The 270,163-nt window shown below is 41.0% G+C and overlaps 15 protein-coding genes across 28 annotated transcripts; 11 read left to right on the top strand and 4 right to left on the bottom strand.

The window, feature by feature from the left end:
- Positions 1 to 45,085: 45,085 nt before the first annotated feature.
- LOC140313047 (uncharacterized) lies at positions 45,086 to 50,379 on the bottom strand. The gene is made up of 3 exons (XM_072390991.1): positions 50,120 to 50,379; positions 47,074 to 47,434; positions 45,086 to 46,989 (listed from the first exon to the last, which is right to left on the bottom strand). The coding sequence occupies exons 2-3, from the start codon at positions 47,418 to 47,420 to the stop codon at positions 46,731 to 46,733; spliced, it is 606 nt and encodes a 201-aa protein (XP_072247092.1). The 5' UTR covers positions 47,421 to 47,434; positions 50,120 to 50,379; the 3' UTR covers positions 45,086 to 46,730.
- Positions 50,380 to 50,496: 117 nt separating this feature from the next.
- Positions 50,497 to 52,366, top strand: marveld1 (MARVEL domain containing 1). Its single transcript, XM_072390992.1, has one exon. It carries the CDS (start codon positions 51,110 to 51,112, stop codon positions 51,602 to 51,604), a length of 495 nt encoding a protein of 164 aa, XP_072247093.1. The 5' UTR covers positions 50,497 to 51,109; the 3' UTR covers positions 51,605 to 52,366.
- Positions 52,367 to 61,465: 9,099 nt separating this feature from the next.
- Positions 61,466 to 65,337, top strand: LOC140313046 (phosphoglycerate mutase 1). Its single transcript, XM_072390990.1, has 4 exons — positions 61,466 to 61,737; positions 62,529 to 62,803; positions 63,445 to 63,625; positions 64,046 to 65,337. The coding sequence occupies exons 1-4, from the start codon at positions 61,599 to 61,601 to the stop codon at positions 64,213 to 64,215; spliced, it is 765 nt and encodes a 254-aa protein (XP_072247091.1). The 5' UTR covers positions 61,466 to 61,598; the 3' UTR covers positions 64,216 to 65,337.
- Positions 65,338 to 65,871: 534 nt separating this feature from the next.
- On the top strand, positions 65,872 to 75,507 carry slf2 (SMC5-SMC6 complex localization factor 2). 3 transcript variants are annotated; one of them, XM_072390987.1, is made up of 21 exons: positions 65,872 to 66,024; positions 66,730 to 66,764; positions 67,057 to 67,700; positions 67,828 to 68,070; positions 69,274 to 69,325; positions 69,737 to 71,145; positions 71,259 to 71,338; positions 71,443 to 71,556; positions 71,661 to 71,828; positions 72,010 to 72,115; positions 72,197 to 72,284; positions 72,377 to 72,518; positions 72,597 to 72,684; positions 72,792 to 72,968; positions 73,410 to 73,504; positions 73,630 to 73,717; positions 73,922 to 74,026; positions 74,129 to 74,206; positions 74,308 to 74,394; positions 74,678 to 74,746; positions 74,857 to 75,507. In XM_072390987.1, the coding sequence occupies exons 1-21, from the start codon at positions 65,990 to 65,992 to the stop codon at positions 75,277 to 75,279; spliced, it is 4,326 nt and encodes a 1,441-aa protein (XP_072247088.1). In that variant the 5' UTR covers positions 65,872 to 65,989; the 3' UTR covers positions 75,280 to 75,507. The 3 variants fall into 3 exon arrangements, with proteins under 3 accessions (XP_072247088.1, XP_072247090.1, XP_072247089.1); XM_072390989.1 differs by having other exon boundaries at positions 74,862 to 75,018; XM_072390988.1 differs by lacking the exon at positions 67,828 to 68,070.
- Positions 75,508 to 76,487: 980 nt separating this feature from the next.
- On the top strand, positions 76,488 to 87,175 carry washc2c (WASH complex subunit 2C). 3 transcript variants are annotated; one of them, XM_072390985.1, is made up of 31 exons: positions 76,488 to 76,631; positions 77,917 to 78,060; positions 78,244 to 78,408; positions 78,565 to 78,633; positions 78,726 to 78,899; positions 79,021 to 79,114; positions 79,203 to 79,261; positions 79,359 to 79,415; positions 79,494 to 79,589; positions 79,759 to 79,843; positions 80,042 to 80,101; positions 80,222 to 80,343; positions 80,454 to 80,541; positions 80,615 to 80,668; positions 80,761 to 80,961; positions 81,063 to 81,214; positions 81,330 to 81,440; positions 82,095 to 82,187; positions 82,281 to 82,382; positions 82,481 to 82,588; positions 82,670 to 82,836; positions 82,982 to 83,099; positions 83,232 to 83,660; positions 83,746 to 83,874; positions 83,986 to 84,087; positions 84,213 to 84,287; positions 84,552 to 84,611; positions 85,072 to 85,275; positions 85,388 to 86,089; positions 86,183 to 86,354; positions 86,476 to 87,175. In XM_072390985.1, the coding sequence occupies exons 2-31, from the start codon at positions 77,917 to 77,919 to the stop codon at positions 86,619 to 86,621; spliced, it is 4,338 nt and encodes a 1,445-aa protein (XP_072247086.1). In that variant the 5' UTR covers positions 76,488 to 76,631; the 3' UTR covers positions 86,622 to 87,175. The 3 variants fall into 3 exon arrangements, with proteins under 3 accessions (XP_072247086.1, XP_072247085.1, XP_072247087.1); XM_072390984.1 differs by having other exon boundaries at positions 80,219 to 80,343; XM_072390986.1 differs by lacking the exon at positions 84,552 to 84,611 and having other exon boundaries at positions 80,219 to 80,343.
- Positions 87,176 to 87,786: 611 nt separating this feature from the next.
- On the top strand, positions 87,787 to 98,460 carry zfand4 (zinc finger, AN1-type domain 4). Of its 4 annotated transcripts, none has more exons than XM_072390981.1 (10): positions 87,787 to 87,854; positions 89,621 to 89,926; positions 91,299 to 91,374; positions 92,075 to 92,142; positions 92,313 to 92,499; positions 92,720 to 92,864; positions 93,222 to 94,442; positions 94,795 to 94,849; positions 96,812 to 96,929; positions 97,356 to 98,460. In XM_072390981.1, exons 2-10 carry the CDS (start codon positions 89,743 to 89,745, stop codon positions 97,489 to 97,491), a joined length of 2,190 nt encoding a protein of 729 aa, XP_072247082.1. In that variant the 5' UTR covers positions 87,787 to 87,854; positions 89,621 to 89,742; the 3' UTR covers positions 97,492 to 98,460. The 4 variants fall into 4 exon arrangements, with proteins under 4 accessions (XP_072247082.1, XP_072247083.1, XP_072247084.1 ...); XM_072390982.1 differs by having other exon boundaries at positions 87,805 to 88,154; positions 93,225 to 94,442; XM_072390980.1 differs by having other exon boundaries at positions 87,807 to 88,154.
- A 3,717-nt stretch (positions 98,461 to 102,177) lies between these two features.
- LOC140313039 (E3 ubiquitin-protein ligase MARCHF8-like) lies at positions 102,178 to 176,047 on the top strand. Of its 4 annotated transcripts, XM_072390975.1 has the most exons (8): positions 102,178 to 102,379; positions 122,825 to 123,021; positions 154,940 to 154,990; positions 162,984 to 163,063; positions 168,987 to 169,167; positions 170,164 to 170,299; positions 172,113 to 172,127; positions 173,549 to 176,047. In XM_072390975.1, exons 2-8 carry the CDS (start codon positions 122,926 to 122,928, stop codon positions 173,851 to 173,853), a joined length of 864 nt encoding a protein of 287 aa, XP_072247076.1. In that variant the 5' UTR covers positions 102,178 to 102,379; positions 122,825 to 122,925; the 3' UTR covers positions 173,854 to 176,047. The 4 variants fall into 4 exon arrangements, with proteins under 4 accessions (XP_072247076.1, XP_072247077.1, XP_072247078.1 ...); XM_072390976.1 differs by lacking the exon at positions 172,113 to 172,127 and having other exon boundaries at positions 102,180 to 102,379; XM_072390977.1 differs by lacking the exons at positions 102,178 to 102,379; positions 122,825 to 123,021 and adding an exon at positions 144,702 to 145,504.
- On the top strand, positions 163,461 to 166,352 carry LOC140313041 (uncharacterized; the record flags this gene model as incomplete). Its single annotated transcript, XM_072390979.1, has 1 exon — positions 163,461 to 166,352. A coding segment is annotated over one exon (981 nt), but the record flags the coding sequence as incomplete, so codon positions are not given.
- A 2,132-nt stretch (positions 176,048 to 178,179) lies between the features above and the next one.
- On the bottom strand, positions 178,180 to 184,609 carry alox5a (arachidonate 5-lipoxygenase a). The gene is made up of 14 exons (XM_072390973.1): positions 184,204 to 184,609; positions 183,112 to 183,310; positions 182,911 to 182,992; positions 182,702 to 182,824; positions 181,606 to 181,712; positions 181,284 to 181,456; positions 180,976 to 181,122; positions 180,683 to 180,883; positions 180,518 to 180,604; positions 179,822 to 180,000; positions 179,494 to 179,615; positions 179,016 to 179,116; positions 178,622 to 178,792; positions 178,180 to 178,448 (listed from the first exon to the last, which is right to left on the bottom strand). The coding sequence occupies exons 1-14, from the start codon at positions 184,351 to 184,353 to the stop codon at positions 178,269 to 178,271; spliced, it is 2,022 nt and encodes a 673-aa protein (XP_072247074.1). The 5' UTR covers positions 184,354 to 184,609; the 3' UTR covers positions 178,180 to 178,268.
- Positions 184,610 to 187,447: 2,838 nt separating this feature from the next.
- Positions 187,448 to 191,560, bottom strand: slc25a16 (solute carrier family 25 member 16). 2 transcript variants are annotated; one of them, XM_072390971.1, is made up of 10 exons: positions 191,281 to 191,560; positions 190,851 to 191,000; positions 189,818 to 189,910; positions 189,587 to 189,720; positions 189,352 to 189,415; positions 189,081 to 189,202; positions 188,912 to 188,975; positions 188,622 to 188,784; positions 188,470 to 188,538; positions 187,448 to 187,838 (listed from the first exon to the last, which is right to left on the bottom strand). In XM_072390971.1, exons 2-10 carry the CDS (start codon positions 190,945 to 190,947, stop codon positions 187,682 to 187,684), a joined length of 963 nt encoding a protein of 320 aa, XP_072247072.1. In that variant the 5' UTR covers positions 190,948 to 191,000; positions 191,281 to 191,560; the 3' UTR covers positions 187,448 to 187,681. The 2 variants fall into 2 exon arrangements, with proteins under 2 accessions (XP_072247072.1, XP_072247073.1); XM_072390972.1 differs by having other exon boundaries at positions 191,441 to 191,560.
- A 2,162-nt stretch (positions 191,561 to 193,722) lies between these two features.
- On the top strand, positions 193,723 to 222,266 carry tet1 (tet methylcytosine dioxygenase 1). The gene is made up of 12 exons (XM_072390970.1): positions 193,723 to 194,046; positions 194,640 to 196,962; positions 211,505 to 213,749; positions 214,249 to 214,339; positions 215,898 to 215,991; positions 216,759 to 216,967; positions 217,059 to 217,209; positions 217,609 to 217,698; positions 217,993 to 218,130; positions 218,542 to 218,718; positions 218,800 to 218,944; positions 219,055 to 222,266. The coding sequence occupies exons 2-12, from the start codon at positions 194,788 to 194,790 to the stop codon at positions 220,140 to 220,142; spliced, it is 6,603 nt and encodes a 2,200-aa protein (XP_072247071.1). The 5' UTR covers positions 193,723 to 194,046; positions 194,640 to 194,787; the 3' UTR covers positions 220,143 to 222,266.
- A 2,543-nt stretch (positions 222,267 to 224,809) lies between these two features.
- eif4e1c (eukaryotic translation initiation factor 4E family member 1c) lies at positions 224,810 to 231,816 on the top strand. The gene is made up of 7 exons (XM_072390969.1): positions 224,810 to 224,878; positions 226,299 to 226,384; positions 228,094 to 228,189; positions 229,349 to 229,412; positions 229,772 to 229,885; positions 230,011 to 230,150; positions 230,267 to 231,816. Exons 1-7 carry the CDS (start codon positions 224,861 to 224,863, stop codon positions 230,379 to 230,381), a joined length of 633 nt encoding a protein of 210 aa, XP_072247070.1. The 5' UTR covers positions 224,810 to 224,860; the 3' UTR covers positions 230,382 to 231,816.
- A 1,399-nt stretch (positions 231,817 to 233,215) lies between these two features.
- Positions 233,216 to 237,754, bottom strand: LOC140313034 (transmembrane protein 150A). The gene is made up of 7 exons (XM_072390968.1): positions 237,466 to 237,754; positions 236,544 to 236,591; positions 236,402 to 236,464; positions 236,248 to 236,315; positions 236,029 to 236,159; positions 234,538 to 234,715; positions 233,216 to 234,051 (listed from the first exon to the last, which is right to left on the bottom strand). The coding sequence occupies exons 1-7, from the start codon at positions 237,528 to 237,530 to the stop codon at positions 233,858 to 233,860; spliced, it is 747 nt and encodes a 248-aa protein (XP_072247069.1). The 5' UTR covers positions 237,531 to 237,754; the 3' UTR covers positions 233,216 to 233,857.
- Positions 237,755 to 238,750: 996 nt separating this feature from the next.
- Positions 238,751 to 242,802, top strand: LOC140313032 (NFU1 iron-sulfur cluster scaffold homolog, mitochondrial). The gene is made up of 8 exons (XM_072390967.1): positions 238,751 to 238,836; positions 239,325 to 239,425; positions 240,111 to 240,246; positions 241,120 to 241,186; positions 241,284 to 241,398; positions 241,482 to 241,545; positions 241,657 to 241,831; positions 242,172 to 242,802. The coding sequence occupies exons 1-8, from the start codon at positions 238,772 to 238,774 to the stop codon at positions 242,238 to 242,240; spliced, it is 792 nt and encodes a 263-aa protein (XP_072247068.1). The 5' UTR covers positions 238,751 to 238,771; the 3' UTR covers positions 242,241 to 242,802.
- Positions 242,803 to 245,543: 2,741 nt separating this feature from the next.
- ccar1 (cell division cycle and apoptosis regulator 1) lies at positions 245,544 to 260,541 on the top strand. 3 transcript variants are annotated; one of them, XM_072390966.1, is made up of 26 exons: positions 245,544 to 245,622; positions 247,222 to 247,382; positions 247,541 to 247,716; positions 247,813 to 247,944; positions 248,310 to 248,342; positions 248,585 to 248,781; positions 249,065 to 249,191; positions 249,442 to 249,588; positions 250,492 to 250,684; positions 251,226 to 251,370; positions 251,485 to 251,640; positions 251,764 to 251,989; positions 252,206 to 252,319; positions 252,680 to 252,846; positions 253,682 to 253,892; positions 255,062 to 255,145; positions 255,313 to 255,501; positions 255,706 to 255,897; positions 256,038 to 256,268; positions 256,369 to 256,498; positions 256,714 to 256,802; positions 256,925 to 257,065; positions 257,162 to 257,282; positions 257,383 to 257,568; positions 259,215 to 259,420; positions 259,522 to 260,541. In XM_072390966.1, the coding sequence occupies exons 2-26, from the start codon at positions 247,271 to 247,273 to the stop codon at positions 259,600 to 259,602; spliced, it is 3,786 nt and encodes a 1,261-aa protein (XP_072247067.1). In that variant the 5' UTR covers positions 245,544 to 245,622; positions 247,222 to 247,270; the 3' UTR covers positions 259,603 to 260,541. The 3 variants fall into 3 exon arrangements, with proteins under 3 accessions (XP_072247067.1, XP_072247066.1, XP_072247065.1); XM_072390965.1 differs by having other exon boundaries at positions 249,436 to 249,588; positions 251,488 to 251,640; XM_072390964.1 differs by having other exon boundaries at positions 249,436 to 249,588.
- The last annotated feature ends 9,622 nt before the right edge of the window (positions 260,542 to 270,163 follow it).

Here is a 270,163-nt window from a genome sequence, read left to right as displayed (position 1 = left end):
GATTTTTCTTTTGCTTGAATTTATTGCAACATTTACCAAGAGCAAGGATGCTGTGCATGAAGAGCTGCAAAGGACTTACACAACAAAAAAAAAAATAGCTGTGCCACAAATAAACTTCAGGCATTCCATTTTGTCCAACAATGTTAAGCTCAAGGCTCCCTGAAAACCTGAAGATGTATTTCCTTGTGAAAGTATAGATATATAAATGAGAAAAAACAAACAGGAAATTAATCGATACAGACAGTTGAAGTTGCAGGGGATGTTTGAAAGAATTCTAGTAACATTTCTTATACCTTTTAGGTAAAGACTGAGACACAACTTGAGAAAACAAAGACACTTAAAAAAATGTACTGTGGCATTTGTGCAGTGCCTAAGGAGCTGAGGTGGTCAGACACCAAAAGCAGATTTCTATGTCTAATGTCAGTGAAGTAAAATCCAAACTTGAATGTATTTCTTGAAAGGTCCCATGGAATGCCATGTTTTCTGTCGTATCTGCAGTGTTTATATTATGTATTATCACCTTAAATGTCAGCCAAAGCTCAAAAAAGAGGAACACTCCTTCAGGAAGAAGCTTATCCAAAATGAGAGCCGTCCATCATTTCGACATTATAAAATATTTTGAGTTGTGATGGGTGCAAGGCTAATTTAAAGACTCTCAAGTAACTCTAAATATCCATACCATTTCCACTTTGATATATGCTTCCCTTTGGTAATATTATTCGGCAGAACAGCATATATGTCCATTGCTATGCAGACGACACTAAGCTATACTTATGAATGTAGCTTGATGAAAACAAGCAGTTACCTAGATTAAAATCATGTTTTAATCACATACACAAATAAGACATTACATCACCATCCTTACTTTAACGCAGTCCTCCTCGTGTTGCTAAAAAAACCAAAGACCATCTAATAGTGTCCTGGAGTTTTTAGTCCCAAGACATTGCCAATAAATCCTTTTGGCCCTGTGGGTTGTGGTGTGGGGCTTTAATGGACTGAACTTGTTTCCAATAGATGCCCTCAGATCCCAATAAATTAGTATGTGTAGAGTTTGGAGGCCAGGTGAAAGCTCCTATGTTGTATATTTTGAGCACCTCCTCATCTATTTTTTGCAGGACCCACTGCTGTCCTGTCTACCTGCTATCTACTGGTGGGTAGTGCTTTGCTTTCTGAGTGGAGGTATGATGTTAAGATGCAAAGCTGTTTGGATTGGTAATCTAAACTGATTGGCATTACATTTCTGGATGTGTTTTATTTCCTGCTTCTACATTCAGACTAAAATTAAGTTTTGTTTTTCAGAACTAAAGTAATCAGAAATGCATTAATCATGTAGCTTTCCATTTAAACATCCTCCTCTCGACTGAAGCTGCAGGCATCCTATCCACTGTATTTTTTACTTCCGAAGAAGCGTAAAATGACAAGTCGAGTGCTCCATTTCACGAAAGCATGTACAGAGCCGGAAGACATGAGTGTAGAGGAGAGTTGGTAAGCTTCATCATGACACCCATTTTCTTTGACTGGAGTGTTTGGTTTCCTCAAGCATCTAAGACAAAAGAAAAACCGACAATATTGAACTTTCTTTGTACTGCACTCTTCAAAGTTTAACTGAGAAAATGAAGAAAGCAAAGAACAGAGAAAAGAAGGTGTCACACATGACTTTGGTCGTCAAAATAGTCCAAATACACCCAGTATCTAACCATTCATGTTCTTTAAAACATCCCATGTTAGATACTCGCGTTTCAACAAACCATTTTAAATGGGATGTCAGAAGTGTTCATTTTCAGGGCTGAATTGAATGCAGCACCATCTCACCGGGTCCCAGGTGAGGTTTATGAGCGTAATCAGAGCAGGTAGAGCACCAATATCAAGTCAACTGCAACCACAAATGAGTTACAGCACAAATCTTCTCTCAACAGCAGTCACTAGATTGCTGTCTTTAATCAGTTCTATCTGAATTGTGGTGCTTCTTTTTTGTCTTGTTCAAGTTAATGTTGTTTAAGGTTTTCTTAAGGTTAGTCTTCATGTTGAATGGTTTATTTTTTTCTTCTCCTATATACTAAGGTTTCTTCATTTTCTTTTGACATCCAAACAGGAACAGAAAAGCAAGAATATGAACATTTATGTACCATTTATATAATGGCACCCAACATGGGAAGTGGTTTTGTCTGGACATGCTCAACCCATGACATTAGTAAGAATGAAAGTGAGGGTCTGCAACTACATTATTCGTGCAGCACCAAAAGTTAAATTAGACTTCAAGTTTAATGAACCACTTTGACTGCAAATACTCCTTTAGCTTTGTTCACTGTGACTAAACATAATGCCAGTAATTCAGAGGCTATAATTTGACTGAATAAGCTCTCAGACTTGGCTTCAACTCTTGTCTGGGCTCAGGTCAAACCAGTGGGTCATCTGGCTCTGGTAGCGGCATTGCCTCTAGAGTCGGGTCTGGCTATGGCAGCAGCGTCTCTAGATCTAATACTGCCTTTGCTGAGCAGGATGCAAACTTTGCTCGTTTAATTGCTGCCCTAATGAGCTTGAAGATCGATTTTTTTCCCACAGTTTGCCTGGACTTCCGACCAGGTCCCCAAGGAAACATCTGAGACACTCACTGTATACCCTTCATCCAGTCCAGCAGTGGCTACCAACGAGCCTGCGACTCCAGTTCCTACGCCAAATACACCAAGGATGATTTTTGACCATATTGATGCCAAGACTGGGTCTAAAGGGCAGAAGTTGTACTAAGATAAAGTTGAATTCGTATTTGACGTATTGATAGTCCTGTGTTAATCTTGTCCCCTTCAGTTTCCTGCGGGTTACTCCGATGGATACATCAGCTCTTGGAGACTCCACCATGTGGCTGAACTCAGACAAAATAAACTTGACCAATAAATGTATGTGTATTGGTGAGCTTTGGCATCAGAGTATGTACTTGTTCTCAATGTTTGTTTTCACTTAATAGAGGATTTGAGTCTTCACCACACCCACTGAGGCTGACTTTGCTTTTGAAGGGCAAAGTGACTACTTCTGCTTTAAATCCTACCACTAAATGTTTCCTTCACCTCATGGTTGAATTGCCTTACACAAACCCAGACCAAAATAACTTGGATAAAACTCAATACAGTGGCCTTGCTTGATCTTGCACCAAGAAGGTGTTTCACTTAAATCTGCACTCGCTGGCCTCTCTCAAGCTTTTATTGCATTTGATACGTGATTGTTAGCCTATGCTACATAGCCTTGCCCCTCGTTTGCTTAGCCACACTTGGTGTCTTCTGTGTGCCACATCAGAGCCATATGTCTCCAACTTGCCCTCTGTCCAGCTCTTGTTCATCCCACCTGGAACACTAGCAGCAGTAGGCCTTTGTCACTGATTTCACCCCACCCCCCTTTTTTTTTTTTTTTTTTTCTTTCCAAAACCAGTGTTGAGAAACTTCTGAGGAAGAAGGCAGTTATGGCTCAAGGGGTTTCCTTTGCAGCATTTGGCATATTGAAACCAAATGTATAGCATTAAGCTTATTTTATTTTTATATATATTGTACAGAAAATCTTAATATCATGGTAAATGGACTTGTACTTGTATAGCGCTTTTCTAGTCTAGCTGACCACTCAAAGCGCTTCACTACATGCCGCATTCACCCCACTCACACACATTCATACAGCACGTCTTAGGATATAACTACGTGCTTTCTAAGCATTCACACACATTCATACCCCCAATGATACACTGGGGGAGCAACGTGGGGTTCAGTGTCTTGCCCAAGGACGCTTCGACATGTATCCTGGGGAAGCCAGAGTCGAACCACCGACCTTCCGATTGGTGGGTGACTGCTCTTCCTCCTGAGCTACAGCCGCCATGACTGCAGTCTTTTACCAGCTACCCCTCAACCACGGGTCTTTGTGTGATATGAGATGTGTGATTAAATGAGAAGTTTACAATTTAAACCTGGTTAAAAATTCCTATTGGAACCGATGGCTGATTTTTTTTTAACAGGAAGAGTCATCTGCAGGCTAAATTGTGGTGAGTTTTAACTCACTCATTTTAGCAATGCCACATGTTGTGCTCACATATATGCGCACACATCAGCACAGCTGTGTCTGGCTAATGAGACACCTCAGTCCACTCACTGCTTGATCAGCAAACGAATACAGTAAGAATAGAATGGTCTTAAATTGTGTGCGACACCCCAAGTCTGAGGGGTGTCAAGGAAATCAGTGTGGTGAATAACATTCTTCACAAGGGCACAAAGTCACACGAGAGAGCATAATTACAACCTATCCTGACAGAAGCCTCTTTTACAGCAACAGCACAACTTACAACAAGGACAAAAGCTGCCTGTGCTGGTCAGGCAGGCAGAGCCTACCATCACTAATCATAAATCCCACCTCAGTATCTTTCCTATTATTGGACACTAGCAGCTGTTGTGCCCTGAAGAGGAAAGTTGGGGGGTGATTATGGATGTGGGGGTTATCTTTCTACTTTTGAGCTCATTTCCTAAATGCAGATTGGCAGATTGGCTTGGCAAAGAGATGGAGACATTGTGAACAGCAAGGATTGTGCAAGATTCTGCATGTGAGGGTAAGAAGCTGAGGGTAGGGAAGAAGAAAGACAGAGGATTGGAAGACGTATGAAGCATAGGCTGCAGAAGAGAGGTGAAATAATGGAAAGATGAGGCATGAGCCAGATGGAGGGGAGAAGAAAGAAAGAAAGATATGAACAGGAAGCAAATGACAGTACATTTGAAGTGTGTTCATCTGTACTCACTTGCCTGCTCTGTTGTGTGTGTGTGTGTGTGTGCAGCAGACTGAGTAAGCCTCTCTTTATTTGCTGTAAGGATTAAGCGAATGGCTCCAACACATGCACATTCTCAGGCTTAACACGGTGCCAGACTCTGAGGCGCACTCCCAACAGGAAGTGCATGAAGAAACTGTGAATGCAGAAACACGGCTGTAGAAATGATGAGCACATTCAACAACTCTTGTTGAAGGCTTCACCGCGGGATCGGACATGAAGAGACAGTTTATTATGTGGGAAATCTTGACGTCCAAGACATAATGTTGACACTTCAAGAGAGCTGTTATGTGGATAGAATTGGTGCTCCACAGAAACTTTATAGCTCTACATTTGAAACTGGGAATGGTTTCCATCGAGTCTGGTAATTTCTGTGTTTCCCTGACGCAGAGCTGTATGGCACTACTGCATAATAAAGCTTAACCTAGTGTGGTCATGTAGGTCAAACACTATCATACCAATTTCCTAGGTTTGAGTAGCTGTTAATCTCAGCTGGCTCAGGAGTGGATTATCCAATTAAAAAAAACCTGACCTCTCAAATGACCCAAACAGCACCAAACACAGGGATGAATGCAACAGCCACTCCTTATAAAAAAAAGCATCAGGATTGGCTTTAAGGGATACCATATAGATACTGCATGGACTTTGCTACTTTCTTTCTGCACCATGTTAAAGATTAAGTCGGCACAATTGTACCCAAGTTTGATCTATTAAAAGGATAATTTTTTTGGCTCTTACTTAAAGTCCCCCTCCGATAAAAATCCAAGGTTTCTACCTTGTTTGCCTGCCCATGAAATGTTTTTTTTTTTTAAATGTTATGTATGTGTTCAATATGTCATCAGTAAATTCAGCCATCAACACTATCACTGGGGATTTTTGCTCTAAATCTGCAGAACACCACCTACAGTCTCAGGAGGATGAATTCAGACAGTTCTTGTGTTCTACATAGAAGACTGGAGGAATCGATCTAGCTGGGGCTTTGCAGCAAAATTGTATGCACTAGGCCTGTCACAATTAAAAATTAATCATGCATAGGCCGGGACGAGATGTGCACATTGGTCACTTATTGTCTAAGCATGTAACATTTACAGAATGTATCATATTTGACACAGTAGAAATCGTAACTGCATGGAGTCAAATCAATGGATAAGTGTGCAAAGTATTGGTGGACCTTAACTCATCATTCTTTTCAGAGGAATTCTAGAGACAGACATATTCAAAATATAAATACATCAGTTTTTTTTAATTATTTTACAGCCTTTAGGCCACATGAATGGTAAAAGCTATGCTGATTGCTCTTTTGCGGACAGCAACAGTGGAGAAACTGACGTAAAAAGAAATGTTATACAAGAACTAACGACTATGCTCGTTACTGTAAGCGCAATAAACCATTGTAGATAAAAGCCAATCAGCGTCTTAAAGATGGGGGAATTAGTTATTTTCAATTGCTCCCTTCAGCCTTGTGAACGCACAAGATGGAAAAAGCCTGTGTTCTGGCGAAATGATATGCTGTAATGAGAAAACTCGTGATTCATACCTGACTGGAAAGAGTCAATCACATATGAAAAGGCAAATTTGTGCAGATCGGGGTTTATTTCATCACTACATTTACGTTGGAATGAGGCTGTGAGAAAAAAACACTGATGAGTGAGGGACTCAATGCTGAGATAACTTATATAATGTACCTTATCTTGGAGCTCGACTGTCTTGTCTAGATAATGTATCCAGGCAGCAAATCACAGACAGGGACCGAAAGCAAAGAAAGAAAAATTTGAAATACAGCTACTCAATATGTACCAGTCAATGATTTTATCATTTTCAAACATTCAGAGACTCAAGTCATCTGTGAAAGTCAACTCTACATGTTTATTTTTGGTTTTTTTCCATTCTTTCTGTTAGTTATTTTCTTAGTCAAGATCTTTTGATGATGAGTAGGCAGCATCAGTCATTCATGTCTTCACTGAATGATTTGATCCTCAAATAGTGTTTTCATTTTACTTATCAAAACCCATTTCAGAGTCTTCTACAAGTTTTTCATGGCTCAGCTGCCTTTGCAAAGCACTAATGCTTGTCCACTGCAGAGTGCAAGAAATTCACCCCACAAAGTTCTGACAGACACAGGGAGATACACACATTATCTTCACGAACACAAATTTGTGTCCCTGACCTATATATGAGTGATTTGGCTATGCTGCAACTCTCTCACTTAAGATTCCAAACAGGGTTTGCCTCTTCTCTGTCTCCTGGAGCAACAATGTTCTTGTTGTAAAACACTGTTTGATGCTGTCATTAGAAAATATATATTTAGAGACGCACAAGAGTAAAAGATTGTCTTCATCATTAACTGCTACCATTGGTTCTAATGTCTTTTCAAAGTGACAAGAGACTGCCCGTACAAACACATACACCTAAATGTTCTTCTTTACTGGCAGTTGATTGAACAGTTTCTGTATAATTGCTTTTCTTTTAGTTTCCATCCCATCAGCTGTAAAGCTTCTAGCATCACTGCCACTGTCATCTGTTTAAAGTCTGAATAATGCAGACATAAAGCTATGTTCTGAATTTGCCAGGTCACAGCCAAACATGAATGATTAAAGCAATCAACAAGTAAATAGAAATCATAAGAGAAATGAACAGTTTTCTTTGCTTTGAGACATTAAAGGTGTGTTTGCACAGTAGCCTGATTGACAGATTAATTTAAATCAACCAAGGTGACCAATCAAACAAGACTTGTTTTCATAAGCAAACTTAAGAAAATTAAATCAGAAGCAAATTTAGGCTAACTGCTTGGATGTGAAATCCCAAACGCTCGTTGCATGCAATAAATAATTTGGACACCTTCCAGCCTTGGACAAATTTACCAACAATGTTAAATTATGAAACTCACATTCTCATGGCTGGTGATTTCTGCTGTTGTGTCATCTATTCTTTTCTTCCATCAGCTTACAATAACCCTAAAGTATCATCTACCCAGTATTTGTTGACAAAATTCTCTAACTAGGTTAGATAAATCCAACTAACCTACTGAAAAAAATGACCAGAAGCCCAGCACAATAGTGATAGCTAAAACTATGTTAGGTTACCAGAAATCTAAGGTAAAAGCCATAACTTTAATCTGATCAGCTGCGACTAGAGGTAGATATAAAAGGATTATGCTAACTTAAAATAGAAAAAAAAAATTGCACCAATGGTGCCAAAGGGAAGACAGCGAGGAAGTTAAATGCTTGCACGTGGCTGCTTACTATACGTAATGAAAGCAGGATGCAACCAGAGGCGAGAGAACTTTCTTAAAATCAAAGTATCTTACTGTGTCATGTCCCACATGTGTTTTTTGGTCTCGATCGAGAACAACAACCAGCGGATAAGAACAAAAGACTAGCTTGAACACAGACAAGGAGAAAAGAAAATGCTTACTCCTTGATGGATGGCATAGCCTCCTTCTGGCACTACTGCAAGTTCAAAAAAGGACAGTGCAAATACGATATGCTCAAGGTTGCTGTAGTCTCAACCCGATGCGGGATGTAAAAATAAAGAATACTCAAATTGTCATCAGGTAGGTATTTCAAGAGCAGCTCACACACAATATGTAGAATTGACATAAACCTTCTGTATTTAAAACACAAACAGAACATCTGATCAGAGAGAAGATGAAAACCACTGCCTGTCTTTTCTCAGGGTTCTACATGCTCCTTTAAGTTTAAACCTTTATGATAGCAGCTATTGTGCTATGAACAAAGAACACCAATAGGTTTCAACCTTTTGTCAAAACTATAGGGCTTTCACTGAAAGTCACATTGATGGAAATTAAATTCAGCTGCTTCACAAAGCCCCCAGATAAAGACGTAAGATATGGTTTCTCTATTTTCAGGGTCACTGATTTTACGAGCGCAGGTTTTTGGCCCTGAGAGAAAGAGAAGTGATTGTGGAATGGGGACAAAGGAATAGGAGAAGAAATTAATAGAAGAGATGAATAATTCAATTTGAAGAAAAAAAAATGTCATCTCAATTAGACCTCTGGAAGGGCTCAACACCTTGTATCCACGAGCATACGCACACTGCATGAGCTGTTGTGGGAAGCAGTGGCAACTTGAGTTGGAGAAATACATTAAAACGTAAAAAGTAAAGAGACGGAGAGACCTATCTGCCTATTGCATTAGCCCATTAGAAGCTGAAGACAAGCTCAAAGCAATGCTTGAGGATAAAACAAACCTCACAGGTTCGTCATTCTCAACTGAGCCTCCTATCCAAATCATCAAACACACACACACTAGTACACCAGCACAAGCATGACCTTCCAGTAATAAGCCTCTATCTGAGTAAGAAACCACATTTACAACATCACTGCCTCTCTCTGCCTCTTGCAAGCTTTCAGAGCTCAGTCTAGTGTATATTTAGCATGAGGGATGAGAAAAGCAAAAGCGAATGAATCCTCTCATTAATGCAACTCCCAATTCCTTCTCTAATCCCTGATTCAAGCACCTGTCAAAACAGGAGCTTTCACTTGCACTTGCGAAAACCTCCACTTAAATCATACACTGGAGGTGCGTGAGGACCACTGCAACTGAGACACGGGTGACCCAAAAAATGCATAGTCTAGTATTAAAAGCTTCTAAGTGCAGAGAAAGACAACACGGAACCACATCATGTGGCTACACACTTCGACTCCTGTGTCCAACCAATCCAGCTGTTTCTTCACAGAATCTCTGTAACTTGTGTCGGCCATTTTATTACATCATTCCATTTGGTGAATTTTTTCTTTATATTTAAAAACTGGCACATTTATTTTTAGCAATCCATATCTTGTGCGCATTAAGCAGCGCCAAATCCTGGGTAAGTCCTGGGTAAGTATCCCAGTCTCTGGGGCAGATCAGTCGCCAGTTACTTTGGCATCCGTGTGTAAAAGCACAGTAAATCTAAAGTATTATCAATCCAGCGGCCGCCCACTCCAAGATTTATTCTGGCACTGAAGTGGCATCGCAATGACAACAATGCCTGGTAGTATACGGCTCTGTCACCCTCCTGCATGAACCCTGAAATTTGGCATTGACAAGCAAACTGAATGTGGTTAAGTGCAATACATAGATAGACAATAAGAAAATGTGGTTATTGTCACCAGTGTTGTGCATGACATTGCTAAAGTTTAAAGGGGAACTGAATTATCATCGTTTCAACTGAAGTGAGCGTCATCCACTGTGGAGCAGTGCAACACAGATTCTGACAGGAAAATATAAAAGTTTTACTTAAATTGTGTCTGCTATTGTGACCCACATAAATGGTTAGGGTTGCACAGGAAGGGCGTCAGGAAGGGCGTCAGGAAGGGTGTCCGGCGTAAGACGTGTCGTAAAATGCCAAATCGATGACGCAAAATCAGCTCGCTATGGCAACCCCTGATAAAGGGAGAAGCCCGAAGAAGAATGAAGAAGAAGAAGATATCTGCTAATGTGAAGAATTAAGCCTGGATATCAGCCATGGGGAAACAACATCAAGCATAAACATCGGCCAGCACCAAGAAAATATCAGCCAGTGACTAATAATAAGAAGTCATTATCAGAGCTTATGAGTCAAAAGGAGCAGTTGAGCCAAATATTTTGAAATAGATCTTTAAGATGTTTCATGTATTTCTTGACACACTGTGCCAGAGGTCAGATATAAACTGGCTTAGATGGGTGGGATGTACAACTAAAAACATATGTGGAAATAGCAAGACACAATCAATTTTGGGTGCTCTCAATGTAGATAAAAACTGAAAATTGTGACCTATCGATTACCTAATCTGAGTATTTGTTAGCTGACTGTTAAGTTTGTTCTTGTTTTTGTCAATTTCAAAGCTGCACAATGTTGACCGACTGATTTAAGAGAAAATTGGTTAATATGACTACGTTTATGTTGGAGAAACCTGTTTCAAAAAGCTGGTTCATTAAATAATGTGTGCACCTTTTTTTCTTTTTTTGTTTCAGCAAAATCTAAAGCTCCAACATATGAACTGATGCAACAAGACTATTTTCAAAGCCTCATGGAGTATAGCAACTATGTAGCTCATTTATTTTGATGAAACTAACCCGTTTCTAACCATTTCTACAGTATAGTATTAAGTAAACCTAAAATTAAATCAGATGTTTTCCTTGATCTGAACTACAATGAACTGTTTCGTAATGAGTTGGTTTCCACAGCGCAGGAGATTTTTCACCTTGTGCCACAGTGTCAGAGGATCAGAACAACAGGTATTGATCCCCAGAGAGCAGTCTTTTTCAAGATAACAGAAGGTATTTACTGTGGCAAGAACAGCCAACAGACAATCATAATCACTGTTCTTTCTCAGTCAACCTGAAGAAAAAAAACAATAATTATTTGTAAGAACCCAGGCATTAGATTTGTCTTGCATACTAGGCTAAAAAACAGAATAGCTTCATTACATGAAAGGCTGAAAATCAAGGCTTTAAGTCTGAGGTAATGATAACTGAGGCGTTACGCTAGCTGAAAAATATAACTTCCGTTTGTTTTTCTTGTTTTTTTTTTCCCCAGCTGTTGCTTTTCCTGTGCGGATGTTAAGCCATGCGGGAGGTGTTTCTCAGGGACGAGGATAAAGAATAGAGAGTAATGTATTCCAGGATTAAAACAAGCCTGGAGGACACTCCAGATGCCTCATCTAAATAAATGAGTCTTATTAATCAATAAGTCATCCACCCTCTGTTAAGAGTACTGAGGCTACACAGTCCTTCAAGATAAATACATGTACATTCATGCTGTGTATTTTCTTGCTTACTAACACATTTGTGAAAGAGTCAGAGGTAGAAATATGGGCTGACAGAGATGGAGACAACTACTTTTATCATTTTTTAAATCCTCCAGGATAAAGCAATCCAAATGACGGAAAAACATAAATATCACAGTATTTTTTTCAAAGAGAATTATTTTCTTCACAGGAGTCTATAATTCAACTTTGGATGTAGCTGAACAATATACTTGGTCAATTACAGCTTAAAGGAGTTACTGCACACAGTCAATCAGAATACTCACACTGTATAGCTGCACAAGGGATTTCATTTTTAAGATTTAATTGGCCACAGTGAGTGAAAAGTGTGTTTATGAAGCGTTTAGCAGTCAAGGTAAGAACTCAGATGAGCGAGACTTTTGGGACAACATGGATTCTTTTGCTTTTCAAATGGACTTTTAACTGGTTGCAGTGGAGCTGGCTCAAATATGATGGGTCAATACTACTTGGACTACAAAAGGGCTACATATGGACACCAGAAAAATGTTAGCCGATATAAATTCTCTGTGATTGTTTGCATATCTTCTTTTAGGCACTACTAACGTTGGCATGTTTATTGGCCAGTACAAGCGTATTTCTTTGAATTGCATTTGAAAATTCAACAGAAAGTTGAACATTTTTCATTTTTTATGACTGTGTTAATGTAACCAGAGGGAGGGCAACATTTTAATTATTAGAGTAAGAAGTAATTAACCCTCTAAACAACCTTCAATGTGTGTCGAAGCCATAGGGCATGGATGACCTTTGTTTATATTTACCGTAACATTTACTTTCTCTTCTCTCTGCTTTTAGTGTCACAGAATTGAGGCTACATCCCTGTCCACCATGTCTACTGGTCCTTCAGGCTGTCTACAACAGCGCTGGTCTGTGAAGCAGTGGAGTTATTGTGGGGGGTAGATGAAAGCAAGGTGACTCCTTCTGAATTTGCATGTGCTGATCTTTTACAGATAAACTACCAATTTATTTATGGACATAAAGCAGATGAAGCAGATAAAGCAGCATACAGATGGAAAGAAGTGGGATTAGAAAGAATATTAGAGTAAGTGGCCAAGTAGGTGACCTATCAAGACATCTGCTGCTGCGTTAGGCCGATAAGACCACCAAGAGAACCTGATGTGGAGAAGGAACAAAGAAGACTAACTTCTGTTTGTGAAAAGTGCTCCTGTAAAAGAAGAAGCGCCACCAAAGATTAAAAAGGTGGTTCTGCACTGTGGAAGCACGATGTGGAATAACATCAGTGTCTTTTCATCGTACTGCCGTTGTTAGTAATGACAGAGGTTGTGTCCTAATGATGTCTCCTGAGCCAATTATCACAGCCAGAAACTAAAACTAATAAATGTTTTTTAGGCAATAACAACTTCACATTATTATTTCCATGTGTGCCTTTTCTACTGATACGCTTGCTGTGAAAAGGGACAGTTTGACTGACAGTTGCCACGGGCAGGATTTTCCAGCTTAAAGTCCAAAATAGCTACAGCCAAGGACTCAACATGTCACGTTAGTCAAAAGGCCTCAGAGTTACTGCTGGTTATTGGATTGATTTTCCACTATTGTTTTAACAAAAATAGCAGATATAACAGTAACAGCATATTCAGATTATAAATTATTCATGGTATTCAAACACACTAATCAACGCCTTTGCTGCCTGACTAGTGTGTTTTATTAAAAATAGAAAAAAAGGTAGGATTAAAAGCATTATTCACACTTCAGATTCACATTTTTTTCAGTTATTTGTCCATGAAACTGCACAGTCGATTCACTGCTGGTACCACTTAAAAAGCACTTAAGTAGTCAATGCTGCAAAGCACAATTGCAGTCTATGTAGCATCGCCACCTCAACACAGCAGATCCATGACTTCAAAGTTGTTTTGCATTCCCTTCACTTTCAGTTTGTCAGCTTGGATGGTGCCATGCTTTGGTTCCCTGCTGCCATGGAGATATCGCAAAAGGTGCTGAGGTAACACACGCTGGAGGCACAATAAAAAAAGGTGAAGAGGAGGGAAATGGCAAAAGGCAGACCGTTTAAAATGGGGGAGGGTAAGATGAGCTATTTTTTTTTAAATTTTGGTTGAGATGACTACAGCTGTCCTGAAAGAAGGCGTGGACGCAGCTCTGAAATTTGGATAGATTCTCATGTGAAAATGACAACTGTTTTCTTCTCCACCCTCATCTCTCTCCGTCTCCCCTTTGCTCAAAGACATCTCTCTGTAGTCATGAATATTTCATTTTCACACTTCTGAAAAAGAAGTGCTGTTTGTACTTTGACTGCTCTGCATGCTAATGAGAAGCTTTTCGCTTTTTTTTTCGAAAAAAAAAAATCATCTTGTGAAGTCAATTGATATGATGAGGATGAGGATGAGGGATGAAGTTAGGAAGAGATAACAGGGAGGCCTCATCAGCAAAATCAGAGTTGAACTCTGAACCACTGATTGAACAACTCTGCAGCAATATTATCTCATTATCATCACAGTGGCCCTGAGTGAAGACCTTCTCTGTTTAGCAGAGTTTAGAAGATTTTAATGCAAATTCACACCTTCTCAATCTCCTCAGCTATGAACACATTGCTTGGCTTCGATTTGGGTCATGTTTGAATCACATGGAGCAAAAAGATCTCTTTTTTTTTGTTATATCCTCTGGCCATGACAGCTATGTTAAACTGACATCAATGGTGGGAAACCCCCACCATTTCTGCAAGACAAGAACTCCTGCCAAAAAGTTTTTTTAATGCCAAAGATAAGTTGAGCTATCCTTTCGTGTTTCCCCATAAAAACAAACGCCATGACTGTTCTTGACTGAGGATACATATTCCTGTAATATTTAAATTACAGTGGCCCTGAGGTTAAAGGCAAGAGAACAAAATAAGAAGCCCATTTTGAAAACATGAGTCAGTTTTTTATTCTTTTCTTCATTTGTTTTGTCATTACCTTTTTGTGAATTATACTATCACTATGCTTTCTGAAATGTTGCTGTTTCCTGTTGTGATTAACCTTTAGGAATCGTGATAAACTGAAAAGAGCTGTGGGGAGTCCTGCGTGAGCAGATCATATATAAATAAGCAACTCTGGGAGAATATTCAAATGTTCCCATGGCCTAGCGGATTCATCCATTCTGCTGCAGATTCTTCCTGCAACATGAACAGCTGCGTGGCATCATAGCTCCTCACTACAGAGGACACAAAGTATATCACAACTTCAGATTCATCAAACTTTCTGTGAGCCGGTAAGAGACCTGCTGTAGCTGATCATGTCTGCTACTGCCTTGCTTGTATGTAGCATTTTCGCAAACTGCTTGTTGTATACGACCCCACTTCCAAAACAGTGTAGATGCTGTGTAAAAATGTAAATGAAGCAGAATGAATTGATTTGAAAATACCATAAACCAATTTCATTCACAACAGATATCAAATGTTAAAAGTAAGACATTTTACGATTTCATTGTAAATATTAGCTGATCTTGAATTTAATGGCAGCAAAGCTACTCAAAAAATGTGGGATGGGGGGGGGCAACAAAAGGCTGGAAAAGAAGGTGGTCTTTAAAAGAAACAGCTGGAGGAACATTTCACAACAAATTAGGTTAACTGGCAGCTGGTCAGTAACACGATTAGGCATAAAAAGAGAAGTGGAGAGGCATCACCTCTTTGAAGTAAAGATGAGAAGAGGTTCAGGAGTCTGAAAAAAAAACAAATGCATCAATAACTTGTGGAGTAATTTCAGAATAGTGTACCTCAATGTAAGATTGCACAGACTTTGAAAATTCCATCATCTACAGTAAATAATATCATGAAAAGATTCAAAGAATCTGAAGACCACATTGTGCACAAGGTACAGACAGCAAATCAACTGTAAATGCTTGCAATCTTCAGGTCCTCAGGCAGCACTGTATTAAAAACAGGCACAATTCTGCCCTGGAAATCATAGCACGCGCTCAGGAATCCTTCCAGAAATCATTGTCTATAAACACAGTTCACCATGCCATCCACAAATGCACGTTAAAGCTCTATCATGGAAGAAGAGGCCTTGTGTGAAGATGATCGAGAAATCCTGCCACCTTTTCTGTGCCAAAGCTCATTTAAGATGGACTGAGGTAAAGCTGGAAACTATTCTATAGTCAGACAAATCTATTTTTGAGAATTATTTTGTGTCTTCCAGCTGTTATCAGCACAATGTTCAAAAGCGTGCATCTCTGATAGTATGGGGGGGCATTAGTGCTAATGGAACTGACAACTTGCACATATGGAAAGGCACCATTAATGCTGAAAGGTATCTACTACTGTTGTGCGGATTGATATTTAAGTATTGATATTTACGATCCCACACGTCTTTTTTAGGATCAATACTTTATTAAAAGTATTGATACTTTCACAAATCTACACCAATTTTGTGTTAACGGGTAGTTTTTCAACGCAGTGCAAAATTATTTCTTCATTAACAAGACCTATTCCCGGCTGGTTGGCAGTGACTAACTCCTTCTGCCTGTGAGGGGCACTACAGCTGTATCAATGCACCCCTTCTTCAGACACACAGACATATGTTGTGTGGAGCTCTGTTCCATCTGATGAGGTATAATGGTAACACCATGAACCTCATTAAACATTTGAAATGCCATCAGACAACCGAGACAGGCATCGCTGGCAGAGTCCTGTAGTGCTAGCCAAGTGGAAATGCTCTATAGATGATGAATAACAAAGATAATCTGAGTTTTGGTGTTATTTGGTCGCTATAGTTTGAAACACTCAATTTCTAAAGTTCCCTTCTTTTAACACATTAAGCTTTTGTAAAAAAAAAAATATCGTATCGGAATTAGTATTGACAAAATCACTTGGTTCTGGATCGGAATGAAAATTAGTGTTATTGTACATCACTAGTATATACAGGTTTTAGAGCAACATATATAATATCCAAATAATGTTTTTTTCAGAAAGGGCTTTGCATATCTCAGCAAGGCAAACCACATACTGCAACTTTTAAAATGACATGGCTTCATTGTAGAAGAGTCCGGGAGCTGAACTGGCCAGTGTGCAGCCCAGATTTTTCCCCAACAGAAAGCATTTGGTGCATCATAAAACTGAAAATGCAACAAAGAAGACCCAGGACTGCCGAGCAGCTAGAAATTTTGTATCAGACAAGAATAGGACAATATTCCTCTCCTAAAGGTCCAGCAAAGGGTATCCTCAGTTCTCAGATATTCACAGACTGTTGTTAAAAGATGAGGGAATGCTACAAAAAATTATCATCCTTATTTTATACTGTATCATCATCATTATATCATCCTTGATTATATATGTAACAGTATCAGAATCGATATAAAAATGCAACACACAAACCCAAAGCTCTCACAGACACAAAAGTCCATTTATTTTCTAGCTAAGCAAAGTAATAAATCAGATTCAATAATCGAGGAGCAGAAAATGTTTGCCAATTTTTCTTGATAAACAACTAAATAATTTGACTGTTTTTGAAAAAAAAAAAAAAAAACTGGAGTAAAATGTAATGTTTCAGTTGACCAGTTCATTGATTAAACAGATGATGAAGACAAGCCATGACAAAGTTGTCTGATACAGATCTGTAACAGTCATCATGCATGGTCAAAAAGTAAGAACGGTTCTACATTTCCATTTTACATCAAAGTTGTTTTTCTCCTTTTATCAGTTTGCCTCTAGCAGATGTTAAGATGGACTTCTGAGCTGACTGAAACAACCCTAAAGTTACTGTCCATCTCACCACAGTCACATTTTTCCATCATAAAAACATCAGTGATGCAGCAAAAATTGCTGCAGTTTTATGGACGTTTTTGACAACCCATAAGTCATTGAGCAGAGGAATGTAGAGAAAAAGAGTTGCTTTGACTTATAACACCAATTTATGAACAACATGAAAAAGGTTTCTTTCGATGAGGCAACAGAAATCAAGCCCTACACATAATTTAAATACTGTCAAAAACATTATGGAGAAACTCTCAACAGTGTGGAAGTTACAAGGAAAAGTAGTACAAAAGAGGAAGTGACTGAAATGAAGTGTTTTGTACTTTTAATGTTTAATTACTTGTTAAAAATTCACCCACAAAATATGCATGACTACTGAGTTTCAGCTGCATGACAGAATAAAGGGGTTGAGCAGCCTTAATTTCAGTCCAGTCCTACACTCTTTGCAGTGTGTTTGTAGACAAAAAAGGAGCCCTAGAGACAGCAACATTTACATTCCTGTTGATGCTTTACCGAACTATGTATTGTATTAACTGTGTGTACTGCATGCATGACCTGTATGTAGCCTCACAAACACAGAAGGGGGAAAGTGGGCAACCTTCAAGTTTGCATAGTCAAGAGAGCGCGGAAGCATGGAAAATTGGTACACCTGGGATGAGCTCACGGAAGGATTGAAGAATCCACAGATAGTTTTGGATATTAGGTCATAAAAGTGGAAGGGGAAAGAATTAGATAAGAAACTGAAAGGGTGGTGTTTACAAGGGGCCGTTTTGCAAATAATAGGTGAAGCCCCGAGACAAATAATCAGATTTCTCCGGAGCTATCTCACTGCATGTTTGGTCTGTATTTTGATGTTTGGCTAAATAAATGCACCCTGCTTGAACTTTGCTGTTTACAGAAAATAATTTTGTGTCTTGATTCTATTTTTTCCACTGATACGATAAAGTACTATTTTTGAGAACCTTTAAGACCAGAGTTTTGAGCCTGTACGCCAGTTTGACTGAAGGGACCAAGAGACAGGGGATGTAGGGAAATTATTCTCGACATGTTCTTGGTTGATGTACACATTTTCTATATTTGCAGCTTTAGAAAACTAGTCACAAAGCAAAATCAACAAAGTACATCTGAAGTATTTGACTTGAGACAGGTCTATGTCACACACACAAGTAAAGCTACATGGTTTTCATTTTTAAAATTAGTTTTTTCCACTTTCCAGGCCTCCACCTGCAGCTGAGACAAACAAATTGTTTCACAGTTTATCAGGCCAGACAGGCTTGCCTCTCATCAACTCTCCTCACCATATTTTCTTCAACCTTCAGATCTCAACAGTCTAGTTTTAGAGCTCCCTGAACATAGGCGACTGCAGTTCATATCTTCCATTGTCTTCTCTGTCATTCCTTAAAGCTTGTTTTCCCACTAAATTCAGCCTTTCTTTTCTTTTGTATTTATTCTTTCTATCTGGGATCTGCCCTTTCTCTCGCTCGTGCTTTCCCTGCAAAGGGACCATCTTTTTTTCCAGAGGTTTGCGTGTGATTCATAAAACATCCAAGGGCATTCTGTGGGTGTCCAAGGAGAAGACCAGCATGGTGCTGCTGAGGCCTAAATCTGTCTCTAACTCTTAATTAAACCATGGACTCCAGTGGCCCTAACTTATTAAAGACCCAGCGTATGCAACACCACCTCATCCACACACGCACAAACACATTTTGACGCACACATAGATGGGCTGATGTACTCCCACACTTCCTTTAAGCTCACAGCATCCCATCTTTAAGCTACCAATGACTTAATGCATCTCAGTATTTCACCTTCCACAGCTGCTTAGTGACCCACTTGCTGAGAAATAAATTATTCCCTGGGTTCTTTTAGAAGTTGCTGGAGTCTTCTAAAGGAGATTCTGCAGGATGGCTACCAAGTGAAGATTAAAGTTTTAAAAATAGCTTTATGGCATTTATGCTTTATTTACTAACGCAGGGCACGCAGATGGGTAAGAGGCAGAGAAATTTAAACACCACCTGCTATTTTAGGAAGCATAGTGGGGAAGTAAATGTTATTTCTAAAGCACTTTAAGCTCAACAGTGCACATACACAAGCTAAAACACTCCAATAATCATCCACATACAATAACAAACAAAGTACAAAGGGATGCATGATGAATATGAATGTGTCTTTAGCACTACATGATGACTACCAGTTCCACTACTGTGGAGCAGCAAATGCTGAAGCTCCCTCTGTTTTAAACTGTAACTATGACTGAAGAATATTTAAGAGTGATTTGATGGCAGAGATCTGGAAGCAGCGTGCCAGGAAAGAATATCTATGTACTTGACAAAAAGGGGCAGGCCTGTAATGCTCCAGTTTTTCTACTTTTTTCCTCAAACCTTTAACGACACCAATCTAAAACCATCAGGTCGAGGAAAGGAAACATTGTCACCGTGGCAGAATGAAACAAAATCAGCAGCAGCACTGATTCCAGTATGACACATACTGTCAAACCATGTCAAACGCTCATACAAGCATTTACATAAATCACTGTGGCAAATAGTTATCAATGATAACAGCTCATAGGACACAATTTTAGACAGTGCCATCCTTAATCTACCGACATGAAATGCACGTTATGCACTTACTGCCATTGTTGTTTAAAACATGGGTTAGTAGAACTTGGTAGAAAAAGACAAAAACGTGACACCAGGGGGATTCAAGCTGCCTATGTCTGTTGCTGGGTGCTGCTCAGATAAACTGATTGTAAGCTGTACAAGCAGCGGTGTCTAAAAGTAAAATGATCTGAAGCAACACAGTTCTTGTGCTTCATGGCTCAACAGACTTTGGCAGCAGGGATTTGTTTTTGTGATTTGTCAAATTCCCGTTTAGTCCCAGGAGTCAGGTTTTTGCTGGCTCTTGTTACGTCACAACAACCAAGCTTAATAATGGTCCAGCATATCAAAAGACATCTTCACATTCATCAGTAATTTATACCAGAAAAGTGTTGATATGCATCAAAATACCATTGATTTGAAAGATCAAAAGCTTGATTCCCACACAAGTGTGGTTCTTGACCCCTATCTGCTTCAGTTGACGAAGAAAGAAAGAGAAGATGTAAAACTGGATTGAAACGTTTACAATTTGTTTCATGCAATGACATCCTTTTGATTCCTTGACTGCAGTATAACTCAATGCTGATGCCAGTGTTTAGAGAAACCTACATGTCAATGGAAGCTAGCATTAGCAATGTCCTTCAGTTTAGTCACTTGGAAATCTAACTAAATAATTCAGGAAAATGTTACACTTCAGCACAGAAGCCAAGTTTTCAACTGGTGCGGAGATGCCTGCTGATCTTTTTATATATATATATAATGATTATATTGTTTGAATGATAAGCTAATCGACATTGTTACAGAGAATACCTTTAAAAAAACACTTGATTATTTATATCTCATGGATCTTTAATATCTGTTGCAGATCTTTTACAATAAAGTACTTGACCACACACTGTCTAGTACTTAATAAATACTTACTTAATTGCTAAACATATTGGGTGACCCAATGGCACCAAAGTACAGTTATAGTTTTAAGATTTACTCACCTACTTGAAGTCAATCACAGACTAACACAGCAGTATGTGGGCAAATACACAATAGTCTATATCATCAAGTTACCTGTGAGGTAATCAGTATGACCCTGATGGTAGCTTGTGTAACAATTTATTAGAGAACGCAAAGACACCAAATCATATGTATGAAAACAGTGACCACAGAAACTAACTCCTGCTGTGTTCATCAGAAGCAGCAATGAACTCAATTGCATATAAAAGAGGGAATCAAGATGTTTGCAAGTTTGGATGCACCCAACATGTAGGAAGCTAAGATCAAGCCTAAATGGTCAGTTCTCCACCTCCTTGCTGTTTTCTTTCATTTCTTTCATTCATGCCATCAAAATATGTACTGTCACCATACTTTCAACTCTTGTTCTAAACAACAACAAAAGAAAAACAGCTATTAGCTCCTTATTACCAGAGCTTGTTTAAGGCAGTGCTTATTAACAGCATAGATTTAGTCTGCCTGCCAACTCAAGCCCAACGGAGAAAGAAATGTACTCTGCTTATCGCAGTGCAGCAGGGCCCCCTGTTGTGTGGGGGGGACAGCAGCAGACATTCTGACACGAGAGAGTAGGAAAGATATAAGCTGTCATTTTAAGAGTAATGGTGGCTGAATCCCAGTTGGGTGCTTTGACGTTCGACACTTGAGCAGAACAGAGCCATACTAATATCATTAAACACTTTTAGCTTCTCTCACCTCTTCTCAAAATACTAAATGGCTTGACTAGAAAAGTAATATATATAGTAATATAAACACTCCCCCAAAAAAACCTGTGTAATACTAACCATGATCCCACCAGTCTGAGATGTCCAATAAATTAAGTGATACACTGTAGCGTACTGAAGCACATTTAGTTCCATTTGATTTATGACCCACATGCAGCACCTGTGTTTACCTTTTCCACAGTTGACAGTGTGACCTTCAAAGTGTGTACATAACTATCATAGCAACCCTGAAATGATTGATATTAATCGTGGCTGCATTCCCTTCATCTCACTAAGGTGAACGGAACTCTCCCCCGCTGGGATGGCTTTTAGCCACACATCTAAAGTGACTGAAAGGGCTGAAAATGATCTACAGAGCGAAATGTTTATTTTAGTTTCGCATAGATGTGACAGCGAATAAGTACATAATGATAACATAGCAACAGTTTATTATTCTTCAAAAATGCTAGAATGCAAGAAATGCTCATGTGAACCTGCTGAAAGTGCATTTAGGGCATTAAAGTAAGGCATTCTATATTTAGTAATGACATAACTCAAAAACTATGTCAGTGAGATTCATTGCTAACACATAAAAGCCATTTCAAACACACTCTAACACTGACCTCTGTGGGTGCCCTTCCATTAGACGGATGGGGGATGTCGGTGGAGATTATATTGTGGATACTAAACAGAAGCAAAAACATTTGAACGGAACTATTTTGACGACGTTGTTTTGTTGATTTGTGCAGGTTGTATTTTTACAGCAGGTTGGTCGCAGGTAGAAAGAGGCGCAAACAACTGAAACAAATCACACCTTGAAAACAAAATAGTGCACAGCATGGCAAATCCTCAAAGGAAAAAGGTATGCAAGAAGTATGCAAACAGTATAATATAGAAAAAAAACAGTATTGATTATAATGACAGACACAAGGTGACAAGACAGAGAAAAAAACTATAACCCTGGCATGGGCTTATGAATTTTAATTTAATTTTGAGATGTCTGTCAGTTCAAGATATGACACTTTTGATAAATGCTACATTTTGGAAATAATCTGATCTGACAGATTTCAAATCAAAGACCCTTGAGAGAGAGGATGGAGGACGAAAGAGTGTTAAAGGTGCCACAGAGACAAAGCGACAAGAGATGAGTCCACAGGGGAATTACCAACAGTGAGACCCAACAGTGAATCATACTTTCACTGAGAAAGTGGCCATTTAGTTACATGTGTGTGTATTAAGTGAGGAGGGTTTTCTGTGTTTTTATGAGTGTTTATGTCGTACCAGTGCTAGAGGAGACAACGGCATTTGCCCTGTGACGAGGCCACGCAGATTGGTGTGAAATGAGAAGCCAGTTCAGATTTTGCGTAACAACACATGTGCATGTCACATTGGATCTGATGGTCGGGAGTTAAAGGGGAAACAGGGAGGTGCTGGAAAAGTCAGGGTCACTTCCACAGCATGAAAGGGAATCAAGTCGTAAGAAATGCAATATTTCATATTTACAGACTAACACATGTACTGTCATAATAGTTTAGAAATTGGCAAATGTGCAATCACCAGACAAAAATGCTTATCAACTTATCAGGTGATTCCTCTTTAGCATAAAATCTTTGTTAACTATTTTATAAAGTGTAACTGTCTCATTTTGCATTAATTCATTTGTTCTTTTGTAACTGAGAAAATGAGCATTTTTTTTTAATCTGTGAAGAGAAACAAATCTATTTTTCTTTCATTTCAACATTACATATATTACAGTATATTTACTATAAAACGTCACATTCAATGTTGAACATGGGTCAGAAAAGTTGGACAGGGTCACCTTTACCACTGTGATACATCACCTCACTGTGGAGACCAGTTGACGTAGTTCTGGCAATTAAATATATTCCCATTCTTGTTTAAAACGGGGATTCAGCTAATCAACTGTTTCTTTGTGTGTGTCTGTGTGTGTTTATCTTATCATTTTGTTCATTGTATAATATGTTTTCGGAGGGCAAAAAGTCTAGACTGCTTAAATTCTAAGGAGCAATGCTGTAATTTATGCAGAGGGTGTTGCTCCAAATCCTGTGAATGCTGTTGAGCGTTGCTGGTGCTTTTGTGGGTGGGCAAATTTGCTCATGCCATGACCACTACAATATTATCGTGGACTCATGAATCCCTGGATTGAAAGTGTATACTGATTACAGCTAGAATTTCAAAAGTTGATCTATCAGAGGAAAGGACAGTTCATCTCAGTCTAGGTGGTGATGTGTTTGGATTTTGTTTTTTTAGGTTTTTCTTCACATGTAACTGTAGTCACAGTCACAGTCATCCTGATCGTGCTAATTCCAAGGGCTTAAAGGAAGGCAACTGGGTTTATAACAAAAAAAAAGAGTTCTCTAAGCCTTTAGGATTTCATGGCTGAGTTTTGCCTTTTATTTGTGGAGGCAATAATGAGCTGTCTTCCCTGACAATGGCGGTCAGAAGTGTTCTTGGGTCCATCCAGGGATTTCTACTGCAGAGTTAAGCCTGTTTTTAATTCAGTGCTGCCTCTGGGCTCAAAGATTGGCCTTGTCCCTCGGGATCAAAGATTTCAGTGGATTCTCTGACATTTTTAATGCTATGTGCTGAAGATGATGAAATTCCCAAATTCTTTGCGATCGTACACGGACAAACATCATCTGTTAACCACTTACCCTTACAGATTTCCACAGTCCATCTTGACTTCTGAAGGATTCGTCTTTTTTGAGGGGCTCTTTCTCTATACAGCCACGTTACTGATCTGCTGTAAGTTAAATTATGCAGTTAGAAGATGTTTCTTCAGGTCTTTTAAAGTAATGCACAGCTTTTCCAGTCTTTTGCTGCCCCTCTCCTAAGTTTTATCAAAAGTGGTTCTAGAGTTAAGCTTAAAAATAATTTTAAATACAGTACAAATGATGACTTTTAAGATGATAGTTAATATATAAGTTATATATATATATAATTGTGTATTTTAATTATGATACTGTAATAATAAGAGTTGTAATAACACCACTTTGCATAATGACCACTTTTACTTGTCATCTGAACGATACATTTACGTCTTATAATAATTTGATGATGTTTGTGTTTGGATTTGTCTTTTCCCACTATCTGCTGTTGAATTTGCTGCTCTATTTCCTGCATGTTTTTTTAACAAAAGCACTTAATACAGGATGGCATTGCTATAAAAATGTTAGGATAAACCATTAGCTTTAAAATCCCACACATATAAACCCTCTGCACTGTAATGGTAAAGCATACCAGTAAAGTACCAATAGTAACAGAAGCAATCCATGCCAAAGTGTTACAGACTTGTTTTACTACTTGAGTAAAACAAGCCAACAGAAAGATGCATGTACAGCTACAGTAGTTATTATGGGTGCTGTGATCAGAAGTGTAAGGCTGGAAAATTATGATGCAATTAAGTGAAAGCTCACGGCTGTCATTCATACCTCTGATAGAGAGATAGGGAGACTGAGGTGGAGTTTGAGATAAATATAGAAAGATGGAGAAGAGCTGATCAAAGAAGATGGAGGGCAGAGGGAGATGAGGAGACAGCATCAGTTGTTGTCCTGACTATTCAAATAAGTTGAATGGAAAGTAATAGAATGTGAGGGTTTGAAATGAGGCAATAGGGCCTGATGTAATGCAATCTCATGCTGGTGAAAAGATAACTCGAGCTCGGCTCTGCTGGTGTCATTTTCATTCAAACTTACTGTCACACAAACACAATCTGACAGGCAGGGACTAATTATGGTGTGGCCACTTTTGTTTATCTCTATGATGATATCATCAGTAATTTTTGTTTATTAAGTGTCCTTTCCAATTAAATTGTTGCGTTTCAGTCCCCCAGGTTTATTTTTAGTTTTGTCTGCTGCTCTCATCTTCCCTCTATGTGATTAAAGCATACACATAGATGTGATTGGATAATGTGTGCCCCCTCATCCATCATTTGATGGCATCAGATTGGTTATCCAGATGGGAGTACACTAAAATTTCAGCTGCGCCTAGAAGATTTTCCCAAAATCCCGTTGATTTGAATAGTCTCCATTTCAGGTCCCCGCCTCTCTCTGCAGCGTCACCTCTCATCCTACCTCTACCTCTCCTAAACCTTGTGCTTAGTGAAGGTGACATATTGTGCATGTTTGTGTCAAAAGAGCCAGCCCGGGCAAACGCATGAGCAAACTAGTGGAATCATATCACCAGCATTGTCAACATGAGCCATGAGTGTGAAGGAGTCATTTAATCTAACAGCAATCTGGGATGCAGTTCAAGAACACAAGGACTTTGTGTTCTCAGAACAGGAGAGAAACTAAATCTGGGAGGAAGTCCTTGCCAACAAACATAGCTCCTGTCATCTGAGCCCTGTTTTTTGTCATAATAGTACCATACATGCAGCTTTCAGGGGCACTGCACTTTCCCTTATGTTACTGCAGAGAACAGAGGAAGAGAGGGAGATTGTCAGAGTAAAGCTATTCCTCACATAATCTTTTAGAAGCACCTTTCTCAGCAACCTCAAACCTCAGCTAAACCTCAAAAACTAAAAAATGCACAGAAAGCCAGCAGCTTCTCCCCTGCACCTGTACCTCCAGCCTCTTGGCCTCTATCATTGTTTTATATCCATTTTGGAACCAGAATGAATAATGATTCATGAAAAATACTGGCTGCCAGAGTGCTTCTTTTTCTTTATCACATGTGACAGCAGGACATTTTGGTAGAGAGTTATACTTTATCAGTTCACATGACTGAATGCATAAATGCTATTAGATGAATGTATATATTTTTTCCTGTTATCTACTTGTGTAATTTTCATCATCAAAAGGAAAAGAAAGAAATTGGGCTGAAACATCAGAAAAGCTTTTTTTTTTCCTGATATCATTCAGCACATGAGTCAGTGCTTGATTTTTTCTGCTACAAGTCCCTCAAGGGCCAGCCAGTCCTCCACTCAAAACAATCCTGTCTGTAATATGGAAATACCATCAAATAAGAGCCATAGCAGCATCCTCAAAAGTATTGCCTCTAGAAGCAGCAGAGGGGAAATACAACTCGTATGAATGTCTAAGCAGACATCTAAGCAGACACCCTTCTCTAACAAGCCACAAAATTCTCACACACATCCTTTCATTTTATGATCCAGCGCAGTCTTGCCAGAAATTGTGAAAAAGCAATGATTGTCTTTTACGTCCAGTATGAAGTAGTTTTAAAATCCAGGCTTAAAAATTGTCAGATGGCAAATCTTTTGGGAGGCATCTGTTTTGGGAGGCATCTGTTTTGGGTTGCATTACGCCATATGACATTAGAGGAGCTACGACTAATGAGTACCAAACTGCGTAGTTCTTGACCATTTATAATTCTCCAACCACAATCATGTATTTTTGAACATTGAAACAGTACCATGTGCTTTTAACTTCTGACCCCAACAATTAGCAGGTGGGAGTAAAGTGTAAAAGTAAGCTTTTATTCCGGTTCGGCAAAAGTCGAAAAAGGAGTGTGGAAAAGGTCGCTACGGTCTGGTTTTAAACCAGCAATGTCATGCCTGACGGACAAGCGATTTAATACCACCTCCCAACACCTCCTTCCCTTTCACATTGTAGTTTTGTCCAACTTAAGAGTCGACAGACACCATCACATCATCATGCTGTGACAGGAGTAGAAACATCAGTATTAGTGCAACAGGGGCTGTACTGCAGAATGGAGCAGAGGAAAGAAAACACTGCTGTTTTTTAACCTTTTATTTAGACTTGCTGATGTTTTGTTGGCAAACCCTGCGTATTTTCAGATCTGTCATGAGATCTCTTTTCATTATTCTCTCCTTTAGTGGCAACAGCAACATTGTTATGGCTGATACAGATACACGATAAAGTGAGCGTTTAGGATTTTATCAGCTATGCACACTGCCCACTTTATCTAGAATGGTGTTCAGATGCTTTTAGTCCATGCATGCACATAAACACACACACACATATATCAACCCTAATGCAACAGAACCCTTCAAAAAATCCAAATTTACTCCCTGTTTAATGTATTTATGGAGAATATCTATTACATTTTATTTTGCACAACTGTGCACCTCCCTGATATCAAGACTGTTTTCAGTTGAAATGAATGATTCTAAATGATTCAGAAATGATGATCTCTTAGCGTATGCATCAGCTCATGACATATACTTTTTGACAGAATATAACTAAACAGACAAGAAGAAAACACTGGGACAACATGAAAACTCCACACTGATAGGATGTTTCAAACCAGTAACCCTTTTGTTGAGAGGCGACAGGGCTAAACCCCATTTGTGGATAAGTTTAAGATCACCAAATTCAAAGCTATGAAAACTTTAGATGAAAGTCAATGTCTTGCCATGCCATGGTGGCAGTTCTTTTGATGTCCTGTCAAACATTTTGATTACTTGATTTTCAAAAACAACGTTACACAGCAGGAAGCTGAGCTCAGGCGGTGAGAGAGATTCGAGTAAACACGAGTGTATCTGTAGCTTAAAGCAATCTATGTGAGTCAGGCATGAAATAGTTTTAAGCATAAAAGCAAATGTTTGTTCTTCTTATAAGTCTGTGTGGTATGATACTGATGCGCTAATAATGAAGCAACAAGAAGAAAAAATTGAAAGAAGAGGCAAAATGTAGAAAGGCCAAACATCTTGCCACGCATTTGCTGTTGTATTTATCGACTGCTCCTTCAGCCTCGCTCTCTCTTCCCCTCCGTCTACACAGCTCAGCTCTGCGCGCAACCCCATGATCAAAGTTCGACCCCCTGAGTCTAATCCACAACCACACTGCCCCGCAGTCAGCCACAACACACACAAACACACACAGTGTGAAAACCAAAATCCACACACTGAGCTTCAGCTGGGGCCTTCTAAAGATTTAGGGTTTAAAGAACACACACACAGAGAGACACCATACCGCACGCTTACACACATACAAACATGCACACTAATGATACAGCTGGATGTTTCAGTGTAATTAGATCAGATCTGGTGAGGAGAATCTGTAAAGGCAAGGTGTCATAAAACGATTTAATTGAAGCAAGGATAGACAGACAAGGAGAAAGGTGGGAGTGGTGACACAGTTGTTTCATGTCCGTTCTTTGAGTTTGAAAGTCTCCCACACAAAGTCACTACTGCTTGGAAACCAGCTCACTACCAAAGCTTTAACAAAAGGATATAAAATATCTGTGCTTATAGATATTTTATATCCTTCAGTCCTTCCAACTGACAGGTCCAAAAATGGAATCACTGGTGGCATCAACATTTACGCCATACTGAACAGCCTCGAGACAATTGGGAGAGTTATGAAATATAATTTCTCATTATTATTATCAACAAGCAATGGAGGGCTTTAAAAAAGTTATATATCAATAAAAGTCACAGCTTTTAACATATCAGTGACACTGATCTCATTGAACCTGCTTTGAGTCTCCTCTGTGAATCTACCAATACCAACACAAAAGAAAGGATCGCAACAAATGGGGTTTTAATCAGTGAGGCACTGAGGGATCTTATGAGTGAATGTGCCACACTTGGCAACCTTCAAAAAAATGATGATCGGGAAATGTGAGAGGGAACTAATGCAACAAAAGCCAGCTCACCTTTTATAATCATATAATCACCTTGTGTAAGTTTACCTTTAATTTTGATGACAGATTCAATCATCCTCAGCATCATGGACACCATGTAACATGCGCAAGAGTCAAAGGGATGTCCTGCCATTTCTAAGACCAATCAGAAGTCCTTTGTATGCTTTATCCTGTTTTTTTATTCACCAAATATATTCTGTTGTATTCAAGTCAGGCAAACAAGTTCATAGTTGTCACTTTTTTCCCTCTTTAGAAACTCTGCTGCAGTATATACAATGTGCTCTGTATCAATACTATATTTTCCTCCTCTGCCAATCTTATGGAGACTGAGAGTCATCTTGTGAGTCAGTATTTTAGTAAATTCACAGGTTTGTTGCATAATAGATGTTACGTCCACAGCCCGTTTGGCACACATGCAGCCCCATATCATCACACTCCCACCTCTTTGCTTTGCACTCTGGAATTTGTCGTCAGTCATCAGGTTTGCATGTGCAGTTGATTCGAGCTGTGGTTAAAGCTTTGGACCACCGTCCTTGTTCCAGAAAACATGCACAGGAAAGTAGTCAAGTAACTAAAGTATGTCTGGGGCCGCGAAGCTGTGAACTGTATGAGAATACATTCAAGGCATTTCGCTGCATCCAAATTATTTCTGTAGCAGATCATTGTACATGTAAATATGGCTGAATTCACTGCACAGATGTTGTCTTTAGGTGACTTGAATGGTATTTTGTCACATGACGGTGAGCTGACATGTAGTCTTAATGGGCTGATTTTCTGTCAGATTCTGACTCATTTAAGCATCTGACAAACAATATTTGAATAAGACCAGCTTTGTTTGGTATTCAGCTGCATCACTGTAACTATTTTTACAAAGAGATGCAAAACGATGGAACTGCAGACCATGTGCAGAGCACCAAGGCCCATTTGAGTCTCGCTGAGCATTTACATGCAGGAGGGATTTGACATTTACCAACATTATCTGGGTGTGCTGGTTCTGGTTTTAAAGTTGCAAAGTTTAGCCTTTATCGTTCTGTGCCAAAGAGCAAATATTTTCATATTTTCTTTTTGTACCGTCTGTTCAAAGTTTTGTAGTTTCCTCTACACTGCCTGAACTGTCACATAAACGTTGATTTCCTATAATAACCCCTGCATCAGATAAGAAGCGCTCATATATTTCTATTACTTGAACTAGATTGTGTAAGTCGTGAACATCTTTTTAGTGGGATGGCCAATGAAGTTCTGATTGGTGGCATTAAAACCTTGTTCAATACTCTCTGATTACTGCTATGAATGCATCCCTACTGATTTTTCTCCCTTCATCTTCTACCTTTGAAGACTCACAGAGTCACAGAGTTTTCAGCTCTTCCCTGATTTGAGTGTGAGGAAGAAGCCCATGGGCTCAAAACTTTGAAAAGTCTGGTATTCTCAGGTCATTTCCATTTTGTCCTCATATGGTCGGGCTAATTGGAAATCATGAATGTGCTCAATTTTTTGACACTGAATGTCTCATTTAAGGTAGCAATTTTAAACATAGTCCATCTAAAGTATTTGCTCTGATTACTCACTGAGTAAGAAACCTCTATGTAGCAACCTATCACAAGTGCAGTAACACAATTACTGAGAGGTAATGGATTTTTGGCTCATTTGACATGTGGGTGATATAACAAAAAGGTGTTCTCACTTCTGCTGAGTACTTTATTTTTAGAAATGTTTTCTACAGATAGTTTATGCAGGGCTTCATCTTGCTTTCATTCCTCACATGAAAAATAATAAAACAAATCAGAAAAGGTGAGACTGATAACCATAGTCCTTTTTGGAGCTGCTTTTTAAAGCATGCAGAATGCTTGCAGAGTGACTAGTTGGACTAAAGTCCTTTGGAACACTAAGTTCCGCTAAGTGCAAACTATCTCATATAGGTATATAGATAAATGTTTAAAATATGTTCTACCCCCTTGGTTACTATAAATTGCAATGGGAACTTACACTAGTCAAAGACATTGACAGTTCCAAGTTTATTACGGTTATTATGGAAGAAGAAAAAATAACTAATTGAATAAATTATTTTGTTTTTTGAGAACATTAAGTGACTGAGGTCACTTCCAACATAAACTACAACATAATACAACCCTGGGACTTTGTTGGGGTCACCTAGGTCTGAGAGGGATTTTGCAGGGTACTGTTATGTAACAGAACCAAGTCAGACTAGAGTCACCCAGCCTCCCCATCTTTATCTCCACCCACAGCTACAAATCATGAAAATCCACTGTCTCTCTGAAGTGGGAAGTCAAAACTCATTTGCTCTTATGTATTTACTTTGCTAGCAACAGCAAATTCCCATCTGCAATTTAGAATTCACTAAATTCAAGAAAGAAGTTAACTAATATATCCCTACCAATGTTTTCTCAATGTTTTATATTTCAACCAGGAAATCCAACTCCTTGTCAACGTTTTGGATTTTTATCCAGTAAGAAGTTGGGAATTCAGATTACCCATTTGTCATCAAATGTAGCATTGATAACCCCACACTGAACTGCCAGTACTAAAGCCCTTCCTACTAAAGCAGTTTCTAAAGTTATTCTCTAAAATCTTACACAAAGATATGGACCTAAAGCGAAGTAGATATGCTAATAATCATGTAAAGTCAACTAAATTATGTAAGTGAGGATAGTTATTGGAATTTACCGAGAAGACTCTGTTAAGAGTATGAAGAAACAAAATTGTTTGGATTTTGAGGTCTGCATACCTTGTCTTTGGCCAAAGCATGTTGCTGACATTTCATTAAGACCCCAGTTAATTATTGTTAGATATTGAAAAAAGACACATAACAGTATGTGTTCTTTAGAAATGGTTCAGATTAGCATATCCTAAATTTCAGCTGTTTTAGTGCACCAGAGTCAAAAGGTTTATGTCCCCATCCTTTAGATTATTCTTTCACAGTGCATAATAATGTTGACAGTTGATTTTCGTAGCCTGCAGACCTGCCATCAGTTTGTGAGCATGTTGAGTGTTGCTCATGCCCCAGGAAAGGGTTTTTCACTTCCAGCAAACTGACTGCTGTATGGCATTGAGTCGGAGACAAATTATTCAAGTATTTTTGATCCCAAAGTCACAGAGACAATCGGCCCTTTATACTGCTTATAATCATGTTATATTATTTTTCTTTCGGTTTCAGGCAAAGAGCATAAAGACTGCAACAGTTTTAATTTATTAATGTTTTAATTTCTTGTCTTTGATGCAAAGATTATTGGTGGAATCAGTAATTATGAAGTCCTTAGTAAACTTGCCGTTAACTTTTGAATACAGCATGCTATTTCTGTAATTGCGTTCTGCTCTCCAGCCGCCTTCTTATTACTGCCTGAAAGAGGCCATCACTTGTGCTCTATTGTGTCTCACAGGGCAATTAAAAAACATTCAATAACCATCAGAAAGGTTCTCTTCATATGTCTGACAGGCAGACTAAAACATTGCTGGAATTCTGAACATCTAAAAGGGAGAAATGTGAACAGTTCTCAGAAGTAAATCAAATTCTGGTTCTATTTGGGGTGAGGTGGGGGCACAGTTATTGCATGAGATGGTCTGATTCCAATAAAAAAGACATTTTCACAGTCAAAAATAAATTCTGCAGGGGCTGAAGTTAATAGAGATGAGAGATGGTGGAAATCTGCCAACCTTGAAAGCACAATGAGATGACAGATGAACTCCCAACTCTTCTGTCCTCTTCTCACACTCAACATTCTCCTGCAAATGATAACGGAGAAGTTGACGTAGCTCACTGAGAGCTACAGAATGATGAAGTAATGTCATAAGTAATTCAAGAAGCCATTAGAGCCATCTTACAGTGTCATAACAGATCACGACAGGCCAGACATCTGATGCATTAAATGGGATCCCACAAACAGTGAGGAAGGTTGAACTAGGACATGACTTTCTGTCTTTGTGGCTGATTTTCTGCAGCCCTAACACTGATATGAAAAGATAACAACAGCTGACAGGCACTTCACTTCAGCTGTCTGTCAGTCGTTCATCAGACTGACCACGTGTTTTCTCCAAATACCACATCAAACCACTCTTAACCTATTAAATCTTCAGTATAACATGCAACATCGTTTACAGTTGTTTTACAGCCATTTAAACTACTCACCTGTCCTCCTCACTGTTACTTAATTCGGTTCTTATTCTGAAAGCCACAGTGCCCTTAGAGAATTGTGTTCAGACATATTTGCATTTGTAGTGTTTGAATTAGTCCCTTTGAAGAGAGTAATCTGAATGCAAAGTGATGGAGAGGGAGACGTGTGTGAAGGTGCAGTGTTTTTTTTTCTTTTGCCAGACGTGTTCTTTGTGTCCTCACATCAGATCAGTGAGGTTTAGAGGGCTGTAGGGGTCTTTTTCCATTAAGAATGTCATTCGTTTTAGCTCTCTGTCAGGTCCTCCCTGGGAGCTAAACTGACTTCAAAGATGTCGGTAGAAACCCTTTAACAGGGATCTATTCATGGCCACCATCCTCTCAAGTGCTGAGTTGGCAAGTCACGCAAGTTTTTACTCCTTTTTGTGAAATTAAAAGGAAAACTTTATGCAGTAACCACAATATCCATGTTTGATATTAAATAATATCCATGTGTTTTACACGTGGTAAAAACTCCTATTCCAGACAAGCCATAACATTTTATTTATCTTGATTTGAGAATATAGTTCTATGCAAAACAATTGTTAGATTAACGAGATAGTTTTTTACTATTTGTCTTTTTTCCTCTGCCGTGGAAGTCATGTGATTTGTACAGGGTTCATCAAGTTTTTGTGGGTTTTTTCCAACCAGATGGGCCCCACCTTTTAGAAGTGATTAACTTTAGATACATTCAGATACAGATTTGGACACTGTGGGAGCCCACATTGTGTCTTTTAAGACTGCATTAAGCAGTTAGTATGCAGTTTTAACATTTACCAAAATGTTGACAAAGGGCTGCAGGGTCTGTCTGTTCGTAAGATGTGAAATGTTGGATATTCACTTCCTGATTTTTACTGCAAATGTTTTGGGATGCAACCTGAAGTCCCACACTGGGAGACTGCTTTCTTTAGCTCTGTATTGTAGGATCTTCCTGGTTCAAATCCCGGCTGGGGCCTTTCCGTGTGGAGTTTGCATGTGCGTAGGTTCTCTCCGGGTACTCCAGCTTCCTCCAACCATCCAAAAACACGCATGTCAGGCTAATTGGTGGCTCTGAATTGACCCTAGGAGAATCCAACATGACCCTGAAGTGGATTAAACGGGTTTAGAAAATGGATGGAATTATGGTTCTTTCAATCAGGATCACAACAATGGTCTCTGCATGTTTGTGTGCTAAGAGAGGACTGCTCTTCACTAAGGATGCAGTCTCCCTAAAAACATCCTTAAAAAACATTTTTAAAGAGTAATAGCCTACCAAAGATTCCAAAATTTGCCTGGCTGACCCGGTATGTTCCTACCACTAAGGTTTTATAGGCTCAGCCATTTTATCTGAGCACTTTGGTGTCATAAATCCTCCCAGAGGTAAGCTTTTAGCATTAGATTTCAATGTGGCAAGCGAATGTAGTGGAACAGTTCACCCAAACATTTCTAACCTTAACCAGGTGTTTTTGGATTAAAAAAAAACTAATAAAAGAGTGAATGTGACTGAACAAAACCACAGAAGGTACAATGAGTGAAAAATAAACAGAAAACAAGACGCCCTGGCCTTGACTACAGGTGGTCTAATTAGCAGTCTAACTCCTTCACTTGTTTGATGGCATTAGCATCTATAGGTCTGGCTCCTTTGGCGCACCAGCTGAATAGATTAGGATTCATGGTGTCACACATATTGTCTTAGATGGCATATGTTTTTAAATGAAAAAAAAAAAGTCATGTCATGCTCAAACTCTCCATATTTGTACAGAGGAATGGTGTTACTTTTTTGCTGTGGTTTTAAGCTCTTTTCTGTTAGGATCGGTGGAAGAGGTAGGACCCAGCTGCAGTTCTTTGAATTCAAAAAGGGTTTATTCCACAAGGCAAAGGACAAAAAAAAAAAACAGAAGGCACAGCAGAGCCGGAGTATCAAAAAACCAAACTGTGGCAAAACTAATGGAACAAGCGTTAGCGAAACAAAACAAGACTATGAATAACAGTGACTATGAATAAACAAAGGCACAAGACTACGAGGCATAACCAGACTTAACTCTCTGTGACTGTGGCATGAAGGGTTAGTGAGGATTCTGCAATGAATGAAAGGAAACCAGGAGACTAGATGCTGTGGAGGGAGTGATTAGTGAATGACGTGCAGCTGATGACAATGAAACAGGTGATGTGAGTGAAGCTGGTGGCAGGGGAGAAACGTGACAAGAACTGAATCTAAAAACGTGACAAAAACCTGAAAACATAACAAATGACCTGAAAACAAGATTTAACAAAACATGAGCTGTGACATTTTCAGTCAAATGTTTCACCTTGTTGACAGATAATATCATTTGTTTCATATTCTATCTTTCTGAGTTGAGGTTTACTTCTTTTTTTTTTTAGAAAGTGACTTTTGGAGTAAGGCATTTGGCTGGATAACATTTTGATTTGAAGGAGTTATGACTGTGCATGCTGATTTTGATGACAATCTAACTGAAAGTTGTTGAGTCACGGCATTTAAAACCAGGATTCATGGTGCGGGTTTCTGTCTGGACCAGCAGAGACTGACATCAGTAAAGCCACTGCACATTTTGGGCTTTGTTTATCCACCTTCTATGTCTTTACACACGTCATTACTCCCCACAAGCATAAACCAAGCACTGCAAAGCAGCAGCTGCAGAGTAACCGCAACAATCTGCAGGAGAGCGTGATCAGAGCTCACATGTGAGTGCTGGAGACAGAGGTTGTGCTTATGAAATCTTTCAACTGCAGCAGTAGAAAGGGTTTCGGCCCGAGTTTGCGAATAAGCAGTAAAGCAGCAGTGTGGACAGTGACCATAATAAATCCCTTGAAACTGCAAAAAAAAAAAAAGCTTGACACCAACTTCTCCCTAGAGATGTTTGTTCTTTGCTCTTTGCTCTTTTTATGTTTGTGTGCATGCTACATCATATCTGTGTCATTTGCATCTGCCAGTAACAAGTTTCTGTATTCGGGCAGCAGCTTTCCCTTTGAAAAGTCCTCAGTCATCACATGCATTGAAGAACCTCTCTGCTGTCTAAGTCTGGTGAATTTGTGTTATGTTGTTGTTTGTGTGTATCCCTCTCTCTGGTTGGGTTAAGCCACGAGGGACTCAGTGAAATTCAAAAAGGTCACTTAAACTGTTGGCCCATGCTTCATTTTGCCACATGTTAGCAGATGTCGCCCTCATTTGGTGGAGAAGACCAAGCTTGGGAATGACAGAACTTATTTTACACGCGGCAGCATGAGTGCTCAAGCTGTATGATTTAAATCTGTGCACCCATGCATGTTGCTGCATGTGTGCAAGTCAAAGCAGTGTCAATTTTTTTTAACAACTCTGCATGCTTCTTTATTTATAAACTGAAGATTATTCTGTGTATACAGTGTCATCAGCTCACTGGCCTGTTTTAACCTGAATTATTCAGATGTGATTCCCCTCTTAGTTCCAAGCCAGTGGTACATGTTAATATAAGATTAGTCCTACTTTGCCCTGTTGATCTTTACGAGCACATGCTGTTATCATACATCACAGACAAAATAGCCCCTGGAATCAGATTTCTGAGTAAATCAAGGTTGATGGATGCAAAGTTGTGCCAAGATGATCTAACAATACAGTTTTTATCCTGTGTTATTTCACTCAGTCTGCACTAATGGTGTGTCACACAGTGATGACACAATTCTACCAAAGAATAATTTGCGTTAAGCAAAAATGACACAGAACTTTCTGCAATCATAAAATACATTAACCGAATCAAATGGTTAATTCCGTCACTTTCTACCTCAAGCAACACCATTCCAACCATCGGACATATTCAATTTTGTCTGGAAAATATTTGGGTGCTGAACATGTTTTTAACCATCAACAAAATATTCATCAATCATATTTTATTTACTCGACCAGACTTAGATCAGGTGATTAACCATACAGAATAAAACAGGTCTTTAATGGAAATAAGTCTGAGGTTGGGTCCAAAGCATGTTTTGGGTGATTATCCATTTGTACATCACCTTATCACCTCTGGTGCATTTACCTGAGCCTTAGAGGACAGTGTTTCCTGATACACTTTAGAAGTCAGCTGTCTTTGCCTTCTGTCCAATCATCAATTAACACTTGTGACCAATTTCTTGTTTTTCTTCCCAGTGTGTTCCTAATTTGGCTTTATGTTGAAAAAGGGGCCTTCTTGGTCATGCAGAGCTCATCAGTTACTCTTTTTTCTCAGAATAAGCCAAACTGTTTTGACCACTCTTAAAGTTCCTGCTATTTGTCTAATTGATAGTCATGGTCTGCGCAAAGTCCCACGATGTAGCCCTGGGGGACCCACTGCAGTTCCACGTCCCCAAGTCAACTGTCATCCCAAAAGCCCCAGATCCTGTGCCTGCACCAGGCTGATACAGCAGATGTCCCACCAGGTATAGACCATGAGGGTCCCTTTCCTTGTCTATTCCACCAGTCTTCCCTGCATCCCAGTTAAACCCTTGAAGGGTCCTGTCTGCCTCCTGGCCACCTACCCAGAGCAGTGACGTCTGTGAGCCTGGCCACATGGCCGTCCACTCGTACCGTTTTACCATCTGCCTTTCTCCTGGTTTTGGTTGTGCCTCCTTGTGTGTTCTGTCAAGATTACGTCTTGTTTCACACCAGGGTTACAGTTGCTGATTATCTCACTTACATCTTGTTTTCTCTCTCTCAGTATTTATTCTGCCCAGGTCCCTTTGTTCATTGCCAGTCTGTTGTGACAGATTAAGTGTTTCATTTCCTCCAGTTATTTCCTCCCCAGCTCCATTTTAGGTTTTCTGGATCTATTCAGTTTTCTATTCTATAGATCTCTGGATCTATTCAAGCAGCCCTGTCCGTGCCTTTTGTTTACTCTTCTACAGTCACATATGACTACTTCTAGCATCCCTGCACAGGAGGTCGCCCAACAAGTAGAAGTGATTAACTTTAGATGTTAATTTAGATTCGGATTGGGACACCGTGTCAGGCCATGTTGTGTCTTTTATGATCGCATTTAGCTGTTAGTATGCAGCTTTAACGTTTACTGTATTTAAATAATCAAGAAGATACCAGATATAAACCTGCAGATCTTGTATAGATAGATCAGGAGTTCTTGCTATGAATTACAGTAAATACCAGCATTATGTCTACAAAGCACTCTGGTTCTTAATTTCAGTGGGCTCTAATGACAGTTCACACAAATAGCGTGCTGCTTTAGACACACTTTTTGCATGCCATTTTATGCCATTAGATAACTCCCCAAATGGTTTTGGTTATAAGGGAAAGGAACGGGGCAGGGTGTCATCCTGTTACTGTACATGGCATGAAATTATGTAAAAACATCAACAAAAGGATCACTTAGTGCGTTTGCAGAGTCTCATCCATTCACAGTACATTATGTGCAATGAGACGTAAAAAAGAGCTAAATGCTAAATGTGTTATGATGACACACAACATGAATCAGTGAGTTACTCATATGCTATATCATGAGACACGGCTGTTAATTTCTGCTTTAACTGCAATGACATGGCGCCCTGGGAAAGATTGATATAGTATGCATCATGGTCAGAGCAAAAGAAAATACAGAAATAAAACAGACTTTTGTAATGTACAGAAAACTTACATTCTACTTTATTTTCTGAAAGGTGAGTGCCTCTCGTCAGCAACAGGGTTATGCAACACCTGTTCACCTATGTACAGAAACTTTCAGCAAGAACAGCTGAAAACTAGCATATGGGTGGACAGTATAAAAAGAATGTGAACAAGATTCTATAGAGATACTCTGTCTGCATAATGTAAAATACTGGTTATTTCAGCAAATATTTTTGGAAGCAACCTGAAATCCCACAGAGAGATGCCTTTGTTTAGCTCTGTATTGTGGGATCTTTTTTTATCCCAGGGGAAAGGTACAGCTCTCCCTGGCAAAGTTAACCACTATTTTTCTATTTAAAATAGAAAAATGTCCACCTTCTTTTTATAATATGTGGTGTAGATGTAATAACAAGTCAGTGTGTTTAAAATTCAGTTACCTCTGTGTCTGAGCTCTATGCTGCTCACACACATAACATACCTGCATGGATAGCAGTGCTATTTTTTGGCTTTTTTCCTAACCCTAACCCACAAACTGCTTGTGTTTTTCAAGGTCACAGAGACTCTCATGTTAATATTGACAGCTGTTCGTCCAGACCTTTTGTGTGGCAGAGTTCATCAGTGATTCTTTTTCTCTCAGAATGAGCTATTTCGGTGACTCTCCTGCTATCTTTCTCATCAACTTCTTTTGTTTTTGCTGACTCTTTCGCTTGCAATAAGAGTTCTTCATGCAGCTTCCTTTTATCTGTTTAAGTGATGGAGAAATAATGAAGGAACCACCCACACGTGTCCATGAACAATTTATTGGTCATTCCTATCAAGATCAATGAGTCCTAAACCCTTTTCCTTCACTTTAGATGTGAATACTCTGAAATCAAGGCTGAGACACACTCAAACACTAACTTTTAACTAGAACATGTTTTGACAAACAGCTGAAATACATCAGTTTCTAAATGTTTTAGGACCTGGTATTATTTGATCCTTCTTTCATTCTCTTGCCATCACTTCATAATTACCACATCGTGAGGTAGAATTTCAGTGAAGTATTTAAAACATTTTATGTAGATGAAATATCCAGATTTAATTTCGGGATGGACAAAGACGTAGAATGATGACAAAAATAGAGAAAATAGCTGGCTCACATTTAAATCAGCTTTGGTGATTATGGATAGCATACAGTCCTGCTTTGGTTTGTTTTTATCCCAGATCCGACATACACGAGCAGACTGCCTGGATGGCTTAATTTCCATGAGGAATACAGGCTGGATCTGGACCACACACACACACACACACACACTGGATTGATTTACAGGTTTTCAATATGTCTTTTTTGATCCAGTTTTTGTTTTACCGATTCCTTCTTATGAATGCATTCTATGTCAAAACGAAACTACCACCTGCAGTGAATGTGTTGATAGTCGAAAGTTCAGGCAGATGTATTTAAACAGGATTTAAAAAATGGAAGGGAACAGTAAGTGAGGAACGGCAAATACTTTTATCCTTCATTTTTGAATGATGAATTATCCACAATAGAGAATATGTACCTCAACTTAGTACTTAAATTTTCCTGTTATTATTATTCCTGTTAAAATTTTGACTTTTTGAAATACTTTTTCCACTCAAGCTAGATTTTTTTTTTCTCTTAATGGAGGCTACAACAAAGAATCTGCAAAACACTAGCAGTGTACACAGTGTGACTTCAGAGAAAGGACAAAAGATTCACACAGTCATCTGACACAGGAACTACTTTTTAAAGGTATGATGAGGCTGCTTTTAATCTGCTGTTTGCCCTGCTGATCTGAATAGTTCAAGCTGCCAATGTACGCAATGCAGTGTAATATGATGTGATGTGAAGTTGTGTTTTTCCACAGCCCGGAACAGCCCTGAAGGCAGCAAAGCATGACCGTAAACAGAAAGGTCTCTGTGAAGGAACCAGGGTTGGAGTCCATGCTCAACAAACAGCTAGGTTCAATGTTTCATTTTCATTTCACAAGTTCAGCTTACATGCCAACTTTTCTTTTCAGACTTCCATGAAGTGATCTTTCTTCAACGCAAGTAAAGTAGTCTCCATTTTAAAGGTTAAGAAAAGAATTATGTGCTACTTTGAATTAGATAAACAGAAAAGGTGCTGGTCTCTGCTCAGCAAGACGCTCTTGTTGAATCATGTTTGATGTTCTGAGTTCACCTAAAAGGGAAGCAAGAGGGCAGCACCATGAGGGTGTTTGGAGAGCCTTAGAGGTACAGTACTAAGAATTAGAGCAAAGGCACACATTGGCACAGAAGAAAAAATAGCAATGAGAACTGTGCCGCATTGTGGGATTCTGTCGTGAACAGACAGACGGAGTAAGACGCAGGGGTTGGGTGTGTGTGTTAGGGATTATTATCAGAGCACAGGGAGCATATTCTGTATGGATCATTTTACTAATTACTGTTCCGTGCTCTAATTACAGGGCAGCAGGCACATTTAACTCTCAAATCCTTGCTTATGCAAAATCTCCCTGTACGTCTTTTGATCACACACGAATAAAAAAACTGAAAAAGTCTGTTTTCTTTCTTTTGAAAAACAGATCCGCTCATTGTGCTCTCCATACAGCTGGCAATCATCCCGTTCTTCATCCTTTGTCAGCTTTACTTGTACCCATCCTCACTAAATTGTCTGAAAAAGTTGTTGTCAACCAAAATGACATTTACTTGGCTGATTTAGATGACAGGCAGCAGGGTAAATCGAATTTATGATCGCCACAAAAGAGGATTTAATCAGAATGCAAAGTTGATGGTATACTGCAGTTTTTTAGGGAGAAACTGGAGACTCACCCAGACAAGCACCCAGTACTTGTCACATGATGTTAATTTCATTCTAAAGAGGCTGTGCTGACAACAAAGAGGCAAATAAAGACATATGTCTTGGGATGCACCGTTTCTAAGCACAAGGCAGCTAATGAGCGGACAACTGGACAATAAATGACTCACTGCGCTAGCACTAGAACTAAGTCCACTAGACGTAACATTAGAACAACATTTATTGTGACAGACTATTTAACGTCAGTTCAAAATGGTTTACAGGGAGAACCAGAAATACATAGTATTCATCGGAAAAGTTCCCTGAAAGAAAACAAAGAAAAGCGTTTTTTTCTTTCAGTATTTATTAATTACTAAATTAGACATGTCCCCTCGTGGAGGTCTATTCCAAAATTAAAATTTTGGAAACATAAAGATACATTATTATGCACATAACTTAGAAGAATGCTAAGATGTGCATGCAGCTAAAAGTCAACAAAGTATCACAAATGAATCTGAGTTTGAGCAAAATTCTAAAGAGTAGCACAGAAATACAGAAGTCAGCACAATTATTTGTTTTCTGTTATTCTTTCATGATTTGACCCACATATAGATATAGAGAAATCAAATGTCTTAATCCATAGTTTAGTTTTAAAATCCAAATTCCAAAAAAGTAGAGAATCTTCTAAAACGCAAATCAAAAAGAATGCGACTACATTCAAAATATCTCATAAACCAATATTCTATTCACTGCAGAAATAAAAACATGAAATGTTGAAAGTGAGATATTTCTCTGTTTACTGTACATGAAAAATATTATTCGGTGACAGGATTTTCAATTAGATGGCAGCAAAATGTCTCAAAAAGGCTGGAAAAGCAAGCAGTACAATAAAAGGAAACAGCCAAAAGAACGTGCTACAAGTCATTCATTCATCTATTTTCCACATCAAATTCAGAATCATGGGGGGGTTGGACCAACCATTAAGAGAGATGTAGAGTGCAAATGGGACAATTTGCCAGTCTGTGGCAAAGCCACATGTTGCAACTAACTGGGTTAATGGGAGCAGCTCAGTAACATGACTGAGCATTAAAAGAACTCCTTAGAGAGGCAGAGCCTCTACTAAAAAGTAAAGGTGGGCAGAGGTTTCCAGTAATCATTGTGTGTGAACACAGTTCAATATGATAGCTTAAAGTTCTATCATGCAAAGAAGAAGCCATAAGGGATATTACATATCGCATATTTCAGCAAGACTATGTTAAACCACACAGTACATGTATTATAACGGCCTGATTTTATAGTAGAAGAGTCCAAGTGATGGACTGCTCTGCCTGCTGTCCAGAATCTTTACCAACTGAAAACATTGGGCTCATCATGAAATGCAAAAGAGCCAGCGTTCCCAGTGTTCCCAGTAGTGTACACATTGTTTTTAAAAGAAGAAGGGATGCTGCAGAGTGGTAAACATGGTCCTGGCCCCACTTTTTTTGAGACATGTTGCTGCCATCAAATTCATGATGAGTTAATATTTTTTATGAATATTCAAATGTCAACATTTGATATATACCAAAATATTGGTTTATTGGTTTTCTAATCACTGCATTCTGCCTTTGTTGATATTTTACAAGGTATCTGAACATTTTGGAATTTATACATATATATATATATATATAAATATACATTCATATAAAACAAAAGAGTAAAGTGAGCTACAGAGCAAACCACCACAGCTACATTACTGCATTATAATACTGCTACATTATTTCTATAGTCACAAGACATGAAGTGTGTAAAAGTTTATATAACCTACAGTTATATGGGGACTAAAACTTTAAGTCCATTCCACTTATTCTAACTCAACCAGGTGAGAAGTTCAACGAACAGGGGATTACAGCTAAGCCGGACAGCTGCTTTCTCTGCGTTTGAGGGAATCAGCTGAGCTTTCAACACCCCATAAGGCTGGCCAACAATGGCCTCAGTTTTGTCCTTGCTCCAACCAGAGCCATTGCCAAGTTGATCCAGGACACACAGACAGGACTTGATCATCCCCCCACCCCCACAGATGAACTTGGCATCACTTGGGAAAAGCTGTGTCCAACCATCCAACTTTGTGACTAATCTGGAACATATTTTTCCCCTCTTATCTGATCTTCTTAAGAGGGCCTGTCTTTCTTGTGAGCTGTCAGGTTACAAAGAATCTCGTGGGACGGATATTCACAAAGTGACTTTTATGCAGTTCACTGATGTGCTGTATATCGTGATGGGATTCTAGCTGGTTTAAGTTTCATATTCAGACTGCACATGGTTTTAGACTTAAGCCAAACTTGACGACAGCACGTAGCACTGCTGCCTGAAAGATTTGGTCATTTATAAAAGAAAAGAAAAGCTAAGATGAGCAAAGTCTTCAGTTTATCTGTCGAAGTGAGTCTGCCCTTTAAATTCATGGAGGGTTTTCTGTGGCAAAGTCTGAGACATGCATGGCAGGCATGAATTATTTCCAGTTCACAGTAGGGTTCCTCCCTCACAAGACAAAACCCATTGCACCATCTAGCGGCTGTGGGTTGACATACATGGCGGCCTCACAAAGAAACATGACCACTTGAGAGCAACATTTATATCTATTACAGCAACGTGTCTTTTGTGAGTCTACCCCCAAATAACATCAGTTAATGAAGAAACTGAATGTGACAGTGTGTTATTATCAACCCCATTTTTCCCCCACGTACATTTAATTTGAGCAAAGCAAACATTCAAGTACAGATCCCACTGTCCAGCACAACAAGAAAATCCCACGCAAAAAGGTTTAATTACACATACTGTGGGAGAATATTACCATTTTTTATAGAAACTTTATTTTTTTTCTATCATTATTCCCAAAAAGTCCATAGAGATGTATTCTATGGACAGAATGTTTTTCTTTCAGGTTATTCTTTTATGATTTGCAGAAAGACCTGCAGAGTTTCACGTTTAATTCTCAATATTCTTCACACAATTTACTTTGCATTTAAAACATGTCGGAACAACTGTCACTGATTGTTTTTTGTGTCTTGTGCTTCATTTAAGGTTACCTTCCTTCTGTTGGCCCTGATTTACTTCATGTGTGTCCTGTTCCCACTCTTTTGATTTTCTTGTTTGTTTCCATCTGTGCCTTGTGACCCTATCGGCCCTTGTGTGCAATTGTCAGAATTGTCTCTTTGTTGGTTTTATTGCGAATTTGCCTGCCTTTTTTGCCTACTTTCATTATTTCATTATCATTTGGGACTTCTTCTTTGAATTCCTGCAGCCAGTCAGCTATGCTCATTCTCTGACTTTCATAAAAACTGAGCTTTTTAGTCTTATTTTTGATTTCAGGTCCCTCATACCCCCTGTTCTATCAAGATTAGTATACAGGATCCATCAGAAAATGGGAATACACTTACTAAGAAAGAATATCAGCAGTTCTTTTGTCATATTGATTTAATCAAAAACTGTTACATGAGCAACGTAATCGTCGGCTGTGGTGTTCAGGAGAGGCCCAGAGTGCAGACACAAGGTTAAGAGGCAGGCAGGTTAAGAACAAACCGTAATAAACATTACCAAAAAAAAAACATAATCCCACAAGAGATAACTGAATGTGACAACTATGACAAGGATCTGGTGCAGAGCGGAGATGAGAGTGGATTTCAAAGAGCTGAAGGGAGTGATGATTAAATTAAAACAGGCACAGAACAATCAGCTCACTAAAACCAGGCGTTAAACAAAGGTCAGGAAGCGAAACACAACAGGATATACAAAGGAAGACTGTATCAAATTACAAAGTGGAATTAGGCGTAACTAAAACACAACATGAAAAATGTTCTAACTAAATCAAAGAAAGACTTACTTCATCATGAATTACAAAGTGATACATCAGTTTCATGAAAAATCTTCAAGTTTGCTGAATCTTGTGAAGTTTGTTTTACCGCTGGTTTCTGTATTGTTACCTGAACATTTTTTCACATGACAGCATTGCTTTTTCAAGTTTGTCTTGTTGTGCACAGCGAGGTCTTGCACTTAGTACTTTTGGTGTCTCAGCAGAGTTGACTGCCTGATTAGGTCCCTTCCAATAATAAAGCTTTGGTGAATTTCAGCTGTAAAAAGACTATTTTTCCCAGTCACTATTGCTTCAATTGGAAAGTAAGCTTTCATGTCAAATAGTTCCACCTATCCCACACTGTTGGACGATTATCCAACCCCTCACCCTCCTGTCCTTATCTTCTCTGGCAGGATGATCCAGGTGTTTCAGCAGAAAAGCTCTGGTTTTCCTATCATCTGTCACCAGATGCTGGGGGGTTTAAGATGCATTACATCAGTGGTGTATAATCACCAATGCCTTGTGCACTCTCTTTTTATGAAACTACCAACAATTGGCAAGCTGAAGTAGGTCTCAGAACAAGTTCAGCCAGTAATGAGCAATTTGAATCATCTTCTGGGAATCAGCTACACATATGTTAGGACACAAGCATGACTTCTGTCCTTATTCATGACATTTATCCCACTTTGATCACACACAGGGGTGTAAAAGACAACTTAGCTCAGTTTTTTTCTCTTTTGTAACATTCGTGAAGCAAATGCAAAAATTAATATATTTTCAAGCTAACATACATAAAGTAAATTGTATTTTTGGTTTTTTTGGAACAGGAAATAGATACACAGTTGAGCAAATCCCATTCATTATTACAGTGACTTTGAAACATCTTGAGTTAAAATACTTTACAATTACTTACTTAAATCACACCAAGAAATTGTCAGTACATAGAATTAGTGTCAATAGCAGGTAGAATCAGGGAGAACACAACAAGGCTGTTCCTGAGAGGCTATCGTTACAAAAATCTGGCAGATATCTTGAGCCAGTCAGTGGTTTGTGCTGAATAATTCAGGTGGAAATGTATCTGCAACAAGTAACAGTGTAGTGTCAGCATACCAACATCTGTCATTAAAAGGCCAGTCATTGGGGAATATGAGAAACAATTCTAATCTCTCAACCTGTGACACAGTTTCACTTGAGCCTGGCAGGTTGTTTGTGTCCTCTCCTGGATTTTTATTCCACCCTGAACTTGCTTCATCAGTGGAGTATTCGGTGAAGGTATCTCTCCGGGTTGTTTTCTCCTCCTCTTCTCTGTCCTGAGCTGGTTTTAACTGGTCTCTCAGATGTCCCTGCAGTGCCTTGGCTCTCAGTTAGTGCCACTGTAGTGCCTACTCCTCTTGCTGCTGTCCCCCCTGAGGTGTATCTGTCAGGCTCTGGACTTATCTGTGCTGCTGCCTCAGTATCGCTCTCCCCACTGGCATCCTTTCTCTGGCTGCTCGGTGAGCTCTCGCCAATCCTGAGCAACACACATTTTTAATAGTAATAAAAACGACATACTGCCGGCTCTTGCAAAAGTGTATAAGATTAATGGTACCTTTACCTAAGGTGATTGAAAGCACGCAACCAGTGTGCTCCCAGTGCATCCCTCCCGTTGCTCCTCAGCCCTTTCCGCTGACTTCGAGTCCTCAGTCCTATTAAAGCACGAGCCAGTTCGGCCTCGTCTCTGAGCCCCCAAACCAGCTGGGCCCTCTGATCCGCATCCTGGTCTCCTGCAGCCTTGAACAGTTTCTGGAGCTGCCACAGATTCACGTTGCTGAAAATGTTCCCTGAGCCGGCCTTCCTGCTCCTCTCAGCCAGACGCCAAAGCGGGGAAGGACCCGTCAACACGGAGGAAGAAGGCGACGCTGAGCCAGAATCCATCAGGTCAGACAAAGGAAAAGGGGGCATGCAAAGGCTAAACCCTGTAGAAAAGAAAGCAAGAACCTGATGGGTCTGCAAAGCATCGATCTCAAGCTTGAGCTGCTTGGAATCTGCAATTCATATTTGACCAAAAGCAGCACTAGACATCGACCATGATTGAAATCCTGTCAGAAAGGCATTTCAGGACTGCATCAGGTCCATCTGTGCCTCTAAATCAACAGAACAGCCACTCCTGAGGCAGGGACTGGAAACAAAGCTACAGTGCGTGAGAGTACCTATAGCCAGCTGCCACAAGGGAAATACTGCCAGTTGACCCTGACTCCTTAATCTTGCTTGATGGTAAGTGACGATAAACACTTTAAAGCCAATTACACTGCAGATGGTAACTCCATCTTTCTTTACCCACATATGTTTGTAAGTGGGCCACTTACAAGCCAGAATTATCTGAGTGACCAAAGCCTTGACTGCATACTGGTCAGTGTCCTGTTTGCTGAAAAGCTTTTCAAATGGTAACACTTTACAACAAGCTACGCAAAGGTTTGTATGTTACTAATAACTACTGACAGAGAAGCTCGCTGCTAATTGGCTAATGGTTAAGAGATAACTCTCAGCAAATCTTACAAACTGGCTAATGATTATTTAATTAAGAGACAATAGTGGAATAACTGAGAAGGGACTTTTTAATTCATGAACTGACAATAACTGCCTGCTAAATGAGGAGTATATGGTAAACGATGATTAATTACTAAAGAATAAATGGGGCTGTGCTTAAATAATAAAGGTAATGAATTAATCAATCTGTGAATCAGTGAAGCTGACCACTATCTTCCTGAGTGGCTCCTGATGAAGTCAACCTGTTAATGGACAGCACACAACTAGTGACAAATTCTTCATCACCATCTGCTTAAATATTAGTGTGTTGTGTACAGCTGGTGGTGATACATCACATTAATCCCTCATTACTTGACCAATTACTCACCTTTTTGTATATCATCGTGTAAAAAGGTGCAGCATGGTGAGTAATTGCTGTCGACTGAATTTCCACATGGTCAGAAAGTGTTAAAAGGTTGTTGTTGTTTTTTGAAAAAGGTTTGTTTGGGGTTTTTTTTGCATGCAATTACAAACTTTCGCCATTATGCACTTGTTCTGAGTTAAATATTGAAATGTTCCATTTAAAATTAATTGCAAAAAATAACAGTTATTTGTCAAAGAGGATGGTGTACCTCCAAAAGGAAACAGAAGGAGTCTGGGTAGCCAAAGGGGAAATACCCAGCACTGTGCAGGTAAACAGGAATTAATGTTTGAATAAGAACAAAGTTTGTCAGGAAACACTTTAAAGTAGTACATGTGACTGATCGGCAATACTCAAGTAAGAATTACTCAGAAAATGTTTATTGCTCATCGGTTAAAGAGTAATTCTGGAGTTGTTCTTGTTTATCAATTATCTAACCATTGGCAATACAATTGTTGCAATATTTTGCCTTTTTTTTTTTCAGATTAAGTTGAGGGAAAAAATATGGAATCACAAATCAAAACAAACCACTTTTCATACTTTGTTGCACCTCTTATGGTTTTAATAACAGCCTGAATTCTTAGAGGACTTCACTAATGAAAAACAATATTCTTAATCAACTCGTTTCCGACTCTCTTGTATGGCAGTTAACGGATCAGCTTTGAAGAAGTTTGAACTTCCTTTGCTCTGTTGCAATGTGGATCATCATCATGAAAAAATCCTTCATCATCACCAAGCTTTCAATTGGCAGAATAAGGTAATAGAGGTAATGACTCTGGACCATTGCCTGACATCAACCCTGTAACATCAGTGATTGTGGAAAGTTGCTTGTTTTCTTCAGGCAGTCTAACTTTTAATGTTTTATTGGACCTGCGCCAAACTAAAATATTCCAGCATCATCTCCTTGACCAATGTGGACTGGTGATTCATCACTGAATATCGTTTTCATCCAATCATCCACAGTCCACGACTGCTTCTCACTGTAACCTTCTTTTCTTCTATTTAGGTGTTAGTGATGAGTTACATTTGGCTTCCTTTTCTGGATGGAAATCAAATTTCCTTCAGCCAGCTTCTCAGTCACAAACATTAACTCCTGTTTCTGCGCACTTCGTTGTTTCTCCTTCAAGGCTCAAATGCTCAAACTTTTCTGTCCTGATGCTTTAAGGTCTTCCTTGGTCGACCTATATGTTTCCCTTTCAGGACCTTTCCATTTTGTTTTTACTTGCCTAAAATTTTAAACACAGCTTACTGGAAACAACTAACATCTTTTGCCACATTATCATCATTATTTTTACACAGTGGGGAAAAGAAATCTGCATGAAGACCGTCCAAGTGGATAGCAATTCCATAGTAGGCTCCTGGCCAGGGTTTGTACATTAACTAGCTTATCTAGTTCCACAGGTTTTATAACTGGGTCAGTCACACTTCACACTAAGCTCCTTTTATTTGATGACATGTCTGGGAATTTTTCACACAGATTATCACTTTTGTATAATATGGCTCTAAACAGAAATCACACAATAAACCTATTTAGTAAACTACTCCTTCGTTTCTCAAGCATAATCTCCACCAAATAAGATAAAATACGCTCCAACTCGGGAACATTTTACTGCCTAATCCATGCTATGCTCGCTGCTTTGTGCATAAAAAAAAAAAAACTAGAATGGTGAATCATATGGCAGTCATGTGAAAGAACTAAAGGACATTTACTTACCCGAGGATAATGTAGGAATATTCAGCACCTCTGTCCCTCCCTTTGTGTTTTACGCATCGCTGTTCCCTTTCTGTCGGGTAAAACTGTTTCACTGTTGCAGGACTATTTGTGGAGCTTCGCCTGCAATCAATTCGCGTCCTTATGCTGCTTTTCAATCATAAATCAATGTCGTTTGAAAAACTAATAAGAACGGACCTGTACCGCCTATCCGGGCTGGTACAGATCTTTATTTTCACCAATAATGGGGTTGGGGGCTGGGAGAGGGTGGTTGACTCCGCCTCCCGGCCACGTAGGGCGTACGAGGCTCCAAGCCATTGACGTCAATGAGCCTGGCTGGCTAGAGGAACGTCTGTCAATTATGTGTGAAAGAAGTGACATGTGAGGATCCCGAGCCCAAAGACGCAAACGGAATGACGCATGGGCTCATAAACACCGGGGCTTTATGAAAAGAACCAGTGTAGAGACACAGGCCAAACTAAAGAGGAGAAAATAACACACCATGAGTGACATCAGTTAAAGAAGCAAAAGCAATTTTTCTTTGGAAGTTGGCGAATATGCCACACGTGCAGTTATACTTGTAAAACGAAAAAAAAAGGGAAAATGTTATAGGCCCACACAGAGCAGCAGATGAGCGGACACGGATGAGTCCATCCGTCCAGCAGAGGAGGAGCAGGGTTTGAATTACAGGCCGCCCCTTCTCCATCACCCAGCCCCCCATCACAAACGCTGCATTCTACGGAGGAAACGGAAAAGACGAAACATAGAAGGTTTGTCATTTCAAAACCCCGGGGCTGTGGAAAGAACAGAGAGTTCCTTTTTATTCTCATAGTTGGGATTTTTTGAATATTTTTTTTTGCGACCATCAACCCCTTTCTCCAAGCCTCTTATTTCCACTTTTTGTCCACCTTTTCACCAGCTGTTTGCAGCTGGTGAAAACACCCGCCCTGCTCGAGAAAAAGGGACCGAGTCTGACCGGAGAGGAGGAGAGAGATGCCACCCCAAGCTCCCCAGCCTCAGGTAAAGAACACCCTGAAGTTCCTCAGGAGTTTCTTGGGAATCACTCGGATCCTGCAGATTGTGCTTGGAGCCGGGCTGTGGGTCACCATCGCCGCCAACAAGTACGAGGGGTCCATCCACTTCGTTCTTTTCGTCGCTGTCCTCTTCTGGCTCCTTACCCTCACACTTTTCTTCCTCACCCTCCTGAACAAGCAGGACCTTGTTCCGCTGCTGGGAGGAGAGCGCTGGTTGTGCACTAACCTGGCGCACGACGTGGCCGCCGCCGCGCTCTACCTGCCGGCCATAGGGGTCATGATCTACAAGACGGATCGCAACTCGTACTGCAACCTGACACTGTACAAGCACCCCTGTCTTTACAAGGTCTACCTGACAGCCGCTGTGTTCGCCTGCTTGGGCTGCCTGGCTTATCTCCTGTCCGTTGCTTATGGGGCGTGCAGGAAGCGTCGGGGAGAGCAAACGGTCATCTGAGGACATTAAACCGAGCGTGATGGCATTTAAGGATGGAAGCGGGGTATGGATCCACTGCAAGATGAGGAATAGTAAACTTCACTGTAATTTAACTCAACAGTTATCTCCACTGTCCCCCCCACCGCAGCCTTCCACAGTGATGGTGAGGCACAGTCAGTCCCTCTGAGGCCTTATTGTGCTTTAAAAGAAGCTCCTGGTACAGAGGACTCACAGAGGGGGAGGTTGATAGGTTACGTGCATAGTTAACACTTTGGTTGCTGTTTTAACGTTAATTATAGTAATTTAATGTCGTTTCCATCATAGAGAATCATAATAACATTCACAGGGACTTAGTGTACTAGCAGTCTATTTGGTGTTTACACTAAAACTGCCTTAATATACATTTTTATGTACTTGCTATTTTTTTAATTGTCCACCTTAAATCTGTGACTGCTGCAGTTGTTTTCACAAGAGATTCTTTTTTTTAAATTGCCATTTCAAAAGTATATATTTTTTATGTTTTTATATGACAGCAAACTGTAACGAGCAGTTAAACAGCATTGACTCGTACTGATACCCTTTTAGCCAGCTCTGTTTTTGTCTGTAACTGAAGCATTGCGTGCAGTTTTATCCTCTGTCAGAATGCTGTATACTCAACTAGGTTGTGGCGACAACAACTCCATAACATGGATGTAACTGGTGCTGCACTGTGTAAGCTGAACAACAATACTTCTTATGTAAATCCAAAGAGCGAGAATAAAGACAAGCTGGTTGAGTCAGTGAGGTGGTTCTGTTGTTGTGATCTTGTGTTTGTGCATAGAAGCCATCACGCAACCTACTAGAGGAGAATGTTTTTGAAATGCTGTCTTGATTTTTCAGTTAGATTTAGAGAAAGAACTGAGCCTTATGCACTAGCTGAGCTTTTAGTGGCTTTTTCCAAACAAGATACAGGCAGGCAACGGAAGCCTCCGGGAACGTCTGTTGTGAGATGAAAGCCTTAGCCAATCAGCAGGGATCATTGTTGTGCTATACCACTTAACCACATTAAAGGCATGGAGCCTTAGACCTGTCTGTGTTGCTAGCAGAAAATGAGAAAGCCTCTCAGGCACATGCACAAAGTATGCAATCTGTGTGTGATAAAGAGAGTGTTTGTGCTGCCTGTGGGTGCGTGGGTGTGTTTGCTGTTGTGTGGAGAGTAATCTGGGAAGAGGCTTGGTCTGACCAGAACGGTCTGTTGGGGTTCTGGAGATGAGCTGAACTTCAGCCAATGAAAACAAAGACAAACAGCGGAAGATGATTCAGTGCCTCGTCTACTCTGATTCTTCAAAACACTCTGCTGACACAGCTTTTACAGCACCCGAAACCTCACTGCAACTGTGTTTGTTCACTTTGACAGTGATTTGTCAAAATAAAAGAAGGAGCCGCATGAATGAATGAAGAGCTTAATAATTCTCAAAGTTTTATCCACTCTTTCCACATTTGTTTCTGGCAAAAGAGTAATTAATGTTAAAGACTGGAGATTATCTAAATAAACACATGTACTGCATGCTGATAACCTAACATGATGGGTTACTTTTGTAAAGGAGCATTAAAGATAAACTGTTATATTGTCACTGCTTTAGACTCATGATCAGGCATGCCGGTAGTGGAATATGAATCAGCCATACAAATGATATCATATAGGGAGTCTATGACCTGAGTTGCAGGATTGTAAAGGAGGGTTAATGTTAACCAGCTGCTGCACTAGGATATAAATCTAGAACATCTGAGGAAAGAAGCCCCCACCCACCTACACACACACACATACATACACACACACACACACAGACATACACACTCAGTCCCACCCACCCTCTCCCCATCAGACTTCCTCAGAAATGTTGTCCAGTCCACGTGTCGCTGCCTGTGGAAACACAACTGTTGTATACAGCCAAATGGAGGCAGTACACAGCAGTCCTGTATGCTGCAGAAACAAAGCACCAAAACCAGACTTCGATATGAAGCTGACAGAAACCACTGTGAATCATTTAAGTCCTGGATTACACATAACTATGGTGTATGCTGAAGATTAAAGCCAGAAAGGCACTCTCCACATACACCCTTCCATTTACCACATCAACAGACTCCTTATTGTTACACTGGCCACAGTTTAAAGATCTCGTGCCTTTTTAGATTTGGCTGTTTCATGAATGAGCCCATTTTGAGGCTAGGTTTTAAACATGGCATCCCAGGTAATGAGCCTGGAACTCTTTGTCTGAGGGTGTGGGCACCACAAAAGTGAGGTTGTATTTTTTTTTTTTTCAGCTTCACAGACAGTAAAGAAAACCCAGATGACCTGGTGAAAGAACACACAAAGCCAGGGCCAACTCTGTGATGTTTCATTTGGCTGCTCATCCAAAGAGGCATTTCCTATATGTCCTCTCCCACCTATCTGCAAGAGCCAACCATCCTAGAGTTGCCAAAATCCTATGAAATGTTTTCTCTGCAAGCACCAAATCCTGTAACACACTGTAGTCATGGATCTGAATTAAAAACTGATAGGAGTTCCCAGCCATAAAGTATATAAGTGAGTTAGAAAGTCAAAATGTCCGTCCTCTTGTGTTTGTGCGTGGTGTGCAGCACACAATGTGAGCTGCAGAACAGCTTCAATCGAGCTGGAAAAGAGCATGTGTCTTGTTCTTGCATGTGTCTAAAAACGACCACATGAGATGCCACAGAAAGGGATCAGTTCTTATCTTCTTGCTAAAATGAAATGTACAACTTTTACACCATAGTGCTACTTCAAATGTACCATTTTTCTACATTTGTTATCACTCTGTTTCCAAAAAACAAGATACTCCGTGAAACATAAACAACATGTTCAGTTAGAATTAGATGTTGGAAATACATTTCAAGTTTAAAAGGGTAGCGACAGGGAAAACAAAAGACTGGAAAAGTTTAGTAACTCTTAAAAAAACTAAACAAATTAGCTTAATTGGAAACAAGTCAGTGACATAATTGTCTAAAAAGAGCATTCCAGAGATACTGGTCTTTCAGATGTAAAGTTGGTGAAAGATTCACCACTTTGTAAAAGTATATGAGCAAATAAACAAGTTAAGAAAAATGTGAAAACTTAAATCCTGAACCAATATCAATAAAAGATTCTGAAAATCCAGTGTAGGCTCACAAGACATGAGGCTGAAAACAAGCGTTGAATGGCCATGATCTTCAGGCCCTGATGTGGAACTGCATCAAAAACAGGACATTTCTATGAACCATTGTCAGTGAACACATCACCGCTGCATCCGTAAATGCAATATAAAACTCTGCCCTGTGAGGAAAAGAACACAGATATTTTCAACATTTAGAGATACCAAGACAGAGCTCTCCGAGCTGAAGAGGAGATTAACCATACATGGATACCTTGAACATCTAAAAAAGATATCATCAATGCAGAATGAAAGGTAAAGTTTTGAAGCAATACATTCTGTCATCCAGGTGACATCTTTACCAGATGAGGCCTTATTTATTTCAACAAAATGATGACAAACCACCTTTCACATGTAGTACAACAGCATAGCTCTGCAGTAAGAGTCCAGGTGCTAAACTGACCTGCCTGCTGCTTCTTCAAAACTAAAGCAATTAGTCTGATCAGCTGCCAAAGATATTGTTGCAACATGGTGTCCCTGTCCTTGTTTTTAATGAAGATGTTGTTGGCTTTAGATACACATTTTAAAACTCCCACTATCAGTCTTTAGTATGTTGTCAGTAGAGTTCAATTGCTATGTTCCTTTTGTTCACATAAAATTATTGAAAAGAAAGAGTCCCACATTTCTTCTCCACATGCACTCAACTTTAACTGCTCAACTGCTGTTGTCCCTCAGGCCTCCCTCAAGATCAGCGCTCATGATTATCATCACACTACAGCCTTTGTGGAGCAGTACTTAGCTATCCTGCAAGTCCTTTCTATGCTTTGCGTGAATGCTTCTTTCCAATAAGTGGCAAACCTGGAAGCCCTATTGTAGAAAGACTGTCTGTTTCAACTGAAGCTAACATGAGCTTGATCATTTTCAGAGTTAAATACCCCCTCTTTATGCTCCCGTATTCTCCCCAAAGTTCAGCGAAGAAACACTAACTAAAAAACTCATGCTGAAATCCCCTGAGTGTGGACCAGAGGAGCAGCTGCAGAGACCAAAAACCTTTTCACTGTACATGTGATATTGCTAGGATTATTTTAGGACAGACTTGCAGCAATATTAAAGTGCACACATCCTTTAAACATCTTGGGATTTTGTGCGTGCTCAGCATTTTTCAACAAAAAATTGAGCCAGGTGTGAGAACTTGAGTGGTAAGCCTTCAGCTGTTCAGCTCTGATGGAGCCCAGTCTATCCATACCCACCCAAGTTCTGGGTGGGTAATTCCCACTGGAAGTGCTTTATCCCATCATGTCTGGCTCTATTTTCCTATTGGCAGTACTCCTGACTTTTGTGCTCTCACATGAAACATGAAAACACAGACACTCACACCAGTGCCCTGTTAACCACATCTTCAGTTGCTACTGCTGAGATGCACATTCCACTGCAGAGGAGTGGGGAAGTGGGGTTGGGAAACCAGATGGAGGCCAACTGAACAAGTGAATGTGCGGGGGGGGGGGGGGGTCTGAAATCTAAGATTGACATTTTGTCTTGGATACTGTTTGCTTTATAGTTTCCTAACACAGTTACAGATTCCACATCTGTTACAGCGGTTTTTGCAACGGCCATACTTCTGAAAAGGCACAGTGTTCATGTGCTGTGTGAGGGCAATGGCAGTCAGTGGTTGGAAATGATGATAACTATTTATAGAGCCTTGAAAATACCACCACTTCCTTCAATCTGCCAAGATGCTAAGGAGAGTCACGTCACAGAAATAATAAGTCTGTGAATGTCTGAGAGCAAGAGAGGGGGAATGATTTCTTTGGCACTGGACGGATAAATTTGCTAATTTCCTGTCTGACTTTTAATATTTCTTAGTTGCAACTTATGTGTATTAGCACCCCTACCTTTTTTTGTCACCCATTAAAAGTTGGCGTCATTAAGAAAAAAATACATCAAAGACGGAGTTGGAAGTCATGATTATATCTTCACTTGACTCTTTATGCATGCTGCATTTTCTGTGCAATGTAAGTCGAACACACGAACATTCCTTCCAAGAGTGGATCATGGAGTTCCTTATAACTGCTCACAAGACTGTGTGCTGTTTCCCATCAACAGTTCTCATCCACAAAGGTCCAAATCCTCTTTGCCAAATCAAACTGTGGTTGCACGTACAGAAGCTGGATGAAAAATAAGTCAAAAGAGCGACATGCAATTCTGAAAGATAAATTACTAAAAAGAAAGGAAAAAACACGGCGGAAGTCACAGACTGCTTGTATTCTGATGGACTACAGGGGTCTGACTGATTATAAAACCCTTAATATTTTATGTCTTAAGTTTATTGTGGTGAAACTTTCAACAAATATTTACAGAACTTCACTGTGAACCAATCTGCAACAGTCCTTTCTGCTCATTTTAAGAAATGATTATGTTAGTCCACAAGGAGGTGCAATAAAGCTATGCAAAGATCATCTAATGCTGCTGGCAGTCATCTCAGAAGTGGATGTCCCAGAAAGTGCACACCAATGTGCAATGTACAGAGAAACTGCAGAAAAACAAACGAACAAAAACATGAGCGATACCTCAGACGCTACAGGCCTCCGTTCACATGTTATATATCAATGTTAAAGGGGAACTCCGGTATTTTTAAACCTGGACCTTATTTCTGGCATGAAATATGTTCATCTACTCACCGAGAGCAGTTTGTTGAAAGTCGGCGTCCTTCAGAAGATATTTAGATTCCTCGAGATCCATATAACGGAGTGAACAGGGCTTAGACGATGCAGCCTCTAAATAAGGCATTATCTGTCTTTATTTCACCAATATTTGATAATGACAATTTCTCCAGAATGTCGTGAGAGAGTGATGACATTATACAGAAAATGATTAACCAAGTTATTTCTACTGAGGGTGGTTCTACAAGCGATTGTGTCATGTAAGGTACTTGGTTTTTTACACATTTCCTCTGCATTTTGGCTTAATTTTGTGTTAAACAATTAGGACCTGGTGAAGACCAGGTGCTTTTTATAATGGTGGTACATGAAATCTTACAACTGACAGAGGGTGTACGTTCTTTTTCACAAATAAAAATGCACATCATGTTTCCAAAAGAAATATGTTTACTAATTGGTCGGGTTTTGGCTGGAAAAGTGTTGTGAACACAAAGTGAAAATGTCAGGGTGCTATTCTAGGCTAAAAATGGGCTGGACTGAAGGTTTCTATGGCTACAGTGCATGGTACTCTAAAGCATTCTGTGGAAAATGGCCCAGCTGTATCCAAAGCCCCATTAGACACACCAAAAGTGACCATCAGAAAGTCAAGTCATTTCCGTGTAGCCATGGAAATAATGAGGGGAAATAAAAGTTTGTTTATGAATGGATCACAGATAAACTGATCACAGTGTGGGTTCTACTTCTCCCCACTTTTGGCTGATATGGTTCCCTAAGGCCTGCCACTGCTATAAGAAAAAGCCGGCCTGAGAAGACAGAAATGTTTCCTCCACATGACCGTCACGTGGGCTCCTGATGACTGAAAAAGAAAAGCACTGACTGACAAAACAATAAACCACATCAAACCTGTGAGTTCTGGGGTTGCAAGGTTTTGCTCAAAAGTGATGGGTCCATGACAGCTCCAGCACTTTCTGTTCGTAAAAGATTTGTATGGAAATGCTTCATGAAAGATATAGGATCGATGCAAAATGTGAGAAACTGGGTTTTATTTTGTCATCTTGTGAGTGAAAAATGTCTTCCGCTGAGCCCTTGTCTAACCGCATTATCAAAATTCCATGCTCTTATTAGTGTGGCATCATGTAGATGGGTGGGGCAGGCATCAAACAGGAAGGAGACCGTGAAACTAAGCAGACTGTGAAAATGGCGCAAGCTTTACCCAACTGCCATTATAAGGTAGTAAAATTATAGCTAAATCATTACCCAAAACTTTGATGGAATGAATATGATAAACTCTGGCAACAATATCAGTGCACATCAACATCAGTCTTAACATCAAGTTTATGTCTTTGAAACTGGCCTGCTTCCATCCTATCCACTATGTTTGAGTGACTGGGACAGTGGTAAGAGGCTTTTTTAAGGTAGGAAAATCCCAACCTGTCAATACAGACCTATTGTATGCTCTGTAAAGTCTATTTTAGCAGATCCTAACATTTTAAATTGGGCAACATTTTTGATAGACTGACTAAGTTTTGAAATATTTTTTGGCCCCCCCACGATAACCAAAATTAAGGCAAGGCAAGGCAAGTTTATTTGTATAGCACAATTCAACAACAAGGTGATTCAAAATGAACCCAAAACTAAGATTAACCTCTATCTCACATATCCCTATTAATCCTGATAACTCTGTTACAGAGTAGAACGTCATCAGCGAGACGAGATAAGAGATGCAGGAAGATGGAGAAGGAACAGCAGGATGGAATAACAACCACACAGCAAGAAAACAATAGAATGAGGAAATGGTGAGGGGATCCACTGAGGAATACTGGGAAGCAGGGAACTAAGTCACTGGCCAGGGCCTGGAACATGCTGAAATCCGCTCTTTATAGGCTGTTATAGGGAACTGTAAATGTCTATAAACATATTGCTTAGAGGATATACATCTAGATTAGCCTATGAAATAAAAAGATTAGACTAAATGTGTTTTGCCTAAATCAGTGATAAAATGCGTTGTCCTGTTGCAGAAGTCCTGTTGTAATCACTTCCAATTACGGAAAGACAAAGGTTCAGATTAGTTTACACAAATGAGTATGCAACCTATCATAGGAATGAGAGCAATCCTTTTTTTCTACTTGAAATTGATAGGTGGAATCTTTACTTGCGGCCGTGGCTCAGTGGTTAGAGAGGCTCCTTGATATGGCTGAGGTGCCCATACCCCCATTCTCCCCAGGCACTGTGATTGGCTGCCCCACCGCGCCAGTGTATGGTATCTGTCTCTATGAGTGTGTGACCCATGTGTGCATGTGTGTGTTTAACAGGTGCCAACCTGGATTGGTTAAAAGCAGATGACAAATGTCGTGTATTCCCTGTACATGACAATAAATCTGATCTTAATCTTAATCTAATGTATATGTATATCTGTTTTGCATGAATGCCATGAAAGCATCCATAAGACTAATTAAGTTTAATTAACCCTATCTTCCCCATTGGTCTTAGACATTTAGAACAAACTGTTTAAGGTACATATGCATCTCTGAGAGGATATGTTCAAACATATATTTTGTCACCTGGCCTGCAAGAAGCTGACATTGTGCATCTTTGAAACAGTAGCAGATTATATCCTGAAACAGTGGTTTAACAGATACATGAATTTATTTTTTTAATAATTAACATAACTCTATTATGTCTGAGAAGTGAAGAGTGCGCTGACCTTTATATGGGTGAGACCAAACATAAACAAGAGAATGGCACAACACAGTAGAGCCAGCTCCTCAGGTAAAGACTCAGCACTGCATACCAGCATGTAAAGGTTAAAGAAAAGTGCCCTGAAGACAGAGTGTACACATTTTGCACAGATACACAGATGGTTTAAGAGAGAAGTGAAGAAAGCTACTCAAAACCGGATAACTTGATTAAACATTGGCATGCAGCACAATGTACTTAATAGTGGTCAGGTGTAGTGAACAACCCACATGTGACGCTGACCGAGGCAACCCACATGATGGCCGAATGGGTCAAGGACACATATGAGTGGCCCCAACAAAAAGGTTAAATGTCTAAATGTCCTCAACAGTCAATTAAAACAAAAGAAACTACTAAGATGAGAGGTGTGTTATCTTTAGGAACTAAAGCTAAAGTTCAGTTTGTTTCTATTCATACTGTGAGTTTTCCTCAAATGATTTGGAGATCTTGCTGAGACCCTACGCAGGTGGCTTTTTTTTAGAGAGTTTGTGAGATCTTGGAAAGACGATTACATGAAAACACAAAGTTTGAGGCGTCAAAGGCTTTAAATACGGACTGGTTTCATAAAATTGTGAGATCTGGTAGTTTAAAGAGGACAGGTTACGGTTGTTTGGAAAAATAGTTTAAACAAATGAGCAGTTTCCATGGGGGACTGGTTCGCTACTTTTTCAGGACTTTACTGCTCAAACTTGGATCAACAGACACTTTGTGATTTCATTCAACATGTCACACATCCCATATCAGCTCCCCTTTCTTACACTATATTTGCCCTTGTCTGGCAAACACGTGGTTTCTTCCCAGCCTTTTGTTTCTTTAACACCTCTATCAAGATACTGTTGTTTCTGTTGATGTATGATGCAACAGTTATAGTCAAAGTTTTTCACAGCCCAACCAGAAACAGATGAAAATAAGGAAAGCAGTTGGACGAAGACAGAGAAAATTAATAATTGTTTTAAATAGCATTAATATATATATATTCTTTGAGCAATTATGCTTTGAAAGTTTGGATTTGATCTACTAAACTTGTCTCCATCTTTGAAGACAATTAATTGTGTCAAAAGAGTTTTTCTCTGCCTCTTTTGTGTTACACGAAAAATGATAGATAGATAGATAGATAGATAGATAGATAGATAGATAGATAGATAGATAGATAGATAGATAGATAGATAGATAGATAGATAGATAGATAGATAGATAGATAGATAGATAGATAGATAGATAGATAGATAGATAGATAGATAGATGTACAACATGAAGGTCAGAGAGCCGATGACGCCCACCTCTGCCATTGGTTGAGGAACACAATGAACGTCATATGTTTTGGAAGCTCATTGGATATGAAAACCAGGAAGTGGCCTAGTAACCAATCCATAGAATAAAAACGTTTAACACCTTTGAGTGAAGCCGGAGGTTCCCATTTCAACATCTTCAGCTTCCATTCGTTCACTTCTTCTATTTCATTTAAGCTTTTGACTAAAATAGATTACTATTATCATGGCGGCCTACAAAATAGTGCTGATTCGCCACGGAGAGAGCAACTGGAACCAGGAGAATCGTTTCTGCGGCTGGTTCGATGCAGACTTGAGCGAAACTGGGGAAAAGGAAGCGAAGAGAGGAGGACAGGCCCTAAAAGGTGGAGAGGATGCGTTTAATTTTCTACCGTTAATCGGTGTAATATATTTGACATGTCGGAGCCTGTATTGCATAATCGCTGCTGCATTCTTTGGGTCATAAAACGCTCCTGAACGCGTCAGTGAGATGTGCAAACGTGCAGAAACGGTGCTTTTGTGTGGTTGTTCTGGTGCAGTGATATCGTAGGGCCACACAGCAAGAGCAGTTGTGTGTGTTTTAGTTCTTTTTATTTGAAAAATGTTTAATTCAAAACGCAATTTGTATGTGATTTGGTGTGGCAGACTCCACCACACATCTATCTGACTTTCTTTGAAAAATATACACATATTCGTGTATATTTACTGCTGACATTGCACTAGACACAGATAGTCTAAACTACATGGAGAGAATACTCTGTAAACCAGCTGCAAGAAGCCAAGTATTATCCGTACGGTTTAAGACCCACTTTTTAGACCCTCTTTATGTGGTATTTTATATATACATATATATGTTTCATGTAATAAGTGCAGTTGTTATACCCATAGCTTTGTGATAATTTACTGACCATACAACCCTAATACTAACCAAATAAATTATAATGGACAGATTTTTACATTACTCCCAAGTTGACATGAAGATGTTATTCTACACAACTGACATTTCAGAGGGGATATGATGAAGAAAATGCAGATCCCAATATGTATTCTGAAAATGTTTGAAAATGAACAACCACTGGGATGACATATGGGGATAAGATTCAAGTTAAACAAAAGCGAACTCCATTGTCTCCCTCTGTCCTTTTGAAACTCACAGATGCTGGATTCGAGTTTGACATTTGTTACACCTCTGTGCTGAAGCGGGCCATCAGGACGCTGTGGCACGTCTTGGACAGCATTGACCAGATGTGGGTGCCGGTGCATCGGACCTGGCGGCTCAATGAGCGCCACTACGGAGGTTTGACCGGACTGAACAAGGCTGAGACGGCTGCCAAGCATGGGGAGGCTCAAGTGAAGATCTGGAGGCGCTCATTTGACACCCCGCCTCCTCCCATGGGTCCAGACCACGACTACTACACTATCATCAGCAAGGTGAGATATGATATCTGCAGTGCAAACGCAACCATGGAGCTTTGTTAAATGAACACAGGCAGTGACAAGGTGGGGGCATGACTCCAACATATCTGTTTTTTTTTTTTTTAACCAGCTGTGTGCTATTTGTGAGTGAAATCAGCAGACATGACTGAAATGCTGAAATGAACAAATAGTGAATTTAAAGTAATGTTTTACAGTCTTTTTGTCCGTATCACGGTTAGCTTGAATATCTGAAAGTTTAAACATTTACATGCACAACTGCTGATGAAACATGGCAATCTCAGGAATACAATACTATACATTTATATTTGCTAGCAGGGGCCCTAATGTTATTGCCTGATAGTATGTTCAGTGAGAGTTAATATGTGACTAGCAAGATTGAGTTACCTCTGGGTTCAAGTTCAAAGTTCAAGTAAGTTGGAAACAAACTGACTGTGTCTTGTCGGGGGTGGGCAGATATTCAGATGTAATAACATCAATACTTGCATTTAGGTTCTCTCTCATTTCTGCAATAATGGGCTGAAATGAGTTATTTTAGAGAGGTCATTTTAAGATAAAGGTTTCCAGCTTCGATTGGCTGTCTATATTCTCTTTTTTTAATATATTTGTCTCACATGCTGACATTGTCGTCTTTGCAGGATCGTCGCTATGCCGACCTGACAGAGGACCAGCTGCCATCCTGCGAGAGCCTTAAGGACACCATAGCACGGGCACTGCCCTTCTGGAACGAGGAGATCGCCCCTCAGATCAAACAGGGAAAGCGGGTGCTCATCGCTGCCCATGGAAACAGCCTAAGAGGGATTGTCAAGCACCTGGAGGGTGGGTGGTGATACCGCTTTTAGGATGACAGCTAAATTTTACGTTTTTTTTGTCGGTTACTTGACAATCCAACATTTATCAATCACTTTCTTGTTCTGAGATGTCCGACATCACCTGCGAGTACTTTTGGCTGACAATAGTCAATAGACAATAGTCTAATTTTGCTGTCTGGGATACCATCAGGAAAGAAATCTGTGAAAGAATGTCGCTTTTTACACATGATTTAATCCGAAACTCTGAACATAAACTACTCTGCAATGGTTATGAGTTCAGCTTAAGTTGATGTGGTGATTTAGCAAGATACAAAGGAATGGGTTAACATAGCTTGTTAACCCATTAGTCTTGCTTTGTGGTAAACCCCCTGTTGTCCTGTCTTTCCATTAATTAGAAACTCTGATTTCTGTGTGCTGCCCCCTATAGGAATGTCAGATGAAGCCATCATGGAACTGAACCTGCCAACAGGCATCCCAATCCTCTACGAACTTGACAAGAACCTAAAGCCGATGAAGCCGATGCAGTTCCTGGGAGACGAGGAGACTGTACGCAAAGCCATGGAAGCCGTTGCTGCTCAGGGCAAGGTCAAGAAGTAAAGAGACAGGAAAAACAGAAAAGCTTCCTTTGTGTACGGTGGTATAGGTTGTCCCTGACAGCTGGCCTAAGATTAGTGTCTTCCCTACATTGTAATTTGATTTGATTTGTGAAACATGCTGCAGATTGTTGTCAAGAGCATCTTCACTCTCCTTGCTCGTCGCAGGGGACTGGTACATGGTGATGGACTGAGATGTATTAGAGTTATAGTAAAGCCAAGCTCTCAAGAGATTGTAAAAACAAAATATGGCAAAGATGGTATTGGGTTGGAACTCTTTTGCTGGCAGCCCCCTATGCTGAATTTAGTAAATGGTAAAATAGAGGGCTGAAATCCTGTGGCCTTTCAGCCATGGTCAGCCATAAACATGTGAGCTACAGTCTGTGTTTTAATGCTAAACACACATCTTAGGTTTGCAGAGCAATTTTCACTGAGAGAGAAGATGGTTGTCTGTTAGTGCTTACTGCATATTCTGAGTGAGACACTGTTTAGTGCACTGAAGTTGATAAGAACAAGCTTAATTTTGGGTAGTGGCATATTGTAGTTCACTATTAATTAATTTAAGATATCTACACTTACTTGCCATAAGGAAATTTGTGTGACTTTAGTAGCTCATTTTTCAAAGTAGTTATTCAAGATATTATTTCCACTTCTAAAGGGAATTCAGTTTGCAGTCTCTTGAGAGTTGGTCGGAACAGTTGGAACAGCTAAACCTTTTCTGCTCTCTCAGATTTGTTTTTTGTCTGTCTATGAATGTAATTTGTGCTTGTTTCCTGTGTGTTGCGGCTGTCTGTGTTATTTGACAATTTGTTTTTTTCTGTCATTCTGAATGGTGCCAAATATAGCTTCACTCAGTTTTGCACTGTATAACTGAACAATTCATTACTATGATTAAGGTTCCTCAGTTTCACAATTTCATTAACAGTGTATAAAAGGTCTCTTATTAACCAGAGTCTTTGTGTCTTTCAACCATCTTTGGACTGTTGTTGTATTTATGTACCACCTGTGGAATATCCCATTATGTCTTACAGTATTGGTGTTTCTCTTCATCAAATGTAACTCTGTCTTTGTTGGGTAAATGTGCCCCAAAAGCTCAGCTCTAATAAATGTGTAGTTGTGGATTGAACTTCTTATCATCTATGGGCCTGTCTTGTCTGGACAATATTTGTTTTTAACTAACTATTACATACACTTAACTCAAATATGCTGGTGTTTTTTTTTTTTTAAAAAAGCCTTAATTGAAAGCTTAGACTGTATATTACATTTGTGAAAATACCAAACTAAAAAATTTACTGGTTAACTACCCAATAAATCATCAGTCTTTACTACTTACAGAAGATGGGGTAGATTTACAATTACAATTATTATTAACATTGCCCAAGAGGCCTGAACTGTGCATTTGATCTTTAAGGCTGTGGTCAGTTTTGTCAGGTTATTTTTTTCTAGCGATTTTTGTCAAAAACTGTCTAAATAGGTTGGGCTAGGTTTTCATTCTGATTTATAACAGTGAACAATAACCACCGGCATATAAGCACATCTGTAAATAACTGATCGTGACAAATCAAGTCAACTTTCTTAGCGGGGAACTTAAATAAATATATTACCCCATTGAAATGTAATAATAATTCGGACTCTAAATCCCATGATGCAATTCGTAGAACATTAGCAATACTGATGCAGGCGGGAGAAGGAAAAAAATGAAACGCTATTTGCATATTGTTCGTCAGCTAATCACTGAGTCCGCGATGTAGTCACGAAAAACCTTTCTCGCCCTGAAAATGAAGAAAGCGTCGGAAAATCAAGGTAGCACTCGGTAAGGAAACTTAAGCACTTTGTTGTCACCATTGTCAAACTGCACGCTCGTTAGCCAAATATCACTTCCTGATATACAGCTACTTGCTAAAATATTTTGTTGTGGGCAACCCAGCGACTGTAAAACTGTTGTATATCCTTTAAATGTACACATTTGCGGCTGTTGCGGCCAGTATTTGTTCTGAAAGTGAGTGTAGCACTATGCAATGTATCAATGCTTAAAAAATAAAAAGACAGCATGCTGTTAAATTTCTGTAGACAGGTCTGTCCACGTAACGATAGCTAGCTACTGTGCGTTCTACCCATTAGCTTATGTTCAGTTATTAACTAGCTTGGCGGTCGTTTATTTGGGGGATGAAAGTGAACTGACACTAATGTTAAGTCGAGGGGTTTAAGGTGATAATATTTGTGTAGAAGCAACAAAGCCACATGACGGTGTTAACACCTGTAAGCTCCCAAATATTTGTCCTTGGTGGAGTTATGTTTGCGTTTAACGTAGCATGCTGTGATTGGGAGACTACGACAGGTGTCTTTCTTTTGTTGGCTGTGGTAGGACAACTCGTCAACGCGTGTAGCCTTGGGTTGTTTTTAGTCTCGTTATTAAAAATAAGAAAAAAAAAACACGATGCATTATTGTTGTCTTGGTGAGCAAACATGTTTCTATGATCGAAACATAACAAGAACCCCTTCTCTGGGTTTCTTGCAGAGCTTTTGCAGAATACCTCTCTCCAAAGGGTAAAGGTGAGTTTGGGCTGATTTTTGTCTTTGAATTCACACCTCAAGTGGTGTGCTTAAACTTACTTAAAGAAGGTGGTGATATATTCAATATTTTTGTGCAACATTAAGAGAGGTGTGGCTTGTGGCTTTTGAAACGTAAACCAGCATCTTATGCAGTGCTTTCCTCAGTGACCACCTTGAAAGGTTTTCGTTAGTTGTGACATGATGTAGCCCAATTTTATCTTTGCTAAGATGAAAGTTGTCCTTCAGTAGACCAGAATGCATGCATGTTGTTCATCTTCTTTCTCTTCTGTAGTGATGGACCATGCACTCCAGCAGCACTCGCCACATTTTGCATCTTATCCCCAGGAGACTCCAATGAAGCCCTCTCAAGTAACCAATCGGCTTTCTCATCCTCCACCCAGGAGAGTGTTGCCACTTCAGACTCCTGAGCAGTGCAACAAGGACAGATACGGTCCACAGTTGCACCCTACTTGCTCTGTGGGACCGATGCTTTCTTCAGGGTTTGCCCCAAATAGCGCCACTATCATTGCTTCCCCAGTGAATTCTTTGCCAAATCACAGAGTGGTTTCTACAATGCCCTTTGTTCAACCTCCTGGGCTTACTTCAAGCAGCCCAGCTAACACTGGTAACTTGGCATATGGGCTCCAGCCCACGACTAGAGAACGATGGGTTCCTTTGCAGCACACTGTACAATCAGGGCCAACACATTTTTCTTCATCTCGGCTTGTTCCAGTCAGTCCAACCAACAATAATACCTCAACTGATAAGCCCCCACATACCCTTGTATTTCATAATACATCTTCTAAATTAGTGAAGGATTTATACAACCACTTCCCATCCCATCATGCCTGGAGAGATCAAGGGACTGAATCCAAGGTCACCTCCTCTAACTCGGGAAGCAGCAATGAAACATCACAAAGACAAGAGTTAAATAAGGTATTGTTTTCCTTTTTCTAACTTGACCACTGGTGAAACTTGGATTTGTTCAAGGTCAGGCTTTTTTATGACTTGTAGCAGTCATGTGACGTTAAATTGTTGTGGCTCTTAACATTTATTCTGTCAGGCTCAGTCCAGTGACGCAAGAAGTTCCATACAAACTATCCAGCTGCACAGGCCTCCTATGAGCTTTATAAACGGAGCAGACCAGGAAGTTCAGCCGCATCCTTCGGCACTAAAAGAGGGCTGCCGTCCTGGTATCAGTAATTGGCCCGCAAGGAGCTGCCAGATGCCTTCAAATACCCAGTCTTCTGACAGGAGTACTGGTTACAATTCACCCATCGTGCACACCTCTGTAGCTCTTAGCCAGGTAAAATTTGTTACGTCTGTAATGACAGATAAAGCATATTTAAGGTTTTGCTTGCCCAGTCTCAAGCCAGGCCTGAGGGGCTTTGTCATCTTAGATGCCTTTTCAATTAGGGAAAGAAAACAAAATGATGCAGATATCACACTAACGTTCGCTGAAAGCAAAGACATTGTTGGGCTCTACAGTCCTTGTTAAAAGTTTTTCTTTCTTTCTCTCTCTCTCTCTCTCTCTCTCTCTTTTTTTTGTTGGTTCTGCCTTGAACAGTAATATCTCTCTTTGTAACCAAAGTTGTGATCAGGTTGAATGTTTACAAGTCATTGAACACCTGTCAATAAATCCGCATCTTTTTTGAGATGAAGGCTGTCACCGTTATGGACCTCAAGTTGATGATGGAATACCCAGAAAAATAATAAACGGTTCCCTTTCTGTTATTTTATTGCATCAGATTAGTGACTAATGGCACACTTGCACCGTATGAAGCAGTAGATGCATGCATTGCCGTGGAATTTTGGAGTAAATGGAGGCAAAAATGTTCCACTCACGACTTATTAAACTATAGAAGAGGGGAACCAGTAACACCTCAAGAAGTGAAGGTGTAGGTTTAACGAGTGGAAATGATCCTTAAAACGATCAGAATCAGATGTTTATTTGAATTGACTGAGTAAATCTCTATTAATCCCTGTGGGGAAATTATATGTCAATGCAGTGTTTGTCATTAAAAGGATAGTCAAGGAAGAAAGTCTAAGAAAGTCCTTAAGGCTCTCGCAGGATGGCAGCTGGTCCTCTGTCAGGTCGGCATAGCGACGATCCTGCAAAGACGACAATGTCAGCATGTGAGACAAATATATTAAAAAAAGAGAATATAGACAGCCAATCGAAGCTGGAAACCTATTTTTCTAAGGGTGTTGCACTGGATTTAATTACAAGCTTTTGTGATTATGTCGGATCTGTTTGAGACCTTGGTTGAGACCTTTAGATGAAGCTGGTTGGTCACACGATGGCAAGTCTTAGATGAGAGTAAGAGTTTTTTTTTTGCTGTTTAATCAAGCGCTCGGCCGATATTTGTTAAACTGAATTGTATCTTGTTGCTGTCTAAGATGCATAGTAATGATATATTATTTCTGTGGGAAAGTCTTCAAACCATGCCGGCTTCTAAAAGACTAACCATTTATTTTATTCACTTTTTCTCTGTTTATTTTCTTGTAGAGCGAGCAACAGCAACACGAGCAAGCACCTTCGAGCGCAAAATTAATTCAAGGTAAAATTGTCAAAGCAAATTTCCGAAAGAAAAAAAACAGCACAAATCCCAGTACAACAGCTTTTGTGTGCTACATACCTCTGCCCCCTCCGACAGTTAATTTCATCATTCATTGACAATTAACTGCAATAAAACTAATGTGAAGTTGAGACATGAGCGTGTTAATCTGGCCAACTTTCAAAAGTACACAAAGATTCTGTTCCTTGAAGTCATTGAATATTTTGTTTCTTCCCTTTTAAAGTTGAAGTTACAATCTGACAGAGGGACATTTTCTTGGTAACGAAGCAGAGAGTTACATGATTAAAGCATAGTTGGTAGCGTAGCAAATGAGCAAGCTCTGATGCTTCCAGGTAATTTGCAGTTTATTGGTGAAGGAAAAGGTGATATCATGCGTCTTTTTCATGTCTCCAGAAGGGAATTTGAACTGTGCATCGGAGAAGAGGCGCCGAGAGTTGGAGCACTGTGACGAAAATTCCAGGAAACCATGTCCTCAGGGTTCAAACTCTGGCAAAACCCAGACAAGCAAACCCATCCCTGGCGACTCACTTGTTCCTGCGCCAGCATCTAAGAATTCTTCAGTCTTGGAACCATCTCCTAAAACCACAGACGGCCATCTGCACCCGGAGCCGGCTTCTGAACAGTCAGAGATACCATCCACACTCAAATCCACCCAGTCACCCTGCATGTCATCACCGAAACACTGTGTAAAGAGGGTACCATCGGGTGGAACAAAGCAAGTCTGTATAGACTTTATTCAGAAGAATGTAGTTAAGCTAAGTGCACCTTCAAAGTCCAGTGAAGAAAGCCTGAAAAGAAGAAATGAGGAAAACGATGAAAGGGATAAATCGAGCTCCTCTGCAGTTCATCAGAAGGACAGCAGTAGATCACCTTGTGTTGCTACAATCAGCCACTCCTCTGGTCTTGTTGCCTGTAGTACCCCAGTCCTACCAGCCAAGACCCTGAGCAAAAGTAATCAATCAGAGGAGAGCAGAAAGTCACACAGTAACACTTCTAAGCTAACATCAAAATCAAATCTGGGTTCTCCAAATTGTCACACAGTAGAGCGCAATAAAGCTGCTCGTGTGCGAAGATCTATCCCTGATGACATCAGTGATCTTTTCACACCGGATCCCATGACTTATGTTGTCAGCCCTGTACGAAAGACTGCAAAGCTCAAGATAGAAGGGGAAGAGATCAAATCCCCCACCTCGGAGAAAGGCTCCACCCCTGGACTGGGCGACAGTACTCCATCTTCTGGATCCTCTCTTCACAAAACTCCACAGGCCACAGTAAAGGAATCTCCAAATGCAATGTCTTCCTCAGCACCCAGTTCTCCAGCCTGTTCGCCAGTTGCAAAATGTGTAAAACTGGAGCGATCAAGACATTCTTCCAAAGATAAGGGACTCCGAATTGATCCAATCGCTTCTTCGGGCAGGCAGCTTAAAGATGAGAACGTCAAACCTGACGAGAAACGCAGACCTCTCCTTTCCAGCAGCGTCAACCCTTTGGGGGCTGACGCTGCGGTGTCTGAGCAAACCTCGTCCTCCCGTTGTACTCGCCCTCTGCCTCCAGAGAGGCAGGCAAATGAAGGGAGTAGAAAGGAGGTGAATGAAGAGGATCCCATAGATGTAGAGGTGGACTTGGGCCTAAGTATTGCATATGATGTAGATCTAACGCAGAGCTCTGACAGCAGTGAGGAGGAGCAGCTAATCTCCTTAAAGGAGATGATGGAGCGTGTCACCAAGCCGCCGGACACGCCAGAGAAGGGAGCCTTCTCAGAGCCGAGTACACCTGTACAGCGCCGGTGTCAGCCCAAAACTGTAAGTTCTATGTGGACTGTAAGATAAGAAATGTTATAAGCAAAAGGAGGGTGAAGCTTGACTTGTATTATGGTTTTGGATGTTTTAATGTCGCCGTTTGTTTCTGGCCACAGCTTCTGTCATCCACCACAAAGTCGGGTGTCTACAAGAACAACCTGGACCAGATGCTGAAAGAAATTAACAACAACAAAAGGTACGCTCTTCTGAAAATTCCACTCACGTTACTTTTTATATTGATGGAAAGTCTTTGCACAGGGGAGGAGTTAACCTTCTGTATGTTTTGTTTTTATTTGTCAGAGCTAAAGAGGTTGAGGCACAGCTGCTAACAGCATGTAAAGAAGACCTGCTGAAGATAGCCGAGTATGAGAAGGCGGAGGAGCACCGGGAAGAGGGAATCTCTTCTGAGCAGCAGTACGGCTCACGGAAGCATGTTGGCACGCGCCACCTTATCACAGGACAGTTCTTTTATCAGTTTAACACCAACTGTATGCATCTCTTTTTTTTATTGTATCCAGAGAATTCCTGCAGCGCTACTCGCTGATGTCCAGTGCAATCAGGGAAGTGCCTCCAGGAGAAGTGGTGTTCAACCTGGAAAAGTTTGGCCGGGTGTTTGACCAGCATACGCTGCAGCTCAGGCAGTGCTTGGTCTGTCCACAGGGGACAGCACAGAAAACACTTCTTTGGTAAGATGCATTTGTGGAATTTGTGGGATTTGTTTACCCCCCAAAAAAAGCCGAATGAGCATCTTCCAAGTGGTGATTCTGCATCTTTTCTTCAAGTTTTTTAAGAGCTTGTGTCAGCAAACCTTTAGATAAATAGTGACCTATTTGTCTCTGTACCTTCTGTTTCTTTTTTGCACACCAGGTCTAGCCCTGCTCAACTGAGACTGCATTTGAATATTGGGTTATTCCAGGAAGCTTATGACTTTAGCTCACCCTGTCCTGCTCAGGTTACCCGTTTCCTCTTCAAGGTAACACCTGTAACACGTTGGTGATGATCTCATTCTTTGAATATGTAAGCTTTGACAGTAACTGTATGTTGTTCTTGTCAGATGATGTCAGTCCATAGTGAGCGGATGGTGTCAGAAAAGATATTACAAGCCCTGTGTGACATTGCCTGTTCTGCTGCTTATCAGATAGGTCGGCATCTCTCCCAACAAGTTTCTGGTATTATGTCACTTGAGCTAAATAGGTTAAATGTGTTTTTATTTTCTGTCTACATGCTTCTTCAGTGAAAAATGGAAGCCAGCAGTTTGAAGTGTGGGTGCCGAGTTTGGCTGATGTGACGCTGGCATTGATGAACATGGGTGTTGATTTTGTTACACTCTTCCCCTTTGAGGATCTACAGCCGTCTTTCACCGAGGGAGATCTGCTGTAAGAGGGTTTAAGACTGGAAAACGCTCATTTGATGTCTCTCTCGTTCTCAGAGCTTGAATGTTTGTGTTTGTGCAGGGAGGATGTCTATGTGAAAGATGAAAGTCCCTCCACTGAAAAGGAGCAGCCCACTTTCCCCGAACACAACTGCAGCAATGTCTTGAAGGTGAGACGCAATTGCAAATGGATGTTTTCGACCAGCTGGGTCTCCTGCTTGAGAGACTTTGAGCACAGCTTCACTTTTTTTTTTTTCCTCTTGGCACTTGCTTGTAGTACCTGTCTTACTGCATGGGCCTGTGCCCTCGGGCATACAGTGACGACGAGCTGCTGTTGCTGCTGACTGTGGTGGGAAGGGTCAGTCTGGACGTGAATCGCATCCTCCAGTCCAGCGTGGATGTGACCTGTCTTCAGTATAAAATTGTCAACAACATCCGGGATTGGAGCGCTATGGTCAGTGAAGCAGACGTTGTACTTAACATCAGAGCATGAGTTTGTCTTTTTGTATACACTCCCTGGCTCAAAAAGAAAAGACGCACACACTCTGCTGTCTTGTTGGACCACCCTGAGCTGCGATTACATCACATATCCGATGGGGAATTGCTTGGATAAGCGTATGCCATGTCACAACATTAATTTCTGTCCAGACTTGCCATCAGGGAAAAAAAGATATCTATCGATGGAAAGCATCTGTTCATTCGATTTATTTAGATCATCAGCTGACCTCATTTTTGGGGGGTACGTAATGTCGCTGAACCTAAACCTAACTGAAGCTGAATTTAATCCGGGTGGGGACTTTGTGTCTTTTGCCAGGCAGTTTAGAAAGTAATGAATCAAGTCTGCAGCCCCTTTGGCTCATGAATTCACCTATGTGGATAATTTGTGTTTTTCCAGCTTCCCAGAATTTGTCGGGCCCTCACTGAATTGACAGATGATCACCACAATATGTGCCTGGTAGTTCAACTCCTGCCTGACAACACACGTGGAAAGTAAATACTATTACTTACCAATTTATTTATTTTTAATTTAATTCTCTTTTCTACGTACCTAATACATTTTTTCGAAACAACACCACGTCATTGGAACCATTTACCTTTGTTCTATGTTTGGACAGAGAGCTGCGGCGACATCTGAGCTTGTCCATGATCTCTAAGTTGTTAAATGGAAATTGCACCTACGAACCTTCACAGGATGAGTTTCAGGTAATGTGTTTCATTGCAACTTAAACCTGGACACTAATGTTACAGCAAATTTACATGAGCGTATATGTAGATATGCATATTCTATCTTCTATCAGCCTGTATCTGTCATTCTATCATCGATGTATTGTATCTATCTACGGTATGTAATATAGATATAAATGATTTATATTATTATGTTTCTTTGGCTTTTTGGGCGGTGATCAGCTTGCTGATCTCAGGCCGTACCTTCCCCAAATGCAACCCTCTGCTCTTCTCCGAAGCATGCATCACAAAGACAAAGAAGAGGACTTCAACATTCTCGACCAACAGGTGCGCATAGAGTTAAGACCTTAACTTTCCCGATGACCCAACCTGAGCTTCACTTTAAATCTTTCTGAATAATTCGACTTGGTTTTCCATTGTGTGTTACAGGCCTACTACCTGTGCTACAGCCTTCTGACATTGACAAATGAAGCATCCAATTTGCAGCTCTTCCCAGCTCATCAGAAGGTAAATTGCTTTTTGAACTCCTAGTGCTGGTTGGGATGACTGAAATGATGGGGTTTCAAATGTTGGAAACGTGGTCTCCTTTCCCTTAACTTCTGCTTTAGGAGCAGCTGCTGTTTTTGTCGTGCGCACTGGAAACCCACGTTAAGTGTGACATCAGAGAGAGCGAGAAATGTCTTTACCGCAGCAAGGTGAGCATGATTTCTGCAAATTTATTAGGAAAACTTGATCTGTAATGATGTCGAATATTGCGATGACAAAAAGACTTGCTATGTATAAAAATATCCTTCATTTGGTGTGATGCATGTCATTTACAAAAAATGACGTTAATCGCAATGTGTTACTTAATACTAACATTATGAACATTAAGTATTTGAATTCTACCTGTTACAGGCTCATATTTTCATTTGAAATAGGCTTTCTAGAAGCTGTGTGTTTTATCTGTTTGATACATCCACCTTTCTCCTCTCTTAGGTGAAGGACCTGTTGGCAAGGATGTACACCAAGTGGCAGATGCTCCTGAAGAGGACCAGACCTCTCAATGTAAAGTATTCGCACATACTCTGTTTACACTAGTTTTTACTTAATGTTTTAAAAGATCAAAGCAGCACTCTGATTCTCCTTTGCATTGCCTTTTCTTTTTCTTAAAATAGAATAGGCTTTATGATTTTTGGCAGCCAGTGGACACCTTTAGGAGCTGCCAAGAGGATGACACTGCTACAGAAGAAGAGGATGAGGAAGAAGAGGAAACCATTTTATCTGACGAGATGGAGGATGATGTTGGAATGGTGGCTGAAGAGGAAGAGCGAGAAGAGGAGGTAACAGAGACAGAAGAGGCCATGGAAGTTGACGAAAGGCCTGGGGACGCGGAGAGAGACGCCACAAAGAATGACACAAGCAAAACGGAGGAGGTAATGGATCCAGTGTCTAATGACTTGAGCCAAGTGATGCCTGACATGCAGCCGCAAGCAGTGGATGAGCAGATGGACGCCAATATTACTGAGTATACCGACATGGAGAATGAGACTGATTCTGGAGACATTACACCACTGTTAGCATCAGGTTTTGTGTCATAGGTTTATTTGCTCTCTGGGATTGTATTGTCATTGCAATGATGCTAAGTTTAATTTGCACTATTTACCCTCCCTTGTCAATACCTTAGCCTCATGTTTCATTGTCTGCCACAGTGAATTATCGTAAAACCGTATATATTAGTAGATCAATTCCATTTTAAGATAAAAGTTTACAAAGGGCTGAAGACTTGTACATATTTTGATTGTGCTGCACAATAAAGAAAAAATCTATTTAGTGTAATTTTTTTAAAAGATATAACTTAATGTAAAAACTTTTGATAACTGTACCAGGGTTTTTATTTAAGTTGCAGTAGTAGTGTGCTCGAGTTAAATTTCCTGTGTGTTGAGTTATTGATCTAATGTCACTGTTGCATGTTTGCATTTTGCTCGATTTCCTGTTTTGAGAAATATTTTTCTAATTTAACAATATTTTTTTCAGGCCTTTTGCAAACACAGAATAAACTTTTTTTACAAGTCAATAGAAGTGTAAGTTGTTTCTTTTGTCTTTTACAAACATTACTTACTAGCATTCGTAAAAACATCCACACCTTGGCAAATGCTTGAGAAAAACGTCCATATGCTGACTTAGTTCTGGGGAACTCGATCATTTCCTCATTCTTAAGATAAGAAATCACTTGTTAGATAGCAGATAACTATTTTTTTTTTAAATTCTTCAAATTCGCCATTTAGATCTCAAAAAAGACTTTAAAAGAGAATGTCGATAAAATAACTCATTGAGATGTTTCTGTGCTGTAGCCTGTTATTATTGTCAAATGAATTAGATAAAATTGAGCTCTATTTGCTTATGTAGATAATGATTGATTGAAGTTGTGTGGCACGAGGAGATGAAAGACACGATTCAACTGCATATACCGGGAAGTTTTTAGGTGAAAGGTTGAAAGAATCCAGATGAATATCAAAATATCCTGGGAGTGAGTGGAGGGTTAAGTGCAAGAAGTGCAAGAAAACAACAGCCGTATGTCTCTCGGAAGCTTTCCCTGCCATACATATGAAGACCCCACCGTAAAAATAATGACAAAATTGCAAATTTGTCTTGTCTTGCAAGTCGTATTAAAAAAATAACTTGTAATGTTCTAACTACACAGCTACGCTTAGTTTAAAACAGCCACATTAGACAATTAGCCTCGCCGCGTTGTTAGTTTGTTCCACTCCGCCCCACTTTCTTTGGGTTGCTAGGTAACGGCAGTCAGGTGACTGTCTGCAGACAGAACATGGCTGACCTGTCAGAAGACCAATGAGGGAAAGGCCAAATTTTGCATAATCGATCTTATTTTTTTCTTCGTTTCCAACCAGAGTTGACCGTCGTGGACCGCATTTGACCAGAGGTGTTCAAGGTAAGCGTGGAAGCGCTTATTGTTTGAGTGATATTTCACTTTGTGCTACTCAGAGCAGCAACAGTCACCGTTGGTGTTGGCTAGCTAAGTTAAGCTAACTGCTAGCCAAACAGACCCCGCTTTCTCTTTCAGAACCAAATTCAAGTGAGAGGAAATAACATTTAGGTAACTTTATGGGGACATAGCAAGTTGCCTTTTTGCAAACGTGTCAAGGTGATTGCAAATCCAGCGTTATCTTGTTATATCGCAAGTATAGCAGTAGAACTACATAAAGCATTTGAAGGGAATTCAAAAGGGAAGTCAAGATGGGATTTATCTTTTGGTCTTTCAGTGCCAAAGGAAGTTATCCATACATATCAAGGAAACAATTGCGTCAAGCCTCTGAACTGTGTTTTTGGGTAAGGTTTATTGACACTGAAACTGTGTCTTTGGCCGTGTGAGATCTAATGCACGCAGTGACTAATCGAAATGTATTGCTAAAAATGCCTCATAGTTGAATGAGCAGTGGCCTACACAGCTATGTAGAGTATGAGCATGTCACACATACCAAGAAGTTTTTGTGGATTGATCTTTGTCCCCAGTTTGACTTACCGTGGAAAGGTTTAAACCCTTGACCCCGGGGCAAATATTCATATTGGTTGTAAAGCTGTGGGAAGGCATCATGGTTGATCTCTATGGCCATGATGATGCTCTTCATAGTGAGGACAAATGCTGCAGTACTATCAAAGCCCTTTCCTCCTAAGTTCACTGTTCACTAAACTTATGCCAGAGCTATGTAGCACAAAATTGTAAATGTCCTCAATGATAATGTTTAGATTTGAACACATTTACTGCAGGCATCTTATTGTTGTTGTTATTGTTCTTATTGTGTCCCTTGGCCTTGAAACTACTTAAACGGAGGGCTTCCATCAGAAATAATGCATCATTATTTATTTGTGAGTGATTTCACTGTGGTAACTCTCGCAAACTTTCTTTGTCTGTGGAACAACTCTTTGACTTGCAGTGTGGACCTGAGGATGTTTTCCCTACACCTTAAAGTGTGGGTTTTTGCAAAAAGTTGCAGAAAACACTGATTACAGCTTGATCTCCACCAACAAGCTTTCACATCCGAAAATTGTCGCTCTTTATTGCAAGCAGAGATGGCTTAAAATACTAATTAAACCACATAAGTGGGAGACTTTACAGCAGACCAAGACACGTTTTCCTCTGGTTTGGTTTGACAGAACTCTAAAAGCCCTCTATGAATGATTGATTCCATCCATAACAACAAGCAATCTGATTGCAGATGAGCGCGTTCCCGGAGGGAATGGCAAATGGCCCGAGCAGGAGTGAACACTTGGATAATGATGCTCAGATTTGGGAGAGACCCTGGAGTCTTGAGGAGATACGTCAACACAGTGCCAACTGGTCTCTGGCAGCTGACTCGGGGGTAAGTTAGAAATGTCACCTGCAGGTCTGCAGTAGGTAAAGAATATGGTCGTTTACTGTCATGGTTTGACAAATAATTGGTGAAACTATGCAGAAGTGCATGAAGTTATTGTGAAATGCGCTTTGCGGTAACCCTGCAACTGATCTTGTTTACGTAACTAGGTTTTTTTTTTTTTCTTCACAGCTCTTCCTCTTCCTTCAAGACTTTTCCCAGAGAATGCTGTCTAAAACACATGAGATCGAAAAGCAGTTGGACAGTCTGATCCGTGACACTAAGGCCACCGACAGCCGCTTACACTCTGTCTTCAACGACTTTCTAATGCTGTCAAACACACAGTTCATAGAAAATGTAACGTATATCATTTCAACATTTATCGTGCTCTCACAGATAACAATTCCTCTCACTTCCTTGTGCTATTTTAGAGCCACAGGCAGTCTGGGGTGAACTTTACGTGGATTCAGTTCTGTGACAGAAATCCCCTTTTATTTTTTTGGTCTGTTATAGAGAGTGTATGATGAAGAAGTGGAAGAGAGTATTCCCAAGGCTGATGCCCTAGAAAAGCAGCCTGAACAGGTACATTAACTATAACAAATTAATGAAAGTCAGCTCACATCAGTGTTAAAGCCTGGATACTTTGATTATTTTTATGTTTGTTTTCATTGAAGGAGAAGACTCGAGAACAGAAAGAATCAGAGTTGATCCCTAAGATGCAGGAAGCCGTGAATTACGGTTTAAAAGTGTTGGAGTCAGCCTTTGAGCATCTGGATATCAAAGCAGGGAACTCTGACTCGGAGGACGAGGAGATCACAGACCGAGTTGAGGCCATCCTGGAGCCCAAGGTCTGCTGTTAGTCGTGAAGCAGTTGCAGGATTCTTTAAATCTCTGCAAGAATGCGTGTGATGGTGCATCTTTACATTAATGTTATTCAGTCTTGTGTGTCTGTTTTTGCTTTTCTTCCAGGATCTTTATGTGGACAGGCCACTTCCGTATCTTATTGGTTCTCAAGCCTTCATGGAACAAGACGACGTCGGACTTGGTGACCTGTCGAGTGACGGTAATGTTCCGATTCCAGCTTTTTGTGCACCGTAATGTGCACAGTGTAGTTCATTCCCCTCACTGTGTGCGTATCATTCTGTTTTCAGAAATGTCAGTGGACAGTGACAGGGACAGTGTGATCGAGAGCGAAGACGGCAAAGAAGCAGTAAGACTGTGTTTTTTTTGTTTTTTTTCTCAAAGTATTTTATATTTGGCTTTTCAGGAAGTCTGAAAAGTGTCATCCATACTCATTTATTTAACAGCATTCAGATGAGGACTTTGATCAGGACGAGGAAGAGGTTCACAATAATAATAAAAAGGTAATCTTAGGCACAATAAAAGCTACTTTACATGCTTGTAACACGTGTAACTTTAGAATATTCTCTTCACGTGTCCAGAAGTCATCCATGATGAGTTATGAAGAGGATGAAGAGGACGAAGATGAGGATTCTGACATATTTGGCGATTCAGACAAGGACGATGATGATCCAAAAGTACGCTTGTGCTCATGGAAAAGAATTCAATCACCACAGTAGCATATAAATACGTTTGAGTTGATTTGATTTGTCATTTCAATTTGAATTGATTAAGATTAGGTGCACTTTATGGGGCTTTAAGGGGATTTAATAACATTTGCTCTGGTCAATTTCCTGTCACTGTCAGAACACAGCTTCTTCCTCCTTTGCTGATGAGCTGGCTGCCCGAATCAAAGGCGAACCACCTAACAGACCCGAGGGGGATCGAGCATGTAAGTCCCTGTCGGTAGTATAACATCTCTTTGACTTTCCAGTCCCCCGGGATTCCCATCATAATTCATTTCAGTTAAATTCAAGACATCCAAGTTTACAATTTACATTGAAAAAGCATCTCATGGACGAGGGTCATCACTGCATGTGCATGCTTATGGATTTATTTTTTTCCTTCTGCCATGTCATTATCTGGGAAGCATTGACCTCTAAGAAGAAGAGCAAAGGCAGAAAAGAACCAAAGCCTGCAAAGCCACCGGGTAGGACTCTCATTCATCATCACTGATTCCAACCTTTTGGTAAACTCTGCGTTCGTTGTTTTACTGCAGAGGCGTTGTTGCCATTATGCCTCATGCTGTTAATGTGAATTGTCGCAGCAGCTGAAGAGGACAGCGACGACATGTTTAAGCCACCGAGGATGGATGACGATGACTTCTCCCCGTTTGGAGGGAAAGGTGGCCTCTTCAGTGGAGGGAGAGGCCTCTTTGACGATGACGACGAGGTAAAGTAAACCAAATTGTTTTCTTTGCTTCCTCCTGTGGTTTTAATTCCACTTTAGAGAATCGACACGAGACAGAAATTGATTCTGCGTCATCACATTGTGCCGTTCAGGGTGATCTTTTCTCTGAGGCACCAAAACCTGTGACAGACGAGAAAAGAACTGTGAATGAAAGCATGAAAAGCACAGCTCCAGCTGCCGGTAAGACAGAAATATGGAAAAGGTGTATTTTGAGTTAAGCGGACTAGCGGATAAACTTTCCTTTTCCATCCAGAATCTAGCAAACCTGAGAAGAAGATTCCAGTGGGTGCTGTATCAATATTCCCAGGTAAGAGAAGTGACTTATGGCAGCAAACATCAGTTTCTTGTCTGTTTCGCCCTGCTCAAAAAAAAAAATAATAAATCACTTTCTCCCAACAGACAACAGCCTCTTCAGTTCAGGCCAAGAGTCTGATTCAGAGGGGAACAAAGAAAATGGGACTCCGGCTGTTAAAACTAATGCCGCCCCCAAACAGGTTCGCTCACTAACGGGTGGTTCTGGAGGAGGAAGCGGGCTGTTTGATGACGAGGACGAGGACGAAGACTTCTTCAGTGGTAAAAGCCTGAAAAAGTCTGACTCTGGTAGGTGAATGAGAACGAGCACATAAGTGCTATAATGCTGTGTTGTGATTGGGTCTCCCTTTATTTGTTCATTCGATTGTTTTTTTTTGTTTTTTTTTCAGCTGTACCAGAGAAACCCAAACCTACAAGAGCTATAGACCTTTTTGATGATGAAGACGACGAGGATGGGGATATATTCAGTGACAAGTACAATGCACCGTCCGTTACCCAGAGCAAGAAGGTGGAAGAGAAGGATAAAACCCCCGAGAAAAAGGTAAATTTAAAACATATGCGTGTCTCACCGCTTCTGAACAAGCTTGGTGTAGCACTAGGGTAGCATTCGACTTTATGGCACATCGAGTTTTCATACAATGTATCGTTGCGTTCAGATCCCGCCGGGGGCCATCTCAATGTTCGGTCCCAGCACTAAAAGCTTGCTCAGTGAGGGCCTGAAAAAACGGCAGCCGTCTACCAGCGAGGAGTCTGAGAAATCCGAGGAGGTTTGAATAAATCATTGCTTGACACTTTACTCCCGATGAAATCACATTTGTTGTGTTTTGGCAGATTTTCAACCTAAAAGAGCTGCAGCGGGCTGCAGTGACCACAGGGCTGAGGCCATCTACAACTGTCAGATGCTTTGTAATGTCTTGTGGGTTTACTTATTTCCACGAGTTTGAACAGCGTGGAAAATGTAGGCAAAAATAGGCGGCAACCTCATGTTTGATGGGAAATGGTGCAAATGGGACACATCGAATGATTAAACAGAGAATTCATTCATTCATTCATTTGGGGGGACGCCATATATGCTCATTTGCATTCAGTGCCAAAGAAACTTTTCAAAATTATGACTGGGGCAACAAAAGTTTGATAATGCTAATAAGACAGCATCTCTCATAGCTAATAAGATTGATCAGATCGGTCACTCTCTGAAAAATATGACAAAGTTGGGCCTGTATGGTTTAGCAGCTGACGTGTCACCAAGCAACAATGGGGGTAAAATGTTCCCCTCAGTTCCCAAATGTCCCAAAAAAAACCTAAAATACTTTGTTTATAGATTTGATCTTGTAGTTTGGCGCACATTGTAGTTCGGTATGCCAGTTTAGAAAGTTCCCCTCTTATTTCCTCGTACTCATGTGCATACAAATGCTTCGTAGAACGGCCTCGCTGCTGATGTTGGAAAAGCTGCCGTGGAGCAGACGCAGAAACCCCAGACCAGAGGCCTCTTCTCTGATGATGAAGACGCACAGGTCAAGCTCGCAAACATCAATGGAAGAAAAATGATAAAACTGATTTGTATCAGCGCATTTTAATGACACTTCATGTTGGTTTACCCTCCACAGTTATTTCCATCAATTCATAAGAGCCAGTCTAAGCCTGAACCTGCAAGCCTGGGCACAGCCAGCAAGGCCTCTTTGTCTTTATTTGATGATGAAGAAGAAGAGGTAAAAGCTAATACGCGTCAGAAAATACTGAATGAGCTTGGCCATAGTTTTACTGGCAGTATATCACATTTTTTTTCACCTGGCTCTTCGTCTTGCAGGACTTGTTCGCATCTGCAGCCAAATCTAAACCGAAGGCTAATCAAGCTAAAGCCTCCACACCGCAGCCCAGCAAAGTCGCGTCCAGCTCCCTCTTCAGCGATGACGAGGTATGCGCAACAAGTTTCCCTCCTCTCAGCCAGTGGTTTCCTGGATGTTCAGGGACATAATTTTTCTTTCTCAAATCGCAGGACCAATGGATCGGTTCAAAAAGTGGCGCAACAAAACCTGGCACCAAGACGGGGGGGATGACGACCAGTACCAGTGCTCCGTCCAGTCTTCCCAGCGCCAAACCATCGCAGAAGAGCAGCCTGTTCAACGACAACGACGACCTCTTTGCCCCCTCTAAAGAGCTGAGGTATTTGCAGCCTTAAAACACCTCCTCCTCCATACTTTGGAAACTGTGTAAACTGTGTCTGTTGAGACAGTTCTTGAATCATTTTGATCATAATTCATTGGAACGCAGTCTCACTTGTCCTCTTGCTCTGCCGCGCTTCATATAGTCAGAGGAAGCCCCAGAGGGTCGCTCTCCTGTTTGAAGACGAGGGGGACGATGAAGATAAAGGCTTTCTCTTCGGCCCTAAACCTGCGGTTACAACCAACACCGAAGCCCCAGTTAAAGCAAGTGCATCGCTTTTGTTTTACATATTTGTTAGGATGACAAATCTTTTGTCTCTTTCATTGATTTCGAAAATGAGATTCATTTAAATAACCTTTCACTTACACAGACATTTGATTTCTTTTCATTTTCAGGCACCTCTTGTTTCCTCCCAGTCGTCCACGATGTCTGAGGAGTTTGCGGTTTCTGAGGCGGCCGTAAACGACAAACCTCCAGAGCAGCCGAAACCCGCAGCAGCAAAACCCGAGCCGCTCCCAACTCTGCCGTCGCAGGAGGGCAGCGAAAGCAAAAAGAAGCCCGCCGGAGCCGTCAGTCTATTCGGCGGCATTAATGTTCTTGCTAACAAGCAGGCAGAAAGCTCACCGAATGAAGCAGACCACAGTGACATCTTATTCTCTCGGGAAAGCCCACCGCCAGATGTTAAGTGGGAGGAAAAGAAGGAAGAGAAGAGCAAAACAAACGCTGTTAGTCTGTTTGATGATGATGATGAGGAGGAAGATGAGTCGGATTGGAACGATCCAATATTCACGCCAAGCAAGCCTACAGAGAGAAATACTCTAAAGGTTTGTTTGCTTTCTACCTTCATAGCAGACCCGTCGCATTGTTCTGTTTGTGCTGCAGGGAAGGTAAACGCTGATTTCCTTCCAGCCCACAGAGGAGCGACCGCAGACAAAGAGCACAGGTGTCTTCCAGGATGAAGAGTTGCTTTTCAGTCAGACTCAGCAGAAAGACAACGACCCAGATGTTGACCTCTTTGCATCCTCAGGGAACTCAGCAGTCAGTATATGAATATATATCGTTCCTGTGTTTGCTTTGTATGTCTGTCTGCTCTTTGCGAGTCTTATTTTCACCAGCTGTTAAGAATACATGAATGTACTCGCTTTCCAGAGCTCCGAGCTCAGCTCAGTGAAGCCGGCAGCAGAGAGTCTGTTTGCGGATGATGATGAAGATGACCTCTTCAGCTCCATCAAGCCGAAACCAGCTCCTCCGGTTAGTTCAAAGGGATTCGAATAAGGCTGAATTCCTTCCTTGTTTAGCAATCAAAAGGGCAGCAAAAGAGAAAGGGCCTTTTGATTCGTCTCTAAATGTAGCCCCTCTTGTACTTTAATTTCCAGAAGGTAGCAGAGAAACCCAGCAAACCTCCGGACAGAGCACCACTTGCAAGTCCAGAACCTCTGTCAGAGATTCAGGTGAGTTTACTTTAACCCTGATCTGCAGCTGTCATATCACAGCGTCGTGTTGTTTGGTTTCTGGGCTTTAAACGCATCATTTTTGGGGCACGTGGTGCCGATTTAAGAGCATTTTTCTGTATTGGCTGTTTTTTTTTCTTTATTGATATTGTAATTGACTCGGCAGCCTAATGGTTTGCCTGCTGTGAGGTTTGTGTTTTCTCTGAAATAACACAAGAAATGCTGTTGATAAAACTCTGATCCTGCTGTAATCTGACTATACAGAAACCTGCATCGAGCCCTGTAAAACCTAAAGATTCCTCATCGAGGATTGGGAAACTTCAAGTAATATCATTATCTTATTTTTTGTTTGAACTGACTCAAACGTCTTTATTATTTCCTTCTGATTCCTTCTCAGGAAAGCTTTTCCTGCTGCCGCTCGCACGTTTTCTCCCCCTGTCTATGCTTCTTTGTGTTCTGTTTACAAAACTTAGGTCTGACTTAGCAGTACTGTCACAAGTAATAGAATAGATTTCATTTCATACCGCTGCTCTTGAGGAGTTGTCTCACTCGTTGCAGTTTCAGTAGTTATCACTCACTCGGCTTGGCTACTTGGCTCATTTCACTCTTCAGGCCTGATTTCTCATTTTCCTTTTGAAGAATTCTCTGAAAACACTCTGCACTGAGAAACTTCATGAAACGTCTGTCGATAGAGGCACAAAAAAAGGGATTTGACATATATTAATGCTCAGGATCCATTGATAAATGACTGTAGTAATGAGTCTGGTCTTGTTTTTTTGTTCAGGCCAGTCTGATGATCAACCCTGCTGCGTTGCTCCCTGGTGCTGTATCCAGTATGTCGGAGGCCCCTAGTTCTTCCTCGGGGGTATCCAGCTCCAGCATGAGTCCCAGTCCGGCCACAACTCCTGTAGGAGCTCACGCAGACAGTGAAAGAGGGGTGAGCTTTGATACGCCGGTAAAGGTCGCCACGCTGCAGAGCACGCACAAGGTGGGTTTTTGTTTGCTGCCGTGTCACATTTGTAGTCTATAGGGCTTTTAGTTACTTTCATTGCTGTTGAAATATTAGCGTGTGATGTCAGCGTAAATCTCCTGTCGTGCAGAGTCGTGCGAAAGGTGCTTTACTTCGGAGACCTCAGTCCAGAGCGGCGAGACAACAAGCTGCCCAGAGATCTATGGAGGATATCGAGGAGTCTCTTGGAGGAGCTGTTTCTGGGCCCAACCCCAGTCTGTCTGGTTCAGTCTTGCCTCCACCAGACAAGTCCGGCCATAAAGACAATAATCCAACACTACCGACCTCGGCAGCAACTCCAACCTCGCCCACCACCTCAGCCTCCCAACCTTCAACCTCTCAAATCTTTCCCAGGCCCTCTGAACTCATACTGCCAGTTTCAACAAATGATGGAAATAAAGACTTCAGTAAGGGAGGCAGCGTGAAGCCGCTGACATCTTCCGATGAAGTTGACCTCTTTGGCTCCGACAGTCTGTTTGGGACAAGCTCAGTCACTAGCAAGCCCCCCACTAGAGAAACTACCAAGACTAATCATCCTCAGGCCAGTAGCGGGGTAGCACAGAAGAAAGACAAGGACAAAAGCACATTCCCATCCATTTTTGATGACGGCACTGATGACCTTTTCCAAATTGTCAAGCCACGGCCGAGTACCAAGAAAACTAAGGCCTCAGCCTTTTTGGAAGAAGATGAAGATGATGACATATTTCGACTGAGCAACAGTTCCACTCCCTCGTCCACAAGCAGTAAAGAAATCAAGAACAGCAGTAGCTTTTCAAAGCAGGACATCTTTCAGGTGCTTTTACTGTATATCCACGATAATACTGTCGAGGTCTATCTGTGCCATGTGACTGTCTCCTCTCTCATTGGCTGAATATCTGTTTTGCAGGATGAAGTAGCCGCTGTGCCTAAAGTCCACAAGAAGCACAAAGAAAAGGCCGTCGATGCCAGCTTGTTCGACGATAATGTAGACATTTTCGCTGACCTGACGGACACTTTCAAACCAAAACAGAAGCCCAAGACGAAGGGAGAGACCAAGTCCATATTTGATGATGACATGGGTGAGCCGCAATGGAACGTGTGATACACGCACACTTTTTAAATGTGCGTTGCTTTGTTCGGCCTTCTTAATCTGGTGTATTTAACTAAATGCTTCTGTATACCTCTCTGTTCCTTTTAAAGATGACATTTTCTCAGCAAGCACGGTAAAACCAGTGGCAAAGACTCCCCATAAATCAAAGAAAACGCCACCGTCGCAGGAGACCAGTACAGCGGCGGATTCAAGCGACATATTTGACGACCCACTTAACGCTCTGGGTGGGAACTGATGTTCCGGAGAGGCCAGATTTGTACAATTGTGGATTCCTTTTGTCATTCAGAGATCACTGAAGGATATCAGACACACTGTTGATAAGAGTATTTATTGCTATAAATTCATATTAATACTGTGGCTTATTTTTATTTTTATTTTTTTTTTTGCAGATACACACTCAAATCTAAATGATTCTAGTCATCTGCCAACAACATTTTTCAAAATGATCCTGGCATCATAGTTAATATGAACCGTTAGTCATTATTATACGTGATAGCACTTTATAAGCATACTGTATGCTAAGCCTTGAGGCCTGCAGAAATTAACAGTAAATTGTTTTTGTTTTTTTTGTTTTTTTTTTATCTTTTGGCTTTGCCTTGTGAGATTACATGTCTTTTGGGTTTGTGCCATATCATGCTTGTGAGACATCAGTGTGTTTACTTAATGTCTTAGTCATTTTGACAAATGTTTTTATTGAGAAATTCATCCATTTCTTAACTTTGGCTGTGATGGAAAAGAGAATTTTTTTTTTTTTTTTAATAACTAAAAAGAAACATATTTTATCTGAAATTTGTGCAGTTATTTCAATCGAATGGCTGTCATGTGCTGTGTCTAGACAGATGCATTGATTGTGGTCTGACGAGTTTAACATGATTTTCCCTTTTGAAAGTAAGAAAAAAGGAGAGAATCTAAGCTGCTTGAGATGGTCTCCACACACAGCCACAAGGTTGCGAGTCTGATTCCCACCGTGGGAGGAGTAGGGGTTTGCATATTCTCCCTGATCTGGCTTGGGATTCCTCCACATGGTTAATTTTCCTACCACGTCCAAAGATTGGCAATGTTAGGTTCATGAGAGAATATTATTTTGTTTTATGTGTTTATGGCAGCCTTTTCTATGACCTGCATCTCAGGCAGGAATATACTGTGCCTCCAACACATAAGAGGCTTAAGCGGTTATATTAACAATTAAAAATTAACTTGTAGTCGAGTCATTCCATTGGACGTTGGCGTTGAAATCGTATTTCTAACATTATGCAATTCTGAGAACAACACATTTACTAGAAAACAAACGCCGCTGGATACAAGGAGTCTCTGTGACCCCATGACTTCTGTGAAGGTGATCGATCATGATACAGACTCGCCGTTTCGCCAACAAATGTATGTCCCGCCCACTTCGCCGTTCTCAATTGGTTCCTTTGTTCATCAATCAAATGGAGTCATGAAGGTGTTGTTCTACCGCTGTTGACAGGTACAAAGATGTCGCCAACCAGGGAACAATGGCGACCGATGACGGTCAACAGTTCCGTTTGTTTCGTGTGCTGTTTTAACGATTAACCGTGATGTTGCTTGGTTTTGCACGCAACGTTGCCATCGACAGATCCTCGGGACGGGTAGAACTGAAGCCCCCTAGATGTAGCATAGCTGCCTGCTAGCCGACCTCCGTGAAAGGAAGCCATTGTTTGAGTTGTTGGCTAACATGGCAACGAAAGCTAACCATAGCAGCGTCGGCTAGACGGGCTTCCTCACAGTTTTGTTGCAGTGGACACTGGTAAGTGAAATTTTGACCTAAAAAAGACCAGCATAAAAGACGGTTTAAAACGGTATTGTCAAAAACTGAGGCGCAAAACTGCCTGTGTGACATTTTCTTTGCTAGCGTTAGGCGCCGGAATTGCACTGACACGGTTTTAACTCCATTCATCTCCGTTGTTAGGCAGCTAACTAACATACTCCATGTTGTCTTGCTTAGCTTGTGGCCTCTGCTGTAACGCTGCTTTAACGTGTTATACCGCGTTAGGTTGGTGCAATATGTGTATAGTATCGTCTATAACTTCACGACTTAATTGTTTTTTTTTTTCTTTAAAAATGGCGTGCTATGGCAGCCCTTTAATATGTGAATGGATGCACCCCAGGCCTCGTCACACCACAGAAATAACAGTCCACCCAGACGGTTGATCTGCTGTGTGTTTCATACACAGGGCTTGGCTAAATTTAAATTTTTTTGGTTTCACCAATATATTTTTGTCTCGTGAACTATCTCGTAACGTCTTTTAATGCATACTAAATACACGATTGATCCAGTCAGATGGCTTTAAAGACTACAACATGCGGCTGCTTTTTCATTTATGTAAGGTTTGTCTTTTTCCTTTTTTTTTTCTCCCTTGTTTTTTTTTTTCTCCTACTGTTTTTAAATCCAATGTCTGCTGTGGGAACATTACTGTTGAAATAAAAGAAGGACACCTACTTAAATTGGTCGGTGTATCTTAAATGCATCAAATGTAATCAAAACTTTAAAAGCAATGATCCATTTATAAAGTCACTATTAACAAAACCGATAACATGGCAGCCGGAGGTGATACATATTCATATACAGCAAAACAGTTTATGGTTGGGGAAAACATACTGGTGTTAACATATTCAGACGTACTATATAGTTTCTTTTGTATAGGTTGCTTCTGCCATATCTTTAAAGATATAAGTAAACTGGTCATGCATGGAAATTGGGACTATTTTTCTGTGTAATGCATTCCAACCTTGTCTACAGATATATTTAGAATATAGTTATTTGAGCACCCCAGTAACATCTCTAGTAAACTTTTTGGTCAATCATAGGCTTAAATTTGTACCATTCTTAAAGTTTATATCCAATAAGATGTTCTTTTAGACGAACGACACACAACGTGATGTGTCGAATTCTGCGGTCAGCCACAGGACATCTTATACCACGGGCTTATGTAGCGCACCTGATCTTCTTGAATGTTGCTCAGGTGTCCTTTCACTCCCATTGTAAATTTTCCCTGTAACCAATGCTCTGACCCGGTGGTTGCCTTCAAATTACAAACTATAACAGAAAAGTGTAAAAAAAGAGGGAATAAATTAATAAAAGATCACATCCAAAACTGATTTGCTGACTTGTCTACTCGGTTTCAGACGTCACACCATGGATGCTCATAGTCGTTACGCTAACAAAGACCTTTACCGTGATGTTCATTTGTTGTGTCTTGTCTCTGCTCACAGCTGAGGTCATTCTACATGATGTCTGACAGCAGCGAGGCCAGTGAGCAGACTCTCCCTCCCGCTTTTTGGGCCACAGCCGCCACTTCGCCGTCCTCCTAAAACTTCTCTCCCAACCAGCCAGGATGACCGACAGGAAGGAGCCGCCCTTCTTTAATGACGACAGCGTGGGAGCTTTTCAGTATAAGCTCCCCTTCTATGACACTATGGAGCTGTTCATAGAGACCCTTACAGGGACCTGTTTTGAATTGCGTGTGTTGCCCTTTGAGGCTGTCATTTCAGTCAAAGCGAAGATCCAGAGACTGGAAGGTACGATACTTACCAGTGTGTAGTTCACACGTCTCAGTGTGCTGTTATACATTTTCATCCATGTTTTACAAGCCATATTATAGCACTTATCAAGAATCTTAAGAGGCATCACTTATTTTCAGTGCTTAAATGGAAGTGGTTACAGGAAAGCCTATAAATTTAAGATTCAGTTGAATTATTAAAAACTAAAAGATTGTCAGCCAGAGTTACAGATATATAGCACCTCTTTTCTACTCGTTAGGAAAACACACGTCATACATGAATGTATGCTGAACCTGATCACGTTATGGCGACTTGTTTTCACCTTAATTGCATCATTACATTCTACCCTGTGTAATGTTGCTCATTTGCACACAATCAGATCTCAGCGCATGCTTCTTAAGTGCACAGTGACCTGATACAAGATGTAGATGAAAGAGCAGGCTTACTAAATGACAGCACCAAATCACTTTCAATGGACTCTGTAAATGCACTTTGGATTTGACATGTGGGTAAGAAGGTCCGGCTTTTTGTAAACTGCAAAGTGCAGCTGTCCTACACAACGTCTTTGTGGACTCATCTGTTGGCTCGTGCCCTCAGGGAGGCAGTGGGCACACTGCAGATAAACACAGCTAAACATGTTCAGCAGAGTCACAAGTTTGGGCCGTGTAGGGTGCAGCAGAAATGACTTTGAATAGACAGTATGTATTCTGTTTCATTGAACATTTTGGCCGTGGACGTCGCTTTGTGGGCGATCAGGTTGACCTGCCATATCTATATTCCTCCCAGCTGTGGTGGTAAGAAAGGCCTCTGTGGATGTGAAGGTCTGTCTGCCAAAGCAGTACGTCAGTGACCTCGCATGTCACTCTGTAATGAGGGGACCTCTGCTAACCCACAAGCCCGATGGCTCACCTCCAGCACAGGGTCATCGAGTTTACTGATTGCAGGCACAGAGAGCCTCCTGACCACACATATAAACCATCTCATGTCCCTAGAGAGCCTTTTCATTCTTTTGATGTAGTATTGGACAGGATTCCTATTATTTAAGGCTTATTTGCGGTACTTTTCTATGCGGTGTAAACATAGTTGTGTAACCAAACTGATTTCCTTACTTTACTTTAGACGAGCTTACATTATGACACTGAAACACTACATTTATTTATTTTTTTTAGCTGTTTATCTGTTGTGTGCGAGGCTTTTCTCAGCTGTTGCATTATTTCATCTTTAGATGGCAGCCATGAATCATTTACCATGATGTGTGGCTGCCTCTGTGGCATTACCTTCTTGCTGGTCAGATTAGTGAACTTAGTTTATGAAACATGAACAGGTCCGTGTCAACTTTGGCTGTTTTCTCCCCCCCCTCCCCCCACTCTCTCTCTGACTGTCTGTAAAGGTATCCCTGTTGCCCAGCAGCATCTTATCTGGAACAATGTAGAGCTGGATGATGAACATTGTCTACATGATTATGGGTAAATCTACTCCTGCCAACACTTTCTGTCTTTTAAAGTGCTGAAACAAAAGCAAAAGAAGAAAAAAAGAAAAAAACACACCTTTTTAAAACGTACAACTCCGTATATTTAAAATAATTTGCGGAAGCATGTCACAATCTTTGCTGTCACAGGAGTGGTGGCTCTCGATTTAGTTCAACATGTTGTAGATAAGCCGGAGATGTTGAGCTTGGTGAGGCAAGTGACACCGCTGGTCATATTTGGAGCGCTTCCTCTTCCTTTTTTTTTATTTTTTTTGTCATTTTGAGATGCAGAGCTCACCCTCTGGTGCTCTGCTGCCTGCAGATGGTGGTATTGTTATGAATAGTTGTCACATAATTTTCCACATGAACGGTCTCTTGCAAGATGTTACCAGGCTACTCCATCACACCGCCAGCACCCTTTTGAAGCTTTACAAGCAGAAGAGGGGGGGGCAGTGAAGCATCTGCTTATATGTAACAATCGTTCCAGTGCAATTCCCAGCCCTGTACTTAATTTCATCTGGAGTTCATCTTCTCCCTTGAAATGCTGTTTATGTTACATCAGAACCTCTGCCTCAGAAGTTAAGCGCTAAAAGCAAATGTTTAGTCTCGCTGTCTCATTTGTGTATTTGTAGACTCTAAGTCATTGTGAGTCATTGTGTATCTGGCTGTATTCAACATTATTTTATTTTTGTCAACAGCATTGCAGAGGGCTGCACATTGAAACTGGTCTTAGCTATGAGGGGAGGCCCAATTAACACCAGGAGAGGTGAGAAACTGTCCAAAGAACTTTACCAAAATGGGTAATTAGTAGACTGCATGAAGCTGGAGTTTGTGATGTTTTTAATTCCTGTTTTTAAGTCGGCACCTCGCTGTGATTCTTGGTCTGCAGCACCTTTCTGTTTCAATCACTGAACCACCCGTCTGTTCTTCTGACAGTTACCATAGAGGATCCTATCAAAGAAGTGGCTGACCTGATGGAGGGCACAAAGGAGGAGGGCTGGGAGAAAAACCTGGCAAACAAACAGGTCACGTTTGTGGTCTATCGCGAGGGTGACCAGCTCAACTTCTTTCGAGTGGTCGACAGGGGCGACGGCACTCTGACCCCTCTGTCTGAATCTCTAAGGTTGGTGTACTGTTAGAGCAGCTGTTGTTTTCGTACAATTATATTCTCTGGAAGTTCTTTAACTTTGACGTTAGAAATATGAAGACCGCCGAGGAATTTAAAGAGGATGCACAAAGCCAGTGCGGAAATGAATATGAATTAATGTTGCAACGGCTTGCAGATGGCTGATTTTGTTAGATTGATAATAGGAAGAGGCTTTTTCTCCTGCCATGTTCTCCAGTGGTGGCTCGGTGTACAATGTGTATGCAGAGGAGGAGGATGGGGAGAGTTCTACAGCTGCACAGCAGAGCCTTGAAAACTCTATCACCATGACCAAAATGAAGCTGCTCAAAGCCAAGATGGAGGACATGAACCTCAACAAGAAGGTACCAGAATCAATGTGGCCCATTAAATTGGTCCGGTCTTATCTAGCTGTAAACATGACAATTTATTAATTTATAGTTGAGAAACGAACATGTCTTGTAAATGAAGACAGTTTTATTAGGAACAGGCTGTGTGAATTAATTATGTATAAACTGAAGTAAAGAGAGGCTCTTGGCAGTCCTGTGGAGACATGTTAACATTTCACCTGTTAACTATAATCAGAGCAGAAGCTTCAGATTTGGAACTCTTTGTTTTTTCTCATTACTAAATACACTTTGAATGTATCAGTTTACTTAATGAGAAAAGGTCCGCAGAGCTTTTGTTATCACTTCACCATTTCACCTCTTCTTGTCCTCCAGAAGTCGGCAAAGATAAAACCACGGGCGTCTGTTAGCCCACATCCCGGCGGCAGCTCTTCTGGACCTGCCAACGCACGACATCACCACCGCCTCTTTCGCTCGCTCCCGCAGATCAACCAGCCTCGGCAGAAAATGGCTCCACTACCTCCGATCATAGACCACGAATCTGTAGACCCATCTCTGCTCCCTGCTGCTGCGAGCTCTGCCCATTTGACAATCCCGAGACGGTCTCCTCCCTCTTTTTTGTCACCCTCTTGTTATATGCTTCAGGAGGAGGAACCATGGGAGACTTGCCCACCTTTTGCAAAGATCCGTCCCCCTCCCAAAGTATCCCGAATGGACATTGGCAGCAGCAGGTTGATGAGAGACTGTGTTTACCCTCAGCACACCCCACTGTGTGCCAGAGGGCCACCTGAAGCCCCCTTTGACCCAGCTGAGCCTTCAGGGGAGGCAGTCAGGCTGGGTTTATTAGAGAAACCGGTTGGACTTGTGGCACCAGCACAACCTGGTGCTTCATATGGGGAACTATCTGACCCTCTTGGACTGGATATGTCCATCCAGCCAGAGGGAGATTGTCAACCCTTTAATGTCAGGGCCCAGCACCAGCTGCCACACTCCTCCTCCCTTCTCAGTCCTTGGAAACTTGGAGCAAGTGATGCACTCACCACTAGAGCTGATGGAGCAAAGCTTGGTACATCATTGCATATTGGCCCGCCCTCTCCTTTGACTGCCTCCACCTCACCACCCAGCTCAACCAGACTGCTGTCTCAGCCTTTTGATTCCACACTTTATTTGCAGCCTAACCTGCAAGCGCAATCCTCGGTGAAACCAGGCAACGCCTCCCCTCATCCCCCGACTACCTTGTCAACTCACCCACCACGCTTCCGGGGTGTTAAAGTTGAGTCACCTGGCAAAAGACCGGAGCTTATCTCCAAAAGAGAAGCAAGAGGCATCACCAATATGGCAAACCAAGCCTGTAAGGAGCCACTGGGGTCTCTGAACAACTCTGAGCTGCTGGCTTCTCTCTCCACGAGGTCTCCAGACAACAGCAGCAGGGACGGCATTAGAGAGAGTCTGGGGATTGCGCTGACTTTGCCTCCTGTCACATCAGGACAGGGCAGCCTTGGTTCCAGGCTGCCAGCCATCCCAACGAACCGGTTTCTTCAGGATGATCTCATTAGACAAATGTCCCCATTGACCCGAGCAGCAGCCTCTTACAGAGTGAGCACCGATGGGTTTAGATGTTCAGTTTGTGACCTGCTCTAAAAAATTCTTTCATTTTTTTTTTTTTGGTTGTTTAATGCTAGTGATTCTTTTCCTCTTAGCACCTACTCAGTTTGCACATCTTTGAATTGCTGCCTTGTCCCGCTGCACGAACAGTAACGCCAGCATGAAATAGCTACTTTTTGCAGTGCATGTTTACTTTTTCGTAAATAGAGTTGCAGTTTTTCTCATTTAGCCAATAATATCGATGATGGCATGCTCTTTTTTATTAGACTTTTAAAAGTGAAACGCTGCAATTGTTTTCCTTGTGAGCTCTAAAATATTTATTCCTCTCTTTTTTTTTTTTAAGACCAGCAACTCTTTGGCTTCAGCTGCCGGAGCCGTGGCATCATTTGGGGCTATAGGTAAGGGAGACGCACAGACACCGCTACGTCATGTTATGTGAAAGGCCCCAGTGCATGTTGTAGGAGCGCTGTAACAGAGCATGTCCAAGGTTTATTAAGTATTCATTCTCTCAAGATGTGCAGAAGCACTGCAAACGGCAGAATGGCAGGAAAGCACACCAGCATTCTCATTTCTTTATGTTGGCCACTGATATGCTCAGTCTGTTCATAGAGAATGGGAGTGGCCTGTTTTTTGCTCGACTTACAGTAAGCAGCATTTTACAAACCAACCAGTTAAACCCAGAAAAACCTTAAAAGATTTGCCACAAAACTCAGAGTGAACAGAGAAGAAGTGAAAGGAAAAATGACTTTAATTGAACAATTTTCAGTGGATTTGTAAAGAGGAAAGTGGCAGAACTGGCACGAAATACCGAGAGCTTCACCTGGTGCCGATGGGTTTACTTGGTGTGAGAAAGTGTCTCAAAATAATGAAACTTGAAGCAGGAAGAAATGAAATCCTATTAATTTACAAGCTAAAGAAGATAAGTGTGTACTGAATTCGTCCCTGATGCACCAGCTATGCTAACATTGACAGCTGTTTTGGACCTAGTGTATTAAAATGGCTTCACGTTCTCAATGGAAAGGTCTTTAATGTAACGGAAACCTGGATGTCATGATTGATGGCCAGCTATTCTGTCCTGACTGTTTGCTGTCTCTCTCTCTCATGTTGCTTTGCAATTTCCAGCATGAAGCAAATGGGGCCGTATCTTACTGAGTATATCGCCCAACTCCTGGTACAGGCTGTGGTTATCTCTTGTCTCTTTTAGCAGGTCCCCACAACATCCAAAGTGAAACCACTACAGATAGTTCAGAATGTGACAACACGTCTGTTGTTCGAAAAAAGGACACATCGCTCGATTGGCTACACATGGCTTCCTGAATGAAGTCCAAGTCAGTGCCGCTTGCCCACAGAGCGGCTGCAGGGACTGCATCCAGCTCGCTGAACTCGGTCATACAAGCTTCTGCTCCTGCTTGTTGACAGCGCTCCCTTGTCTCCCTCTGAGCACTGGGTCTCAATAGTGCTTTTGTGTTTGCCGAAAATGTAAATATCTGCTCCTCTGTTGTTGTTTTTTTTCAGTTGCACTAGGATTGAGAGCTAACAACAGAAGTCTAGGACAGCCTTTGACTGAATTAATTGAATGTAACTTGGCTCTATTACTTTCTGGTCTGACTACAGCGTAACCGACTGCATGTCTGTGTGGTAGCAGACGTATTGTGATGTGAATAAAAATCCAATCCACCACCTCGCCACGTTCCACCCCGTTTGACAGCAAGCTTGTGGTCCTTTCATCCCAGCGCCGCCGGCTTTATCTGTCCGTTCCTGAATCCCTACGGTTTGCAAAGCCGTTCCACGAGTGGAGAGCGGCAAACCAGAGTCCCCTGATTCAAGAAATGAACATTCGTGAATATTCTGACATATCAGTGAAGTTTCCTTTTCAACCTGTTTTTCCCCAGTGGAACCATAATTGATTTGGACCATCTCATGGAAAAGCTGTCGCATTTAGGTCAGCTGAGAACTATTGCATTCCAGTGCATATATGCATTGGTTCTTAAGTGGCCAAAAATAAAATCATAACGCTGACTTTATATTCCATCTGGCTTGAAACAAAATACCAACACTAACATGGAAGCATCTTTTTTTTGGGCTCATGGAGATAATCTAACCTTTTCCAAATTCAGTTAGTGCGATGGATCCGGTACGAGCAAATTTTAAGTGAGTATTATTAAAGGGACACTGATGAAAGCAACTCCACAGAGGTTTTGTGCTCCTGATGCCACCAGTTTAAAATGTCTGCAAACACAGGGAATGCCTTCAGTGGTGCAGCGAAATGTTCCAGGGTTTATCTCGAATCTTTTAGCTATACATTCCGTCATTTTATTCCGGCTCCAGTCGAGTACATAAGATGTTTCCTCTGCTCTCAGGCACTCCAGCATACCACCTACCTCCAGTCAAGGCTCCCGCAGGCACTAAGAAGAAGAGCTCAAAGCACTGCTTCGTCTGTGGCAAGAAGACTGGGCTGGCCACCAGCTATGAGTGCAGGTACAAGTATTCGCCCTTACTCATCCACACACTTGCTGTCTGACTCTAAATCTCCTTTGTCTGTTCCTTAGTACAAAGTGCTCCTGTCCTGGTTTCTTTTGTCTTCCTGCATTTGTCTAAAGGAAACGGATGTCACAGATTGTTTCCCCCTAAACGACATCAGTACGGATGTCTTCCCTCTCCTGTTCACACTGAGTCTGACACAGTAACTAATCTCTCAATATCAGACACTTAAAGTTATCAGGTGTACATATGGTTCAAACGACTTACAAATGGAGTATGTTCAGTATTGATGTTTCTAAATGAAAGCTTTGAAGAAATGGTGGGGGGGGGCGGTGGTGAAATGGGTTTTCACGTGCTGACAGCGAAGCTTCAGGGAAGAAACTCTCACACGCTGTTAACTTCTGTGCATTTTCCCTCTTTAAGGTGTGGCCACAACTTCTGTGCCACCCACCGCTATGCAGAGGCGCACGACTGCACTTTTGACTACAAAAGTGCCGGACGGCGGTTTCTGCAGGAGACCAACCCTCTTATCAGTGCCCCCAAGCTGCCTAAGATCTAGACCCTACCAGCATCACCGCAAGATCAACTGACTGTGCCGACGGGAGGGGGGGAGTTCTGCAAAGGCATTTCAAGAAGGAACGAACCCATACACCACTGTGTGCTTTTTCTTTCTCTCTTTATCAGCCAAGTTTACTTAGAAATGGAATAAATACTCTTTTAAACCCACGTGTGAACCAACAAAAGTGGACTGAAATGGCACAGAATTGTCACCTCTTTATAATGTGAAAATGTGTATCCCTCGTGTCTGTTACTTTCTTTTTTTCTTTGTAAGCTAGAAAAAAAAAAAAACGTAAAAAAAACCAACTATTGTGCATGTTTGTAGGTAGTTTTTACTAAATATATCTGCTGCACGGTTTCCTTTTGTTTCTCTTAATAGGACTGCTGTTGACTTCCTTTGACAAGTCTTTAACAGATGCACTTTAGAACTATATTTATACATGTGACTTCTTGTTGGGGAAAGCTGCATACATGTCTGTGTTTGTTTAATGAAGTGTTAATAATATCCAGATTGTTGGGTTTTTTATATATATACATATATATATATATATATATCCTGCACATCTAAATGTCTTTTCTGACCTGGGCACATACATCACTAACAAATTTTTTTCTTAAGAGAGAACAGTACACCCACTTATTAATGAAATGCTTAATATTTATTAATAAATACTGCTTATTTAAATGAAAAAGGATGGTTTTGAAATGGTAAGTATGCAATGTGTGTACGTCTGAATGTCAGTGATCTGTCTGCCTTTTGACTAAACTGTATTAGGACTTTGGGGGAGGGGAGGGGAGGGTGGGGTTGGGGGCGGGGGAGTGTAGGTTATGGTGTTTATGACGTGTCTACAGTGAGGTTGTTGCCATGAAAATCTTTTTGTAAGTCTTTTTTTATTGTTCAGCTTTTGCAAAAACTTTTAATGCCGGTTAAGTATCTACAGGGGTTTGAACTAATAAAGTCTCTTCCGTACTCGCTGTGTGTCACTGGTGTATGTGTGACATCCCACGCTCGTCTGAAATTGCGTTTCCAAATGAATCTTTTTAGTCACGTTGAGGGGAAAGCTGATTTCTCTATTTTACTGACAGTCCAGTCATTTCTTCAGATTTCCTTGAAGCTGGCTGTTCCTGTTCCTTGTTCTCTTAACCGCTTGGTTGAGAAATGGGTTCTTGGTATCGCTCACTCATTCTTTTTTACATTGAATACCCTTTCCTTCTGAGTTGGGCCCTTTGGCGTGTTCCTTAGCAACAAGCTGAACAGTGGAACATCCATTTACTCCCATTAATTCCTGGCAAAGGATAAACAAAGCAGAGGACGACATCCTGTCAGGTCTGCCTTCATTAACGCAGGGTCACCCCCACAGTAGTGGAAAAGTCTCTTACTGTTACCGGCCCATTCTGTTCATTTCTGCTTTATCGCTCGGTTGTTTGACGTTGCAACCTGTTAGCGCCCGTAGCTTTCCCAAAAGTGGAGAAATTTCAGTTTTCATAACAACAGATCTGCCCCAGGCAAAAAATACAAAAAACAAAACCAAAGCACGTCTTCGTTCAGTTTGTCTGCCTTTCTGTTTATGACAGAAAACTCCAGCCATCAGCCTAATATGTACTTTGTCCTAAAAGCCAATAGTCGAGCAAGCCATGGCAGAAACTGTCTCCATTAGACTAAAAGCCAGCATGTTAGGATTTCATTAAGAACACATTGGTATGCGGAATCATTTTGGCAAACACGTTTTTTTTTAATTCAACATCCATGCACCACCGTAGATCATCTCAGTGCTTTTTTCCTTCCCGGGCGCGTAGTGCTCCTTGCACAATACGTGCAGACTTCATCTGAGTATCTGATTCGGTTTCTTGTGTTTGTCTCACACAAACACCCCAGCCCAATGTCCGTTTTCTACTTTCTGTTTCAGTGTAGCTCGTCCTGTCTTTTGCAACACTGCAGTGTGTCCAAGTGCAGCGAGTCTATAGTTTGCCATGACTGAAAACAGTGATTTTGTTCTTTTTCTAGACATGGCTTTTCCAAGCAGAGATCTTGCTCAGTGAGGGTGGAGGATGGTTTCATTCAGAAGAAAAACATGTAGAGGTTTGATGGGAATTATTGGAAAAAGCTATGAGGTCACTGATAGGTACACTTTCTGCTCTTGTATACCTTTTTTTTATTTAAAACTCTCATAAACTATTGAGGCTGAAATCGATCCAACAAGTTGAAATCAATAAAGCGCACAGGAAGTCCAAGGATTTCTGTTTATTTGACTGCAGCAGCCTCATGTGATTCTTTTTAACTGGAGTATCTACTCGAAATGCAAGAAAACAGCAGCAGTTCGTCAACTCAAATCATTCACGTTATCCTGTAAATATATTGGAGCCCCGTGTGGAACAAGCAAATCAACACTGCTGAGTCATAAGGTCTGTGCAGAGGCCTTGAAGAATCAAAACAAGGGACAGGCACTACCAGTCTGACAAGATCAGTCTGCCAAGGGACAAAGTAGGAAATACACACAAGAAACTCATGAGGGTGAATATGGTTTTACTGTCCTCACCTCTAATCCCTGCTTCTGCATGATCTCCTGATATGAACTCCTCTCCACTTGCATGTTCGCGTACCTGATGGCCTTTTTACTCCCCACCTGTGTCTTCTTCTCTTTATCTGTTAAACAAAGAGTTTAACAAAGAGGCCTTGTTGACTTTGTGGAACTTGTCAGCCTCCTGCTCTTACACCATCCAGCCCTTCCATTTAAACACACATGCCCTTGTTTAGCCGTTGGCTGACGTGGTTGGAAGGGTTAGATAATCACCGAAGCTCAAAGGACGTGAATGTATGTAAGCATAAGCCTCTGTGGCCGGTTTGCTTTGTAAGAGGTAGCATTTAAAGATTTAAATGTGTTAAAAAGCTGTTTTACCATTAAAGGGACAGCTGTACTTCATTTGTCTGACTCTTTCACATAAAAAACACTCCAGTCTAATCTTTCCATGCACCACAGCACAACAGCCTGCTGTATCTCTCTGATACAGAGACACACGCATGACAATTTGGTAGACTCATGTCTGAGGTCGCTACTTTGTCCAGACAGAGCACAGAGGCTCTGTTGTCCAACCCCAAAGACAGCGTGGCTGACTGTGCATCAGTAATAAGCCCAAACACAATGACAGGTTTCACAGAGATAGGGCCGAGGCTTTGAGTCAACGGGGTCTAAGTGAGCCTCTCCCAACACACTGCACTGTGAGTGAGGGGCTCACTTGGTGTGGAATTGCGGAACTTGAGGACTTGATTCACTCGAGTTCGAGAAGTTGCACAATGCGCTGTGAGCCGGTCATGATCTGATGTAATCAGTTTGTCAGAACAGTCTGACACATTCGAGTTTGTCTTCCCTTGGCTGGTAGCTAATGTCTACGTGAAACACTAATGTAAAACGCATTGGGTGAGGACTGATAATGTAATAATCGATACAATTTCATAACAGTTTCCAGAATGCAGTTGATTCCATGAAACAAAATGTATGACCTCAAAAGACAAATTCTTCTGAAAACACATTTCTGAAAGCGCCAAACTAAACAGCAGAGCAACACAAAGTGTCTTGTGCCCCGGCGCCACGGAAGCGGTCACTCAGCACTTTCAGCTGCACTGACATACTCTTCTGTCTTCACTAAAGGATGCAAGAGATGTAACTTTGGAGCACGTGTGGTGCACCGAGGCTTATGAGTGATCAGAACCACTGACTGCATTATCTGGTGTGTTTGCATGGTTTTGAAAACCTTGATTTCATCGGAAAAACTGTAATTCTGTGCATATGTGATCCATTAGTTATTGTCCAAGTCAAAAAGCGTCCTGGTTTCCAACGGCTGCCTGTGACAGCCTACAGTGATGAGGGCCAGCCTGCCCGTGGTTACAGTGGGCAGGGAAGAGAGATAAATCAAACACCAGTATCTCCATTATTAGATGAAGACACCCCATGAGTTGAGCTTTTGTCCTGTTGGTGTGAGTGATCAAGCTGTTTGTGTTATGTTTCTGTCTGTATTTGGACTCTCTATGATAGCCTCTTTTTTGTTTTTACAAACTCCAGAGCAATAAAAAGTGGCTTCTTTTGCAGCTGTAGCTGTTTGTGTCGCAGCTGGTTTGCAGTGGCTTTATCAGAGATTTCATATATTCGGCCCGGTTTGGTCCATTTTTTTTTACTGTAATATGTAAAATGTTTTACTTGCAGGCTGGAAAACCACAGCAGTTTAATAATGCTCCATACTGCAGAAAGACGTATGTATGTTCTGTGAAATGTTGTGTTTTACATTTATTCAGTTTCCATGTTCTTTTTTTTTTATGTTTTAGAGGTTTGTGGGTTTTATTTCATGTTAAATCTTAATCTTTTGTCATGTGAAACTGCCTGCTTTTACAAGTCGTGTTTTCCAGGTTGTTGTTATTTGAAGGATTACTCTCTGAAATGTTGAGTTCTCTGAAATGTTGGTGTCGGTTTTCGTGTTGTTGTGTTTCCCCCCAAATACTGTCATGTCAAGCAGGTGATCATGGTTTTCTTTTTGTTGCAGAGTTCTGTATTGGTGTTGTGTTCAGCATCTTAGGACCAACACACACCACTTAAAATACTGTGAAACCACCCTCTCCCTTTACCACCTTTCTATCGTCATCATCATCATCACCATCATCATCATGCCATCACCTTCTTCATCACCCTCAGTTTCATCTCTTTAGCAGTGCACATACCACGGTGCGCCCGCGTGCGCCGCCTGTCCTTTAAATTCATCACAGCCTGTTTCTTGCGGGGTTTTTTCTCTCTCTCTTCCACTCCGTTTCAACGCGGAAGTCAGTGACGCACCAGTACACACAGCTGCTCAGAGGAGACAATGAAATAAACAAATCGTCGTCAGTCGGAACGAACACGGCGGTGAGTCTTTTCTCTTTTGTCATCGGGTTTATGGACTAACATTTAGCCCAACGCAGACTGCATGTGTCGCTGTGCGTCTGTTCACACTGGGGCTTCTGTCTCTGCTGCGCCTCTTTATTAAATCCAACCGGAGGCGGCTGGGGGTCGGTCGGTGAGACTAACGGACGTACGTCTGCACTGTGCTGGGATGTGATAGTATGACAGTATTTCTTTTTTTTTCCCCATTGCTTGCTTAAGAGCACGCCATCAGTCGGTCCCTTAGCCTGTCATTAAGGTAGGAAGATTCAATTGAATGTGTGTGCTCGTGATCAATAAAATGCGTTAGTCTCTGCTCACGTGCCTCTAATTAATTACTCTACCTCTTGGGGTTTGCCCGCTCAGGATGTGTTTGTGATCCAGCAATAGACTATATGCTGACCAGGCAAGCCTTTGTTTGTTAGTTTTCCTGAAGCCGTCCGTGACGCTCCGCCAGGAATGAGATGGGACACCGGATCACCAAAATGTTGCATCGCGACATCATTTAGGATGCGACTATAAAGCATGTTCGTGACTTTGCAGTCATTTCTGCCACATTGTAGGCTATGTCATTGTCTCTGAGGGGCCATCAGTGGGATCCGTGTTAGTGTTAATTAATTTGCGCCACGGTTCCTTTTCCGGCGTATTTGAACATTTATTGTGTTTCTCATGAGACGCGCTACAAAGCCGGGTGTTGCCTTGCCATGAATCACAATAAAGACAGAGGTGTGCCCCGTATTGCTCCACTGTTTCCACAGAAAACATCTCTCGTAACTCCTAGGTCGGTAGCAGAGATTCCCGTTTATCTGTCTCTTGGCGTCAACAGCAAATTTACAGTGCAATGAACATTTTTTTTTTAGATTTAAAAAAAGAACGAAAACAAAAAGGCATTTCTTGCTAAGTAGGTTGGAGCTAGTATTCAGTTAATCGTTAAAGTAGCTCTCGCATTACATGCTGCCCTCTCATTGACTGCAGGATCAGTTTTCCTCAGTTTGTTCCCTGATCGCTCCTGTTCTGTGTGCTACATCTGCCATGTAGTCCATCCTTCTGTGTTGCAGTTTGTTTGGAAGCCCTCTAAAGATGCAGCATATCTCTGCGGTGCACTGTAAAGCCGTCTGTTCCCACTTCCCCTTAGTGGATTCCTGCTGTGGTATTTACTTTTTACACATACTTTTTACCCACCTCCCTTCTGAGGTGATAAGTCTTGGCTTCATGTCAAGGGCAGATTCTTAAAATGGTGTTTACCTTGATGCAGGTTTTTTTTTCTTTCTTTCTTTCTTTCTGTGAGGTTCAGTCTTTGCTGCATGAAAAGGAACCAGCTGTGGCAGAGTGCCTGTCTCTCACAATACCTCATGCTTCGATTAGTCTTTGCCAGAGTTGACAAACGCTGAGTGCTTGTTGCAATTAAAAGACTCCTCATCCCGTTGGTATCTGTCGTGTTCATGCTTCAGCTTGTGTTACAAATAGCCAACACGGAGTTGCCACACAGAGACTGCCCTCTTTTCCTCACAAACGCTGTCTAAGATTTTGACGCAGGTCAATATTTGAACAGCGGTGATTGGCAGTGGTCGTTTTGTAGGCAAACAGTTGGAGATTTAAACTTGGTTTTGTATTAGGCTGGGGGGAAAGAGAAATTAGGAGTCATTTTAGAAGAAAAGACAACCACTCAGTGTTTTATTCATGAGATATTTTCAGTGCACAGATATTCTGTTATTAGTCGATTTGCAGCGATGATGTCACACTTTCAGAGTTGGATTTTTATTTTTTTATTTTGGTTCATAGCAGACTGTAATAAGTGAGACACCCTATCTGGTTCAATTGTCAATTTGTGTCTACTTTTGTGTTTCAGACTTTATTTTTCTGTCTCCAAAAGTCTGACAGTGCACTGACTGCCCTTGAACCAGCCAAGTTATTTTCTGCATAAAATCCTCTTGTATGGCCTCATTATACATGTTGCCCATCTTCCCCTGTCCCGCTTCCTGTCTCTTTTTGGCCTGGTCCTTTGTGTGCCCTCTGACAATGAGGAGATTTTTCCAGCATCAACCAGGATTTTTGCTGCAATGTGAAATCTTATCTGTTTCAGAGCATCTTCAGCTGTCTGCAGACACTAAAGTCATCAGTTGTCATGACACGAACAACTGCAGGGAGAAATGTACAGAATGTACAGTCATAATTATGATTCCAAGTGGGAGAAATAGGGCGTCCGTGACTGTCTGTTAAGCTGCTAAAGCCGCAAGACTAAGAGCCGCAGCCTTAATGGTCTGTGTCACTATGAAGGTGGCAAATTAACTCATACTTCGGAGTTTCTGAAGGAGGTAATTGGAGGGTGAAAAGAATGCAGTCAAAATTATCTGAAGGCTCCGATAGTGGCTTTCTGTGCTGTCATTGTTCACAACAATTGGTTGTGAAGGCTGAATTTGGCTCCCACTGTATTTTACAATTTGGAACAGTAGATGAGTTTGACAGGCTCTATTGTGCTGTTGTGTAGCAGATTCAGTTTTACACCAAGAAAAAAACATTTTACGTTACAGAGGAGGGTCTCAGAGTTTTCTCAGCTTTAGTTCATGCTCTTGCAGCCCGCATATTTGTTTTGCAGAAATATTTTAAAGAGTCAATCTTATGCTCTTTTGCAGGTTGATGTAAATGTGTCTAAAATAAGAAGTTTGCAGGTGTTGATGTCCAAAATCCCAGTTTTGATTCTGCTTGTTTTGTACGTTTCTGTAGCACATTAAGTCAACTTTTTTCCAAAACTCTCAATTGTAGTTCCTGTCTCTTTAAGGCTTCCTCATCTCCCAAAACACCCTGTCTGCTGTGATTGGTCGGTTTACAGTTCCAAGACCATCCAGCTGGAGATCTAGCTCATAATGACCTCTGCTATAAGAACTGACAGCTTCATCTAAAGGAACGGGTTAAGCTTTTAATCTCATTTGACCTTAACTGCGGTCTAAAATCAGTTTCTAAAAAGATTTCAGACTAAAGCAATGTGTTTGCTTTATGTTCATTCACATCAGACCTATAAAGTCTTCGGCCTGACTTTCATAAGACAGGCGCTCAACTGGACTTACAGTTATTGTAATGTCTCTCTTTTTCTTTTCTTTTTTCCCTTTATTGAACAATGGTTACTTTATAAACCGCAAGAACTTTAAGGGAAAACGAAGCTGTGAAGTTTTCATAGTAAGTAAAATCATTTTTATATGAATGCTTGATGGCATAGACTCACGGTTATTAAAACGGTTCTTCACTCATTTAAATTTATAACGTACCTTATTTGTAAATAAACATTTAATTGGAATTCCACTGTTTGCGATGCTGAATGCTGAATAAAATATCTGTTTTTATATTTGTGATGTATATTGCATATATTCACGGTTCTACTATAATGTAAGGACTGATAATCGCTTTACTTTCGTCCATTGGCCTTAAAAACGGTGATATTACAACAACTGTAAGTGCCTTAGGGCGCCTGTCTTAGGAAGGTTGGACTAGAATTTAAAACGAGGCCTTAAAAGCTCTAATATTAATGAAAATGAAAAACTACATTGCTTACTTCTCGCATTAAATCTTTTCAGAAACATATTTCGAATCTGATTCGCTCAGGGCGCCAGCACCTGAGCAGTGAGATCTGGAATTGGACCCTTGTTCTTTATACTTTGTTGACTGATGCTAGATTGACTTTCACGTAAGAACGGAGTGGAGGGGTGGCTCCTGCTGTGATTGGTGGCTAAGGCTGGTAAGTTCTGGCACCAGCCATTTTTGTTTTAGGTCGGACAAACCAGCTTTTAGTTGTACGTCACGTAAATGTTCTTCATGGTGATCTTGTTAAATAAAGTGGGACACACCTGGGCAATAAGCAAGGCACATCGGACGCTTCAGAAACCGTGTCTTCCGTGGCAGAGTGTTGCTCCCTGTAGTGTTGGCTGTGGGCTATATAAAGGCCATTTCTTCTTTTCTGCATCAAAGTGTGCGGCTGTTTTGTAAACCTGGTCCCCTGTACCCGTCTGCAATGGTGCACTGCGTTCCTCTGTAGATGTCTTGTTTTGTCTCACTGACTGCTGAAATGTGAACTTGATGAACTCAGTTATGTTGTATTGCACTTTCTAAGAATAAAGAATACATTACTTGGTCGTTTTTCATCCATTTTGATTGAATCAAGTGAACAGTGCGATGTTGCAATCCTAACACTCTCGATGCTACACACCCTTTTTTGCTTAATTTTCCTCACACTCACTTCGCCCTAATGGAGGGTGTGATAATGTTCTAAATACCCACGCCACTTACAGTGGTTATAAACATTACCAATTATTCTTGAGTATCATTATGTGTGAGTTTTTGTTATTGATATTCGGTATCAGAAATGCACCTGTAGCCTCACACTGCATCTCTGTGTTGGCTGCTCTCCTCACACTGGTGTTTTTTTCTGTAAAATGGTATCAAATGAATTTCGCAAGTCAGAGTCAGTCTTCTTGCCTTTCCCTTTCCTTTTTATGGAAGAATGTGTTTGTTACGCAGGATGTGGGCTTTCCTGGACTCCAGTTGTTAGGAGGTGGTGATAGTGTCAGTTTGCTAGACACCCACTTTTGGAAGTTTTACGATTCCCAATTGAGCCTTGACTGAACTAATGAAAAGAAAATTAATAATGTTACCACCTACCAGCTTAAATTGTACCGCAAGGTTTTGGGAGATGTGTAGACTTTGTGCAGCTGTTTCAAGCTGCTTCGGTTATCTGATCCAGTACTATATTGAAGGACTATGTCCTTGTTATTCCTTTAGCATCCGTGTCTGGCTGGGCTCTTATGTAGTAATATGATAAATGTGGCATTGTTCTTTACTGTTCCAGGCTGCCTTGCTGCTGTGTTTCCTTGCAGCTCTCTAGGGAATAAATGTATTGATCCGATTTAATGACTTCCTCCTATGGATGATGCCATATTCCCTTTGAATTAAACCTCAGAGTAAGGCTTGTGGGTGTAGTTTCGAAACATAGATCATGCAATAAAAGGTCAGTGTTTATATTGATCTTTCATACAGATCTTAAGTAGCTTTCTTCAGTTTGACTACTGCGTGTGCGTGCACACGTGCATGCCTGTGTGTGTGTGTGTGTGTGTGTGTGTGCATGTTGCATGTGTCTGTGCACTGCTTGGGCGCCATGAAATTCTAGCATATGTGACAAAGGGGGGGAGGGGGGATGCTGGACTGCTGCTATACATCAGCCAAGGAGAGGTGCTGACTCAGCTGAATGAACTGTGGGATGGCACTGCTGCAGGTAGAGGACTATGGTTGATGATGTCATTAGGGCTTTCACGCTCTCCCAAGGTTTCTGTCTGCTGATGACAGTGAGCCGAGATGAGACCTCAGTATCTCACAGAGTTGTCTGTTAACTGTAACCATACACGGTACTCTTTTGTTTGAATCCAGTGACTTTTGTGATCATTCGAAGGTGGTCTTGGACACTGTTGTCAAACCAGTATTTTGCATCTGTCCACTTGATTGGAGATTTAGATTGCAAAAGTTGGGAGCTGGTCAGCGTTAAGTTTGTCTGTAAAGTCCTCCTGAAGCTATTAGGAGCTTTAAAAATTATTTAATAAGTATGGCAAATATCTTACTGTCAGGTTTTTAGCAACTTTGATCAAATATCAGAGAAATATGTGGTGTGGGCTTGTTGGAACCAAGCCAGAGACACTCACAGGAGGTCGTGGTGGATTGTCAGTTTTTTTCTGGGATAACAGAGAATACTAAGTACAAAGATGACATCTTATGGGTGGCCCCCCTGAAAAATCTTTTGAACCTTTCATGCTGCTTCATGCTCCTTCTGCGACATGAAAACATGTACATCTGCATTGACTGTAGAGCAAAACTCTCATTTTAACCTTAGTAAGAAAGACTTTATTGTGACAGCATTTTCAGATCGGCTTAACCTGAACAAGGTCGTGTTTAGAGTCACAATAATCAAAGTAAGACATGGAGTATTCGGATTATAGTTCAATTATGGAGGGGTGTTTACATCTTAATTGGACTATTAGTTTTTGTAGAACTTGGTGACCTCCACACAGAACAGGATGTCGGTGGAAAAAGGACAACACACCGTTGAAATGAGGTGGAAACCGAGGTAATGCTCCTCCCTTGAAAGCAAAGGGAAATACTTGGATTGGGAAATGATGAAGGTTTTAAAGTTGTGCGGGTGTAAACCGTTAGTGTGGAACAGATTATCTCATGTAAACACCACAATCTGAAAATTCTCAAGTTTAGAAAAAGGTCAATCTTTGGAATATTGCTGTGCAAAGAAATTGAACAAATGTTACTCATTGGTCAGCATTAACACACAGGATGTTTGATTGGTCTTGTTCTAGGACATTATTTGCTGTCAGAAAGAAACTCAAGATGGTCTGCAAAGAAAGCAGAAGTGAATTTGAAAGCAGAGTAAAGTGCACTCAAGTGTAATAATTATCTCTTTTTTTTTAAAGATTATTATTGCTAGTATTTGTTAATAGTCTATATCAGTAGATTATAAAATAAATACTTTAGAGGAATATTGTTAGTAGGCTTAGGCTTTTACCTTTTGTAAAGCTGAGCTATAGATGTCTCCATTAAAAGTTGAGGTGATTCTGTGATGTACTTTTGTTCAGTTTGCTTGTTTTATAAATCATAAGCCTTGTTGTCAGTAATTGCACAAGGCTGTGCGACTTATATTTAACTTTTTTTCCCCCTTGTTTGGTGTGTGTCTGTTCAGAACTTGCTTGGATTTAAACTTCTTCCAAATCTGGATGCTTGTGGTTTTGAGCAAAGGCATTTGTGGTGTTCCCAAAGTTTTTGTCCTTCATTCAGCAAACTTCAAACAATATACAAGTCCTGTTCAGCTCATTCTTCCAGGGAACATTTTCTGAAATTCATCCAAAAGCTTTCCTTCATTGATTACAGGACTGGCTTTGTTTCTTTGAAATTTTGTGATTTGGTATTCATTAAACTACAAACTCTGAGAGCTGACATTAGCAAGGACTGACTGGTAGGCTGCTCCCTCAGCAGCATCAATATGTAATTTGTTATTGAAAGCGAGAAATGCGTGTGTAAAATCAGCGCTGTCAAAACATGTTTTTTTTCCCCCTTTCAGTTTGGAATTGATTTTGAATCTCAGAAAATAAGAAATGTGATTTTTAGTTCAGTGTTTTTCCATCTGAACTCAATGATGACGATGATGATAATGATCTGCAATATGTTTGTCTGTTTCAACAACGGGAAGGACTGGCTGCAGACTTGACCCATCACTTAGTGATCAACAATGTTGACAGCTGTATATTTTTTGTTGCTGTAAAAAAGCCTAGAATTTTATACACTATGTTTCCCTTACTCACATCTGTACAGAGAAGTGGCTTACGTCTTGCAATGAGATGGCGTTGACCCTCAATGTCTGGCGATATGTACATATTCAGGCCGATGGATTTGGCCACAATTGCTTATGAAGAGGAAAAAGTGGTGGTTGAAGGCATCCCATGCCCGAGAGCCTTGTACAATACCCATCCCATATAAAGTTTCTCCCTCACAAATTGTTAGCCGTTGATTTAAAAAAATAGTTAATTATACATTTTACTATTCATGGCTTGCAGGTCCTGTTTCTACACATCAGAATCAGAATTCCCATTGCGCTGCAGCCATAAAGTAGTGCCATTGCCATGGGGTGTGAGTGGTCTGCAGCAATTTTTACTTGAGGTGTACACGTCAAAAGTAACATCCACATGAATGCCAAGAGCCAAGTCATTGTCAAAAGCTATTTGCTCGTTTTAACCCATGATAATCTAAGGCTCTATTTGAAAACGGGCTGTATAAAAAGTGAAAGTCAAATGAAATGTAGTGAAAATGTTGACACATCATGTGTGTCGCTTTCAGCTTGAAAGGTAAAAGCACACGCAAGTCGCGTCAGGTCATAATGGGTTAAAGGTGCATGTGAAGGTGTGTATGGAAGCTAATGGTTGTCTCGCACTGACAAAGGCACGCAAAATCATTGTGCTGAGTTGATTAGCTGTGACTTTTCCACATAAAAGCATTTGTTTCTGTGCTTCTTCCACTCTTGCCACATTATGCAGTAGTGACATGGCATATGTGGCTGTCATGTCATTTTATTTGGACAAAATGGGGGGAAAAAAAAGCAAAAACAGGGTAACAGAGTTGAGCAGCATCAGCAGCCGCTGTAGCTGTGCACACAGAAGGAAAGTGCTTACATTTAACTGCATTTTTTATTATTCGACTGTCTCCATGAGGTGTCGCAACTTGTGGAATTTTTGGTTTCTTTTTCCTCTGGAACGTTATCAGCCCAACGTTCATGTGTAATTTACTTGTCAGTTTGTATACAGAGGCCTTCTAATCCACAAAGCTACGAGAAACTGCCAACAACAGAATCAGACCTGACCTTCAGTTCATCATGAAGAGCACATTAGTTTAATTACTAATGACTTTACTGTTGTTGTTGTTTACTGGTGTTTGCATAACCATAAGACTTTCCTGCTTGTAAATTCCATTGAAACATATTCATGACTAAAATCACATCACAATTTAACAAGGCTGAATGAGACATTCTTCAGTTACGGAAACAAAAATAAACCTTAAATCTATTTTCTGCTTCTGAACAGAACACCCCACAATTATGTGATGAATGCTACTCAATCGCGAGTGTGTCGCCGTTATTAACAGTGAGTTTGATAATGAATTAATCGTGCTGTTGTTTTTTTCAAAACACGAAAGGGTTGTCTTTATTTCAGCTTTTTAATTCAGCTGAATAAAGTCAGATTTGTTGTGTGTGCTCAACTGATGAAACTGGTGTGACCTCTTTGGCAATATTCAACCTACTGTAATCATTAAGATGACAGAGCTGCTTTTTTTTAATACTTAAACGTAATCCGAGCTTTCCCCTGGGGGGGGGGGTTAATAGCTATTCCGTTAGGTCTCTGGTCATGAACCTGACATGACTTCACCTGCTTTATGTGACCGATTACTCAGGCAAATGTGATTTTGTGAAAAATGTGAAAAAAAGTGTTGGTTTTTTTTGGTTTTTTTAGCTGTGATGCAACCGAGGGCTTTCCTGACCAACTGCCTTGTAATCATGTCATATTGACAGTTTTGTCAATATGCACAGATTGAAGAGATGGCTTATTTTGAGGCAGATACTCTTGACTCAAAAATCATCTCATACCCCTTTTAGGAGATGATGGATGTTTGGTGGAGGATGCTAGGTCGCTTTGTAAAGCAACTTGATCACTTTTATTTGTTCCCTTACTTTGAATTGCTCTGAGGAAAGCGGTGAGGATGAGGGACATGTTTTGACAGGTGGTTAGATAGATGGAATAAGTTGTCCACCTTATGTGCACAATATCTCACCGCGTCAACCATCAACTTTTCACACGCTGTTTGCAGACATCTTCTTCTGTCCCTTTGAAAGCTTAATGATCAAACAAAATTGCCCTCAAATGACAGCTGGTGGTTTTAAGGATTGATATTTATTTTTTTTTTTTGCCAAGTGTGTTCAGGGCATTTAGTTTTTTACAAGACTGTTTACCTGCTTCTATTTCTGGGGCTACAAAGTGAAACCAGAGGGCTTTGTAAATAAATAAAATAATGATAATCTTGTCTCTTCTGCTTATTAATCACAGACTGCTTGTAAAATATGTAAGTAGGCACTGTGATCTCACCCATTGGTTTCTGGGCTCCTCTTTGATGCCCCAAGGTAGAGTTTGGCTATTTTTAACATGGGTTTTATTGCCAGAAAAGACAGGCAAGAGTCCCCATGAACCATGAATCTATGAAGGTGAATGTTCATTGGGTGGTGGCCACAGCATTCACCTGTCATTCAAATTAGTCTTAACATGATAATTAGTCATTTGAAAACTTGATGTAAATAAACAAGTAAAGTGTATATAAATACTTCCCCTAACTTAGCAGTTTTCATCATGGAGAAATCGACTATAGAAAACTGCTGTTTTACACCTGACTGTAAATATGTTGATTTTTACAGTAGAGTCTTGTTTAAACTTGCCTTTGGTGCAAGCTTCAAATGGCCACCAAAATATCTGAAATTTTTTAGCATCTTCTCCACTTTGGCCTACTCTTTTAAGCCAGGGGGCTTTTGCTCTGTATCTTTGCTATCTGTTTAAAGAGATTATGCTGACACAGTGACAAATATGAACAATTCTTGGGTTTTAATCTTAGATTATGTTGTTTTAATCGCTTTCAGACATTTTACAGATAAACCGTTCCCTATTTACTTAAGAAAACAGACCAATCAGAAGAGCAACTCCTAGTTGAAGTAAATGTTTTCGAGGTCTGGCACTTTAAGCAGTAAGACACACTTAGTTGCAACTTATCTTTCCAGAAACAGTTTTTCCCCTGTCGCTCTGTATAACCCCCAGCAGTGTTGAATAATTAAAAAAAAAAAAACCACTTTTAGAGCATACGGTACATTTATTTTTATTGGATAAAGAAGATTATTTGGCATCAAGTATTTTCGAAGGGAGGCTGTTCTCAAGCAGAATCATAGAAACATTGCCACTAAAGGGTCAACTTTTGAACCTACAGGCCAGAAAGATGCACTAAAACGGTTTTCCAACATAGAAAATGTTTTTTCTCTTTCAGGACTTAAGTGACAGAAGTGTAAATGTAATACAGCAAAAAAAGTCTTCCTGATTTAGATTAAGTGTATGCAATGGTCTGTTATGCTGTAGAGTGCCTTTTTTTTTTTTTTTTTAAGTTTACTGGTATACAACAGACTGCTGGAGGCCAGTTCCCCAACTGCTATGCAGTTATTTAGCTGCTTTTTTTCTGCTGCTGGCTACTGAGTTGACCAGCAGCCTCTCAAGCCGTCTCTCAGTGTGTGGTTTTCTAACACTCTGCACTCAAAGATGCACACACACACTCACACATTACACATCTGCTGGTTCATGGCGCAGCATGGTGTGCTGTAACTGCCTGCTGGTCCATAACTCCTACACAGAGAGCTGGGTTATTCTGCGAGGCAGAGGGAAGGCGAAGTGTTCCGTGCAATGAGAAGCACACACTTATCAGTATCGGGCCTGTGTTTACTGGCAATGTCAGGACAGTGGTTGGAATGAAAATGCTTTCAGTTTCTCCTCCAGTTGTGACTTTGCTTTCTCATTTCCTCATTTGAACACTGAAGTGGTCTTGAATGTTGCTTTGTAAGAAAGCCACTGCTCAGAACAGTTGCACGTCAGCAGCAGCTAGGTTTGTGGTAGTGTGTGCTCATTTTCTGGAGCTTTCAGACTTCAACAAGTAGATGAACAATTTTTGTGTTCATCTCTTTTCCGGAGAAAGTACAAACTGTGTCCTGTTTGGCCGGCCAAGCCCAGCAGCATGGATTGTGTCGTTTTAGTGGAACTCAGGTTAACAGCATTGATTACAGGAAAGCAGTGTGTCATTACTCAAGTGTTAACTTCCTATGAATCATGGACACTGTATTGTCTCATAAAAGCATACGTATGAGGAAATGTGGAAATTCACCATGACTGGTTTCCACTTGTTTTAGCTTTAGCCAAAAAAAATGAAACCGATGACTGCGAGTCTTGTGATAACCTTTTTGGCAATTACACTGAACATTAATCCTGCCGTCATTCAAGCAATCATAATCATCCCACTAAAGTCTATTGGTTTTCTCCTAGTTTATTTTAGTGTGTCTGCGCCCATTTCTGTTGGTATGTCATTTGTTATTAATGTATATCTCCTTTAGGCTGAGACTTTGCAACAATTTTTGAAAAAACTGTGTGCGTGAAACTGTGGCAGTAGTTGTTGTAATTCTAGAGTACTAGAATAAACACTTTAGTAATTAATACGTTATGTTCACCTTAAAAGAGGAACCAGCAAGTGGAAGTGCAGATACTTTCGCTGACTTATTTACAGTCTTTCTGTAGAAACAGAAACTGTCTTTTCAGTGTTCTTTTTTTGCCCTCAGTTCATTCTATCCTCAGTGAAAGAAAAAAAATAATAATCTGAAACCAAGCTCAGTCTGAACATGTGATACTTGTAAACTGACATTTTTATCAGGGGTCAGGGAGTGTTTTCAGTGAGTGGAATTTAGGATATCTGTCATATAATCCAACTCCCTTTGTCAGTTAAGGGTTGAGCAAAGATCTCTGTACATTCTCCATTTTTGCCTTGCACACCAACGTCTACATGGTGTAATGATTTGGTACCACTTGAAGACAGTTTCATAGATCTGTGAAACAGTCTGAGTTGTGGGCTGCTCTTAGTTTTGTTGGCACTGTTGTTGGTCCTTTAGCTTGGTGGAAAAGACAAAAGTCAAAGTGGACAAAGATTTGCTATGTAATAGAGTGAAATTAAGATATCGAAGACTATCCATTGCAGCTGTTGTCTTTGCTTTTCTCCTGTGCCACATATGTTTTTATGGTACTTCATCCTCTTTGTTATGAAACCTCACTAGCTCAAGACAGCAAAGGGAGCTAAGGGAAATTTCCAACATTTAAAGCTCTTAAGTAAATGAAATCTATTCTTTTCACACACCGACAACTTAAGTCTGGTAGAGTCGTACTTCACATGCTAGTGTGTCTTTCAGCTGTCTCATTAACAACAGGCTTCCCCTCAATTTACACACACCAAATTTTAAAAAGGGATGGGCTCATTTAGACCCTATTGCTGCAGTGAATATGCATCAAAATGAAAGCTTCTATATTTTTATGCTATTTTTTTTCTTCAGATAAGTAGCACCATGGTTTTAAAATAATTGTCCAGGTTGTTTTTTGTTTTGTTTTTGTAACAATCAGGGTTTCACCAAGCATTTTTCTATTTATTTTTATTTATTTATTTTTTTTCAGCCGCCATTGTCCCTTGTTTGACATTCAAAAACTGCAGCTGCTCACTAACTCAATATGGATATCAACTTCGGCTGAATTCCAAAAATGTAAATGTGAACCTGTGCTTGCGGTTTTAGTGTTGCATCTGTACTAGTGTATTTTTCTGACCAAGCTCTGTGTAATTTGGACATGTGTTGACAAGACATTTTATTTTAAGAAATGTCTATTCCACTTCCCTTTCACAGTATTTACTGTAAAAAGAGATTACCCGTTGTGTGTTTTTTGTGCAAAGCCATGCATTGATATCGCTTTATTTTTCTTTCTTTTTTTCAGGTATTTAGTATTCCTTGTGCCTTGTGACAGGTGGCTGAGAGGTTCTCAAATAGAGAAGATAATTTATCTCCCATGCAGCTGGTTGAGGTGTTTTATCAGCATGCTCCTGTTTAGTCTACTGTCAAGAACATGTCTGTAATAGTAAATTATAGCGTTCTTTCACATAATATTCCCTTCAAATCCATCAGAATGAGTTAAAACTCAAATTTCCTTTTACCTAGATGACAGCTGTAAACAACACTGCAGTTTCTGAGCATTAGCCTAATGATTAGAGTAATACACGATGATTGAATTTCAGTTTGGCCTTCAGGCAAGGTTCTTCCTGGCAAAGTTGATATAATCTGCTCCTGGCAATGTTTCTTTCAGCTGGTGAAATGGTCAATGCCTCATAAAAATCTGAGGCCTGCCTGCTGAATGTATAATAGATTCTCTGGTTCGTTCTGGGTTTTTTTTGTTTGTTTGTTTTTTTTAATGTGATCCGTCTGTAATTAGTTATCCAACCTTGTAAAATGCCAATGCTCAGTTACAGCAGTAGTTTTTAGTTTTTTTTGTTTCATGACATGGTGTACTTTTTGGGGTGTGTATAGACTTTGTCTGAGTGTGTGATTTGGTTCCTTTCAGATGTTCCCGTGTTTGTGTATCCGACAAGCACTCCAGACCAGTCTTTGTTTTCAGCTTTCTGTTTCGGGATTGCTCAGCCTGCCTTTTGCAACTCTGCCAAGTGCTGGGAGTCTGTGAAAATATAATGTCTCGGATCATAATGATAGAAAAATATCACATTTCAAAGGGCTCACAAACTTTCAAGCACCACTGTAAGTCATAGTACATTTTCTTTTTGTTCTCTGTGAAGTTCCTTGTGAAGACTTTTTCCTGCAGAATGGTATTTTTTCACAGAACATGTACTTGACTATTTTAATCACTTGGAAAAAATGTGTCATTGTGGTTTGGATGCCTTTGAACAAAACATCTTCCCCCTCGTATTTAGAATTGAGGTTGAAAACCTTGTGGCTGATTGGCAAAGCTATTATTAATGCAGCTCTGAAGCTCATTAACTATTTCATAACAGTTAACATTATCTGTACAAAAAGTCAAACCAATAAGCTGTGTAAATATTTCATGAGACGTCAGCAGGTTGCCAGTCAGTTGTATTGCGTCAGCACAGCTCCTGGGAATTGCTGCAAACTAATCTTCTAAAAAAGTGGTGGAACTAAAGTCCTCAGATTGCTACACATAATCATCATCATCATCATTATCACACGTCATAAAGTCTAAATTCTCTGAAACCAGCTCTAGCTTCCAAAATACCATAAATATATATATATATAATTTACAGAATACACCTTACCAAGCCAACAGAAAAAGACTCAGTAACTCTGCTATATAGCAGTGTCTTTTTCTGTTGGCTTTACTGGAAGTAAGATGTATTCTGTAAATAAACGCTTCTGTCCTGCGTAGTTTAATTCACTGAGATTTACAGAAGAGGAAGTTTGCAGGGTGTCTTTATGTGTGTGTTTGATCTGTTTTTATCCTATTCGTTTACCTCTTTCTGCATTGTTCACACCTTCCTTGTTGCTCAAAAGAATGATTTTTTTTTAAAAAAGAAAAGAAAAAAAAGCCTCCTTGGTTTTTGTTTTTTTTAAGTCAACCAATCTGTATCCCAGATGTCTATTTTCATCCCATATCTCCAACCCCGCAATTAATCACAGCAAAACTAGGACTCATTAGCATATAATCAACTGAGACAGCTAAAAGGCATTTTGAAGGCAGTGAACCTAAATATTATAGCTGCTTTTGATTAGTCTGGAATATGGGGTAAATAGTCATGGAGACATTTAGGAGGCAGAGAGGAAGCTACAGCTATATTCAGGCCACACTAGTGTCGATAAACGATGCAGCCATGTTTGAAATGACAATGAGCTAGAAATTATGATAATTTATTCCCAGTGTGTCATGAAGAAATCGCTAAAGTAGTGACGCTCAATGCCCTGCAGCTCTGTGGATTTGTGTGTGCGTGCCTATGAGATTTTAAAAAATAAAAAAAGTCGGTGATGGTTAAATTATCCAACAGTTTAAATTTGACAGTTTAATTTCTTTAACAATTTTACCAAATTTATGAAAGTGTCAGCTCCGATGTGTTATTATTCATGCCTATTGATTGGTTTGCTCTGTTAATCTGTAAACCAGATAGTGTCTGTTTCCCGGCAGGGCTTTAAGCCCAGTCAGCGCTGCCAGGACGGTTACAGCATCTGCACTGTGATGAAATTCACACTGTACCTGCCAAATGAACACTGAATACATCTCTGTGGAACTGAAATTTATGATAATTATCCTCATGAGGAGCACACAAAATCTCAATTCAGATTAGTCATTCAGCTTTCTCAGGTTGTGAGGTATTATTAGCAAAGCTTTAGGTATAAAGTTGGGCATAAAAGAAACATTTTCAATGAGAAAAATCTCCGGGAATTTTAAATCGCAACACCTTTAATGTGCTAATATTGTCCGATTTGTTCAGTCAGTCTTCTTCATCACCCACCATTCCTCAAAGAAAAGACTTTAAATGTTCTGTACTGCTGGAGAACAGTAATGTAAGGATTGATTGATACACAGCTAAGTTTTTCTGCCCGGTTGCACATCAGAACAGGTTCTCATTCATATCTCAGGTCTGATCTGACAGCGCTGACATAGAGGGGCCTCTTAGCAAACTGACTAACTGCAGAGTTCAGCTGAGCAGAACGTAGAGGCGACAGGGCTGTGATTTACCTGCTGCAGGAGCAGAGTGGAGAAGAGCTGGAGAGGACAGCTGAATTGTCTTTTATAATAATCTTCTGTAGGATAATTGGAGCCAATGTTATGATGGCCTTGCCTCTGTGGATCATATATTTCTCCTCTGTCCCGTGCAGAGAATCAATTTAATAACTTATGCCTACATTTACAAAAAATGAAGATCTAAATCATTTTGTCAGATCGAATCACCAGGAGAGTCCCTCGAATCTGATTAGTCAGCTCTGACTGACTGATAAGATTTTTCAATTTCCAGTGGCAGCGAGACATGTCAAGGTGCAACATGACTCAACAGTAAACTGCTTCCTTACTTTTTAATCTTCAGTCTCGCTCCCTATTCCCCCTAATCGGAATGGCTTCTTAGTTTGATGTGCTGGAGAAAATGAATCTGGAAGAAATTCAGCCCGGTTGTCAAGGTATTTGATAAACAGCATTAATCTATACGCAGTACCTTTGCTCATCCTTTCTCATTATGAAATGCATTTTTTGCAACTTACAATTTTTTTTTGCACATCCAAATCCAAGGAAGCTCAATAAAAATATTATTTTCCTACTTACAAGTTCTTTAGTTTTAAAAATGCTAATGGGTTCATAAACAGCTGGTGGTCAATTAGAAACTGACCTAACCGTTTCATGTAACCACGTCAGAGATGCATCCATTCATTCAAAGCTATCATCTCCAAAACTGCCACCATGGCAACGGGTCAATATCTGTTGCTGTGGCAACAGATATTGACTACCACAGGAGGTGGTTCCAATATCAAATTGGAACCACAGGAGTTCTTATATTGGAGGAAGTGTCGCTGTATTTGTTGAATTTCTTACAGTCGCAGTGAACACTTTAAGTGGCAGAAAACCCGGAGGGCTCACACAGGCTCATGGATAACTGAAAATGGCTTGATCTCGCATCCAAGGGAAATTCTGACAGCTTGATTGACAGAATGAGTGTATCTTTATTAATCCTTAAAATATTCAAGCTATAGCACTAAACTAGATGAATATATGTGGCAGAAGTCTAATTCTGTCAGTCAAACACATCTCTCTCCCGATTACTGCAACCTCAAAGGCCTTCAGCTTGAAACGCAATGCCAATTAAGAGTGGAGCAGGGGGGATGAGGGGTTTCTTGCAGTTGTTACTCTATTGGATATATGGTAATGAGCTTGTTGATGCAGCAGCAGTCTGTGTTGTGGTCAAGCAGTGGATGTTAGTTCATCGTGTAAATGAACGATAGCCCGGACACGACGTGACTCGGACCCATCCTGATTGGTTTTGCTCGTTTGTCTTTTATTAATCATAGCTCAGGGAATGGCACCAAAAAACCCCAATTAACTGTAATTAATGCAAAGATTTTCAACTGAAATGCAGCAGGATTAAATTATGCTGCCATGTGATGATTCCCTGTAGCTGTCATTTTGTCCCAGACCTCCACTCTCTCACTAACTCATTAGCCTTCCACATACAAGTGCACAGCACGACTCAAGTCCTCTCTGACCATCACATTGACTTGATTAACTCCTAGCATGGGCACAGAGTGGGTTTTGATAGAGAGGGAATTAGAAATGTTCTTGCATCGAAGATACTTTTACCTTAATCAAGACTGATGCCTTTGGAGTGAACAGAAGATTAATAGACTACTGCTAACTGAATGACAAACATGCAAAGTTTTAGGAACAGATTCTGCTTCATAAATCAGTTGTACATCAACATAACAGTGCAAAGATACTTAGAGTATCTGCCATTCTGACCTCAACATCTAATTAAAACATCTTACTGCCTCTTGCAGTAGCTCAGTAAAGAGTGAACTTAATGGTCAGATATCTATTTATTTCACTGTTTGACTCTGTTGTGCAACTCCCTTTGTGTCCCTAAAGGCATATTCTCTTTTTTCAGCTCTGTGAATGTGCAGTTCAAGTCGATGTCAAATCTTCTCTTTTCTGAGCACGGTATTCTCACAATGTGGTATGAGTGTGACCTTGCTGTATAAATACAATTTACTGAACTATATCCTCAGGCTTGAGTAGAGATTACTCATGAAAGCAGAACCTAAAAAGTCCTTTATTCTAGTTAACAAATTCTTTAGTTTTAAAAGTGGTGGTCAATTAGATTTGTCTGGCATTAGTGACAACTATAGAAACGTTTAGAAATGGTTTATTAGATTTCAGTGTGTAATTGTAAAGTTTTTGTTCGTGTACAATGTTGTTTCAGGCTTAAGCCTCTGTCACCTATTTGTTGAGCCTTTAAGGCGAGAAAAAAAAAAAAGCCAAACGCAGATGGATCCGCCCTGCATTGCTGCTTCCTTATGTATATCAAGCCGGCACTGCGGAATTAGCTGAGAGACAACAACACCCTTGGTTAGAGTTACGCGCATGTAAGCACGCACTATCAGCATCGTTTCGACTCTGTTACTACTTCCCTTGCCGGCTCAGAGCCGTTTAGACAGGATTCATGTTTGCTTTCTCACTAACTTCGTGTGGAGTGACATTGTGCATGAACCAGAATTTTAGATCTGTTCTTTTGCTTTGTGTTGAGTGGAAATGAAAAATTTTAATTTTAAAGCGGCTGTGCAGTGGCAAGCCAATGAGACTGGATGACTGATCATGTCTATCAGGCACACCCACCATTAAGGATGCCAGACATAGGGGAGCCAAGGGCCCACTGGCTCCCTCTGTTCAATATTCTTTTAAGATGTGGATTATTGCATCACTGTCTCGATCATATATGTTCTTTCTATGTCATTTGTAAATAATGAGGAGACTATCATTTCCTTGTTTTTTTTTTCCCCCCTCAAGATATTTTTAGGTAAATTTGTCACTTAAAACTTTTTCTTTCTTCAGTGGTTTTTGTGACCCACTGAAGTGCTCCAACGAAGGTCAAATCTCTGCATTATTTGCCATATATTTTGTTTGTGCCATTAAGCAAAGAGAAATCTGACTTTGAAACAATTTTGAAAATCATTGAATGCAAGGTTAGCTCAATTCACACTATGAACCTCTCCCAAAAAGATCTGCTTATTTGATGTGAGATATAGCACATTTAATATTTGGCCTTTCATCCTCTCCATTGAATCTGACATCCTTGTCCTCCATCAAGTGTTAGTACAAGGAGTACGTGTGACTACTGTGTGCAAACCTCGATTATCTGAAATGAGATTTTAAGGCATTGAGGTTCATCATACTTTTTCACCCTCAACTGCCTCCTTGAGTGTCCCACTGTGTCCATTACTGAGTTACAGTTTGTTAGTTTGTCAAAGAAATGTGTCAATGAGCACGGAGGTGCTCTGAGTGTTATTAATTAACACATGATAGGACTCTGATCATCTGTTAAAAAGCCAGTAAGGCTGCTGTTTGCAAGTTCATATGAGCGTAATTACCTCTTCATCTCAATGAACACTTATCAGAGACAGAACAGCGATTAACTGAAGTGCCGGTCTGATTCCTTACTGAAGCCGCACGGCGTTCACAGTCCAAAGCCTACGCCAACACTCTCCACCCCCCTGCTGCTGCCGTCAACGCTGGTTTCTGAATGCTGCCATCTTACTGACCTCCCATCTGTCTGCTTGCTTTTTGGTTTCTTAATCCTGTCATTTCGTATCATATCGTGGAGCTGGAGGGTTTGCTTGGCAGACGGGCCTGCGTACAAAAGCACGCTAGGAGTGAGAAGGAGCTAAAGCTTAATTGCTGTCAGTGGCAGTACAGATGGCTGCATTAACTGAAGTTAAAACGACCCATTTGTAAAACCTCTTGTGTAACTTACAAGAACAGCTCCATGCTGCTGCTGCTGCTGCTACTGCTTTCATAACTCTGAAAAGGGCCAAAAATGAATCCCACTCACCGCTGCTCTCTGAAAATCATAGCTCAGATCCAAAGTCTTTGGGGGGGAAAAATGAATTCCTGCACACCTCTGTAGTGATAACACTCTTCAGGGATCACCTCTTTGATAATTTATTACACTCTGTAGTAAGGATTACATTCAGTTACAAACTTCTACTCTTCTTTGGAAAATCCCAGGAGAGAAGTATAAATCAAAGTTTAATTTCATTGACTTCCTTCAATGTAGTCTAAATAAAATAATATAATTAATAATAACTGGTATGAAATTGGCATATGTCATAATAATCAGTAGTTTGCAATAAAACATTAAAAAAAAACAAAAAAAACACATGAATGCAGTATAACATTATAAGAAATGAAACCGAAAGCCTGGTGTCTCAGTGGATTTAAATAACTGAAGATATTGAATCATAGTTGTCTTTTAAACATGATTTTGTATGGTTAGAACATACAAACCTGGATAATTGTTTTCAGGGCATTTTTGAACATGTGATAATCACTCAGAGGTTGCCATGATGTTTGGTTGAGTCTGTGGAAAAATCCTGGCAAGTCCTGGCATGCCAAAATGATGAGAAAGCATAGTGAAAACACATCTTAGGGTTCAAAATGTAGCTATAGGACTGCTATGTATGGTTTCCTGTGACATATTTATAGCTATTCTTGATGCAATATGTGTTTGTTGCAGGGTGGTGCAGGCGAGGTGTCGCAGTTCGGACCATCATGCCCTTTGCTCTGGGAGCAGAACAGGAAGTGTGTGTGTGAGTGACCCTGGTTGGCTCCGCTGGGATGAACATGCCACTGCACCAAATCTCTGTCATCCCCCGGGATGTCACTTCCTCGCGGGTGTCAGGCAGTGGGAAAGCAAAGGACAAGGACAAGCAGGTATGCAAGGTGTTAAAGGGATAAACCGGGTCACTGAGTCTGAAAGTGGGAAGCACAGCTGAAGTGTTTTTATCTGTTTTTTTCGTCCTCCGAGTCATTCCGCGATAATGATTCTGATCTAAGAAACGGTCAATAATGAGCAAGCAGCACACGTGGCAGACAATAAAAATGCAGAACATACCTAAATTAATTTAAGCCTCTTATTTGCATAAAGTTCAAATGAGTGTCACTGTGAAAAGATGAAACAATTAGCATTTTAAGATGATATTGACTCCAGATATGACTGTTTTTAGTGCAAGTTGGAAAGAATGCATGAACAGGGGGTTGATTATTATTTAGAGGGCTGATCTCAAAGACTGATTGTTTTGTTTTACACTAATACAAATTTAGTGGAAGGCTATCGTACAAGACAGACAAGTTATTTCAACCAATGCTTTTCACAAATAGTCCCATTTGTTCCTAAATGTTTGGTTTTCAGATATGCTGATCTATTGCTGTTCAGTCCACATTAAGTTGCACTGACTGTACTGTTACTGCTAGATTAACAGATTATCATGTCCGTTGCTTTTGTTACTCAGTGGGTCATTGTTCAAATTAAGTTTAAATTTGAGGAGTTTGTATTTTGTTAAGTTAGAAGAAATACTAAATACCATCCAAAAAGATTGGCAGAGACATCAGGAAGATCTGGACAAAAGCCCATCTAGCTTTACGTGACCAGTGTGCATCAAAGAATGGTAAGTGGTGAAAGTTATCCCATTAGTCCTGTCAGCGAACAGTCAGAAAGTAATTATTTTCAATGCCTAGTGGTGGTAATTCATGCACACAGTTCAATGTTTCCTCATTCAAACGCATTATTTCTGTTCTGCCTGTGGGTTTAGTAGAGAATTTTTTCATTTAATGAGCCTGGTTAAAGTCTGGACTGCTTTTCCATTTGTGCCTAAAACCACCTGTAGGCCATCTGGTTTTGCATTTTAATGGTGGATTTGAATTGTTAGCTGCTTGATGGTTACAAAATGAATTGGTGAAATTACACTTTCAAATCATCTTTTACCTCTGCAGGTTTTAATTTTATTTCTAGAGATAAAGATAATTTAAGACCCAACAGAAAATCCTTAATCTGAGAACTCATCAAGACTCATCAAAAGGAAGGCCTTAACTAATCAGCTTATATAGAGCAGGGAATAAAAGTGTTATGAATCATCTGGATTTTTTTTTCCCATGTAATTCCTGTATTATGTTTGATTATTCAGAAAAGATCATGGAAGTCAGTTGCACAGTCATAGCTTATCAATTTTTCGCTTTCTTTTTGCATCTGTTCTTTTGTGCTCCAGCAAGCATCAAACACCACAGTGAAGGGCTTTCAGAGTGCAGTTGCTTTTTTTTCCGGGAACAAAGAGATGTGCTGAGATAATAGTTATGTGGCCTGCTTCTCTTTTCCTCAGCCTTGTCAGGTCACAATAGAGTTCACAAGCTACAGCGGAACAGGTGTTCTTAAGAGGCTTCTTCGTGCTCAATACGGTGACATGTTTCATCCGTCTGTGCTGTAAAAGTGACCTAACACACAGTGTGCAGTCTCAAGAAAAAGTCTGTTAACCCTTTGAAGTTATACAGTTGTAAACACAATCTGACTAAACTAGTCATAGCTTACTCAGTACAGTCAAGCTTTTCTTGTCCTTGTTAGACACAGTCGTCAAAAAAGTAAGGCCTGTGCTACAGGCTTCTCCAAAAGCCAACAGATCGTAGCAGAAGAAGAAAACAAATGTTTTGTAACCCTTATTTATTCGAGGTTTGTTGCTGGTTGATGAAGTTCCTCCAATAACTAAATTCAAGAGTGAATTTATCTGATGACCAGATTGCTTTTTATTCAGAAATCCTTCTAATTCCAAAAAAGTGTACAAACTTATTTTCAAAGTGTATGTATACCTCATTGAAGGTCTGTGTTATTATGAAAACTGTGTCCCCAGTAATGAACACAGAGACCTTCTCGTCTTTGTTGGAGTAAAGATCTCCCTGGGATTTCATCCCAACTGTTTTTAGAGCATGCTATTAGTTGAATGAAGGACTGAATTTATGGAGCTTGGATACATTCTGGTAACAGTGGCTGGTTAACAGGATTATAGTGGTTATATCCCAGAGCAGTCAGAGGAAGGTTACCCCAATCTTTTGGGGAATGAAAGTGAAACTGTAAGCTTTGCAGTGTCTGGAGGCGGTTTGGTCTCCCAGCTACCATATTTGTCAACAGTGTAGAGGTCCAACCATGCATCTCTGCTCAGTATCACTCTCTCCCGCTCTCTGAGCCTCCTTTTTTTTTCTATTCACCCAGAGGAATAACTGGATAAATGGCAGTGATTCTTGTCCTCTCTGTGGAACCATCAGCAGAGAGGAGAAAGGAGTAAGCGAGCGATGGAGAGGAGAAAACGGCAAGCATAATCTTTGAATGCTGATCAGTTTGAGGGTCCCGAAGGTGTGTGTGAGCCAAGAGTTTAGTCACAGACTGCAGGCCCATCTGGCCCTCTTAGACAACATAACTGGTCCTTTAACGCCTCAAGGGGGATGGGGGGGGAAAAAAGCAGAACTTTTCTCTAGTTATTATTCAGAGTTAGTTAGCTGCTCTTTTAGAGGGCAATACATCTATAAGTGTTGCTGTCCTCTCCTTGGCCTTTTTCCCCCTTGCTCTACTCAAGTTCATTTGTCTTTTTGAAATCCTCTATGGATGTTTGCCTAAGGGTACTTTGTCTTCTCTCTGTGTCGGGCCACTCATGACTTGGAGGGAAGTTTTATTTCTCAGCAAAAAAAAAAAAACAAGAAGAAAAGTTCCTTGACAGTTCTCAGCATTGTAAATAATACACTTAGATTTATTTGAGTCTGGTTATTTGCGATAAGGTGTGCAGAGAATGGATTATGCATGAGTTGACAATGAAGTAAGCTCTGGCGCAGGTTAGCAGTGAGGGAGAAAGAGGGGACAAAAAAAAAACCGCTCTGGACCAGTGGGAAATGCATATTGAGCTGTCAGTAGTTGCTGATTATTTCATCTTTTTATCTCCATCTGCAATGTGACTTGTTGGAGTGTTTACTGAAAGAGTTGTAATTTACATGAGCAGCGTGTGATTATGTCCAGTGAACCAAAAAACAAGCTGGAGAGGATGCAGCTGTAGCTCTTACTTTTACAGTAGCATGCATATTACCACAAAAACACAAGATCTGACTTACACTTGTTGTAGATTTAACAATATATCTCTATGACTGTGAGCTCACTTGGCAAATGAAACATGATACCTGCTTATTTGTTGCCGCATGTATATTCAATGAAGGCAGAGAGAGCGCTGGAGGCTTTGTCCCTTGATAAGTGTGTGTGTCAGAGTCAAGGACAGAGATGACTGCCTGTTTCTCTTCTGATGTTCTGAGGTCTGATAACAGCCGACGCTGCGTAGCTGCCGGCCACTGATGGAGCATCGCTCGGCTTTGTAGAGACCGAGATCAAACACCGACTACCAAGGCAAAATTTTTCAAAACATCCCTAAGGCTAGACAGTCTGTTTAATGTGTCTCTCTTTGCTGAATTAAAGAAGCTCTTCTGTTACGGTGACATAACTAGTTTTTGCTCCTTAAATTTTGTACTGTTTGTCTACCACTTGAAACGGGTGGAGGAGTTTTAGTTGTCTGCTGCTGCTCAACGTTGTCCAGCAAATATTGTTCAATCAAATAATGCATATTTGTTTGACAATAGTTTAAAAAGCATTCTCAGCCCTGGGGAAAGACACATTTTCTGAACATTTCCTGGATCAAAACTGTACAAATAAGTCCTCTCCACATCGCCATTGCCCTGGAGCTTACAAACCGAAATGCCATGATAATTACCAAGAAGGTCTTGATGCCTAGAAAAACTAGTATGGAATGCTGAATTGTCAGGGAAAGGAGTGTTGACAAGTTTTTGTCAGAGTAAACTTGGTGTGGTCACACATATTTGAGTGAATTTTCAAGTCAAATGAGGCTGTGTTTGATTAGGTGTGCTTTTTAGAGGCAAAGTACAACAATTCTTGATGTATGCCGGTGCTCAAATTATCTCTGTGACACACACAGCATGTATGCTTGTGCCGCACATATGTGTTAACCCAGCAGATATTCCATTTTGCTCCTCGTCTCTCACACACATATAAACATACACGCCATATCCCACACCTACGTTTGTTTTGATGTAGATTTTCTGAGGCCAAACAGGTGCCTCAGCCTGTGAATAAACGAAAATCTGGAGAGAGAAGATAACGCTTTTGCAGAATGGGGTTCTCTCTGTTCTGGCAGCAGTTTTCACAAGAGTATGAATGCTGAGTGTCAGCAAACTAACATGCTTAAATATTCAAATTCTGCGTACATCTCATCTTAACCCTTTAGTTTCCGGCCAGAGCGAGGACTGGAAACAAATGCAGTCGATGTTTTAGGTTTTTCTGTGCTGATTAAGCCTGCAGGGCCACAGCTACCCTCGTTTTGATATTAAACATCCAGTTTAGAAGTAACTATTTGCAGAAATACTCACTCTTTTCTGTGTAAAATTGTCTACTGTTGACAATTCAGTTGAGCAAGATAAAATCCATCAACCAAATAAGCTGTGGTTTTAGGTATTTATTGGTGGTAATTTAGAGTTCGTAATGTCTTGAAAAATTGTTTTTATTTTGACAAATCACCTTTGTTTTATTCCCACAAAAAAAAACATGGCGAATAGCTCAACGTGCAGCAATTTTTCTACCGTCGTCTTACAGTTTCAGCAATCTGACAGCTCACCCAAAGACAATAGAGAAAATCATTCTGCAGCAACAACTGCTTTACTTTCAAGGTTGTCTTACAAGCAGAGGCCAGATTGGATGTCTTCCAAAACAGGCGGCGTTGGCGGCTGGTTCTGTGTTGGATAATGTAGCGGTGAACTCCATTCTGATGCCTTTTGTTCCTCAAAATATTTTACAAATTCTTGCTGATTTCTCCCATTGCCATGTGAACTGAGGAGAGATTTTCTGATGTACCCAAGCCAAAATCAAAAAGCTAGTAACGCACAATCTGATGTGGCAAACCAAAAATCGCTCCTACTCCATCCACTTGACAGCATTGTAACTGGAGTTTTTTACATTTCTTCACCCTGTCTGGGTTTTCAAGAATGTTTGTTTTCAGGGGGTGAACACTGCGTTTGCTTGAGGACGATGGGCGAAAAACACAAAGCAAAGTAAATGTTTATGCAAACTACCCGTCTTTGTCTCTGCAGCGCCTGAGCTTTTTCAAAGGGGGCATTAACCTTCCACCATCTATTTCACAGGAAATGCGTGACTATAAAAAGCAAGTAGTACTCTGTGAGCCATTTTTACTGAGATATAAAAAACAAACCACTTTAGTTTCTTTATCATTTTGGATAAGGAATGAGGTGGGGTATTACCACAGCTTCATTTAAATGGATGCAAATATTAACTGTCCATTATAGCGTCCAAAACCAAATACTTCATCATAGAATCATCAAACAAAGAAAAAAAAATGGAGAAAAACTGCAAATTCTCACATTTCAGGAGCTGAAAGCACTCAATTCTGTCTTGTTTGCTTCTGACTGATAATTGTCTCACCATCCACATCTCCACCTCCAATTTCCCACTCATTCTGTATTCACTGCAGTCCCAAAAGCTATTATTCTTCTGCCTCTTGTCTGTCTATTTGAGCCTTTCTTCCTGAAGACACACATTCTCCGTAGTGCAGGCTGCATGCAGGTACATGTATGCACATTGCAGCACCAGGCGTTGTTAGTCTGCCCGTCTGTGAGGGATTTGCAGGAGTCTCTCAGGGACCCGGGCTGCACTGAGCCAGTCGATGAAGAACTAGAAATCAAATTAAAGGTGGAAGAGATAACAAGTCCACTCTTTGAGAACCTTGACTGCTGTGAATAAGGACTTTGCTTTACCTTGGTGAAGATGTCATTTTTAAGCCCCCTAGACGATTTCTCAGGTTGTTTAATTAGCTCTAACACTCTGTGCTATGTTAAGTTTTACATGGGGGAAGTACAGTTGAACCAGAGAGGCAGAAAGCAGACTTTGAGAGTAATGTCAGGAAATGATTATGGTCTCCTAACTGCTATGGTGTATATGTTTGTGGACCTGGCGTAATGGTGCTTGGTATAAAGAGAGATCACTTTGTCTCCAGTTTGTGTTCTCTTGCCGTGGGAATCAAAGCTATGAGGTCACCATTATTACAGGAGAAACGTACAAGCAGAGGAAATATTATCTTTTAATTATCCTCTTTCCCATTACCTTCCACCACCTACACACACACATATATAATCAATTTAGAAGCTGTTTCACCGTTCAGAGATACCACTTCACTGTAAAATGACGTGATACATATTACTTGCATATTATGTGAGCTGTTGCATAACCGACACACATACGTATTGACCAACTGTAGCCCCCAGGAATTGGTTCAGTCTGCTGCACTCTGCAGCAGCTGAGAGTGCGTCCAAAACTCAAGAAGGGAGACAGTTTAATTTTCACAGAATGTTATTTCTGAGGTGAATTCAAAACGCACAGGAGGAAGACGTGAAATCCCCACAAGAAAGGCTAACACATCAGGCTTCTTCGTTTTGAGTCTTCTGCCTCAGCCTCTGCTCTCTTTCACACCCAGTTTTTACGGTCACCCTTCCGTTTACTCGAAAGCGTCTCTGTGGTTATGTGAGCATGCCATCTAATCGATTGCGGCGTGCTAACTTGACTCTTGTGACTCACACGGCCCCAAACACTCTACACTTTCCCATGGTGCATACATTAATTTCTATGAGGAAACACTGCGGATACTTCCCTCAGTGCAGTGTTTTGTCTTGGTTGATTCACATACAGTGACTGCCTGATGGATCCTGTTCAGCTCTGTCACTCTGCATTGGGATGACTCGTGTGTGTTGAGCATACAGGCATATAACAAGTCATTTAATCTAAGTGTGTTTTTAATTTTTTCCACTTGAATCTCGATCTTTCTCCTCCTGTCCATGGCCCACCTCCTTTTTTTCCCCTTTTTTTTTCTGTCCTTTATCATCCCCTGACAGAGTTATCCAGGGAAAGATTACCTGAGCCTGGTTAATCTCTGCCCGTATACTAACTCTGCGACCACACTGTGAACACTTTCCTTCCCTGTCTGTGCATCTGGAGATGGCATGCTCACCCGGTGCAGATATGGACACAATCCCTGGGACTGACAAATCACTCAGCCAGTTGAGTCTTCTGTTGTGATGACACAGTGCATTTTTAGATTAAGCCTCTTCCCCTGTGTTGGAGAGAATTCTTTTTTTATTATTATTTTTATAAAATGGCCATTTTATGTTTCTGTGTGAAACGCATTCAGGACATTTATATGAACTTCAGATTTTAACTCATAATTCCATTTTCATCCTGCAGCGTTGTCCGGATCCAAAGTATTTATTATAATCCAAAACTGTATAGGCGACCTTTCCTGAAGGATTTGCTTTTCCTGCATGCCAATAAGGCAAGGTGATGTTAGAATGATCTGTAAAACTATTGATATAAGAACTAACTACAATTTACCATTATCATATACAGTGAAGTGAAACTGCTGTTTTCTCCAGCTGACTGTGGAGGTGGTCTGAGTCTTTCTTTTGTTTTTTAAACTAAGATGGGTCAAAACGGTACAATTTTACATACATTTCAATTTAAGAATAAGAGTTGTATATAGCCCATTATAAATCCAATCCTGGGCTTAGTTGCTTTCACGATGTATACACATAAAAACCATATGTAAGCTAGTAGCTAAGTAACACCACAGTTTCAGTGAAATTGCTGAGTGAGATAGCGATGCATATCATTTATTGTTTATTTCTCATTGTCGGTCTTCACAAAATACTGTTATTTACAGTTATTTCTGGCATTACAGATAACCTGATTATCTACCCCCGTAGCCCTGGGATGTGCGAGCTGGTGTGCGTCTTGGCTGCTGGTTTATAATCCGACCACTTCTTTTGTACCTCTGCAGGGTCCTTTGCTTTGAGCTTAAAGAGCTAATAACTTTTTTTTAAATTCAGCAGTTTTTGCTCCGTTTGTAATTACGGAACGGAGATTGCCAAATAAAACTGATTTTCCTTTTTCTGTTTTATATATTGTAACACAAGGCTTTTCTTTTCGGTTGCTTTTAATTTCATTCCTATTTAGTTGCGCAAACAGTGTCAAAATATGTGAATGACAATTTAGGAGAGTATCTGTTCGTGGGTAGTTTTATGATGACTTCGATTTATAAAAGAGAAATATATGTAAGTCACACATTTTTAGTGATGCAACTACATATAGTTTTATGCATCTGGCCACTGGTTTCAGCATCTCTTTGTGGCTGTTACATGAGTGCCGTACATTCGGCAAGCACTTATAAGACACATCTTTTGAAATAAAACCAAAATCGGTGAAGCTTGGGAACTGACCTGGGGACTGTTTAAATGGAGTGGAAATGGAAAGGGAAAGCAGTAGGAAACCACCATTTGTAATATTTGTATAACCAGTGTTTGACGAATTGGCATTGCTGTGCTGTACAAAATACAAAAGGCAAGGAAAAAATAAATATTACATGCATAAAAATACAAGTTCCCACAGATCGATAAGTCAAAACGCATAGACTGGCTATCAAACGCAACCCTGTATATTTTTGCTTACCTCTGCACTTTTGGTCTGTGTTTTCCATATTGATGATATTTGCAGTTTCAGAAAATGTAAACACTTCAGCTCTAAAGGCTGCATAGCTTTTTTGCAGCAGCTCTTCAGTATTGTTGAATGCTTTCACTCCTCCTCAAGTGTGCACAAGTGCAATATGGAGATTGTAGATAATAAAGAAAAAACTTGGTATTGGTAGGTAGTGAAGGTTCGGGGATAATTGCTGCTAAAAATTTCCTACATGTTCTGTATATGTAAATTACACATTTATGATTGGGATGTCAGAACCAAAAGACTTAAATGCTCCTCTGAAGCAAAAGATGGACACATCAGTAGAAATCGGTTCACTTTGTTTCTGCTGTGCACTGAGCGCATTAAACTACTGGTCTGAATTTCAACTTCTGTCCTGTTTTTCCTGCTTTACTGAAATCAGAAATGTGTTCCTGTAATATTGAAAAGGAAAGACCGCTTTCACAAACGGTTCCTACAGACAGTAAAATGTCATATGATTGCTACATGGACAAGCTTGAGGCCCTGAGCGTATTTGAAAGACTTGCAGTCCATCTTCAGCAGCAATACAGCAGAAAAAATATGAACTGACTTCTGTTTTACCCAATCACATGTATGACTTTTGAAAAGAGAGGTTTTTATCCATCCATCCATTCATTTTCTAAACCCACGTAATCCAATTCAGGATCATGTGGAGGGTTTGGAGCCTGTCCCAGCTGCCATCGGGCAAGAGGCAGGGTACACCCAGGGCATGTCACCAGTCCATCTGTCTGAGATAATGTTGAACATTTTTATATATAATTTATATCATAAATACATGGATTAGCTGTATATATATATGTGTGTGTGTGTATAATCCAAGACAAAAGGAAGACCAATAAATATCACAGAGACATGATGAAAATGGTCATAAGCTGCTCAGCGCTCATCTTCTCCTTCCTTAGCTTTTGGATTGTGCAGCTGCATGAATGCACTGGTAGCCATGGTCTCTTAATGAGGATTTCAGTGAGCAGTGCTGAGTGCAGAGGACCGCGGCCCGGCATTGACATTCACCTCCATCAACCAAGAGCAGAGACTCGGTACCGGCAGAGTGCACTGAACAAGCACTGAAGGAGAGCCAGGTGAGGGACTGAAAAGATAAGGTGAAAGCGAGCGCAATTACAATCTGTTGTAAACAACATGAAGGAAACCAAAGAGGAGCTCGTTGTTGCCGTAGAAACAGACTTTTGGCAGGGCTGAAGCAGCAGAGGCAGAATGAGGAGAGTGAGTTTCTTTTCACCACAGACGTGTCATGGCTTCACTTCTGCCAAAGCTGTCAAAGGCCACAGAGGCACTTTGGTTCCCCACTTTGCCTCTTCAGTGAGTTTTCAGGTAGGATGCCCTCTGAGGGCTGATACCGTGCGCCCTCTGTACAGGTGTCCAACGTTACAGAGCTCAAACTGTTTGGAAAAGCGCCTCAAATTGGATTAAACTTTTTTATTTTTTTTTTAAAAAAGGCTCCCAGATGAAATGGAGGTGAATCCTATTTGTAAGAGCAGGGACTGTGGATGCTTTCCGTCAGTCTTCTGTCGGTTTGATTGATGTGTTTGTTTGAACTCGCAACACCTTCCGTGGAGACCTGGAGGACGCTGGTGACGGTTCTATTATCCTTCGTCTCTGGTCACGCTGCCAGGTGTGACAGCAGCCAGGTTATGTCTTTCAAACACTTTCAGGGCCGCGGCCTATCTCTAATGGATTTCACTGGTGCTATATGTGCAACAGGAAAATCTCAGGCACCAAGACGAGGCAAACATTAGGGGCAAGCAGGCAGAGAGACTATATTATCTCCATGGAAACCACCTCCCAAGGACTTCACTGAAGTCCTACCGAAGTGCTACCGAAGCTTGTCAGTTTTATGGTATTACTTTGCATGACAAACACTACTTTTCTGAGTTTTCAATAAACAGACCTGCTTTTGAATCGCTGTTATCCATTTTGAGGGTTGATACACACAAATGGTAATAATGAAAATAAAACTGCTTTTTTGAGAACATGCATGCAGCATGTGTTTGGGAATGCTCTGAAGCTCTTGCGCAATGCACACACTCGTCTGTTTCTTTGTTGACTACCTAACAAGTTCAGACCTTGCTTGCAGATGTGTAGCTTCTTGGAAAGACAGCCAGGGTTTTTTTGTATGCGAGAACATATCCACCCTGAGGTAGCGATTACCTCATGAATCTAGAACTGCAGTTTATAAGTGATGTGTCTTTTCGAGACACATTTATACCCAATTGTTAACCCAATTGCATGTCAAGTGCACTCTTAAAATTGTCCGCATCACTAGTATTTGTTTACTTTCTAAAATTAATTTGAAGTGATTTTTAAAGTGTTTTCTTGTGCTTTGACAAAAATGGTCTTCCACCAGTGACACACACAGAGTAGTGTCTGCTGTGTGGTTGGCAAGTTGTTCACAATAGCTTCAGGAAGTGTGCAGATCTGGATATAGAGATGATTTCTCACTTGGATTGGCAGCAAACCTGTTGAGCATGTGTCCAGCATGTAATGTGTTTGTTTCTGTGCTATTTAACTTGCACACACAGAGAGAAACGAAGCTGATGATTGCAAGCTGACACTACTATGCTATGATGAACAAAGGCATATCACAATAAGGGCCTTGCCGAGGACTTTTGTGCTCCTGTTGGCCACAAACGTCGTTCTTGCTGAATGCAAAACCTCAGTCTTGCTACTGATCTCTCGGGAAGCTGGATTACGATGCTGTACAAACGGTTCACGTGGAGGAGGAGAATAATTATGGATGTTGCTTCATAAAACGTTATTGCTGCTCTTTTCTTAGGGACATGTGATATCCCTCTTATTAGCCGATCATTGTATTTTCTCCTGGAGTCTACCATGAATCTTAAATGGGTTCTTATGTTCAAAACAAGCATGTTTATGTTAGTGGAATGAATGAATTGTCACTGCTCAACGATTTACGGTAAAATAGCAACAATACTGTTATTGTTCTTGAAGTTGGAATGGAGCTGTCGCTGCTCAGTCCTCTAGTGCCTTCACTGTATTATACCATTGACTCAAGGCTAATGGAAAGAAGTGAATGGCTCACAAGCTTTTAAATTATGAGGGATTTTTTCTTTTTTAACTTATTGTAATACCGCATGTGTGATGAAAGAGGGATGGATGGAACAAGCAGTAGAGAACTGCTTTAAAAGCCAAAAGATGTCATCAGGAAAGTATCACCATCTGCTCCTGCTTGGAGACCTGATTTCGGTCCCATTTCGTGTGGAAATGCTTCTCTTCCCCAAAAATGTTTGCCTGAAGCAGACGGAGAGCTGACCAGACAAATGTTGACAGGGTGGTGTGAGACTGGAACAGTGATTGGACGGCGGTTTGAGTAAATGGAAAGGTAGTGGAAATGTAGCGTAAATATAGAGGAGGATGGGGAATAGCAAAATATGTTTCATATGGCAGCAGTGGGAGGTGGAAATGTAGAAAAAGTGAAGGTTGGCGTGTGGGCCAGCTGGGAGCGATGGGATTTTGACTTCACGCTTATCACTTCAAAAGGCCAACTGCAAAATGCAGTCTGCTCTTCTGCACACCTCGCTCCATCTTTTTTTTTTTTTTTATCACTCTCTCCTCTCCTAACCTGAGGTGAAGTGGATCATTTCGGCCTAATAGTCACGCTTTGATTTGCTGTGCAGTTTTCTTTCACAGTGACAACTTCTGTCCCGAGGAGCTTGCTTATTCAGTGCCACACATTAGCCTCTCTCCTCCTCTTAATGTGAGCTGCAGCGGTCACGGAGTTCAGCATTTTTAGAGTGTGACAGTGTTGCTGTAACAGTTAAAACAACCCTCCAGGGGAAGAGGAGGAATTTAAGTTAATCAAATGCGTGCCATGTAAACACAGCATTGTGGTTTTCAAATGAGGCTCTGTTTTGTTTCTCAGCACGCTCATCCATTTTTTTTTTTTTTTTTTTTAAACAATTTTTTTTATCATTTCATTGTGTTGTCTTTTGGTGTCATAAAAATGATCTGAAGCAAGTCCCAGCAGCTTGTTGCAGCCTCTCACAACTGCGTAATCTGGCGTCAACCAACACCCCGGTAGCCTCACCCATATAGAGCTGAGATGGTGCAAACATTCTGATGGGCTCGTAAGGATGTGAACAATCAAGCACCACGGCAGAACTCTACATGAGACACATTAAGCCTCAGCTGAAACATCGCTGAGAGAGATTTCAGCAGGAGAAATGATGGGTTTGGAGAGAAGGGGAGGTCATTTTACTTTGAGGTGGCAGTCTGTGTGAAGAGTACGGTCACAACACAGTTGTTAACATGAGTCACCAGAATCGACCAGTATTATGTTGAAATGAGTCATGGTGTTGCACTGCGCTGCTGTGAACTGCAGAGTCCACTTGTATTTTCATAAGTTACCAACAGTTTAAAATTTGGTAGGTTTTATGGAACAAACTACTGCATTTACAAGCAATTCTATTGCTGCGTACATAAATTTCACGTCACTGTAAACTAGAACACCTTCAAAGTTAAATGTTCTGAATAAAGTTCATATTTGCATATATCAGAGAAAAGAAGAATGGGATGGGGGGGACTACAACTAAATGCTTCTCAAAGTAATGCTGCTTGTTAGTATAACTCAGCAATATGCATATTACTGAATTTTAATAACGGCAACAAAAAAAACAAACGCAACCTTTTATAAAGCGAGATTATACCACAGAGCTCTTATACTGGGTTTTTGCATGAGGTTACAATGATATACCATGGATTATGGGTAGACACTTTCGTTTGCTTGAGTTTAAACTGAGCTCATTTACAGAACAAAATTCTCTGTAGAATGGCATTTTTGTTGTTGTGGTTTGGGTTTAAGGGATGTGAGGAACTGTGTCAGCAGGGGGCAGTAGAGAAAACGGTGTATCTGAGCAGAGAGCTGCTCTTTGTTCCTCTGCCTCTACAAGACCAGCCAACTTGAACCCAGAAGTGTTTTGCTTTTTATGATGTAGTGCCACTCTTGTTGTTTTTGGTATGATGGGTTCCAAATAAACATAGACGTACTGTTCTCTATCTTAGAGTCTCAATTTAATTAGTCTTTTTCTTCTTTTTTTTTTTCTTTTTTTTCTTTTGTACAATTCTGAGCTCCTTCCTGTGAACTGCAGACATAAAACATATAAGATAAGAGGCCTTTTAAATGTAAATAGCTTCTGCCACTCTGGAACATATTTATCTGATTGCCATATTAAGCTGGGCCTTAAACTGGTGATTGAAGCATGTTGGTAGAGGACGGATTCATTGCTCGAGCCTTCATCCATCATCAGGCTGCAGAGACGGGAGCAGAAGGAGGTGTATAAATCCAAGGTTACTTGCCTCAGGTGGCTGTACTGTAGAGAAATGGATTGAGTTGTATCCCACTGGCTTGCAGACCTTCAAAGCGTCTTAATGCAACAAATAAGTTTAGTGGCAAAGAAATGAAATTGTCTGAGGTGTTGTTTACTTGTCTGCTCCTCAGCAAAATAACACACCTCTGAAGATGCTGTCCTCTTAGGACTTAGGACTTAGAGGAATTATTTATAGTTGCTCTTTGTGTTGTTCGCTTTTGTCTGAGGAAATGTGTGTAGGTTTCTGTTCAGCAAGTGAAGCAGTTAAAATTTGGGACATTTTAACACAATATCACCATCTTTTCTTCACACTGTCATCAAAACGACTTAAAGCCTAAAAGGCTCCCGGAGTTTATTTTAACTCCTTGGCTGCAGATTAAAGCAGGAATTCAAGGTTTAGATGCAGGGGAGGTTGCTTTGTAACCACATGCACATTTGTATGCCAAGAGCCTCCTGCAAGAGGGTTCATATGCTGCAGGGAAGCTGTTTGCATATACCCAAAATCTTGATCTTTAAAGGTAGAAAAAGTGACAGTGGTGGAAGAGGATGTTATTGTGCTCTGAGTGTGCATGAATGTAAAATATTCTAATTAGTTTATTTACAATGAAGTCTTCTGAACCGACCTGGGGTAACTAATGAGTCGCCATCTGTTTAACAGCGGGTGAAGACTGATGATGTCATAGCTAGTGGACCTAGGCCCAAAAGGGAGCGAAGATACTGATACCGAAGAAGGAGATGCAGTAGTGTTTTCTTTCTACAGTGAGATCACTACTGCAGAGTTCAGCACAGATGATGGGTTTGTGGAGTCGGATGCAGATCATCTCCTTTCCTTAAAAGGTTGAAAGGGAAAATGAAAAGCAGAGCTGGCCTAACACTCTTTAAGCTAATTTCATTACTTGAGAAATATGTGACAGAATAAGTCATTTTCCCCCCTTCAGAGTGCCACAAGTGTAGGAGAGTAAAGGTGGAATTCAGAGAATGCATCTCCCATATGTCAGTGAGAAGAATCACTAAAAGAGTGCACTTTTCCAATCTTTGCTGGGGTGTACAGACCTCTCTGTTCTTCTGACCCTCTTATTAGATTAATTGTTTGATACCGGAGGCTTTGGGTCAGTCAGGTCAAGAGTGCGAAGAACCCTGCCAGCAAAGCTCTGTGCTGCTGTCTGCATTCCAATAGCTTTTACGACTCGTCTCATCAAGCTCACACACTAGCCCACAGTGAGGTTTAATGATGTAAGATTTTCATCATACTTTGTAGCACTCTGCTGCAACTTGACATGCGTTTCAGATTCCCTGAGCCACCCTGCTAACAGTGCACCGACAGTCTGAATCTCTCACCAACTTGTGCTGTTGTCATACACTCCTTATTGACACTCATGTACTGACGAAAAATATTGATCTCATTTGGGAAGTTATGGCTGGCCCCAGGTGCTCATAGCGGATACTGATGGAGCTGATGCACATGTCGAAGCAGTAAATACTGCAGGTGCTTTTAATTTTCGTCCTTTTTCCAAGCGCTGATAAAACACAGATGCTGGCAAACAATAGAAGTCTGTGCGGCAGCTGGCAAGAAAATGTTTGCCGTTCTTTGTCAGTTTACTCCAAAATATGACCAGATATTCATTTGGGTTGCAATAATGAACAACTACACAAAATCAAACCCAGTGTCCAAGTGATTAACAGAGTTATAAGTATGTGTTAGAGCTGCTTTGACTCTGACAAACATTTTCATATTACTCACAGTAAGAACTTCCAAATTCACAAACGATAAGCAATGTTTCCCAGAAAAAGATATATATAAAAATAAAAAAGTTTGTCAGACTGACTAAATTACTTACTGTGGCTGCTCTTCCTAAAAGTGTCTGTGCACATTGATCATTCTGTTTTGTGAGGTGAAAACGAGCAGAGTATCGGCTTAAGGCTTAAATGTATAATTATATCTTTTAGATCTTTGGGAGTCTAGCATACAGAAAATCATAGTGCAGGGGCTCCCTGGAGCGACATCACTGTATGCCTGAAGGTTCCCAAAGAGCGACTTGACGCTGTGCCCCCCTTGGAAAATCTTCCTGATGGAACGAATGATGAATTGTTTTATATACGGCTCCTATATATGCAGTGCAGTGGAGGAGCGCCATGATTTGAAGCCGCTTCGCTGCATCTGGGCCGGGACTGCATGTTATCGCTGAGGTGGAAAAGTGGTTGTTGTGTTTATGGGGGCATCTTGCAGGATAATGTCAAGTAGGACAATGTCACAAAACATCAGTGTCTCAAGTATTTTCTTTCTTTCTTTTTTTTTTTTAAACTGTTAAATGATTTCAAGGATGAGTGTTTACATTTCTTTCTTTTAAAAAAAAAAAAAAAAAAAAAAAGCTATGAACTGTCCCACATCTGAATTTAAGTATGGAGTCCTGATGCAACATGTGCTCATGTGTTTGGAGCATCCTTAGTCTTTATGGTACAGAGCTCTTCAAGGCTGCTTCTCTTAGATTTGTAAACTTGAGCATAACCATGTAGAGCTGACAGTATACGAACTGCCCCGGACCCAGTGAACCTTGTAAAATACATCTTATTATTTACAATCGGCTCTTGATCGTGTGAAACCTTTGAAGTGCCTTCATGCTTTGCTCAATCGTGGTTGTCCTTTTTTGTGGTAACAGAACAGGGCCTGGACTTCAGCTTAAGCTTTAAAACCTGTACACTTGGCCTCTGTTGCAGCTATTGTCATCAGTGTTTATATGTACGAGTATGAACCTTTAGTGCCGCACCTGCTTTTACTTCTGAATGTTGTTGCATAATATTAAATGATAGCTATGAATAGTTTGTAAATGATTTATTCCTAGGTAAATGAATTGTGTATCAGTGTTGACTTTAAGCAAGCTGTTTCTGTGACTAGTGTTTTAACAGCTCAAGTGAACTTCAGCCACATGTTGTCTCTGCTCCAGCTTCTGCTTTGATAAGGCACTGTGATGTGTGTATGGTCGCGTTTCTTCCAAGTACAAAGTGTTCTCTTCTGTACCACAACAGTAGGTTACTGAATGGTGATAAAGAGGTTTTTTTCTAGCAGGAAATTACTGGGCGACATCAAAAGACATGACGATTGACGTTTTCAGAGAGTCCCAATAAGTAATACTGCACATGTCTGCTGTGAAAGCGGTACCTCCCGACCTATTTGATAATGAAACGGGGGAGAACCCAGGTTGAAATTTCAGAAAGTGTTCAAACATGCGTCTGTTACTGCTTCATACACCTGTGCTTTGCTTAAAGGGTGAAGTTAAATTTCAGAATGGGATCAACTGATTGAACATAAAGGGACCCTCTGAGTGATCAAAAAAAGGCAAAAAATGCAGACACTACTGAGGTTCAGGATTCATTTTTTTTTCAGCAAGTGCCCCTTGGTAAAAAAAATAAAAATTTAAGTGACCGAACATTTTGTACCAGTTCAACTCCTCCCAGACAGATTTCACACATGCAGTACATGTCGTACATTCAGAACCTACATTCAAACCAGTAATTATCCTTCTCATAACAAACCATCTGCTGATTAAACTTTTTTTTCCCTTTGGATATCCCTCCTATATCCTTAGTTTCTGCTTGCATGTCCATCACTTTGCCACCAGTTGGAATATCACAGTCTGATGTTTGTATGTCTGGCAACTTATCTGAGTGGATACCAACACCCTCCACATGCCTGACGCTGGAAATAACCTTTGAAAGTGTGGCTCCCAGGAAGAGGGTCGCTTTAAAGTTTGTCCCCCCTCCTCCGTCTGACCATCCTGCTGACGGTCACATGTGCACACAGCAAGAGCCCCTTTCAGCAATTCTCCATAGGCTTTCCAAAGGTCCAGATAGATGGAACAGATGACAAGATAGGGGGCAGCAGAAGAGTGGGTTGTGATAGGAGCTGCAAATCTATGAAGCTGTTATACAGTCAGCCACTTGTTATTTCAGGATGATGAATTGATGGCTTTGTGCTGTGGCCATGCTGCCGCAGCGACGACCGACTTAATGTTTGTGCGTCTTCATTTTAGTCTGACAATTAAGTCCTGAGAATACTCGAGGCTTGGAAGCAGTCCTCTGCTACCTTACACAGGGATCTGTGAATGTGAAGCAAAGCTCCAAATCAAAGCATTGCGCATGGTTTCAGAAGATATGAAGAAAAGGATCTCGGTGCAGTTTTTCCAACATTTTACAGAATATTAACCAAGCATAAAACTCTGATTTTTCTGACATTTCATCTCTCCCTTCCACGTTTCTTTTTCATTTCCTTTGTCTCTTTCTCTTAATGGGAGGTAGATGTGACTGATGCAGCAGCCATACAAGCTGTGGACTTGTATTTATCAGTATTTATATGCATGATTGTATATGAATATGAACTGAAAAGGCTATTACAGCTCAATTTCATGCCCAGCGGGATATCTGACATGTTTCCCCTTTTATAGACATCTACCTGTCAAGATTTCTTGCTCTGCTTTTTGTCTCTTTCAACCTCTTCACATTTTACCATAAATTTCAGCCTTTAACCCTCCATCCAGCTCTCCAGGGGGCCATCTCCTCCTTTGTCGGGTCTCTGATTTTGTACAATCCTGCTCTCTTGTCCTAAACTTGATTAGCTCTGATAAGTGTAGTTTCTTTGTCCTTTTTTCACTGTAGAGTCCCAACAGCCACTTATAGTGGATAAAAGCACTTTAGATAAAAGCGTCTGCTAAATACATAAACAATAGTGACAAACTCTATTTGATTTAATGCTACATATGCAAACTAATCATCAGTAAAGCTTCACTAATGTGATTATGTGATGCTAGCAATTTAAGAATCAATATATTAGCATATTGATAATATATATTAGCATATTGATCTATAATATATTAGCATAGAGACTGCTTCCATGAGAGCAACTGCATGTGAAGGGTGATAAGGGATCGTAACTGAACAGTCACGTTACGAAAAGAATGTTTTTATACCAAGCCCAAGTACTTTTAATTTTTAAACCTAACCAAATGACGTTATTTTCTAAAGCCAACCATTTTTTCGTAACTTGTTGTGTTTACATGTTTCTAAGGCTACTAATAAAAAAAAAGTGTTGAACACAGTGATGGTTGTTGCGTAAAAAGAGCGTACTTTAGACCTAATCATGGTTTGATGCCTTTTTAGGTGTTTTGCTATTGACAGAACGTATGCTCGTGATTAAAAGCACAGCACTTAACTGCTCCATCCAACCCCCCTCCTTCCTCTTTTTGCGGACTTTGTGCCCTCTTAAATCCAAGACTTGAGCATGACTTCTGCTCTGATGTGGAGACGTCCATCTGAGTTGCACTTCCATCCTGCTTGTAGAGGGTCAGCACTTTGCAGGAGGCTTGACTGATATGACCGTTTCAGATGCTGGACGTGTTGATCGTTTTGCATATTTTTGTAAAAGTACAGCCACATTCCCTTACATATAAAATGATCTCTCACAAAGAAAGTTAGAAGCAGCAAAATATACTAAGGTCTAAGGTTTTCACATAAAATACTGGCTTGGGAAAAGCTCATATCACAGATCACATTTTTAGTTTACTGAGTCCACTTGAGATATCACAACATAAGCTTATCTTATTGCACAGCTACTAGACGTCAGTATGTTTTATCATGCAAGTATAGATTGTAATAACTTGTATGTATAATCCATGATGTCATTCCTTGGGGAGGGCAATCTCACTGCCACTGAATGATGATCACCCTTTTTGCATCAGAATGTCAGATACTGAACAACTGTGTGACATTGTTTATATCTTTGTTGCACTGCTAAACAGATTGTGCCTCGACAAGGGCTGCTGAGAGATGATTGTTATTCAATGCAATACACTGAATAACAATAACGATATTCAATGTGTTGCATATTTTAAACACAAGATAATGAAATTATTATTTTTTTCCATTGTTGGACATCTGCTCAGGATTATGATATATACCCTCTGACAAACAGCACTGTTCTCTATAACTCACTTCTGCATAACCTTACCTTTAGAAAGCCTATGGGGCCGTCCACCTGTGCTGAATGAACATCAGTTAAGTATGTTTTGTTTAAGTGAAAGAGCTGTTAGCTGGCTAAAAAACCAGCTGGCTGTCTTTTCTTCAGTCCTGCTGTCCCTTGAAGAGGCTAGATGACTGCTTATCATAAAAATCCTGCAGACATTTGTGCCAACGTTGTGATGTTTTGCTGTGAATTTGATGCATCGCCCTCAGCTTTAGAAAATGTATTATTCTGAATGGAGTTGGCTACACAAACCTTCTCAGTGGGTGAAATCAGCAGCTCTCTTGTTGCCTGCTGCTGCCTCATCTGTTTGCCAAACTATTCCATGGATCCAGTTTCACCGTGTTCATTTACAAACTACTTACTGATAGAGTTTGTGGTGGCTCATGTTTGGCTTTTATTCAGTCTTAAAGTACACAAGAGGAAAAAAAAAGCACCCGATCAGATGTCACTTTCAGTGGAATATTTTGCTTTGCACAAAAAGAAAGGGACGCATACCATATCTGCTGGAAACAAAGATGATTAGACAAAGATGAACCTCATGAAATACAAACTGTTTGTGTTTTATTTTCACTTGCCTTCTATAAGAAGATGTTTGGTATCACAGAAATCAATGAGTTGCAAATATCAAACATCAAATAAATCAATTACAATTGAAATGTACTCAATCCGTGACATTAAATCCTAATCTGCAAAGTAAAAAATGGCTCTAATGTAAACATCTTTTCAGTAAACGTGCGTTGAACTGTTGACAGTCACTTACGTCACAGTGGAAGGGCTTGATGTGGCCGTGCCAGTGGATCTGCTGTAAGACTGTAAGACAGCGGTGTGAATCGGAGTGCTGCTCAGCTCATTATCCGATCGAGAGAACCTGAGCCATCTTAAGCGTGAAGGCAGAAACGATAAGTCTCTCAGCTTAATCTACATCAAAGTCTTGATCTTAAGATATTTGGTATCAAAATTGCTGGAGGAGTAAATGTTCCTACAGACAAGTGGGAAGTGTTAGACAAGTGAGTGTAAAAAATGTATAATAATACGAATGGATGCAGAATAACACGATTAAAGCATCAGGTGACAAACTGTAACATGATTTGAGTCATTGTTGAAGACCTTAAGTTATAAAGCATCCAGAGCATGACTGCCCTCTATAACTATTCTATCAGTATCAACTCAAAGAAGGTTGAAGGTAACATGAGGTTGTAGAAACGTTGCCCGCGGTATGATTTTATATTCCACAGTATCCCAGGACACTTATGAGCCATGTGGGATTTGTCACACGCCTGTGTATAAAGCACGCAAACTGCTGGTGACAAAGCAGGAGATAATTAGGTGCTTTGTGTATTAACAATATTATTTTGTGTTTTAGGTGCCTAGAATGAATACTGTTTGCTTATTTTTTCCTCTGGTCTTCCAGAGCCAGCCCTCTCTTATCCATCCTGGCAGCATATTGCTCTTTATTGACTTCACTTCTTGAATCGAACCAGAGTCATTGTTCCACGTGAATGATGGCTGAATGAAATGGATGACTGTGTGTTTTTTAGTGGACTTTGTACTGTAATGGTGTGTTCTGTCAGCATTTGAATAACTGCGGTGTGCCCATGTATACAGTTGTGAGGATGTGTTATGAATTACCTTCTGTCATCTCTGCCCCTCCTTGTGTCCTTTGTCTCCTGCTACCCATTGGTGTCGGAGGCAGTAACGGCCTCTCTGATAGGTGGACGCTGATTGTGGTTTATAACCCCTGTAGTGGCTGACTCTTTGTCTTTAAAACAGTAAGGGATTCAAAGGGATGAAGCTGAGTCTGACTGGTCATGTGAGTGGTGATGCTGGACAGGCTTAAGCAGGGTTACACTAAGGATCTTTAAGGTTAAGCTCAGTCTGCAGAGCGGAGGGAGTCTATTTAAAGGACAACACCTCCCTCTCTTGAATGATTCAACATTTTGCCCCTCCCCCACTTCTCATCAAGATCAGCTGGAGGAAGTGGTGGCTCAGCCAATAGGATAACAGTAGCAGATTGACTCTATGTGTGTTTCTCCAGCTGAGAGGGGAAGCAAGTCTGGACATGTAGCAGCAGCAGCTCTGCCTCTGTGTTTGTGTGTTTGAAACAAAATGTAGGGCAGCCACTGTCTCTCTTCCTATCTTTTCCTCTGTCTTTGTTTCTGCGCTGTGCTGCAGTCGCCGTGGCGACTGCTGACATTGTTGCCGCAGCTCCACTTCCGTATTTGCAGAGGCTTGGCTCTTTCTCTGGGATTCTCTCTCCGTGTGGACTCACCTCGTGGATTTTCAGAAGGGGCATGTAACCTCCCCAAGGATCTGTTGTCTGTGTGGGTGTGTGTATGTGAGTGTGTGTGTGAAAGAGAGGTGAGGTGGCATCAGGATACAGCCATGAATTCCTGCTGGAAAATGAAAATTCAGGTACTGATCCTTGTTCTTAATGGTGTTGCTGTTGTTGGTGTCTGTCTTTGTGTTGTTTTTGTCGATGATACCGATGTCGGTCTTGTTATTGTTGTGATTCTTTTCTTCATGCGAGTGCGAACTGGGGACGGTGATAACAAAAGGGAGGTGGGAGCTTGTTGTTTCCATTCACTGGTCGTTATGGCGAGGCCTCCTGTCTCCGTGGTGATGGCAGAGTGCTTGTGTTTAGCCAAGAGATAAAGGAATTGCCAGAATTTTTTATTTTTTTGTGTGTTTGTTCCATCCTTTTTTGGGGGTTATAGAATTATGTGTGTAGATGGATCTTCTCCTATATTTTTTTATACATGTCATTCAAAAACCTCAATGCACATTTAATGCATGTGCAAGGGATGTTTGTATGCATGTCTTTGCCGTTCAGAAGAGCATCTGCCACCCCTTCAGTGTGAAAGGTTGACCCACTTTTTCCTGCGCTGCTGCCCTTTGTTCAGGATGAGTGGGGGTGAACAAGATAGAACTGCCCACAAGCCTTGTTATCTGTTTGAGTTTTGTGGGTGTTTGATGACAGATTGCCAAACCATAGGACATTATAAAATCCCATATCTGCTCTGACTCTGTCCCACACAAAGATTTACAAAGCCCTCGTCCCTGCCAGAGGGTTTTGCTCTTCGCTCATTTGCTTCGGCGTTCAACTGTCCTTGTGTGAGATTGCAAAAAGAGGCAGAAGCTCTGGCAGGGTGCTGCTCCAACTGCAAAGAGAAACTGTGGACACACACAAGGCCTCGTTAGAAGAGCAGGCAGACATGCACACAAATATTCTCCCTCTCAGTCCACAGCTTAGCATATCACATCATCGACTGATGAACCAAATCGCGGAGCTTTGTGTCAAATCTGCAGCTGGGCGGCACGAGGGGGAGATTAGTGCAGTCACGTGTGAGCACAGCTTAAAACCTGTTCTACAGGGGAGATATGATGAAGAAGTGGCATAAGTTAGATATGGCTGGACAAAAGAGGATGCAAAGAACGTTTGTGTTCTATGATGTGGTTTACTTGTAATGTGGATATTTTGTTTTCCTGATAGTCTTCCAGGGTAGGTTTGACATTTGCCCCCACTTGTACTTTTCTCTAAGCAATCACTGGAGAGTACATCTCTACCGGATTTTACTGTCATTTTAACTCTTTTCAAATGGTTTGGCATACCAGTGTATGTTCTGCCAAGTTTTTTGAGAGGAGTGGCACAAAATGTAAACGGCAAAACCTGTTCCTCAACATTTTCGGTGTCCTTTGCTGGGAGGCCCAAAATGAAGCAAGCGCTGTACAACGTTGTTGTAATGTAGCACAGCTTGATAGCTACTGGATGTAACTGCAATATTTTACTGCCCATGGCACCCATTGAATGGTTGATGCATTTTACCACTGCTCTCAGTGGACTAGTTATTTTTCTAATCCATAAAAGTTTGATTTTAAATATCTAGACTCAGTCAGCTATAGTGTGAACTGAAACCAAAGAACCTCGCTTTGCAGTGTTCTCTTCCACTTCTGCTTCTTGTTTTTCTCTGGAAAGTCTCAATTTCAAAACCTCCGAGTATGGTTTTAGCATTCTTGATAATTTAGCTCTCATGCTCGTCATAATCATTGCACAAGATATTGCCACTGAAGAAAATAAAAAAAACACATTCTCCGAGGCTTTAAATGGGGTCTTAGGATTCCTTGTGTTGATACTTCTCTGCACAGCTGCTAAGTGCTACTATCCATAAAGATGCTGCTTCGTGGTGTTGAACTCCATGGCAGTGACATAATCTATTGCTTAGAGCTGTTGAAGTAAGAATTTGCAGAATTGTTGTTTTACACCAGTAGTCTTTTAAAATAAGTCTTTGTTAAGTTGGCCTCATGGCTTCTGTTAGCATGTCTGCGAACCTCAGAGTGGATGATTTGATCACAAGTGGACGGAGGGCTCAGACACTAATAATGCAGCTGATCAGAAGGCACTGCACTGAACTATCTGTGGCTTCATTTTTTTTTTATGACTCGCGTCATGTGGAAGAGAAAAAAAAAAAAGAGATGTTGCTAATGAGGAAATGTGAACTCGCCGCAGAGTCACAAAAACATTTCAGCATATTCTGATATCTGCAGCCTCCTTTATTGAATAGACACACCCTTGATTTAGTCTTTATCATACATCCCAGTTCGACTTGCATCTCCTGCTCAAAACTGCCTTTTACCGTAGGTCTGTTGCTTTTAAATTAGACTGGTTTTGCACTTCTGCAAGCAATACTTAGCCCTACTGGAATAGATCATCATAGTACTTTATATAACATGATAGTCCCTGTCTCCCCTTACTGCATCCTGTTTGGACATACTAATGTAATTATGCCTAAGATGAAAGGTGATGAGGGATCGAGCAGGAGGACAAGGATGAGGAGAAGGGGGAGGTGGTGATAGGAAAGCACAAGTATACATCCTGCTGATGAGCACACAGATAGACACTCTCATTCACACAGACTTGCAAAAGCTGTTGATTTGTGCTCCGGGTCGGGGGTTGTTTCCTTCTCCCTCTGCAGTATCCCCTTACCTCAGTTTGATGTGGTTTATGAATCACATCGAAATTGGCACACACAGATGCTGCAGACTAAAGTTATGGGGGCTGCAGTTTTGATTTGTTAATTCTTTGGTCAATGGACAAACAGTTAGCTGTTTTGTAGACATCACCTTCTCTCTGAACTGAGTGAAGCTTGCAGAATGTAACGTCCATGTCCTTTTTCCTTCCAGGCACAGCTATTTCTTTTTTTTAAATTTTATTCTTTTTATGCGTCTGTGGTCAGCCAGACTCTGGTTGTTGTTAGTGCACATAGTTATAATTTCTCATCTGGTCATTCACTCCTTTCCAGCTGCCTACTCAGTCAGGCTGCATTTCCTCCATAAGTGGCCTCTGAACACTGACAGGGACAGGAAACCACAGAAAGGCAAACTTCCTCTCCTGATGGCACTCACTGTGGTGGATATGGTGAGGGAGGAACTAATTGATCAAATGTTTGTTCGAATGTCTTGTTTAACTGTGTGTGATGCAAAATTCAGCTGTATTTTCTGGCTAACATAATGTTTGTCATGACTAACTTTACGTTGCTGGAATTTGTTTTATACTTTTCTCTTGGAGTCGATGCAATTCAGGCAGAGGAATGTCAGCTGTGTGCCTTGCATGGCAATCTTGTGTCGACTTGTTTTCAGCCAAAAAGAAAAGTGGTGGCCTGATTTTTAGATCTGCATTTGGCATAATGATCAGGCCAAGAAGGATCTTAGTATGCTCAGGCCATATTTTTTCAGGGAAACTTCTCAAATGTAAACACATCACCATGTTCAGTCTGACACAGGCTCAGCTCTCTTTCTGTTGTCATACCTGCAGGATCGCAGGCTTTGCTCAGCTTTACCTGTCAGCTGATTGTCTTTATTTTTAACTCGGGCCATTTAACTAGAAGGAACGTAGCTATGTTTGTCCATGGTGCTTTTCTTTAAGGGTGAGACCTGTGACAACTTGAACCTTTTACTAAAACTAGAGTACAGATTAAAATAAGTTTGACTTGCAGTCAAAAGCAGGCTAAGTGAAAGCAGAAATTATGTTGAGTCTATATTCTGGATGGGGAAGTTTTGGCTGCATAGAACATGCCTATTGTCAGGTTTAAGTAGTTGTTTTCATATCGTCTACAGTTGCTCATCTGCAGTTTTAAAACTTACCTGACTTAAACAAAGAAACTTGCTAAAAATGCTCTAAAAGTACTCTGTATAATGTCCAAAGATTATTAGTTCAAGAACACAAAATAAAGGTTTTCTTGTCTATCGAAGGTGAATTTTGGGGGATCCTGGGGCTGACAAATCTAGCCAGACTTTCTAACTAGGGACTCTTCCTGTGGTGTTTTTCGTTTTTCCAAATCTGAGATTCTGTAGGAAAATCTAAGTCATCCGTTGTTATGAAATACTACAATAAAAAACAAATGTTTCATAGAATAAATAACATTCATGCACATTAAGCAGTTTGTCACAAGGAGACAATTATTCCTATTTTCTTGACAGCTAGTATTCATGTTGATTAATCATAATAAAGTGCTTGCATGTGTGTTTTATTTTTACATATTTTTATGCATGGAGCAGGTTTTTTTTTTCCTTAAATCTAAATCAAGTTTGCCTTGTAGTTGAGCTACATGTCATTGAGCTGCAGTGATTAACTAATCAATCTGTTGTGATTAGCTAATTATACAGCTTCTGGTTAATGGAGGAGTTCAGCAGCTTGCGGAAGTCTCTTAGAGATCTTATACATTTACTGAGAAAGAACAATGGTGGAAAATAACAGTGTCGCACACACATGCACCAACAACAAATGTCCCTGATTTAATTTCTCTTACAGTCATCTCATTATCTCCATTTGATAGCAGTCATTTATTTTGCTCCTCTCTTGCTTACTTTATGTGTCTTTCTGTGTCGATTTTTTTCCCTTCTCCTCCCTGTTCATCTTGTTAGAATGTCAGCAATTTATCGCCTGAGATAAAGTGTGTTCTTTGGTGCTATTTCAACTGAGGACCTGTCACAGAAGGCAACTCTCTGTGTTAGGGAACAGGCTGCTTGTTTAACCTTTCTAATCAAATGGGTTGTAGAGCTCGGTAGAAATAGTACTTACAGTACATCGGAGTCCCTCCTCGACATAGCTTGCGTTGGATGGAGGCCACTTTCAAGTGTTGTCAGACCAAAATAAATTTGTATCGTTTTGAATTGTCCTTGGACAGCTTCTTTTCTTGTTCTTGACATTATGGTTGGAGAACTCCAAAAGCATTGTTTGTGAGAGTGACTTTATTAACTTCTTGATTCAAACTCTCGCTATTAAAATTGTGGCACTGCAGCGTAGGGGTGGTTCTCAGTAATTTATAGTGCAGTGAGCTCTGTCTCTGGGGTGTCTTCAAGCCAACGTTTGCTCTTTTTTTTTTCCAAGCTTGAAGCAAGTTGTAGTATTCATGATGTGTTTAACAGTGATCAAATTATTCCAGGCAACAGAAATGTTTTCCTCTACTTGTTGCTGGTAATGATGGTAGATTTTCTTTTTCCACCAGTGGAAGCCTATGATGCAGTGCTGCTAGAAAGAGCATTCGTGCTGATTATTTGCAGCCAGAAAAACAAACTCGAGCACCATGACTGTCTCTAGGATGGCCAGGTTCAGGACCAGATGCAACAAGCCCTGGCAAAATATAAAACAAACAGTTTAGATAGAGCAATAAGGTCTGTAATTTGCGTATATTTTAGTTCCTTTGAAATGTCAAGCAGATCGGATTTGTTCCATCCTGTCGTCTCATGTGAAGTTTGTCAAGTCTGTTTGTCTGTTGTTGCTGTAAAAAGCCGCTCACTGACTGTAAAAGTTTCAGGTTTGTGTTCTGGGAAGGCTCAAGCAGAAGCTGTAGGCTTGCACTCTTGCATAACGCTGGTGGGAAATGGTTCATTTGGTGGTAGGATTCACTTCTCTGAAACAGGATTTAAAAACAAAGTAAGACACATTTGCCTTTGGTGTTTATGCAGTTTTCTAATTCGTATGGTTCTTGCAGGTCTTTTAATCTCCTTTTCCCAGTTAGTTCTACAACGGCGTTGACATTTACATCTCCTGGAGTTAGATTTGAAGACTGCATTTGTATTCATAAAAGAAAACAACACATTTTGAAGGTGTCACTCTGAATTTAGAGGAAAAGGGATGAACACTTCGGTGAACAGTTTTTTGCAGCCCTAAATTATATTGTTCCCGGTCTCTGTAAGAGCTGCTGAAGTGTCTACATAATCATGCAATGTCAACCTTTTAAGGTTACAGCTAACAACTGTTTTCATATTTATCCATCTAGTTTGAAAGTGCCTATTTGAATTTATAAGAAGATATGGTGACATTCCCAGACGTTGTCCAAAGTCCAAAGATATTTAAATTAAAGTGACATTAAAGAGAGAAAAGTTCAGCCCAGTCTCTGACATCTCCATCAAATATCACATTGTGTTTGGGGAAAAAAAAAGTTTGGTTAGAAGAGTGAAACTTTGCTGAAGAGGGTTAAATTTGCAAAGGCTTCATCTTTCTGAGATCCTTGCATAAAAGCAAGCTAAGCTCTCCTCCCTGTGGGCCAAGAACAGAGTCCTGAAAAACTCAGTGATCCCTCTGAATATGACCTCGTCTCATATAAGCTTCCTTTTTTACAAGCTTGAGCCTTTAGAGTCCAGTCTGAAAGTTGTGTTATTAAAGTCTTCGCCTGCTAACAGACCCACAGAGGAGGTGAAGAAAGAGGGACACGGCCGACTGTGAAACCTGAGCCCTCTTTTATCAGAATTATGCATGAGTCCAGTGAATAAGGCTTCTTTTTTTAGCCTCCAGTCTAGGTGGCAGGGTAGGTGACTCCCAGACCTTGTATTGTGTGTGACACAGTTTAAAAGAGATTGTTCTTCAAGTCAAATTCACTTTGAGAAAAGAGCAATTGATACCCACTGGCTACACATCTTTCATCATCCATGCTCAGTTTCTCTCTTCCCATCACTGCAGTCTCTAAAGGTCTCAAGTCCATTTGTGGCCTTGTTATTTCCAAAAAACTCTCAATTTGGCCATGTCTGCTCGTTACTTCTTTTCTGACCAAGAATGAAGGATTAAGGACAAGGATCATCAATTTGTTCTATTCTTTTGCTCTGCCTTTTGTCCTTGACTGTCATCTCTAGAAAAACCTCATTTGGATGCCGTTAAACAATGTGACAGTCGATGTGCTGAACAAATTGCGCCCATTGAGAACTGCATTTACCATTCTGTGGTATTGTATTTACTGAACTGAAGAAGTAATTGCATAAAAATGGTGAAGAGCTGCTCAATTCAACAGTACAGACAGAGACTGAGATCATGTCCCTCTATGCGGCTAAAGTACCGATTTTTCGACCTTTTCAGTCCTTTTTTATGTATTTCTGTGTGTGAATGCAAAGCTTAAAGTTGTATCACTGCATCGGCCTGAAGATTAAAAGATTAATTCAGTTTAATATTGGGCATGATGTCCATAAGTTGGCAGCTGACATGTTAAAAGCAGCAGAAAATGTTGGGTTGACTTTATTCTTAATAAGATGCTGCTGACTGTCAGAGAGTTAGCGGTAACAAATGGATGACATGTCTGTGTTTTAACTGCCTTGACTATGAACTCACTGCCATTTCTCCCAGTAAGAGCAGATAAGGATGGTTGTTTAAAGTTCAAGAATTTGTATGTTTGTACTCTATTTAATCACGTAATTGCATTAAAGCAGTTCTAGCTCTGAGTTATTATCAACATTGTTTGTGATAGTTTGGGTGTATTGAGATGCATGCATGCATGTTATAAGTATAGAGTGTGTGTGTGTGTGTGTGTGTGTGTGTTGTAATTACATGTCCTTGGGCTTTTCGTGAGATGAGAGGAAAATAAAGACTGAGACGGAAGGAAGCAGGGAGGGTCAGAGAAAGATGGAGAAACTCGGCACATGTAATAGTTATATCACCATGGCAACTACATACAGATAGAACACGTGAAGTTGTGAAATGATTATAATTGGTACTTTCACGGTGGAGATTACTTAGCAAACACATCTTAACAACACAAAGAAAGTATTTTAATTTCAACAAAAACAGATCTTGCCATTTTTGCGGGGTGAATGTTTGTGGGACTGTTTTGTGAGTGTGGTTGTGTGGTTCTTGATGTCTTTCCAGGCACAGTTGAATTTTTATAATTGAAAAGCTGGTAATCACTTCAAACAGGGCTTCAAAATACACTGTCATTGAGACACTGTCTGCCCAAACTCTGCAGGCAAAAAACGGCCAATGAAATACCAGCAGAAGGGGTGTCTCTATAGAGAAATGCATCACCTCACACTTGGGGTTATAATGGATCTGTGATATTATTATCGTTACCATTATTTTTAATAATTTTCTTAAATTGCAGTTACCTTTTACTGTTGGGCCAGTCATAACCATCTATCTAATATGAGATGGGTTTGCTGTTATAAGACACTAGCGTGTTGTTTAAGCATGTTGCTAAGTGTTGCATCACATATTTAATTTTTCTGATTGTGACTTTTGTCAATCTGTAACAATTTGCTCTTTGGACGTAATCCCTCGCAGACATCCAAAATTCACTGAGAGATTTCATTCCATTATGTATTTGTTTGGTGATACAAAGAAACAAATTGAGTTGTCTTTGAAATAGGAAGTATTCTTATTTGATTTGATTTAATGATGATTCTTAAATGAACATTAAATTAGCTGACTAACATTGGGTGTGGAAGTATGGATACAGCACAAAGTAGACAGTATACATTAAGGTCATTGTGTGTGCACTGTGGTGTGCAGCAGGAGAAGGTGCTATTGAATAAAGGCTAATATCACAGCTTTTAACCCATCAACAGCTTAAATGAGCTGTACTTTTGTGTAAAGTTTAAAAAAAAAAACAAAAAAAAAACAGAACAACAGAGCTTATTTCTCTCAGTAAGGATTTGTTCATGCTTGTGCACATGCCCCGTCAGACCTGGTGTGAACTCAGCATTATGTAACTGTGATTGATTGCTTATTAAGGAAGCATGCATGGCTCTAGCACCAATACTGACTGCACCACAACAACCCAGAGGCTCTTTATCTGAGTCTCTGATGCGAGCAGAGAACATTGGAGGAGAATCAAGGGTCATTAAAGCCTCAAAACACAACTTGACAGTGCTGAGCGCTGAAAGTATTTGCTTGTTTCGCTTCCTGGTTAATGATACAAATATTGTGACACCGCTTGATTTGGAGTTTGGACCGGTGCGTTATAAAATCAGCCATTCCTCCTTTCGTCTCATGCCAGAATAACTAGATTTACTAATTTAGGATGCCAAACGGCTGAGGCTTACAGGCCCCCTGAGCTGCTGTAAAATGTAGCTTGAATCAGTCATCGTGAATCAGTCCTCTGTAATCCTGCCCTGATTTTTTATTTTTTTTTTTTTCCTCCCTCATTCACATCACCATGTGCACACAAAAAATACTGACTGTACTTGTCCTCTGATACCAGCACGGGATTGACATTTTTGGATTTTAGTGAACAAATATTAAATGGATTGCTTTGAGATGTAATCCAAATCTTTGTCTCATACTTGTAAAAGTAATGAGATACCAGCTCTACTTGATGTTTAGAGCAAATTGTCAAATATGCTAACATGCTAAGCCAAGCTAGTGAGCATGGTAAATAACATTGCTGCATTGTAAATGCTGAACATGGGGTAATTAGCATTATTCAGTATAAATTAGGAGGTTGATGTGACAAGTGTTATATATAGAATCGTTTGTTTGTAATAAATGGCACTGCAGATAACTGTACAAATCATGTGGAATATTTCTTTCCTTCCTTTTTTTCTGGAAGTATGTTTCACTCACGGGAACTGTCTCTCCATCTTTTACAGAATGAAAAGCCTCTGGGTCATTCAGCAAGCAGGTCCAGCAACATATCAAAGGTGAGTAAAACCCATCCACCTGAAGATGATGATTAAAAATAAATAAATAAATAAAAATAATCTGAATTAAAACTGAAGCTGCAGTCTGGCAGCCATGACTGAGAAAAGGGAGCCAATAAATACTTTAAGGTTTCAGCAAGGTGAGCTGTGAAGGAAGGAAGATTGACAGAACTGATAGACATGCAGCTGAGTGAGATCATCTGATGGATAACTGGCCTCTTTCAGATCACTTTGTTTCAAACAGAGCTTCTCCTCCAATGAACCTCTTTGACTCTTGTTTTCTCTATTCCGTTCTCTACTTTCTTCTCCGTCACCCCCACAGGCATCTGCATTGACTAAGGCTCCATGTTTTGAGCCCATGCTCTCCTGAGCCTCTTAAAGGATAAAACCTTTTACTTGTGCTAATAGATGTCAGGATCATTTTGTCACCACAGGACAGCTCTCAGAAAAAATATTTGATCCAGGAGTCACTTGCTCTTTAAACGTGAGTTAATTAGTTAATTAGGAACTGAGTTCCTACTTTATGGTAAAATTTATAAATGCAGAACAGAAAATGAGGTTTAGCAATTTTGGTTGCTTTACTCCTGAGATAAGATTTTCCACCCCAGTTAAATTTAAGCAGTCCACCACAGCTTTATAAGAGGTGATATCATTCCACAACCCCAACTGCAGTGGAACAAGAAGTGAGTCAGATTAGTAATTCTGAACTTACAGGCTTGTATTGTGTGTCAAACTTGTGACTGTTGGTAATCACCTCAAAATCAGTGACCTTTGGTAGCATAAAAATCAGCTTGGTCTGCTGTTTAACACCATTTCGCTTTCAGTTTGACACAGAAAATGTCTTAAGTTGCTTTCTGTGGTATTTTTCCACACATTGTATTGCAAAACTTTGGATCAGAAAAGTGGAGATCGCAAAGATCCTAACATCCCAAAATATTAAACTCTCTTCACTTAAAGACTGTTTAAAAGTTCTAATTAGTTAAAAAAGTTCCAGTTTTACATCTGGAAGAATTGGCCAACTCGTGGGATCCATATGGCTGCTGCACCACAAACTAAAGATCAACATGTGCAACTTATTCTGTGAGCGGATTATGGCAGACTAACAACAAGAATATACAGTCTCCCCCAGACCACAATCCTGCAGTCTTTTTTTCTTCTTCTTTCTTTCTTTTCTTAGATCTGCCAGTTCTATTGAATATGGAAAAAAAATGGTTTCGAATGTATTTTTCTTGGTGAGATGAGAAAAGTAGTGATAATTGAGTTAACTATCAAGAAAGTCATTGTAGACTGATTAGTTAGAATGTTCTAACCTTAATTAAAACTGGACTTCTGAAGTAATCCTTAACTTCTGATCGCCATCGCTACCAAACATATCATCTCTGTAGTTTAGAGAGTTTCAGCAATGCAGCTTCCGGTGAATTTCCAAAGAGGCTGACCTCTTTCGGTCAGCAAACCAGCAGTGTTTTGCTTTAGTTTTTTTGTCTGTGGAGAGAGCAAAGAAGTGCCAATTAGGAGGCAGAATCCACTTTCTTCCCTCTTCTCAAGTTTACATTCTTTACACACAGACACATGAGTGCCAGGACTCTTATTTGCAAATGCAGGAATTGATGTCATTAGATGCCAGTATGCAGACACATTGTCACAGTGTCCTACTAGACCACCATTCCTCTGACAGATGTGTGCTAAATGGAGAGGTAGACATGAAGTATTAGGACTGCTCTTAAGTTTGAAAGCTTTAATTAATAATCACAGGTCTCTCTGCCAGCTGGTGTGTCCTACTACTCCCTAAAGGGAAATGCAACTGACTGACAGGTTTTAAATCGGTATTAATTGTTTTCTGGATGAACGAGTCTACGGAGTCTCTTCTGTTGAAGAGAGTGTGTCAGCTTGTGAGGGGAAAATGACTGGATTGAAATGGTAGGACAAATTGGAAACCCAAACAAAAAGCAGCTCAATAAACTCCTGATGGATGCTATCAATGAAAAGAATTCAGCAGTGGATTTTTTTTTATTTCTGTGCAATATATTTTCAGTAACATACAATCTTCCTGAGCCCACATTCCCTGCAAGCTGCTACAGAACTGAGGTTTTATTCATGTGTGCAGTATATTTATAAGTCCCCCCCCCACTCTCTGCAGCATTGGCAGGATGAGATGAAAGGTTTTCAGATTTCCAGCAGTGACTCAAATGTTCCCTTAGCTAAAAGAATAAGAAAAATGTAGGTCAATTTAATTTGTCTTGCAACACACTAGATCACAGTAAAATATACAGCTGATGAGGTCTTCGATTAATTTACACGTGTGCCTCGTCTGTTTGAGCTGCTTATGAAAGTTCTTATGGATAACCTCGACTGACACTCGACTGTTTTCGCTCATTTTCACGTGAGCTCCAGCCAGACTCAAAATAAGGACAGGCAAACAGACACGGAATTGCTGCACATGGCTTGGATTCAAACTGAACATTGGCTTTTGTCGGATCAAATCATGAAACGAGTACACTTGTATCCAGTTGTTGACCTACTTAAAAGGTATTTCTCTATATAAATAACCGAGAGGAGTATTTGGCACAACTGTATTTTAGATGATCTGAAATCCCAAACATGCTAAGAGTTCACTTATTCTGTCAAAGCTCCACTTTTCCACTGATGGCCCGGTGGGTTATTTGGGGTCTCTCTGGTGTGGACTTTCTGTGTAAGGGTGACTCATAAATGCATCTAATTTCTTGATATCCGGACTACTGTAGGAAAAGCTATCATGACGCACACTCATACACCAAAGTGTAAGATTTATATAACAGGAAAACAAACCATGTGTAGCCAGAGGGCGAACACTTTCATAAAGATGATATTGCTTCCATCAGTGAGCTTGTCACTGTGGGGGATTAAGGTGTGTGATATTAGATAATAATGTATGTCCAGAGCCAAAAACTCATTATCTCTCGCCTGCTGCAGACTTTGTTCATTGGTTAATTTGCTCAATAACTGATGGTTATCAAGCCGTTGAGACATAAGTTGATCAGAGAATTATAAAAGAGAGGAATGCTGGGTGAATAGTCCTCATTTTAACATGCTACACGTGAGAATGCTCCATGTTGTCTATATTTATATGTATAAAAGCAGCTCTGGAGTGTTAACCGAGCGGAGTGTAGGCTGAGGATTGCCAGCTGACTTGGCGTGAGCTGATATTTCAACCGACGAGGTCAGAAGGCTTAGCTATAGCCCTTTCTCTCCTTAGCACAGAGCCAGGAAGCTGTGTGATGCCTCCTACACAGTTTTGGAAGGAATTAAAGCATTACAGTCCTCATAAAGACGCAAAGCAGCGACGCAGCGCTCAGTGGGATGCCACTGATTTTCAGCCAAACATCTGGTCGTGCTCTCAAATTGAGGCTGCAGCCGTTTTGCAGTATTACAGGCTTGTTGTTGCAGTGCACAACCCGGGTCTGTCTCGATGCTCTCTACACAACCTGCCAGTCCATTTAGCCTGGGAAACCAGTGATGTTGAAACCATGCGCGAAGCCAAGACGATATTTTGAGGGAAGTGAAATTGATGTTTTAAGAAGTATGTCTTCTTTTCTTTTCTTCCTTTTATTTTTCAGCGTTGCTTATTTATACAGGTTTTAGCTTAAGCAGGATCTGTTTCTCGGGGAAATCTGCCTGCAATGCTGCAAAATAAAACTTATAGAGATTAGGCAAAAAAAAACAAAAACAACCCAGACTCTGTTGGAATTGGATTTTCTCTCTTAAGATGTCGGATCGTATTTACAATCACTGATACAAAGGTGCGTCAAGCTGCCAGTGCGAATTTGGGATTGCATCTCTCAGATTTTACTGTGATGCAATTGACTGCAGTAATTCTGTCCTGAAAAACAAATATGGACATAATTTATTTAGATTATATAGATTTTTGCCTCTGTCTAGTCGAGTGGTATGCTTCTTGTGAACATCATATATTTTGGCACTCGAGTCCAAAATAAATTTCCCCAAAGGAACAATTAAGTATCATCATGTTGTAGCACAACATTTATACTTGTAAATGGTATTTATACATTCTTTCTTGTTTTGACCAGAATGCCAAACCTAAAGAAAAAGCAAAAATGCGCTCGTTTTAGAAGAAGAAACACAAAGATAGTAAAAAAGAAGTTATGTTTCATGAAATTATTTCATTAGACTTCTGCCAGTCATATTATTATACTATCAAGCATCGTGTCAGATTCACTGCTACTAAGAAATTCTGATGAGGAGCAACAAACGGAGCACTAATATGTATCATAACATAGGCTTGTAAACTCAAAAATTATACCCAAAAAAAGAACAAACGTAAAAGTATCACCAAAGTCTTAGTTTTACCGATTCTGTGTACAGATCAGTCATCTTATTTTTATTTTCCTCATTGCTGCCGTGTGTCTCAGACAAGATTAACACAAGTTAATAAAGTGTATTTCTTCTTTACTGTGTACTCTTGATTCTGTAAATGGCAGCTATTTTTTATTTCTGGGGAAGATTAAAATCAAAGGTTTCATGACGGAAAACGGTTATACATGAACACGCATGTTATAACAATACATTGGTATAATCTCTCTACCTTAAAGAGATATTGCTGACAGTAGTGTTGAAGCAACTGCACTGATTGCCGATTTCTTAAAGCTCACATGAGGTGTCATTGAAGCAGAAGGGCGAGCAAGATTTTAAGACTGTCTGAAGTGCCGTAGAAATGACGGGCCAATCAAATCCACCAGCTTTCCAGCAGCTTCCTGCACAGACTGCTGCTACCAGATTAGCCCGATTAAGACTATAATATCCTTGTAGTTCCTCAGTAAAAATCCAATTGTTTTTGTATGAAACCCATTCAATGGAATAGCCTAAAAACAAAAAAGAACATACCATAGCATAGTACATTTGTGTTGCTTGGTGCGACTAGAAAAGATTACCGTTGGTGTGTGATTGAAATTTGCAAAGGTTCACTTCATATTATTGCTGCAATTTTAATATAATGACACTTATTGTTTGTGTGCGGGTGTCATCAAAAACACAGCAGGGGTCCACACTTTCAGTGAGCTACAAAACCTTGTTGGAGCCAGACAGGAGCTTCAAATAAAAATAGATAAATAAAAGAAAGATCTGAATGAATAAGCCACATCTGTAATAGAATCATACAAGTCGAATGTGAATTAAACTTTGGATTCATCAGACATTTACACTAGTCTGTTTGGGAAAAGGCTGTGTTATTAGTTGTGTGATCAATCTGCACAATGCTTGTAGCTTGATGCTATGCTAACCTAATCAGCTGCTGGCTCTAGCTTTATAATGCATGGACCTCACGGTGGTGTGGATGTTTCTTGTTTTGTTTTTTTGTTGTTGTTTTACCCTGGAGACTATATTATTCCAGCTTTTGTCAGCTTTTGTTTGACTGTTGCTGCTAAGATGAACTTGAATATGGCTTTTATTTTTTATTAAAAAACAACAACATTTGATTGATGTGAAAGTGCTATTGTTGTAGGGCTTTTGGGATGCCGTCTACCACCAAGGCCAATACCCTTATTTGCAGTTTTAGAGAAAATGATCCGATAGCTTTGATGTTTTTTTTTTTGTTTTTTTTCCTATCGTGCTTCATCTCTCAGTGACATTGCATTATATGCTTCTTTGTAGTTTTTGTGTATTCTTGCTGGCAGTCAAGCATAACTGAAAACATAATTGTGTCTCTGCCCTCGCCTCAAGGATTTCATAAATCAAACATCAGATTAGAATATGACATTAAAATGATGCTGGTTAAGACAAGTAAACTTTGCCACCCTGATCTTTGATGCCTATCCTCTGTAACGCTTTCCTTCTGGCATCTTGTCAACATTTGGTTCGTTCACATTGCTAGTGGTTGTTTCTCGCTGGGAACCAGTGATTAATTGCTCCTGCTAGATTTTAAAATCCTTGAAAGGCCTCGACGGTTATAAACGAGCAGTCGTTTTCTGCAGACAGGGGCTGTAGAAATCTGCGGCAACAACAGATGTGAGAATGGAGTTTTTGAGGAACAAGGTAAATGCGCAGCAACTGTAAAAGAGGAAATGTATGCGTGTTTATTGGCCTAAAGTGCTCTAAGAGAAAGGTTAAGTAAGTAGTGATGGCACACGAGAAAAAGGTGTTCATTAAAGTGACTGTTGTGTCAGGCTGTATTATATCTAATTAGCACAAACAAACACAACTGAATGGATATCTGAGTGTAATAATCCTTGTTTTCACCATTTCTTTTTCTAAAGTAAATTGTGGCAAAAGCTCCATAGGAAAAAGAAAGATGAGATGATATTATCTGCAGTGCTTTTAGTTATTTTTTTAAATGTTAGCTCTCGTTTCTTCATCAGGCTTCCCGTCATAAGCCGCTATCAAAAGTCAGAAGATTGAAACAGGCTGTTAACAGGAAGTTAGTCATTACTACCATATCATCTTATCTAACTGCTCAGAACTGGTCACGTTATTGGCTAACGTGCATGAGACGACAAGGTGAATGATTAGCGGGGGCAAAGCAGAAAATAAGAATCATCAAATAGCACAGCTAAAAACATGATCTACCTCTTTTTTTCTTTTTTTTTTTCTTGTCAGTGATCCTGGAGCTAAACCTGACGTTATCTGCCACATGTTCTTAGTTATTGTTGGAAGTGTAGAGCTACTACTTTCAAAATAATTACACTTCACATTTCAAAGTTGGTTGTTCATTTTACATTTATAGTCCAGCCTCCTGCCTGTGCTCCTAACAGCAGCTTCGATAGTGAGCAATGGAATTAGAAATAATTAAATAGTAAAGGGAAACTGCAACCTGAACTGAAAAATGAAAGGGTAACAAAACAAAAGAGAAGGACCACGTCTTTGTGCTTCGATGTGCAAGAGGAAAAGACACGTTCAGGGGACACTGTGCTGTTCATGTACACACAGATAAACAGGATGAAGGGCATAGCTGGACTCTGAGGTTACTATTGATCAGTGTTGGGCAATGAGCTATAAATTTTCCCTGAGTTAGAAATTAAATCAATAGGTAATTAGTCTCTTGTCGAAATCACCAGCACCCCCCTTCATGTCTTTGTTGGCTGCTTAAACCCAATCTGATGCACTTCTTCATGTTCCCTGTCTGTAGCTGTCACTGAGGTAGATAAGATTGACACTACGTTTATGCTCAAACTGAAGCTTTAGCTTGTATAAGAATGACCACAAAGGTGACAGTTAGCAGCGGGAGTTAGAGCTGTGTAAATCCTACATGGATGCTCATTTAGATGGCGGTGCACAATTATTTATCTTGAACCACTACAAACGGCACAAAAGTCGCATATTTATGCGAGTATCTTTGTGTAACATCAGGGTATTTCTCTCTCAAAGGTTTTCAGTTTTCACTTTCAAGTTTGGTTTCTTTTCTGCCAGCGTGATCCTCTCATTATTCTTTCCCTGTCAGACATAAAATAAAATTTTTTGGTAAAAAAAAAAAACGGTTTCCTTTTAAAAACCCAGGACCGTTTAGGTAGTCCTCACCTTTAAATCAGTGCTGGTGAAGGCTGCAGTAGCTGTTATTGAATGTTTTTATTCAAGCATCACAGCCTTGTGGCTGCAGATGCATTTTTGAAAAGATTCTCCACAGCCTCAAATACTTAATCCCTGCTTTTCCTCAGCACCTCGTTCTTTATAACTTTCTCTATCTCATCAGCACCTGTCCCAGTGGTGGTCTGTTTTTGACAGATTTTGCGTGGCACAACCTTCATTTCGTCGATTAGCTGTCAATTTTCTGTTCTTCCTTTCCTAAGCATGTGGCGTGCTTTCACTCTTTCTTTAAGGATCAGACTCAGACACTGATTGACTCATTATTGTCAGCCCACGGTACTGTTCCCAGCACAACTGGAAATGTGATTTGGTCCTGCTTGTTGAGTAATACTGTATGTATTTCACATTAGGTTCTCACTGGTCTTGTTTTTTGGGGTTTTTTTTGCCTAAACTACCTGTTTTTTGTGCATGTTTTGCTCCTCAGGCGGGGAGCCCGACTTCAGTCAATGCTCCGTGCAGTTTCTCAAGGACATCCGTTTCCCCGTCAAGCCAGGACATCTGCAGGTACAAACCACTTCAACCTCAATTCACCCCTGTTTGTTTGTATCCACTGTGATTTGAGTGCAAAGATTTGAACCCGTTTATCAGTTCATTACTGGTGAGGATCCTTTTCAGTGGAATTTACCTTTATGTCGATCAGTACACTGTTACTGTGGGAAGCAGCTGTTGTTGCATGTAAAGTGCTGTTAAATGGGTTTCAGAGTAACATGGATCAAGCAGTGTTTGCTATTATCAGGCAGAGCCAAAACCTTTTTATCTCCTTTTTTTTGGGGGGGGGGGTAAATTTCTCCATTTTAAAACACATTATGTCTTTTCCATTTCTCTTTTTTTGTCCCTTCCCGCATGCTCACCTACTCTCCATTTCCTCTGTCGTTCGTCATACCATCCTCTTTCATAAACACACTCGCACGTTCACAACAACAGCCAGGATCAGGAAGCTCACAAGCAGACTGCGGTGGTTCTGTTGAACTCTAACGGTAAAACTTGTCAAGGTTCAGGATGTGTTTCAGTGACCACCCTCTGCGCAGACACCCTGTCAGCCTCCAAGCAAAACAAACAGCGAGACTGGCTGTCCCTGCTCCGCCCAGCCTCTGTCAGCATTCGACCCAACAGCTCACTCAGGTTTTCGCTGTCTCTGAATGACGTGGGCCAGCGTGTGGACAGCCTTTGCCGCGGTCTGCACTTCATAGATCGCACATGCTCTGAAGGGGAGCTGGACGTGAAGCCCGAGCCTGCCGAGTGCCCTGGCTCTGAGCGAAGGGCTCACACACTCGACGGCAAGCTGGTCGCAGCCCCCACACACCAGAACCCAAAACCTCCCCCCTCAACATGCACTCACCCTCACCTTGTCCCCTCCTTCACCAACAACTACAAATACATGCTGGGCATCCCTCCCCCCAATAATCTCTCATCAGAGCCTCCTGCCATTATCCCTCATTTTCCCAACACTCACCTCCAGCCTCCTCCCACCGCAGGCTCCAATTTCCTCCGTCTCCTCCTTCCCTTCTCTCGCTCTTCTACATCAGCCAGCCTGCAATGCTCTGAGCTGGGCAGCTACACTTCCCACCTCCACATCACCAAGTCCTCTAGCGTCCTGCTGGAAGGCACCGAGTCAGGGTTCCCCTCTCAGGATCCGCTGGGAGATGACGACGTCTTTGAAGCTGAACAGCCCGAATCAGCTCCAAGGGGAATGGGCCAGCTGGCATCCCCAGGAGCAGTCACTGTGGCCGGGCCGGGTGCTCTTCTAGCCCCTCTGTGCTATATGGATGAAGACAGCGACCTGGAGTTCTGTTCATCCCCCTTATCAGAGAAAACAGCGCCACTCTCGCCCTTTTCCCTATCTGGGGACTGCTGCAGGTGGGTGACTGTCTGGATGGTGTAATCCACACCCACCCTTCCTGTGACTTGTGCAGTTTATTTAGCAGTAAACCCCTCAGCTCCGTGGAGTAGTGGAGAGCTCCTCGTCCCGTAGTGTGACCACCCAGCAAATATCTTCCACCGCAGCACTATTTGTGCCCTTCTCAGAATGGAGCTGTTAATCAGAAAAACCTGACTTAGATCTTTGTCCACTTCCTCCCCAGATGTCCTGTTTAAAGCCCATGTGTCTGTAGAGAGCAAAATTGCAATATAATATAATTTAATTCCATTTAATTTCACCACACTGTTATCTCAGTGCTCCGCCATGTTGTTCATCGTGCCGTCAAGCCGTGTTTTCAAAATAATTTTTCAATCGTACTACATCAATGACGCAGTGAAGTGTCGCATATAGGCGGCACGAAACTGGGATTGATTTTACCCGTAAGCTCTGAGCTTTGCAGTGCGAATAGAGGCTAAAGCAATGTTGAGAAATAGATGGAGTGGAAGAGGTTAGTTTAGAAAACGTAATGGTTCTGAGGAGTGGACTGTGTTACTGTCTGGGGAAACAGCCAGACTGTGGCAGAGAGTGGACTGCAAATTGAATAGGAATCCATCTGGGTCAGCAAGGCAACCTGTGTTCAGTCTTATTGTTGAAGCCAGGCCCTGTTAGACAGGACAGATTGTTTGTAGTATTTGATTACAGATCAGGTCATGGCCGCATGACCTCCACTGATCAGGCTTATAGCCGTAGATGATGATTGGCTGCCAATAACAGCAATTCTGACATCACATTGAGCCCTTCTGGGTTTCAGCATCCATCTGCCAGTATGTTATCTGGCAGCGGTACGCTGATATGATGAGATTTAAATCTTTAACACGGTTCAATATCAGTTGTATACGTCTGCTTTACTCAGCCCCTCAGCTGTGGTCTGTTCATGCACCGCTCTCCAACATATTTTCACCAAAGGCTGATGGTGAAAAATAGGCTTCGAATTGCCAAGGCGTAGGTCAGAGATCCAGCGACAGATTATTGGCTTCAAAGAACTTCTAACTGTGCACACGCCTACACCCACACATACGAACACAAGTGCATCATGCTGTCCCTCAGTCAGGTGGCTTGAAGCGTGAGCTCAGACCTGAGGCTGACCTCACCTGTAAAACTGTGTGGGAGGGTGTTTTCCACAGAAGCACAGCAGGGTTGATTATTAGACAGCTCTTTTGTTGATAACATATCAGAGTAATGATTGGAAGTCTGATAAGAATAAACTTTCTCATCAGAATAATCAGAATTTAGAGAAAGATGGTGAAAACAGCATAGTGATTTCCATCAAAATACACTAACGGAGTTTCCTTCATAATAGAATGTTTCCAAAGATTATAACTGTTAATATTTTAAGACCTGTTTAAATTACATCTTATGTGCTTTGGCTGTTGCTCACCCTAAACCTGGGACATTGTTACATTACTGAAAATGTTGCCATCAAAAAAGGATTTAAATGGGTATCATCTAAACACATTTGGGTCATTTCATTGACATCACATAACCCTTCCAGTTCACATCAGAACATTTTTCTACCCCCCAAACCCTTCTGCTTCCCTCTAATTCCTCTATCATCATCGATTGTGGCTCTTTGAAATTATATTTCTGACCTCAATCATCACTCTTGTCCCACTCAATTGGGTGTACATTTGTAATAAAAATGCGTGATACCCTAAAGATGATTTTGCTTTGTTAGACATAAGAAGATGCACGTTTTTGAAGTGGACATGAATTTTTGTTGATTCGATCACTGTCAAACATTCAGCAGCAAATATTTGCTTTTTATCCTGTGGATTTTGTGGTTGTTCAATACAACCTTCAACCCAATCCAAACAAAAATTTTCTGATTGGTGAGGCTTAGAAGAAAGATTAGAAACCATTTTACTGAGAACCGAACTTCACATAATCATAACTAAAACAGTATTTGGAAAATAAGATTTGCATGATTGTTTTTTTGTTTGTTTTTTTTACTTTTAGCTTTTCTTTTTTTATTAAATCAAGAAAATCTGACGTGATCCTGAGTTTCAAATTACCTTTTAGTTTTTCATCTGACAAACACGACTAACCTGTCAAGTAGTTTGCAATATCTGCGTCTTCCTTACATCTTTTCTTTGGACTACCTTTTGACCTTATCTGGTTTGGTTTTCACCTCCTCCTCTAAGCGTCTTATGGTTTTAACGGTGTACACGCTTGCATCACTGACTTGTTGACAGCTCTACAGGCGAGTTATTCCACTGAGGTTTTAGCTTAAAAAGAAACATTTACAGGGTACCTTTTTTAAAGCTTTTATTTCTGACATTAGAAAACTGAGTCTGGCCACACAAAGAGACAAGTAGCCTCTTAAGACGTGAAGAGAAAGGAAAGGAGGAAAAGGGGCGCTGACTTGCAGTGCTGATTCCACTAATTCAATTGTGTGTATCATTGATCATTGTCAGCATGAGCTTACACTGAGAACAGAAAACCTCACAATCATCAACCACATGAAGCTCTGTGGAGCAAAAGAAAGCAGATGATTATGATAACTCATTTGCAAAAAAGAAAACAAACATAAACATTTCAGGATGAGAGTATAGGAAAAGCTGTAGGGAGGAGGATCTTAAAACGGCACATGGAGGGAAGGCAGTGCAGACTATCTGCTTGCCACAGGAGAAAAATGTATGAGGAAACTGAAAAAGGGGAGAACAGGAAGAAAGTGAATGCCTCAGCAGGGCTGTACTGTTCTGTTGCTGAGCTAGTTTCCCTCTCAGCTTTTAGTGCTTCTAATTTCCCAATTCTGTTTTGCTTCTCCCTTTTTAATGTGGACATGCTCTTACGATTCTTTTGTCATCGTGAAACGACTCTGAAAGAAGGTGCATTATACTAATATGCAGATAGTTGGACGATAGTTTGCACCGACATGGGGATAATTAATCAAACGTGTTCATTTCAAAAGGCAACAAATGTTGATGAAAGCACCAAGATGGCCCATTTCCTCAGGCTGATTTTTTTTTTTTTTTGAGAGTACAGTAAGCATGGGATGAGAATCTGCAGTTCATCATCTCGTTATCCATGAACTAACAAACAAACAAAACAGCCTACCCATAACCAAAAAAAAAAAAAAAAAGCTTCTTTCGGAGATGTTTAATCGTGTCTCCTGTCTCCTTTAATCCCCCACTCCTTCCACCTCCTCTATGGGAAATTACCTATTTTTATCCTCCTTTGTTCACTTTGTCTTCTTAATCTTGTCACGCTTTGGCCAGATCAGTGAAGTCTGCAAATAGACTTTATCTCGCTCACTCACTTTCTTGCATGTGGATGTGCATGTGCTTCTTCATGCGCTCTTATCCTCTTCTGAACTGGGATAAAGACAATCCCATCTGAACACCCTGCTTCCTTCTCCACCTTTTTTTTCCTCCCCTCCTCCATGCTGGTTTCTTACCCCCTTGAGAGATGTGCCTCTGCTCTCTCCAACTCACTGGAAAGAAAACCCAACCGATGCCAATCTTGGTGTACACTTCCACCTGTCTGTTTCAATCCACTTCCAAGGATTTTTTTTTTATCTGTTTAACCACGATACATCTGCGGACACATCTTGTGCATTTTTATGTTACAGCTCAACCGCTTTAACTCGCTTTGCAGTCACCTCACTGGTCTACACCGATGCAGTCCTTCTTAGTGGGGATGACTCGCTTCAACCAAAGTCCTGTCACCTAGCAGTGTCCAATATGTGCAATTTAAAAAAAATATATATATCGTAGTCTGCTTTAGTCTGAAATTAGGAAAAAAGAGTGGGTTCCTGTCACTGACAAAAATATCTCCTTAGAGATAGACACCTAATCGAATGTTCTAGTTGTCTGTGTTTGTGTTCAGGATATCTTACAGAAGACTCTGCAACAATCTGCAGGGACTTCACGTCACTAAAACCTCTTAAAGCCAACAACAGGTTTGGCTGTGGTACTGCTACAAATACCTGATTAGTGAAGCATTAACAATTCAAGTAGTTTTTCAGTCCAACATTTGCGGAGGTCTACTGCAGTGACACAAAGCCACAGATACTGGACTTATTCATGGACAGATTGTGGAATAGCTCAGTTTTGTTCAAATGGATTGTGTGTATTTGTGTGTTTCTTCATAACTGTTGAGTAACTGGAATCTTTATGAAAAATGGGAAATGTTAAACTGTCAAAACCACCCGAAACTGGTCTTTTTAGTTCCCAAAGAGTGTGTTACAAGAGGAGGTGTTGCAACACAGGGATAAACATGCTCTTGTTCCAACATTTTTTAAACATTTTGCTGACTATCAGTTAGAAATGAGCACTTATTTATTTCACTCCCACACTGAAACCTTTCTACAATTGTAGGATGCCTGAGATTATTTGTAGAATATTTAGTCTTTTTATTGACACAATTAGAGTCTCTGCTGTGGGCTGACTTGCAACATATCCTCCAGTTTTCTATCCTCTCCTTTTTTTGATCCTTCGTCCTGTCGTCTTCCTGTTTGCACGCTCTTGCCACAAGTTTTGTGTTGACTGTATTCTTTGGCTCCCGTAGGATTTGTCACTGTGAAGGGGATGACGAGAGTCCTCTGATCACACCGTGCCACTGCACGGGAAGCCTGCGCTTCGTCCACCAGTCCTGTCTGCAGCAGTGGATCAAGAGTTCGGACACCCGCTGCTGTGAGCTCTGTAAATATGAGTTCATCATGGAGACAAAGCTCAAACCTCTGCGCAAGGTAAGACTGTACATTGTCATCTGAAGTGAAACGTAAAAAGGTGACTCGTGCTCGCGTTGATTAGTTCACTCACAGTTAATAAATAGCTGCTCTATTTTCAAGTGTCCTAACTAATCTCATATCCCTTTTGTTATGAAGCTGAAAATGTCCAAAAAAAAAAACTGTCTGTAATCTGCCACACAGATAACACAAGTCTGACTCTGGGCTTTGAAGCGATTTTCATAAGCGGAACTTGATAGGAGGGATGGGGATTCATTTTAAATGGTTTAGATGAAGCATACTTCGTTTAAAGGTTCTTATCAATCAGTGGCCTGGAGATAGCAGGACACTCTAATTAAAATTCTTCCACCCCTCATTAGCTGCACAAAAGGCCTTAAACAAATGTTCCTCTCTTAATAGCTTCTGAATCCCTCGGGTGAATATTGAAGTTGTTCAAGTGTGAGTGCGCAAAGAAATCTGAGATGAGATGCGGATGTTAGTCTTAGTATGAGATGTTTATCAACGAGTGGTTTCATGACGAAAATTAAAATAACACCCGCAATTGTACAATTCCCTCACTGAAATTAAGAGTAATGTATTTGGACATTATGAAACCACACAGCTACTCATGTAGATGGTGCTGGCATTGTATTTTGTGTTGTATTTATTGCTGGGCTCATTTCCTGCATGATGAGTTGTGCAGCCAGCGACTGACGAGGTGATGAAGTGTTAACTGAGCTTTCTGGCAGGCAGCAGGACACTCCTCTGCATGTCGCTTTTCTTGTCCATCCCCTGCACCGTTCCAAGAAGAGTTGCATTGCATTTGATTTTGATTAGAACCACTGATTGGTCAACATCAAATATTTATCTCACACTCTGAGCTGCTCCTGAAAATGGCCAAAAAGAGCTAACAATTGAAATGCTGTGTTTGAAAGAGTGCTCGTGTTGTTGTTCATGAATCTGTTGTCATCCCTTTCCTCCCCTCCTTAAACGGCTTTTATCTTCTGTCTGTGGCAGTGGGAGAAACTACAGATGACGGCGAGCGAGAGGAGGAAGATCATGTGTTCGGTCACCTTCCATGTCATCGCTATCACCTGTGTTGTGTGGTCGCTCTACGTTCTTATTGACAGAACAGCAGAGGAGATCAAACTAGGTCAGCACAGATTCAGACACTCACGCATTCACATAACATCATCCTTTTAGACTAAGTTCTGTATCAGATGTCATCCATTCATCCACAATCTTCCTCCGTCTGCAGGTTTTTCCATGTACAGCACTGAAAGGCAAATCTGCGTAACTGTTATCTGAGTGATGGGAGCACCGAGTGTGAATAGCGTTAAATGTTTCTTAAGGTCACAGCAGAGACCAAACAAACGTTGTGGTAGAGTTTACCGATTCTGAAGTTCCCGATTACTCTAAAGTTCATTCTTTTGTCTCAGTTTTTATTATAAAAGGTAAATTCGATTTACTTCATAGTGATTTCTTATTAATAACGTGTCAATCTCATTTTAAGATCCACAGTGACATTAAGAGTTTCAGAGTCTAGTTAGATATGCAAAGCGATTTTAATTGATTCAGGTTTTAGGTGTTGAAGGTCAATTCGTGCTGCAAAGGGAAATAATTTAGTCAGCAAAACATGCTCACAAGGAGAAGTGTGTGCATGTCTGTGTGGTGGCTTGTGACTGCGTGCGTGTGAGTTATCATGTGGCATCTACAGAAGATTGCTTTGTCTAAGAGTATGCATGTTTGTGGCAGAAACTTGACACCACAGCTGACAGGCAAACATCCAAACATCGAGCGGAGTTAGTGTTTTATGTCAGAGGCGCAGTTTTAATGAGTATTTGAGAAGATCAATATCATTTTGAAGTCTTAAGTTAGCTGCCGGTTAACTTAGCCCAGCATAAAGATTGGAAATGGCTCACCTTTCTCTGTCCAAAGATGATGAAAATTAGCTTTAGTAACATCTAATCATTGTTTTATTAGCTTGATGTGTACAAAAAAGTCAAAATAAATAAAGTAGCTTATAATTAGCTTTTCTGATGCTGGTAGATTTTATTGCAATTGAAAAGGGTTTAGCTGGCTAGTTCCACTTGTTTTGAGTCCAGGTGGATGTTGCTTCATGTGGCTCACAGGCATGATTCTCTCGTGTGACACAGCAAGTAACTCATATACCCAAATAAACTAAGTTTAGAGGGATTGAACTTGTTGCTGGCTACAAAGTCTGAGTTAGCCTTTTCCTGTTTATTGATGAAGACGAGGGTTTTGCCCTCTGATCTGATAACCTCTCAGATTTACTAGCTTTTTTTTTGCGTGACAAAAGGAAAATGTTTAAAAAAGGGCTTGGTTGTTTCAAACTTGAGATGGCAAGTAGGAGTTTAAACCTGTTTAAAGTGGAGCCTGGGCTGCTTCTCACATCCACTCCGGCCAAAGTGGATAGCAGCAATTTGTCATGATGACTCTTCTCTCACTATCGGGGCTAAAAATGGAGAAGCTGCTTAAATGATGAGTCGTTGTAGCATCCGCTGGCAGTAGGTCTGCTGTTACTCACCCATCCCTCCCTGGCATATTTGGCACTACCGAGACAGTTTACAGATGGAAGAGCAGGCTGTGCCTGTTTAGCCCAACCTGATGATTCAGGCTTGTCAGCATCCCTGAGGACTGTCGGGTTCAGTCACCATGGTGAAGCCGAGTAGTTTCTCACCAGTCCTGTTGATCTTCTGCCAAGGTCTTTTTTTTTCTTTCCTTCCTTCAGTTTGCACACTAAACTGACATTACAGGAGTGTAGATTTAAACGCCTTGAAACGCCACGTGCCTGTTTTTTTTACGAAACTGATTAAATGTTTGATTGCATGATGAATTGTGCAACTGTAATATCTGACTTAAGTTCATATTTCTGCAATTTGCCTTATAGCGTCTGTTTATGTCTTTTGTAATACATGATACTTACACTCTCTTTATTCATGCAGCCGGAAGAATCCCAGGTAAACATTTCAACTTTGGCCTTTTTGACTTTGAAACTGTGTTTTCCCCGTCAGCCTTTCTGTATCCAGCTCTTTTCCAACTGAACTTTACACCCTTCTCACTCCCTTTTCCTGTCTCGATTTCAGGATAGAAATAATCCCTCTTTACCCTGAAAGGCTGGTTACATTCACACCGCCTCACTGAATGTTTCTGCCTAGTGAACCCAAAGTCGAGGAACGTGCTGTGTAGAACATGCGGTTTTGATTAAAGCAAATCTCAATGAGACTTTTACACTGAAAAAATATGGATTAATCTTGTCATATAAAGCCAGACATGCACCAACATGCCTGACATCTCTTTCCAGCATGGTTCATGCTGATGATATTTTGTTTACTTTGTTAGAATTGGTATTCTTCCCATCATATATGGCACTTTTTGTACTTTTCCATTCCATGTGCATCATGTCATCACGATGTAGGTGTAAGAATCCCATCATGGGCCTTTCTTGGGTTCACACCTTGAACTGATGGTAATTTGAGAGTCGACATGAAAATACTGTTGGGTTGTAGATCACACAGGTTGGGCAACTTGCCTCCTATTAGTTTAGATAGTACTTATGAAAATGCTCGTTTTCCAAAATTGCAAAAAGCCCTCCTGCTTTTGTGAAAGCTCAGGAGCCATAATGATGTTTTTGCAGTGTAGCAAGTTTTTCTGCTTATCATACTGCTCATTACTTCAACCTTTGTGTTTAGTCCTGCTACCTGCTGTGGCTTTGTTTTTGTTTTTATTTTCTTTATCTTTTTGTGCCATTTTTCACTTCTTTATTCCATTGCTGGAGTAATTTTAATCTATTTATTTGTTCACAGAAATCTTACAGAGATGACAGAGTTTAACCATAAATGCTGTTTTCATCTCTGACATGAACAAAGACGAATCATTTTTCTTTTTTTAAGAATCATAATTTATTGTGTCTGCGTTTGCCCGTTTCCCAATCATAGAATACATCCGCTGCATGGAGCTGAACTAAACATTGTACACATCAAACGCTTAATTATGACAGAACAGAATTTAATAATAAAATCAGTAAGATAAAACTATGTGTAAAAACATGTTTTCCCTTTAACATTAATCAACATCTTTGCAACGTTGCACATATTTATGCTATGCAAATTGGACTTTAAAAAAAGCTACTTCATATATATACCTTCCCTGTTGATTGTTTGCCTCACATTCAGTGAATTTCCAACAGCTTCATGCCATCCTTCTCTCTGTGTTCCCTCATTTGTGCATTTTGACCTGTTGAACTTGAGTACACATTAAGTACATGTTTTAGTCTCTATACAGTTTCACTCCATTTTATCTTGAAGTACTTTGTTTGTTTTTTGCACTCTGGTTTGACTTGTGCACATGTTTCTCTTTTTGTTTCTTCTCTGCTCCTCAGGAATCCTGGAATGGCCTTTTTGGACCAAGCTTGTGGTTGTGGCCATCGGCTTTACCGGTGGACTGGTTTTCATGTATGTCCAGTGCAAAGTCTACATCCATCTATGGAAGAGACTCAAGGCTTACAATCGGGTCATATATGTGCAGAACCGGCCAGACACGTGTAAAAAGCTGGCGCTGGAGAAGCCGCCTCTCATGGAGCCGAGTCTGGAAAACAAAGAGGCGCTGGCCCCCACCCAGTCAGACACAAACTCCTCCCAGTACACAGAGACAGAAGACTACAGTATGGAAGTGCTCCATGTCTGACACCAGGTCCATTTCATTGGTTGTCCTACTCATGTGCACACAAACAGGCCCATAGTGACGAGTAGCAGTCATGGAAATGCTCGGTGACATCAACCCTCCTCTGATCCCAAACTGACCCACCGTCGACAAAGTAATTTTTTATTTTTTTTTTGTCCACTTTACACACCTTTCTCCTCCCTCCATCTGCTCCTTTGATCCACACTCTCATTTTTCCTTTCCCATGACTGGATCGTTTGTACTGACTTCTATATATGTCTGAAGAGGCCTGGAGCATACCACTCTACAAACACTTTTATATGTGCACCTCCAGATGAGCAGGACTAAGAGACACAGACTCAAAACCAGCTCTTGAGGTCTTGCTTGTGGGTTTGTTAGAATTGTTTGTTCTTACCTCTTGCAACACTTGGGCTAAGCTGGATCAATGTAGCGCCCTGCATTGTAATTCTGGACCATTCCAGATACTGCCATCTTTGTCGCTGTGGTCTGCCAGCTCCGCAATGGTTTGGCTCTGACCAGGCCTTGATCTGGACATGCAACGAAGCACTTTTATTTTTTCAACCCCCAACAACACATCCCTTCATCTAGTTCCTGTCTGTCTCTTTAGTATGATGTAAATCTTGTATGATGTTCATGGGGGGAGAGCACAGTGAAACCTTTCCTCTAATGCACATATTCGTACAGATTACCCCTCCCTTGGATGGCAAAAAAGGAATTGGGGTTAAAAAAGGTTTGGAAAATGCGCTGAAAGAAACGGAAAGGGTGACTCCTGTTCAGCCACGAGTCCTCTGCCCCAACCTGGACTTTCTGAAGGCTTTGAGAATGTAATCTTTTTTTAAAAATGATTGAAAAAAGTAAATAAAATATTGTTATTCTTTTCTTTGTTTTTTTTTTTTTTTTTTTTTTTACTGGAAACAGAAAATTTCCAAAAATAATTTCCATGTTTTGAGAAGGTAATGCGAGTCTTTGGGCGTCAACAGCATTGCACTTTTTTTGTTTCCTATCACGCAAATGACACAGTATTTACAGTGTGATGTTCTGTGTGCAGTTTTTAGAATGTTTATATGTTTGCTTAGTCATGGGACATACAGTAAATGCCCTGAATAATCCACAGCTTCCTGTTTTCAGTTTGTGCTTTTGTTACTCCCACCGAGCAGACGGCACATTATTTCAACCCTCACAGACATCTTTGATCAAAAAGAAATGGAAAGATTGTAACTACGGCTTTTAAAATTGACCTTGTGTTGCTCTCCAGATCTAGAACGGCATTCTCTGTGTACGTTCTTTTGCACACTTCAGCTGAGAGCGTAAGTAGTGAGATGGGATTTTTGGATGCAACACAGCAGAAGTCGAGGCACATTCTTTGTGGTAGCTTTGTTTATTTTTTTATTTTTTTGTCCCAGATTCCTTCACATGGTTAAGGATGCCTATTTTAGGATTTCATCACAACACGGCCAGCATATTGCCTCAAATTTGTTTCTCTCACACCTGGCTTTATGTCTTTCAAATATGAAATCATCAGCGGTCAGATGGTTAGATTTTTCAGCTAAAGGAAAACGAAACATCCATAGATTTGCACCCCGTGACTGAAACGGCTTGTCTCTGTTTTATTTTTTTTAATGAGCTGACTAGATCGCCACCTGCTGGTGTAAAACTGAAGGTACAGTCTGAGACAGGTGGCAGTGGATTACTCGAGGTAATGCGTTTCTGGGCTTACAGTCGTTGTAAGTGCTTTTGTTTTTGTGGGAACACACCAATGCCAGGCTCATGTTGAGCCTCACAGCCATTCCAGCAGCACTGTTTTTTGAAAAATATCTTTGATACCAGTATACTGTCTGTGAACAATGATGGTCCAATCATATACCTGACGATTACTGCTCAGCAGCAGCAATAATTAAAAGCACCGCTTTGTTTTTGTGCAGATGCATTCTGTATTTCTGTATATGCCCCATGGTGATTTAAGTTCTGCCGTCTGACATGATTTTAATACAAAATATGAGCCGAAGGAGTTGTATTGCGTCAAGTTGGATTAAGACCTAGTAACAAGAAGCTCCTCTTCAACTTCAGTACCCAGAAGGCTCAATGCAATTAGACAGATTAAAAAGTGCAATTACCCTTTTGTTGTTGTTCTATTCTACAGTAATGTACTGGTGTTTAATGGCCAGGGTGTCCTCTGGATATAAAATGATATTCTTTATTTTTGTGTTGTATTTATTTTTAACAGAAAACAGTACAGTTTTTTTTCCCATTTAAAACCACTCTTTCATCAGTCATTTTATGCAATTTACACTTTTTTCCCCCCAGGCATAAATAAGAGAAAGTCATCACCATTTTGTTTCGCACTCAGTTTGTGATTTGGATATTAGAGTTGTAAATAGTTTGGTACCCAACCCTTATGTTGACATCTGCTCTTCATTGTCTCTTTATAAATTGCTCGTTAGATTAGTTTTAGATATGCAGCTATAGCTAGAAACCACAGCAACAGATTTGCACTTTTTTTTAATAATTTTTTTTTTTTTTTAGAAATGACAACTAGGATCAAAGGTCCAGTTTCCCTGATGGAAGATTAGAGATTAGCTTCAGCTTTTTTTTGTTTGTTTGTTTCTGTTAGCAGGAGCTGGCTCCTTTCATAAAGTCTGACTCAGAGGTGAAGTAGTTCTGATTTAAAAAAAATAAGTAAATAAATGAGGCGAACTTTCCCATTTTACTTTCATTTCAGCAAGTTTCCAAGACTTGCATTAAACTTCCAATGAAAGATCTGCACCGGACAGGTTAATCATCTACTAGTCTTAATCCATATCTGGGAAACTGAGCCTTTTTCTCTGTCACCATCCACTGATTTCACGTTACTTTCTCAGTCTCTCAATTTTAGGCTTGACTCTAGATTTTCTCTTTACCCGGTCACTCAGATTTGATCATGTCTGGGCCCAGTGTAACTTGCATAAAAGCTACATTTGTTTACTACTGACTGGACTTGAACATATATGACTGTTCCCCTGTCTTATATCATTCCACAAGTTTGTCTGTGAATTTACTTTGAGATAGTAATCGTAAAGAATTTGGTAAAAAGTACTTCTGTTTTTAAGAGAACTATTGATGTGTTTTCAGTTAATTTCCCATGTTTGAACAAATATGTAGAGTTAAAAAGAACAACCAAATAAAGATAAGTTACTTTTACCTCTTTGGGTTTTCTTCAGTTCACCGGGTCATGATTTTATGTAATGCTTACAGGACTTTAGAGAGACGTTCTCTCTTACAAACACGTTAGGCAAGGTTGAAGTTGCATCAGTACTGTGATTCATAACAGTTGTGAATTATAAAACAGGAGAGAGTGACAGGCTCGTGCTAGAATATGGATACCAGCCCTTCTTACAATTTTAAGCCAAAGGGTTGTGTTTACAAATACTTTTTCAGTCAGCACTTATATATCTTATGTCTAAATACGCAGAGCTTTATTGAAAGCCTCTGAGGGACTACAGTGACATCAGCAGACATCACATTACAATGACGTTGAGTTGATATATCGAGTACTCTGGGGAAAAAAAAAAGTTTGAACACTCTTTGCTCTGTTGCAGAGATGCATTACCAATCTGACAAATGATCTCAGTATCACCAAACCTCCTGTTGATTGCTGAAATCTGGAAAGTGTCCACCTGGGCATTAACTGTAGAAGTAAAAACTGCCATCTCCCAGGCTCTTCACCTGACATCAACCCCATATGTCAGCCTTGTATTTATCTTTTACGGTAAGCGGTGGTTTATGTTTGGCTTTTCCAGATGGAAATTCCATTTTCTTTATCCGGTTCCTTGGAGCTCGGCCACAAACTTCGACTCCCAGTTGTTTTCTATTTTCAGGCATATGGCTTTACATTTTCTGTCCTAACAATTTGACGTCTTCTTTCCATTTTGTTTGTACTTGCTCCAACAACAAACAAAAACATTTTTTGCCACACTCCGAGTTCTATTACCTCGTCACAGGACGAGGACACAGGAATTTTATAATCCTCTCCATTGTTTCCAGCCAAAGCTCTCTTGTTGGGGCCATGACTCCAGCCAATCGGTCAGGAGCAACAGCTCATTAAGCGCTCCGGTTTGCCTGCAGTCTCAATTGTGCAGGTATTTTTTTTTTTTTTGAAAGTGCAAATTACAAGGTGATTCAAATTTTTTTTTTTAACCACTACTTGATCTGAAAAAAGCCAAAATGTTAAGCTGTTAGATTAAAAAAAAATAAAAAATTCACTACATGTTGATTAGAAGAATACACAAAAACAAACTTTTATTTTTTTTAAATGTTTACCACAAAAGAATCAGGATCACACAGGAGTGACAAAGAGTTTCCTGACAGCATATCTGGACAATGACATAACTTCAATGTGTTGTTTTTGAGGGATGTAGCAGAGATCAAGTGAGTTTTACTCATCAAACAGCAACACTGTTTGGAATTTTGTCGGGGGACATGTAGTAGTATGGCAGCTTCTTTTCCTCGTTCCTCCTCCTGATGGAGCTGCTTATCTCTGCCAGCTGCTTCCTGAACTTCTGCATGGCCTCTTTGACCGGCTTTTCTATGAAGTGTTCATCAGGATACATGCCCAGGAACAGCTGCAAGGAGAGAGACAAAACAGGTCATTTAGTGAAGAGTTGCACTGTAAGTTAAAAAATATATATATGCAGGAAAGAACATGCTGAAGGAGAAGGACGCAGTAACATTTTGTATCAGACCTACAGGTAACCCAGTCCAAACTGAGTTGTGGAAGGGTTTGTGTTTTCCATACCTCACTGTCCTGGTACTGACTGAGGGCCCAGACGGCCCCCAGGTGCCAGCTGGAGCGTCCGCGATCAGGGAGGCTCTCCATGATCAAGTCCACATTTTCCAAGCCCTTCTTCTGTGGTGGGGGTCTCCGCATGGTCGATGGCGCATTGGGGATCCAGGAACACCAGTCATACTACACAATGCGCACAAACATACAGAGTGTGTGCACACACCATATTCTCACAAAAACTGTACCTAAGCAGACGTTTTGATTAAGATATATCTGAGTATTTCAATCTTTTGACACACATTTGTTTGACTGTACAAGAATCTCTAAGAAGGTTATTTTTTTTTCTGCAGAGCCAGTGTTTTATGCATGTAGTAAATTGTCACAAATAAAACTCCTAATAACCCACCTGTCCAAAGTTAACAGCTGCATGCTGGGCTGAAGCGGTGAACACAATGACGGTTAGGTACTCTATCAGCTCCTCACGCAATTTCAGAGACTTTGGAAACTCTGAGGACAGATCACAAAATTGACAAAGTGAAGTTGAATCTTTACAACATACCTTCCATGTTTTGAAAGGAACACTGTGAAAAGGGTCCTTGCACAAATGATGGGGAAATACATGATGAAATTGTAACACCAGGCTTCAGGATGTGGCGGGCATCCTTTCTGAATGCTAAAAGTCTCTGCATGTATAACCTTTTTGCTCTATTGCCCACAGTTCTCTGTTGTTCTTGCTGTTCTCCAGAAAGTCCTAAATTAATGACACACTGAGGGGTTGAACTTCTTCATTAGAATTTTCTGACCCTGTCTGAGGTTAGATTTTGTTTGCCTTCGCGATGCTAACAGAAGGGTCAACCGATCGGATGTCTGTAATGTGTACCCACCACAGTGGTCCAAGTCCTGCATACCGAAGCTGCACACATCCTTAATGAAGGCCTGGATTTCCTCATCTTCCTGCACTTTCTCATCGTTTGGGTAGTAAATGCACACCACATCAGACACAAAGCTGCCAGGAGGGAAATGGGACAGCTGTCACACAAATAAACAACTGCTGCAACTTCTCTCTCTTCAAAACTCTACCACAATCATGTTCAGGAAATGTTCCAAGACCTCTTACAGTCTATGCTTTGTCAGGACTTTTCTGTCCTTTAAAAACACCGGCTATCAATTAGTGCGGCTGCCTAGAAAAACTACAGAGAGCTTTGGCTTCACCTCTTGGTGGCCTCCCACACCTCGTAGCCGTCGTCCCTGTAGAAGTAGGTGGGCAGCTCCTCCTTGCTGTCTACGCCACGGGCCTTGATCATATCAGGGAAGCAGAGAGACCTGAAGGTCAAAGATTTCATGGCTTTCTGGACCAGCTGGACGTGACCACCTCCACCTGTTGCATTTGCCTTGAAGAGGATAAAGGACTCATTATTCCTGTTGCTGATGAATGTGCTTTGACTGCTGACTGCAGAAATAAAAGAGATGGACCATTTTTTTCCAATTTTTACCAAACGCACATACCCCCAGGAGTGGTCTACCAACAAATATGGCTCCAAGAGCAAAGCATGTGACAGGTACGAGGGAAGCAAGAGTTACTTCCAAAGAAATAAAGACCTCTCTCACATTAGCTTATTTTGATGGTCATTAAGTCCGCCATCGGGAGAACGCTGAACAACAACATAGCATAACTTCATATGTAGATTACATGAACATGTGGACAAATGAGACCAAAGTGTTTGGGTTTTTTTTTAATTAGAAGCAATAGGTTTGAAGAAATTAAAATACTGTATTCTACATAAGAACCTTCTTCTGTGAAATATGGTGTTGGTAGTGACAGAGTTGAGTATGTAGACTCTAATGCTGCCTTTTTTATTTATTTTTTTAATTCCCTTTCACGTTCCAGTTGAATCTCCACGAACTCACCTTGTCGAAGATTCCACATTCACAAATGAGCTGCTCTCTGGCCTTGGTGTTGATAGCGATGGTGAAACGGATGTGTGGAATGAGTAACTGGGAGAACAAATGAATACATCGTGAATGATTTAACAGATGAATCCATAAATCAATAAGCAAGTCAACCAGTTTTACCTTATACACAGGATGAACAGCAGGAAGCTGTCTGTACATGGCGATAGCAAACACCTCCGTCATCAGATGCGTCCTGAGCAGGTGTGTGATGGTCTGGTGGTGCTGGAAGTCGGCCGAGCGGACCCAGATCTTAGCCAGCAGCCAGTCATACTGACCATCAGTGGGAAGGAAGATCGGGTTATCCTCTGGAGTCTGGCCAAGCTGAAAAAAAGACTCATTCAATTAGACTGAGATGTCATTTGGAAAAGGAAACTGCTGCAACACACACCTGCTATGGCTCAACATCACAGTACCTGTATGGCTATGGGCAAGATCTTGTTCCGAGTGCTCTTGTACAGCAGACAGATAGGAGCTGCCAGGAACTGTAATGTGCACGGGTCTGTGCTGTTTGCTTTAATGCCATCTAACACCTCGTAGTCAGCTATGTAGATGTTACCTGCCTGGAGGCAAAACAGAGGTTTACAGCGCGCATCAGTCAGATGATCAAAGAGAAACACAAATGTCATCCTAGAAAAAATGAATCTGACTTTGAATGCGTTTATCTGTAAAATGGAAAGCAAAGAGAAATAGATCCACAAAAACAGATACTGTCTTTGTCAACCTCTATTTCCTGCTCCAGGGTCATTTCCCTCTCCAGGCTGACGGATACCATCTCATGAGTGACGGGAAACTTATCAGGAAGTTTGGCGCACTTCTGTATAATCACTGGGTTGCAACCGTTCAGGAACTGGTATCCAAACATGAAGTCCTCTTTCCAGTGTTGCATGACATACTCTGAATGGAATGGAATGGAATGGAATGGAATGGAATGGAATGATATGATATGATATGATATGATATGATATGATATGATATGATATGATATGATATGATATGAATTTGATATGAATTTGATATGAATTTGATATGAATTTGATGCTGACCTGAGATTGTGTTTTTGATTTTCACAAAGATTTTCTCAAAGTCAGCAAAATTACTCCAAGAAGACTGGAACAGGTGCATGAACTGGTTCACACACAGGTTTTCTATTCTGGAAAAAAACAAACAAACACCATCATTTTTCTTGAAAATCACCCTATTTGTCACATCGAAACAGATCTCACGTTACTAAAAAAAAAAAAAATAGAAGTATCTGAAATCTGTTGTTTCTGAGTCATTTCTCAGTCATTTCTCACCGCAAATGTGGAAATGAAACTTTCTGCTGTGTAGATACGATCACTTTTGTGTCACTACAGGTACATTTACTCAAAATTTCTCTCAACAAAGATGCAGCATGTCTGGCAACAACCTTTGAAGCCCAGCACTGACGATTTGTATGATTCACTGTACTTCCTTTTTGTGTTATCATGTCAATACACAAGCTTGCGTGAGGATGCAATGCAAATTATCTCTTGTGGTAAACCAACAATGACACTTCTGTTTTTTTCCAAGAGGGTCACGTTTCAAAAACCTTACTTTGAATAAAAGTAGATGCTATGAAGCATCAGCTCGCCATCTGATGTTAGCGCAGATTCTTGAATAAAGGCAACTGAACTCTTTTTAGTTCTTGAAGATGTTACACCTCTCATCAAAAGCGCTTTTTAAGATTTAACCAGCTGGTGGTGAGTTTTAGGCTTGTTAGCATTAGCTGGGATATTAGGTCATATGAGAGTCGTTGAGGTCACATGTTAGTGACTGACCCATCTGCCCGTTCTGTCCTCAAAAGAGTATCCCTTCTCCTTGAGATGTAAGTGGGCTTTTCACTGCACTGAACTGCATGGTAGCACTGAATGTGCAATACCATTTCTGAGCTGGACTGGACAGATGACAAGGATATAAACAATCCACTGACAGAATGATTGGGTCAGTGACTCATATGTGACCTCAGTGACAATAGGATGACCTTAACAACCCCCAAAGCGTCCAAGCTACAGCTTACAAGCCAAAAGTTTAGGGCTTTTAGGCCTCCTCTGCTCAGCACTGAGGCCCATCAGCAGACATCACATCCACTGAAAATCTGTTTCACATGGCTGCACGTACGCTTTACTGTAGTTGAGTATGAAGTCCACTCCCTTTTCGCTGTCAAACTGGATGTCTCTGGGCAGATCCCTGTGTCTGTTTGCATCTATACTCATAGGAAAGCCCGGTTGCCACTCCTTCCATCTATGAAAAAAAAAAGAAAAAAAAAACCCAGACTGTTTAGTCAAGAACTGCATCCTCCTTCACTGCACTGGGTAAAGTGAACTTGCCTGATTGTTCTTCTCCTCATATTCAGCTCTTTTTGTCTGTGCTGCTTGACCAGGATGTTCTTATCGTCCTGAGGCAGAAATGCTGCAACAAACAAAAATAAAGGAGCAGAGCTTCTGTTTTTGAACTGCACACCCTGACTGATGGAACAGGTAAGATTTGTCATTTTTCTTTGTTGTTTGAACAAACGATTCAATAACTACCTTGTCCATGCCGCAGCACCACTTCCTTGTCATCCACCAGCCAGCGGAAGCAGGGGAATTCCAAATAGTCTCCAACTGGGGTCTTGACCGTGATGTACTTGCAGTACCAGTCATCGTGCATCCAGTATTTCTTCTTCTCAATCTTCACCAGAACAATGTCACCCAGGTTCTCCTCAACTCTCACACCGTAGGAGTCCACCTGCAATTCAGTTAGTGGCTGCTGTAAAGGCCTCACTCAGAGAATTCATGATGTATCGTTTGGGTATTTTTTTAAAAGGAAAAAGTCATGTAGAATCATCAAAGTCTGATTCTTTTTTTTCTTCTCTTTTTTCTTCAAAAGAAACATCAATCTTATAACTTGTGTAATGTAATATCCCCGCAGCAGTAATAAGTACATATCATTAAGGTTAATGATTAGCCGTTAAAATTTAATTTTAATCACAGAACTGTTTTGTTAAAAATGATAAGAGTATGAAGCTGATGCTAAGTTGATTTTATTACATCATCTAAGCTTTAAAAAAACACAATTCATCCTCCACTTCATCAGTTCTTAAATGTATTTCATTATTTTATATTTTATATGTCCTTTTTATGTAAAAACATTGAAATACCATGTATATAGAAACGTGTCGATTTATAATTTCATGACAAAGTGGTTTTAAATTAACTAAAGTTGAATTCTGCTAAATGCGTTAGTTCACTTTATGGCAGCCGGTTAATTAGTCAAAATCAATCTTCAGTTTCATTTCCAAGACCTGAACTTCGTCTTTTTTTTTTCTTTTTCCCCCAACAAACTATTTAACTTTTGCTTGACTTAAGATTCAAAATGAAAAAGCTTGCAAATGTCATTCCATCCAAACATTCGTCATGGTTATAGCAGCGACATTTTCTTAGTGTAGATTTAATGTTTCTAGAAGCATTTGATGAGTTGGTGTTTCTTCTGAAATCAAGTTGTTCATTTCAGAGCAGCATTCATCTCAGTTTACACATGTCATAACTTCTCTGCTGCTGTTTGTGCCCACCACTTATCAGAATGTACAAATGAAAGCATTTGTCATGCAGCGATCCTCGCAGCACTGCAACATCACTTACCGCCCCCCTCTCAAAGTCATTGTACAGGGGTTTATCAAGCAGCGTTCTCTCGCTGCAAAGCTCCGTGCCCACCAGTGTAATGTAGATGTAGTCATCTGTTCCTGCAAACCACTGATTCCCTGTGGCAATAGTTACTGTGTAGGAAGGCATGTCGACCACAGAGGATGAGAACGGCTCCAAAAATGTCCAAATGTCCTCTTAAGATGAAGAAATCAGCAGGGGAAAAAAAGTGTTCTATTCCCACTCGTCTTGAAATTGAGCTCAGAACAGGATTTCTTCTGCCAGTGTACACTTCTCACTTCATCTCTTGCACAAACATCAAAGCAATGTGTAATCAGGCTGAAGAGGGAGGTGCGTCACAGGCACAGCCTCTGGTGGAGAGGCAGATGTCCACCCTTAGACACTAAATAACTACAGAGGGGGTGTGTAGCAAAAGAGGAGAGTCCAAATGTACACGCACAAAGGCCTTTGAGTATGTCTTTAGCTTAATTAATTCCCAGTGATGCTCTGAGGTGTGGAAGTCTCAGGTGTACGTCGTGCACAGCATTTACTGTAAAAACAGCTTAATGGAGACCAGTGGAGAAAGTGGAAAGATGGAGGGAGAGTTGGCTATTGCGTCTTCAATCCATACCACCTCCGTGTTGCTGCAATCGCTCCAATAACCTCCCCAGCGTGGTGACAAAAGGAAATGAGGAAAAAAACGGGGTGTGCGATCACCATGAGCACAGATACGGGAGTCTTATTCCAGGATGTTTTTATCCGAACATTTTGTTTGCTTGCAAAGACCAAGAAAGAAAAAAAAAAAAAGAGATTTAACAGATTCTTACCTGTATCCAACCAATTATTTGGAAACTATGAGTCGTGTGTGAACGCATATTCTGAAAATCTCATTTACCAGTCAAATTAGTATGTGGCACCAGACAACAGGCAGTGTGTTGCAGTTTCAGTAAAATAAATGCAAATGTGTCGTAGAGCCCCTCTGGGGTTTGCAGATGGTAACTGTAACATTCAGATGAACATCTTCCGCTTGTCTGAAAGCCCCCCCCCCCCCCCCCCCCCTTTTCACATTGTTAAAAGCAAGCCTATCAGTGTGATACAAAGGGACATGACCATCCAAAAAAGCTGCAATCAAAAAGACATAATAAAGACAAAAAAAAGCACTTCAGACACTGTCGATACCAGCACATCAAGTAAAACTGAGAAAATACAAAGACAAAAAAAGCCCACTCCATTGTTCTGTCTCAAAACCATTTATCTTCTTGAGAATCTGATCAGATAGTACAGCATATGGCAGTGACATACATTTCCATATAAATATCATCATAATCCTGCACCGGTTGCTATGAGCAGCAAGAATACAGCTGATTTAGAAGGATACACTTGGTATCATTAAAAAAAAAAAATAAGCAAAAGATCAGATACCACATGTAGAAATCAGGAAATCTCAGCACACAGCGGTTCAACGGATAAGTAAGTGGCAGCCTGCAAAGGACGACATGCTGGTAAAAAACTGCCTCTCAGGTGGCAGCTGCTACTGTCACCAGTGGGTGATTACACTCATTCTGCCAGCTCACAGGGATACTGATTAATTCTAAATTTGATAATCATTATTAGATCAAAAGGCTTATTGCACTACTTTAAGGGGGGAGAGAAGGGTTCAGACATTTTTAAACTTGTGTACAACCCATTTGGACATGAGGCATCGGGCTGTTTGTTTCAACACCTCACTTCCTCTTTTAGGCTGTTCAGTTGTCAATGCTCTCTTTGTACGTCTCTTATGTATCATAACAGTTATCTCCAACCTATGGATCATCAGTGTGAGAGGTCAAAACATCAGCGCATTACAGCAAGAACACTGGCCTTTACAAATTCTAAGCTGCATCTATGGGAGTCAAGTTGACTCAGCATAAAATCACCATTGATAGAAATAGAAAATAGGGAATAAAGAACGATTTTCTGCCCAATTCTAATTTTATGATGGAAATTGTGATCAGCCCTCATAGGTAACCAAGTTTGGAGGAGTGCAAAAAGGATTGTTTTTAGATATTTAGATCTTATAATTATCACCAGTTTAGTACATTTATCACTGATAAGGTCAAATATAGAAAGCAGAAGGCAGGCAAGAGATTCAGAATAACTAAACGAGCCGCACAAACATCTGTACCGACTTGAAGACCTGTTTCGGAAGAAATTGAATAACAGTTTATTCATCAATCAATATTCAGCTTTCCTGGGACAGCGCAGGCAAACAGCCATTAAGGAGCTCCAGTGAGCAGTTCAAATGTTTTGGCTGAACGAGGTTAGAAACACTACAAACGGCAACTTTCATGATCCGACAACCTGCTTCGCTTAAGCTAAATGAAAACACAATCAAAAAAAAAAACAAAAAAAAACGAAAGCTCCTTTTCTGACATTGTTGTATGAAATTGGTGTCAATGCTGTTTGAAGCTCTCATGGTAAACCTTTAAATCTTTGTATCAATACTGCCACCCAGTGGCAATATGTCACTAAAATCAATAAATAGTAAGGTACAGTGCAAATTACGCCTGAGTTCCCTCCAGATGTGTCAGACCAACATTCAAAATGTGTGAAAAATCTCAGGTACGCACGCAGTTCAACATCATCAAAGCCACCGACTCAACACTTACAGTTAGTGCACATTAAGCAACATAAAAAGCATTTGAAAAAGCAAATGGTGCCCCTTAAGGTGTGACAGCAAGATGAAAGGCTCTTCCGAACTAGAACTATTTTTGTATAGAAAGAAGGCGAACAAAAAGACGAGCAGAAGAGAGAAAAGGATGGCACCTGTTCCTAAAACGGCCGCACGGTAAAAATAAAAATGAAGAATTAAGCCCTAAATGCGCAAACCAAACCCTTTTCCAACTCCGGCCACAATTCAGCAACTGCACCAAGTCAGTGACAAGAAAAAGCGGTGAACATTAAAGGAAACGCGCAGCTGCAGAAACCGATAACGCTGAGAAATATCTCCCAAGTTGTTGAACAAGTAAATGCAAGTCATCAATTTCTTTTATCGGTTAAGAAAAAAAAAAGAAGTGGGTTTTTTGTTTAGGAACCTTGATCATTTTGAGCTTAAAAACAAACAAAAAAAAAACTGCACATTAAATAAAAAGAAAAGGAAAATCTAATTGTTTGAAGGTTTCTGGAGCCTCCACATAAGCAGAGGGTTGTAAAGCTCAGTCGGTGTCGCTGCTGAAGCAAATCTATCAAAGATTTTTCTAAAAAAAAAATAATAAAAAAAATCTCTTAAGCAGTGGCGAGAGGAGACGAAAGAGGACGGACATGGAGTGGCTCCCTGTCCGATATCCAGTTTCCTTCCTCTGCATTAACCGACTCCCCCGGCGCCTTCGGTGACCTCGGTGAGTCGTTTAAGACGAAGCGAGTGACCCCGAGGTCACGCCATCGAGCGAAAACCTTGATGACGATCGGCTCGATGATCAGAGTGTGCGGATCCAGCGGACTAGTTCAGGTGGAGGACCTGCTTCATGAACTCATAGGTGGTGAAAGCCATGGCCTGGGAGGGGATACAGCGGATGTAGTTGAGAGACAGTCCTCTGTACAATCCCCTCTTGATCCCATACTGCTTGTACACGTACTTCAGGGTCTTGATCGGTGATCTTTTCACATGCAAGACAAAGAATCAAACAGTTTTTTAAAATAGACTTTAATCATAACAGAAAAGAAAGCGTCTTTGTCACCATCTTATGTCCTCAACGATGATTTTGTGCTTTTCACCAAAGCATTTTCCTACTAACTAAGTTGAGTCCAGTTTATTCTTGGCACAATCATCACATTAAGTTCTTCTTTATTGTTGGAATGAGTCTGTCCTGCAGGGAACTGCACTCAGCAGGCATATTAATACAGATGCACTGAATGCGCTGAGGCTTGTGAATATACCCTTCATAAGAAATCTAAAATGTCAAGATAAGGCAGGTAAAGCAATAACAAAAAGCAGTGTTTGGACTGGCATTATGTGAACTTCTTCAAATATGAGCGGCATGCATCTGAAGCCTTACTGCTCAGTTGCTATTGTGCAATTCAAAGTCAGGGGCTTTGAAATGTTTATCTACCACAAACAGCTCCCAAACCTCTGGAATTTTCTCTCAGATTAAAGCCTTCTTACAAAAATCAAATGCGTTGTAAATATTTTCAGCAGGTGCTCCCGAGTCAGTGTTTGAACAATTATCAAACAAGTATCCCTCCCAGAAGAACCGAAATGTGATGAGTCGGAGCCGTTGTAATACTTACCCACATTTATCCGAGTCAGGCAGCACAGCACCTAACTGCATTCTTCTCCTCGCCACATCCAAGGGGTACCTGGTGAGCAGAAAACCCAAAGAGACACGTCAGCCGCTGGTCTTGAGTTTGAAACCTCGCCGCTCCACGCCTGCAGCACTTACGAGACGGTCTGAGCGAAGGCACCGGCAATCCCTCCACAGAGCAGGTTGACGTGGCTTTTCAGAACGAGGACGTCAGGATTGTCTGACGAGGGCCGTCCCAGCTTCTCTGGGAAATGTTTCAAGCCAAGGCTCTTAAGGCTGCCAAAGGTGAAGAAAGAGAGACCTAGGAAGGTGCAGGTGGGAGTCGAAAGTCAAGCTAGTGCACAGAACACTGGTTAAATACTTGGAGGACCCTTTGTGTTGTTCCCAAGGATTTTGGATCATAATGACAAATAAGCATCTGCAATTACCTGCATAAGGCGCCATTCCAATGAGAGTTGGAGTAAGGCCCCTGTAAAACCCAGCGATCCCCTCCTTTATGAAGAAGAGAAAAATACAGAGTTTTTGCATTTAAAATCATGCTGAACATTTTTTATCTGAAGGCTGAAATGTTTGTAAAGTTCATCACGAGCAAATCACCGTGCGGTAGATGGACTGGAAAACATTGGCAATTCCACTGTAGCGATGATCTCCTGTCACCTGGAAGGCCAGCCTGGCTCGGATCACATCCAGGGGGTAGGTGCATATCACCGCACTCATTCCTGGAAGCAGACAGTATGCTGTAAGAACACATGGGCGGGACCACAAGAGTCCACTGTGACGAACTCTCCAAATGTGCAACAGGAAAAGACAAACTTTACAGGCCCAAGGAGCAAATGAGGCCCAATCGAAAAGGAAGACATGTCAGTACCCGCCATAGATCCTGCCATGAGGCGGTGGATGTGTCCCGAGATCCCAATCCGTTTACTCAGCAGCTGTGAAGGGAATATTATCAACATCAGCAGGGTGAGGTCAAAGGTTACACTTACACAGACTGTAATAAATTCAGAAACTGCAGCAAAAATAATCTGACAACACAGCTATTACATTTGCCTACAACTCCTTTTTACAGCATTGCCCTTTCCGCAATAAACTGGGCACTGTACCTTTTTGTATTTGTCAAAAGCCATGAACTGAATGGCACCATAAGGAAATATCCTGACCATCATCGCCCCGTTACCCTTGTACAGTCCGAGGATGCCTTCTTTCTTCGGCACGGCGGTGAGAGTGGAAAACACTCCTATGGAGAGAGTTCACAAGATTTACTTCCGTTGGTACAGATGAAGTCTGAAAGCAAACACCGATCGGCTTTCCTAGTTTGGAAGCTCATAACTCACCCAGATGTCTGTAATGAGGGCTCTGGCCTTGAAGAAGAATTTTGACTCTGTCCAAAGGAGCTATAGTAGTCTTGGCACAGCATCCTGCTACACCTAAACACAAACAGACGCAGTTCCATTCTTCTTATCATCATCATCATCAATTGTGAAACTATGTATGCAATGCATGCCAACGCAGGTGGAACATGAAAGAGTTTTCATGCATCTTGGGTGAAAACCCACATCAAAAGGGATGTTGTTTTGTTGAGACAGTAGTGAGAAAGTGAGAAAATGTCCTGATGCAACAGTGAAAAAAAAACAAACTACAATGTAGCATTTGCTGAAGCTCTATGAAATTCTTTAAGGTTTATATTGCTTCAGATGGTGAAAAAGATGAGCTTTTCAGGGACAATGCTGGGGATCGATACATAGATCAGCCGCTACCTTCCGGTCCGCAGAGGAACACTCAATCACATGTCGACCGAACTCTTCAGGAACAAATGTATACATGATCTTAACCGGAACACTTGCTGTTGACTTGCTTGCAAAATTAAGACCAACTGTGTTTGTACGGCTAACGTTAATTCTAGATGTGAAAAGAAAACTCTGTGAAGGAAAAATCTTTACTTGCAGACAAAGGCTACAACACAGTCCTGCCGTTAAATCATCGGCCCTTCCGATGTCTTTTTTGGGTTTTTACGTGGTCCGAGGCATATCAAAAGATACATTTACTCCTGGAGGCGTGCTTTGCCACTGAAACTTTGTCAACAAAACCAACCCAATGATTTTTAAACAATTTGGTGGTGATGTGACACGTGTCCTTCCACTCTGATTCAACTGGCTGATATGAAGGAATTCTCTTCCTTCATCATCTTCCTGGTTCACTAAAGGAAGTAGGGGAAAGTTGAGCTTTGAAGGGCATGTTTCCTCGGTTAAGACACGTCGGCAGGAATCGAGGCCCGAACCTCTTCCTTTGTCTCAAACTCTAGCAGAATAACTCAAAGGAGACCTGGAAATAATGAGTCATAATTCGACCCGATGTGTCGGCTCTTACCTCCAGCTACAAAGGAGCGAAGAAAGTGGTAGTCCCTCTTGGCAGGTGTGCTGCTGTTCGTGGTGGGAGGTGTGGAGACAGCAGCCTCCGATGTCATCTTCTCTGCTCAGGAATCTGTCACATCCATGGCTGTAAAGTTGGGTGAAAAGGCTGCAATGACACACAACTATGAGCATGTCCCTACGTGCTTACGACAAATCAGGAAACAGAAGTCGCCATCCGGGAAAACATCTAAATGAGCTGTCCATATCCATTACACGCGTGTCTGAGGTTGGTGACGGTGGAAATAGAGAAAACCAATACACAACACCGTGGTTACTTAAGGAAGGTTAAGTGTGAGGTTGGTTAGAACTCGCAAATGGCCATAGCTCAGCGAGATTTAGTGATGACACAGCAGTCTGATCAGCAACTGATAAAACGAGATACTCACAAATGAAGGAGAAACTGAACTGTGAGAGGGGGTCAGTTTGGTTGAACCCTGTTCAAAAAATATTCTTCCTCCACGCAGAGCCGCGGGCTTCCCTCCTTCCCCTCATCCCCGAGTTAATCCCAGACCGTGAAACGCACCGCAAAGAGAAGATCGCACCCACCGGTTCGTCGTTCAAGCTTTCCACATCAACCTCTGGTTTAGAATTTCAGTTACGACCCGATTTCACAAGGGTTACCACGCTCATGCCCTTCGACCGCAGACGACTGACAGCTTCTGGCCAAAACAGACGCATGATTATGACGCACGGAGGGGGAAGCTAGGTGGGAGGGGCTAATGGCCTGAAATAGAGTTTTCTTCCTTGTTCTTGTCCTTGTCAGGTGCGGTAACATAAATCGCTACTGGTGAGACCTCGCCCGCATCAATAAGTTACAACTCGTTAAAAAAAAAATAAGATGCATATTTCAAATAATTTTATTATTATTTTATTTTGTTTTCAAAGCAACGCTTCTGCCAGGCTCAGGTTATATCTGAAGTGTTCACCCCATTGTCAGATTAATGCACAAGCCAAAGGACCCTAAATTATAATTTTTTTCTTAAAAACTTATAAACTGAGATGCAAAAAAAGTTCTAGGTAAAGAAGTGTAAAATTAGAAGGTGCAAAACTACCTGACAGAGACCAGAACTGTCAGAAGAGAGAGAAAGAGAGAAACACCTAAAAGGTGACACTAAATGACCACAAAACGCAAACACACGCATGTACACTAACTAACACAGGCGCAGAAAGACCACAAAGAAATGCAAACTGACCAAAATGAAGCACAAAAATGACCCAAATGCACAGACAGAAGGCATCATGATCTAAATAGGCAACAACATGTCTGACGTGAGGAAAAAAGAGCCAAGTGAGATATAAAAACCCATCAAAAAGACCCAGTTTAAAAAAAAAAATAAGAATACAAATTAAAGCCTAAGTGGGGCACACAAAATGAGAACAAAGATACAAAACAACCCAAATGTGGCCTAACAGGACCAAGATGCAGCACAAATTTAAACAAAACAACCAGAAATGACCTGTTTGTTAATTATCCATACGTAGCACTTTCTATTCCTGTGCCAAGCCTCCCTGCTGCCATCAGCTGTCATCTGTTGCTATCTTCCCATTACCCCATTTGCCCACATATATCTACATGCATCTTTTATTGTAATTCTGCTTTTCTGCATGGTATGCATATCTCTATTGCATACATCGTCCAAGCTGCCAGTGTCTTTGATTGCACTGTACATGTTTCAGTGCATGTCTAACAGTGCAGTACAAGCCCATATTCATATCAGCATTAATAACTCTTGTGCTATTGTTTTGTATGCTTCATCCTCTGGGCTCCCTGGTGGTTAGTGCTGTCACCTCACATCCAGAAGGTATCTGGTTTCAATCTCGACTGGGCGCGTGTGTTTTCACACCAGGTACTCTGGCTTCCTCCCACAGTCTAAAAACATGCATGTTAAGGTTGATTGGCCAACTGTGACCCTGGATGAAGTGGGCATGGAAAATGAGTGCATGTCTTGTATCATGAAGCAACAACAAATGGAACATTCTGGGAATGTCCCATTTGAGTTCCCCGCAGGGTTTTGTGAGGCTGTTTTCTGTAAATAACATTTTACAATGTCCAGTGAAAGTTCAGTTTAGTCAGGAGCTCAGGAGGTCATCTACCAACAGAAAGTTTGAAACCAAAGTCTGCTTAGCAAATAAACATGCCTAAGACTTCATTTTCCTCAACATGTTGGTCTGTGTGGGAGACACAGTAGTAGTCCAATGGGCTAAATGGTCAAAAAAGGCTACATAAATGTATGAAATGTAACCTGAAACCTTGTAACTTCGGGGGAATGTCAAGGGACTGTTTCCTGGGGGTTCCCAAAAGGTGACAAAGCTACAAGTTTAAGAAACATTCCCACAGCTTTCTCTTAATGTTACACAGTTTGTAACCTTTAGGGAAACCTCGGGGTACATTCCCACATTGAGAGGGCCACACGACCAGCCATGACCTCAGAGAACCCACAGGGAGCAACAAGGGAACGTGTGCCCAAAAAGTTCAAGTTCTGTAATCTTTAATATTTATATTTGTGATTTCCTGGGGAGAGAATATTTAAAATTAGCATGTCCGCTCTTTGTTGTGTTTCTCCGTGGTCATGATTTTTTTTTTTTAATAACGTCGGCATTTTTAATGTAGAATATTGATGTCAGTAAAGCACTTCACAACGTGCTAAAGTTGGCAGATAATAAATCGGTAATTACCCCCACTCAACAGGGGTTATTTGGTGAGCCGTTAGTTTTAGCACACTGCCGCGTCCACGCGCTGAAACCCGCAGCTGCACGCGGAGCGCTCCAGCTGCACTCCACCCCAGGTTTTCATGTCCACTCTTCCCTCCAGTGCCGACGACGAGTTTGTTAGCCAGCAGAGACCGTAGGTTGCGTCTGGTGAAGGGAGAGTGAGCGGGGCTGCCCTGAATGGATTGACATAAGAGGGATTTACATTTTTAACGGGTGTCGTGCCCCGTAAAGACTACACAGCGCACGTTGAAAACCAGCGATTCTGCTCGATGTCGGTTCCTGTCGTCGGCGCACGTATCATGTCCATGTGTCATCGTCGCGAGAGGATTGAACTTACCAGCAGTCTATATTTGCCGAGGAGGGAAACCAATACAAGGTCTCGCTGTCTCGCTGGAGCGGAGTATTATTAGCAGTTCAGACAGTGCAACTGTCTCTCTGTGGTATGTAGAGCATTTCAGCCGTAAACGTGTAAATAAATCCTCACGGGCGACCCAACAAGCTGTGTAAGAGTGAGGTTTCCGAGCGTGCCGCATTAACGCAGCGATTTAAATGACAGCGGTCAAGTGCAAAATAATAATAAACAGCGACGCTGAGGGCGGTTTTTACACGGTAATAACCCCCTCTTCCGCCAGTCAGGAAGACGAAAACAGGATCCGACCTCCGGTCAGAGCCCTCTTTCCTCAACGTGCCTGCCCTTTAAATTGTTAAAGCCACTCCGGAAGCTTTGTTGTTTGGCTTTCTGTAGATTATTTGATCATTCCTCATATTTTACTGTACAGGGCTGCCCTGAATTTCCTTTCTTGACGTCAAACAATCTGCACTTGCTCGTCCGAGTGGATATTTAAGGAGGGGCAAAAGCGTCATGTGTAGGAGACAAAGTAAAGAAAGATATTACAGATTTACCTTTATAGACTTGTTCTGCCATGTTGTTAACGTTCAAATTTCACCAGATGCTTTCGGCCTTTCAGCTTAAATTGGATTTAACATTGTTGACACTATTTGTATTTTTATTTTTTCCCCACTATCTTTATAGGTCATGCACTGCAATTACTCACTAACAACACCAGCATTTAATATTCAAGGATAAAACACAAAAGAAGACTTTTAAGAAGAGCAACAGATAACTAATCACCTGGCTCCCATGCTGGCTGCCAGAAATCCTCTCCTCCACACCCTCAGCCATGCCTGCTACTACCAAACCCACCAGGAGACAGACACCTGCTCAGCGGAAAAATGTACAGAAAGTGACCAGTGTCAAGGGGCAAATCTGTAACTCAAATAAATCCAGAGGAAGAGCCACAGAGAGACCGCAAAGAGCACCTGCAGAACCCAAAAGGTCAACAACCAGGGCGCAGGCAAAGGCAGGCCGGAGTTCCCGCGGAAGAGGAGCGAATGCACCGGCTGCTCAGGATCCCAGAAGGTCCCCAGGCAGAGTTAGCCATGCCCTGAATGAAACGGGATCTGCGAGGCTGAGACGCTCAAGGAGTCTGCCTGAAAACTGTGGCAAGTTACAGGAACCCATAGGGCGTAGGAAGTCCCAGCGGGGCACTCAGGTGTCTGCTGTTCCCTGCCAGTCTCCTCAACCATGCAGAGGAGGCAAAAACAGCAGGGGGAGCACTGGGAGAAGAGCGGCATCCCAGCACCGAAACACAAAAAAGCAGCCCTCGAGCGTCAGTATCGATAATTCAACTCTCGACGAGGGAGTTGATAAACTGGAAAGTTGTGACAATGTTGTAATTCCCACAGTTGATAGTAAAACTGAATCTGAATTTCAGTTCGATGCAGGAGATGCAGGATGCGGCGAATCAAAGGAGGGCAGCCCTCTTAAAGCTGATTCAACAGTATGTAATGAATCCCGGGCAGACTGTGTGGAGCACAGCTGTGGCAGTCCTATAACCCAGGACAAAGACACCGTCAGCTATAACAGTGAAGGTGACTTGATGCGTGTCAGTGGGGCCCCAGTGTGTGATGACGTTGATGGACAGCTAAGACTCCGCAGTGACAGGAGTAAAGAGCGTTCAGAGCTAACGAGCAGCAGCTCATCGGGGGTGCAGGGCAGCCAGGAGGGAAGAGACACTTCGTCTGTCCTTGGAAATGAGCGCGATCATCTTCCCACAGACGACAAGCAAGATGATGGGTGTAAGGTCCAGCAAGAGGAGGGTAACATGTTGGGCGTCAAAGAGAATAGGACAGATGAAAGGGTGGCAGCTGTCACAGAGAGAGAAGAGGACATAAATCATGGGAGAAGCGCGAGTTTGGAAGCTGAGAAGACGGCTGCGAGACAAAACAAAACTGTGGAAGAGATGGAGGAGAGTTTTGTGAAGCTGGGGACTGGTGAGAGTGAAGACAGAGGAAACAAAGACGAGCAGAATGGTGTTTCCATCAGCCCCGCTGACCCCCAAAGCAGCACTCCAGCCTGTCAAAGCCCAGATCCACCTCATTCTAACAATGGACCAACAGCATGGTTAGAGTCACCTACACGTGTGCTCGTGGTCTCGAACACAGCTACCTCAAATCCCACCAAAGCCCTCTCCACCTCAGATTCATGTAACCCAGAGGTTGTGAGCCAGGGAAAGACAGATATTCAACCTACCAATCATGGTGCTAAACCTCAACTGCCAGGGTGCTCAGCTGCCTCTGACACCACCCTGAAGGTGCAGACTGTTATCGTGAAAAGAAATATGCCGGTTATAATCTGTAGGGACTCTCTCAAACCTGAGAGCTTTGGGGAGTTCGGCCACGGGGAATCACACGAGCTGCGAAGCCTCGTGATACCTTCTACTGAGAGAGAGAGACAAGCTTGCACACCAGCAGAGACCAAAGATAGTGAATCAAAAAAAGAGCCATGGGGGCGAAACAGCCAGAAAGAAGCGTCACTACTCCCCTTGTCACTGGTGACTCAGCCGAGCACAGATGCCCGTGCAGCTGAGCCAAACCTCAGCGATGACTGCGCTCAGGTAGCAGAGCCAGAGCAGGACTTGGTGCCAAAGATCTCCACTCCTTCTATGGACAGTAGCTCCACCTTTTCCTGCAGCTCAGAAAGCACTCGCTCCTCTTTTTCTTTTGACACCGAGTCTGAGGCAGGGTACGGAGAGACCAGCTTCTGCGCTCTGCCCGGATCCCGGGGGCCGGAGGGGGCCGGCTGGGTCTCCTCGTCGGCTCGGAGAGCGCAGAGGAAGGAGAGGAAGAAGCGGAGCAGGTGTGGGACGTGTGAGCCATGCCTCAGGAAGATTAACTGCGGCCAGTGCAGCTGCTGCCTGAACCGCAGGACCGGCCACCAGATCTGTAAGCTGAGGAAGTGCGTGGAACTGAAGAGGAGAAGGCCGTCACCTCCGCTCAGTCGCTCTGCTGCACAGGTGAGGATTTTATATATTAAACAGCACTCTTGTGTTTTATTTCCATTTAACTGCAGTTTATTCAATAGATTTGAATGCAGTCAGATCTTTTGGTCAAATCACCAAAACTTTTTTTACAAACACCCGATCTGAAGAAGTTTTTTTTAGTTTTTTTAGGTTTTTTTTGCTGTCTGGCATTGTATCTTTGATCTCTTCCAATGGTAACAGCAGCGATGGAGCGGCGACTGAGCCAGAGGGTTGAAAAGGAGGGTTTCACTTTCATATTGTGAATTTACCCAAATGGTTTCAACAGATGCCGCGCACTGAACTTTCTGATGTTTTCCTGTTAAATGTCACTGATTGCCACTGAGTAAAAGGGGAAGCACTTGTGCGCGTGTGCACGTGTGCACGCATGTCTAGAGAACAGAGATCCGGTTGTAAGAGAGGAAGGCGCTGTCACATGACTGACAGCATTTCAGCACATGGTCGGCGTACGTTTCTCTTCTGCATATCTCTGTGTGTATGTGTGTGTGCGCCATCGATGGTGCGATCAAGCGAATAACTAACGGTCTTACGTGTATGTTGGTGTGTTTATGGGTACTTAAGAGAGTTTTGGAGCTGAAGTTTTCGACATAGTGGCAACTGCTTTCCCGTTGTGATTTGATACAGAGATCTGAGCGAGGGACTTTTGTAATGGAACGATACTATCTTATATTGATCAAGCTGAAATATATCACCTATATGTCCTGTTTGGATTTAGGCCAGGTCACCGCTGTTGTGTGTGGCTCTTCAGGATCGACAGCCTTGATGAGATCAGGGCTGTAAGGCCATCTGCTGCAGGGCTTCTTCTTCTTCTTCTTCTTCTTCTTCTTCTTCATGTTGCCGCACATGGTCCCTTATGGTTCTGCTTTCATCCCTCTTTTATGGTTTGCAGGATGAATGAAGATCTTAAGTGCCTCTGAGTATTCCCATTGTTAGGTTTTCCTAAGACTTAGACATTGCCGAGAGAGAAAAAAAGCGATAAATGAATGTACATAATAATGTTTTATTATTATTGTTATTTTGGGGTCGTGATGGTGGAGTGCACTGTCTGACATGTTGGTCCAAATGGATCAAAAACCATGACAAGTCAAATAAAAGTTACCCAACAGCTGCTTAAAGTTGCTTCACTATTTCTGGTTTCTCAGAAATAGTTTGAGACCAAAACAGCTGAAACTCCTTTAGCTTTTCACTATTGCTCTGTGCATACCACCGTTTGCTGATACTAATCAACAGAAACTGCATGTGGCAACATTTTGTCGGGCGTGTAAAGTCATCATTTTATTTATGAGTGGATCTTCTATCTCAAGGCTATTTGGGATGATAAATCGGTTTTGTGTTGTCTAATTGAATGGAATTGAATGGAAAAAGCGCAAACATGAGCCAGGGAGTGCGTTAGTTGAATGGCATAGTGCATTTTAGGTTGAACTGCTACGTCTTTGACTTACCCTTCAAAGGAAAGAGGGCTGAACAAACTTAGTTCAAGAGTTGAAATGACTAACAGCTACAGCTTCTTTTGCAGTATTGTCTGCGTAAAAGAGTGAGTATACATGTGTTCATCGTATACAAGCGTGCGCACATGCACTGACTGAAGCTACCGAGTCGTAGCAGTGGCAGGAGAGATTTGGGCTGATTGTATAACACCTGCAGCGTTTGTGGTGTGCACTTTATCTGAGTTAAAGGGGGGAGGGGGCGAGGAGGAGAGGCCTGACCATGCTGAGATTTGCATAGATGTTTTTTTGGATTACGTCAAATTACGGGTCAGTCTGCATCTGTGTGTCTTGACTCACTCAGTGACAGACTAATCTAGGTTGCGACTTTTACCGTCGCATAGCAAACATGTTAATATTTGCATGCCTGCTTCTGTTAGGGAACGTCCCACAGAGTGACACAGAACTGCTGATTCTCTCATTCAAGCAGCACAGCCGGTTGTTGTTTTGCCCCAAGTGACATCACGCTGCCCGCACTAACATACAGCAATGTCTGTGTTTGTGGCTTGAAAACAGGTTTTTGTTTGATTCAGTGCATCTGCGGGAGGGGAGGGGTGGAGCCTAAACCAAGTGCTTCAAGCTAGTACTCTCTGGACAGCTATCATCAACTGTGTGATGAATCTCAAACTCCATATTTCCCTCAATTTTAAGTTCTAAACAGCTAGAGTGAGGTTATCCCTTGTATTATGAGTGCGTGCTTCAGATATACTTTTAGCATGAGTAAAGCGAAGCATAATCCCTGGCCAGTCTTGCTCATCAAGCTTACACACCCTTCAAATGAATGTTTCAAACTCCTCAAGACTAAAAAAGGTGCAGAGGCCGAAGAGAAGTTCATGTAGGGGCATGTGTAGCCTGTTCCTGGTTTTACCAGAGTGCGGTGTGGTTTTACTTGGTCATAAAATACCAAATGCACACAAAACATACTTGCAAAAATATGTGACGAATATAATTCAGAGCACATACTTTAGAGTGGTGTAAATGAAACAATACGGTTTAAAAAGAGAGAGACAGAGAGTGAGAGTAGTGAACAGCAAGAGTGGAGCTGTCCATTTGCAAATGTCTGTTTTCCTTCAGGTTTGATGCCCTCCGTCTGGCTTTGCTTTCTGTTGGACAGGGAGGATAAGGCTGAGATCTGGTCCTAAACATAAACACACATGCTAACACTTTTTCCCCAAAGAGCTACAGTTCACGGAGATCTGAGAGCTCCTGTATTTGTGTTTGACTAAAGGAGTCCTGACATGTTTTGAGCTGTAGGGTACATAAGCTGACTCAATTTTTACAGCCTCACAGCGAGTGTCAGCACTCAGAGATCATGCTGTTTGCGTTAAGATCTCAGCAAAATAGTCCAAATTAACACATGATTAAACACAGATATCATTAGCATTTTAACAAAGAGAGTGTGAGCCATTATGTGCCCTGCTTTCTTTCTCTCTTGATTTAGGATCAAATACATAAATCAAGAACCAAGGCATTGATATTTCCCACGATTCTAAACTGCTTACAGCTCTCAGGACTCCGACGAGATAATGAAACCAAATTATTTGAACTTGAATTCAAACATTACGCCGTGAACTTGGGTTAAACCGTTTGCAGTAACTAGGGTTATAGAGTGTTTGTTAATGTGGAGTACAAATGATTTGTCTGAAAAAAAAAAGAAAAAGCGGCACTCGGACTAACTACATATTCCATACATATTATCTGTGTGTGTTGGTGTCTCCATCCGTATTTATCCGTGCACCTGGTGTGGCTGAATTTAGACTAGTCTGAGATGCACCACAACTGCGCAGCGTTTTGTGCCATAAAATACAGTTGCAGCCTTGCATGCCTTCAGTCAGCCTGTGAGCTCAGTCCAGCGTCCTCTGCAAACTCATTTATCTCCTGCAGTTCTTCCACTTCCCCCCCGCTTCTGCTGCAGCACATTAGCTGGAGGAGGAGCCCAGCTGTGACACCAGGTGTGTCAGGAAAGCACGCTTGTCGGTTCCCTACAACAGGGCTTTTTCTGGCGCTGCACTGGGCTGCAACCCGGCTTTCTAACAGGTATTTCAATCTGAGTGCGCCTTGCTTGTAATTATTCATGTGCATTACTGCGCGTGCGCCGGCGTAAATACTTTTAAGAACTCGCAGTTCAGGCCACGCTGCGGCGGCACCCTCCCTGTTCTCAAAGGGAACTCATCAAATATAAAGCGGGAGGGATTTGTCCCAGTAGATGCTTCAGTAAGGTCTGAAGCCCTCTTCCCCCTCTTTCAACAGACAGCAGGAGAGGTCTTCAGCGCTGGCAGTTGCTATGGCAACCCATGTGTCTGTCTGCTGACCTTTGACCTGCCGTGGCAGTCTGATGCAGTATTCTCAGGGTCACAATGAGGATTAGTGGAGATAAATGGTACATGCACCACTGTGGGTTTAAGGCTCTGAACTCACTAACCTACATCCAGGTAATTAGGTTAAACGACACAGGCTGTCCAGCTCATAGTGGGTCAGGAACCCAGGCTTATGTACAGAAGGATGGACACTTAAAAGGCAACAAAAACAGGTAAGGAGATGCACTTGATTATGTAGTGAATAAACACGTTTTACCAGCACACTGATAATCTGTGGCTGCTAAGTGAGCTTATTTTCTATGCTGGGATGTATCTTCTATGCATATATCTGGAATTCATTTGCACTGTCAAGACTACATGTGACTATAAGGTCACCTATAGTATTTGAAAAATAGTGAAAAATGTTTTGAAGACTATCAGACTGCATAAGAACTGGACATTTTTTTTGGTTTGGTTGTGTCGGTTTGTTCCACAAACAAATTTATGGTGAAAAGCGTAAACAGAGCGGTTGCGTGTGTCATGCTAAACCCCAAAAGCAAAATTTGGTTGGCCCCAAATGAACTGTGAGTTAACTTACAGAGAAGACAAGCGTGGAATGTGATGTGCACTGTCGCTATCAAAAAGGTTCCTTTTTCATGCATTTAACCCCAACCAGGCAACAAAAAAAACCTCCCCTCCATTTATTTTAAGTGCAATCCTGTGTTAACTACCCAGAAAATAGTTCAACGCGGCTAATTAGCACAAGCAACACACACAAACCTGTGCTTAAAGTTATCTCTCAGAAAAATTCAATTGTAACTTTTAGTGGAAGGCTTTGCTAACTTTCCTGATGAGGCCAGCAGCTTTTTTTTTTTCTTCTCTGCTGATATAAACAGACCTGAATGTCTGTTTTTGAATGTTGCATTGATAAACAGCAGTTGACATTCATGCGGTGCCCTTTGGAAACAACAGATTTTATAGGCTGCTGTGGAGACTAAACATAAGACAACCGAGACAGAAAGGTGGGAATAGAATACCAGGAATACTCAACCAGTAAGACATGTTCAGAAGTGTTACCGCCCTACCAGGCCAGATGTTAAGGGTTACATTTCCCCCCCTGGAACTCTGTTTCATCCTTGGTTCTTGGGCTCTCTAAAAGACCCTGGCAAATGTTCTTGCAATAAATGCAGCCATGACCTACGACCCACCTGTGTTTGACTGAATATAAGTAGCCTTCATAATGTCTTCTGAGCATAAACTGAAGGAAAGAGAGGATCAGGGAGTGTGCAATTACAAGTGGAGACTGATTTCAAATGTTCTTGAGTTTGAGCTGTTAAAAATCTCCATGACAGAGTTTGGCATGTCGCTCTCTTCTGAGTGAGTCATTGAGAGAAATTTCACTAAGAAAACAAAACAGCCCAGGTTCCTTTACACGTAGTATGCAAGTTGGCACTATGGCAGCTAGCTGAAAGACAGATGCACATCTACCTTTTCTTTTTTTTTTTACCCTTCAATTACGTAAACACAGGGGGGGGGGGTTGCAAGGGAGAGTCGTGAAATGTCAGAGACACTGCCAACATTTTTACCAAAGCCAACTCATTATGACAAAGCCCAGTGAGTTATGCTTTAGACTCCTCTCTTTTTCTACTCAGACCCATTTTACTGCACAAGCTTCCCTGTGATTAGGGCTGCTGTGTCTTTTCTGTCAACCTGGTCCAAGCCAATAAAATTTAAAACAACCCTGTGAGGTACTTATCTTTAATAGCAGCAGAACCAGAGGGAGTGTCCCTGAAAATGGCTCTTTAGATAAAGAGAAATGTCTGTTTTATTTAATTTGTGGCTTAGTTATTTGGCCAGAGTCCACTTTACATCAGAGTGGATGCATGGTCCAGACAGTCAATCATTGACCGGGACCTCAGCTGTCTTGCATTTGCAATGCAGAGTTGTAAAATCACATGACACTTGGTCAGTGTTTTAACTGCCATATTTAAAATTTTAGCAAGACGTTTGTTCAACTTTGATACTTCTAATGCTTCACTGCTGAGCCCTCTCAGGGTCCTTGCATCTGTGAGTTTGTGGCGTGTCCTGACTGTTGTGTGGGTCTAAGTCCCTGAAAAAGCTTTGAAGTCGTGCCACTTGGTTTCTCTGGGTGAAAAGAAATCCTTACTTTGCCCCCCTAAAAGAAATGCCACTCAAATCCTGCCAAGGGCACACAATGGCCTCCTTTTGGAGAACCCAAAACTCATTCATGCGTCAAGCTAACTTGCCTAATTTAAGAATGTAGCTTACACACCTGAAGAGGATAAAAAGCCACCTTCTCCCTCCCTCTTGGGTGTTGTTTTTGGTTGACTTCTGCATACAAACGCCAACCGCTGAATTGTTTGTTTATTGGTTTGTGTGTCCATTTTCACTATGCAGCATGTGCAGTGACTCTTTCGCATTTGTGTGTGTAGGTGTGTGTGTGTGCGTCCACACGCATATGCTCATATGGCCAACATGCCTGCTCAGCATGTTGCACAAGCACAAACTTAAGTAAGCCTTTTCCTGTCTCATTGTGAGAGGATCCGAGGCCCCCATCCTGCTCTGCCTGCATGGTGTTCGTGCGTGTATTTGGATCTCTGTGTGCGCGTGTGTATCATTGTTTGCACAAACTGCGGGACCTGTTCACCTTTCTCTATTAAGCATTCTCAAGGTGAAACTCTCGGCGACATCCTCTGCAGTGCAGCGCTGCAGGGCTTGAGTTAAGACGTGTGTTTTTCGTAGACGATCGTGTGCAGTCTGCTGACTTAAACAGACAAATTTGTGAAAAGGCAAATATTTGCATTCGGCGGCATCTGCGTACATTTCAAGTCCGTCCCTCCTCTTTTGAATGGACTAGAAGGGAAGAGACGTGCAGCGAGCTGATGTCCCGTCACACTGACCAACTGCTGTCAGCCCCTAAATAGAGTCCATGTGGGCTTAGGGGTGTGGTGTTGAATGGTGCACGTTTCCTGCCAAGAATGGAATTGTAGTTTGTTACATAAGACAATCTGTACGTGAAGTTGAACTGAGAGTGGAGATCTTTTGTGTCCTTAAAATAGCTTCACTCATGGGCAACAAACTATCCAGACAGGAAGTGTTAAAGCTACAAACATGCATTGCTGTGGGTGTGTCCGTGGAAGCTACAGAAAGCATGTAGAGATGTGTGCATGGAGTCACTGTATTGGCATTTAGTCACAGTCCTGAGTCTGCAGATGTTTTTCTGGAAGAGAAAGGACTCTGATATGTGAGCAGCCTCTGGGGTCGTCTGCATGTGAGCCACACAGCTGCCTCCTCTCAGGTAACAGACTTTAATTTCAAGGTTTCCTGTGTGGAAATGTAGCTTTCACAACGTGGTTGTTTGCATGGAGATTACTTGTTAGTCTGTTTGTGTTTAATGGTCTTTGGCCTTTGACCTGTGCAAAGAGGTGTGCGAGCGTGTGAGGGGTTGCGCATGCTTCAACAGGACGAGCAGCACGAGGGCATGTCCGAGCACAGTGTCAGGTTTTCCTACTTTCCCATGGTTGTTAGCACTCATTTCAGCTCTCCCAAACACAGACACACTTCCAGAGTACATCTCTGTTATAGATGGTGAAGCTTGATTCACTAAAGCCACTGGTAGAAAGTCACAAAAGAAGAAACTACTTCAAACTACCGGCCTTCATCGGGGATCTGAAGTGTTTCCATGCAGATGAGAGACAGATTTACATGAGTGTCTACAGTAATGGTTGTAATGACAGCCTTTGGCAGCAGTCCTGTTTGGCACTGATCCATCACTGGGCTGGACTCCAGTGGGTCAGCCTCCACATGTGTCGCAGACACTTTATGATTGTGGCACAGAGCGACTCTCTTTACCTCGCTCACTACACTTGTGTACCGTCGCTTCGGGTGATTAATGTCCAGACTACTTGTTCCTAACGAGGGCTGGCCTGCTTGTTAAAGGGGAGAAACATATGGGACATTTAAAGAGCTGAAAATGAAGGGTGCGGTGGAATATTGTTAGTAGCTGTTGGGCATTTATGGACGATGGGACGGAGTGGCTGCAGCAGGAAGAGTGGTCTAAAGGTTGAGATGTGCTGTGTGGTTTGACAGACATATGCTACACTTAGCATTAGGTTTTTTTTGTAAATTATACTGTAGGTGATTATTCCACACATCACCGACCTTTGTAACAGCACATGTTGATTGATAGTAACGTGGTTGCAGTTGTTAGGCGTGTACATTAACTCTCTCACAAGATTGTGTTATTGTTTGGGTTTGTTTAACCTGTTAGTAATGTCAAACCTGTCGGGCTACCTGTCATATTTCCTTTCAGAGCAGAGTTCAGCCGTAACAGTCACAAAGATTAACACCAAGAAGCCATCGACATGGAGTGGGTGTTTTTTTTGGTATCTTTGGTTTTTTACAATCTGGGACATTTACTTTCTGATTTAAAACAGCCAAGGTAAGAATTTCCCCCGGTTGCAATTTTTGATACGCCTTTGTAACAGGAATAACTTCTTTTTCTCATCCCAAGTGTAAATACTTGAAAATGTGTTTCTTTCTGTCTCTCGCTCTGGATTTTCTTAGCTGGGACTCAGTTGCTGTTGTGTGGACTGGATTTTCCTGTTAATGGCAGTGTTGAGAAATTGTTATATGTGGATAAAGTTTTTTTTCCCCGCACACGAGACGCATTCCATATATGCCTGTAAAGAGAACTTGTCATTGTTTTTTTGGATGCAGATGACTTCAGTTAAATCTGCTAAATTAAATTAAAGTCGGTTACAATCTGAAGCTGCTGGTTCTGCGACACATATCAACGAAATGTGCTAAGCAGCCACCGCTGTATATAAATTCTAAGACACTTACTGTATGGCATTACTCCAAGGCTTTGGGTTTGAAAACAGTTGCCATCAAAGTGCATATATGTGCAGCCACAGCATGCAGGAGTTTGACTGTGATAAGTTACAAGCATCTAACTGTCTAACTGACAGTCTCTTGAGCGTTGCAGTACAGTTGTCATCATCAGAGATAGCGCTACAGTTTTCAAAAAGTTCTACATGAGTGATAATATTGTGTGAAATGCAAATTAATGAACAATGTGTGCAAATAACCTCTTATCCAAACCGCATCATGTGCCACACGGTCTCTCGCTCAGGCTTATTTATTATTTATTGATCAGCCATGTTTATTGCAGGCTGAACGCTCCTCTTATATAGTTTTTGTTGTTGAGCCTGAATGATCTCTGCCTCCACAATCAAGCACACGGTTGAGGACGGTTGCTTGAGTGTTAACGACTGGCTCCGACTGCACTTTGTGTTTCCTTGTCCCGGTTTGACCTCAGCTTCTTGGCCGCATGGTCGCCTTTAAAAGGAGAGCATGCTTTACCCTCTCATAACAATTTTCCATCTTTGTTTTATACTTTATATCTTCCTGTTTTTTTTTTTCTCTCACCACATCTTTTCCTTAGGGAGTTGCTCAGGGAGAGGAAAAAAAAAAAAAGAAAATGGCTTTAGGGTTGGATGAGGGAGAATGAGGGGAAGGGTTGTGGAGTCTGTTAGAGAAACAGCAGAATGGATTCATGCTTTTTCCTGCCTCGGCAGTTTAAGATCACATGGGAATTAGGGATGCTGCAGACCGTTATGCTGCCACGCGCATGTCACTGTGTGGAATTCATTTAATATGCATGGCAAAATACTACTTGCTTCATTCTGATGGGACTGCAACACTTCCTTATCACAGATCACGTGCCTTAAACCTCAATGGGAGTAGCTGAAATAGGAGGGAGGAAGTCACACAAACACGTACTGATCAGCGTAATCATCATGTGATGTTGGCTTCTGCTGAGGAGACCAAATATTTTTCCCATGCGATTGCGTCCAACTTTCGTAAGCCCAGCTTTTCGTAACCCCGACCCTTCAGGTACAGGAGTCAGACTCCTCATTTTTCAGCCATTTTTTTCAATTAGAAAATGACTTTTTGTGTCTTTTAAATGTAAACATGCCAAAGAAAATTGTTAAAATCTCATTGTTTGCTCCAACAAACAGTTGCCTGTCAGCGAAGTCATAAAAACGGAGGTCTTATATGAGCAGCTGAGCAAGGAAATGAGGGGTTAATATCTCAGTGGTGATGGAGTTGTTTTCCTGTGATCCAGATCCAGCATGTGTGCGGCATCCGCTCCACAGCTTTCCTCCTATCTCTGTGCATAGGGCTGGAGTAAAAAGCCCACATAGGGGATCCTTTGTTTAGGAGAGTCTAGGCATGGAAGATAATTTACAAGCCGCCGAGGTCCACACGCCATTGGCTGATGAAGCTCTGTCTGCATCTGCGAAAGGCATCCCATATGCGTGTGTGTCTGTATGTCTGTGTGTGTGTGCGTAGCGAGTGTGTCCGCCTCTGCTGCTGTCGCAGCACTTTACCACAGCCGCTCACAGTCGCCTTAGTCATGACACCCGGGTGCTTGCCCTGTGCACGGCTACTGTAGCCAGCGTTTTCTTGAGGCTGGGGGAAGGCAAAGCAAGATGGCCACCAATACCTTTTAGGGATATGCTGCCTAAAACAGAGGGGCTTCTTCCGAGGACAGATAAGGTAAAGGCAACTCAAGTGTTCACCCGGGGGGTGTATTGTCTCGTTGCAGATGGGTCATCTATAGACGAGCTCATCTAGAGGTTATCCCCTGCTGATTGTCTCTGTCTTCGCCACCCTGGATTTAACTGATTGGAAGGCTTTATTTGGAAGCTTGTGTTGTTATGACTCACATTAAATCACTGAGGAGTTGCGTGTGGGCATGCGTGCGTGTCTGAATGTTTGGCTTGTCTTTTCTAGGCTGGCTTAAAGGATGTGACAACAAACTCAGAAACAAAGAGGTCTGCTTCCCCGGCAACAGAGACCCTTCTTCATTTTCCTCATTTCGCGTCTTGTCGAGCTGTTGTAAAACACGAAGAGCCCCTTTGCTTCCTCATTTCTCTCTTGCATAGTTTTGGACAGTCTTAGTTCTGCACCTGCTGTTCTCTGACTAGTTAGCAGATAAAGTGGAGGGCTTGTGAGCCTTGAGTGGTAACTTGGCAGGTCTTACTTGTTTGGCTACAGTAGTAATAGTGCTATTAATGTGTGGTTTGTAGAAAAAGTCTCTGTTTACTGATACCATCCTGACCTGTGCAGATTTCCCTGTTGATTAAGCTCTGCTCAGCTGGTGTGCTGTGAGCCAGCTCTTTCAAGTTCATTAAGTTTATCGACGCCTATATAAGGCAGTCTTTGTCGCCGTTTTTCTTTTAATGTTGCATGTTTTTCGAGTTCGACTACGTGACTCTTGAGCTCTGCGCAGACAGGAAACCCTTACTCAATGAATGAAGGAAATTCTCACGTGTTCAGAGAAACACGCATAAACCACTACTTATACTTTCTGCCAGGAAGGAAGCATGCTTTTTTTTTCACTGTTTTGTTGTCAGAGCGCCGTGAGGTGGCGGCCCCAACGGTATGATCTCTGCACAGCCAGTAAAAAGTACAGCTGAACACTATTATACGGATGTGAGGCTTTGTAGACATGTAGAAGTGTACGTGTGTGTTTGTCTTTGTTTTTGAGCTACAAAGGAATACAGACCTCCACAAAACCTCCTTGGAGACACATGTCTCTGTTGAGACACAGTGGCTTGTTTGGACGGTGCCACGCTTGTGTTGCCAGGGTAGGTCTCCAAATCTACACTCGAGCGTGAAGCGCTAACTTTTAGCTGCCCGCATTTTGCAGAGCATTTGAACCACGTTTGTTCAAAAAAGGCAAGGACTGTGTCTGCATTTATAGCAGCGTAGTATTTGCGAGGGAGAGTGACTTGAAACGCCCTGAGGTAGATACAGCCAACACAACACAGAAACACAGCCCTAACACTTCACAGACCCAGCTCTCTCAAGAGACCCAGTGCCTAAATGAAAACACATGACTCCACATGTATACCCTGCATTAGTTTTTCTGTTATCATAAAGCCTAGTGTAACGTAATTAAAAACAGCGACTCTGCTTTGATGTCAGCTTTGGATCGCAAACTCTCGGATGCGCAAATTGTTGCATACACATGCATGCAGACACGTGTATGTCTGCTGCAGGCATGGAAAACAGCTTTGTCATTGAAAGCATTGCATTGTGACATACTACTTTTCCTCCCTATTCCCTTCCTGCAACACATCTCCTTCCCTCTTCCTCTCGTGGGGAGTGTTGCGGTCGTCTCCTTCTGCAAAGTGTGTGGAGCTTGTATATTTTTTGTATTGGATGCTTTGGAAACCTAAACATCTTGACATGTTATTGATCAGGAATATCTCCATTGTCGCTGCACCTGTTAAGATTCAAACAACTGTTCAAACTCCCAGAAAACATTAGGTTCACCGGGTTCACAAGGGCCAGTTCAACAGTTTGACCAGCAAGAGCTTGTATCGACAGCAACACCTTTTATGAATTTATGGCAATCAGACTGGAGTAAATAATTGCTGGAGATGTAGAGCCTTGAGGTTTCCTTGTAAATTTTAAGGATGAACCAGTGTGGTGTCTTCAGACAACAGACAGCTTAGGAAAGAACTTATGTTAAATTCTATCATTAGGTACTGTGTTTCCAGTAGCCACATCGGTTGTTTACATTCCTGTTTCTTGAGTTACACGAAAAATGCCAAAGATAACACAGTTTGACAGACATAAAGAAGCATTTTAAACACCAGGGTGATTGCCAAAAAGCTATGAGCTGAAAATGTCATATCTTGTCCTTAAAAAAAAGCAGAGGGCAAAAGAAGAAATGGCAGGCCTTAAAAACTACAGCAGATTAAGAGTATCTGATAGCGATGTCCTTAAGAACTAGGAAAAAAAATCCATCTAATCCATCTGTCACAGGACCTGAGAGACGAATCTGACTCATTCACTTAAGCCTTATCAGAAATGGCCTCCATTGAAGGGTGGCTGTCAACAAGCCATTCTTAAGGAAGGGTAACCGGGAGAAAAGTTTGGCCAAACGACACAAGAAGTGGACCGAAAATCAGTGGCAACAGGTCTTACGGAGGGATAAATCCTGGAGGGGAACAACAGGCAGCCAACATCCAAAGAAGAGCTTTAGATGCTTGTTGCTCCGCATTTGTAATCAAACACTAAATCTGCATGTGTGGGTGTCAGATCTTATAAGAAATGCAGTTCTTGATTCAACATCAGTGAACTAAAAGGAATTTCACTCACACAGTAAACTCTCTGAAAATACAGAATTTTAGAAATACTCTTTGAAAGTCAGTCAAAACGCAGCCTTGATCACTCAGCCCAGACTGAGTGTGTTGCATGATAATCCCCGTGATTATTAAAGGAGCTTGAGAAAGAACTTCCCTCTGATTTCACACTACACCATATCTGATCTCCGTCCTTACACACCCGTAGTGGGAGATTGCTCTGCATTAATCCTCTCAGATCTCAGCGCTGCCTCAGTTTCTGTTTATTTTCTACCAATAATTGAGCTCTTTTAGCTGTGGAAGACTAAAAGCCTTATCGCTTACTTTTCTGCACGTTCCTGACTGTTCTTAACTGCCATCACATGTGGGATGTCACAAGGCTCAGTTCTTTGTTTACGCCACATGCTTCAGTCAAATACACAGTCGCTGTCTCATCCAGGAGGTCCTAAAATCTTTAAAATAGACATGTGTATAATATACTATTGATTTATTTAGACGTGTAGTAATCGTGTATCAGTGTAAGCTTGCGTCATGTCCAATGAAAATAAAGGGAAGTTGATCAGAGCTCAGCACAAACAGTGTTTCTCTTTGGCCTTTTAGTTCCCAGGCGTTTGGATTATACTGAAGGGTTATACTGGATACTTACTCTGGATTTTCCAGGTTGGTGTGCACCTCTGCTGCTGCAAAATGTATTGAAACGACAGCTGTGATAGAGCTTAATGGTTGTTTTTGCAGTCACAATAGTTTGTTAGTTCAAACAAACTGCACACTAGTTCAAAAGCTTTCGTCAACTGGGTCGTAGGCAAATTAGGCAACTTTTTTTTAAAAATCTTTGTTATGATGGAACATTTTTCATCAGTCGCTCACTGCTTCAAGGCAGCTTGACATGACCTAATTTTATTGGTGCTCGTTCAAGATGATGAAACACAAATAATGCTTGTACGCGTTTACTCACAGAAAAACTGACACATAACTGTGACAAAAACACTGCCGTCAAAGTCTAAAAAAGTCCAAAATATATATATATATAAAACTTCCACAAACACTGTAAGTTGTGGAAATGATTTTCTTTTAGGCTATCAGTATTGGGACTCACCATTGCGCCCTAAACAAACGCAGCATGTGCTGCACACGCTGCACACGCTGCACACTCGCACCCAGTGACCCACAAGTAGCGATAAAGTCGTAAACTCTTTGTGACTCGGAGCTGTTTACTCACTGGCACTCGGCTACCTGTGAGTCCAAGGCTGTCAACACTCGATAGCCCGGGCAGGAATTCTGATCGAACTCCCGGCTGTGGAGCAACGCAGTTTAGTTTTTATTAACTCTGTTTAAAGATCTGTTTTGTTAACATTTATAGAGAACAGATTCTTTGTTTGCTGAAATATTTTCCATAGCCTTGATGGTGGCAGCGGCAGATGCTCAGGCCATGCTGGGAGACAATCTGTTGTGCTGTGTGGCGTGACTGTTTAGAGCAGGCTGGATCACGATTACTGCCAGAGCTTGTTGAGTCACCTCTCCTTTCTTATTTCTCTGTGTCTCTGTCTCTCAGGTGGTTCCAGAAAGTGGGTCGGTAAATGGCAAAGGCAAAGCACAGATGGATGACACCCACATGGCAGCAGAGGAGGATGAGGGGGAGGAAGGCCACATACCTCATACTCAATCTTCCCCCATCACCGAGTCACTCACCCACAACCTGGGCTCAGACCAAGGTTTACGGCCGGCACTTATCAAAAGAGAGCCTGGGCTGGAGCTGACCGGCATTGCACTTCACCAACATCTATGCTCTTCTGTGACTTTTCAGAATGGTTCTGCTGAGAACCTGACAAAACCTAATGGTGCTAACATGACCAGTGGGTCACATTCTGATCTAAAAACTGTATGTAAAAGGACTACAATCGCATCAGAGGCTGTAATATCGTCAAACCCTAAAGACTGCTCAGACAACGGACCCAAGACTCCTCCAGATGACATGTCAGTCCCACTAAAGAAGATCAAAATGGAGGAGCCCTGGGTGTGGATCACCGAGCAGACCACCACGCAGCTGAGCGATGAAGAGGACGTATGCGAGGACCCACTGTCTACGCTGGCGGCTGTTGTCTGCCTGTCTGTCACAGAGAGGAAGGGACTGGAGGAGAAACTTTTCAGCTCACGTTCATCCATTCTTTGCTCCATCAAAACAGAGCCACCAGATTTGCACTTTGTCAAAAAAGAGAAAGACGACTTAAAGGTTGACTTCTGTCAGAAAAGCACTCCCGTTAACTTGCAAAGGACTCTCCAACCCATCAAAAGTGAATCTCCTCCAAGTGCCCTGTTACCGAGTGTGCAGTCTTTTGCAGAGAAGAGAAATCTTAGTTCTGATCAGGTGATTGCTATTGAGGCCTTGACTCAACTGGCAGCTATACCTCAAAGCACCCCAGGTTACATTAAAGCCGAAAGTAAAAGTGAACATCCCATTTTTACGGCTTCCCCAACCCCAGCTTCCAGTACAAACGCAGCCCTGCAAGACGCCAGAACCACAGCCGCTGTTCGCTACAAACAAGTCTCGGTCATCAGCTCAACACTACATCAGACATCAGTGATACACCCTCCTGTGGCCAGACAGGCAAATGTCATCCAATGCTCTCGGTGGTTGAGCTCTGACACAAAGCTGTCCCTGCCGGACCTCGTGGAGGCGAGCTCAGACAGTGACAAGGCACCCTGCAGGCGGACAGAGCTGCCCTACGGTTCCCATGTCATCAAGACAGAACGCAGCTATTACGACTCCAGTCACATGAGGTTCAGTAAGGATCATGAGGTTGGCCAGTACAGAGACAGTGTTGTCAGTAAAGTGAGGAGGAACAGTGTTGAGGAGGAAGTGGCGGCTCAGCTGGCAGACTTGGCCTTCATCATCCAGTCCCGACATAGTCAGCGGTCAGAGAACAACCTTCCAAAAGGAACACCTGTGCCAGCTATTAAGTACAACTACAAATCCCAGCAACCCCCCATTCCGAAAAAGCCCCTCATAAAAAAAACTAAAACTACGCCCTCCAAGCCCAGGAAGAAGAAAGCTGATGGATTACACGAAGGAATTAACCGCAGGACCCCCCTCTCAAAATGCTTGCCCAATGGAGAGACTCCCCACAGGAGCAGAGGCCAGAAGAGCCTACCTCGGGGGAAATCAGGCCCTCACCACAAGAACAACTTATTTTTGCCTCTGGCTCAAATTGACATGAAGCGATACTTGGCCGAGGCTCAGGAGGAAAGAAGGCAACTTATCCATCACAGTAACACACACAGTACAAGCCTCTTTGGACAGAACTGCAACGCTTTTGCAAGGCCCAACCATACTCATGGTCAAGAGAACCAACCGTGGTCTCTTTCCAACAGCCCGCTTCACCAACACAATCCATGTAATGGTTATGCTGCAGGACCAGAGGAGTGTCATTTGTTATCTCAGGTAGCGCAGCCCTGTGGTGGGCTGCAGCACGGTGCTGATCCAAACACCAGCCCAGCAAAAGCTGTTTTTCTCAACCACACCAATGGGCACTGTGGTCTGACTAATGGCTTCTCAGGGGCTCCTCAGTCCCCTCCTCCAAGCCAGCAGGGCTACTACAAGCTGGAGAGGTCAGGACCTGTCAGTATCCTGTCTACAGCTATAGATGGGGTTCAGGGCCACTCTGCAGAGTCGACTCCAACCAAGAACAGCGTCAACAGTTTTCTGGAGTCTCCGATGAGTTATCTGGATACCCCTACTAAGAACCTGCTCAATACACCTTCCAAAAAACTGGCTGATCTTCCATCCTGTCAGTGCGTGGGTGAGTTTAGTTTTGCGTAAGGTTTTTACTCAGATTGTCTCAGATTGGACGTAACTCACTTTGTAACTTAATCAGACCTGAGAGCTAAGACTGCAGTTCTTTGACCTCAAACCGATTCTCGTTTTCTGTTTCTCTGATGCAAACACACATATGCAAACACACGCACACACCCACAAGCAGTTTCCTAATTCAAGGGCCAATTCAAGCCAAAGAAAGCTGCATTTCTTTGCCATATTTGGGCCTTTTTGTCCCATTGTGACATATTTGGTGGAGGCCCGTGCACAGGCCACATTAGCTTTGCACATCACATTCATGACATTAAGTGTGTTAATGTTAATGTTTTTTTGTCTCAAAAACAAACAAGCATCACATCAATGGAATCAAGGGTATGGCTGTTGAAAAGCTGCCTCTTGGCTGGCTGTTTAGGGAACAGATCTGCACAGTGAGCAGTAAAGTATTTATGATGTCCAACACAAATTTTCGCTTTTGTTTTCCACAGACCAAATCATTGAAAAGGAGGAAGGCCCTTACTATACTCATCTCGGGGCAGGACCCAGTGTTGCTGCAGTGAGGGAACTGATGGAGAACAGGTAGTGATTAGCAGCACATTATTTTTACTGTCTATGTGTGGTTGTTTTTACTACGAAACATGCTGAGTGCCTACAAGTCACCAGCGACCACAGACAGGGTGAAATGGGGCGGAGTTAGAGCCACTCTAATTAAAAGGAAGCATTGTTGAGGCAGCTCTCACAGGCGTTCTGTGTCAAACTACACGCAGGTACACAAAACACACCGAAGCACACTGAAACAGGAAACCCCTAGAGCTGAGACTAGGGGGCCCTTAAGCCAAGATGACAGCTTGTTTCAAACAACTCTCCAACACTGTCCAGCTGACGGTGTCTTTACTGAATGTGAAAATGTATCAGTTTTTAATGGCATGAATTCTTTTTTTTTACTGTTTAATATTGGCCACAATAACAATTTGGGAAACACGGTCATGCATTTTATTTTTTATGGCAGTGCAATACTGTCTAATATACATTAGTCAGCCATACCATTAAAACCTCTGACAGATAAGGTTGTTACAATCTTGTTACAATTTCCCCCCTACCGTAAGGTGGGATATATTTGGCAGCAAGCGAACAGTCAAATGTTCAAGTTGATGTGTCTGACAGGATATGATGACTGGGTCAGAGTGTCTTCAGAACAGGAGGCCATGTCAGGTATTCTCAGTATGTAAGGATTAAAAACTAAGTAAGTAAGGACGGCTGGTGAACCGAATGTACAACGGTTACTGATGCAAAGTGGAGAGAGAAGTCTGGGTCATGTAGTCTGGTGTCACAGAAGAGCCGCTGTGGGACAAATTGCTGAAATCCTTAATGCTGGGTACGATGGAAAGGCGTCAGAACACTCAGTGCATCACCGCTCTCTGCATGCAAGACAGCGTAGGCACAGGCCATTCAGACTGCCAATGACTACGTCTGTCCTCTGCTGGAAATGCCTTCAACTGGCATGTGGCATTGGCATGAGCCATGGAACAATGGGGAAAAGCTGCCCTGTTTGATTAACCACACTAACATCATATGAAAGGCTGCTATTGTGTGCATTGTTTACCTGGGGAAGATTTGACTGCAGGACGCACAATGGGAAGAAAGCAAGCCTGAGGGGGCATGTGGGCAATGTTCTGCTGGAAAATGTTGGGACCTGGCATCATATGGGTGCTACTTTGATATGTGCGACTCACCTTAAGAGCGTTGCAGACTATGCACTCGTCTTCATGGTATTCCCTGATGACAGCGGCCTCTTTAGGCCGGATATTGCACTCTGAAACAATAAGAAAAAAAGCCCCAATGTAGTGTAAAGTACTTGTCTGAGAGTTCAAACTTTTTACTTGGCCTCCAAATTCAACAAATCTTAATCCTATTGAGCTTTTGTGGGATTTTCTGGAAAAACACCAGCTCGCAGCTTACAGGAATTAGAGAGTCTTCTGGAAACATTTTTGTGCTTCTGGAGTTCTCCGCTTTGACAAGGGAAGACCTGGAAAATATTAGACAGATGGTTTCAGTGTTGTGGCTGTCAGTGATGCATGCTCTAAGGTGAAAAATCGCTAATGTCCTGTTTCTTGTATGTGTGTTTTGTTTGCCACAGGTATGGTGCCAAAGGAAACGCTGTGAGGGTGGAAGTTGTTGTTTACACTGGGAAAGAAGGCAAGAGCTCCCAGGGGTGCCCAATAGCTAAATGGGTACGTGTTTGGCGTTCGTGTCCATGAACCGTGCTGAGTGTGTTGAAAAGTTCATAAATTTATGGGAAGTCAATTCCCAGATTCTTTCCCTCAACAATCGAACTACAACTTAAAGGTGTTGTGTGTTACAGTTACTGACATCTAGTGGTTGGAGTTGGAGATAACAACCACCTCAAAGTTTTCCTCCAACCCTTTAGCAAGAATCTGCATCTATATCAGTAGACTAAATAAGCCATTTAGGACAAAAACAAGCAACTCATTTTGAAAGCATTTGTTCTTCATTGGTGATTTACTTCTGGGACATGCCCCACCAGCGTCTATTCTATTTTGCTGCTTTCACCTCTTCTGAAATAACTTCACCTATTTAGGATTTTGCTTCTTTGATGAGGTCTGTTCATGCACCGTTGGTGGTTCTTGCACTATATATCCTCCATTTCTCAAACGTGTACCCGTTCTCACACAATAGTGTATCTTCAGCAGCTAATTCCTCCATTTTCTTCTCTTTCGTAGCCCTTTCAACATTACTCTTTTTCTACAATAATTTTATGCTGATAATATATATATGTCTATATATACATACATAATATAGCATCTCTCCTGTGTAGACATACTACTCAAATTGTTATAGAAATGATTCATTCTGCAGTAATAATTATTTAGCGTTTAGTTTATTTTTTTTGCTGTAAATGCTCGTGTCACAGTGCTGTCTATCATCTGTTTTGACCTACATGTTGGTCTTTGTGTCCGTACACTAAATCATGTGACAGGTGATCCGGCGTGGCAGTGAAGAGGAGAAGCTGCTGTGTTTGGTCCGTCAGAGACCAGGGCACCACTGTGACACCGCCGTGTTGGTGATCCTCATCTTGGCCTGGGAGGGAATCCCTCGGCAGGTGGCAGACCACCTCTACCAGGAGCTCACAGAGACTCTCTTTAAGTACGGTTCCCCCACCAGCCGCCGCTGTGCCCTCAATGAAGAGTGAGTACCTTCTCCTTTGTTTTTCATTTAGCTACTCCCTCCCTGCTATTTTCATTGCTGTGATACCCCCCCCTCCACTCTGTCTCCACAGTCGCACGTGTGCATGCCAAGGTTTGGACCAGGACACTTGTGGCGCCTCTTTTTCCTTTGGCTGCTCCTGGAGTATGTACTACAATGGTTGTAAATTTGCCCGCAGCAAGGTGCCCCGCAAGTTTCGCCTGCTTGGAGAGTACCGTGAGGAGGTGAGGAAGTGTGTGTCTGTGTGAATGTTGATTTGTGGCAACAAGCTGTGAGATGGCAGTTCGGTTTCCACAGATGCATGAGGACATCACTTTTTGCCATTTCTCCTTTTTGTCTTTTCTGGTGCTTATAGTGATCTTAGAGGATATTGTGCATTTAATTACCGTGTCTGCATTTCCCACGATATGTCTAAAGCAGCTCAGTTAAAGATATATTTTGAATTAAAACATTATTTTTTACTACCCTGCAGTTTATCTGCTGATCAGCTGTTTTTCAAACACTTTGCCTCCTTGTGGCTTATGTTGGATATGACACTCATAGCCACAGGGAAAACAGTTTAAACAAAGGCAATTTTCAATTGAGATGCTATCCACCTAAAATCCTCAATCTATTACTTTCAGGAGCAGAGGATAGAGAACAACCTTCAGGGTCTTGCCACCGACCTCTCACCACTCTACAAAAGACTGGCTCCTGAGGCTTTCCAGAACCAGGTATGAAAACTTAAACAACCAAACATACTTCTAATAATCCTGATAACTGATTCAGAATTGGCCTGTTTTTGTGCTCAAGTTACCACACAACCTCCCTCCATATAGCTTTCATGACTTCCCCTTAGTTTGTTTTCCATATTCCTGTAGTTTCCTTAACATTTATTGCTTTGTGAAGCAAATCTAAGCTCAATGTAGATTTGTAAATGTGCACTTCTCATATAACAAGATAACTGAATTTAACGTCTTCTCTGTGAACCCAACTCTTTCTTTGTTTTGACCTTTCACCTCTCCCAGGTCGAGCAGGAGGCAGGAGGGGGGGACTGCCGGCTGGGCAAGAAGGAGGGACGTCCTTTTTCTGGGGTCACAGCCTGTGTTGATTTCTGCGCCCACGCTCACAAGGATACCAGCAACATGAATAATGGCAGCACTGTGGTAAGCAAGCTGAGAGTGTGATACTTTTGAAGTATAATGCAATAGGAAAGCAAATGTTGAATAAAATGTAAAAGAAGAAGAAAGGGAAGAACTCTAATAGGATAATTTTTACGTTGGTACTACTGAATACCAATCTGCATTAATCAATCTCTGCCATATCCGAGCGCACATCTGCATAAGAGAGCAGATTATACATTAGAATGGATTTTGAATGAGGTCAGGAGGATTTTGAACTGATCGGTGAAGCTAATGTATGTGAGTCAGAATTGGTTTATTATGTTCTCTTTGCTTAGTCTTTGTCAGATTGCGGCTGCCACTTTCTGGGAAGGCTGGAACTGAGCAATTTCAGTGTTGCTTAAACAGGAACACGAGGAGTTACAGTAAGCTTGTCTGTTTTCTGTCCTTTTCCAGGTTTGCACTTTAACAAAGGAAGATAACCGCGCGGTGCGTAATATACCAGAGGATGAACAACTGCATGTGCTGCCACTTTACAAGATCTCTGAGTGGGATGAGTTTGGTCAGACTGAGGGCCAGTGGGCCAAAATCCAAAGTGGTGCCCTGCAGGTTCTGTCATCATTTCCCCGAGAGGTGAGCAGCTTTTAGTGCCACGATGTTTAACTTTTTTTCACATGTACCATGTTTTAAATCATTTGCTGTGTAATGTATCAGGTGCGCCTACTTGCTGAGCCAGTGAAATCAGCTCGTAAGATAAGGCAAGAAGCTCGTTTGAAGGCTCAAGCGGAGAAGATGGAGAAGAAGCTCGGGTTGACTTCTCCTTCTCCTGGGAAAGTGAAACCTGAGACCCCCAACAAAGGTAGTAACGCTAAACCTCTGGTCATGCTGTCTATTTGTTTTAAATTCGGTCAACATTCAGAAATGCTTTATGATATCATGTCACAAATATATGTCCTTTTGTCAAACAAGAGCCGCAAGACTACTACAGCTCTTACAGACTACCACCCAGACCCTCCAGCGATGGAAGATTCCTACCAGAGAGAAATCAACCCAGCGCTTACAACCAGGGCGCCAGCAGCTACTCCACTCCAGGTGCAGGGGTCCCCCCACAGATGGAGATCATCTCCCCCAACCACCATGGCCTGCCAGGTCTCCAGTTTGGACATAATGGCTCAACTCTCAATTATAAGACAGTGAGTGACACCATGAATGGTTATTCTCCAGCATCTGGCGAACAGGGTGCTCCATTTCATCGTATACCTCCACACAACACCCATAATGACTATCCTTTTAAAACTGAGCCCAACGAGGTGCACTACTCTCCTCTGCGCAGACTTTCCCCCAGTGGGAGTGTTCCTCCTCCTCCTCCTCCTCCTCACTCCCCCTTCTCCCCCAAACCTACCTCTGAGGGCCTCTTCAGCAGGCTCAACGGACTTCACCAAGTTGCAGGAGATGTCGCAACGGAGGTCAGAGGCCATGGCTTCCCTCCAGGCTCATCTCTACCCCAACAAACTCCCCCACTTCCACTAAAAACGGCCCCACTTGAACCGGAAGAAGTGAAGCTAGAGGAGGTGTGGTCAGACAGCGAGCACAACTTCCTGGACCACGACATAGGTGGGGTCGCCGTGGCGCCATCGCATGGCTCCATCCTAATCGAGTGTGCCCGGCGGGAGCTTCACGCCACTACGCCTATCCTCAGGCCAAACCGCAGCCACCCGACCCGTATCTCCTTGGTCTTCTACCAGCACAAGTCCCTCAATGAGCCAGGCCACGGGATGGCTATGTGGGACGCCAAAATGGCCAAACGTGAGCGGGATCGGGAGGAGGAGGCTGAGAGATCGAGGATGGAGGGTAGCCCAAGCGGAGGTGTGGGGAAGAGCGGCAAAGGTTCCGAAGGGGTGGAGGGAGAGGAGGAAACAAGTGATGAGACAGAGAGAGCAAGGAGAGTTATGAATGTCCCGACACGTCAGGGTTGTACTCTCCCGAGGGATGGCGTCATCACCGTGTCCCCTTATGCTCTTACACAAGTGACAGGCCCTTACAATCGCTGGACTTAGTGTGCTGTACACTCACAGAAAACTCCCACACCGTGTGCTTCTGCCTTACCTCATTCAACTTCAGACTGCTATCTCATTTTTATATCGTTTTCATTGTGCTTTTTCTAAGATCTGTTCACTTTGTCCTTCTTCATCTCTGCCTTCACAGCAACGAGAAGGACCAAAGTTTATTGGCTTTTTAACTGTGAGTTTCGGTGTTGGTTTTTATTGTAAAGAGATGGTGCTTTGAAGCTTTTAAAGATGTTTTTAAACTGGTTTTATATACATGATTAAGAACAAAACAAAAAAAAAAAAGATGTGATTATTTATTCTGATCATAACTATTTCTATTTAATTTCTGGTGTAAGCCTGTTTACTGCAAAAATTTCTATGATAACCTGCATTATGTTGTACAGTAGGAGTGAGCTTTTATTTCAGCCGGTAGTTCTCTGATGGTAAGAGGAGTCTCACTTGGCTCTGACATTGGTGCCATTCTCACTGAAATCTTTGTCAAGCAAACTCATAACATCACATAATGTAGACTAATATTCTGATTTATATCTACTGCAGATTATCACATGTAGCATTGTGCTTTTCCTCTTGCTGCCTCTGACGTCTGTTGGCAGTTGATATAAGAAATGTACTTCTTTGGTTTGTTGCTCTGTTTTTTTCACAGATATGTATGGCATATTAAGAAGCACTTTTTTAAAAAAAATTCTCCGAACCTTAACTTGAAAAAGAGTCCATAGGCCTAAACTTACCTATATACACACACACATAAATATATATATGTGTGTGTGTGTGTATACATGTGAGTTTAGAGTTTTGTTTGAACAGTATTTCTGCATTTATTTGCTCCTCAGTCACTTGACTGAAAAATGGCATACATATCTCATGAAATTATTATTATTTTTATTTTTTTTTAAACCTAAAATAATGAGGAATCATGAATTGCTGCAGCAGTGAGGTGCTTATCACGTTGGCACTTATGGTATACTCGGCTCCTGGAATTCAAGTCCTCCATAGGGAACAAGTGTGATTATAGGAAGTAAGAAGCTTACTGTACGTTTTAAAGGTGCTACAGGCGAGGCCTGTTTTCTAAACAGAGGCTGCAAAGTGTCACACATGTCAACAGAACATTGCCAGCTTTTATGTCCGCACTCTGGATTTGAACACGACAACTGCGTTCGCCCACTGCTGAATAATCAGACTATTCCCTCTGTTGCCTCCTCTTTGCCTTCTTCGTAAAAAAAAACAAAAAAAAACCACTCAAACATCTGGTCCACCTCAGACAATTTGGAGCGCCCGACCCTTGTGGAGACTTTGTTTACAGGTAGCGTTTTTTTTTACAGGGTCTCTGTACAGGGGGGGGGGGTCTAGGCTTGGTAAATCTTTACCTTACTTTTTTACTCGCGAAAGAGAAACTCTTCATTTTAAGAACACATCGACAAAATTTTAGCACAAACCTTTACTGGTATTCACACTAAGCTCATGGCATAACATTTCCTGTAGAAATATTTTGAACTATCCCATATTTAAACTTGGTTTTGGTGCTAACAGGACAAGTTGACAAGGTACAGACATCGACCTAACCTGATTATATACTGTATAACGGTGAAGGCATTGGTGCTTTCTGAAACTCACTGGTGTTGTATACTTACATCATTGTCAAGTCCATCTGGAGTTCAGATGTCTTCCACAAATAACCCAGTTCTCCAGCAGTTCTCAAAGATCACAACCCACATGCAAAATGAATGAATGTAAACTGTTTTGAATCAGTTCATTTACACAAAAATCACATGATATTGAAGTTGTAAAGGTTTTTTTTTTTTGTTTGTTTTGTTTTTTTTCCTGTCTGTGGAGGGCATTCTCTGTCCACATCAAACGTTTTTTGTAAGAAACCAACAATTAGCACCAGCATTCAAAGAGACTGTAAATATACATGTGAACCACATTGTTTTTACTGTATTGTTAATGGTGTTTAGACAATGGGTGATCTTGCTTATTTTGAAACTGAATTACTGTACGTTGCTGAAAGTATATCCAGTTTAGACTTGAGAAGAGACTAAATTTAGCATTCCTTTGATGGATGGCTGATCTCTTTTGGGATTGTGAAATAAAGTCATATTTATATTTTGGACCTGATCACGATTTCCTCCTTTTTTTTTACTGTCACTCTTACACACACACACACACACAAAAACAGATAAAAACAGATACACATTTGAGTTTTCAGCATTAGTATACAGCCTGAATATAAGTCAAGATATTTAATAAAACCGCTAAGCTTCTTTGTTTATGCTGAATCTTTAGGCTCGCTTATAAGATGGTGCTGTACTGTTTTTTGTTTAAATAAGATAATTCAGTAGAATAAGGGAAAGGTTTTTAAGCGTACGGTAACACTAACAATCACCTAATCAATAAGCACCTTTACATGACATAGAACAAATTAATTATCATACTCTCCTATACAAAAAATACTCCTGTAAAGGTGAACAAATACATTTTAATAACCGCTGTAGTTAAAGTACCAGAGCATCAAACTATACTTTAAGTGCTAAACAAACTTGTAATAAGCTATGAGTTATTGAATTAGACCTGTTCATATTGTATGAGCATGTCAACATAATGCTGCAGTCAGTGAAAGTGAAACCAATAGTAAGAAATTCCGTACTGTTCTGTAAAGCTTGTGAATTCAGTCGCGGCTATCGTCTATGGTGCATAGTAAGGCAATGCAGGGTTATTTGTAGAGCGCAATTCGTACACAAGGCCATTCAAAGTGCTTTACAGCTACATAAAATCCCAACAAGGCAAATAAAATCATTCCATAAAACATAAAATGATCATTAATTCATTCAATTAAAAGTGAAGAGTGCAGATAAAATATTTTCAGTTGTCATATGCGCAGCTAAAAAGAACTATTTTCAGCCTGGATTTAAACATTGTCAGAGTTGAGGCCTGTCTCACAAATTCTGGAAGACTGTTCCAGATTTTAGGAGCATAAAACTGAAATGCAGCTCTGGGCACCAGCAGGAGACTCCTCCCTGAGGTTCTCAGAGTCCCAGTTGGTTCATATGGCTCTAACATGTCAGCGATGTACTTTGGCACTAGACCATGAAGAGACTTGAATGTTCAATTATAAGTACGTCATCACTTTCTCTTACTGACTGCAGAAGCTTTGTATTTCATTATGATATTAATAGTCATTATGTTCAGTTCTCAGTTCTGCATGAGTGGCGCCTAAATGGACATAACTCCATTTGCTTATCATTAGAAAAGAAAACTGCTGCTACTTGTGTATCTCGTTAATCATAACTGAGTGAATAAAGTTAAGCTTTCAAACTGGCTTTCACTGCACAAGTTATTCAACCCTGTGCTTCACAGTAGAGGCGACTGTGGCTCTGGGGGAACTGTGGTCATTCACCTATCAGCGAAACACTGAACCCTACACCTTAAGAGAAAGACTCTCCTCAATGAATAAACAGTTTGGATCAAACTGTTGTTAATGTGAGTATAGAAGAAAAATTAACTAGCTTAGAGATGATTCTGGTAAATTATAAATCGGGTATCAATAAACTACGTGATTTAGGAAGTTCACTTTGTCAGATCTTCCTCCATCATTCAGCCTTCCTTGTTTAAAGTTTGTTCTCTCATCAGATCGTATGTAACCAAGGTGCCTGTTAGGGGAAGGCATAAGGAGTCACAACAACTAAGACTTTCATCCAGCACGCCCACCTCAGACTTTATCTACGGTAGTTAGTGTTCATGCAGTAGATGTTAGAGTTGTGTTTAGTGCATGGTGATGGAAATTCCAGCACGCAATGAAAGCCATCTTTTACTATGCCTGACTTTCAGAACTCAATAAAGTACGCTTCTCGTGATCACGTGTTCTTTTTAATGTTTGATTTACACTCTCAATTGCAGTTGACCAACGACTCCGCTGTTTAGTTTATCTATGGCAGATTTCTTAATCATATTATGACAATGTTTGGAAATAAAATTATCTATTTGTGAGAGATCTTTTATAATATATCAATTAAATAAATGTATATCAAATATTGGTATATTTCCATAAATTCTGCATCCTTATATTACATTTTTACTTCAATATGTTACAGGAAAAAATATATCAATTGATGAATACAGAAAGAAAGAAAGAAAGAAAGAAAGAAAGAAAGAAAGAAAGAAAGAAAGAAAGAAAGAAAGAAAGAAAGAAAGAAAGAAAGAAAGAAAGAAAGAAAGAAAGAAAGAAAGAAAGAAAGAAAGAAAGAAAGAAAGAAAGAAAGAAAGAAAGAAAGAAAGAAAGAAAGAAAGAAAGAAAGAAAGAAAACCCTGTATTTCAGGACTTAATGTGCAGGTATAATGATCTCTCCTAAGTATAGTATAGGAGGGATTTTTCTTTCTAACTACATGATATAATATATGCATCCATCTGTATTCGTACCGGAAAACAGCCAAAAGCAAGTTAAACATGTCTGCATATGGACTGTTAACAAAAACTCAATATTATCCGTTCCTACAGTCATTGTATTTAGCTATAGTACGTGCAGCTGAGAAGCTCACAAAAAATGTACGCCATACGCCAGTAAATATTTCACACTGAGCTCGATTGTGCTCTTTAAGCAGATATCACACGTTTCAGGTGACCCACCTCAAACTGAACTGAGGCGGCTTCCGTCGTAGCGGCGGCTTTCTGTGACGCACAAGCGCCTAACGGGCAGATCTCTTCTACAGTCAAGATGGCGACATCGGAGCCGGTAAGAGAGACAAAAAATGGATGACTAATTCGACTAAGGCGCATTGTAAAAACTCGTTGTGTCTTTGCCTTAGCTACTGACTTCATTACATAAAGTTGCCTTTTTGGAATGACACGAGTATTTAGGCGAAATGCAGGTGTTTCATGTCACACATTCGCGTGGATTAGCGTTAGCATGCATTGCAATGTGATGGATGAGGCACTGCCTGACTTTGTTGGCAGGGAGGGACTGACTGACTGGACGTCGTTCATTCAAACTCCTCTCAATGAAGTGTTTGAACCATTCTTTGATATTAGAGTCGATATCCAGTGTTTGTTCCAATCAATACCTTGACGTAGTCATGCTATTGGTCATACCAGTGCATTTTTATATGAATCTGGACACGTGTGTATCGAGGTTGTAGCTGGCCTAGCACGTCTGCTAAAACTAGTGCTAGCGAACGTTAACTATGTTAGCTCAGCTTCTACATCTTGTTTGATTGTTTGGAGCCAAAATAAGGTCATCTGTTTTCTGCGATCTGTCGCAGATTTAAATGTTGACGTTGTTGAGTTGTATGTAAATGTGCTACATTTGTGGTAATACCCCGCTTTAGGTTTCGATTCCGTTGTAGTGTACAGCCTATTCATCGGAGTGAGTGACAGTTGTGGTCCTGGGAACAATCAGTTTCCATGATGTGGGTTGGTTTGATAGGATATCAGACCCTATCGTGAATCTTTTGAAACATTCAGCCTTTTTCATTTACATAGAAGTAGAAAACTGCCACCTATTCTGTATTGGGGGGTTTGAATGGGGAGGGGTCACATCCAATTTGTTGGCAAAATGACAAAAATGCCTCTTTCTTCCTAACCCTTCACTCTCTCTCCTTCCTATAGTAGCACAGTGTTCGGGGTACATGCAACGCCACCATCATTGATATTTTTTTCTGATTTTACACAAGTAGGAATAAATTGTATCTGGTTATTTTTTGGTGTCGTCTCTGGTGCAAAGGGAGTAGACGGGGCTTTTTCCATCTGCCCCACCCTTCAGTTGGTTTCATCTTGGATTTGCAACATTCTTGAAGTTATGAGGGCTGTGCAGTGTGTTGTTTCACCATAAACGCCACAGTGGGCTCTCGGGCGATAATCACACGCAGCGCGTGTGATGTAAGGCAAATTAACTCAAACACTGTTGACCAGTGTCAACCACAACTGTACAAAGGAAAAACTCAACTGTTACGGAAGGGATGATTATAACCAAAAATGATTACCGTGTTGGAAGTGCTTCGCCGCTTTTGCTCCATGCGTTATTGGTATAAAATGTGTATCGACCTTCCTGCATAGAGTCTTTATGCACAATCGTGATGTCAATCAGTGGACTTATAGGAACTAATCTCTTTAGCCTTATGTGAAGGTGTAACATGTGCTTGTGTCTGCCTCCTTAGAAAACAGCTGAAACTGAAGAACAGCAGACTGACGGTGAGGTTGTTGCAAATCCTGAGCAGTATGTCAAGCATCCTTTGCAAAACAGGTAAGAGCACTGTTGATTGTATTGAAACCAGAAACAGTTGGTTATTCCACACATACTAATACAATGGCACCTGTAAACCAGAGTACAATAGCAAGGAGCATCAACATATAAGCTTATTTACAACAATGTAGTAGGTTTAAGCTATTTGGGGGTTTAAATGGGAGCAGGAGACTGAAGAAATCTGCTTTCTGTACTGTATGCCTGCTTTGCAGTAGTCCGTGATAGTTCTGTGATGACAGCGATCTATTCAGGAGCATTGTACAGTTTAGTTTGGAAATGCTGAGTAGGTCACTTACTAAGTCTCTTCTAGTCCATTCTGCTTGTTCATCCCAGCCTCAGAGGCTAAGGTTGTCCACATCCGCTGCTTTATCCTGACCCATTTTCTCATTTAGGTCACTCGGATATCAATTAAACAAACTAGTTTAGATAGTTTTGGGACCTTTTTTAGCATCGATCCTCCTACAGAAACATTAAACTTGTCTGAGGTCAGCGTTGCGATATGAATAAGAACATTTTTTAAAGGTTTTTTTTAAATCAAAAGCTCTGCTCCTGCTGTTGTTTTAGAAGGCGCAGTCACAGGTGGAACTGAACAGACTGTGTGGGTCTGTTACTGAGCTGTAACAGAAGGAGACATTCGAGTTTCAAGTCATGCAACGTGATTTTCATATCGGCCTGAAAGTGAGGGGAAACTAGCAGCTGGTATGAAAAACACAGTCTGCTTCTGGAAACGTATACATTACGGGTGAAATGACTCAATTTAAAGATGCACAGGCTTTTGGATCTCACCTAATGATTCCTTCAACATAAATAACCTTGCCAGAAAGCTTTTGTTTGTTTAGTCTGTGACACATGTTCCGATCAGGATGTCTTTGGGAAAAACTGATGGTGACATAAACATTTGATATTTACCATGAGCAAAATCTACTTTTTAGAAAATATTCCTGGACAGAATTGATATTTTGGGTAAATGGACATATTTTCTTGGTTGGAATGTTTCATTAACTGTGGAAAAACAGTCTTTGAGCTTATTTGTCTACCTTTTATCTCTACATGTGTGGTCCCTTGTTCAGTTTTGCAGCACCCTCATTAAATATTAAAGAAAAAAGTGCACTGGAATAGGATTTAATTCTAAATTAGGTGACATATGAGGAGCAGGGTCTTCAGTAAACTTGATATTGTGTCTGACATATTTGTTTCCATGCCATGACTAAGCATGTCATGGTGGCCTGTGGGGTCCACAGAGGGGTCATACCCGAGCGTGACCTCATTTCCCTCTGTGGGATTCATTCTCCTCTGGTATGATTTGTGGTGTCAGTGTATGTTTTTGTGGAAGATTTGAGGGGTTAATGGTACAGCTGTATGTGGTGGGGGGCACTGAGTTCAGCTGAGGCCCCCCCACCCCGTCAGACCCGCCCCCTCCGGGACATAGATGGGAGAATAACAGCAGCTATTGTAAACAAAGGCGGCACTTCTGGTGCTGGTGATGGCCAGCTTTCTCTGTTCTTTTGTACTGACATGCTTGCTTTTGTTACTAGCTGTTGTGTTCTGCTGTGGAATCACGTGTATGTCTCCGATTAGGGCGTTTGTGTTGGGATTAGAAATGTTAGCTGAAGAAAAAGCACTTTTTGTGAAATGGATGACTGTGGTTCCCCTTTCTTCCTTTGTTTCTCACGGTCCTGTGAGTGCTTAGTGTTCTTTTCCTCTTTCAGATGGGCCCTGTGGTATTTCAAAAACGACAAGAGCAAAAGCTGGACGGAGAACCTGCGTCTCATTTCCAAGTTTGACACGGTGGAAGACTTTTGGGCGTAAGTTTTCTCAACTTAATCTCCATGGATGCATTATTCTGTCTCTATATGAGATTCTGAGCAAACTGTTTTCTGGAAAAGGCACTTAGGAGTCTACATGCGTTCATCATCAGCTCAAGTGACAGAATGATTCAATTAAAGGAAAATATTTTGATGCACATGTTTTATTTATGTTGAGTTTTCTGTCAAAAGATTCTCCATAGAAGCCTTTAAAGTCCTTTAACCAGTCGAAGCGTCTCTGATTATAATCGACTGCTGCTGGAAGCTTGTCCGAGCTAACATAAGGAGGGAATAGAAAAATCCAGATGAGCTTACCACAGATCTTACAGAGGATTGTAGATTTACACAACTGCCCTGATCAGAAGTGTATGGAGAGGTGTAAGGGTGAGGTCAACCCCCAAGAAGACTGCTGCAACATTTAATCACAGCTGTAGCATCGTGTTTGAGGCGTGTTCTGCTGCCAGTGGTAGATTGCACAAAGTGGATTGAATAATGAGGTCCTCCCACAGAATTCTTCATCCTAACCTCCTACTGTGAGCTTAGCAGATGAAGCTTAAATCTTGTGGCAGTTGACTGTGTCAGTGTCATCGGGGAATTACCCGCGTTTCTTTTCTATCACATTTTGAGATGCAAATCTAAGTCGGTTGGACTTGATAACGTATACGAATCACTTTTTAACACGACACATCGTAGCATAATTCGACTTATGATTTGCTCTCTCTCAGGTCACAAATTTAAACAAATACGGCCTCCGTTCAGACTTCAACACGCTTTAACCACCAGTTATCAGCTACACAATGCTCGATATATTACTTATGAATGATTCCTACGGCAAAACAATAACTGTAACTCAGAGAGGACTTTATGTATTGATTGTTCTGGATCATGGTATAAAGTTTGTTGATGCTGTCACTTTTAAAGGTTTACTAATTATGACTTTAGAACAGAGTTTAAGTGACACCATGCAAACTCATTTGAATGAGTGTCTGTGTTGAATGGATGGAAGCCTGAACCTGAACCATACGCACATGAAAAGTTTAAGTTGTTGAGTGAAAAGGGATCAAAAGGATTCACTTCATCAGTGTCATATCAATGTGGTTTTCTACACTAAATATTTCCATGTTTGGAATTCACTCTTCTGTGTTTCTTTTTTTTACAGATTATACAACCACATACAGCAACCAAGCAAACTCGGCTTTGGCTGTGATTATTGCTTATTTAAGGTAAGCCCCTCCCTTCTCCTTCGTCTGCAGAAGCTTACTCTTTGTCTTCCTCTAATATGCGAGAGGACAGTTTGGGGTTACATGTGTAAGAAGCCTAAGGAACCACCTCTTATCAACTTGAGGGGTGGATGCGTTCTGAGCTGGCAGTCGAGAGCGAGATTAGTCGCGACATGATCACAGATCCACTCATACAAAACGGTGCATTTACGAATGGAGTCTCCGAAAACTGTGGTGTCTTTAGTCCGTTTTTGTTTCAGTTCAGTAAGAATAATTATAGAAGCGAATTTGCTCACAGTGAAAATATGTAGCTGCTGGTTTTTGTTTACTATGTACTAAATCGTTTTTATATTGTGTACAAGGATGGGATTAAGCCAATGTGGGAAGATGACAGGAACAAGCTGGGGGGTCGATGGCTGATGACTCTCAATAAACAACAGAGACACAATGACCTTGATCGCTACTGGATGGAAACGGTAACAGTGCTGTTTTTACTTTGTCTGTACAGAATGAATCGGCTTTTAAACGCTCTTTCTGGAGGCTGGGATTTGTGCGGGAGCGAGAGACCATAAGTAAAACGGTGTCATGTTGAATTTTTCAGCTCTTGTGTTTAGTCGGAGAATCGTTTGACGAGGCCAGTGAAGATGTGTGCGGAGCTGTGGTCAACGTCAGACCTAAAGGTGACAAAATAGCCATCTGGACGAGCAACTGCCAAAACAGGGATGCCATCATGACGATAGGGTGAGTTGTAATGTCACTACTCCTAAATGTGTTGCAATGACTTGTGGCTGACCACTAGGTGGTGACTGTAAGCACAAGTGTTCGCCTGCACTCAGCTTCCACTCATCTTTCCTCAGGCAACTTTACAAAGAGCGTCTGAGCCTCCCCATGAAGGCCATGATCGGCTACCAGTCACACGACGACACGTCCAGTAAGAGCGGATCCACCACCAAGAACATGTACTCCGTTTGAAAGGCTCCACCCCTTCAGTTCAACTCGCTGTGGATTTCAACAATTACCAATCTGCATCATCACATTAACTTTTGAGTTGTCAACTACTGTAGTGTCCTTTCCTTTTATTGCAAAGAGAATTGTTTATATAGTGTGTACAGTTGGAGCTTCCTCCAACGCAAGAAGTCAGTGGAGCAATAGTTCTAAGAAAAGAGGAGAAGAGTATCTGGCTTGAGATGTCTTACATGAGCAGGAGAACAGAGATGAAATCCTTTTAGAGTTGAGCAGTTCTGTGAGTAATATAAGTGACCTCCCCTAGTTTAGCTGAGAACAAGCTTTTGTTCGTTACCTAATGGCTTTGAGTTAAAAAAAAAAAAAAATGAAAGTAAACTTTTTAACTGTAAGGCCTTGTTTGCCTCATGCCGAGTTCACACTCCTTACAAAAGAGTCTCACCTCTCAGTATCCCCGCACAGAACAAGTTTTAAGGGCAATTTTAACCTGATTTATTTTTTATTTTTTCTAAGTGTTAATCATGAGGTAGGCTTTCAAATGCACCAGCTTGAAAACTCTCCAGTATCTTAAAGGTTTTGTTTAAGCTGTTGTCACACTCCAATGTGTAGGGTTTGGATTTCAGGCCACTTATTGTTTCAGCCATGCTGGAATTGTGGGATACTGCTTGTAGACCTTTTTTTTTTCCTTTTCTCTTTTCCCCTCTTCCCTTTGCATTTATTTATAATGTATGCATTGCAGTGACATAGTTAAAACACAACCATGACACTTGTTTCTTTTTTAAAATTGTATTTCTTTTCTTTTCTTTTTTGTTAATGTGGACTACTGCGTATAGATGACATTTTTTTTTACAGTGTACCAAACAGTAAAGGCGCTGACAGAATTAGGTGTGCTTTTGACATTTTTTCTTCTAACAGAAACTGTAGATAATGTTACACTCCATCTTGGTTGATGCGAAAGAAAGATGATATTCATTGTGAAATGATTTTGCTCATAATGTATCTTTATTATCTGTAATTCCAGGATGTATATTACCTTCTTTCAAGTAAAGGTTAAGTGCTTTGCATTAAAACCAGAGCCTTGCAGTTGCTTTTGTGAAAACTCTAGTTTACACTCTGTGATACATGACCTGTTATAACAGATTGTCTTCCAATATATTGACATATGGGGACATTCCAGTGACGCATTTTAACTTGGTACTGCTAGCTTATAGCAAACATCAGCTTGTTTACACATCCAGCAGATGTGGAGCAACAATAATTTGGTTTTTCTGCTCCCTTGTAAATGTACTATAAGACCTACAATTACTGTTTTAGCTCTACTTATGTCTACCAACTCCCGGGAAATGAGGATGTGGTAATTCATCTGCTAAATACTCCTGTGGTCTGATCCTGATTCGGGTGACAATTACAAAATCAATCTGACTAAACTGATAACTTACAAACACTTGTACTGGTTGTTTTTGTGTTCTTTTTTTGTAATCATTGGCAGATCAGGCTGGAGAAATTATGTCGAGCTTTAACTTGTCAGGAATCTGCCTGGAGCTCCACTTCAGCAGGTGTGAAGGGAAGGATTGTAGAGGTGCTCCGTACAGCGAGTGGAAAACAAAGTAGAGAGACTGGGAGCCGTCAATCATAATCTCATTTGTCTGTCAGGAGACAGAAATTGTGTACTAATGGGGAAAAACGTAATACATGTTAATCATGGGCATCCAGTAAAGATCGTACTAAAACCACAACATGCAATCCTGCTGAAATAAAGCACAAGAGGCTGCGTATCTCAGTTTTTCAATCAGATTATCCTCTTCGAGTTTCTGACTTTCCAACATCTTTATTTTTCAGCAAACGTGTACAACAGTGTGTGGTTATGGGGTGTTTCTGCTCCTCCTAGCACCTGACAGTCAGTGAGTGACCAGTGATTTCAATACTTTACAGGACGCACCAAAAAAATCAAATAAAATACGGACAAAATCGTTTTGCTGGGTGAAACGGTTCTGTGCAGGTCTCATAAGCAGCTACAGCGCACATCTGGTGGAGGCAGTTTAGACAACGTCCTCGGTTGCACGTGGTTGAAATGCAGCCCGAACCGGCTCATAGGCCATCTTAATCCTGCCTGGAACGTTCTCGAATGGCAAGAAACGATCCAAATAAAATGATTTAAAACCAAAAAAACTACTTTGTTTTTATCAGTCTCGAAGGAAGTGAAAAAACGTTAACTCCAGTTTCACTTGGATTGCAGCAAAGAGCTCGGTCTATGTTGTGAGCGTCTAGATATTTTGTCGTGTCAGCGGAAAGGCAGAATGTTTAATATGCTAATAAATTATTTACATGACATATATTAACACCGAGAGACACTTGAAAATTGTCGTTGCAGGAAAAGAAGAAAAAGCTCTGCATGGTCTTCCAGAATACCTTTACAAAAGCATAAAACAAAGGAAAAAAAACAAACAAATTGAAACATGCTATCACAAGAGCTTGTAAAGCAGAGTAAGGCGTTCTCTGACAGTGATATGACTGTTTTATTGTGTTTATAGTCGCTCTCAAGGCTTGAAAAGTTTCAATTTGAAGAGCTTTTCTTTGTTGCATAACCCTACATTTTAGCCTCAGAGAACTTTGGCCACGAGGCAGGCTTTCAGATGGAAAAACCCGGCTAATCTGCGGTAATTTAGTTATTACTTCACTCATATTGGCGCTGTGTGACGTCACTTTTTAAAGCTATGGTCCGCATGCTTCAAATAAGTGACAAAACAAATGGCATTGTCTTGAATGCACAGCTTTCCTAAAAATGTTTCCGACAGAGGTCACCTGGACGTAATGGAAGGAGACGACGCCCGCTGTAGGAAGAGATGACGTCCATCAGCTAAAGCTTTTGTTCAGGTGTCACTCCACTTTAATAATCTAGTTAAACAGGATTGTGTGAAGTCACTGGGTTTCTCTCTGTACTAACACAAGAACAGGACTTGTCTGTATGGAAAATGGTTATGACTTACTTGACATGCCCAAAGCTTCTTATACGTGCCAAAATATGTTCAAGAAACCATTGTGTTTTAAGATAAGTGAAAGTTTATAAAGAGATTATAGATAGTTTGTCTATGTTGCGCTGACAACTACTGAAAGATTATTGCACAAAAAACGAGATTCAGATAATTCAGTAAGTGCACCACGTGCAAGTTGTTCTCATGGCAGAGTAGCAATATATAAAGGTGCAATCCAATTACATGCTTTGTTCATTTGCTGTTCAAAGTTGGTATTTTTACAATAAATACAGCGTATTAGCTGAGAAACAAAAATTCCCAGTAAGAAAAACATTTTACGGTAACAGCATCAAAAACTGTGGAAGAAACGTTGTCATGATCCATCACAGCAGAGACAAAACGGATAAAAACACTACTGATCCCTCAGCCAGGGTCCAGCCACTGTTATTAACACTTATTACTCGGTCCATCACCACTGCTTTAGCATATCCGCTGGTCTCTGGCAGCCTTATATCAGGACATCGCTATGATCAGGTGCTTTTCCTCCTCCCGTTTGCTCAGCAGATTTGAAAGCATGAAGGATGAGAAGAACAGAAACTCTGCTGTGAAGCTGAGCTCAAACAGCTCCAGGTTGACACTCAGCATCCACTCAAATATAGCAGACAGGTGGTTGTAAAAGTGCTCTTCCTGCGCAAACAACACAGTATCTGGGGGTTGTCAAGTTAAGGATGTGTGGAACAAAGTCTGATACGTCACTAGTGGGTCAACACTCAAAAGAACTTGTAATTGTTAACAGTTGAGACCACATGCACTCAGAGTCATGGTTTAGAGGACTCTACTGCCCACTCTTAAACTTGAGGCTGACTGCTTCTGGAGAACAACTGTTAAACATTAATGTGGTCACATCATTGCGTATCTCTCTCCGTCGTGCAGTGCAGTTGTGATCAGCCCACTTGGTAAACAGAGCAGCGGACCGGATCCATAGCACCCTGAGAACACTGTGTTGTAAAGCAGCTGGAGAATGACTCAGGCATCACTGCCCATATACATTACTGGCATTTCCCGTGCCCTGAATCTTTGTCCCTCCCTGCCAATATTACACCCTTGATATTGGCTTATAAAACAAAACCTCCTGATACGAAATCCCGAAAAAAACACGGCTGTTTTAGCCCCAGCCCCTTCTGAAAGGATACAGCAGAGCGTCACAATGACCTGACTCACAGTGCTGACGATGCGCAGGGGATAGAGGACCTTTTCATATCCCGTCAGCACACACTTCCCTGTCAGGGCGGTGAGCAGGACGCTGTAGAAGCAGGTGCACATGAAACTGATGGCAGCTCCAAGGTAGTGAAGGAGTGACAGGTGATGAGGCTGTGGGGAACAGTCCGTAGTTGTCAGAGCATTCACAGTGAATTGAAATCAGGGAAGAAATTGTATAGAAATATTGTTGGATGTGTGTTTAATGTAAATGTTTTGGCACCACTGGTCAAACCATCTGTTGCTGCTTGTTGCTATGCAAGCAGATGACCCGTTGGCCCCCCAAAAAAACAAAATATTAAATTAATATTTTGACCATGAACAGCTTCGACCATTCGATTTGACTGTAAGTGCCTTTCGTCTGAGAGTTTGCCATAACTAAGTTTGTTAACAACTAGATTCCATTCATTTATGTTCTGGGCTTGGTGATGTCAGCGTAATACTGTGCGAAAGTCTTGAGTCATGCCTCACTTCTTTACGTTTTGATTCTGAGAAGCAACTTTAAAAGATAACAAGAGCATTAGTCTCCCGACTTCCTGGAACAGTTCTGCTGGCATCCTAAATGTTTCTCAAAGTTTTTCTTTGGACATTGGCTGCTTCTTCAAGAATTTTCAGTCCAGTTCTCCGAAATCTGACCATTTTCAGAGAAATTAGGTTTCTTTTGTTTTTGTTAACTCGTTTGTGAAACCATTTAACACCAACCTATGAGCCATTCAAGCATAAAACAGGCATCTAACTCAAGGAACGAACCAGCCTGCAAATTACATTCAACTTAGCAAAAACAGAACAGAACTGAGGATTGGTGGCAACAGGTCTTATGGAGCCCGGACCTCAACATTACTGAAACAGAGAACGGAACAAAAGGCAGCCAACATCCAAAGCCGAGCTTTGGAATGACCTTCAAGAAGAATTCCTGAAAACTACTAAAAGAAATTACAACAAAAGTTTATCGAAGCGCGTTCAGGATGTGTTGAAGAACAAAGGAGCTCATACTAAATCTTGACTTTTCATTTATGTTTGTGCATCTTTCAATAAATCACTGCAGCTACTTCCTGGTGCCTCAAGACTTTTGGACAGTACTATACTAGTACTTACTACAGTACTATATATGTATATATATACATAAATATAAATGGGATTTTCCTCCTATGTCACAAATTAGAGCAGGAATGAGAGCTTTGCTTGTGCTCTGAATTATTACAGAATTATTACAGATTACAGAAAAAACAAATAGTTACCCTCCTTCATTTGCTGTTTTCACACAGTTGAGCTTTATCATGAATACTTATAAGACCTGAACCATTTGTGGCTTTAGGTTTTCTCTGTCATGCAGTGCATGAACCTCTGGCGTTGATGGCCTTGTGAATCAATTCAATGCAGCTAATTAAGTTCATTTGCATGTTATTAGCAGGAATTTCACTACTTACATTACAGTTTCCAGCCATGAATGCCCCTGCGGCTGCCACCACCCCAAAGGCCAGTGCAGATTTACTCAGCATGGAGTGACATGCGTGTTTCTCCATAATATGAGCATGATGGAATATACAGAACAGCAGAACTGAAGAGAAGATCACGGATCACAGTGACACACAGGTATATATGTATCATATATATATATATATTATACATTTGGCTGGCAAACTCACACAGAAAGGATCCAGCATTGATGGTGGCTGTAAAAAGAGAGCTCTCTGGTACATTAGTTCCACTTGCGCTGGAATCACAGAATTATTTGGTTTTTGTTATTCTATAACCAGGAGAGGAAGTGAAAGGCAAAAATGGGATATGCTGAACTTTTACCTTATGGTGGGAACATAACAACACACATTGGTATCATTGACAATGCAGCTGTTGTCACCGCTCCTGAGAAAAAAGTGGAGAATGAATTATTCATTCAAATGTTCACAAAACTAGAGTAATGCAATGATTAGACGCAACTCACCAGTCAGAGAGGGAGCAAACATGATTGTTGAATAAGGCCAGGCCGTATCTGGGGAAAAAAAAACAAATTGTTGTGACAGAACTTCAGTTTTAAGATATGATGACATTCTCCCTTTCATAGGATTTAACATTCACTTTGCAGTCTGGCAATTTTTGTATTGCTGATATGATGAAACACAAAAATCTTTGAATTATCTTGATTTTATCAGGATGATGAACTCATGTTTTCTAGCTCTTTCAATAAAGAACAATGATGAAAATATGATGAGGATCACTACCCATTACTGACTTCACTGCCACAATCCAAGCGCGGAAGATAACAAGGCAGAATGAGAAAAAAATATCGCCGCATGCTGTATATCATCACAAATGACTCACAGAGCTTAACTATTGACAGAAATAACAGGATGATGTCGCTTGACAATCCACTGTGCACACCCTGCAGCAAACAAAACAAGCCAGGTTACATATTTGGTCTTCCTTAACACATGCAAGTATCAGCTGTATTCCTTCATGTCTTCATAATCAAAAACTGGTCGGACATGTACCACATTTTTCACCTTTACATTACTTTCCCTACAATTCACGTGCTCGTCCTGACAATTCTCAATAAAAAAGAGAGGCTGCTTTTAGTAGAGCTTATCCTCAGTCATGTTTTCAGCTTTCATATAAAAAGCTTTAAGATGTGATTAATGTGTATTAAAATATATATATATATATATGTGTGTATTAAAATATATGTATATATGTGTGTGAATTGACAATCTCATAAGGATTTTTTTACAAGGTCAAAAAATTGTGAATTGTAAATGTAGATGCTGCATTTAAATGCCAGCAGTGGAATAAAAGTTGTATCAACGAAATGTTCTGGTAGTGTCAGCAGGGTGTAAAGACAAGTGTGAAAGTGTGGATCTTAAACTTACACTGTCCATGTTCCAATGAAGGACACCAGCGATAGCGTGATGGGGAAGATAATCCAGAGCACCATCTCTAAGAGGTGAGGGGGAACAAAGCAGGGTTCCTTACGTCCAGGTGTTTAGTTTTTTTTTTTTTTAACACACTCAGTGTCAGATCCCTCTCCAAGTTTGTAGACTCCTCATGGAGACAGTGTCAAATCCTCATCGCAGGTTTAGCACTTGAATGATAATACAGCTGCCAACCCCTGTGATATCGATGCACGCTGGGTGTTTTGAGTGCTCAGTTCTCCTATTGTACTTAAGCTTGTCTTCCACCAGAGTACAAACCTGCTCTAATGGGAGTTCTCTCTGTCTTTCTGCCACACCTCTGGAGCACCACATTCCTCTGTGAGAACCAATGTTGAGAAACTTGGGGTTGGCCTTCTTGCCAGGCTCACATTGTTTGTTTTTTACTAAACAGTGTGTGCTTTAACTTGAGACTGAGTGCGTTTTAGCATTGTGTAAATACAACATTTTACATCTTTTGAAAATCTGTTAAATATCCTTACCAGATGTGAGACATGTTTTAAATTCTGGAAATGGTGTGCTTTGTTCTTTCTGTCATCCTGTGAAAACTAAGTAACTTAACTCACCCCTGCAAGTACAGTTTTCAAGTACTTACTACTTTAGTACTTGTTTGTAAAATACTTTTGTTTTTTTTTCCTATGTGAATGCGCCCAGGGTTATCATGAAAATGTACTTAAATTATCAATGGTAACTTAATGCAGAAAAATGTCCCCTAAGATTGTTACACTGTTACATATTCTGTAATCAAACTTATTATGTAAAGGCGGTGTTTCACCGTTGGTTGAGGTGGTGCACAAAAAGTTTAGTAATCAAGTGTAACTAATGATGATTTCCATCATGGATTTATCTGCTTTATCCGAACCTTTGAAGCTCAATAACTTAAAAAAGTTTTACATAAAAAGTAGTGATACATTAAACAATATGTTATAGATTGAAAATGTGTAAAATGGAGTGGAGGTACATTACATTAACATTACTAGAGTAAATATGCCTACATGTATTCTTCCACAGGTTTAAATGGATGGGTTACTATTTCAGGCTATACACTGAAATAGTAACTCGAAATGTATTACTTAAAAGTCCCGTTTATTTTCTTTTGACTTTCTTTTTCTGCTTTCTTAGAAAAAAAAATCCTTTGTCTTACAGACGAAATTAAGTGAATATCAGAGGCAGATATTGAATTTAATCTCTTGTCAGGATTACATGCCTTCTACCACATGGGGTCCTCATTTTCAAAACAAACAAAATGGCGGCGCACATGAGATGGGGACTTAAGCTGTTGTTACGGTCAAGAAGCACGATTCATTTAAGGTTTGAATCGTTATAGCTGTCGCGTATATTTTGTTAAATGTTTATATAGCTGATTTAATAAGTTGTAATGCCTTTGTTTCGCGTAAAACTTTCCAGTCCTCCGTGTGGTTGGGATGACACAAAGCCAGCTAGCTAGCTAACTACCAAACTGCCACTCAAAGACCCGGTTTGGCTCTCTTAACTTGACTCTTTCCATCTAAATACTGGTGGAAATGTAAAAGATGTTGCTCAAACACTTTCAATTTATACCGTCGTTGATTTTATATTTGTGTCTCTCCTTACCAACGTCCATATTGCCCGCTAGCTATTAGCTAGCGTAAATAATCTTTATTATCTGAAAGACGAATCTTGATTAATGCTTTTGCCATTCTCTAAATGTTCTTATTGAAAACAAAAGCTAACAGTTTAATTGACAATTGACACTGCTTTCATTAATCAATGAGCCTGCCTACGTGGGTGCATGACATGGTTTAAATTTCTTGTTAAAGGTTCCCAGACAAAACCAGTAGTTCATACCGCTTACAATCCACGACCCAGAGCTTCAGAGGAGTCCAGCCACAGGCCGGGGCAGGAGCCACAAACTGCTCAAGTGAGAAACCAGTGTTTAGTCACATAGTTGCTGTTTCACTCACCTGTGTTATATACACATATATATTTAACCTTGAGACTCTTTTTTTAAAGAGTCTAAAATATTTAAACAGTTTTGTCATGCAAGAAAAAAGAAAAGAAAAAAAACAAACTACAACCTGTTATGATAGGCTTTGTTCAGAGACATTATGTATTAATATTGTGTTTTTCTAAACAATCTATCTTTCCATTTTGTACTTGTCCACTCTGCTCATATTTTGCAAAGTATTGTCCAGAACTTTAAGATAGCTTAAGTGAACTAAATAACTGGGACAGATCAAACTTCGCTATCTTGTCAGATTAGGTCTTTTACATTAGATACACACCTAAAACAACACTCACACACACATCCCATGGTTTATCACATCCCAAGAACATGACGTGGACAGTGTTGGACTGTTATACTCGATCAAGTCTAACCTCTGTGAGATAAATGTGAAGAAGATAACTATGAACTATTCCCAGAGATCAGGACTCTGGGCTGATGGATTTCCTGTGAGAGCTCTGTCACTCTGAGTCCAGGGCTGCCTCAATTTACCTGTGACCAATAATAAATACTTGATTTGATTACCTTGATATTTCTCCGGTTTGTTCTTGGACTTCCAATGAAAGGCTTTAAAACCCAATGGTGTTATTGTGTCTTTCAGTAAGATACCTTTCCATCCAGACTCAAGACACTCCAAACCCCAGAAGCTTGAAATTCCTCCCTGGCAAACCTGTACTGGGAAGTGGGACACTTGATTTTCCTTCTCCGAGCTCAGCTGGATGTTCATCTTTAGCCAGGTTGTCAAATTTACTGTTGTACTTTTTCACATTTTGGGGCATTCTAGCAGTCTCAGATACAAATGTAGTTTCAGGGTTTTATGGAAGGCAGTAGTAGAAAGCTGTCACTTTAATGTTAATTAGTTACCCTGAAAGAGGAAAAAGTTAAATGTTTGATTCATGTTTGATGAGCAACTAAATATAATTGTACAACAATAATTAATCTTCACAGTGCAGCCCTTTCGTAAGTAAATGTATAGATGAGCAGGTATTTTAACTGTCTCCAGGCTTTGGGAGGCAGAAATCAAAATCAGTGTGAGTGTAAATGCTTGTGCTCACACAGTGATTACATACATATTGTTTAGAACAAATAAAGAAGAAGGAGCCCTTATTCGCAGTTACTTGCTCACAGGGTTAATGTCAGATCGTAAATGGGAAGATTCACACTCATAACTATAATATTCAATTTAGTTCAGCCTATAAATATTTAAGAACATTTATTGCCAAAACAATGCATTCAGTGAAATAAGTGTGGCAGCAGACACCAATTAGCCACAACATTAAAATCATCTTCGTAAATTTTGTTAAGATCAAGCTAAAGTACACATCACTGTCAGGACTAAAGGTTTCCCTGCAGATTAACTGGTGTAATGTCTCTTTATTTTCTGACTCTGATACGGCTGCTTGGTTGGACTTAAAGTGGGGATGATAGCCATGTCCTCTGAAAATGAAACCATCCTATCGAGGGTTTTTGTGAAGCAAACAACAGGCCGCGTGAATGAATTGTGCTCGTGTCTGTCTGATGTTTTGTTAGCTGATTCATTTTCTCTTACTTTGACTCCATATTGCATGTTTTTCGCTGAACTGAACGGCAGTAAAAATGCTTTCTTTCAGGGACCTGTTTGAAATCGAGGGAGTGAAAAGTGTCTTCTTTGGCCCTGACTTCATCACGGTCACTAAAGTAAGTCTGTGCTCTCCCACTGCTTGTCCTTGTGATTGTATTCCTATCAAGTTTTTTAAGTAGAGATGACACAATGAGATTCTTGTTTCGACATCAGACAGACGAGGACGTGGAGTGGACCGACATTAAGCGTCACGCTTTGGAGGTCATTGCTAAGTTCTTTGAGAGTGGCGATCCACCCATCACAGCCGGAGCGGTGCACCATGAAAGCAGTGAGTATGGAATGTGGTTACATGCAACTGCACGGCTGTGATGTGCAGAAATATTCTCATATTTCGTGTTTTCTTTATTGTAGGTCTTTTGGAAGACGATGATGAAATTGTGTCAATGATAAAGGAGCTTCTGGACACAAGAATCAGGTAAAAAAAAACAACCTTTTTAAAAAAAAATTAACTTAAATGGGGAGGTTACAGACTCAATCGCAGCCCTTTGTGCCGTCTCTTTCCGCACTAATTGCTTTCACTCACAAGGCCAACGGTGCAAGAGGATGGAGGCGATGTCATCTTTAAGGGTTTTGAGAACGGCACAGTCAAGTTGAAGTTGGTCGGGTCCTGCACTGGATGCCCCAGCTCCACGGTCACCCTGAAAAATGGCATTCAAAACATGATGCAGTTTTATATCCCTGAAGTGGACAACGTGGAGCAGGTGATCACTGAATTCATTTTTCTCGTAGCGTTCATTTTTGTAGATAGGATAGGTGTTTTTTTTTCTTTTTCTCTTCTTTTTCATTTATTCTGAGACGACGAGGCTTCACTGTTGATGTTGATGTGGGATCAGAAGCTGCTTTACAGATATTTTAATCGTTAAATGCAAACGGCGATGGGTGTTTTCTTTTTTTTTTCTTTTTGTTTGTTTGTGGGGACATTAAACAACGTGAGAGGGAAGAGTCTGCCTCTCTGCACTGCATTTAGCGTCAGTCACGCATGGATTCATGGTAACTTTTACATCCCAAATAAACGTTTCCTCTCACATCTCTTCTGTCCAGGTGGAAGACGAAGTGGATGAAATCAATGCGAAGGTTTTTGCGGAAGTGGAGCACAAACTGCGAGACTGAGAACGTCCTCAACCAACACATTTGCAAACTTTATTAGATGTAAAATGCATTTCACTGTAAATACACAGTTATCTGTTGTTCCCACAGAGGACTTATAGCACAGCGCCAGATTGAAGAAAGAATCATTCGCAGTTATTTTGCCCCCTTATTAGATACTGTTAAAAAGTTCAGACTGTAATTATAACTCTGTCCAGAGAAGCTGTCATTTATTGTTTTTTCTGTCTGAAAAAAAGATGTTCTGCTGCGATATCTTATACTGTCGTGTTTTATTTATTTCTTATAAATACTGTATATTGAGAAAGAATATTTTCCACAGATGGGAGATTTTGGTAAAGTTTTTGTCATCTGTTATGATCATGAAGATCTGAGGGGGTTCCAGTTGCTGCTGCTGTGCCATTAATGAAACAAAACAGTTTGGACGTGTTAATGCATTCACATTTTGTCACCTGCAGCTGACATGGAATGTAAATTGAGCTAAAACTTTCCTGTAAGCCGAAGTAAGCTTTCAGTGGAGTATTTTTAAAGATTTTTATGTTGTGTGCTTTTTTTTTTCCGCTCCACTATTTAGAGATATTGTAACATTAAAGTGCACTGGTTGACCTATATATTAGTTCCTGAGAGCTTTATTACATCCATTTTATTGCATATATTGACACGTGTCTCAATATGTTCTACGCAGATGAAAGCAGGAAAACCACCTCGCAGAGGCAAGTTTTTTTTTCACAGTCCACATATAAAAGTAGATGAAGCCCTTTAATTAGGTAAAAAATATTCAAACTAATAACTAAATAACTATAACTAATAAACTAAACATAGGCATAAAATGTTGAAATGGCAATAACCAGATCAGGCACCTTTTTTGAAGAATTTAGAGGAGACTCAGTAATTTTGCTGGAAATTAAAGCAAGTCCAAAATGGAAATGAATTATCAGGTTGTTCTTATATGTTTAATTTTGTACATCAATTTGACAAAGTTTCTGGTGAGGCTTTAGGTGTAATTTTCAGATGAGAATAAAAGCAAAGGACAGTGAGATGAGGTCGTACATTTGCTGTATAAATAAGAAATTAGTGTTTTCTTACAGTGTCTGTGGAGACCGATTGAATTTATTTTGCTTTCGATTTGATGCAGTCTTCATTTTATTGTGATGGAAAACGTAGCCATGCATTGTCTTAGTCCAACACGTGGGGAATTTGTATCTCACTGTTACTGGGTCAACTTGTTTAGTAAGTGGTGGACTGTGTGAGCAAAGCATCATCTCACACTAATCGTCAGCGTGTTACGTTGCCCAGCTCGTATATCTAAAAACCTCCCTGCAGCTGCAGCCCTTCGGTCTCTCACTCTGCAGACTGTCATGCTTTCTGTATGACCCACTGAGCTTTCTTGCAAGAAATAAATACATAAAAGACAAAACTTTGTTGTGTTTTCTCTTATTAAGACTAACTTGAGAAAATTTCCACAACAATATGGTATTAGAAGTGGAATTCCATGAGTCAGATTGATCATCCTCAGCAGAGAATGTTCAGTAGGCATTAATAGATGGGACGTCCCTTGGGTGAAGGACTGTCACCACCAGGCTCCAAAGTAACCTACTAAAGTTCTGTGACTGGTGTTAAGTAGAAAAACACAGTTTAATTTCTTCTACAAATTTACTTTCAATAGTCTTAATATTTTTCGGGTCACTTTCGGTTCACTTTCCTCAGATTATGGTGGTGCGCATCCACTGTTCTGAGAACAGTAAAAGGTCTGTGAATGCTAATCTCCAGGAGCTTAGTTCAGAAACGTTCTGGGAACTTGTGACATGCGTGAGACACTTGGGTAAACTTTGGCTGTTCATGGAACAGTTCAAGGTCTGGGACGACTAATCTCTGGATGTTAAAGAAAAACAAGTTTTAGGAACTTGCAAGTAGTTCTGGGAGCTAGTGTGACGAGAAATTAACTGCCTGGATGCTCCATAAGCAAATCAGAGTTGGTGGGGACACCCCCACGATGGACAGAATGGGGTTCTATAACTCTAAGGAAATTAACCAAAGGAGCCACATAAGTGTTACATGCGTAAAACATATGAATCACACACTGTTGAACATTTGCCTCACTGAGTCTACCTGCTACCTCCACCAGTCTATGACCAGACATGACCTGACCGTCAAGTCGTCAGTCCCCATGTAGACCAGACAAATGACCAAGTGAGTGCACTTCTTTTTTCCTCTTAACTTTACTAGAATTCTGTGTAAACACACACGTGCAAATACATTAGTTACAGCCATTGCACAAAAAGCAGAAAGAACATAAGAATAGAGTACCACAGCTGAAACTGTACTTTGTTCTACAAAGCAATTAAACACAACCAGGCTTTCTTTTTATTAGCTGACATGGCAAAACCAGAAACACATACTATGATGCTGGTTATGGTCTTCCTTTCTTATCTCTAGCTTTCCACTCCGGGCTCTGTGCGTACTGACATAAAATTTGACATTTTACACATCATTTAAAGCATCACTAAGAAGAGAAGGTTGTTTGAATTGAGAGGTTTGAGGAATGCAAAATTAAGTTCAAAAGTTAAGATTAGAGATGTATCTAGCTGTATCTAGTACAAACCTATGCGGTATAGAGTCTGTTGTATTTACTCAGTAGTGCATTGTTTGCGATTTCATTTGCATGATGGAGAAAAGTACCTTTGGTTCTTGCCTTTAACCCCTTTTTCACAGGTCCTATGAAACCATCCTGAGCATGTGTCACAGCCAATCTGAAATTATAGAGTCATATCAAAGTAACAATAATGATTATGATGAGTCCACAGATGTGATATAATCTTAGAAATTGAAGGCTCATTATTCAAATTAGGCCACCCTGATGCAGAATCAACAAGTTAATGACAAGATTGGAGCTGTGATCACTTTTTGCCCATTTAAAGATACTGGAGAGTGGAAGGAGCTAGTAGGTCTATAATATGAACACTATAACTCAACATAACTATATATCTCGTGAATTAATTAAAACAAAATGTAGGCAGAATTGATATTTCAATGACAAGATAGAAGCTCTAATACGTTTTTGACAAGCAAAAACTGCTGCAGTGACCCATAGTGTCCGTAAAAGGCACTGTAAAGGTTGGAAAGAGGTAACTAGCCAATCGTTTATACAGTATAACTCTCTTCAATTAAATCAGGTCAAGAAACAGCTTTATTAGTCTACGCGCGGTTCCGCCACCGTGCATTTAGTTTCTGGCATACCGTCACTTTTTGGCACAGGCCACTCACACGCACATCAAATCCCTGGTAAATTTAAGAACTGCTTCACATTTGGCTTGGCCGCGTGGATCGGGTTTTCCACTCCACGCATGCGCATTTTACATCTAACATCGGCCGGTGCAGGGAGACATCGGTAAGCTTTGTTGACTATGTTTTAATTAAAGCTTCACACGTTCGTAATCGTGAACTTTTTCTGTCAGTTATTAAATGCAAATATAACAGCAAGCAAGAGAAATGCTGCCATTGGAGAATAGGCTTTTAAAAAATCGGTCTATATCCGCCATTCACTTCTCACTGGCCTTGCTCGATATCAAACTAGCACGAGGCTAATCTGGCAGCGTTGAAGCTAACGGTAAAAATATGTGTTAGCCATCGAAGTAATATATTTTTTTTTACAGCAGCAGTGCCACTATTGAATATGTTGGGAACTAAATAAAATGCATTTTGCTAATACCACAAAGTCATAGTATCCCAGCGTAAAAAGCCTGAGTCAGCTGCAACATTAACAACATTAGCCTTCTATACAAATGTAAATTTGAGCTGGCTTAGCTGCTAGCGCTAGCAACTGTCAGCGAGTGGCTAATGTTAGCAAGACTGCCTTTCGAGGTCGCTGCTGTGTCAGCAGTTGTTTATCTGTGAAGCACTGTATACAGTGAAGATAACGAGTTTGGTCGTAAAAACATGTTGCCCCCCCTACTTATTTGTATTGTGTCAAATTATTGTCAGATAACAGAATATACTTGGGTTGTCCGTTATGGCCCAATTCTAATATTATATCTCGTTTGTCTAATGTGTTTTGAACGATTAAAGGTTGTAGGTTAATCGTTTTACAACCTGTCTACATCCCCTCAAGGTAAAACATAATTCAAATGTGCTAACTTCCTTTATTTAAACCTTTTGTCTGCTGTAAAAACAATAACAGCTAAAATTGTAACAAGAAAACTCGCGTGCAGTGCGATAAATGTGTCATTATTTCTAGTTAAAAGAAACATTTGAATAGGATTCAGCACCACCGCCAGACAATGACTGGAAAAAACGTGAAATGTTCCACGGTAAAAGAATATACTAATGTTATGTGTAATTTTAAGCTGTCTCTGTATAGCACTCTTTGGTTTGGTGGTATAATTTGGGGAGTGATTTTCATCAGGCTTTCCAGACTTTTATTGCCACTGTCTATACATGTTCTCTCTACTTGTGCTCTGTCTTGTCGTTAGGGTTCACATGCAACTGCATGCTTTTGTTTCTGGTTCTGCAAGGTTTGTCATGTTGCTACTTATAGTCCCAATTGACAGTTTCTACAACCTGGTATGTGTGATATCAGACCTTGAGTAACTAAACTGTTCCCAGATTAGTCGGGTAACATGACGACCTCTCTTTTTTGGTTTTGTTTTGTTGTATAGTGATTGCTGCCCTTAGTAATTGTGCTTGTTGTTGACAGACAAATCTTACATCTTGATCTGTCTCTGAGGAAACACTGGCAGCTTAGATTGCTGTGATGCCCATGTGAAAGAGCTGGTCCTGGCCTCTGAGTGACGCCAAGTGAAAGATATGTTTAGATTTGGCAAACTGAGGCATTTTTTATATTGTTCAAAAACTCAAATGAATTAGTTTGGCGTATTGCGGAGCCCTGTCATGATAAAGTTCGGGTGCGCTAGTTAAAAGCAAGGTTATGCCATCTGGGATACCCTAAGTGTATTTTGTGGTTTTTGATTTGATTTGTTTATGTCTCCAGTAACGTCATTGGCCCGGTGAGCAGAGATTGCCCATAACCTGAATGAGTCATGGCCCAATACGGGGGACAGAAAAATCCGCCGTGGGCGACTCAATTTGCTGCCACAGCAGTTTCTCAACCAGGTCACTCAGGACAGTCTCTTGACCTCAACAGCCTGCACTGTGAGTATAGCAAACCAGATTATCTAAACTGTTTTTTTTCCCTATTTTACTGGTTGTTGGATGATACTCTTAAAAAGCATCCATTCATGTAGTTATGCTATCTTCCCTTTCCTATTCCAATCATAAAATCTGTTGCTACACTTTTTTTCTCCTTCAAGCTCTTGGGGTGCAGCAGCCGTCGCTTCTGGGTGCATCTCCATCTGTGTATTCCCAGCAGACAGCTTTGGCTGCAGCCTCTCTCAACAACCAGTCTGCAGCAAACTATCAGCTGTCTCAACAAACTGCTGCTCTGCAGCAGCAAGCTGCAGCAGCTGCTGCGGCAGCTCTACAGCAGGTCAGTCACATCGAGGGTAGTCCTAATCTGCTCATCTTTCCCTTGTTGCATGTGACACTTTGATCAGCTGCCAAATGTTGTCTTTAATGTCTGCAGTCTCAGATCAATACAGCACTCCAGCAGTATCAACAACAACAACAGCAGCAGCAGCAACAACAGCAGCAGCAGCAGCAACAGCAGCCTCCCCAGCAACCCCCTCAACAGCAACTGTACAATGTTCCTCATCAGGTGAAGAACGGGCTATTGTGTCTTATTTTTGGTTTTGGAGTTTCATTGGCGTTATGCTTCATATTAAGGTCATACCTAGAAATGGTCTTTCAGCTAAATAAGATGTTGTCATTGTGTACCTTCTTGGGGTTTGATTTGTGTGAGTGACATCACCTTGATTTTTTTTTTTAATCCATATGTACCTTATGCTTTAGTCCTCTACATCTCAATATAAATCTGGCTATTCCCCTGATTATGTGAATAAGCTGTAAAGCTTAATTTGCGATGACTACTTAAGCGACAGCATGTTTATATGAAGCAAAGATACAATAATGTGTTAAATCAACACAATGGTCACTCTTGGTATTTTCTTTCCTTATTCATAGCTCCCTCAGCCTCAACAGGCACTGCTCTCTCAGGTAATGTGAAAAAAGAACAACCTTACACCAACTCGGATCCACAAACAATATTAAGGGATATAAATTGTATAGGTTCTTTCTTTTGTTCCTTAAGTTTTCTTTGTTTTTTGTTGAAGAAAAGGCCAAGTTGGCTATCAAAATGTGACCGTTTCATTTCCTGATTTTGTTGAGACATCCAGCTGAGGATTGCAGTTTTTGTTTTTTTGTTTCTCATAATCTGATTATCTTTATCTGACCCTCAGCCCCCTGTTGCCTTGCCCACAAGCCTGAGCTTGTCCAACCCCCAACAGACAGCCCAGATAACGGTTTCATATCCAACACCACGTTCAAGCCACCAACAGCAGACACAGCCACAGAAGCAGCGGGTCTTCACTGGTGTCGTCAATAAGCTACATGATACGTTTGGCTTTGTAGATGAAGATGTCTTCTTTCAACTAAGGTGACAGACTAGTCCTTGGCATGTTTCAGACTGTATTGCTTGACGAAATGAGAACTCAAATGCTGTCACTGTCACTAGATCTAGTTTCTTAACTCTATGCTTATATTGACGCTGACTTTCTTAGACCACTATATCCTTGCCCTTAATAAGTGGCAGGCAGGTTTTTTTTTTAGCCCCGGCAGCAGATTTCTTTATTTCCTCTTTCATGTTTCATATCATCAGTTTGAAACTAATGTTGTGACATAATGACGCTTTTTTTTTTTCTTTCTTAAACTTTTCACAGTGCTGTGAAGGGGAAGACTCCCCAGGTTGGTGACAGGGTCCTAGTGGAAGCTGTGTACAACCCGAATATGCCCTTCAAGTGGAATGCTCAGCGTATTCAGACTTTACCTCAGCTAGCAAATCAGTCGGTGAGAAAATTCTCTGCTTTGTTTGCTCAGTTATCGTAAACTATGAGCTTTGTGGTTACATTTTGGGGATCTCAGGTTAAATCACCACTGTCATTATAAAAACAAGCTGGATTATCTAGGTTAATTTTAAACCTAGTGAAAATCTACGCATACTGAGGAGTTTTTAGATATATTTCATTGTGTTTTTTCAAATTTCATCCCATCCTTTTACCTCTCTGTTTGACTGTTGTGTTCTCCCTCCCAGCATCAGCATCAGCATCAACATCAGCAGCAGCATCAGCATCAGCAGCAGCCTCAGCCTTTACCTCAAGCTTCCCCACAACTCGGCAGCCTTTACAATGAGCCTGGGATGCAGCTGCGCTACACAGACATGCACTCTACGGACAACCGACAAAATGTAACCCGCTAGTCCTGGATCACACTTTTGTGCTCATTCTCTCTATTTACTTTCTTGATATAGATTTTTGTCTCTGCTGATTTTCTTGGTTTAGCTATTAATGCTGAATAATGACACCAAGGCAACGCGTCTCAAAAGAGTCAGGACAGTTTAGTTCTGTGTAGCATTCTGTCTTGGACTTATGTTTTACATTTAAATAATCAGCAACATTTTGAGGATCTCTGTTCACTCAATATAGAACATATCCTCATATTAAGAAAAGTCAAAAATGTTTTTAGATTCAGTATCTATTGATGATCCAGAACAGGTAATAATAGGAATTTAGTTTATTTTCAGCTTGTACTACTCTGATTTAATGCAATAAATTACCGTATGGAGCAGAAAGTTAATATTATTTCAATTCCACGTTGACTGCTATAGAGATTAGTACTGGCAGTATTCACATTAAATGTAAGCTGGATATTGTCAGGTTGACTTTTGTATAAAAAACAGGTTAACAAACTACTAGATACAGCGATATCAAGAAATACTTCAAGTGTATTGAGCAATTTCATATGAAAGATGTGGTGTTGTAGAAAGTTCTAATGTAGTATTCTGTTTCTTATTTTGTTCTTCACTTCAAACAGGTTTAAACCTGGATTGGAACTTTTTGTTGGTTCAGCTGAACTTTCCCTGTGATATAAGGGTCAGCTTTTCTCTTTTTTTTAGGGCGATCTGTCAGGGATTTCTCCAGATTTTTGACTCAAGCAGACATCCACTCAAACCTCCAGCCAGCTGTTTTTCCTTGTTTTTTTTTATTTAATTTTCTTAAGAGTTTTGCAGGTATTGTTAACGGTTATTTGGGATCTGCTTTTCAAATAAAATTGCTTTATTTTTTCTTTTTTTCTTTTTTTTCTTCTGAAGAATCAGCCCCAACCTCCTAACATGATGAAGGCAACCCCCACCATGCTGCAGTCACTACCTCCCCCGACCACGTTCAGTGTTCCAGCCCAGGCTCCCCCTCCTTCCCTCCTGCAGGCCCAGCTTTCTGCTGCCTCTCTGGCCCCTCTCCTCCAAAACCCCCCCCAGCCTCTGCTTCCACAGCCTCCACCCAAAGGTAAAGTCGTGGTTTTCAGTTTTCATTCCTTCCATTCATGTTCTTGTGTGTTCTTAGTCCAGTGCTTGAACTTGTGTAGAGTTCATCTACCAGACTACAGATACTGACGGAGGGAAGGTTTTTAACATAAGCTAAAATGTATACGAGCTGGGGTTTATACTCTGCTTAAGATTTGAGGAATCACTTTAGGGGAATAGGTGCCACCAACACACTAAAGGAACTTGCTTCACCAAACAAATGGCATGAAAGAGGCCAGAAAAGTAAATTATGCCTAAATGTGTGCTGATTTAGCAGAGGTAATATTGACTTTTTTTAAAATGTTAATACATGTGTATAAACGTTTTGAAAGTAGTACAGAATGTAACTGTAATCTTTGTAACCCTGGTCGTGTTCAGTCATCAATTCATTTTTATTTTTCCCTCGTTTCTTTCACACGTCAAGCTGAGAAATTTTCCTGTAAAATGCTTTTACCACAAATTAGAATCTGCTTCTGTGTTACGGTAAATAATTTAGCTCCTCACATTATTCCCCTTGCTTCTAGATGTGTTTCCTGGTGGTCTTCTTCAGCCCCCAGTGAGGATGATGCCACAGCCGCAGCCCGTCCGCCGAATTGAGCCCCCACCGCGTTTCCCCACTCGCAATGATCGAGGCCCAGAGCTCATCCTCAGATCTAAAGAAGAACGCAGGTGTGATGCTGACTATCTGGGATGATCAAATTTGCGACTTGAAAATGACTTTTCCATAGGCGTCATCCCCTCATTAGTTGAAAGTCACTTAAATGTTTTCTCTTAATTCTTTAGCAGAGACCGAGACCGTGAGCGCAGGCGATCGAGGGAACGATCGCCCACCCGCAAACGATCCAGAGACCGGTCACCGAGACGTGAACGCTCTCCAAGACGGCCTCGCAGGGTGGTTCCTCGCTACACTGTCCAGTTTTCCAAGTTCAGCTTGGATGGGTGAATAATGTTTCTGTTGCTTTATGCGTCTCATTTGGAAATGGATCAAAGTAAAGTGATGTGTCAGGAACTCCAGTGTAAAACGTTTGCTGTGGTATGAACTGTCCTCCTTCCATTCACCAGCTCCAGCTGTGACTTGATGGAGCTGAGAAGGCGTTATCAAAGCCTCTACATTCCCAGCGACTTCTTTGATGCAGTCTTCACCTGGGTGGATGCCTTCCCTTTTACGCGGCCGTTCCAGCTCAATAATGCCTGTAACTTCCACATCTTGCACAAAGAAGTGGATCCTTTTGTCAAAAACACGGCTGTGCTGGACCCTCCTGATGTTAACCACACCTACAGCGCCAAGGTACAACTGTCTATCATGAACATGTTGCATCATTTCATACTGAGTAAGACAGATTGGAAAGTTTTTATTCAGAAACATTGCAGTTGTTCAAATCAGAACTTCATCTGTCAGGAAAAAAAATACCAGACAAAGAAGATTAGGATCAGAAGAACAACACACAAGACTTTACAGAGAAGTGTCGTTATCAACCTTGAATAAGTCTTCTTTTTGGTGCAGGTGATGCTGCTAGCTAACCCCAGTATAGAGGAGCTCTATCACAAGTCATGTGCTCTGGCAGAGGACTCCCAGGAAATCCGAGACTCTTTCCAACATCCTGCTCGACTCATTAAGGTATGTCGGACCCCGTCCAGCTTTCACTGTGCACAGGAGCTGACCGTTATATAATAACCCCATTCCATTGCTGAGTCATTGCAGTGTGGAAACATCGTGACTGATATTGGCTCCTCTGTGTAAATAGCCCTGGTGTTTTTTTTCCATTTGGTTGTGAATCCTCAGAGGTACTATTAGTACTATTATTTCTGCTTCCTGCTGACCTGTTTCTGTCTTCTTTTTGTCTCTATTCTTCTTCTGGCCTTTTCCACTCTCTGATTCCCACACTCTAAACCCCTTTAACCCATATTCTCATTTCCCATTTCCATCTAACCTTTACTTTGGGGCTGTCCTTTATTCCCATCTCTCTTTCCCATACAGTTTTTGGTGGGCATGAGAGGTAAAGATGAGGCCATGGCCATTGGTGGTCACTGGTCACCCTCTCTAGATGGAGCCGACCCTGAGAAGGATCCCTCAGTCCTTATTAAGACAGCCATACGCTGTTGCAGGGCACTCACAGGCATAGACCTTAGTTTGTGCACTCAGTGGTAAGTACTACTATTACCATCAATATTTATTTATACCCCAAATTGAATATCTATCATAGATTGCATTTTGATTCTACCTCGACACTAAATCCCCGCTGGACTTGTTGGCTGACATTTAATTGTTACCCTTTTTTTTTAATTTATTTTTTTTAAATGTCAATGATTATTTTGTTGTTAATTTGCAGTCTATTGTTTATTATTATTATTTGTTGTGTTGTGCGGTGTTAATTTTTGCCTTTTGTATGTTGTTGTCATCTTGGCTCTCTCTGTGACACTCTACTCATATACACACATTTCATTGTAATGAAAAGCCAAACGCATGGACTTGGTGGCTGGAAGCAGTAGCCTGGACCAGAAGACACAGCCATTACTTTATTTTCTTTATTTTTCTATTCCCTCTGTTAAATATCTTATATATTTAACTGGCTTTCACTGTCCTGTTGATTCTGTCTCTCTTGGCACAACTCTAATGTGGTGCATTAAGTGTATCCTGGGTTAAATGCAGAAGGCTCATCCAAAATTGGCTGAAGCTATGACAGGGATGAATTTCGGGGTGTGATTTTATTATTATTATTATTTTTTTTTTGTAATTGTCTGTCAACTTTCTCAAAATGGCTGCCGTAACCTGTGACAACAGTTGGAGAGCTGCAGACTGGTTCCATTTGTCTTTGCTGTGTGTTGTGTGGGAGCGGGGTCACTGTAATGATGTGTGCAATCATTCAGCGACCAAATGGGAGGGAGTAGCTGTAGAAGGCTCGCCGTAGCTAGGCTTGCCTTTTATACTGTGCCCTGACGAGAATGTTTCTTTCCAATGCACCCTCTTCCTTTGCGACAGGTATCGTTTTGCAGAGATTCGCTATCATCGGCCGGAGGAGACACACAAGGGGCGGACAGTCCCTGCTCATGTGGAGACAGTGGTTTTGTTTCTTCCGGATGTTTGGCATTGTCTTCCTACCCGCTCAGAGTGGGAGGTGCTGTCACGGCGACTCCGGGAGCAGCTGGCTGAGAAGCTGTCGGCCGAGCGAAAGGAGGCGGATGGAGAACAGGCACTGAACCGCTAATCCCTCTCTTCTCATTTCCGCTTCTCACAGGAAGGCACAGGAATTACAAAACAAATCCCAGAAAACACAACAGACACAAAAGCACACACCTCACCCTTTCACGCACACCAATCCAAACACAGGCATATTACCGTTCCACCCAACCTCACCCAGACCTCCGTTTACTCCTCCACCTGTCCCCTTCTCCTCTTCTCCAACTCCTCCATCAGCACCTCCACCTTCCCTCACATCCAGCAGACACATACAGTGGAAGCAGTGAGACTAGGTTGTGTGGTTTAGGCCCCGGTCGCAAATGGTAAAACAGCTTCCAGTTCCTCAGATACTTCCTAATTTGGTGCCAATCGGGTCTAATGACTAATTCTAATCCTGGCATTTTGCTGTGTGTTACTTCTGCCAAATGTGCTTTCACTTTGGGTGCATTTAGATGGTTTTAATCTCAAATTTGAACCAGTGGTCAATTACTGGAAACTAATCCTTTTGAAATGTGCTGGAACCTGTGGAGTCAGTTGCGTGTGAATAATGTGTTTGTTGTAGAATTGTGTATCTTTGTGATTTTTTTCACATCGATTTGATATTGTCTGATAACGAAAAGAAAACCTCCCCAAAGTCCTGCTTCTTGTCTGTTCTTGTTGTTGGATTCTATACTCTCATTTGGACTACATGTAGAATTTGGTTTTTCCAGGGCAGTTGGTTGGACAGATGGCTCCTGTCTGATGTAGATGTATAAATCCTATTTTTTGGAATACTCCAGTCATAGAGCATAGTAGGGCCAGCCTATCCTCACTCCGTTTGGAGGCCAGCCTCAGTTCACCTGATGTACCCACACACCTTTTGGACACACCTCTCATTGATTTTTACCTTTTTTGTGTTCCACAGATTGGTTGATTGGCAGCTGGGGGGGCATTTCTGTTTCTATTTTATTTGTTTTTTATGAGAGCTAGAGAGCTTCCCTGTGTGTATGCTTCAATAGCAGTGGACTTAAACCCAGTCGAGCTCACTAGGACAAGACAATGAAAGACAGATGAGACCTTGCTTCTTGCACGGATCAACTTTAAAACTCTCTGTTTTTAGGCTGCAAATGGTGTGCTGACTGTGTGCTGTCCCACCTCTTTGTCTCCCTCTGCCTGTCTCTATCTTAATGGTTTTCTATCAAGGAGGAAGAGGAAAAGGATGACGACGAATCGAAGGACGTCAGTACTCCCACTCACTGGGCTAAACTTGACCCGAAATCAATGAAGGTAAGTTTTACACTGAAACTCTACTCAGTGATGAGCTATAAAAATGTTATTATTGTAAATTTTGTGTAAATGTGAAATAAATTCCGTATAAGACGCATCTTACCCTGGATCCCTTTGTCCTAATGTTGAGTGTGCAATTTTGTCGCCCTTGTTTTCTCCCCTTGTAGGTAAATGACCTACGCAAAGAGCTTGACTGTCGCTCGCTAAGCTCCAAGGGGTTAAAATCGCAATTGATTGCTCGCCTCACGAAGCAGCTGAAGGTGGAGGAGCAGGTGGAGGAGTCCAAGGAACCTGAGATACCGGAGAGCAAAGTTGTGGAGGAAGAGGAGCCACCTCGAACTGAGGATGACAGAGAGGTTCAGCATTAAAGTTGATCAAAAATGTGTTAAAATGAAAGATTTCTTAATGCAAATATGATCCATACAAATGTACTTCTATACGCCGGGCTGTTTAATTATTATTAACGGCTCGTGCCGCCTGTTAAATAATGACCAAAGTCGCTCAGACATGATGCTACAATAACGTTCTTGAATTTCATCTGATGTGATCTTTTCTGTTAGGAAGAGGAAAGGAAGAGGCAGGAGGAGCTCGAGCGTCAGCGGAGAGAAAGACGCTACATCCTCCCCGATGAGCCCACCATCCTCGTACACCCCAACTGGGCTGCCAAGAATGGCAAATTCGATTGCAGTGTCATGTCCCTGAGTGTGCTCCTGGACTACAGACTGGAGGACAACAAGGAGCACTCCTTTGAGGTGAGAATTCCCCTGCTTAACACTGGTTTTAATGCTGTATTTCAGTGACAATTTACAGTTCATATTTGCTTTAGAGAAAGGTGTTTTTTTTTTTTTTTTTATCAGTGCAGGTTGAGATAATGTGTCCTCTTTCTCTATAGGTCTCCCTGTTTGCTGAGCTGTTTAATGAGATGCTACAGAGGGACTTTGGCTATCGTATATTTAAAGCCCTCGCTGCTCTCCCCTCCAAGGATGAGAGGAAGGAGAAGAAGGCCAAAAAAGAGGCAGAAAAGAAGGAGGTTGAAAAGCGCGACATGAAAAAGGAAAAAGAAGAGGAGGGTGAAGAGCCTGCAGCGAAGAAGACCAAGGATGACGAGGAGGAGAAGAAGAAGGCAGGAATCTTAAAAGCTTTTCGCTTTTGCAGTTTTATTTGGTCTGTTGTTTCTTTTTTTCTTTTTTTTTAATGGAATTCTCTCGTGTGTTTAAAACCAGTGTGAAGAAAAGCCCATCAAAAAGGAGGAGTCTCGAGAGGAAGAGGACAACGAAGATGATGGCAGCACAGCCAATGTCGAAGAATATGACCCTATGGAGGCTGAAGATGCAGACGACGATGAGGATGATGGTATTGAACGCTCTCTTTTTCTTTAAATGCAGCTCAACTGATCTTAAATGTGTGTCGTTTAGTCAGTGATGAAAAATCATGCACCACGCTGAGCTTCTTGTGATGGACAACATTTCCACAGTTTCTGAGACTAAGTAGAGAAAAATGCGTTCTTTCGGAGGATATTTTGTCTGTCTGTTCACACTGATTTTCTTTGTGGGCTTTTTGTTACTTAGACAAAGATGATGACGATTCCAACGACAGGGACAGGAAAGACCGCAAAGATGACCGCAAGTCATCAAAAGAGAGGTCCTCCAAAGACAAGGTTGGCTCTTCTTTATTTTCGGCATATTTGTGAAGTATTGATGTGGTTTTTGTTCATTTGTTTTTTTTTTTTTTTTGTGAACATGTTGATTGAAACGGTTATGATTTTTGTTGTTCCTCCAGGAAAAGAAGCAGATGGTCACACACAACAAGGAGCTGCTTATGGCTTTCGTCTACTTTGACCAGAGCCACTGTGGCTATTTGCTCGAAAGAGACGTGGAGGAGATCTTGTACACTCTGGGGCTGCATCTTTCTCGCGCACAGGTGAGCAAACAAAAAAAACCCATCAACTTTGATGTAAACATCCTCAAAGACAGTCTGAAGTCGGTATATCTGTCATGTTGCTTCCTATCTCTGCAGATAAAGAAGCTTTTGAACAAACCAGTGGTCAGAGAGTCGTGTTACTACAGAAAACTGACAGACAGGGGAAAGGATGACCCTGCTCCCTCCTTTAATGAAGCCCACATAGAAAACCTCATAGGTGAGCTTGCATGGATGGCTGTGTCTGTCTGTGTTTGGTTACAGTTTAGCAGATCTATACACCATGACATTCCGTTGCCCCCCCCTTCCTTCTCCATCAGGCAACAAAGGACTGACCTCTGCTTCTTCGAAAGTCCGCGTTAAGTCGGAGTCCAGCGAGTCTGGTAGTCTGATTGTGTATAACGGTGCCATGGTCGACATCGGCAGCATGATGCAGAAACTGGAGAAGAGCGAGAAGGCGAGAGAGGAGATCGAGCAGAAGCTCATGATTCAGGATGCCAAAATGGGTACGTTTAAAATTTTACGTTTTCTTCAAGTGTTTCACAGACGAATAAGTTGCAAGCTACACTCTGTGTCAGAAGTCCCTCGGGACAATGATCTGGCTCAATTTGAGCATTGCTACAGAAAGCTTCAGTCTCACATCACTCACCAGTCGTCCCCTCTTTGATTTCTGGTGAAATGTGAACTGGCACATTGCTTCCAGCTGCCACAGGCTGGCCATGAAATGGCCTACAGCAAGATTGTTTTGTTTTTTAAGGTGAGGATTGTGAGTGAAAACTAGCTAAAATATTCAGTACAGGCTCACATTGTCTTTTTTTTTTTACATGCAGTATAAATGATAAGCATCTTAAAAGCACATTTATTGGAGAGTTTATATCTGGCCGGATTCAATTTATTTTTCACATTATTCTGTTTGGCCAGTCGAATAACTATAAAGTGATTGAGTAGGTACTAGTTTAACAGGCTAAAAAAGGCTTCTTAAAACTGTTTTCATCATGTGAAAGGTTACGATAAATGTTGGTTAATGTCAGCCGTCGGTTATTGGCCAAATTCTGTTTTTTATCTTTGGCGTCGTCCCGTAAATTCACAATCTGCACATCCCCAGTTTATGTCATTAAAATCTTCCCACACTGGAGTGTTTAAAATCAAAGGTTTCCTCGTATATTTTGTTTACTGTGGGTTACAGGTTTTATCTCCATTTCAGAAGAGAGGGGATGTTAAATGTTAATTATAGATGGTGTTTTTCCTCAGTGCAGCAGCAATCTTAGTCGGCAGTCTGCTATTTTCCTGGCCGTTTTGACAATCTCAGTCAGTGTGTTTTGTGTATTTAAGATGCCAGATAGCAGGATGTTAAGTGTCAAAAACAAGGCTTGTCATTCAGTTACGTTACTAGATATTTGAATCTGTTACTTTGACTGCTCAGGATGAAGCCAAACATCCTAAATGGATATTTTATTGATACGATTTTAATAGTAATCCTCCTTCTTCGTCTTATACTTTCACTGCATTCCTATAGAAGTGCACATAGATGCCTCTCACTTCATCTTAGCCTGTTACCTTGGTGTTGCTGCATTTCCAGGTGTCAGTGGGGTCTGGATTGTATCTGGTCGACACAAACACTAAATAATTAGGGCCTGTTCTGATGCGATTATTAATCTCTAACTTTTAGAAAAGTGATGCAAGGCGACCAAATTGCACACCGTTCAGATTGTTCTGTGTGATCTCTTTTTAGACTAATTGACTACTGATTTCATTTCACTTCCATCAACTAAGGCCAGTGGTCCACCTCCCATTTTAAAACATCTACTTAGCTGTGAGCATTTGACACACTGAGGTAGACGAGAGCTGAAGTATGAGTGGGACAGTGGTTCGGTGCTGTTGATGGCAGTAGCTGCAGATTTAACTTGTAGTGGGCATTGTTAGCACTTGTAAATGTTTGGCTCTCTCTGTCTGGGTTAATGCACCCATTGTTTTTCAGCCACGATCTATATTCAGACTTTTGAAAAGAGGTCCTCGTCAATCCTTAAAAGTGTTTTCTCATTTACTTTTTGTGGTTCAATATAAATGGGTCATGTGACAAGCATTCTTTTCCTGACACTCCGATCGTAATCATTGACCATCCTCCATTCGCCTTTTTATTGTCTCATCTCAGAGGAAGATGCAAAGGTTAAAGCTCAGTTGGAGCAAGCCAACAAAGCTTTGTCCAAGGAGCTGGAGGAGGTGAAAAGCTCTCTCGGCCAAACTGAGGAAACTTTGAAGGCCACGGAGGAGCAGAAGACCATCTATCACGAGCAGATTAGAACATCAGCCAACTCCTTGATGGCCACCGTCAAAGGGCTGCTGGGAGTGCTGAAGAAGGTGCGCGGGGTTGAAAAGCTGCAAAAATCCTGTTACATTTGTCACGGTAGTGGAGAGCTGAGCTCACGCTCTGGTTGTTTGTTTGTTTTTTTCTCTCTCAGGATCAAGAGGGAGACGAGTCTGGCGCTGAGGTCTCTGGCGATCACGTTCGGACATCTCAGACAAACGGAGCTGATGAATGAGTAACAGATTTCAAACGAATGAAGCTGATCTGTAATACTGATCTTAAATTGTAAATATTCACTAAATGTGTAATTTGAACCTACTGTGTCCCAGGTATGTGCATAATTTAATTCATGAGTTTAGTTCCCTTGTTTCTGTTCTCAAAGAGTTACTTTTCATCCTTCGAGTCATTTTAACCACAACAAAAGCGTTGAAGCGCTTATTTTCAAAGTGAGTTAAGTGCCGTTGCTAACATTTGTTTTTGCCGTCTCTTGAGCTTTGTTCTGGCCAATAAAGTGCCGCTTTGTGGATTTAAATGCCAGTATGTATGAGTGGTACTTGAGTTGATTATGTTTTTCTAATGAGCAATAATGATGCTATTTATGTGCGAGAGAATTCATAAAGACCTATATTTAAAAGAAACTAGTTTTGGATGGAAAAGGGTCGGGAGGGTGTCCATGTGTTAGAATCTCTTCATAAATAGTCCCTCTCCACTGTTGACCGTGCAGAACTGTATTCTATAAACATTTAGTTTGTATATCTACCGTTTGGCTGGTTTAACGGGTTTCCGCAGTTTGTTTTCACACACACACACACACACACACACAGAGCTATGCATGGTTCCTGCCTTCTCTTGAACCTTCTTTCTGTCTGAACCTCCTGACCGTCTTGCCAGATAAGAGCGTCTCATGTTTTTACTGTGACAAACAATTGTCGGATTTTCTGCAACAGGAAACTGCACATGAACCAAAAGTTAAGCTCAATGAATGTGTGTTCAGCCGAAGGAATGAGCGTGAACATTCTGAGATCCATCCCTGAACTGTGTGTGTTGTTTGGGTTGTTCTTAGAAAGAGGCACAACTACGTTTAACATCCTCAAAAGCAGGCGATTTTATTTTTCTATTGAAAATGTACTCTATTGATGTCTTGTGCAAGAGTAAAGTGGTCCTTTTAACACTATGGTGTGTCTGCACTTTTTTTTTTCGCCCTCCTGGCTTTGTTTGAAGGAAAAGCACAGGTGTTGTCCTTGGTATCGGTTATGGTTCAGTTTCTATCGATGTGGTAAGTAGCCTTTGTAAACTGAAAGTGAAGCAGCTCAGTGGTAATCAGCCGTCCTTTCAATTTAAGACATTTGCTCTTCCTAATGAGTCTTATCGAAATATCTAATTGAAAGAACTGCCGTTTGTTGTTACAGGTGCAGAAAAATCTGCAAGCTGGTGTTTAATTTGTGATTCTGCCCTTTTCACCAGCAGGTGGCAGCAGAGTTCACAGTTTGGACATCTCAGAGGCAAATATTCTATGGAAGCTAGAAAAGCCTCAGTTTTACACCTAGTGTCTTAAAAACATGCACATTATGCGTGATTAATCCAGCCGCCGCCACAATGTCAGCCTGCACACACGTGGCTGCAAAATGTTGCAATTTATGCCGCTTATAAAAAGATGACCAGTCTTGGCTTAAGAAGTCGCACAGCCATTTATCCGTTATATGGCAATCGCAATCCTGTTGATCTATAATGGCCTATCCCTGCTTATCCATTTATATGCTCATCTATCTCACTCAAGCTTCCTGTGTTACCCGCAGTGTTGAAAAATGAACTCTTTACACGTGAAAACTAAAAGAAAATCTACCACTGTTTAGAATTTAAAAGACAGAAGTTTGTCTTAACAGATGATTATGCTCACAGAAAACACATCTGGCACAGTTTCATGTTAAAGTTAAAGCACTGAGAGATCAAAAGCAAGTACGGATGATGGCGATATCAACCATCAAGTATCAATAGTGAGGGTTCCTCCGGTCCCGGCTCGGTTTTGCCTTCCCATGATGGCCCTTGATGAAAGGCGTTGGTCACAGAATGTGTTGATCCTGGCTGCGCTCGCCACTCACGGCTGATGTGGCCTGGGTCGATCTGTTGGATAGATGCTGCAGATGCACACTTTTCGAGTGATTCGCATTCTTTCACTACGTTGTTTCCTCTGCTTAGACCAGAGATCAGCGTCCCCGTTCCTCTGGAGTTCAGTCAGCCGCGGTCTTGTGCAGATGTAAGAAACGAACAACACAAGGAAGTGGTCCAGGGGGGGGGTGTTGGTTCAAAACCGTTTAATTAGCAGCGAGAAAGAAAGGCCACTGGTCTCTTGGAATTTTCCTTTAGTTTACAAAAACTACTGGCATTAAAGATGTGAAACAATAAATGTATTTTGTTTGTTTCTTAAAGGTTTTTGTCCATAAAAAACCTAATTTTCATTGGAAGTGAAGCTGAGTCATAATTGCAATATGCATATATTAGTACCCTTGAATTTTATTTGTCTGCTTTCTGCTACATTTATTCCAAGTGTGTCGACTTCACTGCCGAGCGGTGCGGCCCACACACAGTGAGAGCATTTGATGTTTGAACGGCGCCTCCCTGAAACCCTCCTGGCCTGTGTTTGACACCTTCAGATCTAGGATTTGGGTGGAGAAAAGCAGGAAGGCATCATTCACGTCGTTAATCAGGAACCGTATCCCTCCGCTTGGTGACACATTATGGGTGTGACGAGACTCATTTTGGACTGAGGAATATTGATAATGTTGCATGTTGTCATATCGTTTACCTTTGAAGCTTTTGTGTCCTCAGATGAGAGCCTGATGTCTTGCAGTGGGTGTGAAGCTGAGTTTGTTTCCCACCCTTTTTGTTCTCTCCCTCCCCAGCCTTTTTAAGTAAAAGGTTTTGATTAACGGCCTATCGCTTATTAGTCATTCAGTCATTTTTAGTTATGTTGATTTCTGGTTGTATTGTGATAAAATGGCAACCATGCAGGTCAGATGTTACGCCAAATCAGTTGTACATTAAAATACTATAAAGAAATTTTAAAAAGCAGCAATTTCTTTATTTTAAGGAGGCCATTTTAAATACAATTTATTTTTTTTTGCTTTTGGACATTTTTATTTAATCCCACTGCTCTGTTTCACTGTGCTGCATGAGAAAAAAAGGGTTTTACAGAGCAGGAATTACCTCTTTCTGTGTCCAGTAGCTGGTCTGTGTCATTTCCTAGAGAACAATAACGATCTGTGACCCGGCACATTAGTTATGTGGTCGCTTTTGTCTCGGAATTGTGCTCTGAATGATCAACAAACAAATCTCATTTGTCCCCAGAGGAAAACACACACTCTAATTGCCTCCCCCACCCCCCCACCCCTCCCTGAATGGTTCTGCAGCAGCTGTGTGTGTGTTTACGTGAGAGGGAGGTGTGCACTTGCATGCTTATGCGTATGCACGCACATGTGATGTGTGAAATTGGACCCCTCTGCGAGGAGCAGGGCAGGTAACCCCACTCCCAGGCTGCAACAGAAAGCTTTTGTGGCCACTTCCCCGCTCCTACTCTTTAACCCCCCACTGGTATCAAAGAGCTGCTGAGCACACCATCCAGTCTGCTGACAATCGGGCCGTTTCAATGCAGGACCACAGCTTGCAGTGGTGGGGAGCGGACAGGGCTGGTAAAAAAGAGAGTCTGACTTTGTAACGGATCATGTTGCCATTTTTTACCCATTCCACTGATCCTCGCTTTTCATGTAAATCAGGCCTCTCTGAAGTCTGTGGGTGCAGCTGTGGAGCATGTGCAGTTGCGGTATGACCTCACACTTATCTCATGGTCGGTTTAACGGAATCTTACGAGCTCTTTACACTTGTAGATTTGTTTAAATTCTCTTTTCCTCATCAGCACCCGTTACCATTCAGGCCCTCTGTGCTGTGTTCATGTCAACACTTCAGAGCCACATTTGTAATGACCAAAGCGGCTTCCTCTGCTTAACGCACAACTTTGAAGCTCTCGCTATTGAGTTGGCTTTTAAGAACCACTGTTTGTTACCTCCCTGCATTGTTCCCAGACAATCTCACCTAGGATGGTGAAATGTCGGCCTCAGCATAAATGTAGCAAAACAACATTTTGTGCCATAAATTCTGCCTTTAATCACAGAAATCAAATGCTGAACTTTTGCCTCAAAAACTGCATGTTTTGTTGCTCCTTATTGTGAAGCGAAGAAAAGGAATTTCCTGTCTGATGAATTGTGATAAATATAGAATCATACAGAAAGAAAACTGACCCCACTTCCCTCAAACACATCCTCTCAGATATCTCTGAGTTTAGCCAGAAATCCTTCTGACCACCAAAGTCAAACAAACAAGGCAACCGCCCTCTTAGGTGGTGTTTGATATTTCAGGTAATTGATACATGAGAGGCTCCATTGAGCAGCTCTGCTGGTCTTCCTGGGTAGCCTGCGCAGACTCCTGCAGGAGTGGAGAGAGAGAGGGGCCCCTGTTCGGCTGGAGCTGCAGGAGTGGCGCAGCAAAGTGCCGTTGTTGTAGAGGAAACAATCTCCCTCTCAAAGGCCTTTCTCTGGGAATACTGGGTTACAGTGTGAGAAACTTCCACAGTTGTTTTTTAAACCCTGTCTCTGGGGCATCTCCTGGCCTGCAGCACATGAAAGCCTCACCTCTGAGCTGTGTGGACAACCATCACAACACCTTGACAACCAGCAGAGCCTTGACTGCAGCAGAAGACCCCCCCCCCCCCTCCCCAATTCACAAGTGTTGGTATGAATAATAGATTATGATAGCCAGGTGGCCTTTTAATGCAACTGTACTCCATCTCACATTTCACTGCTTAGCAACACTTCCACAAAGAACAGCATTCTTCTGGGTTTTTGCATCTACAGTTGCGGCAAAAAGCAGATATTCCTTAAATTCCACTGCGTGCTGCCCTGAAGGGAGGTATGTCACTAAATAGGATAATCATACAGTGGGAACCTATGATTGTCAGTAGCAGTGTGGAGTCTATGAAAACAAACCTTTCCATTGCAAAATTTGCATGAAAAAACATAGTTTCAGGAAACCTTTTTTTCAGCTCCACAGGATATTGCCTACGACACTCACCTTTGACTCAAAGCTTCAACAAGGCACAACTTTGATCCTTAAAACCTGGATAGGTGAGTTCTAAAAGTTTAACCTCACACAGAAGTTTAGTTATAGAGGCCAAACATGTCTTTTATTACTCACTGTAAACACAGTGTACATGAACAAAAGGGATGTATGGTGATCAGTTTGCTTCTGGAGCCAGATTCAAGTGGCCACTCAAAGAACTGCATATTTACGCACTCCCCCGTCACTCACTCCCCCATTCTGTTAAATGTGCTTCCACTTTGGTAATGTTGTGATAATGAGCTGTTGATTACCAAAAAAGAAAAGAAAATACAATGCAAAAACAGTTTTTGTATACTGAAAGGTTTTTCTTTTTATGTTGGAGGCCTCGGTGGTTGTTTGCTTACTGCTGTAATACCGTATATGTATATTTTAACCTGCATGAAATGACCTTTTGGTCACTCTTTTTGAAATCCACCAACTCCTGAGGGAAATACCTGTCACATCAGCTGCTAGATGTTCCTCCATGTCCACTGTAATATGTTTCCCTTAACTTTCAAATATGTTGATTGAGTGTAGATTTTCCTGTAAAAGAACCCAAACAATGCAAAGCTCGCTGATTAGGTCATTTGCTCCCAAGTACATGTTACCGTAAACCATGGTAATGATTTGAGATGATATTGACAGCTCTGGAATGATCTGTTTTTAAAATGAAAACTAATCAGACATGTCCCAATTTCTGCAAAAAAAAATGTGACCTGTTTCCAGCCATGTGTGTCCTGCAGCTCTCCATTTGACACGTCTTCCTGTCTCACAGCTCCAAAACAGGCCAGGAAACCACCAAGAGGCATTTCCTGCATATCTAACATCACCTTAAAGGAGGGGTTGTGGGAACATTGGAGGCATGCTCTTCCCCGCAACACTTTCTACTCTGTGTTCTTGCATGTCTTATAGCAGGAACATGTGGAGTTTCATATATCCTTCTCTGGTCCAAGACCAGTAGGTATTTTGGTCCTCTAATGAAGCTCATATGCTGTACATGTCTTTGATGTCACATTACCTCAGAGACTTTAATGGTCTGCTTGCTCAGTTCAAAGCTTCGGTCATTTAGATCTTGGTTTAATTTCGTTTGTGGCTGCCTGGATGTTGGTTTGGTGACAGGTGACACATCACAGTACCAGAAGAAGATGTTAGTCTGTGACTTAGTTAGTCCATCAATCTTCTGATGTGACTGATCTAAGATTTTTTTTTTTAATTTATAAAAACAAAAAAAAAAAGATTTAAAGCCCAGAAGCTGACACACACAAGCTGTGAGAAATAAAACACCAGGCACACCTGGTGTTCTTATTAACCATAAAACATGAAATGAATCAGAGCCACAATTGAGAAATTGTCACAAAGGGGTCAAACTGCTTGTGAATCATTTTTCAAAAGAGTGGAAAAATTACGAGACCAAAAGTCCATTTCAACATAGACATAGTGACAAAACATTATCCACTTAGCCACTCGGGGCCTCTTGTTGTGCATTTTTATTTTAAATTAATCAAATATTTTCAGTGTGAGGTGGCAAATGTATTTAACTACGGAGCCATGCTGTTGTAAAATATATATTATAAAAAAACTTCGACCTTCCCCTAAAAAGATGTCTGAACAGCAGCGTAGGTTGTTTTTAAAAAAACCTTTTTATATCAATATGCATTAAGGCTTCGTTCATAAATATAAAGTTCCAAACATGTGGACTAATGTACCTGCAGACCACCACAAATATTAACTTTTAAACTGTAAGCCGATAACAAACTGCATGGTCCCTCTCCCTTTGTAACCCATGTGGCGTCCATAGTCTCAGTCTATCTTAAAGGAGTTCAGGGCCCACAAAAGGTGCAGGTGTCTCTGGATCTTGTCCATAGAAGTAATTTTCATTTGCAGTTGTGGATAAAGCAATGACAGTTGTTCACTGACAATGGTTTTTCAAATTGTTCCCAAGATCACGCAGGGATTTTCTCTACAGATCCATTTCTGTTTTTGTTGGTCCATGACTTTGGTCTGGAGTGAGAAAACATAATTTTACGATCTGACATGATGTGCCCCAGAAAAATTCATCTTAAAATTGTATTGAGCACTTGGCACTTTTTTTTTAACTTAGAAATGAAAAAGCAGCTATCTCATCTTTAAGAATAATCCCAAATCCGTCTCTATGATGTCTGCTTAATGCCACTTGAAGCTGTCAGAAATCTATCACAAGGGAACACAAAGAGCTACATGGTAACAAAAAAACAGACTGTTATGGCTTCAGGGGGGAACTGCTTGATGAAAGTCCCTTGCACCTGCAGAAGCATTAGTGTGCGCATGGCTTGTACAACTTCAGTTAACAAACAGTGTCCAAACTGCATAAGAAAGACGAGACTAAAACAACCGTTCTTCCTTCATTCTCACACAACCTCAAAGTGCAGCTGTAAACATGTCTCACATGGCTGTGATCTTCAGCATGTTCACAGGGCCTTTGTGTTTGTGTGTGGTTCATAAGGATATGGGTGTAATCCATCACTCACCATCTTCTATCACACTTCACAGCTCTCCAAGTAACTTTAAATCTGTCATCTCCATTTTTCTTTGTGAAAATATCCTCTAAAAAGAAATGAAAGTGCTTCTCCTCTCTACTCTTCGTGCTTTTCAGGATTCCCCTCTCCGGGCTTAATAAAACATAGTACCTTAATTATAGTTCCAACTTAAGTAATCATGTTTTATGGCTAAACCACTATCATTATATCTGCCTGGCTGCCTGCTAACCCTATGAAGTGAGGTGGTGCTGCAACTTTCACTTAAGATTGTCATTGATTTGTGCTCTGAAGCACTCGAGTGTCCAGGGATTGCTGCTTTAAATTTTAATACACGGAGCAGAGGCTGAACACACAAGACCTGGTCTTCCTTTGATCTCTGCTATGACGGCAGAGTGTCGAAATAACGAAAATGCAATAACAGATTAGCATGACTGATGCTGAGACATTCGAGCATATATATCAAACAACTCTAAAAAGAATCACCTGGATGTTTTATGAGCAACAGTTTTACATTTTGAAAAATAATTGTGTTCTCACAGGGAGTTGAATAGGGGGATTAATAATGCTGTCATGTATTAGCCAGAATGGCGAGAGCTTGACTTAGCCTAAAGACTGGAAGCAGTGCTCAGCTGTTAAAACATTTTTAAAAAGTTACACTCCCAACAACTTCTAACTAACACGTTGTATCTTGTTTGTTTTATCTGGAGGGAAGGGTTGCTGAACAAATGGTCCTCACCTGATCTGCTTCTGACCTTTAACATCTACCATGTGATGCAGAACTGACCCTTTCTGTTTTCTCACGTCTCATTGCCATCCTAACCCTAACAAAGAGGTGAGATTCCCTCTAAAACATGTGTAAGACTTGTAGAAGGAAAGAGTTTCCTGTAGCAAAAGTTACAAGACATGCATGTCGGCACATAGGCAGGATCTGTGCTCTGATTTTGGGATGATTTGGTCATACTTATTCTTGGCTCTGGGGTTAACAGAATGCATCATGGGTTGTTCATCCTGTGAACCAAGCTTATTTAGCAGCAGCTTTACTTTATATGTACAGACACAAACTTAAGATTGTGATTCACTGAAGTTATCGTGTTGAAAATATACACTGTGATTACATCAAGGTTGTTGGAACTTCAAATACATCTGATGCAATTATGACATTGCATCAGTGAACAGCAAGAGGAAGACATATGTGCACCAATTGAAAATTGTGGGTCAAAGTGCAGAATTTCACGTTATTATGGAAACTTGGTGAACTTTGCTTCATGATAATCAGTTCCATCGGCAGACTAAACATTTGGAAGATTTTTAAATGTGGGTCCAGGTCCTATTGTTAGTGCTCAGATTAAACAAAGTGCATGCCAGCATTTTTATCTGGAGGAAGCTACCAGCATCAAACAAAGATAGCATTTCTGCAGACTTCCATGTAATGCAAACAGCAACAATATTGTTTTTGTGACTAAATATGAGCAAATTACAACACATGCTTTGTGTTGTGGGAGTATTGGCCACCACAAACTGTATCAGAGAAAGTGCACTATATGAATTACGAAACTATACGAAAAGACTATATGAAAACAGTCATTGTTAAAGGAGCTGTTCGGCATTTTCAGAAATACAATTTTTCAACACCATAACGTCATAACGCCACCTTCCTCACTTTAAGTTATTCCTCCTCGCTCTGACCATTCAGGGTGTGGACAAAGACCATCTGATAGTGTCCTGGGTTGTGGTGTGGAGCTTTAATGGACTGAACTAGTTTCCAAAAGATGCCCTGAGATCCCATTAAATTAGTATGTGTAGAGTTTGGAGGCCAGGTGAAAACTACTGTGTTGTATATTTTGAGCCCCTCCTCATCTATTTTTTGCGGGATCCATCGCTATCCTGTAGGTGGAGGCTTCTACTGGTGGGGAGTGCTTTTGCTTTCTTAATTGAATGCAGCACCATCTGACCGGGTCCCAGGTGAGGTTTATGAGTGTAATTAGAGCATTTGCTAAATTATTGTAAGTGACAGTGAAAATGTGACTACCTGTTGTTATGGTTATAGCGTTTGCAAACTTTAAGCATATACACAGGATTTATTATTCATCTCAGAGAAAACTTTAAGGACCAATGGCATGCTTTTCCATGTCTTTTAGTTATCTACAGTGTATACACATGCATATATATTTATATATTTAAGAGTGTGTCACTTTGATTGCATAAATGTCGAGCTTTGATTTTGAAGGAAAGAGTAATTTCAAAATCTAAGAGGAAGTAGAGGGACTAAAGTAGATATTAAGTGCAACAAAAAGGGGAGTTAGTGGTTACTGAAGCAGACAAATGGAGAATGTGAAACTACATCACTGACGAGAGGGCCACTGTTCTCCATTATCTGTGCTTGCTGCCTCCGCTACTGGCTTAACTTTTGTTTTGCTTGGCTAAAAAGTTGGTCACAATGGTTCAAATCTAATGGAGAAGAAGAGAGAAAGGAGGGCTAATTTGCATATCCATGAATCCCAGAATCATAAGAAAAATATGTCGAGTTATACAAGCTATAAAGGGAATATTTCATTTCAAAAAGGGTTGGCAAAGTCCTGACACATAACCAAACAGGAAAGTTGGAATAAAAAGCTCTTCAAGTGACAAATTCAAGTCAGGAAATCCACCAACATCCCAGAAAGTGATCTGGATGGAGGATTAGGCTAAACGTTGAGGCTGATCAACAGTTACTAAAAAAAGAGGTAATTCCAGATACCGATAAAAGGATTGCATATTTTTGGTTACTAGCAGATATGTAATGTTGGATTGTTTTCCTCATGACAACAGAAAACATTTTTTTGTCCAAACTCTTTGCATGTGTCTAGGACTGAATACAAATTATATTATGTTTTTGAAAGCAGAGAAATATAGAATATTCAACAGGCATCACAAACTTTTTATACTATTGATTGACACCTGTGGAACAGCACATCTTGAACAAGAAGCCACTGGTAATGTTTAGAATTACTCAGTTGAATCACTTTTAATAAATTTCCCTTTTTTTTTTCTTTTTTTTTTAAAATTATTTACAGCTTCCGTTAACCAAACTTTACACGGTTTGCCTTTAGGGCTCCATCTTCAGTCCACATGTTTCCTGGGACAGACTACACA

The sequence above is a fragment of the Leuresthes tenuis genome, unplaced genomic scaffold (genome assembly GCF_036924035.1).
Source record: "Leuresthes tenuis unplaced genomic scaffold, fLeuTen1.0.hap1 SCAF_8, whole genome shotgun sequence".
Lineage (NCBI taxonomy): Eukaryota > Metazoa > Chordata > Actinopteri > Atheriniformes > Atherinopsidae > Leuresthes > Leuresthes tenuis.
Note: the sequence above shows the minus strand (reverse complement) of the source record. Positions and strands in the feature narration are given on the sequence as shown.

Bases quoted from the DNA above. Each gene is read 5' to 3' on its own strand.
- LOC140313047 (XM_072390991.1), bottom strand. From the start codon at position 47,420: ATGCCCCCTTTTCCTTTGTCTGACCTGATGGATTCTGGCTCAGCGTCG. The intron at 46,990-47,073 runs GTAAAGGTACCA...TGTGTTGCTCAG, and splicing joins CGTGCTTTCAATCACCTTAG to GATTGGCGAGAGCTCACCGA.
- marveld1 (XM_072390992.1), top strand. From the start codon at position 51,110: ATGCCACCCCAAGCTCCCCAGCCTCAGGTAAAGAACACCCTGAAGTTC.
- LOC140313046 (XM_072390990.1), top strand. From the start codon at position 61,599: ATGGCGGCCTACAAAATAGTGCTGATTCGCCACGGAGAGAGCAACTGG. The intron at 61,738-62,528 runs GTGGAGAGGATG...TGAAACTCACAG, and splicing joins AGGAGGACAGGCCCTAAAAG to ATGCTGGATTCGAGTTTGAC. The intron at 63,626-64,045 runs GTGGGTGGTGAT...TGCCCCCTATAG, and splicing joins GATTGTCAAGCACCTGGAGG to GAATGTCAGATGAAGCCATC.
- slf2 (XM_072390987.1), top strand. From the start codon at position 65,990: ATGAAGAAAGCGTCGGAAAATCAAGGTAGCACTCG. The intron at 73,718-73,921 runs GTAATGTGTTTC...GGCGGTGATCAG, and splicing joins CTTCACAGGATGAGTTTCAG to CTTGCTGATCTCAGGCCGTA. The intron at 74,395-74,677 runs GTGAGCATGATT...CTCCTCTCTTAG, and splicing joins AATGTCTTTACCGCAGCAAG to GTGAAGGACCTGTTGGCAAG.
- washc2c (XM_072390984.1), top strand. From the start codon at position 77,917: ATGAGCGCGTTCCCGGAGGGAATGGCAAATGGCCCGAGCAGGAGTGAA. The intron at 83,661-83,745 runs GTTTGTTTGCTT...ATTTCCTTCCAG, and splicing joins CAGAGAGAAATACTCTAAAG to CCCACAGAGGAGCGACCGCA. The intron at 83,875-83,985 runs GTCAGTATATGA...CTCGCTTTCCAG, and splicing joins CATCCTCAGGGAACTCAGCA to AGCTCCGAGCTCAGCTCAGT.
- zfand4 (XM_072390981.1), top strand. From the start codon at position 89,743: ATGACCGACAGGAAGGAGCCGCCCTTCTTTAATGACGACAGCGTGGGA. The intron at 91,375-92,074 runs GTAAATCTACTC...TTTTGTCAACAG, and splicing joins CATTGTCTACATGATTATGG to CATTGCAGAGGGCTGCACAT. The intron at 94,443-94,794 runs GTGAGCACCGAT...TTTTTTTTTAAG, and splicing joins GAGCAGCAGCCTCTTACAGA to ACCAGCAACTCTTTGGCTTC.
- LOC140313039 (XM_072390975.1), top strand. From the start codon at position 122,926: ATGAACATGCCACTGCACCAAATCTCTGTCATCCCCCGGGATGTCACT. The intron at 123,022-154,939 runs GTATGCAAGGTG...CATCTTTTACAG, and splicing joins CAAAGGACAAGGACAAGCAG to AATGAAAAGCCTCTGGGTCA. The intron at 169,168-170,163 runs GTAAGACTGTAC...TGTCTGTGGCAG, and splicing joins AGCTCAAACCTCTGCGCAAG to TGGGAGAAACTACAGATGAC.
- alox5a (XM_072390973.1), bottom strand. From the start codon at position 184,353: ATGCCTTCCTACACAGTAACTATTGCCACAGGGAATCAGTGGTTTGCA. The intron at 179,117-179,493 runs GTGGGTACACAT...ATCTGTCCTCAG, and splicing joins GCAGGACTTGGACCACTGTG to AGTTTCCAAAGTCTCTGAAA. The intron at 178,793-179,015 runs GTGGGTTATTAG...CGCATTGTGTAG, and splicing joins CAGCTGTTAACTTTGGACAG to TATGACTGGTGTTCCTGGAT.
- slc25a16 (XM_072390971.1), bottom strand. From the start codon at position 190,947: ATGACATCGGAGGCTGCTGTCTCCACACCTCCCACCACGAACAGCAGC. The intron at 189,911-190,850 runs GTAAGAGCCGAC...GTTTGTGTTTAG, and splicing joins TCGCTCCTTTGTAGCTGGAG to GTGTAGCAGGATGCTGTGCC. The intron at 188,976-189,080 runs GTGATTTGCTCG...TTCTTCATAAAG, and splicing joins TCCAGTCCATCTACCGCACG to GAGGGGATCGCTGGGTTTTA.
- tet1 (XM_072390970.1), top strand. From the start codon at position 194,788: ATGCCTGCTACTACCAAACCCACCAGGAGACAGACACCTGCTCAGCGG. The intron at 214,340-215,897 runs GTAGTGATTAGC...TGTTTGCCACAG, and splicing joins AGGGAACTGATGGAGAACAG to GTATGGTGCCAAAGGAAACG. The intron at 218,945-219,054 runs GTAGTAACGCTA...TTGTCAAACAAG, and splicing joins ACCTGAGACCCCCAACAAAG to AGCCGCAAGACTACTACAGC.
- eif4e1c (XM_072390969.1), top strand. The intron at 226,385-228,093 runs GTAAGAGCACTG...TTCCTCTTTCAG, and splicing joins AAGCATCCTTTGCAAAACAG to ATGGGCCCTGTGGTATTTCA. The intron at 229,413-229,771 runs GTAAGCCCCTCC...ATTGTGTACAAG, and splicing joins GTGATTATTGCTTATTTAAG to GATGGGATTAAGCCAATGTG.
- LOC140313034 (XM_072390968.1), bottom strand. From the start codon at position 237,530: ATGGTGCTCTGGATTATCTTCCCCATCACGCTATCGCTGGTGTCCTTC. The intron at 236,592-237,465 runs GTAAGTTTAAGA...TTTTTTCCCCAG, and splicing joins TTCATTGGAACATGGACAGT to ATACGGCCTGGCCTTATTCA. The intron at 234,052-234,537 runs GTATCCTTTCAG...GACAACCCCCAG, and splicing joins GGTCATTGTGACGCTCTGCT to ATACTGTGTTGTTTGCGCAG.
- LOC140313032 (XM_072390967.1), top strand. From the start codon at position 238,772: ATGGCGGCGCACATGAGATGGGGACTTAAGCTGTTGTTACGGTCAAGA. The intron at 241,399-241,481 runs GTGAGTATGGAA...TCTTTATTGTAG, and splicing joins AGCGGTGCACCATGAAAGCA to GTCTTTTGGAAGACGATGAT. The intron at 241,832-242,171 runs GTGATCACTGAA...TCTTCTGTCCAG, and splicing joins AAGTGGACAACGTGGAGCAG to GTGGAAGACGAAGTGGATGA.
- ccar1 (XM_072390964.1), top strand. From the start codon at position 247,271: ATGGCCCAATACGGGGGACAGAAAAATCCGCCGTGGGCGACTCAATTT. The intron at 251,990-252,205 runs GTACAACTGTCT...TTTTTGGTGCAG, and splicing joins ACCACACCTACAGCGCCAAG to GTGATGCTGCTAGCTAACCC. The intron at 257,283-257,382 runs GTGAGCTTGCAT...CTTCTCCATCAG, and splicing joins CCACATAGAAAACCTCATAG to GCAACAAAGGACTGACCTCT.